This window comes from Pyrgilauda ruficollis, unplaced genomic scaffold (genome assembly GCF_017590135.1).
Source record: "Pyrgilauda ruficollis isolate IOZ18807 unplaced genomic scaffold, ASM1759013v1 scaffold1, whole genome shotgun sequence".
In the NCBI taxonomy this organism is placed as follows: Eukaryota; Metazoa; Chordata; class Aves; order Passeriformes; family Passeridae; genus Pyrgilauda; species Pyrgilauda ruficollis.
The window spans coordinates 18,374,318-18,662,675 of record NW_024508100.1 but is presented as its reverse complement, the minus strand read 5'-3'; the positions used below and the strand labels follow the sequence as shown (position 1 = coordinate 18,662,675).

The 288,358-nt window shown below is 40.7% G+C and overlaps 4 protein-coding genes across 19 annotated transcripts in view; 1 reads left to right on the top strand and 3 right to left on the bottom strand.

Annotated features, from left to right (window-relative positions):
• Window positions 1-22,544, bottom strand: part of LIMCH1 (LIM and calponin homology domains 1) — a 175,253-nt gene extending 152,709 nt beyond the window's left edge. For 2 of the 5 annotated variants that reach the window (XM_041462275.1, XM_041470573.1), the window contains exon 1: window positions 22,152-22,544. In XM_041462275.1, coding sequence (XP_041318209.1) covers window positions 22,152-22,247 — 96 coding nt within the window. In that variant the 5' untranslated portion in view covers window positions 22,248-22,544. The remainder of the gene's footprint in view (window positions 1-22,151) is intronic. The other 3 variants (XM_041478898.1, XM_041487230.1, XM_041458064.1) reach the window with 2 other exon arrangements.
• Window positions 22,545-46,230: 23,686 nt separating this feature from the next.
• On the bottom strand, window positions 46,231-51,055 carry UCHL1 (ubiquitin C-terminal hydrolase L1). Its single transcript, XM_041459150.1, has 9 exons — window positions 50,923-51,055; window positions 50,805-50,816; window positions 50,229-50,357; window positions 49,246-49,396; window positions 47,906-47,991; window positions 47,783-47,830; window positions 47,345-47,414; window positions 46,979-47,037; window positions 46,231-46,657 (listed from the first exon to the last, which is right to left on the bottom strand). The coding sequence occupies exons 1-9, from the start codon at window positions 50,953-50,955 to the stop codon at window positions 46,571-46,573; spliced, it is 675 nt and encodes a 224-aa protein (XP_041315084.1). The 5' UTR covers window positions 50,956-51,055; the 3' UTR covers window positions 46,231-46,570.
• Window positions 51,056-65,787: 14,732 nt separating this feature from the next.
• On the top strand, window positions 65,788-232,297 carry APBB2 (amyloid beta precursor protein binding family B member 2). Of its 12 annotated transcripts, none has more exons than XM_041479652.1 (17): window positions 65,815-65,913; window positions 120,477-120,565; window positions 130,021-130,129; window positions 139,867-139,935; window positions 143,937-144,737; window positions 168,448-168,653; window positions 173,626-173,688; window positions 174,130-174,215; window positions 174,331-174,391; window positions 188,079-188,225; window positions 192,482-192,609; window positions 224,004-224,118; window positions 224,681-224,768; window positions 225,846-225,929; window positions 226,427-226,542; window positions 227,310-227,489; window positions 228,088-232,297. In XM_041479652.1, the coding sequence occupies exons 4-17, from the start codon at window positions 139,917-139,919 to the stop codon at window positions 228,253-228,255; spliced, it is 2,262 nt and encodes a 753-aa protein (XP_041335586.1). In that variant the 5' UTR covers window positions 65,815-65,913; window positions 120,477-120,565; window positions 130,021-130,129; window positions 139,867-139,916; the 3' UTR covers window positions 228,256-232,297. The 12 variants fall into 12 exon arrangements, with proteins under 12 accessions (XP_041335357.1, XP_041335586.1, XP_041335502.1 ...); XM_041479568.1 differs by having other exon boundaries at window positions 168,445-168,653; XM_041479243.1 differs by lacking the exon at window positions 139,867-139,935 and adding an exon at window positions 66,349-66,555 and having other exon boundaries at window positions 65,854-65,913; window positions 168,445-168,653.
• Window positions 232,298-234,726: 2,429 nt separating this feature from the next.
• On the bottom strand, window positions 234,727-249,605 carry NSUN7 (NOP2/Sun RNA methyltransferase family member 7). Its single transcript, XM_041490187.1, has 11 exons — window positions 249,293-249,605; window positions 248,699-248,757; window positions 247,209-247,339; window positions 245,905-246,057; window positions 244,403-244,586; window positions 242,650-242,860; window positions 241,905-242,048; window positions 241,253-241,354; window positions 240,626-240,740; window positions 237,307-237,424; window positions 234,727-235,257 (listed from the first exon to the last, which is right to left on the bottom strand). The coding sequence occupies exons 1-11, from the start codon at window positions 249,603-249,605 to the stop codon at window positions 234,727-234,729; spliced, it is 2,061 nt and encodes a 686-aa protein (XP_041346121.1).
• Between the last annotated feature and the right edge of the window lie 38,753 nt (window positions 249,606-288,358).

The following is a 288,358-nucleotide window of genomic DNA, read 5'->3' as shown; positions in this document are numbered from 1 at the left end:
GTTGACACTTTTTGAATGATAAAGCCCTGCCTGGATGGTGTTGCAGGGCCTGCTTAGCATTAGAGTGGATCAGCCCATCTCCAGGATGGGTTTTGGCTGGGCTAAAAAAGGTACTGAAGAGTGCAAGCCATCTCCATGGCATCGATTCTGAAGGCAGTGTGGTCAGCACTTAAAAACAGAGGGGAAACACTGCGAGTCTCATGGTCAGGAAGAGTGGCTGACACCAGGTCTTTCTTGGGGCCAGCAAACCATTTGGCTGAGACAGAGAAGGAGGGAGAGAATCAGGAATTGGGTAGAGAGGGAGGAGGAGGAGGAGGGAATTCCAGGAACAGTTGGACGTGACAGGATATTTGGTTTCAGTGTATGTTTTAGAAAAGGAATGGCATGCTTGAAGATGGCCACAGGCGTCACTCAAGCTGTGCTCTCAATATAGCCTTCCCCTTCCAGAGTATTCCCCATTGAGGCGCATCAGTGATACAGCTGGATGAGTTTTGTCACCAAACTGACAGGCCAGGCTCTGCACTGCAGGCACTCAAATGTCCCCTGTTATTATAGAACATTTTCTGGGCACCATAGCTGGCTCACCTCAGATATCCTAGTTCAAAAGGCACATTCCTAGGTCCAGCTGGAGACAATACCCAATCACCTGTGTGCCTACCCTGGAGGCAGACTGTACACAGAATGCTGGAGCAGTACAGCTGTTCCCATATATGATGCCATTAGTGCTGTTTGGACAATGTCAACTAGGAACAAGTGTTTCGTACTGATTATCTGTGTACGTACACCATGGGGTAACAGTTACCAGGAGCTAAAGGACTCATCTACTTAGCTGTGAACTAGGACCTATTTCCACTCTAATATTAGCTAAAATCTACAAAGCAAGAGATAAGGAAAAGGTGGGGAAAAGGGGCAATTCTGACACAGAGAAAATTACCTCCCAGAGGAACCAGCGTAATAACACTCTTAGGGGTCACAGTTGCAAGCCCTGAAACCGACAGCATGGAAGCAGGGAAATAGTGCCACAGGGGTTCAGGGGCTTGGGGGGAAGAGCTGCACACAAAAGATATCCTTAACCTTACTGAAGCATCAAAGCTCTTAAAAGTGCTATACAAAAACAGCACCTAGGAGCCTTTTGAGAGCCAAGTTAGGTCAGAAATCTGGCAGATGCCCCGTTAGAAGCCAAGCATGTTCAGGTTCAACAATGATGAGGAGGATCTCTGCTACAGAGTTAAAAAAGAAAATCCACAAACAAGCTATTTTCCAGGATGCCAGCCAAGTACAATGGAAAAGGTTGCTGGCTATGCTCAGACAGCCTCACCTCATAGCAAAGGCCATCTCTGAGGTCAGCCCTCAGAGAAACAGGTGGTCTTTTGGCTAGAGGGCCAGCCTACATCAGGTGACACGAGCTGCCTCCAGCTGTGTGAAGCTGGTCACCATCTTCATTCCTCTAACCACAAATTCTTAATGTAGGGGAGAGGGATGAAATGGGCAGGTATCCTGCACCTGCACATATTCAACATTGTATATATGGCTAGATGGAATGAAACCCAGCTGAAGACTGACAATCAAAATCCTACTTCAGTCCCTGTGTGTCATCCTGACTCATAAATGCCTGTGAACAGTTGTAAAATGAATTTCAACTCAATTTGTCATAACATTGTTATGTTGAAATTCATTTTCCCCTGAAATAGAGATGGTGATGCTCCTCATGCTGGCAGTCACAGTAATCTCCACAGGAACTGAATTTGCAGAACAAATTTAAACTTCAACACCGTCTTGCCCAGTCAAAAATTAATATGCCAAGCAAATAGTTTACATAAAGCTCAGATATTCAGTTCATGTGAGACAACAATCTAGTTTTTGACAAAGCCAATGAAGAAAAATTCTAGTTTTAGAATTTTCATTCACTGCCCTTATTTAAGTACTGGAAAAAAAGGTCATCAAGTTCTTTGAGAGGTGTTAAGATACTACAAAGTTCTGAATCAACTTTGTTTACTCAAATCTATCACTAAGAGTTTCTTAGCAATTTTTTTTTATGTGTATATGTCTGCTTATTTATTTCCTCCCAATTTATATTTGTTTTCAGAATCTAGGATCTCAGTAGCATCTAATGAATGAAGTGAGTATCAATGAAACACAGATTTTTACTCAAAATGCTTGAGAGACAAGATTCTTAGGTAAATGCTGTGAGACCCTATTCAGAGAAATCAAAGGAAAAATTAAGAATGCAAAAACATATCCTATTGCCCTAAACCACGACCTTCAAGTTTTAGAGTAACTATTTAAACCCTGGTAAATTGGGGCTGCCTTCCACAAGGCTTTCTGCAAGGGCACCCAAGAAAGCACTTGGGGAGTTAGCCAGCTGCCCACTCCCACGCTTTGCAGAACATACAGCCTGATCTTCAGATGGCAAACTGATGGTGCTCACACATAATTAAAGAACAGGAAAAGCAAAAAAACTCCAGATATGATGACCACAATCTTGCCAGCAAGATGTAAGTACCTTCTTTACTTTATATGAGGCTTTATCTAGAGACCCACAATATAATGTCTGGATCAAATTAGTGCAACAGGCACACTCCAGCATCAAAAATCCTCCTTCAGGTTCATTCTGCCAGCTCCTCCCCTTACTTCATGGTCAGCTACTTTGGGAAAAAGGGTGTATTTTCAGTTTTTCAGAAGCCACCTTGACCTACAGGATTTAACATAAAAAGGCATTTTTCTTGGTGCCTGGTTATCAAGTGTCTGCCATGCAACTTTCCACGTTCTCTTTGCCATCAACAGAAACTTGCACAAAGCTACCTTGTGCTAGAATCTCAAGTTTCTTCTCTTTTTCCACAAGAGACACTAGCTGCAAGCATTTTCCCAGGGTTCCAGCCAAAACTTTTATTCTGCTTACCTGTGTCCCCATTTGGGAGCCTATCCTCCACTACTACCCACTGTCATAGTGCAAGTATTGTTCTGAGAAATGATTTCATGCCAACACACCAAAAGAGACTTGTATGATGTAGGCCCTGTGCTTCAAAGACAGACAGATAAGGTTTCCTTTCTGATCAACACTTATCTTGTAAAAATGGTAATAGGAGTCTTACAAATGCCATCCTAAAACTTAAATATATAGCTTTCTGATTCCCTGGAGCTTTTATATCAGATAAACCAGCTCATGTTACAGTGACAGCACAAAACCAGATGCAGACTCCAAGCTTTTATCATAACATTTAAAGGGTCACCATGTCCTTTGCAAACAGACAATTTTTTTTAAAACTTGAAGGGTCTCCAAGGCATGAATGATTTCACCAAGATGAGCCAGAAGTTTACCTTCTATCTGAATGTGATACTATCATTCTGTTGTCCCTAGAGCCTTCCAAGCTGCAGAGAAACATGACATCACTTTGACTGCGTGGTCGGTGTGCCTGTGTGCACATTTAACCCACACTTTCTCTTTAAGTCTCCCAGTTTCATGAAGAATCACCAGCTAGTAGGACCTGAACTTATTGACAGTTGGCCTCAAAAATAGTCGGCATATTTTACAACTAAAGGGTTTTATGTTGAGACAGTGCTATCCCTTCAACTGCATTGACCTTCTGAATTGTAACAGAACTCGTACATGCTCAAAGAAGTCCTATGGGGTGAAAAAAGCAAAATAGCCAAATAGAGTTGTTTGGGTTATTTTGCACTACATTCCTTTAGGGATCCTTATTTTGCCAAATACCCCTACCTATGAACATTTAGCACATTAAGCTCAAAACATTATTGTATTGTGGCTTATATCAGACATACCACTTAGACTCTAAGTCATCCTACTTCCATGACACCTAATTAATTTACTGTTTACCAATATTAAGTCAAATTGATTATGGTTCCCAGTCAAATTTACTATGTACCCTTTATTATAGTGTGGTCTCCATTATTACAGAGAAATTAATTAATTTCTCATTTAACCACTATAAAAAATTAGATGCATCTATTTATAAATGTGCGAAACAGCCTTAGGCAATTTTTATGCCTCATAGCTTGATCAAAATGCGAAAATTAAATTTGTAGATTTTAAAATTTAGAAATAAAGATCCCTACTTTAAATCTGCCACAAGACAGATTAAATGCTAGAGAATTCCAAATGAATACTATTATATGATAATAATGGGCATAGTGGGTATTAACTGAATAATTTCATTTTGATTTTTCATTCTAATCACGGAAGTTACCTACGATGTTACTGAGATAAAGCAGATTTAGAAAAGCATGGAGATAGCAAGCAGATTCACTACCAGGGCAAACTGGCAAAATAAGCTTCCACAGCCTTTGTGAAAGAAAAAATTTGATTTAATAACCTTCACATGTTGAATTTCAGCCAGAAATTCAGACAACCTGAATACCAAGGAGCATTTGACACTACACAGTAGGACAGATGTTATGGGCTGGCCTCTCCAGCCCTCTCTCCTACCACATGCCTTTTTAAAACTCCTAATGTATGAACTACTAATTCATCATGATTTCTTACTTCCAAAAAGTGATCGTAAGCATGCAAAATGTTACATTGAAATGTATATAGCAAATGTGCTGGACAAGCTCTTTAATTGTCTTTATCCAGGGAGGTGAAGACAGAAGATTTGCAATGCTAGTCAGAAAAGTACTTATAATTACAGCATTTCATTATCTATTAGCAAGAGAAATAAGTCACTAGGACTGTATCCTGATAGAATAAAAAAAGGTCTCCTAGCTAGGGGCATTTCAGCCCCACTTCTTCCCTGTTAGAACAGTCCCAAACCTTGGGATTCAACAGCACCCACCACACTGCTCCTTCACTTTGGCTGGTGCTAAGTTTAAAGCAAACAATCCAGTCAGGTATGAGAGTAAGGGAAATGAGAAGACAGGAGAAAAGGAAACTGCTTGAGAATGATTAAGAATAAAGAATTGGTATTAAAACAAGGCAGATTTATTATGTCACTTATATCACAGAAGACCGAGATTGAATGCCTTAGAGGACAGCATTTCAGGCAAGGGCAGCGATATTTCCTTGCCTGTATAGTTTGTAGGTAGGCAGCAAAAGCAGGAAAGAACTGCAGGGAGTTGAAAAGATGATCTTGTATTTCAGCCAGCTACACGCTTGATCTGAGATCTGAGTACTGTCCTGGCTGATGCCACTGTACTCAGTGGTGTCACCAGTGCAATCAGTGGCACCAAGATTGGATAGCTGATTACCAGGCACACGCTGCTCATGTGCTGTGAGTGCCTGGCATCCCAGCACATGGAAGAGAACCATAGCTGTGCCTCTATAATGCCACGGAATGCTAAGTACATGGCAAAGAATACAAGGCCTTAAGAGTCTCAAATTAGCATACAGTCTTGAATCAATTTCTCTGTGCCACAATTCTGATACTTACAGTGGAGGCATGAAATAAGGCTCATGTTTGCACAGAACTTTTTTTGCAAAGATACTTTAGTGATGAGCAGCACAAAAGTCTGAGAAAATAATTCCATCCTTGGAATTTGGTTTGAACTGCAAACAAAGAACATGGCATAGGACTGCATGTTGAACAGTGAGGAGAAAATGAAACACTGAATAGCTTGTTCATTGAGAGCTGCGCTATTCATTCTGTGCACTAAAGAGATACTCAGGAGAAACACAGCAGTGACCACGTATTTAATATGCATGCCCATGAAGGGAAACCGAGCTTGCAGAGACAACACTATTGTGTTATTTTAGCAGGCCTGACCTTGCAAATTTCATCACGTTCTCCAAGATTGAAGACAGAAACATATTACTGAGATAATTCTTATTTCACTTGCATTTAGCCGTCTTCAGTGAGATCAGGCCCTGAGATGCTGGGTACTCTGTGAGGGGGGTAAAAACCTGCCTGTTTTCCAAGGGAGAATACAGCACACCTCTTGATGATTTAACATTTTTAAGTTTGTACATGCAATTCAGTCTAACAAATGCTGCAAGCAAAGGTCAGGAGATGAAGTGCCAAAAGAGTGAACAGTCAGACAAAATATACATTCAAATTAAAAGTGGTAGTAAGAAAACAATTGTAAAAGCCCAGTGGAAAAAGGTTCGTTGTGCTCTCCTGAAGTCAAACACTTTGCCTGTGCTCTAGTGGAGGCTAAACCTCCAACATTAGCCCAGAAATATCCTACATATACAGGAAAGCATCATTTGCATTAGTATTCCCTTGTCTTCTTACAAGCTCTGCTGTTCATGGGGTGTGAAGCTGGATTTTCTGGTACTGTATAGGTGAAAGCTCTTACTGGTGTAGAAAATAAGGTATTCTTGGAGGAATGCACAGACCCTTCCTCAGCTCTATGCAAAATTATACCAACCTACTTCTGTGGTATTTGAAGCTACCATAATGGATTTTTTAAAAAACATGAATGCACTTAAAAATGCAAATAATTTTGTTTCCCATTTGGATGATGAAATTTACTTCTGCTACCCTAACTTGAAGCCATGACAAAAGATAGAAAACTGACTAATGCCAAGTTACTCTTAGCACATTAGATTTCAATGTAAAATTATAAGTCTCCTGTAAAAATTTAGGTATATAATCTTATGGTAACAACAACTACCAAAAAACCAGAAGGACTCAGTCTATCTAAAGTTTAAAAACTTACCCTAAAATTAGAGTCCTAGAAAACAAAGCTAGTAAATGTCTGGACTCAATACGGAAATGAGACACTATCATCAAGGGTGAAAATATACAAAACATGGTCTTTCAAGACACACAATTATGAAATCTCCCAACCAGGAACTAAATAACGAGATCATCTTGAGCTATAGTCTTGGCTCCAGTCTGGACCACTTTCAAAGGCTATCAAATTCCAAGCAGTATTTGTAGTACAAGTATTACAGAGTAATCTCTGTAGTCTGCTCTATAAAAATGAAAATGGAAGCCAGCTGATGGACTTTAGGGCACCAATGGGCTTTGGCTTTGTAGGGTAGGGCTGGCGGTTTTTACTTTAACTGCAAAAACAACAAAGGCCCAGAAAGTTCTGTTCCAGTTCCAACAAGCTTAGCTGGATCATCTGCTTGGCCTGCAATGTGACCCTAAACCAACCTTGGGATAGCAAAGTACAACACGGTACAAAGAGAAGGAATGGGTTTCAAATTATATGTACTTTGAGAGAAAAATGAATGTATAGATTGATTCTCTTATTAAAAAAAAAAAATACTTCTCAGTACTTATCTAGTAAATCTTTTTGCTGATGATATTCAAAGAAGCAGGTAATTTTTGACAGTCTTAAGATGAACCTTCATCTACAGCCATGATATAAGGATTTTTGTATTTTTTCAGTACTGTTTAACACTATTGTGTCTTTCCAGAGACAGAGTTTTGTTGTGCCAATTCATACGCATGAACACATCTGCTTTTCCAAAGATTTTCTAATATAAATTGGGCTGGTATTCAAAATTAGTAGACCAAAGTCAGTTAAGTCTAAAAATATAACACGCATCAGCTGAACAGTGTTAGAAATTTATCTCCAGTTGAAAGGGACATCAGTCCTTTTGCCCTTTTATTCAAGTCTTTGTTCTTTTTAATAATAAAAACCACTTTTTTTTTTTTTTTTTTTTTCCTTTCATTCCTGTGAGTGCTCTCACCAGAAGCTTACCAAATTCATTCAATGCCCTCTGGTAGCAGGACAAATAGATGAGCCAAGGGAAAGGGTATAGATATGATAAAAATTAAGGGGTTATCACAATTATTTTAGAATTACACCAAACATAGATACCATGTGTGAGTAGATGGCACTAGAGCTGAAATTGGATGCAAACCATGAGAGAGTAACACATAGGCTCAACATTATCTTCATTATGCAATAGATCCAAGGCCAGTAAGAAACATATTGTAAAGAAAGAGATGTTCTGAGAGCATGCAACCCAGTCAGAGCCCTTCCTTTTACCTGCTTAGCAGCAGTAAAGAAGCCTGTAGAGTGAAACAGCTTCTCCATCCAGTCTGGACCAGTGCCAGGACAAACTAAGCTACAGATCCAAAAGAGAACTGATCCTTGATTTTAATTACAGGAGGATTGCTTACACATTAGCTTAAAACTGTAACTCTCGAAGCATAAGACAAGTTACAATCAGGTGACTGCCAAGAAGCAGGGAAGTGAAAGAAATGGCCATTCAAGCACTAAGTATCCACGAAACACAAAGCACTCTCCTCTCGCTTCACCCAGCCCGGCTGTGCGGGCAAGAACCACTGCTGCCACCTCCTTGAGAGGTGAGGACATCAGGCTGAAGGGACACCACCACTAGCAGAAGGAGGTAGTACCAGTGCCATCATCACCACCATTACAAGTACTCTCTTCCCAGGATCACGCTACCCATGGGACCAAATCTGGAAGCCACAGTAATCATCTTCAGAGAGTGAACAGTGCAAATGAATGCTGAGCGACCTCATTGCTCATGGACTTCACTCAGTGTTCAAGAACGACTGCACACAGAGTCCCAAGCCCACACATGGTACCTGTGTTACCTCAGCAAGAAGCAATTCTTACCAAAATATGGCTCTTAAAGTTTTGGCATGAAAATATTGCAGGGAAGGGGAACAGAGAGAAAAATTAGGGTATTTATAGTAAATTTTTATTCTTTGCCCACAGAGCAATTAAGCTGGAACTCCAAACAGGAAGAATGTAGGGCAAATTAAAATTTTTAAGTGCTGTAGAATCACTGGTTTAATGGTCTGCCAAATGACAGCACACTCCCAGCAAAGAGTTCTGGCTGCAGAAAGCCCTTAATCCCAATGAATAACTAACTGGGAATAATGTCAGCAAAACAGATGTCAGGATGAAATGCTGTTCAAGTTGACTAGAGGAACAACTGCCTAGACTTGGAAAGCAATACGTTCAGCCCAACCTCAAAGCAAAACCAGGAGCTCACATTACAGTTTTACTAAAACCTGCCTCCCGCATCTTCTGTCTTAAAAACAGGGTTTATGCGGGACAAAGACAGAAGCAGTAAAGGAAAGAAGCAATTGTTCTCTTCAGAAACAGAGCAGGGCAAATTTGGAATTAATTTGAGAGTTGAGTTCAAGTGTCTTCCAAAGAGATGATCTGGCAATTTGGTATCTGTCTGTACTCATGCTTCTCACTTTCTACTGTGATAGAAGGGAATACTAAATGCAGAAATCCTGAAGACACAACTTCACAGAAACAATGTACCAGGAAATCTCTATTAAGCCCTGCTGAGCAACTCACTCTATTCAAATTGCTATCAAATATTTCCAGTAGAAAGAGCTACATCTTGCCTGCAACATGATCAGGGCCTGAGATCTCCACTCCAACGAGGACGTCCTGGGGAAAAGGAGATTTTACAGTGGATTAGACATGCCTGATCTAGCTTATATTCTCTGAAGTGCCTGTTACAGGGTGTGTTCTCTTGAAGTTCTTTATCCAGACTCTGCTAATTCTCATTTTTTCCCTTCTCTCAACTAAAATTCCTATATTTCTTTATTTTTTGTGCAAGTTTAGAAGAAAAACCTTGAAGTTATATGCACCAGGATGCAAAGATACAAGGGGCATGGGTGACCAACTGCACATCAACTACTCAAGTAAGCTTGCAATAACCATTATCCTATATAAAGATATTTTAAGCCCTTAAGGCACATAGGAGGCAGAGACCTGGCAGAATCCATGCAGCAAATTCATCAAGTGAGTGCCTTTTGCCACCCATATTTCTGTGCATTAACAGATGGATTACTGGCCAGTTGTTTACAGACAAAAAAATCCCCCAACACTGCCCACACAAGCAGCAAGCAAAATGGTCTGAAGCCCTTCAGTCAAAAGCCATATTTTAAGTTAGATGGGCTGTTGATGAAAAAAAAAAAAAAAAAAAAAAGCCATTTTGTTTTACTAGTAAGAACAAAGTTGTAATTCTCCTAACTTGTATTAGTTCAAATATTTTGTCACTGCACTGGGAGTGAAAGAGCTATAGTTACAGCAGTCCAGAAATTCCCAAACGTGCTCTTTCCCTCCAAAAGCCTCATTAGACTTCTGGCAGGAAGAAATCATGGCTGTGAGGAGTAGGACAAGTGCACAGGTCAACACACTTGGCTTCAAACTCAGTCGTTTACAAGACATTTTCATGGCAACCTATAAATGCAATTGGTTGTGGAAGATTGTCAGACAGCAGCTCTTTTCATTTCATGCCACTGTCCTAAGGAATTCTGCTACGATACACCTCTGGACAACAAAGGACACAAGTGTGCACATTGGAAGTGACCTTCTGCCCCTGTCAGCAGCTTTCTACATTGTAGAAGAGCCATCTCTCTAACTTGGTTTTTGTTGAAGAAATAAAAGCTTATCCTCAACAGAGTAGCAGCAAGAGTTTTTGATACGTGGAAGCATCTCAACTTTGTTGACTCTGTCACATCTGCTTCACCAACCATTTACAGCTTTCATGCTGTTGCAGTTCTAAGATTAAAGCACTCTCCCTCCCCACCAAACACAAAAATAGGAGCTTATGTTTTGCTCTTTTCATATGTTTTTGTGTACAAGACGCTTATGTTTTCCCTCTTGATCCTAAAAGAAAACTTCTACCTGGCTGAAGTTGCATGCCCTAAGAAATGTTCACTGCTCATAATTAACACTGACAGTCCTTCACTCATGAGCTCTTTTTCCAACAGCACCAATCTCCTGGGTGTACTGGACACCAGGTCAAGCCATGGGAAACCATTGCTTTGATGCTTCCCATTGGAGCTCCTCATCCTGTGCAAAGCCTGCCCCCACTGCTGCTTGTGAAAATCAGCACCTTCTCATCACATAGCCCTGCACCCCATGCATGCAATGATGGCATGCTCCCCTTTCCCTACACAGAGGCCCCCTCATGGTCTTCCTCCTCTTGGGAGATACCAAGAGACAGGAAAAAGGCAGAAAACAAAAGCTTTCAACAAAGTTTGAGATTGCACCACTTCCAGCAAGTCTGCTCTGGCTTTGATCTATTGATTTCAAGGCCCTTAATGTGGGAAGCTGAAATGCAAGTTTTTTCCACAGAATTTATTAAAAAAAAAAAAAAAAAAAAAAAAAAGAAAAGAAAAAAAGAAAACCAGCAATGCAATGGAGAACTAAGCATTGCATTGAAAAACTAACAAATATTGAGGGTGGATGTAAAAACCACAAATATCAAATCTGCCTATGACCAGAATATGCTCTCAAGAGTCTTGGTTGAAATCCAAAAATAAAAATTACAGAATCAAAGCTATTATTCAGCAGTGCATCCTCAGAGACAGTGGAAATTGAATGGAAATTATTGGATAAAATCCTGCAAGCACCGGTAGACAAGTTTTTTATTATAACTTACTGGAATGTCACCCAGAGCTACCCCTGTGAATTTTCATTAAATTGTCCCATAGCTATCTATAACTGCTTTACTTACTTTCTCCCCTGAAGCTACTAACATGAAGCAAAATGAGTGAAGCAAGAATGGAGTTACAAAGCATTTATTACCAAGATGCATTTTTACATAAAAATAGGGATCTTTTCCAGTTTAGGGTACTCCAAGAAGGTTCTCCCACCAATTGCAGTGCATCCTGCATAAACTGCATATCCTTCAGATTCAGCCCTACTACAGATCCAGTTTGATGGGTTTGATGCTTATAGTTGGAGGGCACCCATAGCAAGTGAGTATCTGCAAATCTAACTGAGTCCTGCTTCCTGGGAGAAAATAACTATTGAAAGATAAGGGAGGTAAAACTACTGCAACTTCACCGGCTTGATCTTTAACACCCTGTGCTGCCTTTATGCTCATCTCCTCGCAGGATATATCTCACCCTTTGCTGTGCTGTGCCAGTGTGAGAGTCTCTGGATGTCAGGAGCCGCAATGCTACAGCTGCCTGTGCTGGAAGCAGCAGCTGGAGCCACCCCACAAGAGCCACCACCTCCACTCCGAGCAGTGGCCGTGCCCCTGGGCCCTCCTGAGAGATCAGTGTAGCACTGCCTACAGCCCTTAGCACCAGCAGGCAGGAGTGCCTGCCTTGCCAGAAAGTGCCCTTCAGCCCAGCACCCTCAGCAGAGCAGTGACATGGGCAGAGTGGCTCTGGTCTGAGAGAAGGAGAAAAAAAATCCCAGCAAGACCAAAAACCTGCATGTTCACAATTAAAATGTTTAGAGGGTACTTTTGCTTCCCTTTGGAACAGGCAAGATGTTTCTAATAAAGGATCATTTGAGTCAATTAAACTTTGTTGATTTTTGGTTTTTTAACATGTTATTCCAAAACTGAAGGTCCCCTTGTTGAAATAAAAATTGGTTTGGGAGGAGTAGGATATTAGGCTAAGGTTTTATATAATTTCTGTGAACTCAGGCAAGACTCACTTTTGTGACTCACTGATTATGACACCTTATTCTCCTTGCAAGCATAATTTTTTTCTGGAAAACAAATTATTTTCTTGCCTATCTTTAATTGATCCAAACACTGTCAGATGATAGACACTGCACACGCATACTCGTAAATCCATAGCTTCCTTTTTCCAAACCACAACTTCAGAAAAACTCATCAGAATCCGGAAAAGGACAAACCGAAAAAAGATACTTACATAGTTATTCTCTTCTTCTTTTATCTTTTTTTTTTTTTTTTTTTTTTTCCTGTTTAGATTACATAGTTACATTTATGTCTCTGGACTGAAAAAATTTCCAAAGTTGTTTTTGTTGCAACAATATATGTGAGTTAGCCCACTGAAATGAATCACAACTATTGCACAGAATCAAAGCCAAGGGATTCATGGCTGAACATCCTGGCACACTGGGCATCCCTGCCTGCACCAGCCTGACAGAGACAAGGCAGCCACTTCTGCCTCTTCTCATCCCTCTCCCTTTCCCAAACACACAGAGTCAGAAAATGCTCACTGACAAGTAGCAGACTTCAGCTAACACACCATGACTCTTTTTAAAATGGAAAAAAAGAAAATGGAAAATACAAGCAAAATTGCCATCAAAGGCATGAAGTTAATATTCAAAACCAGGAATTCAGGGGAAAAAAATGGGAAGGACAACTTCAATGCTTTTCCTCAGACACAAAAGCTTCCCTTCTCTGACAGCAGACTTAAAAAAAATAAATCTCTTACTTAAGAATTTTCTAGATCAGTAAAGTAGACATTTGGACAAAGAATTTTCAGTATTTGCTGGAAGCAGAATTGAAATGGAGTGTCCAATACACCAATATCAGGTATAAAATTTGCACAAGAAATTAAATCATTATGAGTTCCATAATTTCCTTAAATATTTATATGCAGGCAAAGATTAAAGTTAGAGGTTTGGATTTGGGAATTACATTTGCTTTAAGACACATAGTAAGACCTCTAACCTCCACCAGAGCCACAATCTGCTGTCATACAACAGAATAAATTTCTGCATTTCATGGAGAACAGTGCTGGCAAAGCCCCACAAAGAGATATTTAACCTCAACTCCCTGTCCCCTGCAGCCATGCAGGCATTCTGCTCCCACTTGAAATCAGTTATTTATGGGTATCAGCCTCTGCTTTTGCAAAAGCAAGGTTATGCTTCTCAAGTAGGAGCTACAGTTAAAACTCTTTATGCCAGTCTGTGACCTGACGCTGAGCTACAAATTCCTTTGAGTTTCTTGGCTTTCTGGTTTTAGTGGAAAAATCATTTGGAGCTTTTTCCTGCCACTCTGGAAATGAAAAGGTCCCAGAGTGGAAGACAATACTTTTCTCCATCCTCAGTTCACAACTTCTCCTTCCAAGTGTCCCATCCCATGTGAAGGAATTCAGATGATGCAGTGCTATCAAGCATTACCAATACATTATGTAAAGACCTTGACCTGCATTTCTGCTGTATGTATGTATTAGAAGTATAAATTTTTGGAACTCTTACGTATTAATCTTTCCATAGATTTTGCTTCTTCATTGTTGGTGAGAAAAACCTGAGACACAGCAATGTATGTCTGAGGAACTGCAGGTAACAGCTAACTTTATTTTTTAAATGATACCGTAATCCACCCAGACATTTGACTGCTCCTGATTCAACACTCTGCGGAGATCTAGCAACACCAAGAGGAAAGGAAACCAGAGGGAATGTATTTCCAGTATCAGGATGAGGTCTCCTGGGTTTTGTGCATTACACAGAGTATGTGCAGCCACTTTCCATATAGCTTGTAGATAACTGAAGGGCTGGGATTCATCTGAAGACTGTGGAAAAGTCAGATGGAGGTACAGAGAATTTGGATGTTGGAACGGCATAAGGAAAAAAGCCATCACAGAGAACTTTTCCTTTGATGTTCTTTCTGAAACTCACAGTGGGATCAGATCACACATTGCAAAAATCCCTGTCTTATTTCCATTATGAACTGGGGGTCATGCAGAACACTCTGTGAAGGAGCAATTAATGAAGAGCATTTCTCTCTTACCTTACTCATCCATCCATTCAGAGCAGAATTAAAGAATTACTTCCCCTGCCTCCACCATGCTGCTCTTTAGCCTGTGAAGTGCTCTGTGAATCACTGACAATGATGCCAAAGCCAAGAAGCCACAGCACTATTATTTTTCATAATCTTAGCTTGTCAAAGTTGATTTCAAAATCAAGCTGTCTTTGGTACTAGGCATGAGACCTCTGAACAGCCAAAACCAGCAAAATAGGGTTTCTCTTCAAATGAGCAAATGAAGAGGATTTTCTTTTCCTCATCAATCCAGAATTCACTAGACTGCTTCAAGTCAATTTTAACATCAGATGCAAGCTCTATTATTAACCCTATTGTTGAGCTAGACATTTTTCTAGGGTAAGGATTGCTGGTAATAATCATCATATATGCACACAATTAAAGGAAAACCCTAGTTAACAGTAGCAGGTTATACTGGAACTGAGCAGAGTGACTATCAAGGTAAAGGATTCTTGTAAACAACTAACGCCACACACAAAAAGCCTCTTAAGGATTTAGCATCTAAATTCTAGAGAATTAAGCCTGCATGTCATCTTCTCAAGATCTGGAAAGGAAGGGAAATTTAAATTCCTTAATGGTCAATTATAGCAGTGCACAATGAATTAAATAATAACCAAAAAAATTCTAACCAAGCCAATAAAATTAGTAATTTTTACAGTTTCCTATAATAAAACAGGTTTAGCAGAAATAGTTAGTTTAGAAGCCAAACATATTTCATATTTCCTTGACGAGTTTCTACAGAGAAAACTCAGTACCATACCCTGAAGATGCCTGCCATAAGCCATAGGAGTTTTGCCTTTGTATAAAGAAGGATCTTGGTTATATAAACAGGCTCTTCACTGCAATAACACAAGTGGCCTATAAAGTAGCATTAAAAATAAAACTAAGTGATGCTTACCCACCCACTGTCAAGGAGTCATAGATGCACAGAATAACCAGGTTGGTAGGGACACCAGAAGGCCTCTAGTCCAACCTCCTGCTATGTGCAAGTGCAGCTCTTGGGTTTGACCAGGCCATTCCCAGCTTTGTCCAAACAGGAATGAAACATTCCAGGCATGGTGTTCTCCCAGCACCTCTGGTCAACCTGCACCCATGTTCAGCTGGCTTATGGTGAAGAAAGTTTTCCCTATATCAAGCCATAATCTTTCCTATTTTAATTTATGACAAGTATCTCATTTTCCTGTCACATACCTCTGTGAAGTGCCTGAATGCATCTTCTCAAAAACCTGCTCACAGGTACAGGGATGCTGCTGCCATGTCCACACAGAGCCACCTCTCCTGAAGAAGCCCAGCTCCATCACCCTCCCTCTCATGACAAGTATCCCAGCCCAATCCAGCCTGGGGGCTCCCTGCTCCATTTCCTCTAGCTTACCAATGTCCTTCCCACACTCTGGGCTCCAAAACTGGATGCAGTATTCCAAGAGGGGCCTAGCAGGTGCCAAACAGAAGCAAACAACCACTTCCATCACTACCAGCTCTAGAAGATCATGAAGGGGTAGCCTCTTCTTCTGCCAGAACACCGCAGGCTTGTATCCAGCCTGTTTTTCCACAGGTTCCCCCAGTCCTTTCCATCAGAGCCGCTGCCCCAGCAGTCAGTCCCCACCCTGTCCCAGGTACAGGAATTACATTTATGCTGTTTATTTTAAGCTGTGGTACATTACTGTTCTTCACATTCTGTCTCAAGGACACAGGCCACAGCCCTTTCACCCACGGCAGTGGTTAACATAGCTGGGAGAAGTTTCAGCTATCAATTTTAATGTCATGTCCCTGCTGCCATGGTATCTGTTGTACTCGCTGTGATCTAAGGGCCTGAGTGAGGCAAGTCTTCCTTCTTCAAGTGTTAATATTGGAAGGAGAAATGAAGGAGAAGGAGGGAAAACTTAGATCTTCATGGCATGCATGCCAAAATGTTCATACCTTCCCCCATGCAGATGTCCTTTTAAGTGATGCTTTCACCCCATAAATGTCTTTTTCATTAGAAAATTGTTCTTCTTGGAATGTTTGCAGAAAAAGAATGCCCAGAATTTTTCATCCATGGATGAAAAGCTCCTAGACTGCTAGATTTTCCAAACAAACGATAATGCAGTTTTATAACCTCATAAGCCAAAACATTTTAGAATGTTTAGTTTAGAATGAAGCTAAAAATTTTTGCTGTATCAACCTGCTATTTAAGCTCCATACTCGGAAAAGATTTCACCTTCCTTTCTAGGGGACCAAAGTTTGCCTTAAAAAAAATTAATTTTAAAAAATGTACCTACTAGCAGAAGAAGCCCAGTGACATGACATAGCTGTGCTAACTGGCCACCACCACCAACTGCGTAACAGCATCCCAGACTGGTGTTGAGGTCAAATTTTTACCTATTTTAAAATTTCAAGACTGAAAGTAGAAATTAGTTCAGGTTTGAGACAATTAAGAGTTCAGTCCTGCTTTTCCTGACATTATCCCTTCAACAACAGTATTGTTGTTCTGATTATTTTCACCCCTGTGCCAAGCGCTACTTGTAACATGGCTTAAACAGATCTCATGACAAGGGAACTGGGTTCATGTATACAGCACAGGAGGTCGGCTACCAGGCAACTGGAGAGGAAAAAATTTCTAGAAGGTGGTAGTCTGACAGGGTCAGGGAGTTTGGGTGGGTTCTACCACCCCCATTAAATCAATTTAGCTCTCATTCCACTGAATGACTAACTGAGCCAGAATGAAGAGCATCCCATCTGTCCTGCCTGCAGTCCCTAAACGCTGCCCAGGAGGAGATGCAGAGATAGCAGTGAAGAATTCCTCTCCAAGTCCCGTCACTGTAATCACAGTAAAGTTATCCTGCATCCACATACATCTAGGGCCTGATATCAACCACACACCTTTTGACTCTTCATGGTTACCTTACAAACACTGTGGGAAGGATTCTTCTGGCCTATACTTCAGCTTGTCCACATAGCAGGCTACCTGTCCAACACATTTGCATAGGTTTCTTCTTCATAGGTCTGAGAATACACTTGCCCACCTTAATATATTAATTCCCAGTATATTACATAAAGTATAGAGGTAAGACACTCTACCAGCAGAAGAAAAAGAGCTCAAAAGAAAGAAAGGCTAAAGGCTGAGAAATTTGACCTGCAAACATTGCTTGGAGGCTCATTCAACAATTATTCTACAATAATTGATTAATAAAACCATTCAGTTTTAGAGCTTGGTGCAACATTCTGCGCTTAAATGATTGTATTTAAATACTCTCATAAAGTAGTTCAACTGAAGTCTCTGGAAATGCTTGCTAGAGAAGATCTCTGTTGGATTTAATGCATTCCTATCCAAATAATGGCATGACTGTAATGGCACCCAAAGGTGCCAGTTCGACTGTAGGTACCACCGTTCTAAGAACTCTGTCAATGGTAAAAGGAACTGGTGTCCCTATTCAAGGCTCTTACAATCAGCTTCACAGAAGAGTAGATGTCTACACATGTTTGGAAATAGAAACACTCCTGCAGGACGCAGGTCGCTCATGTACACTCAGTGAATCAGTCAGCTTCCCCAATACATTTCACCAAAAGAGCTTTATCTCTGATGTTCCTCAAAGGTCACACTGTATTCCAAAGATCATATAAACAAACTTGCTTATTGCCCAAGTTCCAGGACCACTGCAGATACTCCAAACAAGTCCTTCACCATCAGGAAAGATTTTTCTCAATGAATTACCTTCAACTCCTTTTAAGTTACATTTTTGCAGTGAGAACCTCCTCTCTGGCTGAGAGAGACACCTTGTTTCTAGACTCCCGGCTCAAGCAAATGACATGAAGTTTATTTGCCTGAGTCACTTCCCTGAATTTATGCCTCCTATACTCTTCCATAGAGAAGGTAGTGCAGGAGTGTCCTGCCTGTTCTGTTGTATGTTGTGGCACACCCAGAGGCACTAGGAAATGCACGTGGTCCTACAGCTTCTCCTAGAAGCAGCACCACTGTTACCAATTTAAAACACCGCCTTTAAATACAAAAATCTAAGAAGTGTTTTTGCTAGAAGGCAAAAAGAAGACACAAAACACCCAACAAACTTCTCTGGCTGGCAAATTTCTCCACAACACAAGAATTCTCATGGGGAAAGTATACAGGGAAAAAGCAGCAGATTATTAGAAACTGATGGGGTTTAGCTTGCACACATCTAGAGGGAATGATAAAGTCAAGCACTGGTCACAATGGACAGAAAAACACGACCTGTTTATTATTGCCATACAACTATGAAGGAAGTCTTCTTATCAGCTAGCAAAGTTTCTAAGGAATACAAATCTATGGAAAAACCATCCCTAATTGAACCAAGTCACAGCAATGAGGAGAGAGCATATTAATGAGGCAAGGCCAGGAGGCACGATGAGGAGATAACAATACCCTTAGGAGTTACACCAGTATTAAATGTGACTTTATTACCGTATTATTCTCCTATGAGTCTTTACAGCAAGAATAACTCTGTTTATACAGATGTTCTTTCAACCACCAGCTATTCCAGATTAAACACACACACAGAGAACCTTGATATTTTAAGATTACAGGCCATTAGATTAAATTAGATTTGTTATTTTGCTATAGTATGCCAGTAGGCTTTACAAGGTTGATATATTCTTTCAGTGAAACTGAGATGCATTAATTGAAATGAGATACCACACCTTTAATAATGCAGACTGATGTAGCTCTCTCACAGGATTTCTCATTCAATGCCTTTATTTTAATTCCTCTGAGTGCTACTAATAAGGTGCATTTTATCATTAAGAGGGCATGCTTCACTTAAGTAGTACATGCCGAGCTAAACTAAAATAATAGGCTACTTTGCTGTGACAAGGGGGATGCAGAGTTGATATTTATGCAAAATTAAGCAAGCCTGAACTCTGGTTTCCTACCCAAAGGTATCCACCAAAACTTCAGTGCAATTTAGACCACCCTACACTGCAGCATCCAGATTAAAGTAATGCTGGCAGAGAAAAAAGGAAGGCTTCTGGCACCCAGAAGGCCATCTCTGGTGAAAGGTGACAGGCCCAAGGAGTAAAAACAAAACCCCTAAGACCTCTGGAGCAGTGGAATTAAAAATTCCACTAATAAGGAATTTTAAAGAATTAAGGATTAAGGAGTTCCTTAATCCTTGCAGAGCTAAATGCTCATAACTTAATGTCTTGGCTGCCCATCTGCAAGAAGAGGAGAAGCCTCTCTTTCCAGTCCCACCACAGGAGAAATGTACTGCAGACCACGGGGTGGATTTCTGCAGCCTGACAACAATAGTGACAGCACTCACACAAGGATTTAAACCAGATGAGAATCAAACACAAGCAAGCCACACAACTTAATCGTTAGAAATAAAAATGCACAGTAAGCTGAGAGAGTTTTCAGTCTGTCCATTTCTACTTTAATTTCCTTGCATGGCACTATATTACAGCCTAAAACAGATTTTAAGCTGTTTTACACTGCTAACATTCTCACTAGCTTGTCTGCTCCATACAGGAGCAGGTTCAATAGCTCTCCTTGCAATTATAACAATTTCTTTTTTTTCATGTGGGAGAGATGTAATTTTAAATGGTCAGAGGGGAGCTGGAAGACACAACACACTGGACATTTCCTAACGTCTCTAGGCCAGGGAATAAACTGGTGAGAGACAAGTACAGAGCCAGCTGAAGCAGATGGACTTAGTAGCCAGACACAGCATGACCCCCATTTCTGCTTTTCACACAAATTGATAGGGCTTGGCACACTGAATGTTGATACCTTATCATTTCCTATTTTTTAAATTTTATTTCTTTTAAAGACTGACATTGCTTTTCAATAACTTTGTACTAGCATATAAAGTTCTGCATAATTCAACCAGTTCATATCATCCAGATTTAGAAGGGTGAATGCTGACCAGATTTTTGGAAGAGGTAATAACCCTCATGCTCCAGAGCTTAAGCCAAACTGGGATTAAAAGGAAATACGTGTTAGGCAAATTAAGCCACATTTGCTTCAGTGGCAGCTTCTTCCTTCTTTCTCTTAGTAGAAGCATCAACTCTGGGGACTGCTGGAAAGGCAGATGCTTCCCTCTCACACCACAGCTGTGGCAATGCTCCAGGCTCCCGACACATTCCCCCCAGGCAAGGGGACGTTTGCAAAATTAACAGTACCTTACAGTTCTGTCATTCAGGCATCAAGCAGATGATGCTTTAAAATTTGGAGGAAGCACAAGAAATTATTGATGGCCTCCCCTGTACACATTGAACTCTTGGACTTGCATGGAGGACAAGGAACTTAAGTGTTCTGCTCTGCTCACCAGGGTCTGTGCAGCACAAGAAATAGGCATGAGACCTCCTGCCACAGTGAACTGTGGAATAAACTGCCCAGGAGAGAAGTTTCTGCCTCACCCACAAGGTTCTGTTCTAATACAGGAAGACTTATAGTCCCTTAATTATTATCGTGCCTGGAGTGGCTGATGACAGCTTTGTTATCTACAGAGAATGCTCCACCATTGAGTTCTTGGCTTCATTAGCAGTCAGCAGGACTCATGGTCACAAGGTATTTTTATACCATATGTATGATGGAGTCACGTGCCTCTCTCCCTTGGTCCTCTGTCATAAAGAAGGCTATAGAGAAACTGCTGTATTGATCTTCCCAAGGCAAATGGTGTTTATGTGCACTTCACTTTTCCAAGCTTCATGCTCACCTTTCCTTGGCACAAAAGCCCTTCTTTTCACATTCATCATGGTTCCTCTGCCTCTGGTCCTACACCAGTCAGATTCACACCATGTCATGGCAAATTCCCTGAAGACTGACACAGCATTACCTTTCCAACTGCTACTGGACTAAAACATCACAGTCTGAAATTCACAGGGCTTCACAGAATCTTAAAGTCACAACGATTTTTACAACCTTTTGCCTAGTCACTTTCAGGAAAGAGAATCCACTGAGGCTTTCTAAAAGCTGCAGATTAAATTCAAAGCCCACAGCTGAAGGGAGCAGCTACCCTGGTATCTGGGTTTATGCCACCTTCACGCACGTTCTGTACCGGAAATCAGATGGAGAGCTATTTTCAGCGTCTCTATTGGCACATGCCAAAATATTTAACTATTAAATTTGACCCACCACCTGCCCATCTTTCCGTTTTACGGCGCGAGCAAACAGCAAGCACATCTATTTTTTCTGCCCTGCTTGAACAGCCAGACTAAATATCTCTCCTGGGTCGGCCGAGAGACGGGAACAGGGGCAGCAGGGTTGTCCCCGGCCTCGCAGCGGTGACGGCCCGCCCCTCCGCGCACTGCGGAGCGCTACCTGCGCGGCCGCCACCGCCGCCCGAGGCCGGGGAGCCGGCGGGGCGCGGGGCCGGACGTTTCCCGGCGGGGCGGGGGCCCTGGCCGCCCCGGGAGCGCCGGGGGCACGGGGAAGCATCCGCGTCCGCTCCGTAGCTCCGCGCACCTGCCCGGCTCTGTTTACAGCCGTCCCGTTCATGCCAGCGCCGGGGGCGGGGAGGGGAAATGCGATTAACAGATTAAGTTTGGAAGCGACCGAAGGGGGGCGGGGGCCCATCCAAAGGCGCGCACCCTGCGCGGGGACTGAGCGGCGGCTCGCTCGGCCCCGGCTGCTTTCCCCGCAGCGAGGAAAGCTGGGGAGAGAGGCGGGAAGGCCGGGATAGAGATCGGCGTGGAAGAAAACGCCCACAGTCCCCGGGGGGACAGCGACCGGGGGGGAGGGAAGGACACCGGGTTGTCCCGCGGGGTGTCCCCGATGGGGTCAGGCGCCCGCACCCCTGCCATCCCGCGGGCTTACCTCGATCCATTTCTGAGCCTCGGTGAAGGCCAGCTCAGGCTGGGGGGGCTCGGCCGGAGGCTGAACCTCTCCCAGCTCCAGCCCAGGACTGGCCATCTGCAGGGCCCCGGCGCGGCGCGGCTGCGGCGGCGGAGAAGCCAGGCACCGAGTCGCCAGCCCGGGCTGAGCCGCGGCCGCAGCGGGGGGACGCCGGAGGCCGCTGCCTGTCTGTCCCTGCCTCTCCCTGCTCGCAGCCGCCGGGGCGGGAGCCGGGGGCGGCGGCGCTCCGCAGCCCGGCTGGCTGCAGCTCGCCTGCGGTAACCTCTCTCCGCCGGTGCCCCGTCCGCCCGCCCGCCCTGCCGGCTCGGTCCTCCCTCGGCTGCCGCCCCGCCCGCCCCGCCGGCGGAGCGGAGCTGCGCTGCGCTGTCCTGAGCTGCCAGCTAAAAATAAAACAGACGGGCGAAGCCGCTTTGCCTTCAGCCCATGCAAATGCCCGCGCCGCCGCCTCCCGCCGCGAGCATCGCATCGCGGGCGGCGCTGCGACCGGGGGGAGGGTGGGCGGGGGACTCGGGCACCCCGCCATGGGCACGGGCACGGGGACGGGGACGGTGATGGCAAGGCACTCCCTGCTTGGGAAAGAGCCGCTCCCCTCACCCCGCTGCTCCCGGGGAGGGGGGGACTCGCTGGCAAGGCTCCCCTGCTTTGGGGGGCAGCCTGTCCCCCACCCTCAGCTCTCGGAGGGCACCGAGCCGCACACGGTGAATTGCTGTTTGCTGCTTTAAACACCTCATTAATCGATGTTGCTACGCGGAGCACCGAGAATGTCCGTGCCCGCGGCGGGAAGCGCGCTGCTCCCGGCCCGTCCCGCACCTGCCTGCGGGCCGGGCGCTCCTGCGGCGGCGCGGCACGGCCGGGGCTGTGTGGCACTGCGGAACAGCTCCTCGGCTGCTCGGGCCGGCACCGGCCCTGCCAAAACGCCTGAGGGCCAGCGCAGGGCTGCGCTGCCTTAGTCCTCCTTGAGAAGCAGAGGAGGCATCAAGGTGGGCTTGAAAAGATATACCATGGGTGAATACTTCCCGCTTTTGTCTTTATGCAGAGGAAGAAATCCAACTCTGTCCTGCAGAGGCTTGCATGCCTAACTTACACGGTGTGAGTAGTCCTAGATCCAGCAGATGCTTTTTAGCCTAAGGTTAAGCATAGAAGTTTCTAGAAACAGAAGGAAATTTTTTTTTTTTCACCAGGCCTTTTAAAAGACAAATCCTAAAAGTCTCCTCTCACGAGTGTTCAAAACACGAGCCAAAGTTACTTGCTTATATTTATGAAAGCACAGAAAAGTATCTGTGTGGTGGAAATGCAGGTGTGTGAACTTTAACCCCTACTACTAAGGTTCTTTTGTCAGGGGTCATAGCTGGCCACTTCTTCAGCTTGTGATAGGTGTCAACAAGTTTTGACAAGAAGCAAACTGTAGGATCTACTTTTCAACATGCCCTTAGTTTGGGCTTATTTCCCCTCAGTTGAGTAGCTGGGATTTTAAATCTTGTTTATTTTGATAATCAACAAAAATTACCAACTCTTAAAATATAAATATACCACAAAAATGCATATATTTAACTCTGTTTCCATTCTAGGAATTTGTCTTTATTGTTCACTACCTTTTTTTTGGTCTTTGTTTATTGCCTCAAATATGCTGGAGTAACAAAGGGCCTAAAAACAGGATATAAAGTTTATAGGGATTTTTCTGAGAACTGCAACAAGACAAAAACTAAATGAATGGGCAATCTAATCTCAAATATTTAAAGATAAATAAGAAGTGTATTTTGAAATACTTACGCTAACAATCTATTTTCTGAATCTTGTAATATTTAAATAACATTGATGTTTATCAGACAACAATTAGATTCACTCTCCTGGGGCAGTAAAAGACTAACAATTTAAAATAATTATCCTACCTCTTTTTTTTTTTTTTTTTTTATTACTGTGCAATATCAAATGCATGATTTTCCTGTCTGGTGATCTCAGCATCACCTCTTGGAGAACTAGAAGAGCCGGATTGGGCTGGGATAAGCCCTTGTCTAGAAGTGAGGGGTGGACATTCATTTCCCATTTAGGCAGTCAATTTTCATGGATCATTAAAGAAAATGTGCTCTGATACACACTTCTTTTTATACTCTTCCGGTCAAGCACACACAACTTTTTAAATTTACTAAATCCTCACAGCACCACATCGATATAGAGCTAGTGCAGTCTTTAAAGAGCCCTGTTATGTATTTAGGAGTGTAAAAGACTCTGACTGGCACTAGGAATCTGGCCACTTCTTTTCTAATCCTAATCCTGAACCAGCTTCTCATTTGGTCAAGTACGAGGCAGCATCCGTACCTCCCTGTTCCCATGGAAACACACTTCTAGCATCAGCCCAGCTTACTTTCTTTTTTTTTTTTTTTTTAAATCACCATCTGCCTGGGGAGTTGCAGAGCTTGCTCTAAGCCCCTTGAATACCAGTCACAGGTTTTTCAACGATTCTCCGTTCCGTATAACAACCACCCTGACTGCTGCAGAAGACAAAATATGAAAAATAGAATGTTAGAAACTCCAGCAAGGTTTTCCCAAGGTCACTCAGTTGCTCCTAACCAGAAACATTGCTAGAAACTTAGTGGTGGAATTTGTAGCAGCAAAAAAAAAAAAAAAAAAAAAAAAAAAAAAAGAGATTTTTTTGGTGACGTTCTTTTCAAAATTCTCTATTTAAAAGCAAGTCCTTCAATTTAACTTCTTCTTTTTTCTTTCCAGAAAAAAAAACCTCAAACCAGCACTTCAACAATCCTTATCAACACTCTCATATCTGTATTTATTAAACAGGAGAAAACCTGTGGGGGTGCAGGTATCGGTGTCAAATTGCATATCTTTGTCCAGGTTCAGTTACCCTTCCCAAAAGCAGACTGTGCCTGTGCATAAGTAAAGTAACTGTAGAAAAATGCATAATACAGTGGTTATAGGAGAAAGCAGAAACAGAGAAAGAAGGTCTCTGGTTTGCAGGGATCTTTATGCTGCTGTGCACAAATGGAAAAATAGAGGCTTTGAGGAAGATATGTTTTAGGTATTCAGCTTATATTAGTTGGTTTGGTGGGGCTGGCCGGGGTTCACTGGGAGGCACCCAGAGAGACGGAGACAGTCTTCTACCTTGTCTAGTTTCCTCTGCTGGGAACAGGAACTCTCCTGTTTCTTTTTGCCTTCAACTAGCATCTAAAATTGCTAAGCCTCTTGAGTAGCAGGAGCAGAGGTTTAATAAGGCCTGACTGCTGTTCTGGCAGGCCTGATCTTATCCCATGGCAGCAATGAGCAGCTTGCTTCAAGGAAGCTGTGTCCTGAACAGCTTCTGCCACTATGATCTGTCTCCCTCAATGAACAGGTCTGGTGTTCAAGACCAAGCTCTCAGCAAAACTACTCCTAGATGGCATCTTTGTAGTCTTGCTAGTCTTTCTGGTTGTATTAGCCTGACAACAAACCTTTTCCTTCAAAGCCTATCTGTCACAAATGCTTCCAGCAACATGTGTAGCCTCCATTTGAAAAACATTTCTTTTATCAAAAAACATGGCACAGAGAACAAATGGGAGAAACACCCAAGGATCATATATTTCTATTCTATTTTACCTTGCTCATTTGCCTTTTCTGTGTGAGCCAATGTACCTTAAACCAGCAAGGCCCCATGGCTGTTTAAGAAAGGAAGTTACCCTGCTGGCATCACAGCTTTTCTGCCTCCTTCTCTCCTTCACAACCTGCCACTCCTGGCTGAAATTCTCTGAGCAGTACTTCTTTTTTTCTCCAGACCATAATGGTCTGGATGTTGCACAGTCCTGGGCCAGATCTCAGAGAAATCTGAGCTGAACCACAATCATACTGTTCTGGCTAACTATCTTCCCTGTTGTTTGCTCAAGGACTTCTACACATTTCTTTGGTTTGCTTGTCTTTTTTGTGCCTAAATCACTGAATAGCATGCAGAGAACTTGAGATTGTATGGTATTTATTGTAAAAATTCTGCTTGGAATCCCTTCATTTTCTAAAGCATAAGCCAGGGGTAGGCAGACCCAGCAGAGCTCTGTTTAACCTCCAGATCATTTCAGAGCTGCAGTGTCTGAGCTGCCATGGGTCTCACAGTTGCATGGCTGCCTGGTGATGCTGCGGGAGCTGGACAGCTCTGGCAGAAAGATGTTGGTACTAATGCTTCTCAACAGGTCTTAACCCTGCCAGAGGGTATTTGGAGATTTCTTTACTGACTTTACTGCCTTTACTGACAAAGGCAGGCTGTGCATTTTCATGGCCTGTCCTGTGTGGAGGGGTGAGTTGAGAGCTGAGCTGAGTTGAGCAGGTGAGAAGAGCCCTTGAAGCATCATCTATCAAGGCAGAGGAGAGTGGTGGAAAAGATGGTTACCAAGAGTTTAGAATTCTTTTCCTTGATAAAACAAGATTCAGAGACAGTTCTACTCTCAATAACATGCAAGTTGTCTTGGAGAGAAGGCTGGTAATACTATCCACTTGGAAGCAAGGCATAGAAAATCCCTACTTTTGAAAAATTACTTTTTAAATGAGCTTTAGTTATTTTTAATTCTCGTGAAAAATCAATGATCTGTGACCATGAGAGCATGTTGATTTTTTCCAACCACTCAGACAAATGTTGTGACTTCACATTTCATTTAATCAGGGCATCTGCTGTGGTATATTTGCAGTGTTCAGCATTTGGCTGACAGCATCTGTTTGTTTATCCCAGCCATGCTGTCTTCTATCACAGTCACTTTCTCTCTGGTACCACTCATTCAGCAACATATTGTTAGGCTTGGCATTGATGCTCTGTGTGGAATTACAGGAGTAGATGAATCGTCTGAATTTGCTCTTTCCTGGAAGAATAGCATGATTATCCCTTCTCACACTGTCCTGGAAGAAGGTGAAGCCTTTTTGTGAAGCAGTTTTTCTCTATTTTGAACTTTTATATAGATTTTTGAAAGCTAGTACAGCCAATTGTCATCTGGTAGCTGAGCACCATTTGATATTTTCCTATTTTTCTGTCTTTGCATTTAATTAAATTTTTAGATTTTAAAAGCTGTTGAAAATCCAGGTTTGGCTATACCACATTGCTATTTAATGAACTATAAGCCTAATGAATCCGAGTGCAGGTGATTCAAAATGAGAGCTCATATGCATAAATGCATGTAAATATTCAATATCGTTTACAAGCTGTAATTTTGAGGGAGTTCCCCATCCTCTGTTCCCTGTCTAAGAAATCCCTGATCAATATCTCTTTGTTTTAAATGTTGCTGTGCCTTTAGTTGTGAGGTTTTCCTGCCTGGCCTTCCTTTCTGGCTCTGAGACTTGCTTCTACCTCTCCTGGAGGCCTCCAGATCCCAGGCTGATAGCTCTGCTAATGGCACGGAGCCTGGCTTAGCTTCTCCTTTCATCCACAGCCATGGTGGATTCTCCTACTCAGCCAAACAACCATTTCCTTCCTTCTTTTTATTGTTCTCATCAAGACCTGCCTTTCCTCTGGTGTAGTTAATTCCTATATCCAGCCTCCTCTTTAACAAGCATCTTTTTTTTTTTTTTCCTCTGTGAGCCTGCTGTCTTTTGTCCCAGCTTGCCATAATCTTGTGTCTTTCAGCTCCCATACACATCTCAGGTACTTCGCACTTCCTCTTGTTCATATATAATATGTGGATGGAAAACCCAATACTCAAAAACCATGAAAACCACTGGGAAAGAAAAGTAGAAAGAAAGAAGATCACAAATAAGTGATAACAAGTTACGCAAGGTTAAAAAGACATAAACTGGGTTAACAAGTGAGCAGTAATACAAAAAAGAAGTGGAGGAGTGGTGAAAAGGAAGTGAAGGAATCTGAAATAAATAGGTATCAAGGTAAAGGGAAGAATAAATCTGAGCACAGCACCATTGAACTCGTCAGAGTATCCTTTCATTCTGCATTCATAGCTACCAAGCATCTCAAGGTCCAGATCCATATATGGATCCCCTTTCCAGATCCTCTCATAAAAGATATGCCAGATTACAAGAGGAAAATGTCCACATGCCCAGACCAGCAACTGAAAGGCTACTCTGAAGGAATGTGTGTCTCTTCCACCCTGATCTCTGCCCCCAGAGCTGCATAGCTCTAACCTCCTGACAGGTCAAGCCTGGAAAAGGATGTGGCAGGACAATGGGTCTTTCACCAGCTGTTATCAAAGATCTTTTTAGCCCATTAAAACAAAAGTGCATTGATGGGGAGCGGATGCTCATAGGTTTGTGTACCTGCCAATATGACATCCTGTTTCTTTAATGTAAAGACAACAAACAGCCTTCACTTCTCTGCTGAACTGGAAGTGGCACAGAAACTCAAAACAATATTTCTCCTCCAGTATTCTTTCAATTTTGACTGCTTTTCAGCTACTTTCTTAAAATCTCCTTCATTCAAAACTGGAAGTGGAAGGAGGGGTGTTTTTCAAAACACACTCTGGTCCAGAGCAGGACTCTCCACTTCCAGGATGTACCTACAATAACCTTCCAGCTGATTTTGCACTCTGCTCATTTGAATGTAGCACCTTCCCCTGCTGCTACACACCCAGTATCCATACTACCTACTCCCTTTTACCATCCAGAGTAAATTGGCAAAGACATGGAACTACTAAAAATGTTCCCAGTGAGGAATGTGCTTAAGGGGTTTCAGTGCCGTCAGAGAGATGTTCCTCAACACATCTTTCATAGTGCCACCACCGAGGAAGGGGGTCTTTTAGGTCAGCTAACCTGCTCAGAGAGCACATGCCAGCTTCAGGTTCCGTAAGTGCAGCTGAGTCTGACCAGGCTCAGTCAGACAAGGAAAGACAAGGAGCCAGAGCAGGTGGTTCAGGGGTCTGCAAACTTCTGTGGCAAGCTGTGGCTTCAAATGAGTGCTACAGAGTTGTGGTATTTGGGGGAAGGGAGGGGGTGTCCTGTATGAGACAGCTTGCAAAGAATGCAGTCAGAAACTGTTGCCAAACTGGTGAAAAACGGGATGAAAACCAAAAACTGTATATGGAAAAAAAAGGTGATTTGAAAACCAAGTCCTAGTCTCCAAAGTAAATTCCCGGATATATTCAATATATTCAATTTGTTGGTGTATAATAAATTTTATGTAGTGGTGGCATAAACATGTAGTTCACCAAACCACATTATTTTTATCAAATGTACAAAAAGAATAGCAAAACTCCCTCTCACTGATGTTAGAACCGCTGTTTGCTAGGTAGGTGCTTGTGAAAGTTTGAGAAATGTGGGAAAATCCACACCACATTCAGTCTTTAATTTTAGTAGTGACTTGCCTCGTCCAGAAAGAACTGGTGAATAATATCTTCCCTCTCCTTTTCTTAATAAATATTTCTGTGGAGAAGATCAAAAGGGAAAACCTGTACCTGAAATTAACACTGGGCTTTATCCAAATTTGTTTGGAGTTTAGCTGGTTCACAGAAACTTGGAATATTCATTTACTCAGGATAAAGAAATAGGCAAACAAAAGTGGAAAATGGAAAGGAAAGAGAGAGGCAGGGTCAGAAAACAAGAAAAGCAATAAAAGACTTGCCTCCGTGCAGTAGGACAACACTATATCTTATTTAGCAACAGTATTATTTAGTTCCATGGCACAAGAAAATTAGGGGTGGGTTTTTTCTCCTTTGATTGAACATTTAAAGGACAGAATTTAACAGAGGTTCATGTTCAACTAAGAGCAAGAAAAAGCAGTGCAGTGTAGGATATAGGTGATTTTTTTTCTCTGTAAGTAGGTTCCCATGCTCAGTGATCTCCTCTGTCATGACAATTCTTGCAGAACAAGACACTCATCAAAGCCTGTGAAGGTGCTTTTGTACCACAGGTACCATTTCTGGGACAGATGGCATCTGCAGTGCCATCACAGACATGGATGGTCACATATTCATAAGAGTCAGGGTGTCAAAATCAGCCATATCTCTAAACTCTATTATGTTTTCTTTAGTATGTTTTCTTTGTTTTGTTCTACCCATCCTTTCAAAGGATGAAGTATCATTTGTAACCCTGCCTAAATTACTGTGAGCTATGAGATAATTTCACCACTTAAACACACATACCAGCTAAAAATTCCTTTAAAGTAATTTTCATAGCTTTCTTTTATTATTACTTCTGTAATTATTCTTTCTTTCCAGCCAGGAAAAGGGCCTGAAGTTTTTCCCCAGTTTGGAGGCCCCAGTGCTCTTCTATGGGCCTCCACAAGAAGCCCAAAGGTCAGGAAAATCTCAAATGATCACTCAAGGGAACAGAAAATACTTTCTGATAATCAACATTGCTGAAATGGTTGCTGATACCTGTTGACTCTTGTTCTCAGGCACTTTTTGGCTTCTGGTGGGAGTGTCTATCACAGGAGCTCCTGATCTAGCCAGAAGAAAGGACAGACAATCCACAGATTGCAGAACTGTCATGGTTGTGGCTGATCCAAGCTTTCATTAATCATTGCTTGTTAAAAGGGCCATATTTACTGAGCATTTTTTCTTCTTGAAATATATTACTAATTGTATGTATCCTCATTTGTCCATTCACTTCAGGGTTGGACTTGATGCTCCTTGTGGGCACCTTTCAACTCAGAATATTCGAAGATCTGTGACTGTGTTGATGAACCACATCCAGGAAACTGGATAGGGATTTTGATAAGATGTTAAAGAAGTTGGATGCCCAAATCTCAGAAATTAATAGGGTCAAGCCCCTATGTACCTTGCAATTAAAGAATTCCAGTCCTAAGACACTGGTGACCCCATGTTTGCACGGCATGCTAGTAGGTGAGCAGAAGGTCAAAATGAGGGTGTACCTCTAATGACTGGAGTGTTACAGGTAAGGAAACATTTGGAAGTCATGGCTGAAAGTTCAGGTCAGACAGCACAGGGAACATTTGAGTAATTAATCATTTGGCAGACTTCAGAATCAAGGTTTTCTAAGGGACAAGGGGCCTGCAGTTAACTTTAGACAGCATGTAAGGTGATGTTTCTCTGAGAATTAGTACTTGAATCAGGTTTCTGTGCTGAATTAGAATATGCCAAATTTGTGTCTGTGAACTACTTCCAGACTTTTCAATCAAGCTTCATTGCAAATGTTTCTCTTTATAGACCCCTCTGCAACCACAGTGTAGCAAAGATTGTTGTGCAGGAAGAGATTATCAGCCTGTGGAGCACCTTGTGAGGCTGGTCAGCATTTACAGCCTCTGGGAAACCATGAGCCTGTCAGGAATAAAGACTCAAACCCTGTTGACAATCAAGACCTGTGGGATCTTCATCCCTGTGTGTAAGGGAAGTCATGCAAGTGGTTCCACAGAATGAAGATTTTCCAGCCGTACAGAGGGACTGGGCTGTCAGCTGTCGGGGCTCTTGTAACATGAAGATAATTCTACTTTGAGGTGGCTGGTGTCAACATAGCACTCAAGTTTTCCTGATCTAAACCTAGAGGAGGGAGACATGTCTGCAAGGAAAATGGAGTCTCATGTGTGGGGTGTATGACATCTTAGAGGAGCAATGGTTCTTCAAGACACCTACTGTGTCAACCTGTGGTGTGTCCCAGCACCATCAGGTGGCTATAGTCTTCCCTTCCACTTTCTAGAGCAGGTAATTCTCCAGCTTCGGAAATGCTGTGAAAAATTTTGAGTACAGAGCACTGAAATTGGCCTAATAGGAGAAGCCAGCTGGAGACCATCATAGTGTGCATAATCACAAGCTGGAGGTGCTGTGCAGAAGAGGAAGAGCTGTACATATGCTCCATTAAACCTGACACTTCTTAGGGCTGCTTCATTGCAAAGACTGTGATGGCTCTTGTTTTCTGAGGACTTGAAAGTTCTGGGGCTCCAGGAGCAATGCAGGGGAAGGAATACACTGTGAAGAAACTCCAGCAGGTGAGGAACTGTGAGGGAGGGAGAGAATCTGTTTTTCTGTAGGTAGATCTGGACTTCTGTTTTTTGGTTGGTTTTTTTTACTAATTCTGCTGCACTCCCCTTGGTAACTTCGCAAGAGCACATAGACTTTCTGAACATATTTGTATTTTTCAAATCTGTGAGACCCATAGAAGAGAGGTGAGGTTTCTGCACCCCATCCCAGAGAGGAGGCTGGGCAGTGGGAAGATCACATCCTAACTTCCAGAATCAATTTCTTATCTCCCTCTAAAACTTCTGGTCTCCCATGCCTGAATTGAAATTACTTAATTGAAACACTCTGCATTGAGAACTTGTGATAATACAAAAAGCCATCCCCTGACTCATCTCTTCTTACAGAAAGACTGTGCGGAAGCACAGAAGTATGGAGGGAGATGTTTACATCAACAGATATCCTCAGTTTATAACACAGTGAATGAATATGAAACTTAGGACTGACTTTCCAAACCTGTTTCAGTGATTGCAACCCAGTTAATACATCCTTTACACAAAACATGCACAAAAATAATGCTTAAACACATAATAAATTTCTTGCTGTCCACCAAATAAATACACTGTGCTTATCAGTTATAAACCATGGCCTATTTCTTGAAAATTGTAACCATAAATCTGTCTCAGTTACTGTATACATTCTACTATCCATAATTTAATTTTGAAGAATACAACTGTAAATTTCCAAAAGATAAAGATAGATATTTACAAGTTAGTCAGGGTGATAGCAGGAGAACTGCCAGAAAGGAAGTTATATAATGACAATTCATTCTAAAATTACATTTGCAACTGAGATTGACAATGCAATTTGATATTGCTTTTGTAACATGTATATATACTGAGGTTATTGAAAAAGGAACATAAATTTTTGGGGACCATGATTGAAAGAGTTATGCAAAAATATTTCTTTCATTAGAGTTTAAAAGTGAATGGTGTGAATGTGTCACTACTTGTTACTTTGCTTTCAGTGCTGTGGTGGTTGTTGGTGCTATGGTAGCTCTAAAGTTGTAACACTTAAAAAGGCCACTTTGCTGTAACGTGAGCTCCAAGTCCTGAGGAAATGTCAGGCTGCTGGGCTGTCCCTGTGGATTTCATGAGGCGTTTTGACTCTGAATCGAGGTAATTTGTTGATATTCCTGTAAATTTGATGAGCAAATCTTTCTGTAGAGGTTGTTTTCATTCAGTGTTATTTTTGGAAATGTTCTGGGGTCACAAACAGAGTTTATTGAGTTGGTGTATTTGACCTGGTTTTATTGACAATGATGCTTGCTAAACTACCAATGGGCACTAAGGATGCTGACAGTGCCATTTATCCAAGGCAGAGTTGAGACTGAAGTTGTTATGTGCAAAGAGAAAGATAATGGAGGGAATCGTATATGACTTGTCATGTGTGAGCAGCTGTTTTTCGTTAGTTCCTGCTCCGAATGATAATAATTTCCACATTAATTGCTTCAAATGTCTTACAATGCATTTGAATTTATGTGTTCACTCTGGAAATATTCAGAAGTTATATTTCAACAAGGACCATCTGATTTGCTATGGATATTTAAAGTTTATGTGGCTGCAAAAGAAATTGAAGAAATTCACCGAAGAAAAATCTGTCAAACATCACTATATGTTTAGTCTCCTTTGACATTCTACTCCAAGCTCATATTACTGACCATTCACGCTTTTTGATCAGATCCTGTAAAATGTTATAATGCTCTTAAGACTGGACATCACACCCGTGACCTGAGGTGCATCTCAGTGTTACTGATGGTTTTGAGAGATTTTTTCACCCTCAGTGTGCTTTTTGAGATGGCATAATGCTGACAGCATCAGAAAAATTTTGGGCAGGGAAACAAAGCATTCGGTAAGTTCCAGCGCCATCTATAGAAAGAACACAGCATCAGTCGGCACACCGATGTCTCGCTTCCTTCAATTACCTTGTTTTGTACCTTCAGCAACCAGGGCACTGCTTCAACCATCAGCTGGGACTAAACATTAAATCCAACAGGAAGCTCTAACCACTGCACTCACTCTTTAGGCACTACTAAAATCCTCAGAAAACTTGTTCAGCTTTCCTGCCCAGTTCAGCTTTCCTGCCCTTAGGCCATATTTTTCCACCAGTGTTGTCGCAATTTTGCATTTATTTTTTACCAGAGGGTCTCCATCTCCTGGTAACACAGAATTGCTTGGTGATCTGAGTTAAGGGTCAAGGCAGTCTTAAACTCAGCCTTCTTCTTGCCAAGTGAGTAGGCTAGTAAAGTACTTAGGTGAGGCTTTGCACAGAACAGAATTGACTAAAGTCTTGTAATTCTTAGAGGGCACATCTGTTATCACCTAGTGGGAAAGGGTCTGATGGGAGGCCAGGGGTCTGCCTCCAGCTTCCTGGGTTTTTGTCGTTTGATGCTCTGTGTTAAAGGAGCTGTATACCATCAGCAGTATTACCTTGTACAACAAATTGTACAGATCTCTGAAACACATTTTGCATAAAGAAATTGGATATACATTAAGGCAAGGAGAGATGGCAAGATGTTGCCTTCATGGTAAGAAGTTAGAAATGAGTGTGAAAGAGTGAGAGTCAAATCCCTATTCCAGTGACTATTCATTGCTTTCAAATGGGGGACCACTGCAGGAAGAGAGAACCATTCATCATAATGGGCCAGATAGTAGTTAAATTTAGTCAAAAATAGAGTGATTCAGTGTATGTTTTGGCAGCAGAGCAGAAGAAAACACCTAGCCAGAGAAGTGACATAACACAGGACAGCCTGCCATGTCTCTCTCTTATTCAAAAGGACACCTAACAGTAGGAGATTATTCACTGTAAGAGTATTAAGCAGGGATAAATATCTCCTTCTCGCCATCACAATGGGTTTAAGTCCTTTTGGGGAAAAACTGTGTCTAGATTCAGTATTCCCATCACCTGGTTTAAGCAATGCCCTCCTCTGTAGGTTTACAGCTCTGTGCTCCTCAGCCATAAGCCTCTTGTTCTTCCCATTGGTTTTTAGAGGATCATGCTGCCTAACTGAAGGCTGAGATTTCCTTGAGTGACACAATGTGTGGGAGCAGGGCTTTGCTTGTGCAGTTTGCTCAAGAACAGTGGTGGCAGAGCAGGCTGTTGAATGTAAGACTCTGGTACCTGGTCTGACCACCCAGCCCTCCTGCTTTTTCTACCACTTGTCTTGTTCTTGTACTGTGGCTTGTCAGTGAGCATCCTCATTGCTTTGGACAATAAAGGTTTTCTTGCCTCTTATAGGTCTGTAGATTTTTGTTAGGTGAGCAAAAGAAGACCCAGGATGTAAGCAGTACAGTGTGCCATCTCCGTGTGCTTTGCCACCAACTTAGCTGGCTCAGGAGTTGGGTTTATGACCCTGAAATAACTGGATGAACTCTTGTAAAGCTAAGTGAAAGGAATGTTTAACTCCAGTTACTTTTTACTGTCTTCTTGCCCAAACTTGCTTCATTCAAACCCTGATTCTGGAGGATCTAAAACTGGGAAAAAAATCTTCCCTGTGCAAGTTAATTTCTTGTGCCAATTTACATCAATGTGGTTCCATTTTCAACACTGGCAAAACCCTACTTGCAAAACAACTCTGAGAAAATGAAAACAAAAAACCACAAACCAAAATTTAACAGACATTTTCAAAAGAAAGCGTTTTAAGTCTTTCACTACTGAAAACTACTCTTTACCTTTATTTGGTATTCATGGAAAGGGCTGTTTTATCTTTTCAAAAGCTGTTGACATAAGTTTAGAGAAAATACTTTGAATGGGCAGGGAGAATCAAAATTTGTCTTCCAGCAGGATTATGATCTTAGACCCAGGGAGGTAAAAAAATCACTGTTAAACCCAAAATCTGACTAGCTGAGATGACAGTTTATTTGCTGCCATTCCAGGAACATGGACCTATAGTTCTTTCAACACTGATGTTTTTCCTTTGCCTGTCATCTCAGTGAATACTTTCTTTTTCTAAATGTCCACCAGGCTGTAGAAAGTAGTTGATACTCAACAAGAATAAGGGCATGACAATGTCACTGAGATGAGAGTTCCATGGAATCTCTTGAGCAGAGGTATTTTTTGCTCGATCTAGAGGAACTGTCACTCTTTGAGACAGTGGGAATAGAGAGGATATTTTAGGACAGAGACCTTTCTGGGAAACATCCCTTCACCAGTGTGTGCCAGTTAAACTCCAGTATAGTTCATGTTTTGTGGCAGCTTCGAAGAAATGCAGACCTGGACTACTTCTGTCCATCTGTTGTGTCTCACCCTGAAGGCTTCCCAGATCAGCACACTTAGAGATGTACTAAAACAAACACATCTGAGCCACGAGACGTAGGTGAAACTCATTACCAATTCAAGTTCAAAATCTGTGTGTTATAATACAGTACATTTCTACATGAAAAGACCACTCCAGACCAAAACGTTTTCTCAGATTAGCTACAGTTCTAAATTAACTATGAAATGAGAGACCTGGCCTTCTGTATGTGCTGCATGGGCTTCTGTATGGGCTGCAGTTTTATGCCTGAATACCATGAGAACGCACTGGCTGTAGTTTGGGAAGCCTTTTTCTAGTATTCCATTCCAATATTTTCTGTGTCCTTTCTTTTTTTTTAATGCAGAAAGGTCAACCATAATTCCCTACAATAAATGGCATGAGTTCCAGAATGTTTTTTCTACACTATAGGTGATTATTTTTCACAGTTTACAAAGCATATGCATATTAGTACTTGCAGATATTTCTTCCAGCTAGTTATCTTATATATATGCTGGAGAGAACTTTAAGGGTACCACCACGTACCCTTTTTTTTTGTTACAGATTTTACTGTCTGTGCTTTATTTGCAAACAGAATGTACAAGGATTTATTTTGCCCCAGATAAGAATAACTATAAATAAATAAACAGGTGTTGAAAAGCCTTTCTAGTGCTTGCATCTGTGATTCCCTCCTGAAACAAAAGTCATTCTGAAAGCTTTACTGAAAGCTTGCTTTGAAAGTGAGTATTTTTGCAGACTGCTGACTGCAGTACTACATTTGCTAAAGAGATGCAGTCACACAATGGTTTGCTCCTGTATTATCTAGGTCATGGGCCAGAATTCTCCTGGGTGCTTTTCTTTCCATTAAGCTGAATTTGTTGGTGCACAGTGCAGCTATTTTCCTTTTTAAAGCTGGTCCTAAATGGGAATGCTGAGCGGCCTGCCTAGTTTAACTGGTTTTTGTTCCATGTAGAGTCAAGGGGTGAAGTCCTTTCCCTGGGGGGCTGGCCACTTATTCTGCCATGGCCAAGCACTAACCAGACATTGAAGCTCCCTAATTTATGCTCCCCACCCCACACATTCACCACTGTTGATTTTGACAGTGTTTGTATGGTGATCCCTGAAGGGTTTGCAACCATCCATAGAGAAAAGTAGTTCAACAGAAAACAGCTAAAGCCGGTTTCTTTGCACAAATTTTAGGTAGCAATAAGCCTAATTTAAATCTTAGAAATGCAAACCCTAGAATTTAAAACCTAGTGTATTCCAGAATTAGTGTATGATAGACTTCCCCTCAATTCAATGCAGTAACTGTTCTTATTTTTGTTCCTAATCCTCTTCCTCTTACATGTGAATATGCTTGTGAGCAGTAGCTGTATCTCAAGCATTTTAAAGCATTACCTTACAGGAGGTATTAGCTGCTTAGGTTTTATGATTTCTTATTTAGCCTCAAAGTTTTAAAAATAATTCTCTGTATTATTATGATCCATGATATTTTTATGATATATATACTATGATGATCCATGTTGGATGATGCATATTTTACCCAATGTGCATTAAATCTCTTGTGTACATAAGAGAAAATAATGAATCTGTGTCCAGTCAGTGGTTTGTTTAGGAGAGCACAAGAAAATCTAAACTGTGTGACTGGTTCTGCCCTCATTGCTGCTAGATCTGCTCTTTTCTCTGGAGAGACCCTTTTCTTCACCTGTTGGTCCATATTGTATGTGAGGTTATTGCACAGATTTAATATGTGTACCTTGGCCTGACTACTGAAATACTGAAAGGATAAATATCGAGATATTAGCACAGACATGAAAATACTGTGGGACTGGATAAAGCATATCCAACTTGTTATTGTTTTATTTCTTAAGAGGCTTTATAGACTTATTTCTTAAGAAGCTTTCCAGTAGCATTCTTATGAAAAAAGAAAAAAAAAAAAACAAAGAGAAGGAAGTTGCACTGTTGGTGGTCAGTCCTGGTGAAATGTCCCAAAATCTTCTGTCTGAGAATGAAGGCAGAGACAGCCCACACATGTCTGCATTCTTTTAATACACACAAATATTCTCTATTATATTACAGTGTGCAAATAAGCTAAAAATGCATACATTATTTATACAAACTCATGTTACTGCCATGGTAAAAAGTATTTGGGAAAGAAGTTGAACTTGTGAATGCTTACACTTCAGACTATAGTTACATTGTTGAGATTCACATTTTCTGCCTTGTTATAATTTATAAACTTTGGATTTAGGCCGGGTAAGTCTTCTTACAGCTTAACTGTAATTTCCTGTGCTAAATGGAGTCAGATGAGTGAGGATATGAAATCTTGGAAAAGTATAATCATTCCCAGGAAAGTTGTCCCACTTGATGTAGTAGAATTGATATAATTTTGTAAGAATGACCAGCAGTTTGTTAATTCCCTGTCCAGTCCAGAGTGAAAAATACCAAGTGAGGGGCTTCTGCTTGAAAGCAAATGGACTTTTTGCCCTCCTTATGCAATGAGTTCAGTCTCTGAGTCTAAACAGATGTGGAAATATCATCAAGTGTCTGACTGAGGAAATCACTTCAGCCTATACATAAATTCAACCATGTGCTAGAGCCTAACTGAAGGCTTAATTTCAGTTGAGATCATGGATTAGCCATGAGCTGAGGTGCTCTGTAAAATCAGACCCCACATGCTACACAGTACTTAAAAATAAATTTGCCTGTTGCAGCCTAGGAGCTGAATTTAGCGAAGGTATTTGAGCAGGGAACTTTTCCATGCCCCATCAAATCTAATGAACCAAATGACATTTCCTGACATGCATGTATCAAATGAGCAAGGAACAAAACCAGTGTTGCTGTGGAACTAATGGTTCAAATTTTTGAGCAGCAGTATTTATTTTCCTTTAATTGCACTCACAGGGACTCAACTGCAGTCGTGGATTTTGCTTTCAAAAACACCCACTAAGTTATGGGGTTAAAAAAACCCCACTTACAAATTGTTTGAGGCTGGCAGGAGAAATATCTCAAGCCTTGAAAATTAAAGAGATTTTAAGCTAATTTCTTCCTACTGTTTTTTAGTCTGTCTATGATTGTGTGGTGCTCAGCCTGCAACATAGCAAGCACATTCCCTGCAGGAAAGACAGGCAGCAGTCCCAGGCTCTCCTGGCACCATCCCCTACTACAAGCCTCAGGAGTGACACTCACAATCTACACACATCCACACTGCAGCTAAGCAAAGGATTAACGTCTGTCACCTGACTGACATGGATCCCTGCAGCAGCTGTGGCAGACAGACCATAGAAATGAAACAACTTTTGTAAAACACATTGTACAAGATCCCTGGCTGCTTAACCAGCAGTTTCTCATTGCCCTGAAACACTGCATTTTCACAAAGAGCAACAGTTTTCCTAAACCCTCATAGCCCAGTCAAAGGCCATGATCATGCATTGGACTGATACAAACCAAACAGGATTTTGCCATCTTTGGTAAAGGATTTGAATGATGTTTTACAGGGAAGTTTGTTGTCACTGCTCCTGGTACTGATCATTACTAAAACGCAGCAGAGATTACTTTATGACTTCTCAGATGGTGATGAAAGTTGAAAACCAAGTCCCAGACAGAGTATTTAGGGAAGATCACATTCATGACACCACTGGGTTCCATCAAGAACCTGTAACAGCTGCTTTCTGAAGTTGGGAAAAATTAGTCACTCAGCCCCTTTTCTCACATTGTTCAGAAAGAATTGATCCTGAGAAATGTGTTGCTTATTGGCATGGCTTGACCTTCAGGGCCATTGTTCAGTGAAAGGAGAAAGAATGGTTCGTGAAGTCAGATAAAGTATCAAGCTAGCCAAATAAGTATATTCTTCTCTGAACCATCTTGTTCTTTCATGAATATTTCTTCTAACCATCAGGAATATGGCCACAGCCTCGCCACCTGACTCTTCAGGATGTCAGAAAGCCTGAATACTGCAACCACTCTTCACATAATCATCTGCAATTTACATTTATGCATCATCCTCAACTCCCTGCTGCTGCTAAACATTTTTGTGGAAAGGGAAGAGGAAAAAGAAGGAGAAAGTAGTATTTCTTGAATGTTGAATTGCAATATAAGTCTACTGGAAAAATATCTTCAGGCTTTATAAGGGGACTCACAGGACTATGTATCAATACAGACCTCTTTTGCAGACAGAGGTGAGTTCACCTGACTGTTCTCCAAGTCAGTCAAGCTGAGTTAGTCTAACACTAAGGTTTAGCTAATAAGTCTAGCTAAGAGGGAGGGTGTATTAACTCAGGCCCAAAGCCAAAGTAGAGTAAATATAAGGACTGTCTCTGCAAAAAAAAAAAACCAAAAAAAACCAAAAAACCAAAAAAACTGAGTGCAGTCTCAATGCACTAAGGGTAGAAGCTCCTCTGCTAAGATGTCAACATGCACACATATGAAGGCTTGGAAAGAAAATGCAACTCAGTCTGGCCGCAGTGCTGTAAGTAATAGTACCTCTTAGTATGGTATTGAGTGTTCCTAAGCAAAGGAATTGACTGTCATGGTTTTTATGGTACCCTGCTGGAAATGCTAAACTAGCTGAAATACCTTTGCCTAGTCTGGTTCTTCCAACATCATGCAGATCTCACTTTTTCTATTTTGCTGCAGGCCTTGCAATGTCATCTAACCAAAAAGTACAGAAGTTTCAAATCAATTCTACATAGCTCATTATTTGTTCACTGAGCTTCATCTAGCACTACATTTTTGATGCACAATTATTTAAAGGATTGGGAAACTTCATTGGACAGTTTTATGGTACTGCTGGAAAGATGACAAGTGAAAAATGTTCAGGAATTCTCTCATTTTTCTGTTTCCCCCATCACTCACTGCTCTTTTTCCCCCTAGGGATGTTGCATACATCCTCAGGGAGGACTCCTCATACTTCAGTTTCTGACTCATTGACTGTGGAAGTGTTCCTTCAGGTCCTTCTGTGGCCTCTCCTTCCCTAGCTCTCTGTGAAGCGACAACCCTCCCATCAGGAACAAAACCTGCACCTCCCCCTGGATGGATTGGCTGCTGCTCCTGCAGCCATTCTTGTCCTTCCACCTTGGACAAAGAAGGAAACCAGCAGTCAGCAGCATCAGCCTCCAGCTCCTCCTCCAGGGAACAGCTTTCCCACACAAAGCACTTGCGATTTCACTGGGGATTAATTGGGCAGGCTTTGGTCCATTTCCCTGCACTTGTCATCCCATTCACTTTTATTATTTTCACTTGCTTTCAGAATTTTTCCTTTTTTTTTTTGCCTTTGATTTCTTCAATTTCTTCTTCTCTCTCTGTGTTTACCTTTCTTCCCCAATTTCAGGATTTGTATTGGAGTAATTTTGGCAAGGTTTGGTCCTTTTCACTGCCCCTCATTTCACTTCAGTCCATTTGGTTGTAGTCACTCCATTTCCAAATTTTCTGGATTTTTTTCAATTGCATTTTTTAATCATATCTCCTTTCCAGAGCATTTGTTAGACTTTGTTCTCTGAATTCAAGATTTTGTTCCGTTTCCTGAAAGGGAATGAAAATTCCTCAGTTCCTGAGGCTGGAGCAACATTGATCACTGCTCTATTTTTTAAATACTGTAATAGGTAACCTCAGTCAGCTTAACAGAAGCTGGTTGTTAATTACACACTTGCAAGGCTGGAGATGCTCCCATTTCCCTGACAACTTGTTCCAGTATCTTACTTTCCATGAAGAAATATTCTTCTTGTTTCCAAATGTCCTGAATTGAACCTTCCAAGCTGCAATTTGGGGTTACTGCCCTTTGATAGAGCATCTCCTACTACCAGGACAAAATATGGCTTTGTCATCTTTGTCATCTTTGCAGTTGCCCTTGACATAGTTGTAAGCTACAATCAGACCTTGCCTTAGTCTCCTCCATGCCAGACTATCTATGCTGAGTTCCACCAGTCTCTCCTCATAGGCCTCACATGCTCCCTGCCTCTGATGCCTGCTGCTGGACCCTCTCCAGATTCCTCCACATCCTTTTTGGACTGGGCGGGAGGACCCAGAACAGAACTGCTATTCAGCAGTGCCAAGGAGTAATGGGTAAAACTTCCCTCCACCTGCTGGTCTTGTTCCTCCCCATATAACTCCCAACACAGTATGTGATTTGCCTTACAGGAAGAGCACTCAGTATATGGGCTTATTTTCAATTTGGCACCTGCCATAACCCCCAGGTTGCAGAAAGACTGAAACTCAGCCCATCACCTCGCAACCACAGGGTGGCTCCAGCCAGGTGCCAAGCTCTGCTCCTCAACTTGTTGAACTCTATAAGGTTTCTTCTAACCCATACTCCCATCCCTTGAGGTCCCTTGGCTTCAAAGCATTTGGAATGTCAACCAGTCCCTGTAACTCAGTTATCATCCTGTACAATATGTAAAAAATTACAAAATGTGAGTGATATTTTATGTCCTTTGGTCACAAAGGAACTTCAATGCTGTTACTCTGCTTCTGGCTGCATTTTTCTCAATTTGTGCTTGTTCTCATTTAGTTCACAGCTTCACTGAGCTGAAGTCCTACCATCAGCCTCTTCTTGGCTGCTGGCAGCACTAGGAGAGGGATCCTGGGACTACAAGGTCTATTGCCAGTCTTGTTTGTTCCCAATGCCTACCACAGGCCCTGCTGCCTTTGCATTAATGGCAAAGAGGATATGAGTCTGTCTAGATCCTTTTTCAGCTAACTGCTTCTTCATCTTAAATATCTGAGATTGATAGACTGGTCTGTGTGGAGCTAGTCCCACACCTTCCTTACTTCCCCCAGAAAGAATTCTATTTAACATGGAAATAGTACTGTATATAGTGCACAGCACTATATATTGGACAAAAGTTGTGTATCAGCTGCAAGTAAACTGGGATCTAAGCCAAAGACTATTCATACGTGTAAGAGGCTTTGCATGCTCCATTGTGCCTAACTTTTGATTAAGATAAGGATTGGCTGTTTGGCTCTGAAATCAGAAGTGTGCTTAAGCATGTGAATGATCCCACTGAAAGCAATAGGGCCAGCTGTGGACTTAAAAATTAAGATAGTGTCTGGATCTGTCATTGGTCCTAAATCAGACTTGTTGCTCTAAGTTTCCCAATGCTGCCATCTACAGAGTAAGTTGACTACAGCTTTCAGGCAGGCAACTAAATGGTTATGAAAATTATAGATTGTCAACCCTGGTAGAGCTCTAAATTAGCTCTAAATATGCATGTCTAAACAGAGAAGTCAAAAATCCTACCTTCAATATTTCTCAAATATTTCCAAGGATAGTTCTATATATTAACTGTTGAATGTCCACCTCTGGAAGGCAGCACAAAAATGGCAGGAACCTGCTAATTCAAATTAATTTGCTCAATAGAATCCTCTGTCTGGAAGAGAAGCAGTCGCTGGTTTCTTCAGAGTGGGCATAAAACACAGCAGGCTTTGCAAGCTCCTGCCCTTCTCAACACTTTTCACAGGGAAATTCAGGGGTAAATTCAGGAAAAACATGAAGGGCTTTAGATGAGAAGTAGAGAGGGTCAAAAGAGCTAATTTACCTAAGAAGGACACACAGGAAATCAAGGAAAAGTAACAGTTCAGAATGGAACTACAGCTATAAGAACAAAGAGGAGAAAACAAGGAGAGAAAAGAAATGAGCCTCACTTCAGATAGATGTGCCCAAGAAAAAATACTAAATTATAAGAGCATCTTCTCATGAAAAGTGTTTTGATACACAGCACACTAAAAACAACTCTTGTCCCAAACATTTCTGCCAAAGTGTGAAATAACAGGCAAAAATAAAATTTAAAAACTGGCAAGTAAGTAAAATAAGCTAGAAAATATGAATAAGAAAAAGCATTTCTTTTGAGATTATACATGCCTGATAGGGCTTTAAAACTTCTTCCTGCTTTTCTGCTTATGGCTTATTCAATAGAATTTTAAATGCATACTTCTATGCATTGTGACATTTTTTCTGAATGCAGTAACACATTTGGAACAGCTGCACTGCAATATTGCAACATCTTCCATCTATTCAGCTTACAGATCACCACCCATGGTTTGAGATCTCTATCCCAACTCCCAAGATCTTTGCCATCCCCAATCTTCCTATTTCTGAAACCCAAGGTGTTTTAAAGTAAAGCCCAGCTCTTTCCTAAGGCCTTGCCATAATTTCTGCAGGGGATAACAGCCTTGCTAGTGGATGTCATACATTAAGTAGATAGATAACATTAATTCTTTAGTTTTTCTCTTTATTTCCATCCTTTGAAACTGTATCTGGGACTGGAATGTGAGATAATAAGAAAAGTCTGGCAAGAACAACCCTTTCCCTATTTTTTATGAGGTCTAAATTAACAAAATGTTGCCTTTTGGTAGATTCTTAACTCAGAAGCTTGAGCAGAACGATAAAAAAAGTTTGTGAAACACTGAAATAACTTCAGTAGCCCCATTTGTACTGCTAATTAAAACAAAAACTAAAACACAAAATATACAGTAGTATCTCAAAGGCATTTTCAGGTTTCTCCAGCATTGACTAGACAGGCACAGGCACAGCATGTACCCTCAGAAAGTGCCCCAAGGGCAAGGAGAGGGTCCTGTGCAGCACTAAAGCTCACTGCCCCAGGGAAGGCAGACAGCTCACTTGGCACCTCTCATGCTCCCCCTCCCGTAGCTGGCTTTTTTCACCTTCCACTCCCCCGCGCTCATGGCCCTTGCCTTTGCCCTGCTGGCTGTGTTGCTAAGAGCCTGAGCCCCAGGCAGGGCTGCGAGCTGCGCTGGAGCAGGGCTGCAGCAGAGGTGCCCCAGGAGGCCTCTCCCCCCACCCTACCACAACTGCCACTAAGAGGCAGAAGATGATGCTGTTGTAGAGGACAATGACACACAACAGACCTTTTCCTAGCCATAGTTTTCACCTCCCTGCTAACAGAAACTGAAGGCACTGATATACAGAGTTGGAGTATCCTGAGGTTCAGCAAATCCTTAGACATCAAATTAAAATGTGTTGCAACCCTTTGCCAACTTCAGCTACCAGGTAATTACATGAGCAGCAACAAGGCCCAATACAAAACAACTTCAGCCCACACAGAGCTTCAATAAAAGCTCGAATTACCCTTCTAAAAAGCCCTGAGACCATCTACGAGTATGTTACCCAGCACTGTATAAAATGGTTGCCAGGGACAGACTGGGACTGCATTAAAATAAAGATGCATGTTTAAGGGTGTTTTATCCCTGCCTGAAGCATCAGCAGGGAGCTGCAAGACCAGAAAACACCACTGGACTCAGGTAAAAATAGTTTCCACAGGTCATGGCTCATGCCAAAGAACATAATATTAATCTCTTTCACTTGAATCCAAAATTTTGTCCTGCTATTAGAAATTCATGTAGTGTGGGTTTCTCCTTTTTAGGTCATTTTGGATGGGACAGATAAGTACAGCCTCTTCAAAGGCATTCATAAGAGAATGACAAGTTCATAAGCACACGTAGCCTAACCCAGGATTGTATTCTGCCTCAGCCAGCAGGTTTGGTTTAGTACAGGCAGGGAAAATACTTGTTCTAATACTGTCCCCTATAAGGAAACATAACATCAACCGACTCAGTGGGCATTCTGTGGCTTGTAGCACTAATACAGACCACATTAAGGTGACATTTGAATGATAATTTATCACACCTTACCACTCCAAACTAAATGTATTCAGGGTGGCAGATTGCAGCTTATGAGTTTCAGACTGGAAATTATGAAAAGCCTTACTGGAAGGGTAGTGCAGCATGCAGCACTGCAGTGTGTTACAGACTGGTGTCTCTCCATCCTTGAAAGCCTCCCAGACACTAGAAAATCAATTGCCCTGCTACCCTGAGGTTAACTTTCTGCTCAGAGGAGAGCTTTGAAGGTCTTTTGAAAAGAAGACTTAGAGAGGATGCCACACAACTCCTTTTGCAGAAAATCAGTCATCACTTCAGTCCATTTAGTCTTCCAGCAGAACATTTTATTCTCATTAAGGACAAGGAAATATCAACCAACAACTCAATTAACATAACACAGATCAAACAAGCCCTGTTAAGCATTTTCTACTTAACATGTGAAAAAAGAGTCTAAAGATATCTGATGTGTCCAAACCGTTCACATTAAAACTTGAGCTCATCCTTTAGCATAAGCTCAGCTGATGTTGCTTCTGTGTATAGCAAAAGGTGGAAATAATTTAAGTTACCAGAACAGCTGTGTTTAACAAGTACTGAAGCACTGGAGTTTAAACTGCATTTACTGGTGTGCTATTAAACTGCTTTCCTTGCATCTCTTCAGAGTCTTAGGCAGACTTGCAGAAAGCCACAGCAGAAAAACGAACTTCCCCTTTTTCACGCTCTGTAAATTGTCTGCAGATCTTAGCAGAATCCTAGGGGATGAAAAGATACAGCTGCTTAGACTAACCAAATACACTTCCTGTAGAGAACAAGCCTTTGCAGTTCCTCTCTGAGTCCCACCACCTAAGTTGCATAATCTTACAGCACCAGTTAATAAATACACTGAACAGGTATCTAGCTCTTAGGGACAATACCTTTGGTAGTCACAAACTTAGAAGATTTAAGCACAGATTTGTACAACAACTAGGTACAGCTGCTATACACCACATGCAGACTTCTCACCTCTTTATAAGGCTTTTTATAAGCCTTGTTTTCAGGGAAACAAGCAGCAAGGGAAACAAGCAATGACTTACCTTCAACAGCAAGTCATCCGAGCTCGTGCCATGGTTTACAGGAAATGGCATACGGCCATCTGTGAAAGAATTAGCAGAACTGAGCATAGTAGACCCAAACAAGTATGATGATACTGGGGAAGTCAAAACAAATTGTCAATAGTCTGAGTGAGATGGAAACAGTGCTCTCAGCCACACCAGTGACAATATGTTTTAGGCCTTCAGTGTAACCCACCATCAGTTAAAATCTTCAGATTAAGATACAAATTGTGTTTTGACACTGAGAGCCTCAGCAAACAGTTTAACTAGCTCAAAGTATCATGCTTGAGCCCCCAGCACCGCTGTGCAGTGTGAAGTCCAGTCCAAACACAGTTCATAGGACCTTACCCAATTCATACAGGTGTCCATCCACGTTGACAAAAAGGATGAAATGGAAGTTCACACTGTTGTCCTCAACCTTAGGAGACACCATCAGATATATTTGTTAGACTGAAGCTAGTACTGCACACCCAATTTGTGACTACAGAACAAACTTCAACAAGAAAGCAAAGGACTGAAAACTCAAGTTCAGCAGAAGAGGTCTGTGGCAAGACTTTTACAAGGTCAAGCACCAGAAATTCTAATGTAAAATGATATTTTACAACTGGGCCTTGATCCAAATTTCAATCCACATTGGAGGAAGAAATCCTGAGCAAGCATTCATCTATGAGTCACTCATTTCTCCTTCCTCATGAACTGTAACAGCTATCTGACAGACTAAACATAAGTGTTGCTCTGCCACCTTCATTAAACATTTTCCCAAGATTTTACACATACACATCTTACCCGACACTGTCCTTCTTGCGCAACAGAGTTGTGGACTTCTTGTATAGCCTTAAGAGAAAGCAGGTACAGGTTACTACATCTTTAAGTGCTCACAACTGCCAGCAGTTTGTGGAGTTCATATACCTTATTATTTGCCAAATGCTTAGCTCTTTCTTCAGGAGACAAATCAGCTGTTTCATCAAGAAACTTCTTCAGGGCAGACCCCTCCTCTGCACAAGATGATCAAACACTTTATTCAGTATAGGTAAAAAACATCAGTCATAGTTTAGATGCAGCCCACAGAAATCAATGCTTTTTGCACTAATTACAAGTCATTGCATTCAGCCTGTAACTATCTCCAGTATAAGCACATTGTAACTACCACTTAAAGTAAGCTACTAACACAGAAGATATTACACAAGATACAACATTACACAGAAGATATCTACACAAACAACCAGAATTGTTTCAGGGAGGAGTGCTTCACTGTACTCTGGATGCTCGTTTTGGAAATCATTTTCAAATAGGATTTAGCTTTTCTCATTTCCCTACTGCACATTTGGCAAAAATGTTCAATCCTCTTTTGAAGAAATTCAAGAAAGGTACCAGCTGTAAGGACACATAACTAACAGAATATGGGTAGATGAAATTGTCTCACTACCTTCAAATGAAAGCAGCACTTGCTAACTTTGGTTTGCCAGAATATAAATTAGTGCAGTACTAAGATACATAGAAGATGTGCTGAGCACATAAAAGATATGCTGCATCATTGCTTCACTCATCAAGAGTGTTACTCGCGTGAATCCTTTTTAAGAACAAAGCAAAACTATGCTTAAATGCTCACTGTGACTTCCACATTTTCCTTTGTATAAAAAGGAATCCCACACCATAGAACGGGTCCGAGTTCTCTTAGAATAACGGTAGTTGTATTTTGCAGATCTAGTCTCTGAACAACAAAAGAATCTTTCTCTATAGTAAAGAAACCATCAAGAACCTTACGTTGGTACGAAAAATCTCCTTACAAACCCTTATCTATACAACCCCTCCAGCAAAAAGAAAACATGTTTTAGACTGATTTACAGGCTACTCTGAGCACATCGATTTACATTAGACATAAGCAGCATGAAGAACTCCATCTCATCTATTGACATCAAGCTTAATGTCAATAACTACTTCTGAACATGGTGCCTCCTAATTACAGATAGACTTTGGTCAGTGCTGCTAAGTGCCCTTTTCCTCTTGCATTGCTTACTATGACAATACCTCTGCAGCTAGCAGACAGGAGTCAATGCACATTCCCTCCTGTGTTTCAGGCACTCCACATGCCCCTCTCCCACAGCTGGAAGATCCACTTACCAACTAAAACAGTACAGGATGCCTTAACTTGGCTTGCATGAAAGCAAGCTCTCTTCCAACAGCCCATATCCATTCAATCTGCTGTCAGAAAAATAGAAATTCAAGCACTTCAGAACATTCACACTCACCAAGTTTCAATTTGTCTTTGTTATTAGCAACTGCATGTATCAGACCAATTGTCCCACAGGAGTTACTGACGGTCTGCTTCAGGAAATACACTTTAGAACTGATCTCCTGGTCCTTTATTTTCTCAGTCTGCTGCTTCCTGAAGTTTTCATGCTGTAAACACATAAATGTTTTAGGCATTTCATCACAGTCCTATCCTTGTATTGTGCACTGGACAAGTAAGTTGTTGTACAGGAGACTCAGTATCAGGACTGGACAAAAATTTATTCAGAAAGTCATCTTTGTGGCACCAGCAAAGCACCATATGCCTAAACTGGATTCAGGCCAACACTTAATGGACTGACTACCTGCATGATTCAGTCATATCCAAAGGCACTGCTCTTCTCCGTCTGTGCCATACATTGAAAATAGCTTGGGGTGGGAAAAAATATAATGGATAGGCTCTTGTATATCCTCTCTCAGTTGCTTCAGTCCATTGAACAAGGCTATTCAGCAAGTCTCTACAATAGGCCTTTAGATTTGCCTTCATGAGCCCCTCCCCATCAGAACAATGTACAAACAACTGCAAAAGCCATCACTATTGGAAAGTTGTAATCCTTCTTTTTAAGAACCTGTTAATTGAATTTGATTTCATCTCATTCACTTCCTTAGCATCAAGCCAACTGAATATATTAAAGAAGCAATGTAGGCCTCTCTAGATCCAATGATTCAGCATGGTAATGGAATTGTATTCCTCATACTCAAGATCACTCATGTTTTTTCCCATCAGCCTGATATACAAAGCAAAAATCTCACAGGAACATTGGGATGGAATGAGAGCCCTTGTTTGGTCGCTCGGCTCAGCTGAGGCTATTTGGAGGCTGGGACCAAGCGTAACACCGTGCCAGTGCCAAGCCCCATCCACGCCCAACCATCTGATGCCTGGATGGATGGCAGCGGCGCTCCAGACAGCGGCCAGCGCTACCCTGCCGGGAGGGACACCCACCTGCTCCGTGAGCGGGAACAGCAGCAGCAGCGCGCAGGCCGGGGTCGGCACGGCGCGCAGTGCCTCATCCTCGAAGCCCAGCACGTCCACGAAGCGCCAGCCAGGACCCACCCCGAGGCGGGACAGCACCTGCACGGGGCACAGAGAGCGGGTGGCCCGGCCGCGCCACGCCCGTCCCCGCGGGGCGCGGCCGCCCCAGCCCCGCCGCGCCACCTGCCGGCCGCGCCCGCCCCGAGGAGCCCGGGCTCAGCGCCGCTCCGCAGGTGCGGCCGCGCCCCGCGCAGCGGAGCCGCTCCGCGCCCCGGCGGGGCGGGATGCCGAGGGACGGAGGCAGGAGCCGCTCCACGTCCCGGCGGGGCGGGATGCCGAGGGACGGAGGCAGGAGCCGCTCCGCGCCCCGGTGGAGCGGGATGCCGAGGGACGGAGGGAGGCGCCGTTCCGCAGGTGCGGGCGCGCCCCGCGCAGCGGTACCGCCACCGCGGCTGGCGCTCCCCGGCAGGGCGGGATGCCGAGGGATGGAGGGGGAAGAGCCGGCGCCCTCCCGCCCGCGGCGGTCCTCCGGCGGCGGCAACTCACTTTGTTCAGCATCTGGAAGACAATGCGGGGGGGAGGGGGAAGCGTGAGTGCCGGTGAGAGACGCTGTCCCACCACCCGCTCCGCAGCCCCAGCCCTGTCCCCGCCGGCCCTCGCGCACCTCGGGGTTGATCTCCATCGGCTGCCAGGCCATGGCTGCAGGGCGGCGGGAGCCGGGAAGAAGGCAGGCTGTGCCCCACGCACGACGATGTCCCCCGCGGCAGTTCCGCTGCCGAGCCGCTGGCGACGCTGGGACGCGGAGCCGCCCACCCGGCTCTTATATAGGGGCGGGCTGGCCCACTCGGCGCGGCGGCGGGGGGAGAGGGAGGAGCAGGGCCCGGCCGAGGCGGGGGGGCGCGGGGCCGAGGGGCCCGGGCCGGTGCCGGTGAGGGGGAGCCCGGCCGGGGCCGCGGGGCCGGGTCACGCCGCCTCCGCGGGACCGGGGTGCGGCCGGGGGGACCCCGGCCCCCTGACGTTGGCGTGGAGAAAGTGCTGGAAGCGAGCCGGCAGCGTGGGCAGGCGGCTGGCATCACCCTGGGCAACAGGTTTCTCCTCCACCGTCAGCCCAGCCCCTGGGCTCCCGAAAGCCCATGTCTACATTTGTGTGCCTAGCCGCTCCTAAGCATCAGACCCTGTTCGGTGTATGTTGCGTAAAGTGTACAATGGTTTTGATACTCAACAAAATCATTAAACACTTATTTTTAAATTTCCAGTATCATTAATCTGACATGAAAGTCTCCTGTGTGCTGATTGTATCTCTGCATTTAGACCAACCCCTGAACCAGTCCAGTGAAGCTGGTTAAAAAATAGCGGGCTTTTTATCTTTTATTCATGACCTGACAGTTTCTGTGCACAATGTCTTTGGACTAGAACATGTCTGAACAAGGAAACAAAACCAACCTGCTCAAAATACTGGGAATCACGTGGACTCCCAACAGCTTTTCAGATTTTACTGGTAAACAGCCTGATGGGAGCCTTGTGGATAAGCGAGATGCTTCACAGTTGTCTTTCAAACAATGCATATACTGAACAAAAGAGTCAGCTGAATGTCTGCAGTCTGTTTGGTTTTGATGACTTTCTTCCTTTGGTTTTTCACTGTGTTTCAGAACAATTTGAGCCCCAGCACAGCAAAATTTCTAAGTGCCTGCCTCATTTCAAGCACATTTAAATTAACTTAACAGATCTATTGCACTGTGATTTAGTGGAGAATCATTCACATCAGGTGGCTGCACACATGCGTTTTTGAATTGAAACCTACTCACCAACATTACTCAGTTTACTGTGAACTCCTTGGGAAAAAAGCCTAGAGTAAATCTTTGAAATGTGGCCATAAAGGGTTCAAGATGCAGTCTCACACTACCTCTACCTGTAACAAGACTTAGTGAAGAAAAAAACAGGATAGCAAGGCAGGTTTTGTATTTTGTGGCCAAAGCTGAGATGTTTCCAGACAGGATAAGGCCTTGAGCAACCTTGTCTGATCTTTTAGCTGGTTGTGCCTGGAGCAGGAGGTTGGTCTACAGATATCCTGAGAACCCTTCCTGAAGTACCCCATGATCCTGTGATTTAGTCTATCACAGTAAAGAGAAAAGCAGTACACACTGTTCAAAACTAAAGATTTCTGGGGAGGACAGGGGAAAGTTTCACAGTAAATCACAGTACCATTATTTCTGCTTTTTCCCCCCTTTACTGTAGCTGAAAACAGTCTTTGATGCCTACAAGCAAGTCAAAATTGGCCCAAAATATTAACTCCGTATATGATATCTTTTACTATCTTTCCTTTTATGATGAACTCTGAATGCACTGTAAGATGCAAGGATATCAAAGCAACTGGAATGAACAAGTCCAATGTTAATGGTCCCTGACAGATATGTAGGAGTCTGCATGCAGCTTCTCTTAGAGGATAGCAGAACACTCGTCTTGCAGCCTACAAAAGAGAAGGCTAAAAAAGGCAAGAAAATCCTATTTCTAAATTGTGCAGCAGCAAATGGTGGTTATGACTCCAGCCTGCCTAAGCAATGGCAGTGCTTAGATCCCTAGGTTAGCCATCCCTGCGATGGCTCCTGTGTCTAGGCTGTTGAGGAGACTGCAAACAGTTGTGCAAGTGTAATTTCAGGCTCTGCATGCCATGTGCAGCATGCAGGAAGTGATAGCTGTGGAAGAATCTGTCAAATCTATCAATACACTAAACAGTAAGTGTAACAACATCAAACTTCTAAAACTGCTAATGTTGCATAAAGATGCCTACAGAAAGACACGTAAGAAGTGAGCACTGTGTCATATGCAGTCCCCATCCACCTCACTGCAAAGATGAAGGAAGCCTTTAGACCATCTTTCTTCAGGGAAGAAGATAGGTGTGCCTAACACATTTAGTCCAATTAATTTCCATTACTGCAAAAACATTAATACTCACCAGGAAAAGTGACTGGACATACTTGTGAACTTTCTGCACTGTCCAAATGTAATAATAGTACTCGTGGTGTTCAACACTGTTCACAGTGTTAAGGTTTTGCTCAGATGTTTAAACTAGAAACTTCCTGGACAGAGGAATCTTTGCTGTATATATGATCTTTTGGCAGATTGCTTTCTCTTAGGACTTGGTGTCAGGATTTACCTTTTCACCATATTCCAGTTGAAGGTCTACATAAGAACCAGATCTATAATTAGGGCCTGTTCCTGAGTTCAGAGGATCTCCAAACAAAAGTACCTATAACAAGTAGGGTAGTAAAGGAGGCAAAGCTGGCCTTAGACAATGCAGAACTCCCAAAATGGAAGCTGAGGCTGTATCCTTTAGAAAACAATTTTCCTATTGTCCTGCCAAAATCCAAGCCCCAAGGCAGTCCAAGTCCACATCTTCTGCAGTGTCCTCACCTGCCTAGCAAACATCTCAGACATGTGCTTTTCTTCATTTTCTTATAATGACTCATGTCCCAAAAGAAAATTTCCAAACCCATTCCTAGAAACCTCCTTAATTCCCTACTCCCTGCCTTCAAAACAAACTATTATTGTCCATAGCTGGTAGCCCAGGCAGCAAGATGCAGGTGCCTGGCTGCGCAGGTGCTGGAGCCACAGGATTTACTACATGTCACCCTTCGCCTGGTGACTGCACATTGGCATTTACCCTTCCACGAGTAGAAGGTGTTTGAGATAACTGTGCTGACTTACTGTAAGTACCTCCACTGCCTTGGGGGTAAATCCTGCTTGAGGTAAATTCTGGCTGAGGTAAATCCTGCAGTTAGCTTAGTTTTACCATAGGGATGTGCTAGAGAGGGACTGATTTACACACAAATGCAGCATCCTTGCATGTGGATGGATCAATGTTGATGCAGTGCCATGCTCCCTTTGGCTTGCCTCCTGCTGCAGCACTGGCCCTGAAGCTGGAAACTTTGTGGTTCTCAACCCTAGCTCTAATGGCAGCTCTGGGCTGAAGCTGTGGCCTAGAGAGAAAGGTGTGGAGGGAACAAATGTGTCCCTGGAATGGTAGGATTATGCTGCCCTAAATCCTTATCCTAACCCAGATCCAAAACACAGCATTATGGCAGGCGCTATGGAGAAAACTAATTTCATCCCAGCCAGAGCCTGTACACTGTGTCACAAGGTATCAAACATAATACACATCTGAGGCCCCTGCAGGGACAGTGGGTGTCAGGGATCTGTGTAAGGCTGTAACATCCCCCCTTCTCTTCTGGTAAATTGTCCGGAGTACTGCAGCAATTCCTGCATGAGAGTGCCCCAGCCTTTAATTAGAAGATCAGAGGGATCAATAGGCCAAGCAATTGAGTGCTTTTATAGAGGGCCTGGGTCCATGAAAGATTTGAGCAGGAAGAGAGACATTTGTTTGTATCAGAATTGCATCCAGGTTAATTTAAGTACTTATGTGAGGAGTCTTGGTGACTGCAAGTCATGCAGCCCAGCATGTGGGGAAGTCTAAGTCCAGTCGCTTCTCAGCACCTGGCTGTCAGCTGCTGCTCTCCAGGTCCATGGACCAACAGCTCTGGGCTGGAACATCTCAACTGTCAAGCAGGAGACTTGCAAATGAAAGAAATTCAAAGCAGCCTAGAGCTGAGTTGGGAATGGGGAAAAAAAAAAAAAAACTAAGTCTGGCTTTACTTAATGTAAAGGTTGGAAAATGTATGTTCTTGTATTCCCTTGTCCACAAGACAAGGACAAAACAAGAAGCATATGTTTTTTCCAGGAAATGGAATAATTAAGGGCTTCTGAGGTGGAGACATACTGAAGGATGTGAACTCTGGGTCTGACCTGAGATGAAGACCAGCTGGAGAGGGGTAACAGAAGCAATGCAGATAAAAGCGTCAGGCTGATGAAGGTGGCTGCTCTGCCAAGGACTGCCTTTGTGTGTATTGACTGCTAGCAGTGACTGTGCAATTGCTCTGAACTACAGCCAAGTCCACCAGCAGGTAAAGAATGTGTTCTACAGAATGCAAGAGCTCTTCTGGAAGTCTGTAGGTGGAAGTGTTAAAGTACTGAAATGTAGCTTTGAAGGCTTGCCTTGAGAGCCTCAGTTCTAAAGAGTGCAGTCATGGTTTCCTTGATTTCAGACCTGTCTGGCAGGATGCTGATGATTCTTCACTTCATTCCTCTGAAAAATTGCATCCACAAAACAATGATGGTGTATATCAGAAGCACATCAACAGCATGCTTTGTTTCACGGTAGAAGTAGGACAAACAGTGGGACAAACTTCTTCCTCTTTTCACAAAGAATGGTAGGAGGGACATCATTGTTGACAAGGGTCTCTTAATTTCCAATGAAATTATATTCTGTCTGGCTATGAAAGATATGAAAGCTTGCAAGCCTTGTCTCAATGGATAAGAAAGACCGTATACTGGCACCTGGGCAATCAGCATCTGTCTCCTTTCCCTCAAATGCTTTCTTTGCTGATGTAAGCCATCTGTCCTTTTTCCTTGATAGGCAGGAAGAAACCATCTTTCTAGTCCTGTAGAAGAGAACAGTCCCTGCTTCCTTCCTCTTTGTTTTGTTGACCTAAACATTCTTAGGATTAGTGCTTTCATCTAGAGATGTAAAATATACATTTCAAGAGGACCTCATTATGTGTAACGATTTAGCATAATACATGTAATAGCTAATAATAATGAATTTTAATTTTGGTGTAATACTTGGATGATCTGTGATTAGGACTTGCATACCTACTTACATTTTCATCCAGAGAATGTTTTCCTCAGATTAACAGGCACAAAATGAAACAAGATGAGCCATGTGATTTTAAACTACCAGTTGTGAGAAACACAAATAACAGCACTTGATTCTTGTAATACGCTCCCTAGTACAGCACTGTGCCTCTTTCCAAGCACTGTGTTGTATCAGGCCATCCTGGAGTGACCCCAGTTTGCTTCTCCCCTGCAATCTTCAGTTTCTTCAGCAAAGATAGCAAAGCCTATCCTTAGATTTGTTTCTGAATGCTCAACAGCCATACAATAACACCCAAAAAGCATGAATCTCTCCCTGAGCTCTGGGACTGCTGGAAGAACTTACTTTAGACAGGATGAGTTTCTTGTGAAACAAAATAAAAAGCTGCTTCAAATCAGCTCAGGAGCACCAGCCACTTCCAAGCTGGAGGAGAGTAGCAGAAAACAAGGAGAGATGAGAAATGTCAATCAGTGGAAAGGATATCAAGTCGTTGACTCGGTAGTACTTTTACAGTAGTAGAGATGCACTTCCTCAGGCTTATGGGGTGCTGGGGGAAAGACACAGGCCACCTCCCAAATACCTCTTTATGTCAGCAGTCTCCAACCTCTAGAATTAAACCTTTTCAGGGAAAGGACAGAATATACACCTTAAAGAGCTGCTCACTGTATCCAGTGTATTGTCACCTGCACTCTCTTTACATGCTAGTGTAGCTTTGGTGTTTCTGGGGGAAATGTGAGGAGAAAATGAAGAAATTAGCTAGCCTGTTTTTGGATGAAAAATGGAGAAGTATGGCTCTACCAGAAGGGAATAGCAAGGCTTTTTGTGTCTGTTGAAGAAAAAAGAAAAAGGGGCTTGTCCAGCTTGCATGACAACAGAGGCACCTGTAGACAAGAACTCTCATGTGCAGGGGGTTTACTGTGAAAACTTGTAACTACTCCAAGTCAGCAAAACAAACCATCTTACACTATGTCCTGGATATCAACTATCTTCTTTTGGGGAGAAGGAAAAGCAGACTGATAGTGATGGGCAGATGTAAAAGGCTTTTTATCCTGTCTTTTTTATGCAAATAGAGATCTTAAGCAGAATTTAAAGTAGCTGACAACTGAAATCAGTGAACAACAAAGCCACTTCATGAAAATACATAAATAAATAAATAATAAAAATCCCCAAACCCCCATGTTTGGTTTTTTTTTTTTCAGAATCCTGAAAGATGGTTGCTTTTTCCACATAGCTGGCATGGTCCTGTATTCTTGTATCTTATGAACAGTCTTCTGGTCAACTGTCTCCATCTGATCTTTATGGATATATTCACCCTCACTTACAGAAATTCTGAAATAAGTTGTGCTCAGCTTAACATGCTCTCTAAAATCTTCACTCGCATAACAAAAATGTCCTGGGTAGTACAAGCTACCCTGAACTCCTACACATCAACAAGGATGGATGCAGCACAGTATTTACACTAACTTGTGCCAAAGGATTTGCTGCCTAATCTGCATGCGCACATTCTTGAGAAGTGTGGGGATTTTGTTTTTAATTAGAGAAATGCTCTGATCTAAAGCTTTAGCTGCAGACAATCTGTGAGATGTTCAAGCATGGTTCTTCTCTTGGAGCTACCTCACCTGGAGAGTGATGTTGGCACAGAGCTGCTGTCAGTCCAGTGAGTGGAACCAAGATCTTGGGGTCCCTGGATTGCCATGAGTCTGCCCTGAGCCTGCCTAGCTAGTCCTCTCCTGAAGTGGGCTGCATGGGAAAGATCTTCTGCATCTGAGACAGTGTCAAACTATCTCTTTTTAATCACTTCTAAGGCATACCTTAGAGTTCCCAGCCTCTACATATACTTGGTGTGCAGGCCTGGCAGGGTAGTGACTCAGAAGTGACTCAGAGCAGCACAGCTTTGACTCTCTCACTGTGACCATGACAGATAAGAAGCCTCACAGATCTGAGCTGCTCTTGCTTCTCCCTCCTGTAACAGCATATGAAACATTAAATGCATCCCTTAGTCATGCTAGCAGATTGCGGTTTTTAGGCAACAAGATCTCCAAAGTCTTTCCTGTACCAATTCTGGTGTTAATTATAAATAACAGTAGTTATTCATTTGTATTTACAAGTCAAGGCTTTGATTTCAAAATGTGTAAGAATTAAGACTTAACCTTACATTAATAGCCACTCTCCTGAAGTACATCTGGCAGAACATATCCTTTTGGTTAAGTTATAATGCTGACACAAAGTGTTTTACACGTGGTGACCACCCAGAGTCTTGCTAATGCAGAACAGTTGTCCTGTACATGCTGCTCGTACCAGCTGGGCCATGCAGCAGCGCAGGGGCCCAGCTGCTCTGACACTGCTGGGGATGTCACTGGTGGAAGGGTATTAGGCTTGGCTCAAGTGCAGGCAATTAACATTAAAAACACAGTGAAACAAATCCAGTTGGGAAACATCAGCCCTTCCAAGCTGCCTTTGACCCAGTCATTCTTAGAACCTAGTACTACAGTGCCTCCTGTGCATCTTCAGATGCTGCTCTCAGAGCACCAGCTGTGCAGAGAAAGGGAGGATTTTTTCCCTCTCTGTTTCAGGAATTTTTTCACACTACACAAGGAGGAGAGTATTTCCAAATGTCCAACTTTAGAGAAGTGTTTAGACAGTGTTCGTCACTGACAGAGAAACTTGTTTTCTGAAGATCAGTTTAACAAGTGCTGTTTTGAATTGTTTACCCAAAGCACAGGTTGGTATGAAAAACACCACCATTTGGACCTTGTGCCATACTGTCTCAGTGGAGGAGTTTAGCTTATGAGTATGCATGCTGCAAAAAATCCCTGTCTCAGTGGAGAAAAGTATTTAGATTGTGAGGGAAACTACACTATGGATCAGAAAAACAATGGGACTCTATCACATTCTACAGCTGCAAATATAAACGCAAAACATGCTGCTCTCTCCTCTGTATGTTTATACACGTAGGGCAAAATTCCCATTGAGTGCATTTGCAGCCTGGGCTTTTCTAGCTGTATTTAGGACATTAGGCACTGGACTTTTGTCTCTCTTGTTTCAGAGACAAAGCACTGGCCTTCTGCTGTTAGCAAACCTAGCGTTTCCAACTTTATCTTAGCTTTCTGTACCTCTTAACATGTAATAGTGGATGTGAGTGTGTGTATATACGCATAACACAGACTCATAGAATTCTAGAATGATTTGGGTTGGGAGAGACCCTAAAGATCATCTAGTAAGGATAACAGAATAATATAATATCCTGAGTTGGAAGAAGCCCACAAGGATCATCAGCATCTAGCTCCTGGCCCTGCACAGGACAGCCCCAGCAATCACACCATGTGTCTGAGAACATTTTTCAAATAATTCTGGAACTCTGTCAGGCTTGGTGGTGTCTTGGTGGATCTCTGGGGAGCCTGTTCTAGTGCCCAACCACCCTCTGGGTGAAGAGCCTTTTCCTAAGATCCAGCTTAAACCTCCCCTGACACAGCTTTGTGCTGTTTCTTTAAGTTCTGACACTGGTCACATTAGAGAAGAGATCAGTGTCTGCCCCTCCTCTTCCCCTCATGAGGAAGTTGTAGATTGCAATGAAGTCTCCCCTCACTGTCCTCCTCTCCAGGCTGAACAGACCAAGTGCCCTCAGGTGCTCTTGTATGGCTCCCCCTCACGACCCTTCACCAATCTTCACAGCCCTCCTCTGGACACTCTCTAACAGCTTTAGATCCATCTTGTTATTGTGGTGCCCAAAACTGCACACAATATTCAAGGTGAGGCTGCCCCAGTGCAGAGCAGAGCAAGACAATCCCCTCCCTTGGCTGGCTGGTGATGCTGTGCCTGATGCCCCACAGGACAGGGTTGTCCCTCCTGGCTGCCAGGGCACTGCTGGCTCATGATCACCTTTCCAGTGACCAGGACACAGAGGTCTCTTTCCAAGGTGCTACTTGCCAGCATCTCACTCCCTAGTTTGTATGTATAACCCAGGTGCAGAATCCATCACTTCCCCCGGTGAAATTTCATACAGTTGGTGATTGCCCAGCCCTCTAATGTGTCGAGGTCTCTCTGCAGGACCACTCTACCTTCCAGGGAGTCAACACAATTTAGTCCTGTTGGTAAACTTACTTTACTTTCAGGTCCTACATCCAAGTCAATGATAAGGATGTTGAAGAGCACTGGCCCTAAACTAGAGCCCTGTGGAACCCAACTAGTGACAGGTCCCGAGTCTGATGTCATCCCATTCACTAAAACCCTTTGTGCTTGATGCATTAACCAGTTGCTCACCCATGTGTTTATCCAGCTGTATGCTAAACATTTTGTCAGAAGGATACTTCAGAGACAGTATGGAAAGCTTTACTGAAATCCAAAAAGGTTACATAACTGGCTTCCCTTGATAACCTAGGTGAGTTAACTTGTCATAAAAGAAAATGAAGTTAGTGAAACAGGACTGTTACCTGATGAAACCATGCTGGCTGTGACCAATGACCATGTTGTCCTTCAAGTGTTTTTTAATAACTCCCAGAATAATTTTCTGCATAATTTTACCAGGCACTGAAGTAAGAATGACAGATCTTAGTCCCTAGGGTCATCCTTCTTGCCCTTCTTGAAAACTGGAACAACATTTGCCAGCTTGCAGTCAACTGTGACCTCTCCGGATTTCCAAGACTATTCAAAAGTCTTTGAGAGAGCTCTCAAACCCCTGCCATGGGCAGCGACACCTGCAACTATACCAGGCAGGTTTCTCAAAGCCCCATATATAGCATGAGGCCATTCTGGCGTGAATCATGACTTTCCTGACAGCTTCCCAGGGAGTTGGACTGATCATCATCCTTGGCTGCCTGTTGGGCAGAATCTGCAGCGAAGTTCTTCCAGGGAAAGCTCCAAGATGCCAGAGCAGCAGGCCTGAAACACAGCAGCTGCTGGCAATGGAGAGGTGTTTTCCTAAAACTTCCAAGCTGTGCTTTATTTTGTGCTGTTTGAACAACAAAACAGTTGTAGTCTCAAATGCAACCTACATTGCAAAATCTCTGTTGTATTCCTATTTCTCAGTTGTAGGAAAATATTGGTGATCATATGTTTCAGCTCCCATCCAGGCTATAGCTCCCATTTTAAGCAGCCAAGGCAAGAAAATCTAACTAGATGTCAGCTTTGAAAGTGTGACTTATTCTCTTTATTTGACTACCTATAATTACAGGCCTTGCTCTGTGGCAGCTTTTGAGTATTTTTGTTCACCAGAGCCACATAAAAGAGTGAGCGGAGTTTGCAGAAAAGTCAGCTCTGAAAGCAGCTATTGGCTTCTAGCAGTGCCTAAGCAGCTACTGTAGCATTTAGAAACTCTGCATTAATAGCAGCTTCCAATAAAAGCTACAAAGAGCAGCTTTCCCCCATCTGGCCCTTTCAGCTAGAAGGAAGTTCCCAGTGGGCTGTTTACCTGCAGTGGTCGGCTGGTATATTCTCCTGTTTCAAATATGGTGATTGTTTGTGAGCAAACACAGTTGCCCTGCTTGCACTGCTCAGAACCTGTCTGTAATAACAATAAAAAATGGAGCTGCCCATGTTTGGATGAGTGGGCGGGCTGGGTAAATTCATCACATAACCAAGGAGTTTATATGCCTGGTGGCCAATCAGGTCAGGCCATGTTTCCTTCACCTTCTCTGTAGGAAATCTCAACATACTGCTGTGTAACAGGCAGAGAAAGGAGAGATCAGAGAATCACATCTGGACAGATGTCTAAGAGATAATTTATAATTACTTTACAACCATTCCTATATGCAAGGCTTTGCATTCCTGAAGAGCTAGAGAGAAACTTCAAAATTATCATTCTGCCTTGCTTGGCATGCCAAGATATCAGAGAACTGCCGGCCTACAAATTGCTCCACTTGCACTTGTTCCTATAGAGCCTTCATTAAGGTAGTGGCAATGTGCCTCAGATAGCTAATACAGCAAATGGGAGAGGGCTCCATGAGTATAGCAGGAGGCCTTGATTTAGTTCCTGGTTTGATTTAACTACTGGAATAATCTTATCTGAGACTGATGTCTTGTGGTCTTTGCTTCTCTGTAAATAACACAGGGAAGTTTGTTCACGGCAGAATTAACCTTTCACTATATGCTAGCCCAGGGAGCACTAAGGAAAGAGGAATTCAAAATAACGGGAGTGATACATGCTTTTGCACAGGTCCTGAGAAGCAATCTGTCTGGGAGACAGGCATGTTCAAGCCTGTAATGAAAATTACATGCTACGAGCCTAATTGTTAAATCTCCTAGCCGCAGGTGCACTGTGTGTGGTGGTTTTTGCTTTTTCTGGAAAATTATTAGATTTTGTATTTTAAATGAAGACTTACTGTAGCTGCACGAAAACGTTAGAGATAAAGTGTTCCAACCATTCTGCTATAATCGAATTTTCTTAGTTAAGTTTCTGTGTTTAGGACCGATATATTCAGCCAAAGATGGTGTGTGTTTCTCTGCGCTATGGAAGAGCAGTAGCACCACTAGATGGTAGCCTTGCTTATTTCATAGGCACCACTTTCCTACTGCAGTCCGCCGCAGCAAGAGAGAGTAAGAGTTTCTCGAGATGGGATCATTGAGTGCTGTAACCATCCCTCTACACGGACTGACCCGTAAGTAAAAAGCTACTACACAGAAGAAAGCAGGGGAGAAAGGATGAACTCCTCCTCGGAGCACACTGCGGGCACAGTCAGTGCCGATGCAAGGCTGCAAACCCGCGTGGCGGTGGGGAAGGTCAGTTGCACAGGTTTACCTGCCCATGGACGTTCCTATGGACTGTCATTCCTTGTTGCAAAGTTGGAGAGATTTTGACCAAAATAAAATTGCAGTCAATAGCTCACACACAGGAACAGCAAGATGATAATGAAATTCTTTTGGTATGAGCTGATAATATAGAAAGGCCTCTTTTTTTTTTTTTTTTTTTTTTTTTTTTTTTTTTTTTTGTTTTTTTTTTTTTTTTTTTTTTTTTTTTTTTTTTTTTTTTGTTTATAAACACTATTCCACAAGATGTTTGTGTCTTAAGTAAAAGAGTAAGTGCCCACGAGCTGGATTTTGATTATCCTAGTGGGTCCCTTCCAAATAATGATATTCTATGATTCTTTGAAATATTTGATGAGACTTGCCAAGCCTAGGCAAGCACTGCATCCACGTAGAAATGTTTCCAAGGAGTGTATTGGGTAGCACTCCATTTAGGATGCATATGAAATTCCTTATTATGCTTCCCTCAACACCTCATTTTTATGGCACTGCTTACTACATTGCAATCCAAAGTGCATTCTATAGAACAGGTAACTAAATACTGATCATAACTCTAACCACATAGTGAAAACCACAATGCAGTGTTATTACATTTATTTTTATTAAAGGAACATGAATTTCTGAGTATCTTGCCTGAGCATTTCTGTCAGGGAAATTTATTAATAGGGTATTCACTAATAACCTTGGTACTTTGCTAGTTGTCTTGCATCTCTAAAGTAGTTATAGTGCCTATTCTCGGGAGAGTTCTTCTCCAGTATGCTGTCAAGCATAAAAGGTTTCCCTCCTGCTGGATGATGTGCTTTGCTGAAGAGGGAAGCAACCTGATTTGCAAATGCTGGAATTTGATGAATCACCTTTGGATGTCTCAGGAAGTAATAGGTCCTTCTGAAACTGATCCAGATAACATGATTTTATTACAGAGTATTATAACTATTTAGAGACTTTTCTGGGCCATCATCATAGTCTTGAATCTAAAAATATCAATTAAAATGTTAGTTTTAGCTTATAAAAGTGTTAGGAGATTAAATTATGTCAAATTTTAAGACAAATGGAAAAAGTGGGTACCACTACAAAAAAGAAAAATACATTTAAAAGTAAGTTATTAAATATTAAAGTATAATTTCTAGGTGTTTTGCTCTGAATTACTTTGCCTAACTGTTGTATGTCTTCACCTAATTGTTGTTTCTTCTTGTTCATCAGTGTAGCACTTATAATTACAAATATTTTTTTCTGTTCTTTAGGCTGATGGATGTCAATATGATCTTCTAAAAACATAAACATTTTTCATTAAAGACTTAATATTGCTACTAATCTTAATGATCCTTTAAATTGTTCTCAGTTCATGAGTGTTCTGTTATTACCAGGAGCATAACTGTAAAGGCAGGGAATGAAACACAGAAGAAGGTTATGGAATGCATAGGAAAAATCATTTCTTGCAGATAAATAGGTTTGCTGTTATAAAATGTGTGATAAATTTTAAAGCAGACTTGGGCACTTCAGTAGGACTACTAAATGTGTTCACATTTACAAGAACATGTCAGAAAATGTATGAGATGCCAATTTTATTATTGTAATACACTTCTTGACCTCCTTATACGTCTTAGGTCACTCCAATATGACACTATTTTACTGCTGATTGTTTTGCATCTGTTGCAAAAAAACGTTTCCAGGAACCTCCTAAAATTGTTAGGAGGTGTAGAAGTAAAATGTCTCTTACATGCTTTCCACTGAACTACCATCCTATGTTGAATTTTTTTGCTTTAGCAATGACCAGTTTCTTCTCCTGCCATCTCAAAAGCCTAGCTTTGCACAACAGACAATATTCCATGTATCTGGAAGGCATTAAACAGAAATATCTTCCTACGGGTGCGTTCCATTAAGCCTCATTCCTAACTGTTTGGGATATTGCTGTTATTCTCTACTCATCCATCTCAAGGTGTGCCCAGGGATTCAATCTGAACCGTAACCTATAGCAGTGCACGCAGCTTAGAACAGAGAAGTTGCCAGGCCAGGATCTTTACTTGTTTGTTTTCTGCACATGAGAACATCTCGTTCCTTTCCATTCACACTGGTTACCTGAGTTTTGAGACCAACCAGAGCACAGCTGCCTGGAGCCTATGCCCATGCCAAGCACACTCCATTAGTCTGTGACCAGATGGGGTTTGCTAATGTTCATCAGCCATGTGGATGTGTAACCCAGTGCCGTGTTGCTACTTGGTGCCCATATCCATTGTGAAAAACAATTCTTAGAATCATAGAAACATACAATTATTAGGGTTGGAAAAGATATCTTGAGGATTGGATTGAAGTCCAATCATTAACCTGACACTGCCAAGTCCACCACTAAACCACATCCCCAAGTACTACATCTACTCCTCCTGTTAAATACCTTCAGACATGGTGATTCCACCATGTCCCTGGGCAGCCTGTTCCAATGCTTAACAACCCTTTCAGTGAAGAAATTTTCCTTAATATCCAGCATAAACCTCCCATGAAGCAATTTCAGGCTGTTTCTTCTTGTCCTATTGCTTTTTACCTGGGAGAAGTGACCAACCCTGAGTGGTCTACAACCTCCTTTCAGGTAATTGTGGAGAGTGATAAAACCTTCTAGGGCTTCCCAGCCTACTTGGCTGTCCATCTGTCTACCTCTCTGTCTCTCACTGTTGCCAGAGAATCACTGGGATATAGCAGGTGGCATTTTAGGAGAGTCACTGTCACTGCCTCACTTTGATATGGGCATTACTACACCTGCCAAGCACGAGTCTTCTTTTTCCCCTGAGGAGAAACAAAAAGATTTTTTTTTTTTTTTTTTTTTTTTGTTTTTTTTTTGTTTCCCCAGGGGGTAGACCTGCCTCACACAAGCTCTACTCCTTCACAGAGGTACATCTGCTCTGCTGTGACCCGCTGACCCCGGCGCGGCCCCGCTGAGGGGCGGCGGGCCGGCTCAGGCGGGCGGGAGCAGGCCCGGCGGGCAGGCACGCGACATGGCGCCGCGGCCATCGCCCCCTGGCCCCGCCCGGCCGGCCCCCTGCGGGCCGCGGCTCTGGGCGGCGGCCGGGGCGGAGGGAGAGGAGGGGCGGTGGCGGCCGGCGGCCGGAATCGTTTCCTGGGTAAGCGCAGCGGGCTGGGAAGCGTTTCCGGAAGGCTGGCCGCATCCCGCAGCGGCTTCGGGCGCCTCCGGGGCGGTCGGCGGAGCGGCGCGGCGGGCAGGTGCGCTCCAGGGCGGGCGGCGGGAGGGCACGGCAGGGCAGCGCAGCGGGTCCCGTCCCGCGGCAGAGCCCCGGTGCGCGGCCGCCCGAGGTGCCGCCGCTCCGCCCGGCCCGCCGCCGGTGCGAGCGGGCATGAGGCCGGGGGAGGGTCCCGCCGCCCTTGCTCGGGGCGGTTCCGGCGCATCCCGGTCTCGGGGGTGCGGGGCCGAGGCCGGCCTGCGGTCTGCTGCCTTCCCCCGGTGTGCAGGAGCGCTGCCGCTGCTGCTGCAGAGCGCCGGCCGAGCCTGCGGCGAGCGTGGGCTCTGCTCCCGCAGGCGGCGAATAGCAGCGGCAGCCGGTCTTGTTCCGCTGGTGGTGCGGCAGAAAAGCCTGAAAAATGGTAAAAGTGCCTGTAGAAGTAGCTTTTTTTTTTTTTTTTTTTTTTTTTAATTAGTAGAGCGGGTTGAGCTCTGTGATTAAATCGTATTCGAGGGTTACGCGCGGGGCTGCAAATGTCAGCGTGCGGAAAATACAGTCCTCGGAACAAAACGTGGACCCCATGAATCCGTTTTGGAAGTTGTCAGGGATTTGCTTGGGTCTCAAGGCAGCAACGGAGCTACTTTTTGTTGCGGCTAGAGAGACAGATAAAATGGAAAGTGTAACGGTTTGTATTTGTACTTCATTGCTGTGCTTGCTTGTTTGCAGTGTTTTATAATTCTTGGCTGGGCTCCTGCTTGCTAGGGAGGGTAAGTGTACTTCTGCGATTTAAACACAAAATAACAAAACCAGGGAAAAAACCCAACTCTGCAGTGGTTATGTGCTGGTAGGCTTTGTGTGCTGTGGATGCTACTGGTTGTATGTCCAGCTGTATGTTGTAAATGGTATCTGCAGTCACTTGTTCAGGGTAACAGTGTCTGCTGCAAGTTTCAGTGCTTCACCGAGATCTGCTGTGTTGCCCCAGGAGCTGAGGTAGGGTTGCTGTTGAGCTGCTGCAGGTTTGGTGTGTCCTCTGGCTCAGAGGTGTGCTCCTCCAGCTTGTTCTAGATCCTACATGTTGTCACCCTGCCATCTCATGCTCTGGTATTTTCTGAGCGCCTCAATGAGTTGTCTGTCTTGTGTTTAAAACTGTTTTCTGCTGTGGTAATTGCATTTAGTTAAAATAAGAGTGCAGATGTCCTAGCACTTAAAGGAAGAGACATCCTCTTATGGTGACCTTGGGACAAAATCTTGGCTGATTAATTTCCTTGCCTGGAACAGTCATGCGGAGTGAGGATATTTTTGTTCTTCCTTTACAGCAGTGAGTGTGTGATGGAATACTTTTTGGCTTGTATTTTTTGGGGCTTCTTGTCATCTAAGGGAAATCAAGGTCTGGAGAAGACTTTTTGGGATGAAGAGTAATTTTATCCTGTATTATGAAGAAAACATAACTGTTGTAACAAAGAGGAAGATTCTTGGCTCTGAAGCAGCATGAGTGAATGTGCCTTTCCCAGCAGGAGTCATCTAAATAGTAGATTACAACTGTGGGAATCATTTGCTAGGAGAGGAAATGCATGATTTGGAAACCTGGATTATTCTTTTTGTTTTCAGTTCTGCAGCTGAGTTGGAAACCAGTGACAAAACTGGTCATTTTTGGTGTGGTGTTGAGTAGACTTAGCTGTGCCATTGGTCAGGAGGGACAGAATCTTCCTTAGGAAATGCCTGAGGGCTGCTGCAGAGTTTGAACTGAAGAGTGATGACTTCAGGAGCTTAAGGGGGAATTTGAGTACTTGAGATTGCCTGCTGTAAGGATTTTTTAGCAGAGGTTGTGAAAAACTAAAGTGAATCCTGGTAGTTGATGGGTAATGGTGAGCAACTGGCTGATAACATCTCCGTCAGACAGCAAGCTTTGACACAGGATGTGTAGTCATACTTGAACAAATCATCCACACTGAAAACAAACTATCCTGTACATCCCTTTCTAGTGGGACACAAAGTCCTACCTTTGTACCCTGCTGTGAGCAAGGAGCTCCATTACTGGGAGCAGTAGAGCCAGGGATGTGCTGAGTGCACTGGCTGATCACTGACCAGGTTGCTGCTATGGAGAAGGTGAAGGTGGTGGTGGAGTGTGAGGCCAGGACACATCAGGAGCGGTGGTGGAATGGGTGTGAGCTCCTGGGGAGTGCCAGCCACGGGTTCTCTCACCTGTGCTGCAGGTGGGACAGGCAGACTGAGGCTGGAGGACAGCAGTGTCAATTATTCCTGAGAAGACAAGGAAAGGCTGGCTTGTTTAGCCTAGCAAATAAGATTGAGAAGGAATATGATTGCAGTCTGCAAGTACAGATGAGATATAAACACTAGAAAGGGAGAGAGGAGCTATTTAAGCTAAAGAACAATGTTGACATGAGAGGAAATGGATATAAACTGGCATGAATAAACTTAAGCTGAAATTTATAGTTTCTTCCCTAAATGGGCTCAGGTTCTAGAACAACCTTAAAATGGGATAAATGGGAATAAGCCCCTTAACTGGCTCAGGAGGATATGTTGAGGAAGTCTGTATTGTATGCTTGGCTGTGGCAGTAGGAGAGAAGACTTGGTAATTTTGGAAAAGCTTTTCTGTTTGTCTGAGTTAACTTAATATAGATTTTATGTGCTAGTGTTTCTTATTTTTAAAATCTGACATTACAAAACTTATATAAAAATGCCTGCTTTACAGCTTGTATTGCTACATGTTTGCAATGTACTTAGTGGCTGCTTTCTGAAATGTTTTGCATGTTAGGTTTTTTTCCCCTCTAAAATAATGCATTGTCTAACAATTGCATCTAATTGTATGGAAAATCCTTTTCCTTAAAGTACAAGCTGTGCAAAAGGAAACTATATGTTTGTATATATGAGCTGCTTGAGTTTATTAACTTTCAGGTTAAAAAATGTACTGCAGCACCATATATAAGTATTCATAAATCCTCTCAAAAAGGAGGGGGCTGTACAGTAGACCCAGACAGTGTAAACTGAGACCAGTTCTCCAAGGTGTTCTGTGACTGGAAGACCAGAATTAAATGAAGTTAAAACAAATTTGAAAACAAGTCTAGCGGAGCTAGTTGTGCATGGGATTTGTCTCATTTGTTGTCCAGCAGAACAGCTGAGTTATCTGGCATGGTGGTTGCAGTAGTTGAACTTGTATGAGGTCTGTAGTTGGTTTGAAAAATATTGTGTGTGCAACACGGAATGCAACCAGCTGCAGATGCTGTATGATGGGTACTGTGACTGTCAGCAGTACCTGACTACGTCTCATGGTGACCAGTATCCCAGCACCTCTGTGCCTGTTTCCTTGTCTCCTCATTATGCTTTGGACAGAGCACTGATCTGTGCTGTCCCCAGAGATTTAAGGAGCAGAGGGTGTTTTTGGAATGCTCTGTGTGGTGTCCTGCTTTAATTGCCTAATTATTTTTACCCTTCAGCCTGCTTTCCTTGTAATCTGTTGTCTTCTGCAGCCTTTTTTTTTTTTTTTTGACACCATGTAAGCAGATGTCGAAGGAAAAATAAGAACAGGATGTCCTTATTCAAAACCTCCTCTATGGATACTGTCCGAACCTCTGGCTGTTCTCAGCTTGATGTTACCAGAGTTGGGTGCAAGCTTTCCTTTCAAAACATTTGGTAGCTTTTGGTTCCAAATGCCTGTCTGGTCTGTCTGCAGCCTCCTGGGACCTTGTTGCAGCCTCTATGGTCTTTAGCCGGGAGTGCTGCTTGTCTGTAGGTCTGCTCCTGGCTGTGAAAAGAATTCCTGCTTTCTGCTTGGCTTCCCCTGGATCCCTGCTGAGATTATTGTCTCTTTTACCACTTTCCATTCACCTGCAAGGGGTGTTACAGGTGGGAGGCTGTAGAGCTCTGGCAGGAGAATTTGAGGGAATTGTGTTGTGGAATTGCTGATGACCACTGGTTTATGTGTGCCTCATCTGGCAGGCTCTGGTTGCTGAAGTCTGTTGCCAAGGGTGTAAGAGCAGACCCTGCAGCAAGGTGATGGGAAATGAGTGTAGGTGTCTCCCCTGACCAGGACAGCAGACACCTGGCCTCCTTCACTCTCAGGATAGCAAGTTAACCTTGTTAAAGAAAGTGGATTTCTTTATGCCTTAAAACGATGAAACTCGATTTAGCTGGAGATTTAAGGTCAGCCTCAAAAGTTCTGTCTCCCAGTGTTAAAATAATTTTTTTCTTTAACTGAAACGTGCTGAGCTCCAGTCTTCCCTGAAAATGTGATATTTGTTTGGTTAAGTGTTTAGATCATGACTTTTACTGCTGAACAAACCCTGCATCTGAGTGTAACACTGATTAGTGCATTTTTAAAGTGGTCTGCATACCAATTAGGATGATTAACTAGACGCAAATATGTGCCTTTATGAGTAGTCTTTGCTGTATTTGATATTGAGCACTGATCTCAGATGAATGAAGTCGGATGCAGTTCAGTCTAGGAATTCATGAATGTAAACTACTAACTTGAGTAGTAGTGCATTGAAAGTAATATGTGACAGAGGGAGGTTTCCTAGAGAATAAAATATGCAAATTTTTCTTCTGATCTCAGTCCCAGATAGCCAATGTCTGTAGCTCTGGTTTGTTTTAACTTATGAATACTGCTATGGCTGTAAAGTACTTTAAGCAAACTCCTGGCAGACTTATATTTGACAGTTTAATCTGTCTGCCTTCACAATTTAAAAACCTCCACTAAAATCTCAGTTGTGTCCTCCTGTAGCTATGCCAAAATGGAGTTATAACTCAGTGATTTATTACTGTTTGGCTGTTCTTATTTTCTGTAGAAGACTTAACGGGAATCTTTTTTTCCTTTGTCTTCCTTGCTGGATTACATTGCACCCTAGATAATATACCCTGTCAGACAAAGTATCAGCTCTGTCTGCCTTTGGGAAAACCCTCCTGGAAGCACTAGTCATGCTTCACTGTGATATGCTTTTAAGCAATTTTGCAGTGTGTTCAGTTGTTTTGTTGGAAGTTCATTTTTCTTTGCCTTTAGTGCAAGTGCAGTTTAATTTTCAAAGGCACCAAAAGGAACATTTCTAGAGTACTAATGCAGATTTCAAGTTTAGATGATGTATTTAAAAATACCATTTGGATTTAATGTTGGTGTTAAAACAAGTTTCACTCAGTACTCTCTTAGTCACAACTGATTTTTTCCTTATGTCCATTAGTTGGTTATGGAGGGAGGTTTCCTGATGTAATTGCTGTGTGTGAAGGACAGAATCCAAAAAGAAGGAAATTGACAGGCATTAATGTCCCTTACCTTTATGAATTAACTTGTTTTAACAGAAGAAGCTACCATAAGCTTTATGTATTTTGTTGTTGTCATCTGTAATAGAAACATATCTTTTCTTTGCAGTGTTCTCAGGATAGGAAGCCCTCCAAACAGTTATTAAATGGCAGTCATTAGCGTGACTGTTATTGCCACAAGTTAGTTAAGACTTTATTGGAAACCTTGTAAGTATAATTTCTCAGATGAATTGAAGGGAGATGCTGCAGGGTTCCTACAGGCCAGCTGCAGCAAATGAGGAGCTTGACATTAAGCTGTCCTATGTATGTAATATAGAATTTCATTTACCCAAACTACTGCTTCCACTTCATAAGGAAGTGTAAGCAATAGTTTGGGTAAATATGGCAATTAATTCCTTGCTCTTGTGTTTACATTTGCCCTGTTAATTCTATTTGCAAAGAAGTTTATTGTTAGGAAGACATATTTCTTAGTAAGGTGTTGAATTGTGTAGCTATGGAGAAAGCTGTGCAGGGAACCACCATGAAACATGAAAGGGAGCTGCAAGGAAGAGAAATAAGGAGGAGGAATGCTCTCCTCTGGAGAACTTGGCACTTGACAGATCAAATTGGGATTTAAATGTGGCATTATGGAAAGAAAATTTAATTACATTGTGCGAGTTGGAGATACATACAAATATGTATAAAATAAATCTATGAACTTGCAGCAAGGTTCATCTGGAAGTAAATACAGTAGGCAGCCTGGGTGTTTGGGATGCACATGGCATTAAGAAAACCTTCAGCACTATGTGATGATCTTGTCTCCTTGGCACCGTGCATGCCTCCTATGTGAGCAGGAGAGGCAGATCTCCATGGTATTTTGTTCATGGGGGTTTTGGGGTTTTTTTGTTGGTTTTTTTTTCCCAATACCCATCTGGGTGTGGAAAAAAAAAAAAAAACCTTTGGGGAGAATGTGAGATCTCACCAGATCAGGCACTCCGGTGGAGTGGCACGTTGGGAAATAACTCATATTTTTTGAGTCATGTGGGAGTCTGCTTTGCTTTTTCTTTTTTCTTTTTTTTCCTCTTCTTTCCTTCCCTTTCTCTTTTCCCCCACTGTAATTCAAGAAAACAGTAAAACAGCACAAGAGCCATCGGTAAAGGGAATGCTTTAACACAGCTGTATATGAAAAGATACATGTACTCAGACAAACAAGATTTTTAATTTTTTTGTTTGAGAAGTTTGACATTAATTCTCTTAAGAAGTTCTCCAATTTAGCAAAAATGTTTGATGATACTTGTGTATTTGAAAAGAGAAACATTAGAAAAAAACCATATTTTTAATAATTTGAGGTTTGCTTCTCAGAAACGTTTGAGGTTGGACTTATTGTTAGATAACTTTGTATGCAGGTTCTTAAGATGACTAACAAAGGATATGGAAGTAACACAAAATGTTGGCTTTAAGCATGTGTTATTATGTAAGCATGTCCAAGAGCTGCTAGCAAACAATGCTTAATTATGCATGTGTATTTTAACCTTATTTTTATAATCTTTGCATGCTGTTATCTCAGCACTGACATGTGTAAACTTTTTCAGTGAAATATCCTGTATATTTTCTTTTGCAAGTATGGATTTAAACATGGGTAAAAATCATGATTCTGTATCTGCCAAAATATAGGAAGCTTTCTGGTAGAGCATATCAGCATTGAGGGACCAGTAATTCTTTTCTGAAAACCAATATAGATATGTCCTAATGTGATAAAGATGGTGCTGTTTGTCAGGGAAATGGCTTAAGTGTTCCCTGGCTTAATGGCTTAAGCCTAACAGCATGTCAATATTGTGATGCCCTTGCACTAAAGTGTAACTCTTGACAGCAGATCACAGAAAATTCGGGAATTCTCAGTGAGAGGTCTATGTGGGGAAGGGGAACAAGAGGGGCGGTTGGGAGACTCTGAGGGATGTCAATGATGCTTGATGCCAAGAAAATTCTGAAGTCATGGGATCCTCAGAGCATGGTTAAAGATTTGTTCCTCAGGCAGGAGTCACATTTCTGTTTTCTATCTTGCCTTGGGCTAAAACTCAGCCAGCATATGTTGCATGTTGGTTCTGAAATACAGTCTCCATGCTGTGGTTTTGGCCAGCCAGTGTGTAGGAACACATACAATGATGTGCTATGGTTTTACTTGCTTGTTTTTAGGCAGAAAACGGGGATCCCTCAGTGCTTCCCTGGTCCAACCAGCAAGTCAGGAGGTGATGTTTGTTCTCCCTCCTTTCCAATGTGTGTGCACATGCTCCAGGGAAGGGAACGGCTGGCAGGCAGGGTATGGCAAGGTACATCCCTAAATTTGCTGTTTCCCTGGTAGCAGAGGCTCTGGTGACCCTTGTAGCCTCAGAGATGTGGCAGCTGAGAGCTGTCACTGTCCTTGCCTTGCAGTAACCCTGAGGCTTCCTGAGCAGTCTACCCTGCCAGTCTGGAGAGGCCCAAGAGTTGGTGGCTGGCTGCCTGCCATCCTGCAGCACAGAGCCTGCCTTTGCTGCTGCCAAACCAGCAGGTAGGAGTGCTGGCTGGGCGGAAAACATTCTGTGGGATTTATCCAAAATAAATATCTAATTTTGCATGGGTGAGGCTGAAATTCTTCAGCTGCACCTCCTGCTAGAGCAGAAGAGGAACCCTCCTTTTCTCAATGCTTTTCTAAGCTTCTGTGCATATGCAAGGTAAAGCTATTATTTTCCTAAATTTAAAGTTTGGGTCCTCCTTCCTTGAGTTGTGATGGATGTCTGGATCTATACTGCTTTGAAAACCTGTTTGAAGACATGTAACCCAAACTTCTCTGAACCTCCCCCAAAAGGTTCACAATTGAGGCTTTTAGCTGAATTTTTGCTTCTGCTCTGTGCTTCTACATAGTCCTTGAAGTGTAAATATAGAGCTGGAAAAAATAGCACTTGATCTGGTATCCCAGCTTGCACTAGGACTTAAATGAGGAAATCTGAGCTTCTGCTATAAATCAGAAATTTGCATTTGCAACCCCTTAATTTTTGGCCTGATAAATCCTATTACTCCTTGAAAGGTGTTAAGGTTCATGCCTGTAAGTCCCCAGGTTGTTTTAAATCTGTGGGTTAAATAACACGTATGCAAAGGTTTAAAATAAGACTGCCAGCCCACACAACATGCTGGCTGTAAAACCAAGACTGGACAGTGTGGGGCTGATTCAGGACATTCTGATGTCCTAGCTAGTGTTGAGCTTTAGCTTCTGCTGCCTGTACTGCCTTTGCTGCAGTACAGGGGTGGAAAATTCACAGGCTGCAGATGTTTGTTCTAGTGTCATTAGTTCTCTCAGAGTACAGGGTGGATACTTTTGGCACAGTGTCACCAGGCTGTCCTAGAGAGCTCTTCTGTGGCACACAGTGTGAGCATGTCCAGAGTTCTGCTAGAGCACTCTTGCTTGGCACACAGTGTGAGCCTGTCCTGAGTTTTCCCTGCTGCTGAGTGCAAATACTTGATGACTTCCTCAGGCAGACAGTGTTCAAGCAGGGAGCTGGGCTTTCCCTATCCTGGGGTTGTTCTTTGAGCTGAGGTTGCAAGCAAATATTTTAAGCATAGGTAGATGCAGTATGCTGTTATGGCTTCTCCTTGCACAAGGTGAGCTTGAAAGGAGGTGTTGAAATTCTAGATCCTTGATAGTAGAGGATGAAACTGAATTTGGATAGATTTTAAAAATTGACAGAGGAGATGCTCTGAGGAGAGTGACACACATATCCTGCAACTCCAAAAAGATACTAGTGCTCCCAAAGACAGGCTCAGGAAAGGCACCTGCCAGAGGACTCAGATGAAGGCAGGAGTTGGTACATAAATAGATGAAGAGGAATTTTGATTACACAGAGGAGCTAGATGATGTAAATAAATAGTAAAATAAACCTAAGTCATTTGCACAGAGTTAGACACTAACCTGGATATAAAACTCTTCTGTGGAGCAGTGGGGAGGCATAGTCTCTGCTAAGTAAAAAAAAAAAAAAAAATGCATTTTAAAATGGTTTCTAGGTTTCTTTTTTTTTCTTCTCCTTGTCTGTTTCAAGGACAGGCCAGGGTTTATCCTGTAAGATTCTAAGTAACCAAATTTGAAAATAATTGTTTTTTCGTTTTGCAGAAACTGAAGTTTCCACATGGGAGTTTCACATACAAGCTATGTTCCTCTGCATTTTCTTGGTTATTCCTAACGTAATAGTGTCTGTAGCTTTTATTATCTCTAATTCAGAAGCACAAGCTACCTCAAATGCTTTCACAGCACACCAGGGAGTTTTAATAGGCCATGAGAGACCATGTGCAAAGCTTGTCAAGTAGCCACAGCTGGTTGGTAAAAGTGGATGATTAAAAACTAGTGTTTTCCAAAGGCTTGTAAGTTAAGTGTGACAGGCTCATTGATTAGCCATGTTTCTACCTCTCTCAGAAGCTGTGGGTGAAAGAACTTCTTTGAAACAGGGCAGTGCACACAGGAATCCTTGACTCTTGTGGAGGCTAATACTTTCTTACCTCAATGGTATCTGCACAGCATCCAGCAAATGGTAGTAAAATTATTGGTACTTTTCAAATGGGTGTTGTCGAGGTTTTTAGCCTTAACTAGAAAGCAACAGAATATATTAAACTTGATAAAATGTTTCAATTTGAAGCAATAGACTATTGTGTGTGAAGAGCACATCACAATTTTACGAGGTGAAGTTAGGCAGGTGAAATAGATTGGTTTTGCTGAGCGTCTGCTGAGGCAGAGCACACAGAGGCAAAGCACTGTAGTGAAATGACAGTGTGGGTTGGATACACTGATGGGGAGCATTTAAAAAAAAGGCAGCTCTAGTGGGAAGTCTATCTCTAGTGCTGTTATCTTAAGGGTCACTGAGGATAGCTTCAGAAGCTGAGCTTACTTTAGAACAGCAGCTTATTGTCAGAATTAAGATCACAAAATATTGTCAGATTCAAATCACAAAGAGAGGCAGTGCTAGGAGGCTTTTACATGCTCATTTCCCTCATTTACTCCATGCTTTTTCATTGTATAACATTATCTGTGTTTAAAACAACCTTTTTCTTAAAACATTTATCTTTGAAGAGAAAAAGCAAAGTGCTTTTCAAATTAGGTGCTCTGAGTACAAAGTTAAGAAATAGCATGCCAACAGGAATTTTTAGATCTGCTGGTTCTCCTGTTGTCACATGGATTTCACCACATTAATACAACTTTTGATAGTTACACCCTTGACCCAGTTACTCTTTTTGTGCTTTCCTTTCCCCATCGAGTCAGGCAAGCATAAACATTTAATGTATATTAGAAATGAGAAGTTTGTCTTCAGAAACGGATCACCATGGAAGGGGAGGAGGGAGAACAGCAAGTCTTGTGATTTTTTTTTTCCTGCATTCTAAATGAAATTGTTAGATGCTTAGGTCCTACCACACTGATGGGGCTTCCCCCCAAATACTGATTGTGATAGATGACTTTCTTAAACTGTATTAATTTTTTGAGCTGAAAACTGTAAGCAAGTAGCATGTCACCAGTGATTGTGTTGCCAAAGGAAGTCTGTTGGTGCCACCACTCAGCAAGTGGCATGTTTTGGACTTTACTCCTGTGAGATGGCAATTGACTGTTGGCCCATATTATAAGGGCAGAAGAAGATATTAAGAAAAATAAAAGCTGCTTTTTAAAAGAAGGAGTAATTACCATAATAATTTTCTGTGTAGGGCCAATGGTAATATAAAAGAAACTAGTAGATTCTTTTTTTTTTTTCCCTTGAGGATAAAAATTGGAGCTAGAAGTGGTGATGGTATACTAGACACTTTGAGATTGCTTTTATCACAGATGATATATTTTCCTGATTATTCACAGGTAATCATTATCACTTAGGTCCTTCTGTCTTTGTCTAGAGGAAACAAATCTTATTTTTAGCCTCCATCCTGGTTTTGTGTAAATCATTCATTGCTCTTCTGTTTCATTAAGCTGCACCCAACCATCAGATGTGGGATCATATTATTATTGTTAATATTAAGGACCTCTGATGCTTTAATTACCTGTGTGCCACACTTTTCAGTGCTATAAAAGAGAGATTACACCCTGCCTGTGCATCCAGGCAGGCATAGTGACAACAGTACTGGGATTTTTTTTCTGTGAATTTTTGAGTGACTGTTATTAAGACTGTCATGTGTATATAACCTTTCAGCATAGAGAGCATAAATTGCTGCCCAACTAAACTTAGAATATGAAAGCAGTAGAACTTTACTCCAATGAATTAAATCCCACACTCTCAGGTATCAAAATTGGTTGAAATTTGGTGGCTTAATTTCACGTCAGTGACCCCTTTGTACAAACATATGTTTGTTATCTCAGTGCAGCAGTGTGGGATTTCTGAGGATGAGCACTGCAAGCCTCCAACTGAGCTGAAAGGTCTCACGTGCCTCTTCCCCAGCACGGAGTGACTTAACACCTCTCAAGGTCTGTGACACAATTGTGCTTGTGTGCAATTAGTTGCTTGACTAATTCCCAGTGTTGGTGGTTACTGGTGGTTACAGAGATAGCATTGCTGTTGCCCTATACTAGGTATTTTGTAAAGAACAGAAATTAATAGGTATATTTTGTTGCAAAAAATGTGGCTTTCCTTGAGATGACTTTTCTTATTGGGAGGGAGAACACAAACTTTGAATTTCTCCTTCTCAGCAGACTGCTGCTTCTTGGAGTAAGTGAAACTGAAGCTGGAGGAAAAGCTGTTATTTTCTTGGGTGACTAATGATATTTTTTATTCTCTGTATAGAATCATAGAATGGCTTGGGTTGGAAGGGACCTCAAAAGTCTTGTTCCAACCCCCAGCCATGGGCAGGGACACCTTTCACTAGAGCAGGTTGCTCAGAGCCCCATCCAGCCTGCCTTGAATACCTTTCCTGGGATGGGGCATTCACAGGTTCTCTGGGCAAAGTGTTCCAGTTCCTCACCACGCTCACAATAGAGAATTTCTTCCTAATATCTACTCTAAACCTGCTGTCTTTTGGTTTGAAGCCATTTCCCTTTTCCTGGCATTATATCGTCTTCTCCATCTTTCTTGTAGACTCTGTGAAAGAGAACTTCATGGGTTTTTGGGTGTTTTTGTTTGGTTTTTTTTTAAATCTCTACTCTGAGCAATGAAGTATTGTGTTTACATTCTTTGCATATTTCTTTATTTGGTTCAAATAGAATATAAACATGTAAAAGTTATTTATTTTCCAAAGTGGTAACGGCCCTGTGTCTTTGAAGCACAGTGTGTGTTTACAGAAGAAGCAGTCAGACTGTTAAATTTTAAAACAGATATTAAAGGAAAGAATAGTTAAAGCCATGTATGGAAAATGGGACAAAATGCAACATAAGTTAATCTGTTAGTGGAATATGTCAGAGTAAATGACCCTTTTTCTTTTTCTACCTTAAGATGTGAGTCAGGATAAATATTTTTATTTCATCTGGTCTTTAATAAAACATTTGTTATGGCAGTCATTTGAGTTACAAAGCAGTTAAGAGTTGTATTAAAGGGGAAACAATAGAATAGCAAAGGAGATGCCTAGATTGAGGAAGACTAGGGGTGGGATGTTGCCAAAAAAAATTGTTGACCAGAAGTTAGGAGTGCTCAAAAGGTGCATTAGTCTTGCTGGTACTAAATAAGATGTTGTAGATGTGTACAGATAGACTAAACCCTTATACCGAAGAAGTGGAGCCATTATACAGTGTACTGTAGAGTTCTTCTCTAGGAAGAAATGAATCATTTTAATAATGAGAAGTGAGAAAGATAGATAGTTTGAAATCCAACTTGGTGTAAGAATGTTCCTTGTTCTGAACACAAGCATTGGCTTTACCCCGCATAGTACTCAGCATTTTGGGGTGGACACATTTTGGGATTTCTTGTCCCTTGCTTTATCTGGTCTTTCCCTTCCCTGATGTTTTTGATCTCACCTCTTCTTTCTGAAGCTGTACAGTGCTCTTTGTGCTTATAGCTCTGGAAAAGCTAACTGAAACAAGATTTTGCTAATTGTCTTTGGAAGTGGCACAAAGAATGACTGGACTGGCTTGCTCAGCCTGGGAAAAGGGAGAAATGCTCTATAGTTCCTGGCTTTGAACTGCTTGTGGCTATATGGTTTCCCAAACTGTGGTGGCAACTTCCTGTTTGGCTGTTCGGAGGTGAATTCCAAAAGCTTCAGCAGAGTTTGGTGTTTCTTGTTGCAGAAGCTTTGGCAAGGTCTTCACTGCATACATAATTATAATAACAGTGTGTTAAATACAGAAGGTTGTACAATATAGAAATAAAAATAGTATTTATTAAATGCTATCATTAGTATTTAATCCTATATTTAATATAGAAATAAATAGTATTTATTAAATACTATCATTATCTGAATTTATAAAGTTCATAGTTGTGGTGTATGTGACCTGAAACCCTCCCTGATGTTTTTAAGTGTCAGTGTAGCATTACGGTGTGTAAGTGATTTGTATCTTTGAACTCAGCGGTGGAGAAGGATGGGCAGTCCTAGGAGCAGTGCTAGGATTTCCCTGCTCTCAGCTCTCCCCAGTTCATGGTATATAAGTTGTGGGCTGCCCTCTTCAGCCCATGAAGACAGGGAGTGATGATCCAAGGAGTGTCTCTTCTTGTTCCTTGCAGATCTGCATGGCAAATCGAGGCAGCTCTGTAAGGTTGACAGAGAAGATGTTAGAGCAGGAATGAGGGTTTGCTTCTCTAAATACTCTACTGTATTTAAAATCTTTATGGCAGCAATTCAAGATTTTATATAGACAGTCAGTAGCGAACCTTTAATACATGTGGTAAGATCTATCCTGTGTTAGACTCAAAGAACAGTGTAGAAAGTGAGTTTTTCCTGCCTAAAGGAAAGCATTTGCTACCCTTGTTACTGATGGGTGGTATGCTGATTCTGAATAACCATTGTAATTGGCATGAGTAAGATAAGATGGAGGAGAAGTGTTAATTTTGAGTCACTCATGGCCAGCAGTTAAATATGGCATTGTGCATTCTTAATTCTTTAAAAGATGTTGTTTCCAAAATTCTTAAAAAGCCTTTGAATCTGAATAGCTTGGGTTGACTATGGGTAACTGCTATTAAGTTATGACAGGGATTTTGATGTTCTGGGAAAACATTTTTACCTGCCAGGGTAATATTTGTTAATTTCTCTTAGCAATATGTGGTTCCTTTGGCTTTACTTCTGCATTTTAGGCAGTACTTCAACATCTTCAGTACTTTGATTTTGGCCTACTGGTGTTAGTAGAATAAATGTGCTGAAGTACTTCCCTCTGATATAAGTGGGCCCTGAATCACGTTTGAAAGCTCTGTCACTTTGTTCATACAAAATCTTTCCTCTTCTTCCCCAAACTGGACACTGGATCTTGACATTGGGTCATTGCACAGCGAAGAGTGCGGACACAGCTTCGCTCTTCCTTGAAGTATCTGGCTCTGAATGCTTTGGCTTTAGGCTGACAGTGTCCAAGCATCAGCCAGGTTGGAGCATATTTCTGATGTTCTTCCCTGGCAGACAGTGAGACCTTTGTAGTTTCAGGATTGTTTTTCAGAGATATGCTTTTAGTCCTGGTGTTTCAGCTGGTACTTTAAAAAAATTATATATATATCCACAACCCATGAGAAACTACTTCTCTGATGAGGGGGGACTGGAGTTTGATTCAGATTGGTGATATTTTGAGATCAAGATTTGCTTTAATTGAACATATTCCCCTAATTCTTGCTATAAAGCACAATTTTTGCTATAGAGCAGCTGCAAAACACAAGGTAAAATTGCCTTAAGCTAAAGATTTATTGACTTTGCTTTTTTTTCTTTCCTCCCCTTCTAAAACAATCTGCAGTATGTTGTGAAGTAGAGTAGCTGTGTTTGGACTCAAAAGTGTTTTGCAATGCTTTACTGACTGCAGTGGGTTTGATACAGTGCAGCATTCAAAAAAAGCATGGCTTTGTGTGGAAGGCAGGAGCACAGCAACAGACAATTACCAGTGGGTTTTGTACATGATGCAAGGGGAGCAGGGAGGCTGTGGCACAGAGATATGTGCTGTTTGATATTTCACTCTGCTGTGGTGGGTTGGACCATAAACATCTCTCCCTGTTTCCCTTTTTGTGTTTTGCTCCCTGCCAAGGCAGATGTGAACTTGCAGTGTTATTTGAGGTTTCTCTGTACAGACGTACCTTTTAACTGCAGTTAGGGCAGAGCACCTCCCTCCCCGGTGGGTGACCTGTAGTAGCATTGCTCATGTCCCTGTGTGACCAGAAATAGAGAGAAAGATTAACAAACACTTTCCTGCTCTAAAACTTTCCCCCAGGTTGAAATGGATAGGAAAGTTCAGTGGGGCTGATTAGTTCTCATTTCCCCCCCTGCCCCAAGCAAATAATTAAAGGTTGCTGTTAAATTCACCTCATTCTCTATTAAGGTCATATTAAACTGCCTTACTTAAGTAGTGTTTTTAGTGTTGGTAGAGGAAAGCATTATATTGAGAAAAACACTTTATTGTGGAACAATTTTAAAATTATATGGAAACATAGTATTTAGCGACCAATAAAATTATTTGTATTGCAAGACACCAGAACAAAGGAGTTATGAATGTTGTGTATCTGCCATGAAGGTGCCTGTCTTCAGTTCCTGCATAACTTCTTTGTGTTTAATCACAAAAAGATCTGTCGACATTGGCAGTGCTGGGGAATTTGACATATGCTCTAAGGTCTAGTTTGTGTAAGGATTCCTACATATTTCAAATACTTGGTAATTGTGCTTATGTGTTCTGGGGGGAAAAGTGGAGGGGGAGGTGGCTTGAGTAATGTTGATCAGTTGGTAGTAAAATAGTTACACATCTCTATCTTTTCTTACTGAGTCAGATTTGAGATATAGGTGCCCTTAAGGCCTTGCTTTCTGTAGTCCCTGGGGAAATTTCTCCACCTGGATTCTTAGCAGTGGTGTTCAAAGTGCCAGCTGCAATCTAGTGTTTGATCATAAAAGATAACTAGCACTGTAGATACATCTACAGGGATCGTGTGACATCCAGGAACTGGCAGGAGGGAAATTCCTCTGGCTGGTGTTTAGTTTACACGCAGGTGAACTCTTCTTTTATTATGAATGGTTAAGTGAAGAAAAGACTTGGAGAGAGTGCTAGGCTATTTCTCCTTGAAAGACTACTCAACAGATTGTTTAAGAACTTTCAAACTTCAGGAATTAGCAGCCTGGCAGCCTAAGCTGTTACAGGCTTTGAATATCATGTGCTCAGGAGCATTTTTCCTTTGCCTTGCGAGGACAGCTGCATTTTACAGTGGTCATGATGCTCCTGGCAGGGTTTGCAAACACTTCCAGTTGCCTTCCGCTTGACTCCTGTTGCTTCGGTGTTTTGTTTTTCCAGAGTGCCTTTAGCTGCTCCTCAACACCTTTTATCAACCTGGCCTTAGCACAGCATGGAAACAAGAAAGGCTTGCATGGAAAGTCACTCTCTAGAGACTGACTGATGTTACGTCTGTGTTTCATCATCCTCTCCTCTGGATCTTTTTGGCCACCGAGGCAGGGAAAGCCCACTAGCTCAATGGAGAGGCATGGCTAAGGATACCCTTCATGAACTTGCTGTTCTGCTCTTTAAAACAAATAATATTGTGGTATTCTGTTCCAACTCCTTTCTCATTGTAAAAGTTTGTTTTTTTTTTTTTAAATTTTTTGGTGTGCCTTGGAAATGCACTCTTCATTTTAAATGAACTTAAGAATTAATTTGAGAGATTAAAACAAAAGGCTAAAAATTTCATTTGTTTTATTTTTCTCTATTCTGTTTCTTCTAGACTCCCTGCACTTCTGAAGATTTGAGGCAGAGAGGCAGAGAAGCTGGGGGAGGTTATAAAGTGAAGGTTTGGGGATTAGATGTAAGTAGAGCCATCCCATCTGCAGGGATACAAGGGTGCTGCTGTTAGCTCTTCCAAAAGCTTGTTGTTGAATCCAAAAGAAATCTCTTGAAAACCTTCAAACCTTCAGACTAAATGTAGTGTGTAGTTTTAGATTCATGCTCTTTTTCAAGTGCTTCAAGCCCACATCAGCAAGAAGAAAAGATTGTGTGGAGAAGTCAAAGGAAGAACAGCAGGCATCTCACTGCAGCCAGCTGCTCTCTACCTTGGTGCTATCTCTTACTATTACAAAAACAGCGTGTGGCATCCTTGGTTGTAAAAGCTGGTTGTGGAGGAGGGTTGCATTCTGCTTGGTGTTTCCAGCTGAGGACATGCGTGTTGGATGATTAAAAGAACAATTTGGAAAAGATGTTGCTTATGTCACTTCAGTGTTATGCAATGTTGGAGTAGTTGTGGTTGATGTATCTGTGATATGAGGATAGTAATAGCCTTAACTCGAGTAGAAGTTGTGCAGCTTAGTGCTTCAGAGCTTCTTTTTGGCAGTTAAGATAAAAGATGTACACTGTGGTTACTGAAGGAATAGTGATGATAGGAAAAAAGTACTATCAGACACTGTTTTAACAGCTGTGGTTTCTATGATAAAGACAAATCCTTTCACATAAAACAAACTGCAGTTTAGTAATTAAGCCTGTTTTGAATATAAATTTATATTTAAATTCTGAGAGGAAGCTTTCGTCTGCCTCCCTGAAGCTGTGTGAAATCCTTTGAGGGAGAAGGGAGGGAGTGCTTAAAAGCCATTTCTGATATTAAATGGCTTCTGAAAAGCTAGGTTCATGAAATCCAGAATTTGAGGTCTGGGAGTTAGTGTTCACAGGGTGGGAAAAAATTTATTGAGGAGCAGCTGATTCTGGAGTGCCAGAGGTCAGCTGACCTGGAATACCTTTGTGGCTGGGCATCACTCCTTGTCCCCATTCCCCTGCAGAAGGAGGGGCTGGTGGAGTGCTGGGGGCTGGCTGCTCCACGGCCACTGGCACTGCTGCAGCCCCTGGGGAGCTCCCTGGCCAGGGTACTGTGGAGCTGAACAAACCCCAGTGGTAGCCAAACTTGTAATCAAAAAACAAGGTGAAAATAACAAGGAAGAAAACCAATAGGCTATAGCTGAGTGTGAAATAACACCAGGGCTTCATTAAGGGACTTAGGATTGACAGCTACTCAGCATCTTCATCCCTGTGTGTGCGAGGTGAGCCAAGGCTTCCATCACAAGTGCTGCAAAGGCTAACTTGGTTGTATCCCTACATCCTTTGCACATTTCAGGGTGTCCTCTGCTTCTAAATAACGGTTTCTGTATCTCTGCTCTATCTATTGCAGATGTTTACCTCCCCCTCGCTCTCAAGAGCCTCTAGTCTAAACATTTAGTCTAAACCTGATTTATTCTGGTCCTCTAACTTTGTACTTAAGTGGTATGAACAATTTTATCCAGTGTTCTGAGAAACTGTGAACTCCTGTCACAGTTTGTACTCAGCACACTTTTTTTTTTGGAAGAAGATAAATGCAAAGAGCATGAATTAGAGTTCAGAAATTCTCCTCCTGCTGTGCTCAGTGTGAGAGGGGACCTCAAAATCTGGAGGGAAAAGCTGTTGTTATGGCAGCAGAAATAATTTTTAATTGAGACTTGCTATTCAGATGTCCCTTTCATGTTTCCTTTTTCAATCTTGAAAGAGGTCTGTGTATTATATGATGTAAATAAATGACTTTTTAATATGCGTATAACTAGTATCTCCCAAAACTCTGTAATTTAGGCACTTATGTGAATAATAGCACATGATATATAATAGTATGTTGCCTTCAATTTTCCAAACTCTATTAGAAAGGGCAATGATGCACAAATGTATAACTTTGTTAGTTTATATTTAGTACTTTGCAGCCCACTTTATGCAGATATTTTATTTGTATTGCAGTGCAATTGAATCACTGGCATAATCTTCTGAGCAGTTAGGCTGCCCAGTTATGATTGCAGTGAGTCTGCAGAGATTAATGAATACAACAGCTTCTCTAGGTTTTAATTTTCTTTCCTTTGAACAAAGTGTGCTGGAAGGAACAATTGGGAAAAATAATTTGGTTTTATCTTACTGGGTTAGCATATGGCTTCTGTCTGAATGGAAGCATTGGCTCTTAGCCTCTGCAAAAGGCAGCTGCCTCATGGCTGGGGCTTTCCTCTGAGATGTTGGAATGTTCTCATTTTAAGTGCTTTTTACCTCCATTTTTCCCCACCTTTTTTTTTCCCTTTTGCTTTCTCTCCTTCTAGTGCGCTGCCCACAGTGAAATGTTGTGTGCAGCGCTGTACAATTTGCCACAGAAGCCATCTGTATTTTCCCATTGGTGTCCTGCTTGTGTTTGCATCACTTTGCTTTTTGCAGAAACACCCTTTCATTAGATTTTGTGCTCAGACAGTACATGACACTTCCTTATCTTTCTTTTGCAAGTGCTTGTTCTTTGTTTTAGACTGTGTAAAGGTCCAGACACCAAAATGACATCCTGAAAATACCAAAAGGCCTCTGGCTATTCTAGAGGAATTGAAATTGAATTCCTATTTTCATCAGGACACCATTAATCATAGGCTTGTGTGATGAGCAACTCCACTGTATGTTTGAGTACAGATAGCTGTTGGGAACTGGTCTCTTGGTACTTGCACTGCTCCCTTCAGGTCTTTATTTTGCTTTGATCTTAAGTGATCACCTTCAATATGGAGGTTAAGCTCATAGATGTGGACAAGCCATCTTTTTCTACAGGCTGTTACCTGAAGTGATTGGTCTCTCAGAGAGTAAAACCTACCAGAGCCCAAAGGTGAATGTGGAGCAGAGCAGCAAAATGTGCTTCTTATGACTGGAGTTGATGAGTTTGAAGGGGGATCAGTGGAGGATTTTCAGTTTTCTTCAGTGATGGCAGTCATATCTTGCAAACAGGCAGACTTGTTAAGTGTTGGTATTTCACTTGTCTGTGGGAACAGGTAGGAAAAATGAAGGAAATTACAAGCTACATGTCTGTTAGTATTTTACAGTGATTATCTGTGTATGCAGCTCCATCACTGGCATGGCATTCCTGTAGCTCCATTACTGAATATTCCATCCCTCACTGGGACTTATCAAAGCAGTTTGGTGGATAGTTGGGCAGTAACTGTTGAGCTTTTGCCCAAGTATGGAGAGGCTTTCCTGATGTATGAGGACTTAATCTCATCATGCTCATATCAGTAGAGTGAGAGAATCTGTCTGCTTGGGTACTGATGATGTCTGGGCCTTCGGTAGGGAGAGAGAGTGAATGGTCTTTTGCAGACTAGAATGGGTTACTTTTCCTGGGACCATGGCTTGGGACAAAGGTACTTCTAAAAGGAGACCCTGAGGAGAAGGTAGGATGTGGATGAGGTAGAAGAGGCTACCCACTGGAGGAGTTAACATCCTGGAAAAGCCATGACTTGGACAACACTACAGGTTACCTTCCTAGAATGGAAAGGAAGATGATGTAACAAATCTTGATGGTTTCCAAGGACCACTTAATTAACTCTGAACAGCAAAAAAATGTAATCACAGTTTGGTTTGCAGAAAAAGGCATAAAACTTACTTTTTTCAGCTGGAACGAAAATCATCTGGGCTTGTTTTAAGGGCAGCAGGATAATTTAATCTTAGGGACATTGATTTATCTAAGCTTCAAGCTAGGACATTTTTTCTCTGAGAAAATAGATCTTTGCTCATGCTAAATATATGCTTCCTGAGGTGGATGGGTTGAAAAAGTCTTCAGCAGCACAGGCAGTACTGAGAAGACCATTAAGAAAGGTGTATGTTCCCAGATGCTGAGCATGCAATTTCTGAAACAAGTTTAAAACTTCGCACAATTTATGGCGGGGATTCTGATGTGTCTGTTATGTATGGAACAAGAGGAGGAGGGGAGCTCTGTGGCTGGGATAGATGTCTGACAAATCTCCAGATGCACCAAAGTGTCATTTTAGTCAATATTTTAGAACTATGGAAGAGGTAGGTCTAAGATCAGAAAGCATTCAAAGGAGGGCTATTTTTCCTTCTTGAGAGGTAGCCAGCTCTGCAGAAGTTAAGCATTTCTCTGAGTTACCCTAGTGTACTGTTAATGTGGAGCTGTGCTTCCCACTTGCATGAAGATCAGTGTGCAGGGCCTTATGGTTTTCTGCATAGTAGGCTTTGTGTATCTTGGATCTTTTTGTCTCTTGGTACTGTTTGTCGCTGCTCCCTTGTTTTCCCAAGCAGATTGGCTTTGTATGGGTGGTAGCCAGGAAAGGCAGAGAAGACATTATAGGGCAGGTAGAATCATGGGGTTTTCGGATGGATTGGATTGGATTGGATTGGATCTTTAAAGATCATCTGGTCCAAAAACCCCACTGCTGTGGGTAGGGGCATCTTATTTTGCTAGACCATGTTGCTCAAAGCCCCATCCAACCAGACCTTGAACATTAATTTACGGGGATGGGGTATCGACAACTTCTCTGGGCAATCTGTTCTAGTGCCTCATCACCTTCATAATAAAAATATTTTGCTTATGTCCAGTCTAAATCTACCCTTTGTCACTTCAAATTCTGTTCCAGTTTCAGCAGGTACTACTGCTCCCATGTAGGGCTCCTTTTGTCTGGTACCAGAGCCAGACCCACTGTGGAATGAGCGCTGTCTGTGCCAGACACACAGAGTAGTGCTGTTTGAGACTGGGGAAGGCTGTCAGGGTGGATCAACCCTCTGTCCCTCTACTTTCAATACCTTGTCCATGAGGTGTCACTGCTGTATGTTTCCAGAGGAAGAAACAGAAGCATCTCTGGGTTTTATGTGTATCTCTCCCACTGTTGTTTTATCATGGTCTGTAACGGTTAGAGATAGACCTGTGCCTTTAAGGTTGTTGATTAATGAATCTTAGTAATAAATCTGGCGTAGATGGAACAATTCTGATCTTCATACCCACATAAAATGTTCCATGCTTCACTTCTGTGACTTTCTGCCAGGATTAGGTTTAGTATTTACATACTCACACACTCTTCTGCATATGCAAGCAGAAACTGCCAGGCTTCCTTTTTCAAATGGTTTTCTGTCTTATCATACTTGGGTGTATTTCAGCAGATTTGGATTGTTCAGGAAGACAGTGTACTTTGAGGGTTTTTCCATTCACAGAGCCAGACTTGTTACCTCTTTATGAAAGAGGTAACCTTGTCTTTTGACGTGAGTAGCACAGCAAGTTATAAAAAAGGAATCTGCACTAGTGTCCTCTAGAAGACCTTAAGTAGGCTAACATTACTCTTCATCTCAGTTCTGTTTGTGCAAAGCTATGGAATTTGAGGTTCTGCTTTTTAAACCATGTTTGTAGCTTGAACCTTTTGCTGAGCTGTTTCAAGTCCCTTTCTAGATGTTATAATTAATGGTTTAGTTAAAAATCCTGTGAGATTTTATAGCTAGCTTAAGAGCGTGCATTTGTGCACGTTTGTTAATATTCAGATCAGTTGTGTTTTATTTCTTGCCCATTCATGTCACTTATTTCTCTCTGCAGACTCCTCATGGTCCTGTCTGATACTGCTTTACATCAGAAACTGTCATTTTCTGAGGTTCCTACCTTTCATCTCTCTGCTGCAGCCTTCCTTTCAGCTCATTGCAATATACTTCACAAGACAAGGATGTGGGAGATAGGATGCCACTCTTTGCACACTGAACTCTTATACTGGCCCTTGCAATTGGTCTCCCAGTCAGGGTTTGGTATGTGTGCATCTCACCACCTGCCCATCATCTGGTTATCTTGGCAAACCCATGCTGCCTGGGGAGGTGCATGTGGCAGTCCTTGCTTTCTCCTTGGCTGGGTGGGCAGTGCAAAGCACACTTCATTTAAAATGCATCAGGGACTAAGACACCAGTGTGCCTGTTGTGGTTGGCCATGTTACTTTGGAGAAGTTCAGGTGTGGCAGTTACTAGTGGTATCCACAGAGCAGTCCAGTATGAGTTCTTTTTGCACTGAATTAATTTTGTAAGACACATCCACATAGGTACTACCATGCGTAGTGCACTAGTTCAAAGAATGAAGGGCAGTTCAGGTGGATAGGGTAATCTTGCCTTGGTAACTACAGCTATTTAAGAATTAGGAAGAAAAAAATCTTTTGGCTGAAATTATTTGAAGTGTTGTCTTCTTTGGCCAGTAAATGTCAGTTGCTTTGGAGGCATTAAGAACTTGGATCTTGTCCAGCTGTTCTTGTTCTTTTCCCCCTCCTTATTTAGCTTTATGCCAAGAAACATGTCATCTCTAATGAGTCAAGCATGAGAACTCTATTTTCTTTTATTTTTTTAGTCCACATTTTATGTACACACGTACATCTTCTTTTAAATAGGACCTGTTTGGAATTAAAGCTAAGTAGTAGTGATGAAACTCTGCTTGGTTCCATGGTGTAAAAACTTAAGAGTAGTTCAAATTTGTGGAGAGGTGGTCCCACATGCAGTGAGATGAATGGGAAGCAGGCAGATGCTCTTGGTTACTCTGAACTGTGTGAGGAAGGGGCCCAGCCCAGGTTTCCAGCTGACTTCCACTACCTCCCATCCAAAACTGATTGTTATGAATTAACTATCTCTAAGTACGTGACTGGAAAAGTAAGTGTAAGATTTGAAATACAGCTTTCCAAGTATTTCTGTGTAGTAGCCAAAACTTTTCAGGGGCATTAAAGGGATAGTTCAGTATTAATTTTTAGTGGCCCACAGTGTTTTATTTTAACTCAAAATACATTGTCCCTGTCCTGAGGAAATAAGGCTGTATCACTTTATTAAATAAAACATCACACCGGAGGCCATGTACATGGTGAGCTTGATGGTGGTTAGAGTTCAATTTGATAACAGCACCCATTCATGTGTTGCTTTGATTTGGCTGCACATGAACCTTAATTTTCAGAGATTCATATCTGTTCTCTATTCAAATGTTAAAATAAATGTTAAGGTAGCTTCCAGCAATAAAACTAAACTGACCAGCTTTCCTGTGAAACTTCCAGAATTTCCGGCTTCTGTTCTGGCTTAAAATTTATGGTGTTAAAAAAACACCCTTTCTTCTGTCATTTCCACAGCTGATTTTAGCCAGAATGTAAAAGCAAGAAAACATTGTAACAGTAACAAATTAACACTTAAAAATCGTCATGATTACTTTGATTTCTAATGAAAATGGAGTCAGAGCTTCAGGTTTCTGGTTTTGCTTTTATAAAACAAAGGTGCTTTTATGCCTGCCTGTACTTCACATATTAAGATCTTGGTGCATACATATATAAATATATACAGATAGAGAGTAAAACGTGAGTGTAGGAAAAAACAAGCAGCCTAATAAAGACAAGTTTTCTCTGAAAATTACACAATTTGAGGAGCAATTGGAAGATTGGACCCGATCCTAGAGTGTATGTTAGTTTGAGGTAGTGTGTGAATGCTGTCTTGGTGTTCCTCATGCAAGCGTAACTGCTGAGATAAAATTGTGTTTTCACATTGTGTTTGAGCGTTAGTCAATAATTCTGTACACATAGGTCAAATATTTTCCAGCTCTTAATTGGTTTCTGTGTATAGTGTGCTGATGGTACCCATTATCATAAAATCATTTAGGTTGGGAGAGGACCCCAAGATCATCCAGCCCAGCTCTTAGCACTGTCAAGTCCACCACCAAACCCTATTTCTAAGAACCACATCTGCATGTCCTTTAAGTGCCTCCAGGGACAGTGGTTCCATCACTTCCCTGGACAGCCTGTTCTAATGCTCAACAGCCCTTTCAGTGAAGAAATTCTTCCTAATATCCAATATAAACCTGCATGGCACAACTTGAGGCTGTTCCCTCATGTCAAATGACTTGTTACCTGGGAGAAGAACCTGACCCCCACCTGGCTGCAACCTCCTTTCAACCTTGGCTCTCTTGTACAGAGTGAAAAAGCCCCTGTGACCCTCCTTTTCTTCAGATTAAACAAGCACAGCTCCCTCAACCACTCCATGTAAGACATGCTCCAGACTCTTTGCTAGCTTTTCTGCTCATCTGGACACATTCCACCATCTCATTCAGTCTTCCTGTAATGAAGGGCCCAAAACTGAGTACAGGACTGGAATTGCAGCCTCACCAGTGCTGAGGACAAGACAATGACTGCCCTGTTTCTGATGTTTCTGGTGTGTTCCTAGCCACTCTGTTTCTGATACAAGCCAGGATGCCACTGGCCTCCTTGGCCACCTGGGCACATGTTGGCTCATGTTCAGCTGGCTGTTGACCTGCACCCCCAGGGCCTCTTCCACTGAGCTGCGTTCCAGCCGCTCTGCCCCCAGCCTGTTGTGCTGCAGGGGGTTGTTGTGACCCAGGTGCTGGACCCAGCATTTGGCCTTGTTGAACCTTGTCCAGCTGGCATTGGGCCATTGATCCAGCCTGTCCAGATCCTTCTGTGAAAGCCTTTGTGTCCTTCAGTAGATCAATATGCCCGCCCAACTTGTGTTGTATGCAGACTGTCTGCAAATGCACTTCATCTGCTTGTCCAGGTCATTGACAAAGATATTAAACAGAGCTGGGCTCTGGGTGCCACTGCTTGTGTTACATCCAGGCTGTCACCTGGATGTAACTCATCACCACTCTCTGGGGCTGACCATCCAGCCAGTTTTCTACCTGGAGAAAGTGCACCCATCCAAGCAATGATCAGCCAGTTTCTCTAGGAAAATGCTGTGGAAAATTGTATCAAAGGCTTCACTAAAGTCCGGGCAGACAACATGCACTTCCAGCATCTCTCCAAACACACAGCTTACAATCTTATGTATTGTCTTACAATCTTAGGATGTTTCTACCAAATTGTAGCCAGCATGCAGCAAAAGAATGGGAAGGTAAGAAAACGAAATCCAAGTTTTAACATCAGTAAAGGAGTAAGAAAAGGGTTAAAACAGTGAAATGGTCGTTAGTGTTTGATATGTAAATGAGTATAATTCCTCAAGTAGGTTTTAGTTATTGAGTTTAAAGCTTGGAAGCAAGCTGATGGTGGTGTTTATGGCAAGATGCAAATGCAATAATGCAGGCCAATTTGCTGTCTTGTTCAGCCAAGTGTTGTTGGAATTTTTCTTGTAGTGAGTAGTATCATGTCCCCCTCACCTTCTGCACTTGGTTGTTGTAGAAGGATTATCTGCATTGCACATAAATGTGCTGTGGCTATGGAGGAGATCTGAGCTGGTTTCCTGCCATCTGGCTCAGGACCAAAAGCAATGTGCCTGAGCTTGGGCAGCAGTGTGCAGCCTTGGCAGTTTGGGCCGGTGCCATCTCAGGGATGGATCTCTGTGCTTTAGAGTCAGCATTGCTGATGTTCCAGTGTACTCCTGTCTTGGTTTTACATCTGCAAGACTGTATTTAAAAGAAAAGGCTTTATAGACTAAAGAAAAATAGTCATCACTTGCAACACCAGTCACCCGTCCAGGCATTTTGTCCTTTGCATCTTTACTTTGTAATGTGAATGAGTTATATCTAAACAACACTTGCACTCTACTATAATTTTTTTATAGCACTATATCTGAAGGTCTTTAAGCCTTACTGTTTTATAAATTGGCTTCAGGTTTCTGTGGGGAAAATAATGCTGATATATTCATCAAATTTAAGGGATTAAGATGAAGAGGAAGTTAAATGCTGGGAGTAATGTGTTTGAATTGCAGGAACACAAACAGTGTTGTATGAAAGATGTTAGGAAACAATCTGTTCTCTGTTACAGTTTTAGAGATCTTCAGTGAAAAAGAGGACCTTTGTGTTTTTACACACCCTGAGGAATGCACTCTGGTAGGTGGGGTACCTCTGCTTTTAACAGCCTAATCAGTGCATAATCAAAACCACCCCATAGGCTGCTTTCTTAGTGAAAGGACTGTGCTTGTGTGGTATGAATTTCTGGCTAGATTCAAGTAGGGGTTTTTGGAGGCCTTTTGCATTTTTTGCGGTAACCCTCTGAACAAAATATTTGGAGAACACATCCCTATGGTGTTCCTAGGTCTTTCCATTTGTCAATGATCTGTTTGAAATCTGCGTTTAGAAGAAAAGTACTTGACTGCCTTTCCAAAGTGCACCTTTGACTTACTTCTATGCTCTGCATATTTAATATAAAGAAAATACTACTGCAATGGTCTTATGGTGCTGTTTGACAGCATAAACTGGTAGTTTTGGCAATGATGCCTTTGTAGGGAAACTTCAAGTGTTAGACTGCAGTGTTTGTGGCATGGGTTGCTGTGTAGTCAGACTTTTATATTAGAAGCAACTGGATGTGTTTATGATTTCTGCAGAAAGTAAGCAGTCTGTTCTCTGGGCAAGTTTTCTTGATTAACTGTCAGACTCTTACCTTTCCAAAGCCAGCTCTTATCTGATGATAGAAAATAATGCCTGACTATTCAGGTTTGTGCTGAGAAAAAAGGAAGGATAGCTCCCTGCTCCCCTTCGTGCCTTGGGGTGGCCAGGCACCTCAGGCTTGTGCAGTGTGCTGAGCATCTCCTCAGCTCTGTGTGCTTGGTGCATTTCCCAACTAGTCCTTTCCTAGCAGTGGGTATATATTCCTTCCTAGCTAGCTTACAGTTCTGCAGGCACACTAACAGAGTTATTTCAAAAAAGTGGAATAGTTGTGCTTTAAAGATACTTCAGACTATGGAAGAATCTAAATTTATGTAATGCTAATGTATAACTGTAGCAGCTTTATGGTGCCTACCATGGACTTCTAATTTTTTAGAATTAAAAATTCTGCTTTTTTCTTAGAAGTCAGCACAAATAGAGAGGGACTATTGCTGCCATCTCATTCCCCTTTCCTTGGGAAACTGTGAACGGTTGTGTATGACCTTAAAATCCAAACACTGGAGGACAATGCAGCAAAAATTCCTTATGAAAACCTGTGTTCATGTTGGGTTTTGTTTTTTGTTGTGGGCATATTTGAGGTGTTGATGGGGGATTTTAGTCTTAGCCTGGATTTTCTGTGGTTATTTTAATTTCACTTTCTTCTGTCTTTCTATTTTGCTTATTTACTTACAGAGGCCAAACATTTAATATCTGGGTCAGCCAAACTGTGTAGGTGTGCTTCCTTTTCATTGTAGCTGGATACTAGAGATATTTTTCCAGGAAGGTGTTGTGCCCTTTATTCTGTAGAGCCCAGCTGCACGGGGATTTTCAGTGTGTTTCTGCATCCTAAGCAACTGATTATCAGTGACATATGAATTCCATGTTAAGACAAGTATTGAGTGGTTCACATATCGAGTTGTTGGATTACTTGGTTGAACAGAAGGAACATGAGCTTGATCAAAACAAATTAAAAAGCTAGATAAAGTATGCTGCAAATGGAAGAGAGGAGAGTTGTTTTAAATTACTTAGTCCTTTTAGAAACATTTAGAGCAAAAGCTATCCAAAGTCCTGCCTCCTTATTCCCTTGCTCTTCAGAGCATTTTGCTCTGTACTGGCTGCATTCCTTCAGTAGCAGCCCCTGTGGATTACAGTGCTACCTGCCAGCATGGCAGAACCTCAAGGTGGCCAGGATGACAGCTGGGCCACTCAGTCCAATTTTTCTGGTTTTGTTTGGGTTTTGTTTTGTTTTTTTTTCAATGCATGTTACAGTGTTTTCTCTTATGGTGATCTCTTTGCTTCTGTGCTTCCCATCTGTGGAGAAAAAGTGTCATAGATTTGTGGGGTTTTTTCCTCCATCACCTTTGGTATTCAAAAGCAAGTGTCCTTGTATAGGAGTAGCACTGCAGTACTGTGAGCAGCAGGAGGCTGGCTTGTAATTGAAAGAGCCAAAAGGGACTGGGTTTTTCCCCCTGTCTGTTTGGAACATGTGTGTATGATGGTGAACTGCTAAAGACACTTTACTGACATGCATGTCTTTCAGTTAGTGGAGGAAACCGTGATGGTGAAGTCTGGAGCAGGGGCTGAAAGCAGGGACATTCCGTCCAGACTGTTGTGTTGCTGTGGCAGTGACCTTGCTCCTGCTGGGATGTTGGAGGCCAGCAGCCATCTACAGCTGGGTTAAGCTTAACATGTGCTCTACTTGGACAGAGCAAGACAGTGTTAACATGGCTGGACCTGCCCAGTGTACCAGAGCTCAAGTGTGCTGTTTTGGGTAGTTCACACAGAGGGTGATTTGCCTTATCTGTTAGTGGGAAGGATGCTCTGGAGGATTCCTGTCATTCTTGTGACGGAAATTGGTCTGTATTTTCACAAAACAAAGCATTGATGTTTATAACAAAAAACAAAGGTGTGAGATCCCATGGTGCAGTCCAGACTACTCTTGATTCTTGTCCTTGGAACTGTTCTTGCTGAGGTAGGGTATCAGTGTCTAGAAACAGCTGTTTCCTTCACTGTGTGGTGGCTGCTGGTGGCTTGTGTGTTTTGGATCAAAGTATAAGTAGGCATATGGGTGTAGATATATATATATACATATGTATGTATATAAATGGAATATATATTCCTTTCTTTTTTTAAAAAAAAGCGTCAGGTGCCGCTTTCAATTCCTGATCTACCTGCTACTCCTGCTGCTTCTGAGCTCCAGCAGGGACAGTCTGGGTCTAGTCATCAAACATGGGATGAATAGAGATGGTCCTGCCGTGGTGTGTTTTGTGAGGATGCAGTAGCAAAGGCCAGGGAGTCAGGCTGGGAATCACTCAGTAAGTACAAAAAGGAATTAGCTGGCTGCAGTGACTATCCCTCCTTAGACCTTAGTCAGCATGCAGCAGGATGAATACACACGAGGTGCATTTTTAAGGTAGTCTAACCAAGCAGAGGAGTAGTTGAATACAGGGGGATGCTTCAGAGTGGCTTCTCTGAAGAGAATGTGCTAAAGTGTGCCACCTAAATGGTGAGTTGTGGTTCTTTAAAACTTAACATTAAGTCACCAATGTGCAGCCAGGAGGCCAGCTGTGTCCTGGGGTGTATACAGCATCACCAGCCAGGCAAGGGAGGGGATTGTTCTGCTCTTGTCTGCACTGGTGCAATCCCACCTTGACTGCTGTGTTGGTTATCACAGTGTAAGAACGATATAAGGCTATTAGAGACAGTCCAAAGAAGGGCCATGAAGATGGTGAGGTGTCTAAAGGGGAAGCCATGAGAGAACCAGCTGAGTTCACTTGGTTTGTTCTTGGAGGAAACTGAGGTCTACAGCTTCTTCATGTGGGGAAGCAGCGGAACAGGTGCTGAACACTTTTCTCTGGTGACCAGCAGTAGGACCTGAGGGAACAGCAGCAAGCTGCACCAGGAGATGTTTAGATGGGATATTAGGAGAAGGTTCTTCACCCAGAGGGTGGTTGAGCATTGGAACAGGCTTCCCAGAGAAGTGGTCACACGACCAAACCTGACAGAGTTCAAGAAACATTTGGACAATGCTCTCAGACACATGGTGTGATTGTTGGGGTTGTCCTGTGCAGGGCCAGGCATTGGACTTCGATGATCCTTGTGACTCTCTTCCAGCTCAGGATATTCTATGGTTATATGACTTAGATGAGTTAACATGTGCAAGAACAGAGTGAAGAAATATTTGAGACCTTTGCAGTGTGCTTTGCAGAACACAATTAGATACTTCAGCATAGCTCATGCTAAGAAGTTTCTAAGGAAAGATTTGCTGTGAAGAGTATTTTTTAGGAGGCTTGGTGTGGAGATGCAGAGATGAACATGCTGCAGTTTTTGTTGGCAAGGAGCCTTCCTCTGGCTGACATTGCTTGGTAGGCACTTGTAAATTCTTCCTTTTTAAACTGGTTAGTTGCATTAGATGGGACCATGAGGGAGATGAAGTAATCTGTTTTCCTTCAGTGATGTTGAAATTATTTGGATTTTTTAGATCAAGGGAGGGACATAAGCCACAGGTAGAAAATGTATTCCTGTTCTACTGTATCTAACAAGCTCTTGTTTTCTGAATTTACTACCCTGTGTAATGTTATGCTTTACTAGTCTGGAGTAATTTTAGTGAAACTGAGTGCTCATTCACTGGCTTCTGCATCCCAGTGGAACTTGGGGCTTTGAAAGTGCTTTCTGTTCCACAGAACTTCTGTTCTCTTTGATTTTTTGACTATTGCCTACTGTTGCTTTTCCATGCTCTTGCCATAAAGTGGTATGTTAAAACAGGATGGCTTTGTTTGTGCTCAGACACCACCATTTTGGGGGGCGGGAGAGGCTGGTGAGAGGGATCAAGTGGCTGGTGCTTACAGGCCCCTGGGGGAACCAGGCAAAATGGTGCCCATTCATGGGGCTCTTGTAGTAAAGTGTACCTTCCCCAGTGCTTCCCTGCTCTTTAATTTTGGTTCTGCAAGTTGCCCTAGCTGCAAAGAGTGCCTGGCTCTCAGTGCTTTAGGATATTTTGGATATTGGAGTGCCTCTGCTGTCTTCTCTGCACTTTCCAGGCAGCAAAGAGGACATGGAGGTCCTGTGCTGGGGGCTGCTGACGGCGTCCCGCTGGTCCCATGGCAAGCGCTGCTGAGCGCACACTGACCCCGTGCTGATCAGCACTGCTGGTAGGTGTCTTTTGTCTTGTGCTCTTTGGCAAAAGGTGGCTTTTGAGACTGAGTGGTCCTCACTGGTGACTCTGGGTAGGTGCAGAGTGATTGCCTGGGCTGTCATCTGCTGCTGCCTGGCCCTCTGTCTGCTTCTGGGTAGTGGGAAGGGAACGTGGTCGTGGAGGGCTCCTGCTGCGCTGCGTTCAGCAATTGCTCTCCTCTAGGCAGTTTTGGGCTGTCTCATGACTAAACCCTCAGTGCTCTTGCCAGAATGCTATAGTTCTCAAAGCCCTGTGCAGTTTCACTTGGGAATTGTGGATGTATAATAAAACTCACAGGAGATGGGGACAGGATTTCCTCTTTCCTTGATAAAAATAGCTTTTGTCTAGGGAGAAATCATGATTCCCAAAAACCGAACTCAATGCACTGGGCAAAAATGGGCTTGCTGGGGAGCACTTGCTCTAGACTTGCTCATGAGCTTTCAGAAGGTATGGTACCAAAATGCTTGGAAGAGAGTGGCCTGATGTGGAATGTGGGAGAGGAATATTCTGTAAAAATCATTTAACGTTGCCAGTGGATTAATTTCTCTGATGTTTTGGAAATTAGTCTTGGATATCTGGAGCTAAAGGCAACTGACCAGTGTCTGGGGCTGGCATCCTCTTCAGAAATCAAGACTAACAAAGGGAAGGAAGTGAATACCTGAGAATGCATACAATTCTGGTGTTAAAATGGGCATACCTCATATTTTGCGAGAGAGGTAAATTTTTTCCTGCTTTGCAGCTCCCCCTCAAAACAAATAAATAACAATAACTTTGAGTTCTGATTATTTACAAAACAGAGCAATTATGTTATTCTTCCTGATGTTTTATTATCCCAGAATGTAAGTAGGAGGACTTGATGGGAAAACCCATAACCAGGCAGTGTGGGTGCAGGAGCTGGTGCTTCTCATGCTGGCCCTGTAGTGTTTACAGCAAGCACAATTTGCTTTTGGACCAGCCTGGCCACAGTCTGTTCTGGAGGTGTAGGGTGAGTGTGGGCTGCAGCACACTGTCTGACCCTCTTTTCAAATTAAATTGGTGTGGTTTAATAATGAACATGCTTCCTCCTGTGTTAACAGTACAGTACCCCTGCAGCAGGTACTGGTTCTCACAATGTATGTCTGTGGTCCCTGATTCCTCATGTGACACAGGGAGAACAAACTTGCCCATTTCCTCTTCAGTGGTTGCATTTTGGCAGATAAAATGATGTAACAGCAGAAATCTCATTGTGACAAGTTTTGCCTGGTGTGTGATGCATACCAGACTGGTTTTGTTACTAAATTACTTTAAAAAAGATAACTTGAATGAATGATTTGTTTGTTGCTACATTAGAGAACTCCAGCTAAAGTTAATTATTAAAGACTCAGCTCTATTTGAGTCCATAAGATGTTTGCTTATTGCTTTTTCCTTCTTGAAAAAAGGTTGTAGTACTTCTGCTAGTTTGGACTATGGGGAATGAAAAAAATTCAAAATATGAACTGCAGTCCTCTTACTTACTGGTTACCATAGAAATCTAAATAAAGAATGCTCTGCAAATAGTATAAATATACACTTTGACAGCTCTTACTTTCTTAAAAAGACATGCCATTGTTCAGATTTCTGTAGTGACTGATCAGTAAGGGCCACTGCACACATTCTGAATAAGATTGCTGTATAAGTGCTGTATTCATACTATTTGCAAAGTATTCTCAGTATCAGAAAACTTTTCTGTTACTGATTTTTGATAACAGTAACAGATTTTTTGTTGTTGAGACTGGCTGTGGTAAATGAGACTAGAAATGCTGGTCTGCATTCATAGTGAGAGCTGCAAAATGCTTAAGATTTTATGAATTATGAATGAGTCACCTACAGAACTATTATTCCTACAGTTCCTATTATTCCAGCAAGAAATGCAACCCGGTGACATGCAGGGCAGCCACCTTAAAGCTACAGATAGAAACTCAGGAAACAACAAGATTTCTCTTTCTCTCTCCTGGTCTGGCTTTCTCACTCAACTTGTTGCATAGCCTGAGGGTGGGGAATGGAGGTGAGATGGATTTTTGGGTGTTTTTGGCCTCTGCAGCTGGCATGGTCTGACTCACAGCAGGTCAGTTTGTGGCCTTATATCTTTTTAGGAGCTGAGATTTGTTGCAGAGTAAAACTGCTTCAGGTTTGCTCCACTATCCTTAGGAACATGTATTATGCATTTCGTATCTGGGGGTATTTTCAGGACTTTTCATTGTTTTCCAAGTAAGTAATAAGACATTATTATTCTTGAAGAAGTCGCTCTGGTTGATCCGTTTTCTTCTGTGCTCACTCATCTTATATAATTTAAATCACTTTCATAGTCCATTGCTGGGGATTTTTTTTTTAATTTACTTTTTTTTCCTGGGACTGCTTAACTGGTAGTAGTAGCCTCCTTGCAAAAAGATGTAAGAATTTTAAATGAGTTTCCATCTGGTGTTGGTTTTGGCTTGGAACAGGAATAAAAATGCTATGCATTTTTACAAAGTAGAGGGTTTTTGCTGGTTTGTTGGTTTTTTTTTTTTTTTTTTTTTTTTTTTGTTTTTTTGTTTTTTTTTTTTTTTTTTTTTTTTAAAAGAAAAAAACACGTTTAAAAATTTGTTTGTGTTTTTTTGTTTTTTTTTGTTTTTTTTTTTCTGATAAGTAAAAACAGACTTGAAAAAGCAAAGTAGAAATTTACAGATTTCCAGAGCCAGGTCACAGAGTTATGGCCTTATATCAGTAGGCAGTTGAGCGAAACCAAAATCTGCACTATTTGATGCATGTGCAAACTGGAGGTTTGTGGCAAAACTGAGCTGGTAGGGCTTCCCAACAGCTCCCTCAGCAATGCAGCTGTACAGCTGAGATGCTGTGCTCTTGCAAGTCGTTAAGTTAGATCTACTGGTCCTCTGCAATTAACCCAAATACAGTTCCCATGCCTACATTACATTCTAGACTGGATCATACTGGGCACCGCTTCTTGGGTGTTGGCAGTCTAATAGGTATTTAAAATTATGGAGCAGGTGTGGAGAAAACTAGGCAGCAATTTTGAATGGGGAAATTAGTGGTGATTTCTTGAATTTTTCTTTTTTCCCGCTTTCTCACCACTCCTGCTTCTCACCTGGCCCCAGCAGCTGTGGCAGGATGAGGTGGTTGGCATTTCTGTCTGGGTGTGTGCTGAGGCTTTTGCAGAACTTGGTTTTGTGGCATTTGTTGGGAACACATGGATACTTTTATGTTTTAATGAATGGGATGAGGCTCCATGAGAGCAGGGTTTGGAGGTCTGCTCTTCTTCCTCAGTGACTGTCATTATTTGGTGCCATTGGTGCTAGTCTGTTGCTGTCCTTCAGCTCTGTACTCTGCATGCTGCAGAAATGACCACAGAAGGTGCTTTGCCTTTGTGCTGCTCTAATCTGAGCAGTGTGCCTAGCTTGAGGTGCCTCCATAGGGAAATCACATCACTTCCTATGGAGGACTGGTGTCTGAATGTACCTCTGAAAGTGAGGAGGAGCAATGCAGGCAGCATTTACCATGGCTGAGACCATTTCCTTTTGAGGTCAAAAGTATCAGGGGGACATATTTATTATTTAAGAGGCTTTTTTTGATGTTTCAAGTCTTTTTTCTTGATGTTCTGCCAAAAAAGAAATAATTATTTCAGTAGTAATTTTACAAAACCTTTGTGATAAGAAGCTGACCTGAACTCCAAGTGATTTTTTTTGATGGATCTGCAATTTTGCTCTTTTTGTGTGTATGTCCCACTTTCTAAAAATCATATTCAGCAATTCTAGTGATTCTTGGCTGTGTTTTTAGATGCTTGCAAAAACAGTAGATGGTAGAAATTTAGCTAAGCAATTCTTTCCTTAGATTTGTGCTAATATGGCATTGCATTTATTTTCCTGTACTAACTCATCAAAATTAAAGGGAGTTCTCACTAATACAATAAAGAAAAGTTGAATTTACATACAACACTAGAGTTGTGTTGTACCTGTTACCCAAGTAATTATAATTTAATGCACAAATATAATATGTCGCTTGAAATACACTTAATTGTGTTGGAAACTATTTCAGCTGCAAACCAGTAGTATGTTTTTTTGATTTCTGGTTTATATATGGTATTGGACAACTTGTAGCTATTATCTCTGCTATGTTCCCTTTTTTCAAAGGAGCAAAGATTCACAGAACAGTACATAATTGCTAGACTAGGGTTGGAAAATAAAGAGAAAATGTTAAAAGTCCCCAGCTTCTGGCGGGGAAGGTCAGTATGATACTGGACAGTACTCACAAGCCATGTCCGAGTACACAGGATGTGCCTTAACAGGGTGTTGAATGGGAAGGTGGAGTTATGCAGCTTTCAGAGAAACAGTACTGCTTATTTCTGTATTTGTTTATTTTTTAATTGCCACAACTTGGAGTGTAAAGTGAAATCACCCAGCTTTGCATCCTTGCAGCTGTTTGTAATCTGTTCAGTTTAGAGCACTTCTGAAAAAGAGCTTCAGCTGTTTGGGTACACTGGGAGAAGAGTTCTTATGAACAGAAAAGCATCCTTTTAGCCAAAGGGATCTGAGTAAAATGAAAATAAAAATGAAATTAATATTACAGCCAAGCCAGTGAGTTACTGCTGGAAGAGGCAATCCTTATTCTTTAAGCTTGTTTTGTGGGTTTTTTTTCCCCCACATGCTGTGTGATGTGGCCCTGCTTCTTGTTTCAGCCAGTGCTGTGGCTTGATTTTATATATCACCAAGTGTGAGTCAAATACAGTGCCTGGATTCATCCTGCTCTCTGTGGAGGCTGCTTGAAAGGGTGCCAGACCAGGCACAGGAAGATCAGGAGGTGTGAGAGAAAAAGTTGCCCTGAGCTTCCCGTGGTCTGGGAGGCTCAAGGTGGGCTGAGTGCACCAATGAGTGGGAGCCCTGCTGAACAGGAGCAGTCTGGAAATCTAAACTAAAGCATTTCTAATGAAAGGGGAGAAGGACCTGCTTGTTGTGGAGATGCAAAACTTATGCAGTTCTGTTTTTTCACAGGGCACAGTGATGTCGGATTTTTGGTGCCTCGGGTTGTAATTTTTAGAAACATTAATAGTTTATTGCAATAGGGAAGAGTTCTATCTTGCTAGCTGGAGTTACCAAATTAAAGACAGGCATGAAATGCAGTAGTGGGTATTCATCTCCATTCAGTTTCATAGAAGGTAAAAATGCAGCTTTCTACTCTTGAATCCTTAATATCTTGCTGTGCATATCACCAGTGCTGTTGTTTGTGATCTGTGCCTCAGTCAGATATTGCTTGTTTTATGCCTGTGTTGTGGGTGTGAATTCCCAGAGGTGTTAGTCCTCTGGGTTTCCTTTTAGGGGTGGTGAGGAAGCAGCTGATCCCTGCAGCATGCTCTCAAGAGACAGTGCTGTGAGAAATTGCCTCTTGCCTCTAACAGGACCTCCAGCAGCAAAGTGGTTACTGAGCCTATTTTACTCTGTTTGTGTTCCTCTAACAAAGTACATATATACTAATTATCCTGTTGTGATTACATGGTGCAATTTCCTTGTTCATTATTTGCAGTGCCAGCTTAAGGACCTTTGACACTAGTTTGGCCTTGAGTTTTGCAGACATCATATGTCTGTCAGAAAAGAAAATGCTGCAAAGCATGAATGGACCTTGAGGAATAAATGTTTCTAATCCTTCCCCAGCATAACCATCAGCAGTATAAAGCTCCTGTGCTGTGGAAGACTGCTGCAGGTGGTGTGGGGGTTGAGTCAGTCACCACACTGACAGACATCTGATGGATGGACCTGGAAGTGGGATACTGCAGCAGCAGCAGTATCTCCAGAGAAAACAAGATGTGCATGAGCTCAGGTCTTCTGCTTTCTCCATGAAAGATTTATCCTTTCACAGAACTTTGTGTCAGTGTTAGATGCTTTTGAAAAGCCTGTACAAATAGATAGTTGTTTAACTAAAGCGAGCCTGTTGATTGTTATTTAGTAATTGTAGATGTTGTCGTGTAAGGAGTGGGTTATTCCTGCAGGACACCAAGCAACTTCTCCTGTAGCTGCTAAGGGGAAAGAGTGATTCATGACACCTTAACTATTGATCAGTCTTGAGTTGCTTTTTCTGTTTCTTCATCCAAACCAAGAAGTTGACTTAGTTTGCTGCATGTTTGCTCACAGCTCAACCAGTGTAATAATATGAGTGAAGATTAAACCTGGTCTGTTTTGAGGCACCTTGCTGAGGGAAATTGCTCCTTTGGATTGCTGTGCTGAGCACTAGTGACCTGGTGCAGCAGTTACATGTATTTGTAAATTGTTCAGCCTCAGATTTATTGTTGTTCACAGCTCCATTCCACCAAACAGAGCAACTAAAAGGATTGCTTTAGAAGAAATGCACTGAGGTCAGGGGCGTCTATAGACCTTTGGGTTTTCTGTGAGTTAAGATTTATCCTAATATTAACTTTGGGCTTCACTCAAATGGAGTTATTTATTACTTGCTTATTCTTATCCCTTGGAATGTTGAAGTTATACAATAGATTTGTTCTTTTATTACCTAGCATAAATTGCTCCTTTGTTTATCATGTAAAACAAGCAATCTTTATATAGGTGCTTGTAAAGGGCCTGAAATGAAGGAAACCATAATAGCACAAAATAACAGTGCAGCCAAAGTTTACTAGTAATAGTGTCTACTTGCATGTTGTCACAGGCTGTGGATATATTTTGCAGACTTTCAGCAAGCCTCTACTGTCTTGGAAATTAGGAGTTAAGAATATTAGAAGATGCTAAATTGCAGCAGTAGGTGACAGTATGTTCTTCACTCAATTTGCCTGCCTAGTGTGGGGAGGTTTGGCTGAATTCCTGGAGATCTGTCTTATCTTCCAGGGACTGTGGCGTAAGAATGGCTAGTCTTGAGTCTTCTCTGACTGTTGAGATAGTTTTATTTGTGAGTAATAGATCACTTTGGTTTTCTTTGTGTGTTTTCATGTCTCCTCTACTGGTTTGTCACTTCTTTGGATCTTGCTATGGTTCTCTGGTTTGGAAGTCATGGAGAGAACTCCTCCAGCTCTGTGTTTTGTGCACAGGTTATACCTCAACTGAGGGTCTCCAAGCATCAAAACAAGTTATTAATACACTTGTAGGGAGTGTTACAGATTCTCTCTTCCAGATTGTTCTAAGATGCCTGTCAAGAAGCCATAGGTACTACATATGGTAGTTGTGTTTTTAAGTCATTTTGTAAACCAAACTACTGTGGGCTTAAGCAATTTGTACAAGGCCTCTCTCCCTGTAAGTAGCAAAATAAAATTCTAGATCTCTGGGCTATTACTCTGTGTTTAGCCTCAGCTATGATTTTTCAATGGTTTATTTTAAAGAAATCTTGTAAATGATGTTGGTTCAACTGATAGGTAAAAAATAAATACTGATGCTCATATAACAGGAGTTGTATCGTAATTAATGCATCTGTATGGTTGCAAGTGTTTGCTTTTACTGTACTTGAGTGTGGGTGATTCAGCCTAAGGAGTCTAAGGTTTGTTGTCATTTCTGATGTTCTCTCTTGTTGTGCAAATAAAGGCAACATAATCCTTGCTAAAAGCACATTTCTGAACAGGAAACAGAGGGTTGAGAAGCAGGTTTTAAGTGTAAAAGAAGGGTCTGATCTTTTCACTATCAAGTGAAATAAAATCACTTGTTCAAAACCATTAAAGTGTCTGTCTTTTCCAAACTGTAATAACTGTTCTTATGTTTCATTTCTTCCAGTAATCACCATTGCTTTTTTCTTTTTACATAAAACCTGATTACCACCTTTCCTGTGGACAGGGTCCTATTGTATCTATGTACTGGTGAATAAGCTACTCTGTGTGTCATGGAGAATGTCTGCAGTGAAATGATGTGTGTGTGTGTGAGACTTCTTTAGATGCAGTTTCTAGATGTTATTTACTCAGTAACATTTAGAGTAAGCTTTGCTGGAGTAATAGATGAACTGGAGGAAAAGTGTTTTAAACAGTTATTTTTTAAAGGAAGTTCATTTGCTCTAAGCATGTAAAGGCAGTACAGTGTTTGTTAAAAATGTTTGTTATTTTTTATCTTTGTCAGGCAAAGACAACCTTTGACTAAGTTGGCCTAAATTATGCCATTGGTCTTGTTTTATGCGTCAGAAAATTGATGTTCATGGCAAAGCAACAGTTGTGCTTTTAGAATGAAAAAATTATAAGCAAAATTTTCAGTCACTATTTAAAACCAGCCCTTTCCTCTCAGCTGGAGAAAATGCAGCATATGTTTGGAAATAGCAGACTGCTATGCTGTGTGTTTGTATTTACAGACAATGCCCTTTGTTTAAGTATGAAGTTTTGAACTAGATGCTAGACTATCTGCAGTGTCAGTACAGTTTGGCTTCTCACTTATTGGATGGCACTGGAGTTCAGAAAGGGCAGGAGAAGGCAAATGTGGTTACTGGGCACAGCCTGGGCTGCCGGGGCGGGGCTGGCAGCACCTTGGGCCTCTGTGTGCCTGTGTTGGGTATAATGGCAAAATTTTGGATGTGGAGGGCTACAGGGGTGGCATCTGTGGAAGCTGCCAGGAGCTTCCATCATGTCAAACACAGCCAATGCCAGCCAGCTCCAAGAGGGACCCACCACAGGTGAAGGTTGAGTCCATCCATTGTGGTGGTAGTACCTTTGGGATAGCAGATATGGGTGTAAAAAAACTCTGTGCAGTGCCAGTAGCAGGCAGAAGATAGGAGTGAGAATGTGTTACCATTAATATGGGAGCCATATGTTAGCAGTAGTGAGAATATGTGTAACAGCTCTGCAGACACCAAGGGCAGTGCAGAAGGAGGGGGAGGAGGTGTTCCAGGTGTTGGAGCAGATTCCTTTGAAGCCCTGGTGAGGCAGCTGTGTCCTTGCAGCCCATGGAGGTCCATGGTGGAGCAGAGATCCACCCGCAGCCATGGAAGACCCCATGCTGGAGTATGTAGATGGCTGAAGGAGGAAGGAGGCTGTGACCTCACTGGAGACCCATGTTGTAGCAGGCGCCTGGCAGGACCTGTGGTGCTGTGGAGAGAGGAGCCCACTCTGGAGCAGGTTTGCTGACAGGACTTGTGCCCTGGTGAAGGACTCATGCTGGAGCAGCCTGTGCCTGAAGGACTGTGCCCTGGGGACAGGGACCCATGCAGTCCATGAAGAACTGCAGCCCTTGGAAGGGCTCAGGCTGGAGAAGCCTGTGGGGTGTTGTCTCCTGGGGGTGGGACCTGTGCTGGGGCAGGGCAAGAATGTGGGCAGTCCTTCTCTGAGAAAGAAGGAGCAGCAGAAACAACGTGTGGTGACCTGACTTCACCCCCCATTTCCAGTCCCTCTGCACCACTGTGGGAAGGAGGTAGAGAAAATGAGAGTAAAGTTAAGCCTGGGAAGAAGGGAGGGATTGGGGAAGGTGTTTGATGATTTGATTTTATTTTCTCAATTTATTGATTTATTTCCCTGTTCCGATTTGATTGGCAATAAATTACATTAATTTCCTCAAGTGGAGATTGTTTTGTCCATGATGGTTAATTGGTGAGGGATCTCCCCCTATCCATATCTTGATCCTGGAGCTTTTTCTCCCCTGTGCTGTTAAGGAGGTCAAATGGCTTTGGTGTGCATCTGGCATGCAGTCAGTGTCAGTCCCCCCCACAGAGACCTGGCTTTGGAACAAAATATACTAATTTGAGGGGAAAGAGGATTGTAATTTTGTGTAAAACTTATGCCTTCAGAAGTCTTTTTGTTCATTTTAATGACAGCATTGTTCTGTCTCAGAATCAGTGACAAGAGATGGTTTGGGGTAATGTTTTATTACCTGATAGCCTCTCCATTTTTGAGAAGCATAAGTAATTACAAATAAGACATCAGAACACATGCTGAAACTAGGCCAGTGGCAGAATTAAAATCATTTAGAGGTGTTCTTTACCAAGGGGGGAAGTGGACATGACCCTGGCAAGGAAATGCTGTCTCCGGTCTGGGAGGGTCACTGTCCGTTGCACCTGAGGAGAGTAAACATGCCAGATGACTTGGGCAACATTTGTTTCCTCCCTTGGGGTCTGTTTTATTTAAGCCATCAAAATAGAAATCTTTATTTAGCTTATAGAAAGCACAGTCTCTTTCTTGGTTTTCAGGATTCAGAGAATTGGCACAGTTACTAGAGCACTGTAGTCAGATACCCTGGTCTGCCATAATTTAGTGACTCCATTCTCTTCAGTTTGGAGGCTGTGCTTTTGCTGACTGTACCAGCCACATCAGAATTGTGTTAAATTTAAACATAATTCCTCATGTGCCTGTGAGATGACCGACAAAGAAGGATGTAGTAATCTAATGCTCTGCTGCCAGTCAACAAGCTCTGCAGTGTGAGTTTTGCATACTGATATTTCTAATTAGGGCTTTATCTTCCGGAGTAGTGTTTCATTGAGTATGGTGAGCTCTTAAAAGTATTCTCTGGTGCTTAAGTACAGTAATCTTGCAAAAAGATGAGCAGTAAAACCTGTGTTATAGGAATGCTTGCTGAATAGCAATAACTGTTTTTTTAAAAAATCCTTTCTGTTAAGGTTTAAACGTACAGCAGCATGCCTGTGGTTTAGTAATTATGGAATTTAATTTTTTTTTTTTGCCAAGTAGAAATAGGTTTGACTTTTTATTTCTTTTAGCAGACTATCCTTAAGATAGTTCACAAGTTGCTTGTTCAAAGTACAGACAGAAACAGTATAAGTTAGAAAGATGATTGGTAATAAATATGCCCGGAGATCAGATGACTGGCATGGACACTGAGAATTTTAAGGCATCCTCTCAAGTCAAGGTTTTTAAACAGATAGCTGTCTTGGCATATTATATGGAAAATTATTTTAAGAAATTATTTATTTGTACATTGATTTGTCTAAAGATTTTATGAATTCCTGGCTGAATGAATATGTAATGGAAAAGAAATGCAAAAAAGCCACTGATCTTAATTATGAATACAGGGTACAGAATCTTAGCTCCACTGATTTCATTTGTACGTTTTTGTCTGCTAATTACTGCTATGAGCAAAGTTTTCCCCTCAGTTACACCAAAGCATTCTTCATTGATTTAAGTTATGCGTAAATATTGTGATTGAAAATACCTTTGTGGCAGAACACTTCCCTGGTTTCTGTTACATTTTCTTAACTTCAGCTGCCTTTGAACTATAGTAATTGGTGCTTTCTCAAGCTTTGTCTTTGTTTCTACTCTAATACTATTGCAGATGTTGCATAAACTGTTCAGTTTGCAGGAGCACTGTCATCTCTGTCAGGTAAATGCTTCTCTGACCAGTATCCAGCGTAAGGGGACTTGTGTGATGTTTCTCCAAGTGGAACCTGGTGGTTGCTTGTTGTACTCTGTCTCCTGCATCTGCTGAAGCTCCCAGGACTCATGGGTGTTGCCCAGCCTGGCTGATGTTTCTGACATAAGGTATTTCTTTTAAAATGCTTGCTACTGTGGGCAGCAAATGCCAGAAACTTCTAGATCCTTGGAGAAGGCTTTTGCGTGACTGATGCTGGAATCAACCTTCCCTTTCTTTCCCAGATTGCAAGGAGCAGGTCTGTCCCTGGGCCAGCTATTTATCCTTCAGACAATGAGGATGATCTATTTGTCTGTGCTGAAATTAGATCAGGATGTGTGGATTTCTGTAAGCTTCTGATGTTACCCCAATTAAATTTAAGTTTTGGTTTTTTTGGGTTTTTTTTTTTTTTTTTCCTTTCTATTTTTAAACAGTACTGAAAAAACAGAGTGACCAGGGAAGAGTTGAGCACACTGGTTACACGTGTCATCCAAACCATTAGTGCTGGCAGTGCTCCTGGTCTGTCACGTGTGCCAGATGTGACATCTTTCAACAAAATTTAAATGCGTGGTGAAAGATTATGGGCATGGTTTCACATCACTTTGGACTGCTCCAAAATTAATGTTTTAAAAGCTGTTAACAGCAACTGTTTAAGGGTGTCAGTCCATCTTCTTCAAGCTATTACAACATGCCACCTCCTCATCTCTGGCATTCTTCTGGCACCCTGTCCAGTCTGATCAATTTGAGGACCCAGCTGAAAACGAATCCCTCAAAGAAGATGCATCTTTGTAACCCTGTCTCTGGGATGAGGAGGTGGAGCCCATCTAAAGGCCAAGTGCTGCTGAAAAGGACAGTTGGCTTAAATCACTGCAGGTGTAAAACTGTACAGTTACTATCACTCTGCTGGCTGTGGAACAGCAGCTCTGACTTTTACTTTCTGCAGCTGAATGTACATAAAATGCTTGTGAGCACTGCCTGTTCAGACATGGAGTTTAACATGTTTAGTCTGGGACTGTGTTCTTATTTAAGTTCTGCCTGCATGAAATTAAAGACTCTTCCAGTTCTTGTTTTTGCATATTTCCAATTTATACTGAGCTTAATTATAATACTAAATTTCACTGTTGCTTTTAACTGTGGGAATAAGTTAATTTTAAATTGAGTTAGCTGGTTTTACAGGCATGTAAAGTGTGTGCCTGTGTCCAATCACATGCATACTTATACATATGTATAGACATATACACACACTCTTATCTCTGACAGGAAGTCTTGCAGCTGTTAGTTGTTCCTCAGTAGCTCTGAGAATAACCAGCTTCCCAGGTGGGTAAACTGGAGTTATAAAATGGGAGTCACTGTTCTTGCCATTTGTGACTTCAGCAGAGATTGTAGATGCTTACTTCACATACTACTTTCTAGCCACTTCTAGCACCATTTAGGTTTTGAAGCGTCTGATGGAGAATTTTCATGTTTTTGACTTTCAGGTTGTTCCATTTCAGCTGTCTGTGTTCCGCCATGGTGTGTGACTGGTCAGTGATTTTGTTTCCTAGAGCTGTAATTCTGCACTCAAACACTAACAAGTTCCATTTGGAAGTGACCTGTGAGGAAAATTATTTTTGAACACAAGGAGTTTTGAATTTTATTTTTCCATTGTGGCACAGACCTCAGTCTAGGTTCAGTCCCTAAATTTCCTTTGATTTACTGGAGGCTTCCTCAAGGCCTTTATCAGCATTTCAGTTCAATTTGTTCTATCATATGCTTTGCTTCTTGTTGTAGAGCACCTTCTTTTTGATTTTATAATACCTTACATCTTTTGTCACAGTTTAGCCAGAGAGGATCACTACACAGACAGCCCCAGAACTGTCCTGTCCAAGCCAGCTTCTAGTCTTTGTCAGTGCTCATTTTGGAAGCTATCTGTCTCTCTTCAAGAGGTTACATTTTTTTGTTGTACTGATTAACTTAACTGTTTTGAGTAAATTTGACCACCTGTGGCTACTGCTGACCCTACATTCCTGCAGTACCTCCAAGCAAAATGCTAAACATAGCTGGCATTCTTGAAATGCTAGGACAAAGCACTGCAGTGCACATCCAGAACAGTCTTTGGGGGGTAAAAACCCTACTTTTTATTCTGTCTTAAAATCAATTTGGGCACACTGTGTTGAGATGAGATTCCTCTCACTGTGGTTATATTTGACTCCCCTTGGTTTCTTACTGACAAGGATGGTCTGCATAAATTGGAAGAAATTCAGTGTAATTCTCTGGAATTGAGGCCTTAGATAAAACAGAGAGATGACAGGAGGTTTTAATTCATAGCCAGAAATGATAGGGATCTAAGTGAGCTAGAGCAGGGCAATATTATTAGTTAGGAATTATTAGGGAATTTGATTACTTCCTTTTGGAGCATCTGGCAGCAGCTGCTTAATTCAGGTCTGCTCTGAGATGGCATTCCTGTCTTTTAATGAAAGTGTTCTAGCAATGTGCAGGCTATTTTACTGAAGAGTCTGCAATATTGAAGTGAATTCTTAATTTCTGTGGGTTGACTTTCTAGTATTGACATGATGCATAAATATAATCATTTGGCTGCTTAATTAAGTGTGTGAGATGTCCTGAAGGAAAATTTCCTTTCAATTCAAGAGGAAATTAATTTAAAACCTTGTTGATTGAATACAGACATAGATGCTTCTCATGTGTTTTGTAAATGAACTTATTTTTAAAAATAAACAGAAACATGACACTTGTTAATAAAAATGTAGGTCTTAAAACCTTAGGAGTGGAGATCTTGGAAAGAACATAAATGAACATATTTTGGGCAAAGCAATACAGGTAATAATTGTTCTGCAGTATTACTGTTGCTCTTCTATTAAATAAACCTCTTTTAAAGTGGTTGTCTTTTGGAAAAGCTTCCTAATCAATACTGGATTCTTATTTTTTTTTATTTTATGGCTAAATGCCACATCAGACTTGTGAGCATGCATAGTAGCTCTTGGAGGTGTCATCATGCCTGAGCAGAAGTTGTTACTGAGAAATGCCTTTTTTTTTAAATTATTTTTTTTTTAGGTAGAATTGCTGATTGCAGTCTTAGGGCATGTGGTTGTTTGGATCTGGTGTTTGTCTGCAATTGTTGGAAAAAATGTTTTCAAATAAATTATGAGTATGCTTGCATGTTTCAGGGTAGAATGCAAGCTATTCCTCAGCTTAGAGGAATAAAGTCTTGAAGCCAATGTGATGGTAAAGTAAAACTTGGTATAGCTTTTGGTAAAGGCATAGTTAATGCTGTTCTGCAGTTTGGGTCATACTGGGAAAAATGGGAATTCATTGGTCCATGCAGGATGCAAATGTAGGATACAGGACCTGCTTCTCTGGCATGTGAGTACCAAATTTCTTGTCATGTGACAGCCATTCTTTGAGTTTTTTCTTTGAGTTGTGGTTCTCTAGACCTTTCTGTACCTGATAAGTTTGTATCTTCTATCTTCCCAATTTCTCTTCCCTGGAAAAAGAATTTTTTCCTGTTGTTTCTAGAATAGTTAATTATCACTTTCTCAGGAGAAACTGCAGGATCTCTTCTATCAGAGGCCTCAAGTTGGTTAAAAAAAAAAAAAGACAGTAAAACCAGTAGAAGTAAATGTATTAGATAGGAGCTTTGGCCTCATAGGAGTTTTTAAGACAGTAGGAAAAATGTGAGCGTGTTTTTTGAAGATGATTGGAAAATTAATCTCATTCTTTTCATCAGGTGATTGCACCATTAATAGGGCTCCCTATCAGAGGTAGTGAATTGGGAAAATATTGCATAGCACTAGAACTGTAGTGTTGAGTGAAAAAACAACTGATAAAATATTTTTACTTCCTAGATAGTGAGTCAGCTCACCAGCAATGATGATTAATAAAGGAAAAAGCTAACCAAACGTTTTTTCTCTTAACCACCAGTTCTTGTGAGCAAGAAATAAATCCAAGTACTATCCAACGCTGTGTTGTTGAAAAAAACCAAACAAACCGAACAAAAAACCAACCCAAAAGCCCCCAAACCCCAACAGTTGTTATATTTGAGGTGATGGAGATAGAATTAAGGCAGAAACACTATTATAAGTAGCTATCAAACCTGTTCTATTAAGTATGTATGCAATGGTCTGTTCCCAACATTTCAAAGGCTTGCTTAAGGTCTTCTGGTGCAGGGCAAAAAAGTGCTGTAATATTTTTTAAAATTTTGTCCCACAGGAAACGAGAGTGACAGAGAAGTTGTAAGGAAGATGAGATGATCCCTTTTTACAACTGAGCACATATAGGCAAAAAAGTTTTGAATATGTTGCCCTGGTCTGCAGAATCAGTATGATTTCTGTTAGTACATGTTGTTGAAGGTAGAAATTCTGTCTTTTAGCTAGCTTTGAAGCTGAAATTATGAGGTCTTGTAACAGCATCATTACAGTTGATTATGACTGAAACTGGAGAGATACATGAGCCTTTACTCTGTCTCTTTTTTCTTTTTAGTGCAGTCATTTTAGGCATGCAGTCTAATGCCTGGGCATTATGAATGCAGTGTGCTCTCTTGCTGCATCAGCTTTCCTATGCAGATTTTCTTGGGCATATGAAAATAATATAAAAGAAATAGCATGCAACAACACAGATGTGAGACAGAGATGTCCCCTTCCAATGGCATATTAAATCTGCATATTAAATCTGCAGTGGATGCCCAGGCCAAGGCAAAAGCTGTGTGAAGGCCAGGTGTGCTGGCAGAGTGCCTGACTAAGCGGGACACTGAAAGGCAGAGTGTGCCAAGAGAAGCCAAGCTGGCACTGCCAAGTGCCTTGTGTCATGATATCTGTTATCTCTGTGCCTTGCCCTGGTGTGGTGGATCTCGAGGATGCTCTAAGATGGAACGCTTTGTTGTGTGCAGCATAATCTGTGGAAAGTACTGAAGAACATCAAGAGCAGTTGTGGAGAATTATACAGTAGAAATAGTATTCAGAATAGGAATTAGTAACTTATGTGACTTACTGGGAGAATTTGTACCTAAAGCATATGTGATAATGCCTTATTAAAGAGGTGACTTGCAAATTCAGATTTTCTTTCAGCTTTGCAGTGTGCATTTAATAGCCTGTCTTCATTCAGGCAGAGTTATAAGTGAAGGCTGAGTGTGGCTCTGTATTAATTTATCTTAGTTTAGCTAATGCTTTGAGAAATTATTGTCTTAGTGGTGAGAAAGTACATCTCTTGGGAAGTGTCAACAAAGGACTGCCTTTTCAGGGAAACTGTTCCTGGTTTGTGGAGCTCTTGAGCTGAGCAGATGATGTAATATTTTAATGTGATCTTGTGAGAGGGTGCATTGCATTTCTGTGTCCCTATTTCTTCTGTAACTACTTGTCCTGGTCTGCTGGGTTTGACTTGTTAATGTACATGCAGAACCTGAGGTGGAGAGAGAATTACCCAAGAGCATGCTTGCGCCTTGGAGGGGGAAGGATGACTTAAGTTAAAATGCTGCCTCCATATCCCATGGGTATGTGATGTGGTAGAGTGACTGGATCTCCTGCATTATTCATTGCCTCTAGCTTCTACTGTGCTGTGGGTGTTTATCACATGAATAGTTGTGCTGTGGGTTGCTACAGAAGAGGTGTGTGTGTGACCTGAATACTTATCACCCACAGGTCTGTAAGTGACAGATAAAACCTGGTCTCAAGTATGGTGTGTCTGCTCAGAAGTCACAGAGATGGTTTTCTCCCTAGCCAGCTTATGGAAGAGCATCATTCTAACCCTCATGGTTGGTCTCTGTCACATATATTGGCTTTCAATTCCTTCTTCAAAATATGATGCCTGTGTGAAAGTTATTCCTAAAATATATTCGAAAATTGTTCAGCTAGTTGTGCTGCACCCCCTTGTGCTAAGAATAAGATTTTTTTGAGAGAAATTCCAGACTGCTTTGTTTTCAAATATTGATGCAAGTTTTTATTTCCACTTTTAAGGTTTTTAAAATTCTTTTTAACTCAGCTGCTTAAGTGTTTTCAAAGCATACTTGTTTTGCTGCTGAAGTGCTGTCATCAAATTGTGTGTTGGGCTTTTGTGAGCTCTAAAATTTGGGTCAGGGCAGATGAGGAAACAGAAAATATGGCTTGATTGCTGGGGGGGAAACATGCTGCAGTGGTACTTGATTGAAGAGTTGCTGTTGAATGATAACGTACCCGCGTTGATCGTGCTGTGCTTTTGGCATAACATCCCAGAGACTGTCAGCCTCAGCCCAGATGTTTGCTCAGACAGTTCTGTACTAGCAGGTTCTTGTTGTGAGTCATGATTGCAGTGATACTGAAATCTGGAGAGGAGTGGACTTAAGGACAGGAAGAGGGATAGAAGGCTCCATTGTGCTGCTGGGATGATGCTCAGCGCATTGCAAACCTGCTTCAGGCAGGGGCCTGAAGTGCTGGAGCTGTTCTGGATGTTTCTGAGCTGTCCCTATTCCAGTGGCTTTTGCACATGGGATGTATGTGCGCTGAGACCTCACATCAGAGCAGCACATGTCTCTCTGGAACAGCTCCTTGCCCTGGCTGTCGGCTTCACCCTTAGGAAGGTGAATTACTCACCAGTGAAAATACCAATTCTCTCAGGCTGTAAGTGTAGGGTATTCCCATGAAAGTTTTTAATGGTGAAGGTAATATGATTTGTGTGTAACTATAGTGGCAGAACACAAGTCAAAGTGGGCTTTGTGGAGTGCATAATACGACGGGACCATGTGAGCTGAAGCCTATGCTGTGCACTGGGAGATGTCAGCCAAGGCTGAAGATTATTTCTACTTCAGTGTCAGCCAGTGCTTTGCTTTCTTCTGCTTTGGTGTCTGTGCAGCACAGTTCAGCAAAAAGACTTGAGAAAAGCAGCAAGATTTTCTCAATAAGACTTGAGAAGAGCAGTAAGTCATGCAGCCAGAGGACTGAAGTAATACCCTGGTGTTTGGGAGCAATCACTGGCAATGTGAAGGTCTGCATAAGTGTTTTGAGGGCAATGGTGAGGAGGATTTGCTGAAACGAAAATACAGTTTTGGGCCAGAGTGGCATAAATGTTGTCGTCCCACCTACATGTGCCACTTTCTGATCAAAACCTTAAAAGAAGAACAAAAACTACATTTCAATATCTGCTTTGGGTATTTTTGAATAAAAGAATCACTAAAAATGAAGGGAGGAGACCTGAGTATCCTTCATAAATATTGAGACTTTCCCTCCTCTCAGTCTCCTCTGCAGTGACCTCTGCAGTCTTCATTGTGGGGAGCAGGGAGCAAAGGACACCTGCCCATGTCCCAGGAGGACCTGAGGTCTCCACCTGCCCTTTCCAGGAGGGTGTCCAGAATATGCTTTTTAACCTGGGAGGGGAGGAGAGGGACCCTCCTTCCAATAGTGGAAAACCAAATCTCTTCAGTTTCATTTGACTTGTCAGGGTTCATGAATAAAACAGTGCCATGTGCATTTCTGTGTTTTATCCACTAGTTGTGAAATAAATGCTTCTTCCTGCCCTTCAAAAATTTGGGAAGGTAAAACCATCTAAGTGATGCCATTTTCCTTTTGGCCCCCTAGGGCAGTAAGTGAATTAATGTGTTTGGTGCTTCTTTCTGTGGATTCTGCAAAAACAGCTGCCAAAGAAGATAGGATGTAGAAAAAGGCAAATGCTGAAAGTGTCAGGGAATTCTTGGGGTGTGACAGCAGCCTTCTCCACCCCATCTTCAATGAGTTTTTTAGCCATCATTATATTATATGAGTCCCCCATGATTGTCAGGCTGTTTTGTTGAGGTTTGTTTGTCTTTGTACTATTTCCAGATTAAGACCCCTGGAAGCCTCATAAAAAATGAAGCTCTTCTTTTCTCCTTTTGGGAACAAACCCCAGCAGCCCAGGTGCTTGGGGTGGTTGCGTGAGGCTTACTGGGAGGCTGTCTGATGGACTGAAGTTAGACACTCTTAATGTGCTTTCTAGAAGGAAAGAGAAAAATATATCTCTGAAATAGACGGCCATGCTGTACTTATTAATTATTGATGTTACATTGGATGACTTCTTTCTTCTATTAAGAGATTGGAAGAAGAGGTGAATTTTAATGGAGGGGTATGTAGGATCCTGGGATTGCTGTTTAAAAGACAATTTAAGGCAGAGCTCCCAGTCTGATAACGTGAATGTGGCATGTCTGCATGTCTGCATGCCCAGAGGAAGCTGCAGTATGAAAACTGTCACCAGTTTTGTTCTGATACAGTTCACTCAGCTCTGTATGATGAATTCTGTACATATGTAATAACCTGAATCTCACACGAGTTCATAACTGTGCTTCCAGTCTAAAAGTGCAGGAGTTGTGAAGTCTGTAGTTATTTTCCCCAGAGCAACTGGATTCCTACTGACTTTTGCACCTTTTCATCCTGCCCAACAAACAGGATTGCAGTCCAATATCAATATATAGCTATTACTGTAATGGATACAGGAGGAGTGCTCCAGAGTGATAGAATTCTTAGAATTTGTATTCCCTGATTCAAGTAGATGGATTTATTTTCATATAGAATGAGCTTTCAGTGTGAAGAAGTGGAAGACTATCTGCTGCTCTCCCTGGACAGATATGCCACCCCCAGGTTCAGTGTGGCTGCTCTTTTCTGCTGCCCGTCTGAGAAGCAGTTGCCTATTGGGTAGGGGAAAACAGTTGATTAATATATTTGATTTTTTATGTCAGTTTTTAGATGTAAGTGGATTTAAATCAGAGTTCCTCATTCAATGTCAACAGAAACATCTGAAGATCTTGCTGGTTATCTGCAGGTTATTTTATTATATAAGGACAAAAAGAAAAATACAATGCTATTGCTGAGCACTGTTTATCTAGTGTGTGTGCTTCAGGGGAAAGAGTTTCTAAAGTATAGAACTGATTTTGGTACTGAATGGCTCCAGCTGAAATTTGGTGTTTGGAAAGGAAAGCTGTAAAACCAGCTACTTTCTTAGCTGTTAGCAGGAACCCACCAGGCACAAGCTGCAGTGGGGAAGAAGGAAAAAGCTGCAGTGATTCCTAGGTTGGGAAATTCCTGCTAAACCTCAAGAAAGTAGATTTGGCTTGAGTTTAAATGTTACAAATCCATGGGCAGTCTATCAGATAGAAGTCTGTCTCTGTTTTGAGACATGTGCAAAAGTATGTGTTGCTCTAGCTTCTCAGGAAGAGCAATAACTCTCAATTTTTTCCATGCTGTTTGGCTTTTTCTGTTTGGTTTTATTGTTTCTAGCTGAAATTCTGTAATGTGCTCAAGATCAGGTTTCACACTGGCTTCTGTGACATCACTTCTTTCTTAGGCTAGGTGAAGACAGGATTACAAGTCTGGGTCCTATGGAAATCCAAGTACCCAGAAATCCCATTTCTAATATATGTAGCTATCACCCCATTTTTACAAAAGAAGAAAATAAGGACAATTTAACTTTTTTTAACATGTACCTACTATTACCTCAAACAGCCAGTTGTTTATTTCAGTAATGGTAATGTTATTTTACTCTTTTGTCATCTGTGAGCATTAAGCATTTGCTAATGACTTCTCTACTAATGGTATCAGTGCCTGCATGCTATTGCCTTTCAATTTGCTGCTTTTAATAAAGCCCTAAATGAGTTACTGCTGCTTGCATAGGTCTGGGAGGCTGAGCTAGCTCCACTGTTGACTATCCAAGCCTTTCTTGAAATATGAAGATTTATAAACAGGATGAAAAAAGATTCCTCTCTTCATTTTCAAGTCTGCCAATTTTCAAGGCAGGCAATGTGGTAAAAATGTGGGTGGAGAAGTGAACATTTTCAGCAGGATTCAGAGGAAAGGAAAAACACTCAGGGTGGTGGATTCTCAGCTGGGAAATAGAAAATGTTGGGTGTGTGGCAGCACAGTTTCAGGAATTTATGCCATCAGTGTTATGATCCTATTTGGTCAGAGGTCAAATATCTGTTAATGAAACTTTGTTTTGCAATTTTCTATCTGCTGTTTTGTTGAAGAGGCTGGTGATTCCTACCTTTGAGACCTGTATTTTGTGTTTCAGGCTTTCCTCTGATCTCAGAACTGGCAGCTGACCTTATCTTAGTTTGTGTCAAAAAACTGTCTCCTTCCAGGAGTAAAAAGATTTTGAGTTTGAAATTATTTTATTATCTTGGAGCTTATTGAATTGATTACTGTTTCAGTTGCAGTTACTCCAGGTGTGGTTAAGAAAAGTTTGATATATAAGATGAAAACAATTATAAAAATGGCAATGCCATGACAGACAAATGCATCTTTTTTACTATGTTGGGAAGAAATAATTTTAAATTATTTGGAAAAGCTGGCATGTGTGCTCAGCCTGTGAAGATGTTTGGGGTCTCAGCACTTGACCCAGAAAGTTTTGTTTATATAAACCCATGTATCTCAGCAGGAACTTGCTGCTTTCTTGGCTTTCCTGGTAGGAAGGTTTTAATAACACGTGTGTTTTCTTTCTCTCCCTCTTTTCTTTCCTCTCTCTTGAATACTGAAATCTGGTCATCTGATACAGAAGTGCACAAACATGCTAAATTTGGTTAGAATATTAGTTTAATGAGCATTGGTATGTTTTCTTCCTGAAAAACTTTTTTTAAAGTAAAATTTATTATTAAAAATAAAGTATGTTTTCTTGATTTTTTTAAACTTTGTATTTTAAAATTACTTTTTATCTAGCTTTAAAAAGTTCTATTTCCAAATTTCAAAGGACAAATATATTTTTAGCAAGTATTTAGCTCTTGTAAATCGTCTGTTTTGTCTCAGCTTTCTAGGATTTATAGTTCTTGGATTTCTGTAAGAACAAAGAAAAATATAAACCTGTCTTTAAAATGGAATATAATTTGGCTTGATTTAGCCTGGCTTTTGCTTTAATAAAGAAAAAATATTATATAAGCTCTACAGCTGATGAGATTTGTATCTTTGGTCTTGCATATTTATTTTCTTCACATGGGGGAACAAACAGAAAGTTGAACACCACCCTGAATCCTAGAACATGGTTTGACTGACAGATATGTTGCTGCTGCTGGAGCATCTTTTGATGGGAGGATAACCTCATTGTGTGAGGTTTTATATATATTTTGGTATATTTGTGGCATTTGGTACTGAAAAATACATGTATATTTTTCAATACTAAATGCCACAGCATTAATGTAACCACTTGCCAGGGTGAAATGACTGTGATGCAGTGTACTGACATTGCAAAAATAAATCATATACTTGATGTCTACTGAATGCAAGCATAATTGAAAACATGGTTCTTTATGAATTTATTGTTTACTGAGCATTTCTTGCTGCTTTTTCATAACTTGGGCTCATGCTTGTCATCTGGATTCATTTTCTTCATGATATTCAGTGTTTGTGCAGGGGAAAACTGCAGCTCTGTGTTGCAGTGTGGAGAGAGAGAGAGAGAATTTAAAGTGTGCTTTGCAGTGTGTCTCTTACATACCTGAGCTGCCATAGTCTGGCAGCAGGTAGTGACACCTGCTAGGTTTGGGAAGATCCCTGCACTGTGAAGCAGGGATCCTCTGTTCTGCTTTTAGTTCTCCTGTGTGCACATTGTAGGGCATGGATGGCTTTAAGGATGTAAACTGAAGGTGGCTGCTTGGGTTACTCAGTCATTGGTCAGTGCTCCTCTGATTCCCAGGGTCCTGCTGCTGCTTCTGGTATCCTGCATCTCTGCAAGATCAGTAGTTTGCATTGATCCCTCTTGACTCCTCATAAATTAAAATATGTGATTTGGTTTTGTTTTGCAGCTTGCCTGATTTCTGCAGTGACCGGAGTGGGTGCTGGTGCTCCAGAACTTGGTGCTCTTGTACAGGCTTTCCACAAGGAGCGGGGAAGAGTGAGTAACCTGCTCCATGTCTGGGGATCCTCTAGGGTGGGGGCACTCTTTCTGAACCTTTCATGTCTCACATCTTAAACACTGAAGTTTCAGCACAGAGACTGGAGGTACCTGTATTTCTATGCAGCACGTGCATTGTTTATCATGATATTATGAACAGTGGCAGTCCAGTTCTTCCAGTACTCCAGCAAGAGTTCTTGGTGTATCCATTTTTGCAGATTAGCTGTACTGTAACACCTCATGTGGGAAAAAGCTGTACTGAGCAGAGGTGTTTCACAGTAATGCTATCTGTTAATGCAGACACCTGTGCTGGATATCAGTGTTCTGTGCAGCCTCCTGTGATGTATCCACATGGTTCTCTGTGGGTCTGGAGTGGGAGGGAGGCCCACAGCCAGAGCTTTGTGACTCCAGCTGAGGCTGCGTGTGTGGAGAGGTTATCTGCTGTCATGCTCCTCAGCAGCACCTGATGTCATGGCTTTCCCTTCCTTCTCACATGAATTTACCAGGCTGGGGATGTATTTCCCAGTACCTTGCAAGCCAGCAGGGTTTCTTGTCTTCTCAAATAAGGCATGTGAGAAGTCTGCAACTGTCTGCCCACAAAGCAAGTGCTGTTAGCTGGATGACTTGGGCTAAGCATGTCTCTTGGTCTGTGCTGTACAAGTAGTTGTACTAACAGAGCCTTGTGGAGAGACTGCACTGTTTGCTGATAGAGGCAGGAAGTTTTTTCCATCACTATTGCCTTTCCAAGTTCCTGAAATGCAGTAGCACTCTTTTGGGCTTTTGCTGATGTGATCCTTACAAGGGTGTTACTTAGCACATCCTAATGGATTGAGGTGACCTGGCAGAGCTTCCAGCTGTATGCCAGCCTTGTCAGCCACTGAGCAAATCTTACACATGCCTTAAGTTCTTACTGTACCTGTGGGATGCACAGCTGCAAACTCTTACCTTGTAGGTTTCCTCTTTAGCTGGTTAGTTAATATGCAGAGAGAAGATAAATGCTAGTACCTAGACATTGATTTAGAAAATGGTTTTTCATGGTGCATGTTACTTTTCCTAGAGAATTTTCTTACTTCTCACTCAGAAGAATTTCAGAGGTCTTTATGATTTTTTGATTGTTTTGTTTTTCTGCCCCTACATAAAGCTACACTCTGGTGACATATTTCTTGTTAAATTAGTCTTTGTGCAAAGAGAATGATGGGACTCCAGCCATCAAGGGCTAGTGTCATGCTTGTATGTAGTTATGTAAGATGGGAATGTTTTAGCCAGTCCAGTAAAGACATCTTTTAAGGGCTTCTGGAAGGGTTCAGAGTTAGTCATGGTCTTCATGGTTTTCATGAATGTTAATCAAGCAGACTCATAGTCTGTAATACAGAGGAGGCTGGGCTAAAGGTGCAACTTGTCTTCCCAGGTTGTTATTTAGTCTCCATGCCTACTGGACAGACCCTCAACTCTTACATGGGAATGGGGCAGTATTCTTCTAAAACATTAATAACTTGCAGTTGCCATGCAAGTTATTAATCAGCACCAGCTATCACGAAGTTCCTGTTATGTTATCATCTCTTAAAATCACAGAACTGTAGAATGATTAGGACTGGAAAAAATACCTGCTTGTTTGTGGAAGATTTATGTTATTCACAAAATCAGGCTAATTTTCTGGTGCTTGATTTTGTTAGTAATAGGTTGAGAAGGAAACCCTGGGGGAACTTCTTCACTTGCAGCAGGCAAAGCCTGTGTTTCTGCTCCCAGTGCTGCCATCATTCATCATTGCTTTTGCCACTGGTAACAGAAGATGTAGTACTGGGTAGCGTAGGACATGATTCATCCTTTTGCACTACCTTAGTATATGGTGTTTTCAAAAAGAAATAAATTTCTTGCTATATTGGTAGCAGCTGCTCTTGCAAACCAAGGATTCAGCTCTTGCCTTGTGTGGGAGAAGAGGGTGTTGTGGAGAAGAGAGACCTAAAAATAAACAATTAAATCATAGCTGGTTGATTGTCTTGAAGTGGTATTGTCCCCATACTCATCTTATTTGTCAAAAAATGGAAAAAGACACCATGAGGTAGAAGTATTTTAGAAAGTATTAAATAAATTGCTTTTTAAATGGGATTGTACAATATTTAATGTGATTATTTATGGCTAAGTTAGGATTATGAAGTGTGAGCAACAACATGAAACTATTCTGATTATTCTCACAGATGTTTAAATATTTAATTTTTTTTTCTTAAGAATAACTTCTCCCATCAAGAAATGCAGAACTTTTATGTAATAACTGCACATAGTCCATAGAACCATATATCAACATGTGAATCAGTTAACAATTTTTTTTTTTGGATGCTGAGAATCCTTTTCAATGCATTGTCCCCAGGCAAACACAGCACTTTGCATCTCAGCTTAGGAAAAGTTTATGCTGTTTTTTGGCAGTTGTCAATACAATATGGGTTGTGAAGGAAGAAGGCACCCAGGAAATGTGCTTTATGTTATTCTAAATGACTGTCATCCTTAGCTTTGCAGAAAGGACCACAGAACCCTAATAAGAGTCTGTCTCATTACTAGTCTTCTATTTATGTAAGAGATTTGGGTGATTGACATTAGGATAAAACTGGATTCACATGCATGTTTCTGTCATTTAACATCCAGAAAGGCTGTCCATATCTCAGTATGCTACACATGGGTTTCAAATACTTTTTCACATAAGTAAAGCTACAAATGCTGCATAATATGCTTTGTTTGTCTCTTGTATTTGGAGGGCTTTCTAGTATCCATGGCAGTTGGAAACAGTTTTGGCTTGAAGTCCCAGTCTTCAAGCAGTAGGTGGGTTCTGCTGTGCTTTTGAAAGGGTAGAACACAGAGAGTTTAGATTAGATCATTAAGATGCAAATGGACAAAATGGATAAACTGGGAAATTTTGTCTTGAGTAATAATACAAAGTCATTCTCTTACTTTTCAGTATTTAATGAAGGACACTAGCAGAATCTAGAAGGTGGTAGGTTTGAGTTTTGGTTTTCTGTCTGGACAGTTGACAAAATTTTGGGATTTGGCAGATAGATCAGTTTGGAGAGAGAAGTTGTAGAGCTGGTAAATGCAGAAATTACAGCATTTTTCTGGAGAATCTGGTTTTGCTTTGTCTCAGCTTCCAATTTTTGCATCCGTTCTTGAATGGGTGGTAGCAGTGCTGTGTTGATTCCTACAAGATACAAGGAAGATGAAAGTGGAGAGTAGTGGTAAAATGCTACAACAAAAAACCTAGCTGTGCTTGGAAAGCTGTCACAGAAAGCAAGAGCACAGTGACATCTCTAACTTCAGAAGAAATAAGTACCTTCTCATTTAGAAATACTGTTTTTAACAAACAGTCATCTTTGAAAAATACTTTTCACGGATCTTGGTGTAAATGAGGTTCAGAATATATGTCTGAAATATTGCCCTCTTGGTTCAGGCTTTATAGGGAGAGCTGTGTTACCCAGCTTTGTGATGACTGCTTTGATTGTGTAAAGCCTTTGCACTCCCACAGCTCCTTAGCTTGCCAGGCTTCCTTCTGGCACACAGCCCAACCTGCTGCAGCCCCAGGGGCTCAGAGCGCTGCAGTTCTTCTTTTTAATGGGCAACATTACCTCTAACTTAACAAATCCTTACCAATGAGCAAGTAAAAATTGAGATCACTAACTGATACCAGTTCAGATAGCTGCACTGAGTGAATGAGGTTGACTGTATTTTTAACAAACTTGCAAGTGCTACAGACAGTGCTTTCCTTTGTGTTAAAATATATACGTAGTTATGCACAGAATGTCCTGATGTTTTCTGTTACTCTTTGGTGGACAAAATCTGCGCTAACATAATGTAAAATAAATATAAAAAAGCATGTGTGCTTTACTGAGAAAATATGTATTGTCTGTGCAGGGGCCTATGGTCAGGGGACCATGAATGTTTTGAATTCAGCTTGCTCTATGTGATTTGGTTGCAGAAGTACTGGAAGGCTAAATTTCAGAAAAAACATGCTTTTGATGAGTTAGGGTCTGTATTATAAAGCTGTAAACAGTAGAAAATTAGTTCAAGTGATTAGCTGTGATTATATCCTCCAGAACAGAGTGGGAAATAATAGCATCCATCCCCACATGGTGTATGGGAGCCTCTGCTAAACAGGTGGGTGGCACAGTACCTGGAAAGGATGACCAAGAAAAAGAAAAGCCCTCAAGAAGGACTTCTCAGTTATGGAGAAGAGGGAAAGCATCCAAATCAAAGCTTGTTAGGGGAGGAGTTAGAAGCACAAAGGCAGCCAGAAAGTATACAGGACAGAGAAATGCAAGCAAGAATGTCTGCATGCAGCAAGAATTTCACTACTGAGAATTTGTTGGAAGGAGAAATGGTGGAGTTGCCAGACTTTTTGGGCAGGACAGGACTTTCCAGATATCTGAGCATGTCAGGTCCAAGTGTGGTAAAACCACAGAAACTGCAGCAGGGCTGGAGTGCAGGCAGGACATCCTCTTGTCTGTGGGACTGTTCTTGTCTTTCCAGTTCCCGGAAAACTTTAATCCTGCGCCAGCAAGCAGAGGTCATGGGGGAGGGAGCTGTTTGGAAAGCAGGGTGGCTCTGCCTCTCAGCAAAGGCAGGTGCAGGGGACAGCATAACCTCCTTGGTGTGAGCACTGCCAGACAAAACTGGAAGGATGGATAAGGACTCTGAGGTAAATGAAGACTTGGGAAGAAATGTTCCTGAAGTGAAAACACCTATTTTAAAATGAACCTCTTTAAAATACCTATTATAAAATGAAGATACCAGTTTTTAAAACTGTTGGTAGTTATTAGATGAAACTAATGGTTAGGAATTGTTGATTACCTCCGAAAACGTCAAACATGAGGCATTGTGACTTGAGAGATCCATGTCCAGTAGCTGTTCCTAGTACAGAAAATGAAAGTGCTGTCTCTGTAGGTGTCTCCAGAAATCAGCAGCACAACTTCCTAATGGCCTGGCTGGCACTTTGCTTACTTGTTTGAATTGTGTTTTGCTACTGTTGTCCAACAGCTAACCCTGCCAGTCACTTCTTTGAATGCAGGCAAATTGAAAAACAATAAATTTGCATTATATATGCAAATATGTACACAAAAACTGTGTGTATATTGAATTGTGATTTCTTAAAATGAGCCATCCACCAGTCTTACAGACTGATTTTTAAATTTCACCCCACCCCCAGATTAGTCTCTTTCAGTGTCTGAACCCTTTGCTGTAATGGATCTGTTTTGTATAGGACCCGTGGCCTGTGTGTGCTTTTAAAACAATGCACAACATTCCTCTTACCCATTCCTTAGCAGACCTATTTCCTGGTATTCAAAGACTTGGAAGGTAGGATTGTGCTGTTTGTCAGAATATCACACAGAGAGTGCTGGAGTGTGATTTCTTGAGTAGCTGTCCCCTGAGAAACATCGTGCAATAACCTTTTCTTTCCCCACACTGTGTGCAGCTGTTCCCTGCAAGCGTTGAGTGATGTAGTCAGTCACACCTGGATGACTTCTGTAGCTAATTTGCAGTCATCTCCATTTTTCATATGCTTTTTCTTGGGTATGTGAGGGTTGGTTGTACAATTGTATGAGATTATGGCAGCCAATATGAATGTACCTATATTTATGTTTGAACACAAATGTATTTATAGCAAATGTTGCTTCTGGAGAGCCAGGGAAGGGCAAGGAGTCAGCTGACCTCATAAGCAGCAGCATGTGTAAAAAAATGAATTTGGGTGAAACACAACCTAGCTTTAATCGCCATTAATAGTATGAAGATTGGACTATGAAAATTTTTTTTCTGAAACAAAAGGGAATTCAAGTAAACTGGATTCTGTGTGCCAGCTGTATAGACAGAACTCTTGCTTTGACTCACTCATTGGAAAAAAAAAAAAAAAGTAATAAAGACTACCAGACTTTAATTTGTCTTTTGGGGTTTTTTTCTTAGTATCAAAACATGAATACAAATAAAATGATACTTCTATGTAGCAGCCTTAAAACCTGAGAAATGTGAAAGAGTTGTAAGAAAAGCTCTGTAAAGAAAATGGCTTAGGAAGATGGCAGTCTCAGTTGAGAGTCATGGCATCTTTCCAAGATGTGTGTCTTCATTATGTGTGCTGATGAGTAGCTGGTAGCTCTGTCACCACAGCTCCTGAAAGGGACTTGGCCTGAGGTGAAGTGCTTTCAGGTGCTCCCTGGGTAGCAGGTATGAGTGCTGGTGCTCAGGGTTTGTTTCCATGGTTCTCTGTAGCTGCTGCAGCGTGGGGATAGCCAGCTGAAAGGAATCAGGGAAGATTATCACGAAGGGACCAAAAAAAAACAACTTTAGGCAGAGCTATATCAAATTTTTTCTTGCAGAGAAGCCATGAGGTTATATGTCTATTTGTGTCTATGTAGTTTTAAATTCAACTATAAAGATGGAAAAATCACCTTAAAACATTTTAAGCAATTTTGCAGTATAATAATAAGCAAAAAACCACAGAAAGCTGTTCAGAAACAAATGTGAACCAACAGGTTAAAAACTAATATGAAGACTTGATCTGACTTATCAGGTACATTCAGGTTTTACTCAGGTTTATGTGGAGTTGTAGATATCTAAGTTGTGTACAGTTAAAAATAAAACCAAGTCCAAACCTCTACATGCATGATATGGGGGCAGCATTTGAGAACTCCTTCCATTTTGTTTATCAGTCTCATGGATGTATATATGGAAAATATGGGCTTCTTTTCAGATGCTTTAGCTATGGGGTTTGGGTACCAACAGAGTTATTCACATTCCTGTAAGAGTTCCCTGAGCTTGCTGAAGAGCAGAAATTCCCCTGAGGTTCACCTCTGTGAGTGAATGTTTTGAAAGAAAGGGGAGGTTGCTTTGGCTAGTCTGAACCACAAAAGATGGCTCTTAAGGAAAAACAAAACTAAACTCAACAAGAACTAACAAACAACAGCACAGAAAAACCCCAAAACAAACCTCAGCAGCATCTTCATTTGTCTTGATCTGTATATGTCCTTGCTGGTACATACATCCCAATATCACAATTCTTTTGTGGAGCAGTTTAACTTCAGTTGCTGTCTGACACCTGCTTCTTAATTGGCTTTGGATAGTTAGCTTTAATCCACCTTGTAAATCTTTGAAGTTCACATTTTATGCAGTAACTGATGAAACCTCTGCTATAATGAGAATCTATCTTTATGTTGTCTTTTCCACTGAGGTTTATGGAGTTTTTAAATGTGATATTTAAAAATGGTCATACCTTTGGGTCCTGACCTCTACAAAGAGTGGTTTGCTCCCAGAGTGGGCACACTACCTTAGGAAGACCATACTGTACTTTATTTCAGCTGTTTGAGAGCATGATTGTAAGGTTTGGGAGTCTTAATTTTTATTTGTTAGGATTTTTTCTTATGGTATGGTGCAGAAGGCCCCCTTTAATACTGTGGTGCTAGGTACAGAAGGAATAGCCCGTCTTACCTGTAGACATTTGATTTAATTTAGTGAGGTTGCTTTGGGAAAGTGTATACCTTTTAGAAAGACAGCAATGCATTTATGAAAAATGAATAATCTTGCAGCTCTTTACATACTGATCAAACTCTTTCACAAGCAATGGAAAAGAATGGTAAATACTGTCTTCTTGTTACAGTCTGTTTTCCCCTCAGTAATTTTCTTTTCTAATCCTTGCACAGCTAAAGACTGTTCTGTTTGTATTTTGTTATGAATTTCGTCCATTTAGGGTGAGGAGAGACCTAATTTTTTTCAACTAATAAATATGTATTTTTAGTTTTATTCCTATAGAACAGGAAGGGGCAAGCAGCTATCTGCAGGTTTGTTCCTTGCACAACTTTACAATGAGTTGAGCTAGTAGGCTACCAAAAAAAACTTGTAAAGGTCTGTTTGACCCATGGCAAGGAGTTGTCCCATATTGTCCTGCAAAAGAAATGCAGGGATTTTTGAATGACTGTTAATTTTACTGCATACTACTCACTTAACAGCCAGAATTCTTTTAGTGGCAAGACAGTACTGTCTCATTGATTCACTGAACTTTCCCCATTGAGGGGAACTGAACAGGACATGCTTTGTCAGCACTGATTTGGAAAATAATGGAGATCCTTACCTGTTGTTTGGACTGTCAGGTGTGCAGCCTTATAGGTGTCTATTTCAGGAGTAATCTACAAAGGCTGTGTAGCAATGTTATGCAATTGCATTTAAAGTCATTTTCAGCTCAGGCTGCCATGGTCCTATTCTTTCCACTTGCTCTCACTAGCTACCAATACTTGTGCAACCACCATCAGCCATTTCAGGAGCCTAATCTGACTGAAAATACTCTGTATATGAAGTTTTCAGCTGTGTTAGCTCCCAGACCAGCTCACCAGAGAATTGCATGGATGCCAGTATATATAAAAGGCTTATTTAATTCAGGAATAAGCTAGCATTGTGTTCAGTAAGGGAACAGACATACCTGAAGATCTGGGGAGATCTGCCAGTTTAAGTGCAGTGCTATTTTGTCTATGTCCTGATATTTGTCTTTATTTCCTGCATAGAACAAGCTTGTGCTTGTAGCTGCAGCCTGAGACATTAAAAATCCTTAATGAATAAGGAAAAACACTCTTCAGAATTTGCTACTTTTCCTGGTATTTCCAGCAAGGGAGTAAATAAAATAAGATGGAATTTATCTTAACAAATGATGTGGTTAACATTCAATATATATTGATAGACACTGGGGAATAAGAAGGCTATTCAGGTAAACTAAGAAAAAGATAAAGCTGAAAAACAACTGAAAATCATATTTTGGTACAAAATCCTGCACCACAGAAAAAAACAATGGGACTTGGTTTTAGACTAAAACATTTTATGCTAGTGATTTAACAGCTTCAGTAGCACTTCAGTTAAGACTTTGGATTTGTTATTCCAAACTGATCATAAGATGTGCCATGCAATTTTTTGTTTGCTTAGGGTTTTGATGGTGCAAGAAAATTGATACATGAGTCAATAGCCTGCATTCCTGTGAAAATACTGCTGGATAGAACAGAACAGAACTAAGCAGTCAATGTTATGTAGCAAGGATAAGTTTTGCTTCTGTAGTAAACAGTTCATAAATGACTGCTTAATGATTGCTTCACAAAATTTAAGACAAACATTGTTTTTAAATCTCACCTATTGGCTGTTCCTATTAAAAGCCAAAAGCAAGCTCTTTCTTGCAGTGTTTGTTGCTCTCTGTCATAGACCAAAAGAAGCTACTGTATGACCTGAGATTTCTTTGTGTCTCAAAATTTATGTGAGCTTATTAATGGAGGCCAACCACCAATAATAAATTTGTGCTGCATGTATAGCACAACAGTTCATCTCCTCTGACATCATGACTGAATAATTTATAGATGTAGTTATCCTGGAATTTGTAGGGATCATTAGCATTTTAATGAAAAAGATACAGCTGTTGTACTAAATCTTCACTTTTTTTTTTTCTTCTCCCTCAGTAAGAACTTCGATCTGCACTTTGGGAGCAGCTGCCAGCGTGTGGGAATGTGCTGACTGGCACTATGGGCAGGCGGTACCCAGGGGCTCACTATCGGCCAAGCAGCTCATGTATGTATGCAATCAGTCTAATTTATTTGTTGCTTTATTACTTTGAAGGTTGCTAAGCCTATAAATTTTGAAATAGTATTTATAAAGAATGCTGACTTATTCTAATCGATGCCAGCCCTTCTGTTTGTGTACCCAAGTGGTAAGTATGTTGATTTATGTTTAAACTGCAAAGGGATTTTCTAGAACTTTAAAAAGTGGCTTGCTATTTGACTTGACCAGATCTACTGCAGTGTGCTGTGTTTTGTGCTGTGGTTTGTGTTCAGGGTCTCCAGCTTCGCTTATTATAGTGTTCTAAGGTTAGCTGCTATTCCTCTTCCCATCTATCTCAAGCTTTTAACACCAGCTACCTTCAAATTAACAAGCTACTTGAGCTCAACCTAAAGTGTTACTGTACGCTGTAGCTTCAATTGCTTACAACTGCAGCTAACATCCCCAGTTCAGATTATTTATATTCTTGAGTTCAATATTATTCAATATTATTGTTTCTTTCCTCTGAATTGTATCCTGTCTGATTGTATTACATCATCCCTTACTGAAATTTGTCTTCTGTAGAAGAACAAAAAGTGATCTCCTAGAATTTTATCACCTCACTCCTTCCATCAGCAGCCACGCTGCAGTGGTTCCACAGTGCAGACAATGGGAAGTGAGCTGATGTGACCTCCCTGGAGAGCTGTGAGGTAGCACCCCACTTCCAAAAGTCTGCTGCAGTTCTGTGCACTGTCTGTTGATCCCTCAGGCTACTGAGGTGAAGTTGTGGTAGGTTAACTTTTGTATTCACTCCTCCTTCTGCTGTAGCAAAAGAACACGATCACACTAGGCTTTTCTTGGCATCCAAGCCAGCTTGATAAGCTCTCACTTCTGTAACATTCTTTCTGTTCCTTAAAAGACTTGTTTAAAACTCCCAACCACTTCAGGCATCTGGTTCCACACATACTTGCATTGGCTGATCCAAGTGGTAAACTGCATTGAAAGCTGACAGCTGTGGCAGGACAGGGACTTCTGTGGTGGCTTTGCCATTGGACATGAGGAACTGCATGGTGAGATCCTGCATTTGGAACCTGACATTTGGGGTTTTGCCTAACCACAGGGCTAAACCCTGGGAAGCAGTAAAGCATGGTTGCGTTCTGCTGCAGACTAATCATAGGTATCGTAAGGGTACACGTTAAAATGGTGCATTAGAGCCAGCTTAGATACTGTGTCCAAAGACTTGTTTGAGTGATATTGTCTGTACCACAATGGAGGAAATAAATGGTTGTTACAGATCTTTGGTGGTCCAGTGCTGGAGTACTGAGTTGGACTGATCTCTTTGAATCACTGGTCATTAGTTCTGGGCACTAGCTTTCAAACGTGGCCTCTCTGAGTAGTGCCAGACATGATATTCACATCCCATGTCTAGGCTTAAAGCTCAGACATTTAAGAAATTCTAGTGTAGAAGCATCTAATCAAATCCTTTCCTGCTTAGAGAGAACAAGTGATAAGCATTAGATTCTTACCAGAAGAGCCTGAAATGCTCTTCCTGTTGTCTGGTTGAACAGTTTTAGGCATGAAGAAGTAGAATTGTTTACTTGGGGAAAGGCTGGGGCTCCCATCATCTGCCAGGGCCAAAACTTGCGTCAGAATCAATTGGCACCAGAACTCCCTCAGTTTGAGGACAGATACGCAAACACCTACTGCTTTGTGCTTTTCTTACATTTTCCCTTTCCTTAACCTGTCAAGGTTTCTTAGCCAAGAAACTTCCTTGTTTTTTGATTTTGTTACTGTATGATTTGTGCAGCTTCCTGGTGCTTAACATAACATGCTTTGGACATCCAGCAGTAATGGTATTGAAATTTCCAAGTTTTTGAGAAATGTGGATCATAATGAAATCTCTGATAACAGATTAGATCTTGATGGAAGTGCTGGTAAAACACAGGACTTTGTTTTTGTGTTCTTTGCATAAATAATGAGTAATTGCACCATCTCAGTTATTGTATTTCATGTTTACAGTTGTTGCAATCTTAATGTTGTACATCAAGGGCTTGGTGCTGCCTTAAGCTTTAATCCCTGCCTTTACCTTCTGTCTGTACGTATACCTATACCTAAATAAATCTGTCAAGGGAAGAATTTGGTCTGTGTGGAGTATAGCAGCTGTATTGCCTTTTAGGTGGTAGGGTAACATTTCATCCATTTATGGCATTGACTGTTTTGTTGAAGGATTTCATAGATTTATTGGATAGGATAGTGTGCGGTCTTATGAGGACAACAAAGGGTTTTATAGTTGTGGAAACACATAACAGTTTAAATAGAAAATGGCTTATTTGAAGCCTAATCCTAGGAAATATATTTCCTATACAGGTGCTGAAGGTATAAAAAACAGCAAGGTGTTTAAACTGTAAAATGGAAAGCCATGAATTTAACAGGTGCCTGCAGATTTAGATTTTTTAAAAGTGTAATTGAGAGCAATGATCTCCCTTGATTGTTGTCAGCAAGAAGAACAGTCTTAGGCGTGTCCCTGGCACTGTCTAATGCTGCTTGTGCTGATTGAAACCTCCCTTGTGTGCTATTTTGTTGGGTTTTCTTTCTTTTCTGTATTTTCTTTGTGAAAACATACTGACATGGAGGTACAGCCTCCACCTACTGAGAAGCTAGGTTTTGTAAACAGACTTCTTTCATTAATTTCTCCTGAGCTTTTTTATTTATATGTTTCTAATTCTTGCTCACAAACTCCACTTTCCTGCATTGGTTGCAGCAGCTCTTGTGAGAACATGGCTCTGTTTGGGATGTTTAGGTAGACTCAAATTTTGTTTCATACTAAAATTTTTTCTATGCACAAAGAGTTTTGTATGTCTGGAAAAAACCTTTTTAAAGGATTTGTCCGTGCATATCCTGTCCACAGCATAACAACTCATTTATTTTAGTTAGTTGTAGTCTTTTGCATGACATTGAAATCTGACCAAGTGTTTTAAGAAAATGGGTTTGACTCTAGTGCCTTCCTGCTGGCATTGAATGCTCCTGGAGGGCTTAAACAGCAGCAGCAACAATAATAATAGTAATAATAACAAAAATTAAAAATACAGAGTTTTGTGAGACTGCTTTAAATTAAAAAAGCCCACTTTTTCAGAGGACATTGGAAGTGAGAAAGTACGGAAATATGTGGGTGGTAGTTTCAGCACTTGCTGACCTTTGGAGTGTTCAGGGGTGGAGGCTCAGTCCTGCAGTGGCACATGAGCTTTCCCGGGGAGGAAGGGACCTGCTTGCACCTGGAACTCCAAGACCAGCCTTCACTGCCCACAGTGTTGCCACATGTCCCACTCTAAAATCATCCTCTTGATTTCTGGCAGGTAGAGGTGTATTTCTGGATTTTTAACCTATTAGTGACTCAGACTAAGGTCCATATGGAATGATTTTTTTATGTGATTCTGCAATGTAATTGTTAGAGCTAACTCAGGTTTTATTTCAGAAACTTCTGCTGGAGGGTGACTTTTTTGTCCCAGGCAAACTTTTTTTGGGAAATGCTGTTTTTCTGAAGCATTCATAAATCAAGGATGACAATGAAAGGAAATATTCCTCATGAGAGGGCACTCCCTTGGACTGCAGATGGGAGAGGTTTGAGTTTTGGTTCTTCATGATCATCTGCTTCATGATAAAGCTGAAATGCTTGAGGGCAGAAAGATCACGGTTGATTTTATAAACTTAGGGTTTGATTTCCCTTGAGGAATGCTCAAATTTCTGCTCTGCCTCTGTCTCTGTCAGCTTCCCAAGGAATGCCCAACTGTGCCTTTCATTGCACTGAGCTTGCAAGGGAGCTGTTGTTTCATGAAACTGCTGGAAAATCTTAGCTTCCCTGCACTGAGATAAAGAAACAAATGTGAGAATGGTGACATTATAAATAACAGCAAACCCCTGAATGAGCCCCGAACTTCCAGTCTTGCAGCCACTGCTGACAATTACATTGCTATCATTAGCACAAGATGAGTTGGTGTAAAAATGTATCGTGGTGTGGCTCTGTGGGCTTGGAGCTGCTCCTAGAATAACAGAGTACTGACCCAAAGAGGCACCTAACCCCAAGGAGGAGGAGTGTATGCACTTTGCCACTCTTGGTAGAAACATCAGTAACATTCTACATCTGCAAAATCCTGCCCTGTATCTCCTGACCTTTTCTTTCCAGACATCTTGGTGTAAATGAGATTCAAACTTTAGCACTGCTCAGGTCATGCTTGGGCAGGTGACACTTTTCTGTAAAGTTTCTTTAAGAGCTCCACATAATAGCTGAGGAAAAGGCAGGTATACAGATGACCGATGGAGTGGAAATTGCAGAAATACCCAATGACACGTATTGCTGTCTTCATTAAAGTCTCTCTGGTTTCTGCCTTTCCTAGGAAGCTGTGTGGAGACTGGCATAAGAATTTCATCTTCCTCTTGAGTGATCCTGGTGAAGCTCTAAAGCAGGTGCTCTTGTTGGCAGATAAGAGCTGCCTCAGAGCCTACAGATGAAAAGCTTTCTTTAGGGACCGTGTAGCACTCTGGGTGCCTATCGTCACTTATGCATTTATTTCTTAGCATGATTAAATAGTAGCCCTATCTCAGGATCCTGACAGGTCAGTTTCTCCTTCATGGGGGAGTCAGAGATAGATGCTGAAGGTCTCCTTGTAATTCCATTTGGGGTTGCATATGGTCATGGAGAGCTACCATGATAGCAGATTTGCATTGTGTTTGTCCTCTTTCACAGAAACTCTAGTTCCTTAGGTATTCAATACCTTGTAGAGATTTGTGAGTTTGTAAATAAGAAACAAGAACAGAGATTTTTGGCTAGCATGTCAAGAACTCAAGATTCCATGTTGCAGTTCTGGCCAGTAATACTGGTCGTTTGTTCTGTTCCACTTGTTCAGTGTCTTCTGCAGCCAAGTTTGTTGAAACTGAATCTGCTTTCAGCCACACTTCAGTATAACTAATATAAATGCCAGTAAGTGCAGTTGCTTTTCTGCTATGTTCTCTTTCCATTTTTTTTACGGATTGATCTGCTTGGTTTATGGGGGACCATAAAGCAAATACGATAGTTTGATTTCATTTTCAAGCACGTGGTTTGTTTTATACATGAGCATTGTGGGCAGAGCCTTCTCAGGGAGCTTTACTGGCTGCATCAGGCCAGGATTCAGGTCACTGCTGTATTCTAGTACCATAATGACGCTGGGAGAGTTGCTGTAGGCTTTTTCAGTCATCTCTTGGCATTCTGTCAGCTTAAGCAGTACTGCAGCACTTGGTTTATAAACTGTTGTATGTTTAGAAATATTTCTGATTCATCCCATTCAAGTTTGGTTGAAGACAACACGTAGCTTTGCAGGGAACTTTCAGCCTTACTGAGACGTTTGTGTAATGAACCTTATTTTAGTTCAACCTTTGATGAAAAAACAGACTGGAAATATAGAGACCTTTTTTGGTTTGATGTACCTGAGCTCTGTTCCTTTACTGGAGGCAAGGAATATGTGGGTAGGACATGAGTCTGATTTTCAGGCAGCTCAGCAGATGTAGTTAAAAGTGCACATATATACTAACCTTATCTAGCTGAGATACAGAATGTTTTTAATGTACATGGAACACAAACAATCTTCTCAACATGAAAAATCCTAATTTGCTTTTCTTGAGAGCCCTGATAGTCTCATTGTGCAAAAGCTGGCACTCTAGTGCTCTTTTCTGTGTCTGAGTCTTGGGCTTTTTATTTTTACTCACTGGTCTTACTACCTGGTTACTAACTTACTGTTAGCAATTTGAAATTACTTGCAAACACTTGGGAATTAATGAAATTAGATGTGTTCTTTATATTGATACTTGTGATAGAAACATACTTTTATTCTTTATTTCCATATAGATTTATAGAGAGTCAACTGAAGGATTGTTTTCCATTTTTTTAATTTTCAAATTTTCATCTCTAGAGCCTAATTTGATACTAAGTACAACTTTACTGTAAAGAGAAAATAATTTTTGCTATAGAATGCTCTTTCAAAAGCTTCTAAGATCTCAACTATGCGGCAGTAAAAAAAGGTGGCTCAAAACTATTGCTACCAGTCTGGAAAATAATTTTTGCTATAGAATGCTCTTTCAAAAGCCTTCTAAGATCTCAACTATGCAGCAGTAAAAATAGGTGGCTCAAAACTATTGCTACCAGCCTGAGGTAATCTGAGGATAAAAACATTTCTGGATAACCTTGTTTGATAAAAGTTTAATGTATAACTAGCCATAAATTTGTAATATGTGCTTCAGAGGGCAGATGAAGTTGTAGCTGGTGCAATCATGATGCAGGCCATCAGAAGTTAAAATAAATTAGTTTAAAAAGAGAAACTGAAATGTCTTTATTTATGTGCATGCAGTTAGTTGTTCTTGGAGAAGCAGATTGTGCTCAGGAGTATGCAGCCTTGTTTCTGAGCTTTGCAGGAACAGGGAGTGTGTGCAAGCTCCAAATAGCAGGGCCACAGACAAGGTGTGTGGGAGGTGGTTACTGATAATAATCTGTTTTTTGGGGGTTTTTTCCCAGCACAGCATCTGTGCTGGAACCTTAACCATTGAATCTGACAGGGTCTCAGCTAACATTCTACCTACTTCTCTCACTAGTGCTGTGACCTGTGCTTTATGTCCTTCCTGCTTTTGGTGCCTGTGTCACCTGATCAAAGAGCTTGGGATTGGTCCAGTGCTGTTTCAGACAGCTGGAAAGCTGGTCCTGGACCTTGTGGGTTTCCTTAAGCCTGGTAAGGAATAGATCATCTTTTGAGTGGCTCTGTTTCCTGATTTAGGATCTGATCAAAGTTAAATATATGTGGAGCTGAAAAATCCCTGGTTTGAAATCAGTCTGGATCTGTCAAAGTCATTTTATGAGCGAAATCTGTGGCCCTTGATTCCTTTCAGGCATATGGGTAGGCTGCCTGTGCTACAAAACATATTGGTTACATTTTTTCACAGAGACAGCTTATCCTAACTTTGTTTCATATGGCATTTTGCTTTCGTTTTGGTATTTCTCATCAGCTTTGATTACACACTGTTTACCTTCAGGCTTGGTGAGAGTTATTTTTGGATGGCACTTGAGATTAAAGCTGCAGAATACAGAAGTCCTTTTTGCCTTATTGGTCATCTCAATTGCAGAAATTCAGGTTGCAATTTCTGAGTTTGTATTTCTGTTTAAGGAAAATGATGTTTATGCTTGTGCCCTGTGTCAGCACTTATGTTAAAAGTAAGGATATTTGTAAATGAGCAAATAAGTCTGAGTTGTGATCATTATTGTAGAGATGGATTAATTTACATGACAATTTAGGGCTCTGCAGTTTAATTTAAACAATGGGATTAGGAAAATTTTCAGCCATTTACTTAGCAAAAATTGGTGTGAATGTATAGATCCAATGACAGGTCTTGTTATCTGTGCTCACAAGTAACTAGTAGATAAAAGACACTCCATCTTCTTGCTGTGACAACACTGGTTTTGCCTACCAGACTGTTCCATTCTACACATGGGGAAAAATCTAATTAAAGGGAGAGAATTGAATTTGGAAAACACTTAGCATGCTATCTTGTTTTTTTTCCCTCATAAACGCAGGATTAGTCTTTATGGCATGTCATGGCAATACCTTATATAAATGAAAGAATTTCTCTGTCTTTCTTAAAGTGGTTACTTAATTTAAGAGTACTGTAGTAGCACAGGATGACCCATGTTCTCTTCAATATATAGTTTCAGTCAGGTAGTCAAATATACACTGATTATTTAGGTGTATCTATCTTAATTTAAAAAAAGTACCGGAACAGTGGCTTTAGCCAGTTTCTTTTTGACATTAATATTTTTATTTTTTATTATTTTTCTTTTTTCTTTGTATTTGTCAGAATCTGATTCTGAGAAGCATCTTGGATTATTTTTTGGATGAGGAGTTTGACTGGCTTTGTGGGAAGGGGGAAGGAAAAAAACTGGTAAATGAGAAGGCACATTCAACTTGAGTGCTACAACTCTTTGAGGATCTGAAGATTTTTTCCCTCAATTACACCACATAAAGACAGATCAGCTTTATGGATTCTCATTAGTTAGAGCACCGCTAGAGCAGAAACAGCACTGCTGCTAGGCTGTTGCAGTTGGTTGGCAGCATGATTAGCTCTAAAAGGAGGAATGTCATTATTGTGGCAGCAGGGACTGGCAGGCTGCCTCTTGGGGATGGAGCAGCCAGGACAGAAAGCTGGTTACCAGATGGTGATTTCAGTAGGACTAGGTGAAGCAGGAAATAGCTGGGAATGGGAGAAGCTGCACTTAAGCAATCAGGTTGAAGTGGCAGTTTTATTCTGATGTGAGGACATATCCAGGGTGGAGTAGAGAGGGCAGCAGTGATTACCTGCTTGGGCAGGACTATTGTATTTGATGATCTGGAGAGGTCCTTCCCACCCTTAGCAACTCAGAGAGATTTGTGTGGAGTCATCTGCAGATGGATTTGAGCGTACCATGTGTAAGGTGCTGGCAGCCCTGCTCCTTTCCTGCTCTTGCATTCCCCGAACTGCTCTGCCCACCATAATTGGCTTTCTTGGCTTTGCTGAGCTTTCTCTTTCCAGCTTCCAAGCTCAGTCCAGTTAAGATGTCATTGCCAGAGGGAGCAGCAAGAAGCAAATAATTGGCTGTAGTCTCTGATTTACCACAGCACTGCATTTGAATATTTTCTTTCCTTTTTCATTCTGAAAGTGTTAGGTGTTGCATGGAATTTGTGTAGATATCTAGGTAAGAAGAATCAGATGGCATTTGATACTAAGACAGCTTCTAGTCTCAATTCTGATTTCAGCTAAAAATCTAAATCTGGAGTTTATTAGGATGCTTTTAGCTGACATCTGTTTAACTATTACCATTTAGCTGGTCATAGTTTTAGAAAGAATGTTTTAACATTGGAATTCACCCTTTGAAGTGAAGGGAGTTAGCTGGTGTTGAGCTGCAATCACTGTAGAATGAAGGTGTTCTCTACAGTTGCTTAGACTTAAACTAAACTGGGTGTATAAGACCTGTGGCTGTAGCCCCGTGGCATGAAGTTTTCATTAAATGTTTTGTACTCAAGAGATATCCTTGCAGAAGGGAAATCTGCTTTCTTGGAAAGATTGTATTATTTTTTCCCGATGTTTCCTAGATGCAGTGGCAAAAATTTTCATGAGTACCTTGACTCTCACTGTGTGTGTCGTTCATATCAAAATCAGAGACTTTAGGGCAAAATGGTTTGTTTATGAGATGGCCAGGAAAGGGTCCAATACTGGAATTTACTGCCTAATTTATTTTTTTTTTTATGATTGCCCCTGTGAGATCAACCCTGTGCTTCTTGGTTTCATATGCTAGATCTCATTCTGTAAATTTTCTTGTGAACCTGCCTTACTGCTGTGTTTTCTTGTATCAGTGCTGCTGTGGTTTCCTGAGTAAGCTGTAATCGGGTAATTGGGAAAAGCTCATATTTTCCAATGTATTTAAGTTTTTGCTACAGTATGTTGACTAAAACTGGAGAATATTTTTGAATTTGTGCCCAGTAAATTTGTACATTAACAAAAATATAATAGTTATTTTTAATTACATGTTTGTGTTGCTGCAGATTAGTCTCTCCCATACTTTATTGACTGTCAAATATCATTAAAAACTCAGAAGATCCTCACTGTTATGCTGTGAGCTTTATTTAGAATGCTTAACATCTCTCAGGAGCTTCTAAAATGTGGTATTTTTCTTTTGTGTTTTCCTTTGGTTTTAATTCTTAAATGGTCCCTCTTTTCAGATTTCAAATTATAATCTATTTCCTGATGCATTGCTGACGCCCCGCGAGCCATGTCAGAAGTACTTCCAGGTCAGATGCCCTTTAAAAGATTCTGCTATGAAAATATGTGACATTTTCCTCTTATTTTTCTTCTTCTTCTTTCCAGGTCCATATTTCACTTTCATTTTGCACTTACACATGAAAAAGAGAAAGCACTTCATTTTTTTTTAACCGTGCCTTTTTGAAGAAACTCTCTATTGAGCTTTTTTAAAACTTCCCATAGACAATAGGATACAAAAAAGTCATTAGATGGCAAAGGCAAATTGGTCATGCACTATTCTTTATTTGCAATGACATCTTCTCTCTCTTTTTTCTAGCTCTGAAAGTTACATGACAAGATTGAAAAACATTCATAAAAGCCATTCAAGTAATAGCATTATTTGTATTATTATGATCCTTAGAGAATTGGCACTACTCTGTGTTAAACACATTATAGTGGTAAAAGTATTGTAATCTATATCTGTAAGAATGGTAAAAGTATTTTCATCTATATCTGTAAGAATGTTAGAAGTCTACAACTGAGCCTGGGAATTCTTTTAAAAAATAAACAAGTTGAAATCCTTAATGAATTGCAATGGCAGATCTTCTACCAAGTTAAGTGCTGTCTTGAAGAACCAACAATTTAACCAAGTTATTATTCCCAGTAATGATAATGTTCTAATTGTTGTCAGCTTTTCACCAGAGTAGAATATTTTTTAGTGTAATACCCTACTTTAACTCACTCACAATTTATCAGTGTTCTCCCACTTACACTGAGATACATGTATCAACTCAGTGATTCCTAGTCTGGTTGTCCATTGTGTTTGCTTTTCAGCAGAAGGTAGAGAAATTGAAAATATAGTGCCCTGTGCCAATAGCATGGTCCTTGCTGGTAGCCAGGCAGCACAAGGAGCTGTCTGAGATGGGGATGGAGTCTGTCTGTGGCAGCCCTGGATGCAGGAATCTGGGGTTCCTGCATTTTATTGAAGTTTTTAATTAGAAAGTCATCATGTGCTTCCTCTGGGAAAGGTGATGTGTTTCAAGCATCATTGTGTCCTGTGTAAAGGAGGAGGGACTGGCTATTGCTCTTCTTCTTTACACTGTTCTACTGTGCAATCTTTCCTCAGTGCTCTTAGGCATTTCCTTGCATTCCAGTTTTTCTGGCACTTTAGTTAATCGCAGTCTGATAGCAGCTTCTACCCTTGAAATGGAAGATCTGCCCATCTGTATTTCTTCTTCTCTTTTTGCCTTCTTATCTTTTTTTTCCTCCCTTTTTCTCACATCTGTGTCTGCTTCCAAGAGCGCAGGGAATCGTGTGCATCCCAGGGTGTGGCTGGGAGCGCAGGGTGACGGCCAGCGAGCAGGCTCCTGGCCCCTGAGAGAGCAGCTGGCTTCAGTCTGCCTGTTCATTGATCGTTTGATCATGATGGTTTGATCAACAGATCACCTGAGATGGGGTCAGGAGGGGAGAGGGTGTCTAGTGAAAGGTTTGTTGTGACATTTTTCTGTTCATGGTCATGCACCAGCCCAACTTAACACCCAAGTCACAAACACGGTGTGAGCCTCAAAGACTCCCTGGCTCAGGCGTTGAACAATGTGCTGATGTCCTTCAAATCAATGGAGAACCTTTACCAAGCTGATTAGTAAAATGTAATACATTTTGTTGCAATGTGTCCAAGGTCTTAATAATATTTCCGAGCAATGAAACAATAACAGCAGGGGACAAGCTAAAGATAAACTGGCAGGCAATTATTTAAGCTTAATCTAGGAAGATTATTTTTTAAGAAATTTGTTCAGTGACAAAAATAGTGGCAAGCATTGCATGAAGTAGCTCGTTTGTTAACAAAGGAGAATAAATTTCAGTCTTATTCTATATTGTGGTAATTTTATTTATTGGTGAAAAACATAAATGCTTGTTTTAATTTGCTGAAGCATGAAGTAAAATGTAATCTAGTGAAATCCCTAGATACCATGCAATTGCACAAATTCTAAAGGTCAGGCAATGTGGGGGGGAAATTATCCTGCCCTATTACTTTACTTTTTTATTTGACTTTCATGTTGTCAAATGTTGAGTGATTCAGAAAAGAGCACAAAGCAGCTATTTGATATGTAGAAGCTGTTTCATGTAAAACATTTTGGTAACATCTGATCAGATGTGACCTTGCTTACATTAGACCTGATTAGTTCTGAACCAGATCCATAAAGCTCTGTGTGTGTATATGAGATGTTTATCTGAGAAGTAATTTATAAAGTTCCTTTAAATTTTGTAATAGTAGTGTTTTAAAGTCTCTTGTGGCTAAAGTTTTTTCCAGGATGTTTGCTAGCTGTTACCTAAGATGATGGCACAGCATGTCCATGGGGTGATCCATCTTCTAAAGAATTTGCAGTTGGCTTAGACTGACTGACCAGGGCTTGAAAAATTGGCAAACATGAAAAATGGTAACATTTAGTTTAAATTCTGTTTTTAACAAGTTTTAGAAATTGTTCTTCAACAGCTGGGTGGTGATTCAGGGAACAAAGGGTACTATTACTTGATCTGCTTGGTTTCAAATGAACCAGAGTGATGTTTGCAAGTGAGCAGCTTTGACAGCACATCAAAGAGGAGGGAACACCAGCAACTGTGCCTGCATTTAGGTAACAATGTGAAGTGCTCCTTTCCACTCTGTTGATGTATTATGTGTTCTTTTAAAACCCATATATTTAATTTCTTGTAAATCTGTACAGCAGTCAGTTCTGTCATATATCAAATATCCAAAGATGCAGCACAGCTCAGCTGGAATGATCTGTCATCAGCTAGCTCAAATTACAGCTTTTCATTCCTGGATAAGCCCCAGATACCTTTTTATGTGCAACATAAGCAGTCAATGATAACTGAGAATTAGGAACAACAGAAAGGGTGTTTCATGTTGTGGCAGATGGGAGTGATTTATTAATTGGCCTCTAATTTAGTTGCCAGGTATCAAACAACAGTGACTACTACAGTAATTGAGGTGTTCATGGAGTATTGTGCAGATTAATGGAAGCCATAAATAGACAGTACAGGAACAAATTACAGGGTTCTTATAATGAGTTTTTTTTAAGAGATATATTTTGATAATTTTTAATAGTCTAAAAATCTGTTCCCTCAATAAACTTAATATTTTTTCAAAATATGAGTTGTACCCATGGCTAAGAAAAATCAGAAACTTGTTTACAAGCAGACAAAAGAATTTAACAGTGTAGTATGTTTACTCTGCCCTAGGATGTATGTTTTATCCTCAAGCTTGAACTTTGTGAGCTATGGAAATAGTAAACCATCTCTGGACCAAGCCCTTTGTTTGAAGTTAATTGAATTCCAGCAGGGTATTTCATCAAGGGATTTTTTTTCCCTGCACCTGGAAATCAAATATACCTTTGTGAAATAATCTTCTACATGTATTCCCTGACCCTCTACTTCCCTTTCCTAAAAAAAATAGAAAAGGAAGGTGGCAGGGGAGGGAGGGGAAAGAAAGAAAGAAAGACAAATAGAGAAAATGCAAGTGTTAGGAGTCAACAACTGACCAGCCAGTCAGGTTTAGCAGTAACAGCTCTACCCAAAGATGAAAAAGCAGCAGCATCTGTCCGCAGTTTGCTTAGATATAGTTCAAATTTCTGCTTCCTAGTGGTGAGCACTTGAGGACTTATTTCTCTCTTCATCTGACACAGAGATGAAATAGTGAAAGAGTTACGGTAAGATAGTGTGAGTCCCAGGCATTTGCAAAGGGCACCCCTGCTGTCCCAGAGCCTGCCTGCAACAGATTCAGAAATGAAAAATCTGCCATAAAATTGTCTTGTATAGGGTCAAGCTTTCTGCTTTTTCTCATCTTCGTGGTCCTGATAATCTCTGTATTTTTTTCTGCCTCCTTTCTTCCTTATTTGATAAGATAAGCTTTTGCCGCTTCTCTTACCCACTTCGGTTGTGGTAATTTTCCTCCTGTAAAACAATTACCTAAAGTGCTACATGCCTTTACCAGAAGTCCTAGCAAGAGTGTATGCAATGAATGTGTTTCACAAGTGTTCCTTTTGCTTTGCAGTCGATTCCGGCGTGGACGCGCTGGCGGTGTTTATGGCAAGCGGCAGCGCGACGGACGTTGTGAACCGCAACAGCCCCGCCACCCCGCCCAACACCCTGAACCTGCGCTCCTCCCACAACGAGCTCCTGAATGCAGAAATCAGGCACACGGAGACCAAGAACAGCACTCCTCCCAAATGCAGGAAAAAGTATGCGCTGACTAACATTCAGACAGCCATGGGTCTTTCCGACCCAGCAGTTCAGCCCCTTCTAGGGAACGGCTCTGCCAATATAAAGCTGGTGAAGAATGGAGAAAACCAGCTCAGGAAAGCTGCCGAGCAGGGACAGCAGGATCCCAACAAAAACCTCGGTACCACTGCAGGCGTAAGTGTAACTTCTGAGAAGTTTGAAAGCAATGAGCCGATCCCACAGGATTCCTCTGGCTGTGAAATATTACCCTCGCAGCCAAGAAGAACCAAGAGCTTCCTGAATTACTATGCGGATCTAGAGACATCAGCTCGAGATCTGGAGCAGGGTTTTGTTGGGATGGAAGATAAGTCTGCACAAAGCAACAGCCAGGCTTCTACCGTTATTGTCAATGGGGAAGTCCTGCCCCAGAAGCAGAACAAGATGCCAAGCCCAGAGGATGGCCAGGTTGCCACAGTGTCGTCAAGCCCTGAGACAAAGAAGGATCACCCAAAAACTGGGGCCAAAACAGACTGTGCCCTCCACAGGATTCAAAACCTGGCCCCAAGTGATGAGGACTCCAGCTGGACTACCCTGTCCCAGGACAGCGCCTCGCCGAGCTCTCCTGATGAAACAGGTACATAAGCAAGGGCTCCTCGCAGCCCCTGTTTCAGAAAGGGATTGCTTAGCTTAGCTTTTCTCAGCTGGTGCCAGGAAGGACAGAGGTGGTTCAGCAGTTTCACTGGGGAAAAGGATTGTATCAAAATGCAAGCACTGGCCTTGCACACAGCTGCTTGACTGCTAGGGAATGCTTGGAAGCTTCCTGGTCGATTGTAGCAGCTTTAACAAAGGCACCAGCAGATGGCCTATACTGGGTCCTAGAAATATGCTGACTGCACCTCTTGCTACTTTGTAAATAATTGCTCTTCAATAATCAGTGGGGGCATGTTGTGAGAAAAATATGGTTTATCAGGAGATGCTGAACTACTGATAGCTACCTACACACAACAAAAAAGCTTTTCTGAACAATGATTTTTAGGTTCAGTGAAAATTTTTACTTTTGTAGTGCACAGCTCTATAAGTGTGCCCACTACATCCCAGTCATTTGATGATGCTCCCTCCCTGTGTGCCAGCATGGGTAAAGAGAAGCCCTCCCAGCTGAGGAGCGGTGCAGTGTGTCTGTCCTGGAGGTCTGTGGTTTTGGGCATGGACAGGGCTCTTCACTGCCACTGCAGCTGGGGTAGGAGGAGAGCATCATGTGGGGTCTTCACAGCTCAGTGCTCCCCAAGCCTTGCATTTATGCTCCAATAGTATATATTAGGGCCCAAAGAAAGAAAGACATTTATCTAGGGGAAAAAAATATGCAGTAGTTTTAGTCATATGACTTGTGGGAATTGAAGAAACCCCGCAGTATTGAGAACAGTTAATCCATAAAAGAATGTAGTCCAGCAGATATCTGGGGAATTAATGATGTTCAGTCTAGAGATTGTATTTAGCATTTCAGTTTATGCAGAAATGTGATAGAAATATGGTTTTCTTGAGAAGACACTGTTGGAAATAACAATATGCTTCTTTTAGGGCTTCTGAATTGTTTTGTCTTGCTCTTCCCACTCTTAACAATATTTCATTATTTAAATCCTGGAAATCTGAATGTTGTTTTGTTGTTTTGTTTTCCTGTGTTTGCTTTTGGAGTTGTGCAATTCAAAAACCCTGAAAACTTTATTCTTAATTGATTGCACTCAGAATGCATAATTGTTTAGATAAAATCCTCCTGAAGTCTCCTTAGGGCAGGATACTTGTACGTGTGGTCTAATAAAAAGGTGTTTTCAAGAGCCTTGACCTTCTCTGACTGATGAGGTAAAAAATAAATACAACTCAGTTTAAAGATACAACTGATTTATTTAAACAGATGTTAATGTTGATAAACGGATATGATAGAATCCATTAATAATGGGCACTGAACACAACAAGCACAGTACAGTATAAGAAATGTGTTTGGAGGAAACTCTTCTTCTCCAGGTAAATTAGCTGTATGCACATCTACATAGACTTCAACTTTCAGATAATTTTATTAGTGCTTTCAGCTATCTAACCTTCTTTCTGAGATTTAGTACTTCAAAAAAAAGAGTCTGCGGTGATCTTAGAAGCAGAAAAAACCTATAGTCAGCAAAGCAGTGGGATGTCATCGAGATCCTAGCACATGCCAAGCCCTAATGGGTTTTCAGGCAGCCTTCCTAGAGACAGGCAGTGACTTACCACCAGGGCTGATTGACACCAGCACTGCAGGCAGTCTCCCAGACAAGGAAACCTGCCTCCCTTGGCCCCAGGCACTGCATCTCCCCTGGGACCTGCTGTATCTACCCAGCTGAATCCTCTGTCATTTGGAGAGTCTTATGAATAACCACACACCAGCTCCAAGTGCTTTTAATACTGCAAATGCACCAGAACTGGCCTCACATCATGGGGAGTGCTTCCTCCTTCTCTCTCAAGAAACTTTCCTTCGTCTGACTTTCAAAGGAAACACAGCTTGTGTTATTACACCATCTACCTATTCCTTCTCTCTCTCTCTCTGTGTATTCATCAGTTTCACCTGGATAAATTTGTATGTATGCATTGTATGAATCTGTGTGGTGCAAGCAGCAGCAAAGCACATGCCCCAGAGCTCAAACTAGGAGAGAATGAGTGTGATGTTTTCTGTTTGTGGCTTGCTTTTTTTTGTTTTTTGTTAAGAAGCTTCCTAGAAGGCCGGCACATTCCTTAATCTTTGTATCACCTGAAAAGCAATTTCTGTGGAAAGTTATTCCACCATACTAAAGTGCAGTGCTCTGTGTAATAATCTCTAATGAATTAGAAATGGGGATTCTTCTGGAAATAAAAAGAATTCTCTCTGTCTCCAAACCAACAAGAAAATTGGAATTTGCTTTTGCTTTCTGTTTTAATTTAAATAAAACCCCCTCCTTCTAGAGCCAGGAATAGCCCCATAATTAGGAAAGTCCCTGAGTTGTGGGACACATGGTGCTAGAGAGCCATAGATGTTTCCTGCTCTATGCCAGCTGCCCTCCTTGCTCTCGTTGGGGTTGTGGGAGGATGTGCAGGGGGCAGCAGCCTCCTCTGGCTCCCCAGTCTCTCAGCCTTGGGGTCACATCGTGCCTCGTCTCTCCCTAGTTGAAATCAAAGGGGTATTAAACCACAAGTGTCCTTTTTCAGGAGCATTGCTGCTGTGTGCAACTGAAACATACCAATGGCAGTCTGCTGCTGGTCTCTGAGCAGAGACCAGAGGGCAGTTTAAGAGCTGGTTACAGGTAAACCAGTTCAATCCTGTGCAGAAAGGGCAGCTGGGAGAGCGGCCCCTGGGGATCAGGAGCGCTGCTCTTGCAAAGAGAGCCCGGTGCTCTGAAAGAACAGCATGGCTGGGAAGAATAGCCCTCCTAATACAATAAAAATTACAGTAAATCATGAGCTTGTCAGAAAGACTTATAGCAGTGGTCAATTCTGCCTCTGATTTTAACCGGCATCTTTGACCAAATTAAAATGGATGTCCCCTTAAAAGCACGATTCTTCCTTTGCAGTACCTATCTGATACAGACAATAAGTCTGTTACTTGCTCAGAACATGTTTTCTGTGTTCCTGAGTGGGGAAAAAGATTTATGTACTAAAAATGCATTCAGTTACATTGTGGATTAACTCAAGTCCTATAAAACTAGACAGAGAACCACCTATATAGTTGTAGGGTTCTAAGTAAACACTCAATTTTCAGATTTTTGGGAATAAGAGTCTCTGGTTCACAGCTGCTGTGCATCCTAAAGGCTGGAAACTTTTAATATTGGGCTGTTATATTTTTTTTAATCCTGCATATTCCTGATAACCATGTCTCAAGAATAGTGCATGTTTTGTAGTCTCAGGCTTGACTGTTTGCTGACTGCTTATGAAATAAGAATGGTGACTATTGCTCTATCTCCCCAGTGTGTGTAGAGGGAACATTCTGCATGTGAAGCTGCTAATTGCATATTTGTTTCTTATTTAGCCATCCCTATAAGAAGATTTTAGGGTCAGTTTAAAAGAGATAAAACTTCAAGGGCAGCCATGGTTACACAATGTTCATAGTATCAGGGTCTACTGGTAGAAGGCTATAAAATAAATTGAACTTGATAGTAAATTGAACTTAAAAGATGATCCTCTCAAGTACACATTGCCTCTCTCGTTGCGAAGGGAGGCTGCTTGCTGTGTTTAGGCAGTCAGGTTGGTTTTATTCTGTGATTCTCAGTGGAGCTACCTAAATCTTTATCTTGGATGTTTGAGTGCTCTGATTTGAAATTCCATGATTAAGAGTGGCAATCAGCATCCAGATTCCACAGTTAAGAGTAATAATCAGCAGCCTTTTGATTTGAGATAGATAACAAAAATGGGTATGTAAAAGTGAATTAAGGTGCTTAAATTCAGGAATGGGAGAACAGCTGCTTTATATAACAGTGATTAATATCCTCTTCCAAACTCTGCAATTACCAAAATTTGGGACTACAGAAGAGGTTTTCCAAAATGTGTTACAGTTTCATACTTAACTGTTTGCCAAAAGATAATGATTTTTCAGTTCATCAGAGCCATTCAATTTCCTCCCTAGAGTGAGCTTGGTTCAACTGCCCACCTGGTGTCCCTTGAGATGTCTGGTGGTGTCCAAGACAGGCAGCAGAGAAGAGGCAAGAGCTAGGACTTGCATTTGGAGAAACAATCACAGGCTGAGCAGGATGCACGTTAGATAACACTCACAGATGAATTAACCAGCTGAATGGAGTTTGAAACACCTGCCCTGTAGTGCAGAAACAAAATTTGTTCATTTACTGTGTCCGTCTTTGTTTTAAAAATAGCTCCCTGTTTGATTTCTGCTGCATTGTTCCAAAAGGGTCTAGGATGGTTTGTCATATTCTCTGTAAAAACAGCTCTCTCCTAGTGTGACATTTCTCCCTGGCTGCCCTGGGGCTGGGGGAGATTGAGTTTGAAGACAGTTGCCTTGTGGTGGCTGTGCTTTGACTACTTAAACATTGCTCTGTCCTTTGGCTACCAGCAGTGTCCAATGTGGCCCAGTCCTCCCTGACACAGGTTAATTGATTTTGACCTTACTCCAGCTGAACTTCTGGCCACTTGATGGGAGTCTGGTAACTGGGTTGTTTTGCCCTTGATATTTCATTCCTTGTTTGGTATTTGCTTTTTAGGGACACTTCCCATGTTACCTTAGTGAAGCACATCATTCCTATTCCAGAAAATATCATAGTGCTGCTTTGTGTAAGTGCAGTAGTATGATTTTGAGAGTGTTAAAAATTAATATTTATCTATTCAGTAAAATGTGTAGTTGAGGGATAAACATATGCATGCAGGGCTTGTGCCTGGAACATATGGAATACCTACATGAGAAAACAAAAGGTGGCAATGGGGAGTAGGGGTGGTGCCAGGACAACACAAAGAAGTAAATGCCAGCCTCATGCCACTGCCTGAGTGGTTCACAAGATGCCCAGAGCACTGCACATTTCCCTTAACTCCACAAAGCACTTTACATGAGTGTGTAATGTTAAGAGATATTAGGACATGCTTTTTGTGTGCTGTAGCAAAGTGGAACTCTTCTGAGCATCTGTCGGGCAGACTCAAGTTCCAGAAGTGGTAAATAACTTAATCATGTCAGGTACTTCACTTGACAAACTATTTTTGGAAACTTTCCAAGCTTCTGTAGTTTAGGGATAGAAGTGTGTAGTTCTGGATGATGCATGTCCTCTCTGAGGTTAAATGTATCTTGCTGGAAAAGCTCTTCTATGCCTAGGATTGTCAGACACGGCACCAAGCAAAGAGGAAGGGAAAAACAAATCACAGAAGAGAAAACAGAAAGGTAATGGGGAAAAGTCAAGATCCTGATTTCAGAGGGACGATAATGCAGGAAGTTGCACAGAAGGAAAGCCACAATAAGCTGATACCAGACTAACCACCTCTCCTTAAAAAAAAAACTTTCCAGTTCATAAAGCTGTTCAAGTAATAAAAAATTATGGCTGAAATCGATCCAGTAAACCTCTGCCTCAGCACTTCTGAATGCTGCATAGAAGTCAGGCCAAACTTCAATCCACCTGATTGATGCTTTGAAATGGGTATAGATATCTCTGGGGAAGGAAAGGAAAAAACAGTATTACCTTTGGGAGGACGCTTTATGTGCAGGCCTCTGTTCAGGCAAGCTGAGAACAAGGTTATTTTCTTCTAGGTGGGGTCTGTGTGCTCTGAAGCTCTTTGCAGTCTGTTTGGGTGCTTGTTTGTTATCTCTAGGCCCCTGTATATCAGCTGCAGGAGGTGTGGTAGAGGAATGGTATTGCCACTCAGCAGAATGAGTCTCTAGTCTTTGCAGTGGCCCTTGAGCTCTTGGAGGACCTTGCACTTGCTGGGGTAGCAGCAATTCACCAGTGTACAAGCTGGGGATGTTCAGCACAGTTTGGGGTTTTCCTGCTCAGAAGATATTCCTCCCTCTTTGCACTCTGCAGAGGGGAATTGCAAAGCCTGTGGCCCCTGTGGTTGTTCCTGTGAGCATCTGCTGTGATGCCAGTGTCAGATCTCAGTGTCTCCCTGCTGCTCTCAGAGGAGAAAGTTGATGTGGGAGCATGTTGTGAAATGGGGAGGATAGGCTGGAAGATGGGAACATGACCTGGAGGAGGGATGCATTGGAGGGCGAAGCAAAAGGACAGTAACTAATATGCAGCTGTGGAGATAAATAAGGACTTGGCACAAACTGCAGGAGAGCTGGAAGCAAGCAGGGCTGTTTGTAGACTGTAGGTTAGGCAAGCAAGACTAGCACAAGGGCCGTGACAGTAAATCAGTTGGACTAAATCTGACAGCAGAAGTGAGTATGGGGGATTTTGTCTGTGCTGGGATGTTATTTCACAGAAGTTCTGAAAACTTAACACAAAAATGGGGATCTCTGAGTTATTTAACACTGAAGTACTGCCAAGAGAAAGTCAGATCCTACTTCAAGCCCCTGGGGAAGGAGATGTCTGTACAGTGAGCAACACACTTAAATCCTCCTCAAGTTCCTGACCTGATATATTTGCATCTGGAGGTATTTCTTACAATCTCCCCAAATTAATGTCTCCTTTATACCCCAGTCTCTCAGTGCACTGGTTCCTTGTGTGCTGACTTCTCACATAAGTCAAGAGTTAGCTGATTGAAGTTGAATTCAGCTTTAATTAGCAACATGGGATTGGCTGAAGTGGGGTTGTGGGTCCCTTATGGGTCTCTTGAGTCACAATGGTGCTGTTCAAAGTTATGGTATTGCACATACAGAAATTACTGAATATACAGAAACCTATAGCATGTACCACCAAGACATGGAATAGATGGTGCTGCAGGCAGCCTTGGGTTTGTTGCTGTTGCATCAGGAGAAGGTGGGTAGATTCAGAGCAGTACTGAGCATCTCCATGGACCAGAAGAGGTGTTGTGTGATATGACCTGGCATGCTGCAGAGACCTTGCTCTGAACTCAGTCCTCACTTGAGAGTGGATGTATGGTCCCTGCCTGAAGGGACATGAAGCCTTTTTTAAGCAATCCCATGAAAGCACATGCATTTGCTGCTAAGACTCTGTTGCTTCATTCTGAGAGCCCCTGGGTACTCAGGATTAGGCCCTAAATGTCCAGTATCTGGGTGCCACAGAGAATGACATTGAGTGGGTTCCTTACAGTGTCTGGATCTGGTTTTGTAAACCCCAGCAGTGTATGTCCTTTGGCTTACAAAGTAGACTTGCCCATGATACTTTGGTGATGAGAAATCATTGGGGAGGGAAGGAGAGGACAACTCCAAATATAAAGCATATATTTTTGCTTTCTGCTTATAGTGTCTCTGAGGCATTTTAATCCATTTTTATGTGGTGGTGTATTATAGGGATTGTTTTTTAACAGCTATTTGTTACGTTGATTATTTTATATGTGTATAATTTGATACACTGGACTGATTTATTACATATTAAGACTACTTTAAGGCTTTAGCTTGAAAATCATTCTCAGAACTCTCCAATGAAACTGTTCCTTAATAAAACTATTTCATCCTAAACAATAACACAATGTAACTAAATGCATTTTTCGTGTTTTTAATTGCTTTTGAATTGAGATTCTGCAGAGCTCCATTTAAATTTTAAACCCTGCATCAGTTATTAACTCAGACATTGCAGGGCACTGAGAGAGGAGTAGCACTGTCATAATCCACAAGTCAGAACTTTAGCTTTGTAGAGCACATTTTTTGTTTGCACGTAACCAAAAAAATACTCTAAATCAAAGGTTATGGCTTTTACTTCTTGGAAGTGGATTTTGGGCACTTCTCTGAACCTGAGAAGTTTTTAGTAAGGAACAAAGGATCCCATCCCTCCTCCCCTACTCAACATGAAAGCCGAAAGGCACAACTCAGATTGGCCAAATTAATTTTTAAATTAGAATACATTCCCATTCAGACCTTAATTTAATTTTACTTGTACTCTGTAAGAAAGAGACAGTCAAGTTATCCTGGTCATTTTGGCTGACATGATTCTTGGCTTTGCTTAAATTATTGATTATAGCAAGGGGAGGGACTTTGCAATGAGAACAGCGCTCTCACTAATAGAAACCTTTCACTAAATCAATTTCCACCATTCCTGCAATGCACCTTCAGGAAGTGGGAGGTTTACAGCCTTAAGAAGAATTCTGTCTTCGAAGAGTGATCTTTGCTTTACGTTTTTTTAGACTTTTCATGTTTATATAGGCAGCTGAAGAGAAAAAATCAACATAAATATATTTCCGGGGGCTGGTCTGCAGGATGAGTGGCTGTTCTGGTTCAAAGTTGAACTGATTAAATCTTGATTTGATTGTCATCTAAAAGCCTGTGGGCTGAAGGTACCGTTTCGAAAGCTTGCCTCCTAAGCAGAGTCAGTCAGAAAATGCATCAATGTCTTGCAAGCTGGAATGAATTCAGTAGAGAATGCAGTATATGCACACACTGCTGAAATCCGTGTATGGCCATCACTCTTATTTTTTCTTGGCTTATTAGAAAATGCAGTCATTTATATGGTCAACATGTGGTGTTGTCTCTGTTACATTTACTGGCAGTTGAATGGGGGTGGCTTCTCTTCCCTCCCATCCAAAGTACCACTCCTCGTTCGACTAATTAAGTGAGTGTCTGTTTAAACACAGCAGTGTATTTTCTTATATTTGAGTTGGAGATGCTGCACAGAAGGAGAATATGAAGCTGTTGGGACATGTATATAGCAAACTTAAAGGATGTTGGTAACAGATCAGTACATGTTGAACTATACAGGAGCATCTAGAAACTGTAAGTAACAATTCTGTTTTACTTTTTCATAGCACTGGTCGACAATGTCACTTAGGCCTGGATACTGAATGCAGTTATTTTAACTGTTAATAAAAATTCTGCTCAGTGGAAGATCAGCTGTTATCTGACAGGTTAGGTTATAGCAGTGTCTTCCTGAATGCTCATTATTTCAGTTGTGAATTGACAGGTGATTTTATTCTTGTGATCCATAGCGCTTGAAGTCCTTTACATAAATTTAAAATGCATTAAAAACCAGACTTCCGATTTCTCCTTTACATGTGACAAATTCTTCCCCTGTATTTTTCTTGTAGTCAAAGGGAAGAAAAAATATCTCTAAACAATATAATAGTGGTACCCCTAGTCATTCCTTAAAGTTCAAGGTAAAGGAACTTTTGCAATATTGAGTATGGGTTTGGAGGTTAGAAAGATGAGGCAGTTTATAGCCAGTATTGAATTGGGAGCTGTCAAAAAATATTGACTTACATCTTGGATACTTTTTTTTGTCCTTCTTGACAGTTCTAAATAAATCCATTTTGTTGAGGTGGAAAAAGGATGTCTTATTAGAAAGCTGACTCACACAAAACCTTTACACAACTTTTTCTCTTCATTACAGGGGAGCGGTAATTAAACAGCACAACTGTATTTGCTCCTTACAGAAACAAACTAATAATAAGAAACAGTTTGGTTTGGCTTTTGTAAAATTATTTGCAATTTAGTTCACTTTTTTCTTTCGTGGGTAAGCTAGCATTGTTTGTCACATTCCAGCTCTAGCAGAATTTCAAGATAACATTTGGTGTTAAATTACCTTATTATTCTTCTGTGCTTAACTAAAACAAAATAATGACTCTCCCTTTTTTGCCCATGGAAGCTGTCAGTGAATCAACTAAGGAACTTTGTAGTCTCCTGGCTGCATTAATTTCCTTTGGTTAATTGTGCTGAAACAACATAACCAATGCTTTTTGTAACAAAGATATCTGAAAACTAGGAAGATGACGTCAGAACAACAGGGATTTCAGGGCTAAGCTTCCACTGGCATGGAAGAGGAAGTATATTTCATTTTTCTCACAGGATTGTTTTTTTCCTGCTAGAATGGGTGTGTTAGGTTTTGTAAAATTATATTGCCTATGTGTATTCAGGGTAAGTACAGGAAATAAGACTTCAATGGAGCATCAAAATTAATGTGTGATCATTAACAGAAGATCTGTTTTCTGTAGTTGTCTTGATTTCATGTCACAGGTGAATTCTCTGTTTCAGAACTATACTCCAGATTTCTGTACTTTGAATAGATGTACCAAGCTCCTAGTACCTAAGATTTTCTAATCCTTCAATTACTTCACAGGGAAAATGCAGCATCTTAAAAGAAGCTGCCTCAGGAATAGGGTGGCAGTGGAAGTTTCCCCATTCTCTGTTCCTCCCAGTGGCTTCTGTCCACATCCACTTTAAGTTTCAAAAAGCTGGTCCACAACATAGTGGGGCATGGTCAGTGTACTCAACAGTTCCCAGAGGAAATCACCTTTTTTGGTGGATGGGTCTCTCTGGCTTGAGGGAGCCTGTTGTTAACCTGGGACAAGTTTCAGCTGTTCCAAAATAAATCCAATTGAGTAGTGACTCTGCTTAGTTGTGGTTTTCCAGGAATGATGCAGAAGGGTGGATTTTTCTCTCTGCCGGAAGTAAGTGGAGATGTTATCTGTGTGTTCAACCAGTGTTTGAGCTTCACTACTTCCAAATTTTGTTAACATCAGTGCAAAACTGTCGGACAGTATTTAAACAAAAACACAGGCAAAATGTACTGATTTAAAAGTTGCACTCCCTGCAGACCACACTTAAAAATACTGTAATAGTAATTACTGGTTGTATTTTAAGTATTCAAGTGTACAACTGAAGCTTTATTGTGGATGGAGGAATACATCTAGTATTTGCATAGTCGACCTCTTTTGTTTTCCTCTGCAAACCACCCCATCTGCAGACAGGGCAAATGGACAGATCAAGCATTGGAAGTAGAAGGGAGGGGAGGGAATTTTCACATATTGCTCCTTTATTAGTAATAAATTTAATTTTACATCCTCATTTTCATTGCACAGGAATACTTATAGATGTGATGCATTTATAAAGGCTAAAGTAGAGATGAACAACTTCTTCAATATATGCCAGTAAACCAATTAAAAACAAAAGAAAAACAAGCATAAATTCTTCTTGGAACCAATACACCTTGTCCCCAAATTGGAGTTTAAAAACAATGTGTATTCAAAAGCAAGAATAAATTTCAAGTCATTGTTTGTCTTCTTAGGATTACATTTGCATTTTAATTCTGTTTTTTCAGCTTTTACTTTTTTTTTTTTTTTTTTTTTGAGAGGCAAACATGGGAGATTCTGTGGGTCATAATGAGAGGTTTTTTGAATATTTGTTGATTTGGGGTTTTTTTTTTAAGAGGACAAGCTGCAATTTTCCCATTGATTTCAAGAGTTAGGCAGTTTGAAAGTTCCAGATATCACAAGACAGAAAGTCATAAAAATTTCTGTCAAAAATGCTGAATACAAATGTGAGTTCACAAGAGTAGTGTTTCATTTCTTCAGTGTTTTAAAAGTAAACTTTTTGATAGGAATGAACCTTGCAGCTTGAATTCTTCAGTAATGAGCAAATCAACTACCTCATTTGGTAAAACACTAAAGCTCTTTTGGTGAGATGTGGTTTTATGACTTGCTGAGGGGTAAGGTGATGCTCAAAGTTTAAAAGAGAGAGAAAGCTGGTTTTTCCTTGTGGTAACATTACTGCAAAAGGGTCCGTCTAAAGACCACCAGATTGGGTTATTTTGACTTTTGGTTTATTGTTTTTCAGATGCTATGTTAGGATTGTGTGTTTGTCTAGCCACAGTTTTATCTGGGCTAATTCTATTTTCAGGTGGCAGGATTCACTGAGAATTTGTTGTTAATGCATAAGCTGAATTTCTGGCTAGCATCTTGCTTACAGTATGTTGCTGTCATCTCTCCTTTCTACTTCTAAAATGTTCTGAAATGCAAATAATATCAGGACAGCGAGATTGTAAACCCTGACTGACATAAGAGCTTTTTTGAACTGTAGTAATTGTCATGTGTAAAAGCATGTAGTTTAAGCAGTGCTAATTACCTCTCCACAGTAGCTGTCTCTGCACTAATCACCAGACAGATCTGCTGTTAGTTAACTGCTCCTCAGTAGTTCAGCTGTGTTCCCCTTTCCTTATTCATACAGATATTTAAGACCAACTGTTCTATTTGCCTATGAGTAAATTTATATTTGTTAAATGGTAATGCATAATTTGCTATAAAAGTAGTAAAAGTAGTAAAATCTTCCTTTTTGATGTATGTCAATATAAATTGGAAGGGGACAAGTGTGAAATATAATAATAAGATAATAATATTCAGTCCCATAACACCTGTGTTTCTACTGTCATATGAGATTATTCTGTATCTCGGGGTAGGAAAGTACCTTTGTATTTATGAAAATAAATTTATTGTGTCTTTTCCTTCTAGGAATATATATCTATGTTTATATATAAATCCCTTAGAGGAAGCTTGCATATAATGGTTTGAGAATTATCCCATCAGATGAGGCTTTTTAATCTGATCCAGTATAACTGCTGTGGTAGCTTTTATCAAAGTCCTTCAGTAATGTTGTTAGTTCCACTATTTCCATTGTAAACTAATATAGTAAATGGAAGGCAGAGCTTTTACAAGAGTTACAGTGGTTATAGTTCCATGTTGTACATAACAAAATGTTCCTATATAGCAGACCTTAGGCTCATGGAGTTCTTCATGGGTTGCTTCTCTGACAGGGGTCAGTAGCAGAAACTTATGGCTTCACTAAAAACAAAAACAGGGCTAGCATAAAGTGGTCCTCCCCCTATTATATCTTTTTTCACTTTCAGTAATTGATAGTTTCAGGACTTTCAGACTTGGTATGTCATTCATGTTATCTTCTTTAATTGCCCTTGATAGACTTTTCTAATGTGAATTTGTTTAATCATTTTTTTCTCATTTGTATTTCTGGCATCCTCAACATCCTGTGACCGTGATCTCCATAATAAAATTATGTATTATTTGAAAAAGTATTTCCTTTTGTTATAAAATTGCTCTCCAATAATTTCATTAGATGCCTCTTGCTTTTCTGTTTTAGGAAGCAGTAAGTAACAGTGAATGATGATTTCCTTTCCATCCTTGCCTTCTTCCCACCATTCATGATTTACAGATTTCTCTGACATCCTCCCCTCCTCCCTGTCATTTATTCTCCAAGCTGGAGAGCCCTACTTTACTCAATGTCTCTTCCTGCAGAGAGATTTTTATCTGTCTTTTCTAATTCTGCTGCATCCGTTTTTATAGTAGGGCACATGAAGAGCGTGCACTAGTCTTGTGATAGTTCAATCCTACATTAAAACTGTATACATGAAGACTTCTATCTTGGTCTAGGTTCCTAAAGTGTAATTTTTTTCAACTGCCAGTGAGTACTAAAATGCTACCTTCAAAAAACTTTGTTACCTTGATCCTTCCAGAGTGGCAAAAGATAATTAATTATCTGCTGTTGTAGATGAGGATCTGAAGTAGCAGAAGAGTAACATTAAAGAAACTTGTAAGAAATTGATAAAAAAGAGGAGGTGGATGTCTTTGTCCATTGAAGAAAATGAGAAGGTGAAGGTTGTGCGTTGAAAAGCAGCTCTTGAAACTGTGTGTATCTTAATCCTGTAAGATCTGTCTGCAGTCTTTTGTTTTTGCTCAGCAACAAAAGTGCATAGAAATGCAGAAAGAGTACTCTTCTCATTCTACATAACTGGTTTTCCAGCTTTCCAAAACCACCTGCAGTCCTCTGGCATGTCCACAAATTAAAAGGTTTCCATCAAAATTAGCTACTGTTTTCAGCTGGGGGAAAGGATTATTCTGTTGCTTGTGCATGTCTTGTTTTACTGTTTGTGAAACATGTGATGACAATCACATACCAGTTGAATTGTATGTCTGTGCCATTGGGCAACTTCACTTGCTTTTAATTAGCCAGTCATATGCACAGTTTGTGATGACAAACATCTTCGAGATTTTTTAACACCAGAAGGTCTTCTCCACAGTGCTTATAGACCTCAGTGGCTTGCAGTTTATCATACACTGGAGATTTTGTCTATTGTTTTCCTGTTCTTTAGCATATTTTTATTCTTACCGAGCAGGAGTTTGGGTTTAGGGGTATTCTGTCTCAGGGTTCACAATAAAAATAACTTCTCGAGTTGTGCTCTGGGCATATGCATCTTTAAAGGAAGTTTATCCTTGTCAAAGCATCCATTTTGCTAATGGGCTTTGAATCGAAGGTGGTACTAATTGCAAGTGAAATTGTGTTGTGGTTCTGTGGAATTTTAAATGTAATCCATTAATTTTTCTGCAAGTGAAATTGTGTTGTGGTTCTGTGGAATTTTAAATGTAATCTGTTAATTTTTTTTTTTTTCAAGTGCTGTCTGGCTTAGGAGTCTAGTTGTTGTGTGTTGGGTTTGTTCCTGGCTACTGTTTGCTAGCATAAACTTCCCAGGGTCATTTAGGTCATTCTTATTTTTTTTCTGAATTTTCTTCTAATTCTTGCTAGTGCTTTTATCAGAGATACCATTTGTATCTCCTTAAATGCAGATTTTAAAGTCTAGCTTCAATTACATGTATGAATCCACTCAGTGAAAAAACCAGAATTTTAGTGCTGGAGTGCTGTGAAGTAGATATGAGAATGAAAATACTGGCATTTTTAGTGCTAGATGGAGGCTTTCAAAGATGATTAACACCTTTGAGATTTCTTAATACCAGAAGGTATTTGGACGGTATGACTGAAGATTTAATAGAAAATTGATATACCAATGTAGTGATGTGAAATACTTGGATAAACTGCAGGGCTGAGAGCCCCCTGTGTGCTATCAGCACGCTTCCCTCTCCCATGGCAGGTGAAACACAGCCAGCTCCTCTGGAGCTTCCATCTGCTGTCAGAAGCCCCTGTTCATGGAGCCTTCCTCTTGTAGATGCTGTGCATTGCACTTCATGTATGGCTCTATGCATTGTGCAGGAAAAGACTTCGTTCAGCTGAAGCAAAATTACTTTTGAAAAGGTTAAAGTTGTTTGGTTGTTGGCTTTTTTTTATATAAAAAGTCTCAGAGTTTGAAGGCTGGGAGGTGAAGCTTGAGTTCACCATCTTACAAGCCCTCAGCATGGGCTGGAGCTGCCCAAGGTGCCCAAGCTTCCCCCTCAGTGTCTCTCACTGGCATCATGGGGCCAATGTGCTGCTTCCTAGGCTTGTGCAAAACTTCATGCTTACGCATCTCTAAGTGGATTTGCACCATAATAAATTTTCCCATCCCTTCAATACTGTACAACATGAAATTAATTTGCAGATGGGGAAATATTAGGTCTTTGGCTTCTATGTTGGAAAAAAAGAGGGGCCTTCCGTTTGCTCTCTAATGCACATTTCACTACAGCTTTAAAGTGGGAAATGAATCCATTATATAGATTGTTAAAAGTCACATTCCAGCTTTTACTCATAGCACTAAATTAACCAAGTTTTGCCATACTAGAAAGAGCAGTCCATACTGCAGGATGGAAGGGGATGCTGATGTGTAGTCACACTGGAGCACAGTGGCTGATCTCTGTGCACTGTGTGTGTTTTTTTGTCTGGGGCTTGGGTGCAGGGAGCCTGCACAGACCTGGAGTTATTTAATGTATCTCAGACCTCTCCTGCACCCCCCTGACTTTGTTTAAAGCAGGGCTTGCACTCTCCTGCCTCACAAGGTTGGTGTGAAGATAAAGCAGTCATTTTCGTGGCATCCTAGAGCCTCTGCTACAGTGTGTGAGCTGAAGGATGAGCAGAGCTTGGATAGGAGAGAGGAAATGACTGTTCTCGCAAACTTTGCTTTTTTTGTGAAGTAAAACATTTCATTTCAGACAGTAGCACCATTTTAATTCAATTTTATGTTCTGTTTTCACCGAATCATTAAATTCAGAAAGAAGTTTTTCTAATGTATTTGCACAGTGCTCTAAATGAATCTGTCAAAAAAAAAAAAAGCAGATTTAGTCAAGCCACCAGTTGAATTGTATGTCTGTGCCATTAGGCAACTTCACTTGCTTTTAATTAGCTATTCATATACAAAAAAACACTAATGAACCCTTCCGTAAAATTTCAGAGTATATCAATATATTTATGCAGGATATTCTCCAGAGAAGTGAAATTCTTTCCCTCCACTGACTCCTGATGTCTGTAGGCATCATATTTTAGATGAGGAAAATTACCTTTGCCCAGTATCTGACTTATAATGCAAATATTTTTATGCAGTTTTTTTTCTAAAATGGAGAAAAGAAATGGTGACTGCTAGTCAGATTCTTTCTTCCGTACTCTGTTTTACTCCTTGTGCCATTCAGATTAAAGTGGCGCTCACTCACATTGCCAATCCTCAATTTAAACTATTGAGGATACAATAGAAATAGAATAGAGAGGATAGAAAGCTGTTCCTCAGTTCAGACAAATGCGATTGAATGTGTGGAGTCCAGCCTTGTACCATTCTTTAGTAAGGGATTAATGGCAGGTGTATTGGAGGGATTAAGGTCTGTTCCTCTGTCTTCCATGGCTTGTATCAAGGTGCACCAGCTACTAGCAGAAAGTGTAAAGGAGATAGAACCACTTGTGTCTACAGCCAGTCCCAGTAAAATAGAGAGTTACAGCCTGGGAGATACTGAAATCTATTTGAAGCTTGCAAAACAAGAGTGTTAATTGTAAGTAAAGCACTGTGGTGCAGGAGTTCCTTTGTGGAGAGTGAAGCTGTTGAGGTGACCCTTGTGCCATATGCCAGACATGGGCACACCATCCCCTCCTGCTCTGCAGGCACCCTGTGTCTTGAAGTCAGAGGGACATCTGTGTTTACCTTGAATACCTTTTGTGTCAGTGTTATAGACTGAACCTTTCTGTTTTGTGTGAAAATTCCTGACTATATTTGTTCATTGCCCAAAATTACTGGTTTGTTCTGCAAGTGGTTTGACGCTAGCATACCAGTTCACTTGGAGGAGACAGGAGAATCAGACTCTATTTTCAGAGAGAAATACATAAGCCCAGAGCTGCTACCAATGTGATTGTCCTGGTTTTTCTACCACATGCTTGGCTGCTGCTGTTGTGAAGGTAAATTTGAAGGGAAGGAAGGCTGGACTCCATGCAGGTGCACATTGCTCTCCCTCGGTGTGCTGTGCAGTGTGCCTGCCGGTCAGTGCGACAGCGTGTGCACAGGCTTCGCTCTGCAGTCCCTTGGGTGGGGTGGTCATTTCATTCTTACTCTTTAGACCAAACAAAACCCTGCTTCTAAAATAAGATGAAGTAGTTAAATATGTTATGAACCCAGAACATGAGATCATATGCTGCAGTTCTTCTCTCTGTGGGGAAAGGCACAGGAACAAGAGATACTATGCAGAAAAAAAGAAAAAAAAAAAAAAACCAAACCAGAAAAGCAGATGCAGATTGCTGCTGGGCTGGTTTAGCCCTGAAAGCTGACTTGCAATGCCATTTTTAGTAATTTTCTAATAATGATAATAGAAGTACTCTTGAATAGCTCTTGATGAACTATTTGCCGCTGAGAGTCCTTTGAGGTGAGGAGGCCCTTTGGGTCACATTCACATAATGCATGATCACAATGGATTTAGACCAATTTAGAGGTATACAGTCTGCTGTGTTTTGGACTACTCTTTAAAAGCTTTTGCCATCTAGCGGAAGGAATAGAGAACTAGTATTTCAAATAAACTAGGAACTCAGTTATACTCGTTCTTTACTGTGAGGGTGAGAGCACTGGAACAGGCTGCCCAGACAGGTTGTGGAGTCTGCTTCTCTGGAAGCAGATATTCTAAACCCACCTGGATGCAATCCTGTGTAACCTGCTCTAGGTGTTCCTGCTTTAGTGGGGGGATTGGACAACCCCAACCATTCTGTAATTCTGTGGTATGCAAAAGGTATTTATAAGCAGTAGATCACTCGCTAGAACAGTAGCAAATTATTCTGACTGCTTTGAAAATTAGTTGGTAGCAATCTTCTAAGGTATTGGTGCACTTTGTTTAGGCAGTGTCTCATTTAAGTTGGTGGAAAGGGGATTCATTTATATGCTGCCCTCACCTGTTTGGGACTCTCTTCTTTCCACCCCACATGGTACCTGCTTATTTTTTCCTGGATCTTAGGTTGGCCAATATGCTTTGAATTCTGTCATGGCTTGTTTCCTCCCACCAGTAAGATGGGGAAGAGAACTGGAAGAGCAAAAATGAGATGAAGTCATGACTCATGTTAAAGAAAGCTTAGTAAGTGAAGAAAGAAATAATCATCTATAAAAACTGATGCAAACACTAGCACTAGCAGGCCAATGCCTAGCCTGTCTGCTTGAGGCTGAGAACAGAGATGATCTCGGGCCTGTGCAAGCACTGCTTAGCAATATCTAAACCACTGGTGTGTTTCCAGCACTTGTTTTGGTTACAAATAAAATGTGCAGTACCTTACAGGCTGCTAAGAGAAAAATTAGACCAATTCCATCCAGACCCAGTAGATCTTAGTTGCCTAGCTCTCCTAATGTCCATCAGCACCCTAATCAGCTAAGAGAAAAATTAGACCAATTCCATCCAGACCCAGTAGATCTTAGTTGCTCTCCTAATGTCCATCAGAGATTGATGTCTTGTCACACAGTAACGTTTGTGGAAGAGCCGTAGGATTTATCTCCAGTACAGCACTTTTCAGGTAGCAATTCATCAGCTTTCACACTTTCTGACATGATCCTTCCTACATGTCTATAATTTGATGTTTTCATCACTGCTTCACCTGGCTAAACAGCCACCCTCCTCCAGTGGGACAGAGGCTAACTTCTTCCTGGTCCATCTGTTGCCACATCAGCTCTCTTGACACAGCAATTCAGGTCACCTCCAAGTCTTTCTTCCTTACTTTACCAGACTCTGCTTGTTTTGTTGATAGATGTTTTTGGTTGGTGAACAGGCTAGTCCTCTTGTGTTTACCTGTTTTTTGCCCATTTTCCAAGAAGGAACAGACCTTTTATCACAGTTTTACTGCAGTACTTTTTCCTGCTGCTGCTGCTGCTGTTTATATCAACTGTAAACACCAGCTGTGGTGCTGGCTTCTCACAGCTTCACCTCTGCCCTTCAGACTGTACTGCCCCTGAGCAGATAACTTGGAGAGCCCCAAAATTTTCCCATTTGAGCAGGACAGCTATTATCATCCATTGCCCTCATCCACAGCTGTCATCAGCAGTTCTTCAGAGCTCCTCTGCTGAAGTCACTTGCCCTTGTTTTCTTTGGTAATTGTGCTAGTATTGTGGTCCTTATATCAGCAGCTTGGGCTCTGGTCATTGAAAGGGAAAATAAGTCAAGACAGCAAAACAAGTGGGTTTAGTTGTGGTCTCTGGATTTTTTTCCTGAATGTTGACAAATCTGCTTTCCTCTCCTTTCCTTTAGATTAGTCATCTCTGCTTGAATGCTTCTTCTGCTTGTAGTAACTCATTTATACAGCCAGACAAAGATCACATCTCATGAAGAAGAAAAATAGTACAGACAATTCATCCCAAACTTCCTTAGGATTTTTACGAAGTCAGTCTTTTCTGATTATGGCTGATTTTACAGTTGATCAAAACAGCAAATCATTTTGGCACAGATAGAGTTTGGTTACATGTATGCCTGTAAATCCCACGTTTCAGCATGTTTTCCTGGAAAGTGTTAAAGAATCTTCCTCTCCCCAAGTGCATGTGACTGGTGGCTTGTTGAGCAATTCGGCAAGGAGGATGACAGGGTTGCCATGACAACCAGTTCCATGCTGTGAGCAAAGATGGTGACAAATGACCAGCTTCTGGCTGGTTATCACTCCTCATTGACTAACGTTCCCCAAATTAGGCAGATGTGTCTGATTTATGATTATTTGACCTGTTGACTTGTATTTTTGCTGCATTTGTTGCTGAGATAGCATTCATGCTTCTTGCAGTGATGCTTAGGTGAGGCTGCTCGCTGGCCATCATTGGTGTGAATCATGTGAGTAGGTGAAGCTGTTGAAGTTGTTGCTGTAGTGCATAAAAAGTGACAAGTTATCTCTGGAGACTTCATTAAAACCAAACAATTTAAACTTGCACATTGAACCCACTGCAGGAAATAGATGGGGTAAAAATGTACATGACCTATGTTCTTTCTATTGTACTATTGAATAAAGAGTGCTCCTTGAATTTTGCTTGCCCTCAGTCATTAATAGAAAGTTTTCTTCTCCCTTCAGTGCCTGACTTGTTCATCAGTGTATGTATGGGGTGGGGGATATATGCTTCCCTTAGGATGAAATCCTGGATCTGCTGAAGTCATTGGCATCCCTTCAAAAAGACTAAGTTTCTTGTGGCCTTCTTTTCCTTTAGTTTTGCTTTTATTTAGATGCAGAAGACTGAAGTAAAACATTTTCGTTTCAAGATTTTGGTACTTCAGGAAAAAAAATCCAATACTTTCTCCCATCTCTTTCCTTTTATTAAAAACTTTTTATCCTCCTATCTTCCCACTTCCTTTTTGTGCTTCCCCTTGGTTGCCCAGAGGGACAGCATCTGTAATACACATGTGGTATGGTGGGCCAGCTCTTCATCATGCTTCAGCCCAGCTATGGAGACACATCAGATATGAAGTTAGTGATTTCCCACTGGTGGCCAAACACTAGGACAACATGTTGGATACTGTTGCTGGCCCATGCTCTGCAATTTTTGACATAGAAAGCTTTGATGCAGATCTCTTATTACAAACAAGGTGCTTTTCAGTTTGAATTCTTCATTTATATTGTGCATCCACTGCTGGAAAGTGAGCAATGGGAGGGCCAGAGATTCAGAAGTGACTTTACAGATTTATTATTGGCCAGATTATTTTTTTTTTTACATTTGGAAAACACTGAAAGTGTTCCTATTTGTACCAACATGCTTCCAGCCTGGACAATGAACACTCCTTTTCAGTTAGTTAATTTTTTTACTGTGGAAGTAAAACCTGGCAATCAGTCTCAATCAAATCCGGTGTTGGGATGGTGTCCCTTTTCTTCAGAGGATCTTAACAGAAGAAAAATTGTTTCAAAATCATCATAAGAATTGAGGTAGCTAAGCTAGAAATACAAAACTAAAAAGAGATATCTCATCGTTATCTCTGTACAGTGTGGGTATTTTATTACTTAACCTATTTAGATAGTGTAGATCAGGTGTTTGCCAGTATTGTTGAGCCTTGCAGACAAGCAGTCTCACTTGGGCATTCTGCTCCCACATAGTGAAATAAGCCCTCTTTAAGCTAGAAAGACTGACTGAAAATCTAGTGATTACACTAACTCCAGCAGAGCTGCATTTGCATTAGCCAGAGGCTGTGCACTCACGTCTGCTGCAGTGCTTCCAAGGAGACAAAATGAGATCCTTCTGTTGAAACAAATCTCTGGAAGAGCAAAGCATGTGTTCTTTGAATGATGCAATGATACCTCTCAGATTTCCCTGAATATATTTTCTGTCATCGTATGACTCTATCTTGCTGCTGTCTCCCAATTTTCAAAAAAATGTGGTTTTAGCACGTGAAATAATAATAATAGTTAAAATTTCCCTGTGGCATAGGAGCTATTACTGTACTGCACCTCTCAGGAACAGAACTTGCATCACTCTGATAACTCTGTACAACATTTTTACAGTCTCTCTTTTGAAGTCATGTATGCTGCCAAACTCAAGCCCTTTGAGGGCTGCATTTCCTCTTACTCAAGAGTACTCTTTTTGTCCATAAATTAGTGTCCTGGGTATGCTGATTAGTGGGATTTGTTTTCACCTGAAGAAGAGATGCCTGTGCAAAATACAGGCCTGTTTTTCCACGTAAAACTCCCAGTTCAATACAAAATTTATTGTGTTACACATGTTGCCTTATTTAAAAGTATTTTCTTCAGGAAGGAAGTTTGCTTGACCTTCAGTAAACCAAGTTCCCTCATGCACAAGAACCTGAATAGAGAGGCACTAACTCTCTGTCCCCACACCTTGCTTATCATCACCACCAAGTTCTCTTGGAAGTGGAGATAACACCTAGCTGCTGTGCAACAAAAATTACACATTTTGAAATGTCATGCCATTTAATGGGGTCTTCCAAATTCAGACAGAAATTATTTTATTACCTGTAATTCCACATTCAAACAGAGTAAAGCCACTGATGTCCTGATATCTTGTAACAGGTCTATGATGCCTCAAGCACATTTGTCTGTCTTGTTAGATTTTGTATGTTGATGTGTACTTTGTTGTCTTTCTTTGTGCTGGTAGCTCTAGTGGTGCTGCATTACCTTTGACCTGCACACCGGGTGCTCTCATCTGTTCGAACAGTCAGTGCACTAAGGAGGCTTTCCAGCTCATGCTAGTAGGAAACAGCCTGTGAAAAGGTTATCCCAAGTCTACCAGTCTGCAGCATGACCTGGGACACACATAGGTTTGGTTTGTTTGTTTTCAAGCAGGTTTGCGTAGCAAACATGAGGCTTGGTGTTTCAGGATGAGCAATGCCCTCTGGTGCTGTCCTGATCAGACATGTTTATCAGATGGTGTGAGGCCAGTCCCTTTGCCTGAGGAGCACCTGCACACAGACAGAAATCAGTCATTTGGTGTGGGAAATGCTGCTCTTTGGAAGTCCTGAGTTATGTTAATTGAAAATTAATCTAATTCCTGTTTTATTTCTCAACGTATGAAAACATATTTTCATACGTTCATATTTTCAAACAAATTTTGGTGTATTTATTTTTGCTAATGGATAAATTTTCGAAATATGTTAGTATTACTCAGCTAGGTGGTATTTTCTTATCCCAGATATTTTACATTATTTCCTTCCAACTGTTTGTTCAGATATGAGATAATTTCTTGTCTTGTAACTAATTGTTGCAGAAATGTTCTTTGTTTAAGTTGCTGGGTTAAAAATTTTATTTCTGCTGTGAGTTTTTCTGCTTTTACTTCAAAGTAATTGCTGTTTAGGTCTTTCTGGTACTGCATGTCATTGCAATAGTAAGTAACAGTATGTTGGTTCCTCTGCATCTTTGGTTGATTAGTTTGAAATTAACAGTTTAATGCAACCATAGCTTAACACTTTGCTGACTGTATGTTTGAGTAGCTGTGCATACATCCATATGTATGCATAGCAAGGACAGAAGCTGTGCCTAAACTTTAAACTTAAACAGGACTTGCAAATGTTGCACACATACTTCATTGTGATGTCTAGATATTTGATCACATTACTTCTTGCATGATGTGACCCAAATCGTGGAAAGTATTTTGCGTTTATTTGCCATTTATGTAGTTGAAAAGACTGCAGTTGATTTATTCAGTTGGGAAACAGAAGTGGGCAAGGTTGAAGATGAATAGGCTTTAAAACATATAACTCCTTGGAGTCAGGAACTATGTGCTTGAATGCTATAGGGACCACAACAGGAGACATTTAAAAGCAAACGTTTAGAATACTTGTGAACTTCTGGAACTGATTATGGAAATGTTGCTGATTTCGGATTTGGGCCATAGGTGAGGTTTTTTATTACATTTGAGTGTAATGGTATTGTCTAGCATTTCTTCTGCAGAACTTGCTTAGATTAGTCCTCAAATGATAAATTAGTAATTTAATAACTTTTTGTTTGCGCTATGGGGGAGAAATTGTCTGGTTTGTACCTTGGAGTGTAAGAGTTATTTCAAGTTATCATGACATCAAAGTTATTTGTGTGTCTGTGTGTATGTGTAAAAATTTGGGTAGCAGAAATGAGAGAGCCCGGAAAAAAGCAACCATAATAAAACACCTAGTAGAAGGCTTGAAGGATAGACTAAAAAGGAACTCTTAATTCCAAAAAGGGATTTAGAACAGCAGTCTAATAAGAGGTTATTTTTCTATTGTGTTACATTGAGCCTCCATAATTTGATCTGTTTTTCTGGTGTTTATTTGCACAGTATCTGTAAAACAGCAATACCAGGTGTGCAGACCCATGGAAGAACTGTTTGTGTCTTTGTGTGATTTTTTTTTCCTGTTCTCAGCAGATATATGGAGTGATCATTCATTTCAGACAGACCCAGACTTACCACCTGGTTGGAAAAAAATAAATGACATTGCTGGGATCTACTACTGGCACATACCAACAGGAACAACTCAATGGCAGCGTCCTGTGTCCATCCCAACAGATCTTCAGGGCTCACGAAAAGGATCACTTGGTTCCATTACTCCATCTCCTACTCCAGAAACTGAGGTAACTTGCTGTGTCTTCTTGTGGGCTACATACTGTAAGGAAAATTGAAATAACCTTTTGAACTTTCAGGTTTACCTGATAGCTAAGCTGGCCTGATAATGTCCCAAAGTGTAGCTACTTGTTGATAATACCTCGTAAGTATCTATTCTCTATATTCATTTTATAATGGTGGTGCCTGATGAAGCACCCTTTGGGTTTTTAGGATGCAATCAGACATGTCTCTGATAAATTACACAGGCAGTGCCTGATGAGTGTGAAACTTCAGCAGTTCTGAAGCATTGCTGCATTATATGGATACAGGATACATACAACTTTTGCACATGATAGAAGACTTGGCTGGACTCTTTGTTTGCATCTTCTTTTTGGCTCATTTGGTAGGAGTATCACAAAAGATATGAGTCTTCATTTGAGACACTAGTTCCTTTACAGGGTAGTTTCTGTTGAATAAACATGATGTGTTCTCAAGTGTTGAGTCTCTGTACAACCTGCCAGTACCAAATATCTATCAGTGTTGCAATCTGGCTTTAGCTAGAAGCAGAGAGATACTCTCTGTCCTCCACATGTGCTGAAAGAGCAGTACGTGGTACTGCCTTTTAAAATAGTGCTTTCAGGCACAATCCACAGGTTTGTTTGTCATGTAAGTAGAAAAATAAAATCAATTCTCATAAAGAAGTGTATGCTTCAAAAAATGCAATCACTTTGTTTTAGTGTGCTAGGAAGGCTTCTTCTGAGAAGACTTCCATTAATACATGGAATTAGTATTAAATACTAATATATGATAAGGTTGGTTTTAAATTATTTGTATACGGAATTTTCAGAAAAATATCCACAGCTCTGTCAAGGGTAGTCTTTGTACTGGCTCTGAGTTTTGGATCAGGCAATCCCTAGGGGTTTGGTTTTTTGGTTTTTAATTCATTTAGAGAGAACATTTTTTTATTTTGTTCATATATGCATCAAACTAACTTACATGAAAGTTAAGAGGAGTTAAGGACATTCAAGTACGTATTACGGTCTTGACACTAAAACTTTTATTCTGTATAGGCTTAAATACCTATGATCTTGTTTGTTATTTTAGAAAGGTTGCTCCCACGTGTTCATAAATGCTACTCATAAGGTCTGCAAACTTGACCACAACATTTCAGTTATGGTTTACATCTGTCAAGCTCTCATACTGTGCACCAAGCATGCTGGAAATAATTTCTGAGAGGATTCATGGAGAAAGAACTGTAACTGTTACAATTCTGGTAGAAAACAAGAAAAAAACCTCAGAAATGCTGAATGTAAAGGGCTGCACAAGCTTCTAGTATAAATTCCTGTAATGTACATGTGAAGAATATAACTTTATTATTATTATTTTTCTGACTCTAGAATGTAGAGAATGGGACCTTAATTAGTAAATTATAGATGGTTTTCACAAAACCCAGAAATCAGTATGGTTGGTAAACTGCAGAGGAAAGAAACCGTATTTCCATTTTAAATATTTTTCTATTTAAAGTGTCTTTACAATTAAAATTTCTGACCTGTTTGTAATGTATTACGTGTATTTTTAACCTTTCATAGTTGTTTCCTTTAAATGAAATATAGTTTGTGATTATGAATAATACTCATTAATTCTCAAGAACATCACAAGAGTACAAAATGTATGAATTATAATAACAAAGATTTTGATACAGTATAGGTGTATTAAGTAGGATATACACGTGTGTGAGTACATAGTAGGTTCACCTAAGTTTTGATATGGCATTTCTAATTCAGCAAGGAATTTGTTCCGGCAGAGACTTATGCATAGACAGTTCTATGGCAGCACCAAGATCATGTACTGTGCTGTAAAAGGTGATACAGAAATAAGCACATCCCCAAAATTCGTATTAGTATCATATCATGTAATTATTTCAATTGTAGATATAGGCAGTTGCTTTTTGTCAATTTCTGCATTCATTGATCAGCATCTTAGGGTTATTGAAGCAGTACTGGCTTTTTGACTCAGTGATCATTAAGATAGCATTCCAATACAGTACCAGCAGACTTAAAGTACTGGAGCTCAAAACAAGAGCATGAATTGGGCTCAGAATTTTGTCCACTTCCAAGTACTGAAACAGCTACAGAGGCTTCAGGCATAGCTGGAGTTACAGTGGGAACTGTTAGAAGTCTTGCATTTCTTGAAACCACAGATGCCAAACTTTATTAAAAGGAACTGGAGGAAGAATCCTTTGTGATTCAGCTGGTCCTGAACAGAACCCCAGTGCAGAGCAGTAAGAGAGAAATAGGTCATAGTGTGTGTTTAAGAGATAGGAGTAATGAAATAATTTGACAGTGTCAGCTATTATGAATTTTTGGTTTTTTAGTCTCTCTGCAGTTGGTGCATGCCAGCAGTGTATCATCTCCACATCACTGGCAGGAAATCTTTGTTTCAATTCCTGTTCACTGCACTGCTGCATATCCAAGTGCTCCTCCTTTCCCTCACTGGGAAAGAGTATTACAGGTGTCTGCGACAAGGTCAACCTGACACTTCACAGAAGATTGGGAAATCAGTCTAGACTAGGGGCTCCCAAATGCTTTATCCCAGCACTACCACTGACAGCATCACTTGTGGTGGAGAGCTTCCCCCTCCAAGCTGGACCCATGTGTGAGCTGTGGGCTGCTGGTTCCCTCATTGCTGCTGGAAGCCTGTGCTTCAAGAGAATGTGTTTTGAGAGGGCTGGTTTAGCTCATTCCCCCATGCTGGATTTGTATTGCTTCATTCTGAAAAGGCTGGGAGATAGGTTTTAGGCAGATAAAAGAGTATAATCTAGGATTGAAGACTGGCATGGGTAGTATTTGATATCTGAACCAATTGGCTTCTGTGAGTCCATAAAAATACTTTTATTTAAGTCACATTTGTCTGTAAAGCATCATGTGCCAGTCTTGGAATGAGTTTTTTTTTGGCTCTTTCAGGTTATGAGTTTGTCAAAGAAACATTTAGGAACACTGTTTTTCCCACCCCCCCCGAGTAACACCTTTTTACCCTTTGTCTTGTTTCCTCCTTTTTTTCCCTTCATTTTATTTTGTGTGCCTGTCTCTTAAATAATGTAATATACAGAAGCTTTGCTTTGTTTGGTAGAATGTGGCTCACAGCTGAGGGCAGTCAACAAAGAACAGATCAATTCAGCCATTTTTATGTTGTAGCTTACTCTGGATATTTAGCATAAAGAAAAACAGTTATTACTGTTGAACAGAGAATTTTTTAAAAACAGCAGGGAAGAATGATGCTGTCATGCATAGAAATGGAAAAATGTTTTAAAAGGAGAATAATGCGAAAATGTCTTACTTTTACATGAAGGCAAGGCAATTTTTCTTTCACAAGATAATCAGAAAATTTCAATCCAAAGCAATTATGGGTTAAGCATTATGCAAAAATCCTGCTGATTTAACAAAAATGCTAGTAAATGCTAAATATGAATAACCTGTAACATTCCTTCCCTTCCTTCCTCTCAAAAGCATGAAAATGTATTTTGGTTTTGCACAGCTGTTTAAATTTGACTTCGTTTTAGATCCCTCTTTTCTCTTGTGTGTTGTCAAATTACTTCCATTTTGAATCCTTGTCTTTTGTAACATTCTTTTCCAAATTTTAGAAATTTTGCTGTCTCCCATTTCTTGTGCAGAGAAAAAGCTGTAGTGCTTAAGTTTCAATAAGAGCTTCTTTGAGATCATAGGAGAATTTGGTGATGGCAATTGTGTCTTCTTATAGCCTAATTCATCCCAGGTCTTGAACAGCTCTGGAGGATCTTCTGTAGGTAACATAACCACTAGCAGCTAGTAATTAAAGAGAAGGGGCTTGGGAGGAAAAGGTAACAACTCAATTAATTCAATTAATTCAAAGGCACATTAGGAAAGGGTTACTCCTGGGAGCTGTTTCCAACAAAATATTTCCTCCAGCGAGGATATAGTGAGAATGCTTCTGAGGTGAGAAGTCCACCCTGCAGATGAATACTTTGGGCCATATTAGTGGGTACCACTTCACCTTGGGGCTGAGCTGGACAGCCCAGCAGAGCTCATCTTAGAAGGGGAGTTCATTTCAGGATTTCTTGGTTTGGTAAAGCTATAAAGGTGGCTCTGGGTCTCCCAGCAACCAAATCTCCTGGCTTTTGTTGAGGACTGTGGGAATTCTCTCCAGATGAAACAGAGAGAGACATTACAGCATCAGCTGTTCCTCTCAAGCTTTACAGAAAAGCCTGAACCTCGGGTTGTTTAGTGCTAGACACACAGCTACTTGCTTGATTGTACCACTGAGCACCTCTGAAAATTTTGAGAAACTTGAATGGAAAATGAGAGGGTGGGTGCTTTGTTTGGTTTGGGGTTGTTTTTTAAAACAAGCTGATAGACTTTTCAAAACTACTTTTTCAGCAAGAAATCTCTGCATTCCTTACTAAACCTTCTTCCCTTCTTGCCCTTTTCTTGTGTTTTCTCTCTAGAAATATTTGATCTTTACCTTGTATGTATCTTACCCTTGTATATATTTTTTTGTGTTTCAGTATTTCTAGTTCCACTACCATTAAGGTCTTTTAACAAAAGTACCAGTCAAATGGAAATTCTAATGTTTCCCCTTAATTGCTGTTGATTAAAGGCTGTAGCAGCTGTGGCCAACATTCATATTCAGATTCATTTTGCTTGCTTTTAAGATCATAGTTAAAGAGTAATTTCATTGTCTGTTCCTAATTTATATTAACTTTCCTTGTTTCAATCATTTGTTTTGGTAAGTAACTGTTAGAGGCATGTCTTCTCTCCCCTTCCCTCCAAATGCCATGCTATAATGGAGTAAGTAGTTAAAGTTTGAGGTGATCTGTTCCCTAACCCATCCTGTAAATATCAATGCTAACCAAGAGTGTCTTGTGTTTTTTTTCTTTTTTTTCTTTTTATTTTTTTTCTTTATCTTTTTATTTTTCTTTTTTTTTTATCAATGTGCTTCTTCCTGTGTGAATAATTATGTGTCTAGAAACAGCCATGGAGTGATTTTGCTGTACTGAATGGGGGAAAGATTAATAGTGACATTTGGAAGGCAAGTATATTGTCAGATTTTAGAACCTTTACTACTGTTACCCTTGTTTTTTGCATGGCAGTGGCTGTTTTCCCCTTTTATTTTTCCATGAATGTCATTCATAACCTAGGCCAAAGTGAATGGGGGTACTGCTAGGGATGTCTAGCTCACAAACATGCTGCCTTTTCTGATCTTTCCACTTGGAATGGATTCAGTCTAAACTAGCAGAGCAACTGCTGTGATGTAACAAATAAGATGCCTGCACTGAATGAAATGCAGCTTGAGAAATATATATATATATATCTATATATGCATGCCTCTTTTCAACTTCAGCCAGAAATACTATCGCTTCTTTGCAGGGAGGATTTAATTTCCCTTTGAGATAAGAAATGACATGATGGTGTACTTAATACTATTATAATAGTATTAAAACTATACTAATAGCATTGCCTCTATCTCCAGGACCTGCATGCAGCCACTGTGAACCCAGACCCAAGTCTGAAGGAGTTTGAAGGAGCAACATTACGCTATGCCTCTTTGAAGCTCAGGTACAATTACTTCAGAAGTCTCAGTGGAATGACCAGCTCTGTTTTGTGTTGTGCTGTAATTTTCATATGATTTTAAGACTGATTTTGTTTTGTTTTGGTTTTTTTTATGTCACAGAAATGGTCCACAATCTGATGATGATGATTCTTGTAGCATCAACAGTGATCCAGAAGCCAAGGTCTGTATGAAGATCCACAGTAGTATAACAATTAAAAATCTAGCAGTTGTAAGCATGAACTTCCAAGGTGCAGACTGTCTCCTAAGTTTTGACATTAAGTGTACCCCTCCTCTTGGCACAATGTGGATTGACCATGCAAGACTAATTCCATCAAAGGAGTTTGAAGATCTAAAGCTTAATTCAGTTGGGTCTGGAAAGTGTGACTTATTTTGAAATCATGTAAGCCGGGAAATTGGATTTTAGAGCTCAAGATTCCACTGTCCAACTGTAATAACTGTCCTCTTGCACAACTAAGTGATTGTCTGTCTGAGAGAGGGCTCTGGTTTTTATTATCTATAGATATTATCTATAGATAGATATTAGATATTATATAGATATTATCTATAGATAGTTTCCAGGGGCATTCAGTGACAGAATTTGCTCTTTATTTTCAAGTTTGTCCCTTTTTAAAGTATTCTTCCTTTTTTTTGTGTCTGCTTCAACTTACAGCTACTAACAAGGAAGTTACCTTTTAGAACAAGAAACTTCATTTTTTGGAAGAGAGACTGCAGCCTACTTTGAGAATGCACTTCATAGAGAAAAATGAGACCATTATGTGACAAAGCACCATAATTAGAGCTTTTACTGTTAGAATCTAAAGGTTTAGAGAAGAAAGAAGCAGCAGAAAGTTTTGTATGCTTGCATATCTATCTCCAGATTTGTCTTGTTGATAGTTTTGCCTTTTGCTTGCATCCATTATTAAGGGTGTATATGAATCTCTATAATTGAAAGTACAAGTAATTTAAATAAGTATTTTGGCTGTGCCATACAGCTGCAGCAACTGACAGCATCTGAAGCTACTTATTTGCAGGAACAAATATGTATGTAACAGAGTTGGTAATTTTAATAGCATTAATGATACATTTTAAGAGAGAAAACAGACTGATCATGGCACTTAATTTTCTTTGTCATCTTGATCATTTGGCTTGTGATATTTACTTCAGATATAAATAGTTGTGTTTGTTTGGCTTCCTGATAGCTTAAAAGCAAGAGTTTCAGCTATGCCCTTTACAATGACAAGCACTAAATTCTAAGCACAGTAAATGGAGTTGAAGGAGTGAGGCGCTTTAGGTTCCAGTCCTGAGAACAATAGAGTTGTTCCTTTCATGATGAGCCTTATGGTATGGAAAGCTTTAAAGGGAGGGAGTATTTTGATATGTCTATGACTTTACCAGGTAATTTTTTGAGCTGTTCCTGCATGGAGGACCATGGCAGTAGTTTTGTGGACAAATAACTTGTGCCATCACCTCCCTTCCCTCTCTCACTTGCTGTTTAAACTTCAGTATTTATGGATCAGGTACATCTCTGGTGTCTGTGAAATGGGACAGTGTCAAAAGCTTGTCCTCTTTTGTCTGTCACAACTGGTTTTGTTTTACCAGTTCAGGCAAAACTATGCTGATAATGCTTATAAGGGTAATGAAAAATGGGCACTGAAACAGTCACAGAAGTGATTGAGAGGAGCAAGACAAGAAAGAGAGGAGAAACTAGACGTGTTTTTGCCTTCTTAAAAATCTCTTGAGTCAAAGCACCTTGCCTGATTTCTGCCCAATGCTGATGCTGTGCAGGGGCAGCAGTGACCACAGCAGATACTGTGTGGTCCTCATGTGAAGCTCAGCAGTGCTGACACTGATTTGCAGCAGGAGTGGCTGAGGGCAGAGCTGTCCCAAGGACAGGGCAAGTATGGCCATATGTCACAGGAATTGCAGGTGGTCCAGAAACAGCAGGGACAATCTCCACCTGTGGAAAATGCTCTGGGATCTTTATTTCTCACATGGATGGGAAGGGGATGGGGTAGGTAGATTCCTTGCTAGTCCATTTTACCCCAAATATGGAGAGACTGAAAGAAGTCTGATAGGATTTGAAACTGATGACTTGAAAAAAATCAGATATTTTTAGTCTTTTAGGCTCTCCCCTGCTGTATTATCTGCCTTACCTATCTTTTATTGAAGCTTTTGTGGGGCAGCAAGCACAGATAAATCCTTTTTCTTCATTTCATCATAAGAGAAGAAAGTTTTTTTTAGCCCATTAAACTGTCTATTGGAAGAATTTGTTAAAATGAACTTTGTTAGAGGTATGTTGGAGATCTTAAACCTATTTAAACCTAATCATGACATTGGCCAGTACATTTGTGGAAAAAACCAGTGTCTCTGTGGCACATTTAATGCTGTATTTCAGCAAAGGGAACTGTGCCACCTTGTGGGAAGCTTTAGTAGTTGTCTTCCCGCAGAGAGTCAGCTTCTGCAAAGATTGAAGCACTGCAAAAATGCCTGCTTTGGGAAAAGCTTGTCATATAATTCATGTAATTGTTGTAAAAAAAGTGATTTATGCAGCAACACATTGAAGTGTTCATAATTGTCAGTAAAGAACAAATGTTTCTATATGTATCACATGCTTAAGGTGCAGTTCACAGTTTCATGTCCATGGCATCTCAGTCAGGTTGTCTGCAGAAGGTCGTAAAGGTGAAGTGGAAAGAGGAGAATTATTACATCCAGCTTCTTGGTATCATCAATTTATTTTGGTAGAAATTTCTTGAAGAGATGGCTTATTGTGCTTGATGGGGATCCTAATTCTGCATGTGAAACATGCACAGCTAGAAATGAGTTTTGAATTGGTGCTTCCCAGGAGACAGATCATAACCTTCCTGGTTAATTTATAGAGCAATGTGTGCCTTCCTAATTGAGTTTCAAGGAAGGCAAAAGATGCTTTTAACAATCCCAGACTGTAAATTCTTCTGGGCTGTCTTTTTTCCATTGTTATAAATGTATATATGTATAAATATATATATATATAAATGTATATATGATGTCCCTATGTAAAAACATAGGAAGGTGCTAAATTTTTTCTGATGTCCGTACATAGAAACAGAACCTCCTGGGAAACCTGTTACTGTCCCTAGGAATGGCATCGATTTTAAAATTCCCTATCCACATTGGTCTGCTCAGCAAAGCTTCACTTTTCCTGCCTCACAATTTTAGACGAGTTTTAGCTATATAGTTTCTAAGAATGGGAAGAATGTATTTAAACCTGTGGAAGTCCTAGGCATTTATTCCAAAAGACTGTTTTCTACTTTAGAAACCAATAAATGCTTTGGATGTCAAAGGAAGAGAATGAGGCTATTTCTAAGAGAGAGATTATCAGGAGATGTTGATAACAAGTATTTAAATTTAGTGATTCACCTGTAGATGAATGAAAACACACTTGGAGACATGGAAAGTGAGTTGGTGATGAATTTCTGTGGATTACCTGGCCTTTAGGGTTTAACCAGATGCCCTTTGGCAAGCTGACTTGTGGCTGTTCTGAAAGTGGCCTGTAAATCAAAATAATCTAAGCACTATCAAAATAATGTTACAAAATACTATGTGCTCCCCAAAGATTTAATATCCATCTCTTGACTGCTTTTCTTACTATGGAAGCAGGTGTATGTGTTTTGGAAGCATTGTATATTTGCTTCTTTCTGGTCTTTTCCAGAAGAAAACACCCTGCCTACACACAGGATCATGTGAAAATAATCAGTGTGTATCCTTGGGGATGGATATGAATCTGATTTCTGATCCAAGTGAAGACTTAACCTGAGAGGAGCTTTTGCCATGTCCAGCAATCCCCAGAAAGGATTCTTTTCTTGCACTCAGAGCAGCTTCTAAATTCTTGGTTCAAACAGGGATTATTCAGCATTTTCCAGCAGTCCACCTCAGGCTGGATTACAGTCTTCTCATGAGCTTACAAAATGCTGCAAAAAAAACCTCAGTTAAATTAATTTTAATTAATTGAATTCGAGGAGTTTATTCCATCTTAAGTCTCTTTTCAAAAGTAGATGAAAGCTAAAAGAGAAATATGGTATCTTCAACAGTTTTTCTTCTGAAGGTGGTATTTTTGCTTGGTTTTTGGGTTAGGAAATTGTTTCTTTCAAAACAATCTTTTGTTTTCATTCCCTAGGAAATAGCACTGGAAGAAATCTTTACCTATTGCTTTGCCCTTATAAGGGAATCACAGTGTATAAACCCATGTATTAATTTCAAGTTTCTTCTTAAGTGTTTTTTGTGGGGCTTTTTTCTGCTTTGACTAGTCTTCCTGACAAGCTGATTCAAGTGTAATCTGCCATTCCACCTTTGCAGCTCCTGGGTAGCAGTGGTGACTGGTGGGGGTGGCTGTTTCTAAACTGGTTTGTTTCTGAATTTGGCTGTTTGCCTTTAGCAGCATTAAGGCACCCTCACATCCATAGAGCTGCTGCAGGTAAACGATGCAGGTGCTTGAAAATGTTCTGCTTCAAAAGCAGTTTTAGAAATAGCCAACTAAAGCCCTAAACTACATATCCTCAATGATTTATTTTTTTAAATAGTCTTTTTCATGTCATGCATTAGACCTTTCAGAGAATGTGTTTGCTTGTTTTTTATCTCTGTGAATGATAGTTATTACTGTTGACATCTGTTGTGTCATTAGGTAAAAATTCCTAATGTCATGATGTGATGTACATCATAACACAGATTTCTGTCTAGAGGATATTTGCTTCCACCTTGTTCCTAAATGGAGTCTTGTTTAATCAAATATGAAGATGAGTTCAGGGCAAGGAAGATGCAGCATTTTCCCAAATCTCATGGATTTACTTTACAAGGGCATACAGAGTTACAGTGGTTTTTTGTTATACTATATGTAAAATACAAATATCTGGGATAATTTAGCCAAGTTTCTCAAGCTATTCAAGATTATAGTGAGATCCTGCAAAATATTACATGTCTTTCACTCCTAGGAATCCCATATAGTCTGGGATCTAATTAACTGTGAACCTAACATGCACAATCAGGACATGAGTGCCCAACCAGTAGGAGGGATGTAGAGGAGACATTTTACTTGTAGTCTTCCTTAGAAAAACACATCACAAAGCCATTCCTCATGTGAAAGAGAATGGAAACTGCTTGAATATTTACCATTATATTCCAGGTTCATAATACAAGAATTACATCTCGAGTTTGGGGGCATTATCAGGATTTGTTTTGTTCAGATATGCTGTACAAAAGGTTTGCATTGGGCTGAGAGATTTATGCAGGATTGGGAAAAGAGAAGATAAATCATAGGAACACATTTTGTTTCAAATCAAAGCAAAAGATCTCCATGGCCAGTAAAGTTCCAGTGTTGACAGTGGCAGTGTCTGCCACAGGTGTGTTGACCAGGAATTATTGCCAGGGTAAGAGCACAGGTGCCAAATGCATTACAGGAGGATGACTGATGCAGATGGGAGTTGTGTGGGTCATGCTTTGCCTGGGAACAATTACTGCCTTTGCCATGAGTGGCCAGGTTGTGTGGGCAGTTTGGATGCTTGCCAGTGATCACTGTCCTTGTAGGGAGGCAGCTTCCCTGGTTGCCAGTCAGGTGAGGTGACACTGGAGGGAGCCTTGACTCTGGAATTGCAACTGTGGGACACCCAGTGTGCTGCTGTGGCCTCTCGGGCATGGCATACTAGGAAGTGCTGGCTACGGTTGAGAAAACATGAATATACCTATTTTAAATGTTTTTTTTAAGTGATGTTGTTTCTTCCATGGTGGCAGTTTCTGTTGTTTCACTAGGTCAAAGTGCCAATGTCATCTTCAGTCCTTTTGTCATGGAGGTACACAGTCCGGTTTTTCTTGGCTGGAGTCTGTGTGCCGCATCTTGCTGTGAACAACCGTGTAACAAACTGGGGTGGTTCAGCAGAACACAGAAAACCCCAGGCTGCTGATCGAAGCAAAAAAAAAGTTTTTGTTGGAGAATCTTCACTTTCTAATATTTTAATGTTGCTTATTTTAGTAGTTTTTAATCACAGTTTATTCACTGTTTTATGGTGCCACACGGTAAACTTTTAATGGGCCAGCAGTACTTGGTGTGTGGTTGTTGAAGGAACCCTCAGGAATGGACAGAAACTGGGAGAAGCAGCAGCTCACCATACTCATGTGCCACAGGCAAAAAGTTTCTGTGGCCATTCTGCAGAACAATGGATTCTGTCAGCAAGCAGCTCCCAGTTTAGCACAGCCTGGGCTGATATTGCTGGCACACCTCCCTGGCAGCTCCCCAGCAACTTTGCTGGTACAGTGCAGAGGCAATCACAGCTTGCAGCCCTTCATGCTCCCCACTTGAGACCAACCATTTCGCCTCTGAAACAATCTATGTAGCCTCTGTCAGCTTCAGCTCCGGAATGGCCTGTTCACCGTGAATTGCCTCTTGAATGTCTATTCATCGTATTGGTACAAAATGAACTGACAGATATTTTTGTATTTCTCTTCAATTATTTACATTACCTTGCCAGTTTAGGGCAGCTCAGGGAAATAGCTTGTTCTAGTTTGAAATGTTAGTGGCATAGATTTTTAATGGAAAAAAGGTGCTGGTATATATATAAGTATGTATATTTATTTGTTATACATTGCACATACACATTATAAAACCAGCGTGATACAAACTTGGTGAGTTATTTGTCCATTGCAGACTAGCTGAAAGGTGCATTTATGGAGGGAGTTCATTTAAAAATCAGTTAAAGTGGAACATGGAGTTGAATGACAGAACAATATTTAGATAGCTCTAGCCAGTATGTATATTGATTTTTCGTTCTACTTCTAAATTTCACTTTAAAAAATTAGACATTTTCCTTGCCAAAATTTTCTGCATTTCATCCAAGAGAAAAGGGATAATATTTATCTCTTAAGAGATGTGAAAGCATGAGATGTGTTTCATATATATGAAGCATATGTGCATGATAGTGCCATGTTGCACAATTATGCATTATTCCATATGTTTGGAGATGATGACTCCATGGTGCTTCAAGGAGACAGCATGACAGTAAATGGGTCCTCAAATGTGTGAGCTCCACCAGGGCTCAAGATTTCTGGGCTCTGGATTCATGCTTATTTGAGTCTTTTTTGAAAAGCGGGAATTGATCAATAGTGATTTAACTTCATCGACTTTGGATCCTGTTGTAAACATAATTTCTGCAGAAATCAAATTATTTGTAATAATGTTGTTTCTAATGAGACATGAAATTCTGACTTTAGTGAAGCTGAAAGGTTTTTCTCCATTGATTCATAAGGTCAAGAGTTCACTTAAAGGTTGGGAGCTCTTCAGAGGTTTTTGTTTCTTTTAAAATTTGGATGTCATGCATATTCGCTTTGAAATTATGCACCACAGTATTAAATAAAGTACTGCTGGTGGCATTAGAAGCACTTATATATCTGTCAGCCTGAAGAAGAGCCTACATTGGAAATATACAGCATTTAAGGTTAAAGTTAACAAGTGCAGAGCATTCATTTTAAAGAACGTTTTTATGCTCTGTAAACTCCTGCAGGGCTTGTCTCTAGTGACAAAGCGTATGTGTGTGTTTGTTGGGGTCATGTTTGTGTGTCACAGAACAGTGAAATCTGCTTGAATTATCCCAACAGTTCAGTTATTCTGCAAGATAGACCTGGATTTGAACGTCCTTTATTAGTTTCTAGTGAAAAATATGACTGCCTTTTCTTAAATGAGGAAGCACAGGTTTTATTTCACTGTATCAAAATGAAGCCCAAGGCACCCTTAGCTCGAAGCAAAGTGCATAAACCCATCCCTTTAGGATCTGAAGTCAAGGTATCTGTGAAGCATTTGAAGTGAAAACTTGTTCTTGCCGAGAAGACTAGAGAAAAGAATAAGATTATTTTAATTTCTTCTTCAGAAGGGGCTGTTAGAGAATAGTAGCATCCACTCTATTTTTTGCTCAAATGGCTGGATTTTAAAAGATCTAAACCAGTACAATGTTCCTGCAACATTTCATTGGCTTGGTAGAGCAGATTTGACCTCTGGCTGCAAGCCATGGGAAACCACTGAGACAGAAGTATTAAGCTCAAAACAAGAGAGGAACTTTTGTCATCCTACACATTGTAGTCTGCAGGTCTGGAAAAAATGAGACTGTAGTGGCTTGGAGAATGAGTAAGGGACTGTGAGAGCAGAAAACTGGATACTGACCTCCTCTAAAGAAGTAATGTATTATAAAGATTATTTTGTAGTATTTGTAAAGTCCCCATATTTAATTCTAAGGGAGTTTAGTTTATAATCATCTGCCTGAAATATTAGTGGTTTCTGAATTCTGTTGTGACCTGAATACTTCTGTGCTTGTTTTTGTATTTCATGTGCATTTTCAGTAATTCAAGTAATACAAGATGAACTACAACAGGAAGCTGGAAATGTTGAGAAGTCTTATTAGTTGTTTTTGATTAAGCATTTTGAATTTTTTGTAGCTAAGAACTTTTATGTGACATCTGTGAATATTTCTTTGGGAAAGGAGATGCACTGCAGTCTCTTCATGTCAATTGAATGAAAGTGCTTGTTCATTAATTGCATAAGTTCTTTTTATTTTCTTGTTACTCTGTCTTTGATCTTCTCCAATATTTTCATCTGAAATCAATGTCATCTTTCTTGCTATGTAGCAGGCAAATAAACTGGAACACACTTCTTCCTCAGAATAGAAAGATGTTCTATTATGCTTCCAAAGCATAAAATAATATGATAGATTTTTTTTATTTTCAAACTACCAAAGAAAATGCAAGTGAAATTTTGGAGGTTATGTTGGCTGCATAATAAATGGTTAATTATGTGACCTACATGCTGTGTCTCAGGCACAAACTTGCTCAGTGGTCTGTGATAAAAGACCTTATTAAATATTGTAGTGATTTATGTGTCTGCAGGCAGATATAACCTTTAAAAAGGAAAAATATAAAAGGAAACAAAGGGAAACTACTCAAAACCAAGTCCTGTGGGCTTGGAAGTAGAGAAGAAACAAGTAGCACATATTTAAAGCATCAAGGCAAACATACTCTTAATGCAGATGTGTTCATAGTGGTTGCCAACAGCTGTGTAATATGAAAAGCAATCTGTCTGTGGTCTGGTAATGTACATTAGTTGTTCTCAAACTGATGTTCTAATTCACTTTCACCCTGTGTGGGATCTTTTCTATCCACGCTTTTATGATCCATCCAGCTTCCAACACTACTCTGCCATCAGTCACGTGCACTTGATCTCTTGTCCTTTTTTTAGTAGGGGATTGTATTTGCTTTGTCTTTCTCAATTCTTTTTTTCATTAATGCTGCATGCTTATGCATGAGGCAACAGATAGAGTGTGCATTTGCTTATGGTTAAAACTTGGTCACAGTTCTTTGTCCCTGCCAAAGCTCCTTCCAGAGTTCCTCTTGGGAAAGAGCTGCAGAGCTGGACCCTGCCCTTTGTTGAAGGGTTTGCAATGCCAAAGAGCAAAAGTGTGATCTGTGGTTTGTTCATTTCTTCAATCCTAAAGTTCCCCAGCTTTAGGCAATGTTTTGGACCAGAACTGCACTGCAAGAGAGGTTTACAGCTCTATACAGAGTTCAGATTACAGCATTTGTGAGTTTGGTTCTTAGATTACAAATCATTAACCCTGAAACACTAATTGGATTTGCAACTATTCAAACATAGGTTCTCCAGAACTGTAAAACCAAGCAGCAATAGCTGTGTTTTCATTTTTGTTCACCTGTCTTTTCTTGGGCTAGTGTGTGATAAGGATTTTTTTTTCCTGTGTGTAACTTCTTTGCGCAATGTCCTGTGTAGCCAGGCAGGAAATGTGAAGTCTCCAGTCAAGATGAAAATACAAGATTATTGACTTACCATGGTTTAAGTGACATCTTTTTCATTCACTTCTCTCAGCCATGCAGTGTTTGTGGTAGTGCCTTTGATCTTCCCAATCCCAAACAACAATGTTTGGACAGTATACAGTTCCTAAGTATCTTTCAGCCTGCTGTATTTATCAACTTCTTTTGGTTTTCTTCGAATCTGTTTTTCTTTGCCAGCTCTTGAAAAGAATCTGGCAAAAAGGGCAAGCAGACAGCCTGACCAGGCACAGAAAACTTTCACTAAAAGAGAAAATAGATAAACTACTGTAAAACAAAAGTTGACATGGGAATTACTTTGAAATTATTACGGGCCAATAATTATTAATTGCCACTAATTATGTCTAAGCCTTGAGTAGAGATGCATAACAAGCTGGCGTTGCCAGGAATGAGCTCATAGACTTTTAATGAAGAAAAGCTACACTCTGTCTTTTAGATTTGCTTGGTTTGCCTCTAGGTGTTAGTTCCAGAACACAGTAGAGTGCATTATCAAAGCTCTTTGGGGTCAGAGGAAGTACTTCGACTCTTGGCTTGTCAGTGTCATTGGTGGGAGGCAGGGGACATGATGCTGTGTTAATGTATTAGAGTTCTAGGCAATTCTGCTGTCATGCCTGACTCAGCCAGCCATGGTCTAAAAATTAGGTCATATCTGACTGGGGACACTAGGTGGTTTGTTTCTGCTGGGTTTTGTGCTCTTTTGTTTTAAAGAGAAGAGAACCTCTAAGTCTAATAATGAGAGAGGAAAAAAGCAATCTGCAATAAAACATGAAGTGGATCTCTGACAATCCAGCTGCTGGCAATATGCAGAGAAGACAGACAGACAGGCATGCTCAGACTTCCACCTCTCTCCACTCCACATTTGTGTATTTATATACTTCTGCTCTGTTGATGCTGAGTGGACCCTGGTGTGTGTCACATATTACTGGGTCCTCCTATTTTCTAGTTCTGAAAATCTGCATGAGGGTCAGACATGACTGCTGAGCCACATCAGCACATGTATTCACTTAGCCACAAAAGACCAAGTTTTTGGCCTTTAGGAGTATTTTGAGCAAAAGAAAGCTACTTATATATATATATATATACACAGGTACATGCATTGCTTTGTGAGTAGAATGTTGAGTCTTTTTAGGGTTTATTGAGAGGTTTTTGTTTGCAGTGAGTTTTTGGGAAAATGGTTTGTTTTCTGAAGCGTTTTGTTTGGGTTATGGTAAGGGCTTCTTGTGAAATACACAAAAACTTGTCAGGTGCCAGAAGCCAAGGGCTTTCTCATGCCTACCTTACTTGGAAGCACCAAGAGGGAACTGAAGCAGGGAAGGAAGCCAGGTCCTTCACATGGAGGGCAATATGTGGGGTAGACAAGCGTGTTGTGTTCTGCTCACTGTACTGTTTTGGCAGTACAGGGCTGTATAAACACAGTGGATGCTACCACCAGAGCATTCCAAACATAGAATAAAAAAAGGAAAAAAATCAGGAAAAAAACCAGCAAAACAGTTCACCATCTTTACTAATAACAGATTTACCTGCTGCCAAATTGAATTGATAGTCTTTCATCATTTTTGGCCTTCTTAAGATACACTCTGTTCAGTGCAAGGACTATATAGGTTGGGTGGGCCTCTGAGCAATCTGGTCTGGTCTAAGGTATCCTTGCCCACAACAGGGGATTGACCCTAGGCAATCTTTAAGGTCCTTTCCAACCCAAAGCATTCTGTGATTCCATATTTATCCTTGTGTTCAGAAAGCAGCTAAGAAATTGCAGATGTGGTTGAGATGTGAAGAGCAACAAGGAAACAGTATGCTTATTGTACATATTTAGTTCTTCACCTTTCTTATGATTTAGAAAATGTTTCTCTCTGCTAGTATTCTGCTATTCAGTTTAATATTTAAATACCTGTAAAAAAAACCTTTCTTCTGGTACAGTAGAATCAGTATTTTTAAAGCTTGCAAAGATAAATATTTAATACCCCAGTGAGTATAGTGGCACTTTTAGCAAGATTCATGAGCATCTAATGTGCCTGAAACAATTCTGCAATCTTAAGATTAGACCACCTTAATAATTGCTAAAAAATGGGGGTTTTTTGTATCTTGTGTGGCCCTGAAGAGCACCCCTGAGTATTGACCCCTCCTTTGTCTCCTCTTTCACCTTCTCCTTCATGGCCCTTCAGAATTGAAAGTCAGCACTTTTGTGGGTTTCCAGCAGAGCTGGGTCAGGAAGCAGCAGTGTGGGAAAATTTGCATGTTGATTGCCTTGTTTGCAAAGCAAAAAAAAAAAAAAAGAAAAAAAAATCCACAAAAAGCTGGAGGCATGAAAGGCGTTAATTTTTCATCTACAGTCACTAAAGGGTTTTATACAATTGCAGAGTGTATTTGCTGTCTGATAGCTGAGATGAGGTGAGATGCTTGGTTAGTGGCGCGTTGGAGTGGGTACCAGAGGTTCAGGAAGCAGGCTCTTCACCTGGCTTTCCTGCTTGGCAGAGTGAGCTTGGAGTGCATTGTGCAAACTGAAAGAAGGCTGAAGGAAGAGAGAAGTTTTAAAGGAAAGGAGAAACTCATTAATCTTTTTATCCACTGGTGAATTTTATTCCTTCCTTAGTGTGCCAAAGTTGACACATTATGCATATTTAAAATACCTTGGTGTTCTGGGGTAGGGTTTTTTTGAGGGCAGCTGCTCCCAAACGACACACCAGGGATGGTGTGTGAGCTTCATCAGCTCACTGACTTCACAGCAGGTTTTAGAAGGTGGCAAGTGAAGACTCAGCTTTTGAGCTCTGAAGCTGATTTATTTACTGCATTTGAAGAAGGATTGGTAGCTGCAGCATGGGCCTGCTGTTGGAGCTCCTGGGCTGTGTAGAGTGTGCTGCTGGAGGCAGCAGGGCTCCCAGCAGTCACCAGCACTGCCTGCCTTCCTGCAGCTCCCAGAATCACACTCTGCTTTCCCAAGGACCCGCAGGATGCTGCTGACAGCAAGGAAAGCTGTGCGGCACAAGGCAGCAGCACTCAACCATGAGTGTTGGTCTGCTCTTGCTGACCCTTTAGGAACCATCTGAAGCATTTGTTGGGTCTGCTCGGGAGGTACAACAACCAGCCTGCTGAGCCCATTGCTGTAGTTCAGAGTGAAACACCTGTAACCTTCTCTGGAAGAAGCCTTGCCTCATAGACAAACTCCTGTTGACTTAGTGTGAGGTCTGTATTTATCCCACCGTAATGCCTGAGAGCAAATGAGCAGGTTTTGTTTTTTCAGAACACTTTTTATTCTTTACCTTAGGTTTAGGGTAGAGATGGTACCATTCAATTTCTTCCATTTTGTTTTGTTTGCAAAAAGTACCATATGTGCAAAATAATATCGCCTTGGCTTGTTCTGCCAACTGAGTGCTCTGGTTGGCTAAACATCTTTCTGCTAACAAATGTATAATTAGAGTGTTTTATTTTAAAGGTAATTTTGAATTTCTTTTAGAAAAAGCCTGCTTTCCTCTTATGATACTTATCTTCTTCTTAGCTTTGAATTTGTTATTGTTTGCTACCTTAGGTAAACTTACTATAGAAGTGATTGCTGTAATCCACAAAAAAGTGTATTTTTCTGGTTAAAAGCCAGACAGTGGCCATCTCACATAATGGAGACATAATCCAGTAGCGTTTTCTTTCTTTTCAATGAAAACACTAGATTCTAGCTAAAATTTCAATTATACTCTATCTATAGTTGTGTTTTTTCCCTTATTGTTTTTGTATTTGTATGTATCCTAATATTTACTGCTCCCTTGTTTCCTCCTTTATGTTAGCAAAATTATTTTATTGGAAGGCATCGCTGTTACCTCCACAGACACCTTTCATAGCAAGGCATGCATTCTTCTTTGTTCCTTTAAATGTTTTTACCTTGCCATTCACAAATTGTATTTTCATTTACTTATCTTTGACTGTAAGCCCATCTACAAGGCTTTAATTTTTTTTCCAGTTCTAGATGGAGACCTTTAACATTAACTGCCTAGTTGCTGTTGTATGACAGATGGTTTTTGATTTCTTTTCAGTGCTTCGCTGTGCGATCTCTGGGCTGGGTAGAAATGGCAGAAGAAGATCTGGCTCCTGGAAAGAGCAGTGTTGCTGTGAACAATTGCATCAGACAACTCTCTTACTGTAAAAATGACATCAGAGACACTGTTGGCATTTGGGGAGAGGTAAGAACAGAGTGAAGTTCTCCCCCTCTTGGAACATCCCCCTTGCACCATAAAACATCTCAAAGGAACAATTCTCTAGACAACTACTTCCATGTTCTGTGTTTGGGATTTCACTACCTCAGCCTGGCACTGCCAAATATATAAAAGGGTCCAGGGAAAGTGTTGAAACTATTGTTCCAAACTGCTCAGGACAGCAGATGCCACAAAGACCTCACTTCTACGTTACATCTGTGCTAGTACACACCTGTGCAGTGGCAGTGTTGGGGACACACAGGCCAAACTGTTGAAATTCAGTGTAAGTCTTCTTCTTGACCAGAGGTCCAAAAGTGATGCTTTGTAACAACATTTTCAAAGGTTTCACAATGATGAAGGGCTTTAAGGAAACCCACACTGGCAGGATTGTGGTTCTGAAACACATGAGAAGATTGGAACTGATGGGCAGATGGTTTATCTCACGATGATTATTTTATCAGTGTTTCAGAAAGAAATTAATTATATGTCATCAGTCTGTCTGTTGGCTCCTCTCCAATAACTCTTGAATCTCTGCACCAGTGTCATCCAGTTTTGAAGGATACCTGATTCCCACACAATGAGGGAAAAAGAGAGAGCCCAGCTTTCCTCTTTGCTGGTTTGCTGAAGAGTCAGTGTGCCTTCATTGGCTGAACCACAGTTGCTCTCTGCTTCTTTCTGACTTGGCGGCAAAGAGAGGATAACTGTGGGAACTTGGGGAAAACTGAAGGGAGGTTTAGGTTTTGTGATGTAGAAAATAGGTGTGCTGGGGACAGATGAGGAAGTGGAAGATATTGAGGGGTCAGTAAGTGATACAAGAAGGGAAAAGATGGGACATACAGAGAGCATAAGAGACAAAGCCTCAGTAAAACATCTTTGTCATTTGATTGTTCATGGAACAGCCTAAACTTCTGCCAAATCTCTTTCTACTTCTCTCCTGACATATTTTCAGAAGGGTTACACTAATGTGGATTGGCCACACAAGAGCTGAATACAAAACTGACAAAAGAGTTGTTACTTTCCCTTGTATGTTCTAAGAGAAATGGCTCTGCCAAACAAAGAAGAAATCAAAAGAAAGACTTGTCTACATTTCAGTAAAAATTTCAGGAAAAAATAACATTCAGTCTCCCAAGTTATTGTTGCAGTCTATGGCTCCAGTTCACCGTCCTAGCTATGACCACAGCAATGCCGAGACGCTCTGGGGGAGCAACTGGGAGAAAGTGCCCTTAAAATTTTGTGTAAAGGAACACATTTCCAGTGTTCTAGCCATTTAAAATAATTTCAGAAGGATTTTTGTATGGAAGAAGTATATGTTGTACATACAAGTGAACAAGAAAGTATTGTTTTCCTTTCTTTCTTACACCTGGGAACAGTTTTCTTTAGATAATATAGCAAGACAAACAATTAGAGATGTGTCAGTCATGGGCTTTGGACTTCCTGCTGACCCCAGGAGAGAAAAAAACCCCAGTATCTTTACATGTGTGTAATCTCATCCACTTTTCAGATAGCAGCACTTTGATCAACTTGAAATACATTGTTTACTTTGAACCCTCATAATTTGTTTTAAGAGTTAATGTTCACATTTTTTTCTATATCTGTCAACCCCCTTATTCTTTGTTGGAAACCCTTGCAGGTTTTCAAGCTAAGGTGGTAAAAAGTTTTGGTCCTCTTGAATGGATGTTTAAATTAAGAGTGCTATTCATTAAAAAAAAAAAAAAAAATCAGCCTGACAAAACAATAGAGATCTGTGCTTGAATAGATGGCTCCCAAAGCAAATTGTCTTCCTGATTTTAAAAGAGTTCATTACATCCAAACACATTTTCCTGCCTGCAATGTAAGGCTTCAAGAGTGATTAGAAGAGGCATGTCTTAGAGAGAAACCTGAGAAAATTATACTACATCACTGATGTATCAGATGGAGCAATTACAGCAGGAATCTGTTATGGAGCTAAATGACTGCACATAGGAATTTTAAGATTACCTAAAGATTTTCTTTAGCTAGAATGTAATGAAAGTGAAATTTGGGTTAGGACTAGCCCCAAGTTTTCATGATTTAAAAGACTGCAAAACAAACCACAAAACCTCCCACACTCTGGGTAAGATCCTGACTCTGCAGAACTAATGTTAGTGGATTTAATGTGGAATTTCATGCCCTTTGCTCCAAAAGAAATTACCTATAAATTTTGAACTTCTACTGCTCTGTAAAATCTAAACAGAAAATGGCTGTTCACCTGTTTGTGTTGCTTTTTTTGCTATGAATTACATTTCTGTACATTAGAATATTACTTACATGAAAAAGATACCTTCTTGCCACTGACCTATATACTGCAGCCTGTAAGACTTCCAGAAAAAGTGCTGGGACTGAGCCTCTCTTTCCTTTATTCACTTTCCCTCCATGGCTCTTCCTCACCTCAAACCACCAGATCTCTGCAGCTCTTCAGCAGTCTGAGACATTACAGCCTATGTTCAAGCTCCTAGCCTGTCTAAATAATTTCTTTTTGACCTATGCAGTGCTTTCATCTCTAAAATAGCTTTTGTATAATAAGGCAACAAAATTTAGAAAAATATATTGCTTCTGGCTGCAGACAAGTGATCCCCTGAGCATTGCAAGGATCATTTCCTGTGACTTATGTTGCTTATCTGCCCATTCTCCAATTTTTTTCCAGCTAATTTGGATTCTGTTTTGTTACTCTAATCCCAGTGTATTTTGCGTTAATAACATATTTTTCCTTCTTGTAATAATTTCCTTCTGGAACAAATATATAAGTATAAAATGGGTCCAAAAAGCAATCTTTGTGACACTTGGTATCATTCTTCACACATTTTGTTTACTGCTTCTGACCTCCAAGCAAATTTCTCACTTTTTTTCTTTGTGGTGTGTCTTTTTCTGTCTGCCACTAACATCTCAGTGTTTCTTGTTTACCCCGTTTTGTTTTTTGCATGACTGTCACAGCTACATCTGTTTCTGCTTCTCTAGGAGCAGCCTATACATCCAGCCTTGCATCTCAGCCACAGATGTGCTTTTCCCATCGGGCAAAAAATGCTTGAGTTGGCTTTGCTCATACCAGGTGTCACCTGTGTCTCCCACATCCCTCTTGGTACTTGCAGTGCCAGCTCTGTGTCACAGCTTCCCTTGGAATCCCTGCTAGGAGCTCTGGGGTTGGGAGAGGAGATGGGCAGTGCTTGCCCCTTGCTGCCTTGCCTACAGACAGTGGCAGAAAGCTCTCACAGAGTGGCATTAATGTATTTCTTACACAAACACAAAAGTAGACATCATAAAGACTTGAGCCACTGTAACCAAGTGGGAAAAGGGTTTCTGTGTCACTGAGGTGAAGAAAAAAGTCAGTTTTGAAATGTTAGTCAGTAGGGATTCAGACCCTTTCCATTCATTCTGTTTGTGTATAGATTCTGGCATGAAAGAGAGGAAACAAATTACTCTGTATTTAGCTGATAGCTTCTACCTTCTGATCAGGAGCTTGTCTTACTGCTCAGCAATAGGTCTAGGATCATTTCTGTAGAGCTCATGGTCTGAAGAATATGTGTACAGCCTCCAAGAAGAGGGATATTACATGTGATAGAGGAGGCAGCAGACCTATTACAAATGCTGTCAAGAGGAGGAAGATAAGCATTTGTGAATTAACATCAAAAGGAGAATTTTCTCTAAATTTGTTTCCTACAGGAGAAAAAAGCATTATCCTTGTTCTTACATGCCAGAAGAACTGGGGAGAAGTCCTGGCTCCAAAGTTCTGCAGTCACTAGCAGAATTCACATTCAGGTTTTAATGCTGGGTTTTTCCCTTTAATCTTTCTTCAAAGAGTAAATCTTTGGCATGTACAAATTGCTGTCTGTTCCCATAATCCATTGTTTAAATTTTATGCAAACAAAACACTTTGAAGGAAGGAACTCTGCCTCAAAAGTACAGGTTTTGATATAAGCTTTTACTATGAGTACAGACCATGATTTCTCATATATTTGGAAGAATTTACTGAAAAACAGATGAACACATAGCTTGTTGAATAACTCAGTAGTTTGGGTCTGAATGAGTATTTAAAAGACATCAAAGCTTTTTGTGATTAGTATTGTTTAAAAATACAGCAGAAAGGTAACATCTTAGATCTTTTTCACACCAGAAGCATATGAAGTTTTTTTCATTTGCTCTTGGAACAACCCAAAACTTCGAGTAAAGATGAAGCCAGCCAGTTTGAGAGGGTGATGTACTGTGTAACTGTACTTTGTCTGGAACTGCAGGGCAAAGACATGTACCTTATACTGGAGAATGACATGCTGAACCTGATTGACCCCATGGACCGCACGGTTCTGCACTCACAGCCCATCGTCAGCATCAGGGTCTGGGGCGTGGGCCGTGACAATGGTCGGTGAGTGTTTGCTCTTCTTGTCTGCCTTGGTGCTATTTCAGTCTGCTAATGCATAGTGCACATTGCTCTGTCCCAGGGCCTAGGAGAAGGTGGGTAAATTCTTCTTTTTATTGCTGGTGTTGCTTTTTAAACTCTCTGCTTTTCGTGGTGTATCGCTTGTATGCTTGTATGCTGTTTTGTTAAACCTGCATTGAACAAGCCTTTCAGATTAATTCAGTCAGGTGCATAAAACTGACATTGATTTGTTTCAGATACATGTAGTACTTTTGGTATAAAACCATGTTTTCACATATGTCTTGTATTATGTTTTTCCTGCCTATGTGAAAGCATGTCTTTCTGCTGGTCCAAGTAAATGTACTACCAATGCTCTGACTGTTTGTGTGTGCTTATATTTTCTTGAGGTATTTAATATGATGGAGAAAAAAGCTGGATTGAGGGAAAAGTAATGGTCTTAAGTCATTACTATTACTTCTATGATGTAGGAAAATCCCCAAGGGTGTTGCAAAAAACCAAGGTTTGTCCCTGAAATGCGTTGCCTGTGAACTGAAGTTGTTCCTTGTGGTAGGACGCAATGAGGAATGTGTGCTTCTACCCTGGAAACAGTCTTTCTTTAGGTTTCCTTCCTGACTGATCTCTTGTTCATCATGTAATATTGCTGTGGAAACAGCGTTGTGAAAGTTACTTATTTGGAGCAGGACAGTGGGCTGTCTCCCAGTCTGATTGGGCATTTTGATGTAGTGAAAACATTGCCATTCACACTGAGAAAGTCCAGGATCTTAGCACAGTACGCATCCTGAGAAAATGATGATAAGGATTGAGTAACACTAGCAAGCTTCTGCTTTTTGTGAACGTGTTTGATAATGGTCAGGTAAGTCCTGCATGACAATACTGGCTGTGGTGGAATAACCACATTATTGGACAAGGGAGGTGTTGCTGATGTCATTTATCTGAAAGGCCTTTGACACAGTCTCCCACTACACTTCTTTCTTAATTGGAGAGAGATGGATTTGATGAGTGGACTGTTGGATGGATATGAAAGTTGGATAGTTGAATTCAGAGGTTACTGGTCAATGGCTGAGAGTCCCAGTGGACATCAGTGGTAAGTGGTGCCCTTCAGGGATCTGCACTGTGGCCAGTGTCACTTAATATCTTCATTAATGACATTGATGAAGGGATTAAATACAGCCTCAGCAAATTTGCTGATGACACCAAGCTGAGTGGTGCAGTTGACACTTCTGAAGGACAGGATGCCATCCAAAGGGACCTGGACAGGCTCGAGAAGTGGGGACATGGAAATCTCATGAGGTTTAACAAGACCAGGTACAGGGTGCTGTCTCTGGGTCAGGACAACCCCCAGTATCAGCGGTGAGACAATTTACAAGAGCATGTAGTGACAGGTCAAGGGAGAATGGTTTCAAGCTGAAAATGAGGAGGTTTAGATTACATCTCAGGAAGAAATTCTTTCCTGTGAGGGTGGTGAGGCACTGGAACAGGTTACCTAGAGAAGCTGTGGATGCCCCATCCCTGGAAAGGTTCAAGGCCAGGTTGGATGGAGTTCTAAGCACCCTGGTATAATGAAAGGTGTCCCTGCCTAAGGCAGGGGAGTTGGAGCTAGATCATCTTTGAGGTCCTTCCAACCCAAGCCCTTCTGTGATTGTCAAGATTCTTGCAATAGTAGGGGTTTGGGGTTTTTTTGTCTCTTAACTTTTGATAGCAAATGTAATTTCAAGCATGAAAAATCTTTCCCCGTAAAAGATTTTCTGAAACTTGTTTTATCTGTCTCAAAGATTCTGATTACCAATGGCTAAATTCCTAAAAGGGAAGGTGACTAATTTTTTAGGTGACTAAAGGTTTCTCATTTTTTCACTCTTAAAAATGACTGATAGTCAATTGAGCATGGGTTAACTGGTTTTCATGTCCATTGGTATGGATTTTTGAGAGATCTAAAAGGGGCAAATCCAGTTTGGAATGCTGGGAAGTAAAAAGGTTTTAACTCCTAATGAATAAACCATTAGAGTTCTTTGTTTGCGTTAGAAAATGGGTGCATTACACATTTCCCTTCAAGTTAGTTTTTGTAGTACCTTGCTTAGGTCAGAAAATAAATAGAGCGTTTTAAGGGGCACCTAAATGTTATACAGCTTTACTCATTAAAAGATGCCAGCTTTGATCTTCATGAATTCTTTTAAGCATTTACAGTTCTTTTCCCAAATACTTACATTCCTTTGTGAAATAAAATCATTCCATTATGTTCTTTATAAAAGAATATAATGAATCATATTTCTTCTGGCTGGGTACCTGCTTTTCCTAAAGAAAGAACTGGTCTTGGATGCTTTTAGGAAACATTTAAGAGAAATGTACCTTTTGCAATCATGTGGCACCAATAATGTTGTGTGAAGTGTATCTGGGGGTGGGGGGCAATAGCAGACTCTCCTAGATGAACATAAGCCCCATCAGTAGGGCAGGAGCTGGGAGGGGTTGTGTGTGCACAGGTCACCCTCTGTGCTCTGACCTGCTGTGCTGCCCCACAACATTTACCAAAAGCTGCGTGCAAGGCATCGGAAATCTCTGATCCCACTCCTGCCCTTCTTCATTCCATAGCAAAGATGAATTCCAGTTCTGCTAAGACTTCTGCAGAAACTTATGTCTCTATCAAGAAAAAATGTTGAGATATGGAATATGTGGGAGAAGTACAGGTCCAATTTTAAAAGTACAAAAAACAAGAACCCCTCAAACCGAGGGTTTGTTCCTTTTGGTCATAAAAGGTAGCCACTTTCTCAACTGTTTTCCTGAAAGGAAGTTTTGTACGTGACACTGACAATACAGAGAAACTGGTAGAGGAAATAAACTAATTTTTTCTCATGTTTCTACTGTCAGTACTGGGAGTAGGCCTTCCTGTGTTCAAAGTGAACATTTCTTCTTTCTAGAGAGCATGACGTTTCTTGAGCACTTGCTGTAAAGAGCAGCAAGAAATAATTTATTAAATTTTAATATATATTGTGTTTAGGTATTAAACACAAAGTCAAAACCAGATTTAATATTTCATTTGCTGGCACACTAAAGTTCTTAGCCACTTTTATTGAAATTTGGCGTTTCTTCATCATATGAAATTTTATTTCAGAACATTCCTATTCATAGCAATTTGTAAGAATTTTGATAGGTGCTTTTACAGAAATTTTGTGTCTATGACTTTCAGGACTGGAGCACATTCTTTTTGAAATTTAATTTGTTTAATGTTTTATTGACCCATTTTAAAGAACAAGATTGTAGGAAAAGTAGTGTAGCTATTACTTTTAAATAAATTTAGAATGTGTGTTGTTGAATAGCAGAAGATCAAAATGACAAGCAGAAAGAACAAACTTATGAGTGCATAATCAGATGTACAATATGTTTTGGGTGTAGAGATGTTCAGTGTAGGAAACATGCTTTGAGAGGTAGCATAAAAGATGTAGCATTTGCTGAAGAAGCACTAACACACAAGAAAAAACATTTTGAGACAAAAGGAGAACACAAGATGAGAAAACCATATTGTTGAGCTGGAAACTGCACTGCAACTCTTTTCATGTATACATTAGCCCACAGCCCTTGCATTCATCCTGGTAAAATCTCCTGTTGCTACTGAGGTGAGAAATACCAAAGCCATTCACTGACTGCAAAAGCAACTTTCCCTGATTATGGGTTTGCCATCACCAGAAAAAAGCTAGGGATCACATTGCTGCTTAGGTGGATTAAGTGTTGATAAAGTTGATGAAATCCCAGTTTCTGGTGGGAAATTCTTCTGGAAGCTGTTGCACATGAACTTCCTTAATTATTTATATCTCCTAGTCCAAGAACCTGTATAATAAAACATATTGGGTTTGTTGTGAATGGTAGTATTTGAAAATACTGTAGAAGTGTATATTTCCCTGTATTTTGATCTGTTGAACCTGAAAATGGTCTGCAGGCCCTCCTTTTAACTCTTTTGCTTGTACTAATTTATTTGGGTAGTTTCTGCTTTGGAAGATGAAGAGATTTTCTAATGACACATGAGCAGATGATTTTCTAAGCTCTGCCATAATGAAAGATTGATGAAACACAGAGATCTGCTGATGAAAGTTTAATCTGAGGATGTGGCTGCTATCTCACCTCAGGCAGAAGTGTTTTCCAGGAGACTGTAATCACTCTTTACATAGGTTACACTATTATCCTGACCTTTGGAGTTATTTAACAATCTTATTTAACAATCCTGGGGTAAACAAAGGCTTCCTCATTTGGTTAACTGGGGTTGTGTGGTGATTTTCTGTTTCATCCCTTGTTTTCAATTCATCAGTCAGTAAAATATGTTTGATTTTAAAAGGCCTGGAGTGCCTTCATAAAACCATAAGCAAAAGCAGATTCCCAAAAATTGGTAGGTATGCATGTATGTGTACACTGAGCTCCTGTGTTTGATATGTATATATGGTCATTAAAGGAAAATATATGTCCTGTGCAACCCTTTGGCAGACTTGGTGATACCTTGTGATTTTTAAAAGTCAAAAACCACTGTCCTTTGTACAGTCTTCCTCTCCTGCTGTTCTGAAAACAGTCATGATGTTTCATTTAGTATTATTTGTAAATAAGAACAGTCCTTGCAGTTGCATAAATAGTTTGATTTCAGGATCACTAAGGTCATTGTCACATGGAGGTGTCACAGGTGTATCAGTGAATAATTGTCAGTGCTGTGTTTGCTTCTTAGCAAGCCATACATGCCATGTTTTTCTCCTTGTCATTAAAAGCGTGTTTACAGCCTCAGGATGCACTGAGGCTGTAAAAAGGCTGCTCTTCTCACTTGTGAGGAGCATGACTGTACATTAATCATTCCTCAGGTTGGGTTTTGTCTCTCCTCCTGGACTGCTGGTGCATGCCCTTTGCTTTCTGAGCAGCTCACTAACAAGGAAGAGAGAAAAGGCAATGGCTCATCAGTTTTTAAATGAGATTCCGTTAGCACATTTCCCTGAATCCTCCTTTATCTTCATTGCTCTTCCACCAGTCCAAAGCCCACCACAAGTTTTAAAATATCTAAAGAATTTAACTGCCTGAAAGATCACCGTTTCTTCTCTCCTGGTGACTTCATACAACAGCAGTGTATCCAGCTGAAATAGTCAGTGGTCAGCTGGCAAGGAGGGCTGTTGGTGAATTCAGGAGACATCCTTCATGGGTCTGAATCTGGAACTGGATGGGCTGGGCACCTGGTGTATTGGACAGAACATACAGCATGTGTCTTATTCATCCACTAGCTTTGGCACCACACAGAGCAGGTTTGTTTTCAGTGTGCAGTTTGTGTGTGTTCCTGACAGGCAGAGGAGGGAGCCTGGTTGCTTTTGGTTCTTAAGCAATGGGACAGGCACGACCTCTGATATTAAAGTTTTCTGACCACAGACACTCTGACTGGATGATGTGAATGTATTGTGCTCCTTCCTCTGCCCCATTTTATCAGGTGGGGATATCCATTGCCCTGCTTCTCTGAACTGCTGCTGTTTTTCTGCTGCCTAGACATAGGAATAGAATGAAGCTGAGATTCAGAAAGGGGAGAAAGGCAGACAGGGCCTTGAAGAAGTAAAACAGTGGATGCACACACGATGAGACTCAATCTGCCTCAGAAGGGGAGAGCAGACAACTAAATGAATAGATGCCCCAGGTCAGATGGACATAATCCTCTAAGGCTGAAAGAGAAGAGAGTCCTGATAACAATATGAATTATCTGAGCTCTGTTATCTCAGGAGCTGTTAGGACAAGATAAAACTTTTGGGGTGATATAAGAAAAATGGGACAAATCTGTGGCAAATGGGGACGATATGATATAAAGTTGTGGCTCAAATTCCTCGGAATATGGGGAATTAAAAATAGGATGATGTCTTGCTTTTTCCATGGTTAACAAAAATGTCTGGGTTTCAGAGGTGTTTAACACCTGTGCTGTCCACTGACTTCAGTAGGATCTCTGCACATTCAGTGTCTTTGAAAATCAAGTGTCTAAATGCAGATTTAGTGGCTTCTAGATGCATCATTCAGGAAGGTGGTTAAGTTTTTTTGGATTGCCTTCCCTCTGAGGTGATGATTGAATGTGCTCTGAGTTTTCAGTTCTATGAGAGAAGCTTATCAAACTGCACAAGATAATGAATAATAAACTTTCTTTTCTGCATTAGCAACATGGTTGAGAAAAGCAGAAAATAAATTAAAACTGAAATGGCGTTTGCACCTGCTCTTCTGAAAAGATAACACCTCTCAAAGAATGTGTAATTTCAGCTGAGCTCTTCAATCTCTGAAACACCATTAATCAATATCGCCTATTCCCTTCGGTCCCTGTAACCTTGGAATAAGGACAAAACATACTGTAAGGAATCACATAAATAGGGCATAGGTGAAGGATTACACTGGAGAAAAAGGATTTTACTGACTTTTCTGACCTCTCTTCTTAGCTGGGTTTTTACAGTTATCTTTTGTTTTTTCTTCTTCCCTAAGCCAGCTGCATTTGAAGCTCCTTTTCTGTATATTTTGGTAGCATTTTCCCTTCTCACTAAAAATAATTTAAGTAGTTATTTATGCAAAACTTCTCATTTATACCCATACGTTCTGGCATTATTGTTTGGAGGTGCAGTGGGTTCTAGGAGGGAGTAACGAAACAATACAGCTGTGAAAGGGGGAATCCAGTCAAGCTTACAGAATTGATGTGTTTTAAAGCAAACATGGTCAGGTAGGTGCAAAATGCTGCATGTGTGCATTCATACTTTGATTCATTAAACTGGCTTATTTTAGCTTTGGGATTTAACATGAAAGACACAGTAGACTGAAGATGCATTGAAATAGGCTGGTATTGACTTGAAATATTATATAATTTGAAACAGCTGTAGTTTTGCACCAATGGTTTTCCTTTGTTGGTGGCTTCAACTGGGGCAGTATCCTTCTATCCTTTCTGAGTTATCTCTCTAATGTGATGAAAAAAATATTACGTGGAAACACAGAATCAATTAGGTTGGAAAAGATCTCTGAATCCAACCTTAGAGCAGTTACCACTCTGTCAACTAGACTGTGGCACCAAGTGCCACGTCCTGTCTTGAACACCTCCAGGGATGGTTACCCCACCACCTTCCTGGGCAGTCCATTCCAATGTTTAGTCACTCTTTCTGGAAACAAATTCCTCCTGATCTCCAGCCTGAACCTTTTTAAATAGCACTTGAAATTATTCAACTGTAAAAGTTTCAGTTAAGACAAATGATATATCTAGATGTGGACTACAAATAAACACTGTGATATAGTCAGGTTGTCTCAATTAATAAGGTGGCATATGGACTGAGACCCTGGCTTAAAGCCTTTTTAGAAATTTGTGCTAGAAAATCTCCACACATTCCCTGTTATTTCAGCTATTAAACTCAAACACTTAGGGTACAGCTAGAGTAATCCATGAATTTAAGCAGCTATCACAGAGGTCCCTTGAGAACAGCTGAGCTAGCTGTGAAAGTGTCTGTGGCTCAGGAGAGCTACTGACTGCCATTGCGGGCTGGAAATCTGATCAGTTCTACTACTGTTGTTTTTTCTGCATGTTAATTAAGCAGATGCTGTGTCCAGGCTGGATTTCTGTAAGTAAAAGGTTCTTCAACTCCATGGCAAAACAGTGATGCAAGTGATGCAAAAAGCGGCTGCTGTCCAGCTCTGTACCTGTCACCAGAAACATCCATCTTCCTCCCAGACTCTCTACAACCCTCCTAGATTTCAACACCTTGTTAGAAACTTTGATCTTGCCTCACAGTCAAAGATGGTTTAAACTTACCTTATTTACTTTGTGTGGTCATCACTTGGATGCATACTCCTTCTGTTGATTCCTCTCCAAGGAGGCTGTGCAAACAAAAATCCCAACTTCCTTCCCAAACCAGTTGGAGTCAATTGAAGGTGCCTGCCTTTCATTCACCCCCTTTATCTTCAGCAGTGCTGAACTTGCTTTTAATTACACATCTCTCAGAGGCTATATCAGCACAGGGACTGTGTATAGAGGGAGCCACCTATGGAATAAATGCATGTCAATTAAATAACACTTTTCTTAAAAACATAACGAAACAGACTCAATAGCAACTTTTTTGTATTCTTTTGTTCTCATCTCAAGACCTTTTCTAGTCTAAGGCCTCTGTAGCACATGAGAGAAAGCCAAATTAGTCTACTAGTGATTTCACTTCATTAGTCTAATGTATATTGAACCTCTTCAGTTAGTACTAAGGTGAACATATAAAAAACCTTCTGAGGAGAAAAGCCAAAGAAAGCATAGGCCATTGAAGAAAAGAGCAATGTTTTACAAAAAATTGTGCCATGAATACTTACTAACACTTTGCTGGCTAAAAGTTCATAAATCTCTCGGCAACCTTGATTGTAGTATGTTTGTATGAGCAGTAAAACACTTTTCTTTGTGTGGTGGTTCACTTGAAAATGTCAGCCTTTTGTAAGACAGGTAATTACTTTGCTTATTGTTTTCTATTGTAAGCAAAACTTTGACTTTATAAAAATTGTTACTGGGCAAATAATTTCAGAAAAAATAATTGAGAGGAAAAAAATATTTGTGTGGCAGAAAGTATTTAATTCAATTGTCTCACTGTTATGCTAGTTAATAAAATATGGGAGATTCACAACTTTCTAATGTAGCAAATTAAAAAGCAAAAATACAGACAGAAAGTGACCTGTGTAGCTCTTCTTCCTGTCCAAACACCTTATGCCAGTATTGTACTTGTGAGTTAGAGAGAGAGTAGGATGTTTCTATACACACCTTTACAGTGTAAATATTTATATCCACCTACATAAAAAACTTTTGATATTTGCATGATTGTTTTCCTGATAGCAAGAAGATTTGTGACATGTGCACATATTTGTAGACCACTGAATGTCTTCTGGCACTTGCTATATGCAATACCAAAATGAGGTGCAGGCTTTGACCTGTGTCTCTCTCTATGCACGGTCACAAACTCGACTACCTGCACTTATATAATAATTTGAAATGTGCCTCTAAGAGGATTCTCTTGCTATCAATTTAGCTCTTCAATTATTTAAGTGTCACATCTACCTCTGGATGCTTTTTCACATTTGCTGCTAGATGATTGCAATTCAAATATTTATATGCAGTGCATTTTTATGTAAATCATAACATATACTGTCTTATCCATTCCATGTATTTAGAAAGCATTTTCACTTCAGGATTTTAATTTTGAGAATAGTATGTTGGCTTCTTTACTAACACTGGCTTCACCAGGGAAAAGGGCCTTTGTTTGTCAGGGGTATTCAGCACAATTTGGCGTCTGGCAATGGAGATAGATTGCCTGCTGAAGCCTCTTTGATATGTGCAGATTGATTAGCAGAAATTTAAATACTAATTTGAGCAAATGAAAATAGTTTTGTCAACAGATAATTCAAGTGTCTTAAGTGTTTAGGGATTTATTTACTGACTGACTTGGTTTGTATTTAGAAATTGTTACATTAACATCTGTATTTTTTTAAAGAAATTTGTGCCTAGTGACATTGAAAAAGTCATGTGCATTATACTTCTTCTGATGACAGTGATGACACTTGTGTCCTTATTTCCCTTATAATTGATGGGAAGTTTTTTATTAGCTTCACCATGAGTTGAGTTGGTCCACAACTTACAAATGTGGACCTCCAAGACCTGAATATTACTCAGCAAAATTAATGTAGTACCTCAGTGGCATCAGGATGGTGTAAGTGTTATTTCTTTAGCACGACTAAGGTTCTCATACAAGCCAAAAATAGCAGGGGGAAAAGTAAAGAGCCTACTGTGGTTTTTAAAAGAGTATGAAAGATTTAAAGGGCTGCAAGGTGGCTGTCTTCAACATTTGACATCATATTCTCCTGATCCTATGTTTAACGTCAGTGAAGTGTGTTTTTCCACTTCAGACAAGACCCTGTGAAAGTCAGCTTGCCTGCGTTCTGGGGTACCTCATACTGGCACAGCAGTATGCACAGTGTTTGCAATGATGCTGTATTTGCCAACCAGGTGCAGAAAGAGGTAGGGTAGAGTACTTACAGAATTATTTTTTAGTAGCTCAGATTGGAAGGGGCAGTGGAGGTCCTTCCTTTGGAAAGCTGTCACAGGTGTAGTTCAGTTTCCTAAGGGGCAGTTGAACTGCATTTGCTTTGCAGTTGTGTTTCAGCAGTCCTTCTTCATCAATTGAAAACGTTTATTTTCTGCCTGTTCCTTTTTTGCAGTGTCTGAAGAACCTAAAGAAACTTCATGTATGTATCTCCAACAATGTAGATATGTGTTCAAGATTGATAGTACCCACACCCACGAGAAAATAAATGACTAAGAAAGATTCTTTTTTTTTTTTTTCTTTTCCTATTTGGAGGACACTTGTGTGTATTTATTTAGGGAAATAGCTTTTCATCTCTGCTTTTACTCAACCACCATAAGGAACATAATGAGATGGATTAGACAAGCAAACTGAGCAATTGTTCTTGCCCTCTGTTCATTTATTGAGTACATACATGGCTTCAGGGACCTTAATGTAAAAAGGACAAACAAAGCTTTTCTGGAGTATTGCCACCTCAGGCATTCACAAATGCTATATTCTTTTTGTCACTTTGGAGTCTTTAGGATTCAAGGTAGTATTTAGAATTTTCTCCATCCATCCATGGATTTTGGAAACTCATTTTGTGATGTGTACGGAGATTCACATACACCTGCCTGAATCCAAGATTTAAACCTTCTGAAATGTTTCCTCACTTGCCTCTCACCTCTTCTCAAAAATAATAGGAAATTTCAGATAAATTAGAAGATTGGCACTGCTGTTACTGTGCAATCATTTGTGATGGGAGTAGATGATCATGATGAGGGGAGGTTTTAAGTTTCTAGGTTGTTAAAGACTAAAGCATATTGTAGTGCTATGAGGTTTGCAAAAGGGACAATTTTTTGTTTCCTGGAAGTGTCAAAATGTTTTGTTTCAGGGATAGGACGGATGCTTCAGAATAGCAAAAGGCAGGGCTAGTTTGGGAAGCATATGTTTCTCTTCCTGTGAGGCAGAAGTGGAGCTTTTGAGTGCTGCAGTAGCATGAGCTGGGATGCAAACCTGCTCTGGCTTTTACATCATGTGTAGGACTGCAAGGTACAGCTGTGAGCCAGCAGTGTGAGTGCAGATGCTAGGACTGACTAAAATACACTCTTGGCCTCACAGTATGAATATGTTGCTATAATATAATTTTCCTTTTGCTCAAACTGAAGCAAACTGCAACCTGAATCCAAGTTGCATACTCATAAACTCATTTTCTTTTTTCTTCAAAATTATGTGTATGTGAAACCTTTGGATCCAGTCCTTGCCACATGCTCAGGATAAGTATGAGGATCTCAGATGCTGAAAGTGTTTTTGTTTCTTCAGCCCATCTATAGCTCTGCTAGTCTTACATGGGCTGTATGTGATGGGATAGTTGGTATTTCACTCTGAGATACAGATTCTGGCCGTGCAATGGGAATATTTGATCAGTTTAGGGAGAACGTGATCCCACCCATGTCCAGAGGATAAGCTAATATCATTTGCTCAGGTGCCCTGCTGTTCACTGGCAGTTTAACCAGAGAATTGGGCACATCATTGCTACCAAGTGCATGGAGATGTGCCCAGATTCTTTCCAGTGTTAAATACCCATTCCCTCATGAAGAGCTTGGCTGAACCTCATCCCCAGTGAGGAGCACAGCATCCTGGGAAACAGACCCCAGCTGTGGACCCATGAGAGGGCAGCACAGGATAGCTGGGAGAGCCTAGAACAACACAGGTGTCATTTATACACCAGGCATGCCCCAAAACACCCCTTCTGCCTTGATCTGGCACTTTGGCAGTGCAGGAGTTGAATTTGTCAGCTCTTCCTGAGCCGAGAGCTCTCCAGCCCATGCCAGGGCTGGCTGCTGGTGATGTTTTTGTCGGTGTAAACTTGACCCATTTGTTGCTGTAAGCTTATTTGTTCTGCAACCTGCAGGTAAATTGCAGTACAAAAATCCTTCCTGCCAAGGGATTTGGCTGTAAGTTCGCAGTGCCTGGCTGGCAGTGGGAAATGGGACTCAGTGTGGTGTTTGTCCTGGAAATTTTTTCACTGTGTTTTTGGTAGCAGTTGTTGCTAGGGAGAGCTTGTCAGCCAAACTTGGCATCCAGTGTGGCAAGTTCTGTGACTTCCAGGACTGGTCTCAAAGCTTATTCTTTACAGTACAGTTCATGAAAGAAGACTTGTGTGTGAGCTTCACCTTTCATTTTCAGAATAAAACTTGTCCAAATAAACTGGGAGAAATCAGAAACGGGATGACACCACCATTACCCTGAAGCCTATAACTAAAGTTTTTTATTCATGTTTGAATTCACGTTTTTAGGTGTGATTGAGAATTGGTAAAGCTAAGTTTTGCCACAGCAACTCAGTTGTAGTTATTAAGCAAATTGTTTGTGCACAAATGGGAAGAGATTTGGCTCAGATTGTTTTTCATTTTCAGAAACTGCCGGCTGATCAAGCCCTGGGAGATTTTTCCTATTTTCCTATGTCTAGTGGCAGAGGTAAATCTGTTGCCCTTTTCATACGCATCAACTAGAAGTAACAAACTTGGAGGAACAGAGGGTGTGGGGCAAGGGAAGATGAAATGCTGAAACCAGAGCAAGTTAATCCTTGAAACACATTTGTGTCTAGCCATATCATTACTGGCAGGTGCGCAGGCAGTAAGTGTGGCATCTAACAAAATATCAAAACCAACACAGGATTAGAATTTAATCCCAGTTCACTTTTTGAAAAGCTATTTTCAACTAATAACTTGAAAACTGAGATTTAGTTTTAATTATACTTTTTTTACAGGTTTATAAAGTTTTGCTGAATCTCTCTTTCTCTCTTCATACTGAGGGATGGTCAGGGAAGAGCAGTTCTCTCCCACAAACTGTTCCAGCATATTAAAATGACAAAATCTGGCTTCTCTCCTTAGAAGCCTTTTAAGTAGAAGTCTGACATTGTTCTCATGAGTGCTGTTGTTTGGCCAGCTGGAAATCTACCATACCCTCTTGTATTCTCCTTACCAAGACTGAAAGAGGACAACAGCAATGAAGAGGGTTGTTGTCATAGTTAATAGTTATCAAATCAATTGGGTCCTCATTTTCAAATGTAAAGAAATTACATTGAATGTGTATTGGAACCTAGATTATAAATGTAATATGTTTATATTTTAGCCCATTAACCAGTTTCGGGTGCCACTTTGTCCATAAAATGCCCCTTTCTTTCCCCACAAGTGAATTCCACACTTGTGTCAAGACTTTTGAGAAGTTGCTTGGACAATTATTACATGGATTTGAATTATTCTTAGCACTGGGCATTAAGCACATCCAAGGAGGAGCTGGAGCTGTTTTATCTTAGCCAGCATCAACAGATTTGTTTATTAAATTCCCTCCTGTTACTCCCTGGAAATCAGTGGAAAGCTTTTGGGATGGCACAGGTTGTTGCTTGAGCATAACTGGTCCTGCCAAACCTTCGTGATGATAAGCTGGAGGAAAGGAAAGAAGGAAGGAAGGAAGGAAGGAATCCATCCCACTAGACTCTCAGGGTATATTTAGGAGGTGAAAAAAACATCCTGCTCATTATACATCTGTGTGGCTGAAAGAAGTAACTGCCAGAAAATTGTCCTTAACTGCTTTTCACTGTCTCAGCTCTGCTGGTGGAAATATCCATGGTCATGTTCCTTGCTCTACTTTCACTCAGGTTGGGCTCAGATAATTTAAAGAGAGTTGTTGGTGGGCATTTTCATGTTGGCTCATTTTCCTGGTGTGATCCCATAGACAGCTCTGCTGGCACATTTGAGGGAGAAATTCCCTTGGATGGAGAAGAGTGATTTGCAGGGTGGTGACCATGTCCTTGCAAACTTGGGGTTGTTCCTTGGTCAGAGTTTGCCTTCCTCCAGTCTTCCCACCGCGTTGAGAAGTGATGTGCAGTGCTGCAGGTAGCTGTGAAAGCTGAATAACCTGAAATGGGGTTTAAGCCCTGATACATTTTAAGTGCAGTCCCTGCCAGAAGCAGCTCTTTTGTTGCTGACTGAGCACATTTAATGGGGAGTTTTGATAAAAACTAGTGCTCCAGGAACCTTTAGTGCAAGTAACACCTCTAAATTTGATTTACTATTACTGCATGTGCCAGTTCTGGAAAATCAAATTATTTGATGCGTTTGTTTTTACAGCTCAAGGATAAATCTCACTTTCAGCATAAGCAGATGTAATTTCATTGAAGTAAATGTTTCTTGTGTCTGAATTTTTGGATTTAGCTGTAAATCTTTCTTGTCTTTTTAAGGAGACTTTCTCTGTTGCATTCAGTACAGAGCTACATTGTGAATGCTTTGCAGAGGTTTTGGAAAATTGAGAGGGGCGGACACCCTGTACGCTTCAGCTTACCCCAAAAGATTACTTCTGTCACAAAAGATTAATCTTTGAAGTTTACTGGCTAGAAACACAATGCGTAGCAGCGAGGAGCGAGCCCTCGGCTGCGGGTCGGAGCGCGGGGAGCGAAGCGGCAGAAGGGCTGGGAAGGGAGGAAAGGACACACCCCTGCCGGAGCCGGCCTTCCAGGGAGCAGCACCCACTCACTCCCAGCTGCAGCCGCCAAACACAAGCGTGCACAGTCCGTGGGGAGAGTGGGAGCTGGCGCGGTGTGCTTCAAGCCGATGCAAAATGAATGAGCTGCTGTTCTCAGGGGTATTTGGCCCCCGTCGCTGAAGTGCGAGGACGCGGCTGTCGGATGCCCAGATACAACTAACGGAGATGGGGATTGACTTGGTGTCTGGTATGACGTGCTTGGCGTTTAATTCCTGTTAGCTGCAACAAAAAGGTAAGAAACTTAAAAAGTGACAAGGAATAAACCTCAGCCCTTCCACCCCCCCCACCCCCCAGACAACAGTTTTGCATTAGTGTAGCCTTTGTCTTGAGCTGTATTTTCAAAGCTGTGGTCTATTAGTCTAAAGCTACTGTGTGGATGCCTGCAAGGCAAATTACAGCTCCTAGTGTGACAAAGGCAAGTCAGATTTCTTTTCTTCAAGAGCTGACACTTAACAAGCTTGAGGAGAGTGCTGTAGCAGAAATGCTGGACTGTGTGCTGAGAGGTAAGTATTTGATGCTGTTCTCCCCTCTCCTTTATCCCTTCAGATGTTGCTCATTTGAGCAGTAAGCTAACTATGGATCCTGATGATTAATAGGTTTGGGGGACTGTGTTCAGCTCAGAATTACATGTTCCTAAACTGGCTGTGGTTACTGACTGCATACTGAGCAGCCTGATTCTGTAGAGGCTGATCATAATTTGTTTTCCCGTTAATGCCATGTTAATGTATGAAAAGATGCTGTAGTTAAGAACAGCGGAGACCTCATTTGCTAAAGCGAAGAGAGCTCTGTGTTTTCGCTCCCAACATACACCACCTGTATAATTATTTATGGCTAATTCCCAGCTAACTTCTAGCTAGACAGTCTGGGCTCTCTCTTTTTAGCCCATAATTGACAATGAAGATTGAACAATCTGTGTAAATCTTCAAAAGAAATTAACATCTTTAATGGCAGAAGTATTGCACTATATGTGGGTATGCATGCATGTTAAATATATTTGGTTGAAGTGCAATGGTTAGCAGCTCTTTTGACAGAAGAGGAAACTTCATGATTAAATGAAATCTATTGCCTTGAGGTCTCTGTGCTTGCTTAATCCTATCCGAGTTTATAAAGAAATTGCAGCAGGAGAATTTAATTGATTTGTTAATTGATATATAGCTTTGAATCCTTATGCTGGGTGCATGGGGAAGGAAGAGAGACAAACACATTTATCTTTTTCTTTAAACTCAGCAGCTTCACTCTTCAATTAGGTTTCTTGCATATTATGGAACCTCATTGCTCTCCCTGTTCTGTGCAGTAATTTTTGCTTTCTTAAAGGATAGCTGAGTCTATGAGGGGAGTACATGATCTGTGTCATCTTTTAAAACTATGGCTTTAATTACGTTCTTGTAGCTGTTGCTTTGTGGTTAATGTAATTATAACAACTTGTGAGTGAGGAAAAGAACATTATTTAGCCCTGGAGCATTTCTCAGTAAAAAGTGGCCTATTTATTTTTATAAGAATTTAAAAGAGCAAAAGGGAAAGATAGTGAGATTTTCTTATGTAATACCAGTTATAGTTTTATTTATTTTCATAAGAATTTAAAAGAGCAAAAGGGAAAGATATATGTAATGCCAGTTATAGTTTTTTAAGGTTTTTTTGTGGGGTTTTTTGTTTGTTTGTTTCGTTTTAGTTTTTCTTTTTTTAAGTACCGGTTAGTTTTCCCTTTTGCAACAAATGGGTGTATGTGCATAAACCCTTTCTATGAAGAAATTTTAAACGTAGATCAGTTGTAATACAGATGGAGAACAAACCATTTGAATTAGTATTTTAGATAATCAAGGTGTGTATTGAAAGTCTGTGGTATTTCTTGTATTGTTGCAGTCTGCTGGGAATTCAGCAAGGCTTTCTGATTCATCGTTCACAGTTTCCTGTATTTCATGACATGAAGTAAGACTGTTACAGTGGACAAAAGTTCTGATAGAGTTGATGTTAGAGTGCTAGTATTGATTCAACTGCACTGTAAAGCTTAAATTTGCTGCAATAGCCTTATTCTCTTGATCAAGAGACATACAGGTCAACTCTGAGATTTAACAGTTCTAAATCAGGGATATCAAGTCAGTAAAAAGTGTTCTGTTTCTCTTCCACCTATTAGCAAATAACTGGCATGTCCCAGAACTTTTATTGGTGTCTGCCAAATGAAACAACATAACCGTTTTCTTTTTTTTTCTTTTTTTTTATTTTTGGGTAGTATTTTGATGTTGGTGTGATATTAAAACCTTCTTTATACATTTTAAGAATTTTCCTAAATTGGAAATACTTTTATGGCTTAATTTAGTAATTGTTTAATAACTTGAACCAGAAATTGTTATATGACAGATCACAATCAACCAGGTTGATGGAAAGACCTCTGAGATCACAGAGTCCAAGCTGTGACCCAACACCATCTTGTCAAGCAGACCACAGCACTGAGTGCCACATCCAGGCTTGCCTTAAACACCTCCAGGGACGGTGACACTACCCCCTCTCTGGGCTGCCCATTCCAATGCCCAATCACCCTTTCTGGGAAGAACTTCTTCCTAAATGTCCGACCTAAACCTCCCCTGGAGCAGCTTTAGACAGTGTCCTCTTGTCCTACTGCTGGCTGCCTGGGAATATCCAACCAATCCATCTTAAATGGTGCTCTAGTGATGTGGGGGAAAGGTGGCCTGCTGTTCAACATTCTTTTCTTGCTTGCAGAAATGTGTTTGTTTTCCCTAACAAGCCAACATGTCCTCATGAGAGGGAAATGATCTGCAGTGTATTATGGAAGATGTCTCTGGTTTACATCAGGAGAGGAGGCACCTGGGGTGGCTGTGTGCTTCAGGGGGCTCTAAGTGCACCCACTCTTTAATCTCAGGTTTTCAGTCACTGAGTGCGTGCACAGCAGGGAAACCCTGAAGGAATGGCAAAATGACCTGATGTTGCTTGTTTATGGAGGGCACTTAAGAATAACAGGGAACAAAGCTTGGCTGTCAGATACCAATGTGCTGTGAGATACCAAACTATGAAACTTTCATAGTTTCATAGCTAGATGTCACATTGATACCTGACAAAATAACAAAAGCTCCAGTAAGTGGGGCTTACTGATTCAGAAAGTCTCTGCTGAAAAACAAACTCTTCTGGTTTTAAGAGTAACATTTAGTCTTTACAAAATGTGGATTTGTCAGGGTGCCTAATTCTTTTTTTCTTTTAAAAATAGAATCTGATTAGGTTACAGTAGGTTTCATAATATATAATTAGCAACAGAATGCTAGATCAAACCATCAATTTTTAAGCAGAGCTCTTCTTTGCTATGAGTGGAGAATTGCTTAAAAATTGATGGCACAATCTGGCCCACAATGAACAGGGGATTCATGCAGAAAGCATTAGTTGTAATTCTACTCAGTCTCCATCCTGGTGATGGCAGGGACCCAGAAACTCAAGTCGAGTCTGCTGGAATAGTCTACAATTTCAATACTTGTTGGGAGACAAAAGGCTTAAGGACTACTTAAAAATAAAAAAAAAAAAAAAAAAAAAAAAACCAAAACAAAACACACCAAGCAACAAACGAACAAAAACCAAAACAAAAAGCAAAAACCCACACACAAACAAACTAAATAAACAAACAAAAAAACTGTTAAAAAGCTACCAAACCCTTAGAAAAATTATAAACCACAGCTATTTTCCTTTCATTAAAAGAAACTATTTCTCTAATGGCATACAAAAGTAAAGCCATAATCATTCTCTAAGCAACAGGAGGCTTTCAATGCATAGAAGTGAAGGTTGTTTCCTTTATTTTTTCATGTTGTGTTGTTGAGGTGTAACTACGTTTTACATAGGGATTTTGTTGCATTAAGTGCTACTAGACTTGGTAATTACAAATAAGAGAACCAGAACAGGGCCTCTTCTGTGCCTCAGAGGATGTGCTCAGGCAAATACTTGTAACTGTAAATAAAGATGAAAGGCCCATGCAATGGACTGTAATTTTTAATCAAGTTAAATATGTTTTACTTCATTAAAACTCTGTGGTAATTGACAGCAAAGACATTTCAACTGGTTGTTATCTCTTAGGAAGAGAGATGATCAGGGCTGCTGCTGGTGTGTGTAGGACCATGGAAGTTGCAGGGCAGACCTATAACATAAAGAACTAGAACATAAAGAACATAAGTTCTTTATGTTATAGTTAACACATGGCAGCCTTTTTTTTTTTTTTTCCTGATCTGCTTAAAAAAGACAACTGAGGAAGTTGCAGTATGCCAGACTCCAGGGGAAGCTACAGGCATGAAGAGGTGTGAAATGTTAACTGTATCTTCACAAAGTTAGCTGAATGCATCAGTCACAAAATGCTTGGGCTGTAGACCTCTGCCAGGTACAGGGAATTAAACTCCTAACACTTGCCCAGGCTTATGTGCAGTGCAGTGCCACACTAGAACATCATCCAAGCATAGAACATCACCTTGATCCTTAAATACCTTTTTGGAAGTGACAAAACCAAAACCTGTCATGTGTCTTGGTGTGATTTTTTTCTCCATCTCATTGTAGTCTTACAGTGGCCCTTGTTGAAGCAGAAGACACAAGAGTAGCAACTGTGGAGTATTTGGAGCCCAGGACAGCTCCTGCTGTCCCTGCCACAGGCTTGGATGTGTGGGGCACCTGAGCTGCTGAGGCTCTTGGGCATGTTGTTTGATCCCTGCCAGCTTCGTTCTTCCTTCTTCAGACAGTCCCATAGGCTGGTCATCTGCATAAACACAGCATCACCTGTCCATCAGTACAGACATCTCAGATCTGTGCTTGGAGGTGTTTTTGTTACAGACTCAGGGGAAAAAAGTTGCCCTAGAATGGACTGCAACAGATCAGCTAGAGCAGCCTCCTGCCCACACCTGGGCAGGGTTCAGCATTACCTCAGAGCCACTTCAGGTTGATATTTATAAGAACAGAGTACACAGCCTCTTAAAGTATATATCTCTGGGTTTACCCACTCTCTTGGCAAAGAAACTTGGGTTTGCTCTATTTTTAAACCCTCCCATGAGACATGAATTAGATCCTCTCCCATTTCCTTGTCCCCAGGCTAAACAAGCCCACCTCATCTCCAGGCTAAACAAGCATGGCTGGGCTCACTCCAGTTTGTCACTCTCCATGGATTGGTGAGCCTAAACTTGCATGCAGAAGTGCAGATAGAGCCTCATGAGCACCATGTCAAAGGCTGTTCATTCACCTCTCAGTGAAATCTCCATCACCCTTCCACTTGTGGGGTGGGCATTGCACATCAGTGTCAGCCCCCAGGACGCAGTTTGCATCAGTCACTGATGTACAAACCTGGCACTGAAAGAAGGAATGGTCTCGTACTCAAGCAGTGACCCATCAGTCACAGCACTCTACAAATCTGCTGCCTCCACTGCATCCCTGGGCTTGGGGACTCTGGAGGAAAGCAGGGATCTGGGAGGCAGGTGCTCTGTCCCCAGAGGCACTAATCAGAAAACAACCTGGAATAAATGAGCCGACAGAAGTGATGGGGAGGAAGAGACTGTTACCACCTTCCCTGGAAGGCACTGTCCTCTCGGAGTTTGCTCCTTTCTCACACTTCTGCAGGCTGGAAGGTCATGGGCTGTTTTTCTTGGTCTTGGCCTTTTCCCCTCAGAAATGAATCTCAAATCCTGTGTAGCAGCCCTGACACGGTTTTCTGGGGATTGTCTTCCCAGGTTATTGGCAGGCTCTGGCTTGACCTGTTTTAACTCAGTCAGCTTGGAAAGGGATATGTAGGGCACCACACCGAAGCATTTGTACAGCTGCTCTTGCAGCATTTCTGGCACTTGGAGCAATCAACAAAATCTGCCACTTGAACTGCAACTTTCCGTATCTACTTTTCAGCCTTGGGGTGTTTTTTTAAAAATCTGTTTATTTAAGTTTAAAGGTAAATTATTCAACCATATTTGAGCTACTAGAATGTAAAGAGAATACAGGCAAATAGTCTTTTGTATGAAAATAATTAACGAATTACAAGACACTCTATGAGAAGTTGTTGGGTTAATTGCAAAGCTGTAATTAACTGGTTAGAAGCAGGAGGTAGCCTCCCCTGATTCATATGCATGCCACGGCAGCCAGAGCCCCACTCATTTCTCCACGCCTGAGGAAGTCCAGCAGCTCAACTGCTTGTTTTTCTCTCACCTTCCTGAATTTCCTTCAGTGCTCTTTTCTCTGGGCTGGCAGCTGCAGTGGTGATTGTTCTGTCCAGTTGTATCTTGCATAACAATTGGGGAATTAACAGATCTCCCTTTCAGAGTTTTCTCCAGCAGGTCATGTTTTTTGTCTCTAAGGCATTTCTTTTCCTGTCCTCCCCACAGTGTTTGGTGTCTAAGTTACAGGACACTTTCTCCAGTATAATGCTTTTTCTGAGAGATGGAAACCTCTGTCTGCTTCATATAAAGTCAGTGATTAATGGACAAAGAATCGTATATGTGCTACTTCTCATACTACTTAGAAACACTGTTTTCTCAGAAAGTGAAAGTGATACTACTTTTTCAATTCTGATTCTCATATTGGCACTGACATATAGTATCAACGGTGTTTAGATTTGAAAGACTTCCAATATTTACAATGTTGAGATTTTAACCCTTTATTTTATAAAATGTTAGCAATAGTTGAAGAGCATGCTGATTCTGCAAAGCCCAGTAGAAAGACCATGTAGCTGAAGCAAAGGAGTGAGTGGGGTTTTGGCTGGGGAGATCCACACAGGTCACCACTGGATATTGAAAAGGGGAAACTCCCGGGGCAGTGTACGACAGGAGTGGAGCAGAGCACCATGTGTTTCTTCTTTACAATGAAGCTAAGTTTCATGCTTCTGTTGTAAAATTTCTGGGAAAGTCCATTTCATTTGTAAATACAGATAATTTTTCCAACTTGGCTGCTTTCATGGAATCATAGAACAGCCCAGATTGGAAGGAATATGAAAAGACCATCTGATCCAGCCATTTATGGGAAGGTGAGCCTAAATGAAATAGTCCAGCACCCTGTCAAGTGAAGCCTCCTGTGATGGAGCTCTGACATGTCCATGGAGAGGCTGTTGCAGTGAATTCCTGTTCGTCACAAGGAGCCACATCGAGATTATTACGAGGGACAGTGGGTACAAATTGCAGCAGGAGAGGTTTCATCTCAACATGAGAAAAATTAAATCACTAGTTGCATGCATACACATCCATTTTGGACAGATGCATTAGGGAACCATATGCATGTTTAGCTAAAACTTGCTTTAGAAAACTTATGTTTATTCCAGATCTGTTCACTAAGCCATTTCTAAGCAACAGATCAATTGCTGTAAGCTTGCTGACATGAGATGTCTGATAGGAATTGGTTCCCTTCCCTTCAGTGTGCTCTGTCTTTAATCCTAGCCTTATTACTTGTTACTTGATGATTTTTCTGCTCCACTTCTTTTTTTTTTTTCTTTTTCTTTCCCCCAAGAGTCAGTTACAAGCTGGAATGATGTAGGGTCCCACATTTTTGCACACGGTGCCTGAACCATGCTCAGATGCCCACTAGAGATAAGCCCTTCTTAAAAAAGGGAAGTTGTGAGGTGCATGCAGGAGGCAGGAGTGGGAGAGCAGGACTAAGTAGCTCTCTTCTGAGAATGGCCATTATCCCTGTAGAGAGACTCTGCCTTACACAGAGTGATGTCCAGCGTTGAATGAGAGGTGCAAACAATCAGGCAGCAGCCCGTGTCCTTCCCCAGCCAGCCCTTTGTGGTAACATCCCGGGGAGCTGTGCTTTCCTCGCAGGACCAGCTCACGTGTCCTGGCAGCTCACGCTGCTGTGGTTCCGTGGTACTGCCAGGACCTGGAAGGCAGCAGGCTGTGGTGGGTGCCAGCCCCTGCAGGGAGCCTCCTCCAGGGCAGGGGGCAGGCAGGGCAGGTCTGGGGACAGGGAGGGGGCAGAAGGGCAGCCACCAGCCAGGGAAGCTTGTGCCTCTCCTGTCTGCCTTCTCCTTTGGGAAAGGGATGTTGGTTAATCATACCAAAGTTAGTGGTTGCTGAAGTGTTTTAGAAACGAAGGTGTGTGGTGATTTTATACACTCTGGCTTCAGTTCAGTGCTCATGGAAGGTTGTTCCCCAAGGTGTCTCTTCTTCAGGGTGCAGCTTTCAGAGGACCCCAAGTGACCTTGGGGCATGAGCTTTTGGAAGAGGCATTCAAAAAACTGATAACAATCTTTCTTCTCTTTGAGTTTAAACAATGTCAGGTTTGCACAACCTGAAGAATTATTCTTGTTTCTTTTGTCAGTGTCTGCTGTAGAAAGTGTTATTTTGGAAGAAGGAAGGTTCATACACTTTCTGTGTCTATTTATACTTTCTGCATACTACTTCCTAGACTTCTGTATGGTATTTTAAGCTTTATTACCTCCCACTGTTGATATGTCTGCACTGCCTCAGTTAATTCAGCTGATGCCTGTTGGCTTCACTGCATGTTTCCAAAAATACAAACTTCAGAGCAACAAGATTAAATGAAAAAAAAAAAAGGTGTTGAGAGGAAATAGTGGCCGTATGCTTAGATATGCTGTGCTACAAACAAACAGTGTATGTTAAATGTACAGCACTTTTCAGCTACCCTGTCTTATCATATGCTGGAGCTCTGTCTGCTTGAGTGCTTTCTAACTTGCTCTTTCTGTTTCTTCATGCTTCCCTGGATTCAGAGAGAGGTAAATTATTTTCATTTTTCCATTTTTGTGTTTATCCTTCTGGCATACACTGAAAAATGTTGTATTGGTTTGCTTGTATCAGTGAACAGAAGCTTAGCTTAAGTGAGTAAATTCATATCTGTCACCTTTTCAATCTGCTGTTAACAGAATTGTCCAGTTGATACTGGCTGTTGGTTGTTTTGGGTTTTTTTTTTCCTCAGGCCCCAAACCCTCTAATAACAGAACAGTTTAAAATCATGTGGTGCAGTGGGTTTTAGTATTTGCTTCTGGTCTTGGGATTAAATTCAGATGATGATGTTTTCTGGAATGTGAAATGCAAGACAGTGTTAAAATCTCAGCTTTTGTTTAAAAAATTGAAAAAATATGATCCTGAGAGCAGGGGATTTCAGAGCTAAGTTTAGCAAGATTTGAAAAAGTAAGCATTTATTTTATATTTTTGGTTTTCGGTCTGTCTGAGTTGCTTGCCTGTATTTTAAGTTTGAAGAAAAGTTGTCCCCAGTCTGTTTGATTTGTTTGGATGTACAAAGGGATTGTTTGGAATTCTCTACAATGCTTCCTGTTTCATGGCAGCACAGACACTAAGGCATTGTAGTCAGGTGCTTTGCAGCACGAGGGCTGCAGCCACTCCAAAGGCTCTTAGCAATAGAACTGCATCCCTCAGAAGAGATTTGGGGTTTGTTTGCTCTTCTAAATTGCAAAAACTTGAAAGTGGGACTGGCTGGAAAGAATGTAGTTTAGAGATGCAGACTATTCCTTCTGTTTGCTTTGTGAAATATAATGAGAATGGTTTCCAGGCCTTTTTTAAAATCAATTCTTCAGACAGTGTTGGCCTAGGAAAATATTTAAATATTTGAACTTTCGTGATTATGGTTTTGCAGTCTAATGTAGGTTTCATGCATGTGGAGAGCAAGGATCCCTCCAGCCTAGCACTGGCAAAAGTGTGCTTCAAGCAGATTCATGTGTAGTGTCTGTGCACAACTGCTGTGTTCTCTGAATAATAAAGAACAAAGGAGAACTAGGAAGCCTTGCTTATAAAACAAATCACACTGGAGAAATTAACTATTCTGCTGTAGTCTTCTGTCTTCAGTTAAATCTGTTATAGAGCTTTGAGCATCTCTGCATGATGTATTTCTATATTAAATCTTTAAATATTCCTTTTAAACAAAAGCCCATGTCTTCCAATTAGATCTGGAAGACAGAAGCATTGTCAAAAATATCTAAATACTAATTTGTCAAAGTCAAATTTACAGGACCTGCTGCAAATAGGATGTTCAGAGGTTCACAGGCATAATAACACATTCATTTACTTAAAGGAAATTCAGGATTCATCACAATGGCCATCCTGAGGAGTTAAACCACCACTTTACAATGCTTCCAGGGAAAAGCAGCAACTGTAATGGCCTTGACAAACAATCTCATTTCTGTGCCTTTTCTTTGAAAACTGCTGCACGAGGGTAGGAAGGCAGCCCCCTGCCCATGCATATTTCAGAAATATTGTGAAGTAGTTAAGGAAAAAAACAATGTAACACCCTGAACAATCTGTGTTGGCCAAGTCAGTGGCCAGTGATTTTTCATACGATCTGTCCCAGAAGTTCTGTCTTTTGTTAAATCCATCTATAAAACAAGCAGAGGTCTGAGCTGCTGATTGACTTTTGAGTGTGCCATGCCTGTCTGGCAGCTGTTGGGCAGCAGTGAGCCCCAGCTGGATGTGACTTACTGCTGTCTGCCATCCCTGGGCTGCCAGGGCACCCTCTTAGTGCTGGGTGTGGCACATGGGACACTGTCCTCCTTGCCATGGTGGTGGTGCTTTGGCCGTGTGGTTGTGAGTGAGGCTGGGAAGGAGGAGCAACATGGGACATACATTTGAGCTGTACAATCTGTGCTGTTGTCACTGTGCTAACAGAGCTCATGGACCTGGAGAATTGCACTTTGATGTGACTCCAGTTGATGCAAACCTGTGGCCCAGGAGTAGAATAAAACCCTTGGTAGTAGAGAGGGAAATGATTTGTAACATCTCAGAGCCACCTTTCGTGCTAGTGAGGCAGTGGTGGCAAGGCTGACAGGGCTGCTGTCCCCTGGGCACAGGAGGAGGTGGCAGGCAGCACTGAGACCCTGAGAGCCCAGCTGGGGGAGCAGCTTTTGCAGCTGCCTGAGCATCAGGCTGCAGGAAGGAAATTGGAGTGAAAGTCATGCAAGTGCTCCCAGGCTTGGGAGTGCTGGGCTCTGAAGGGCTGAGCTGTGTATCAGATGTATCTGCTCTGAGAGGGTTTTAACAAATTTTGGAAGCACACAGAACTGTGGCAATGATAAGACATCAAAGAAAAACTGGCAGCTGTAAGTTTTAGGGCTGCCAGATTAAAGCCTCTGAGTATCACACAAAGTAGCCGTGGCTCCTCCTTCAGAGTTAGCAAGTGACATTATCAAGGAATGAAGCAAACAGCCTTTCAGCAGGGGATAATTTGCCCTACAAACTTTATGCTTGAATTAGAAAAACAAGCTACACTCTGTGAATGCCAGACCATTTAAGGAGAATTTATTAAAATGCAGAACCGATGTTTTTGCTGCAAGGAAATAAATTTTCAAATTGTAAAAACTGAAATAAGAAAAGTCTCCCAAAAGTCTCCCTCCCTCTTCTTGGGGAGGGCATTTTAACTACTTGGATCCAAAATTCATCACCAGGGTAATGTCATGGTGGCCAAGTGTGCTATAGCTGGAGAGTGGCTAAAGAGGTGGAGGAGCTCTGTGAGGTGAAGCGCTTGGAGTGAAGAAAAATGGAAGGTTTTAATGTGTGTTTAGGGTTTCCAGCAACTGTCAGAAACACAGGGAAAATTCTTTTTGCCCCACATCACTTCCAGCTCTCATCACTGAGGAGAGAAGAGTACATGTGGCTACTGTATAAGAGAAATGGGAAGGAGAAAACTCTTGGGAATAATTATTTTTCTTCCTCCTCCTCCTCCAGGATTTGATTCCAAAGTGTTGGGTGTATATTCACCTGGAGAAGGGGCTATCAGTTTCATTTGGAGCAGGTGGAAGGGAAGCAGTGGTTTCACTCGGTATCTGGTAGTTGAATGGTCCTCAGTAAATCTTTTACAAACAGATTTTGCAGTGTTTGTGAATGCTGCTTGTTTCATCTAGTTATCATTTTCTTACCTTTGGATTTTTCTCCCTAACTTTTCAAGTTCCTTGGTGTGACCATAATAAAAAGACAAGTGAACTGAACAGTCACAAACATTATTTTAGCCATAAGCCATTCTCCTTTCTCCTATTTGAGCAAGAAGTCTGGATAAAAAGCCTGAAATGCTAATGCAGAGGATCTGTAATTTCTAACATACACATTACTGCAGGGTTTCTTGCATCTCATCTTCTCTGCCATTCATGATACTGGAATATTTGTGTGTCATGGAAAAACCCCACCGGAGGATGGTCTTGATGGCATTGTATCTACCTGCTTTCATCACGTGCCTCCTGTCCCTCCTCCTGTCCCTTCTCTTGCTTTTCTCCTCCTCTGCTCCCATGGACATTCAAGTCTCGACAGTGAATGGCAACCCCCTGCCAGGTGCCTCTGACCCTGCTCTGCTGTAGAGGTGGCTGCTCTCCCTTTTGTGTTTCCTGCTTTCATAAGTCTCTGGTGAGCTGTTTGCAGGAAAGCAGAGTGAAGCCTGGAAGTTACAGACTCAGGAGATGATTTCCCCATAGCCTGGGGTATCTGTTCCCTGACCCTGCAGTTAGAGAAGTCTGCACGCCAGTACAGAGAAATCATCTCCTGTAGGCTATTCTGGATGAATTTCAATCAAGAATAACAATGAATTTCGATTTTAAAACAAACCCAGAGAATATAATTTTGTGGTTCAAGGATTCTTGTTACAATTTGTAATACATAAATCTGGAAAGAAATGTACATTTTCCTGCATGTGTATCATTTTAATGTAGGTGTTTTAAATAGCAGCAATTTAATTTTATTGAGAAGAGTAAAAAATTTTATTTCATAAATTTCATACTTTAAGGCTAGAATGTTAGGGGTTTTTAACCAAAAAATATTCATGCAATTCTACATTCTTCTACAGTCTTTTGAAGAAATACGTTTAATGTGAGAAGGTAATGGAGGATGTGCTGCTCTTTTAGGCTGTACTTAACTGGGATGCCTCCTAGGACTTTAGCCTAATAGTGGCAAATGGTTATAGCTGCTACTCAAACAGGACAGCATTAGCATAAATTGCTTTTAATGTGATTATATTCATCCAAGGTTGAGCAGCTAAGTGATGCTTAGCCAGGTGTTAAATAGGTATGATTATCTAAGGTTTAGTCAATGACTGTAGGCATTTGCCAATTAAATAGAGTAAAAGAGCAAATAAAAATTAAATTCCCTTCTACTTAGCACCTTACATTGTCAACTCTCAAAATTGCTTTTTAAAATGTCTTTCTCTAGTTCTGTATTCTTTCAAAATAAATTACAAAATAAATTTATTAGTTATAAATTTTAACTGTTCAGTAGAACCAGTCTTACCCACTCTTGCACAAAGTAATTCTTATCTATTTTTTTGTTTTTCTAGCTTTTGTCCTGATTACTGATTTATATCCAGTTCCTATAATTGGAAAGTTATCAGTGGATGATGTAGTGTGCAAATGATTTTTAAAAATTTAAAATTACCTTCTGTGCAGTACTTCTCTATCATCCTGTATCAATTGAAATGTTGCATTTGTGTTATAAAATTTCAGTACTATACAGCTTTGTTTGCAACATCATTCTCCCACTAAACACCTTGCTGCTCTCCCCACTGACATAGAATGAAATTTTTCTAGGAACTGTCATTCAGATCCCACTGATTTCATGTGCACACACCCTATGGAGACAGAGACTCATCCACCTGGATGAGATGTGATGTTAACCCTGTGCTAGCTCTGTATCCAGCTGTGGGCTTTGTAATGGCTTTTTAATTTATTTTTTCGCTTGTTTTCCTAGCAGAATGTAAAGATAGGTGAATGGTAAGAGAGGAGGCGTGTGCCCTTTTCCGTAAATTTCTATTGCAAACACGTTGCTCAACACTTCTTCATTATCCCAGGGGCCTGTTGCACATAAATCTCACTTAAATGTTAATCAGCTTCAAGTGAGCTGCAGTCAGATGAAGGTTTATAGATGAAGCAACCCAGAAGGGATCTGAAGTGGAGGAAGAATCAGAGACTGGTCTTCTGCCTTACTTGGGATTCAAGGCTTTGGACAGAAAAGAAGCTGTTCCATTGTGGTCCTGTGTAGGGAAACACAAAACATTTCCTAAGTTTTATTGTTGCTGTAGGAAGCAGATACTCTGAAATCCTCAGAAAGCCATGCCTTTCTTCTCCAAGACAAACCATGGAGCTCTGTTCTCTGGATGCCTAGAAATGCCTGAAGCAAGGCTGCCAGGCTCCTGCTGGCAGTGGAGGAGCCAGCTGCCACCAGCTGGTATCCCATCTCCAGGTCTTGCCTCCTGGGCTGCCATGTAGGACCACTCATGCAAGCTTCTAAGTGACTTCCATGAATTAATGGCATCAGTGGTGCTGCTGTCTGTGTGCTGCCAGAAGGGGGAAGGATGGTTTGTGTGCTAATTTTCATTGATGGTTTGAAAACAGATGGTGCTGGCAGGGTTGAGTGTGATATGGTACCACAGGTTTAGAAGAATTCACTTGTCATATTTTGTCTCAGTAGATGCAGGCCCTGGTCATCTAAAGCTTTATGTATATTCACAATCTATAAATGTGATTAGCTGGTTTACTTTGTTCAAGCTGTTCAGGTACTTACAGTGAAACACTGGTGTGTGAGGCTGCAACACCACCACCAGCGTTTTATTAGCTCTCAGTACTTGGAACTGATGTACTGGCTGCTGTGTGATTTCCTTCTGTAATTGTGTTACACAGCCTTGTTTATGATTGCGTACCATTACAAGCAGAAATATTTACAGAAGCTGCAGAAGCAAGTGCTGGAGGGGCAGGACACAAGCCTTGCATGCAGCACTGCAGTACTGAGGCGTGGGACAGGTGGTCCTGGCAGCTCCTTCCCAGCACCCACCACCAATCCCATAGGGTTTTTTATATGGCATCTTGTCTCCTGTTTTTTCCCCTTAGCTGCTAGTTTTTCATAGGCTACAGGTGCTCCATACCCTCTTCTCTTGGAGTCCAGCTAGGAGTCTTCAGCCTGCTTTTGATGCACTAAGCAAGAAGGAAACCATTCTAGAGCAAGGCTTGGCACATGTCCAGATGAGCCAAAAGCATCAGTCTTTTTCCAGGAGCAAGATTCCATCTGAAACTCAGCATCTTGCAGTGCAGAAAAAGGGAACAACATACCAAAAAGCTCTTGTGGCCAAGGGACTTGGGGAGGAAGCCTTGGAGCATCTTCTGTAAGAGACAGCACCTTCCTGGATTACTGCTTTGTGATTTTTCCTGCAGGTCACGATCAGCTGGGTGAAACTGTCCCAAAGGATGCCTGTGTCTCACACGCTGGCAGGGCAGTGCTGCAGGCAGTGAGAGCCAGTGCAGCCCATGGGCTGCATTCTCCATGCAGGAAAGGTTCAGGTGGCAGCACATTGCACGTGCTGCCCCACTGCCTCCCGTCCCTGCTGTGCCCTAATGTGACATTGCAGGCTGGGATGCAGTGAGAGGGAGAGGGGCCTCCAGCTTCACTGTGTTTCTGCTTGGCACTGCCATGTGGAATTGCTTTCAGATCTCATGCTCTGATCGTTTTGTGTGGCTTGGGGTTTCTTTAACTATTATTGACCAGGCTTCAGGTTGCAAAGCACTTAGATGGAGCAACCACCTGTACCTGTTACTGGGCAGCCCTTTTATGTTACAAGGGCTCATGAAGAGCAAAGTCTGCCATTCAGTTAGATACAGGCACAGTTCTTAACTGCAGGACAATGTCTGAATCTTGTACAGGGCAGGAAGGCCAGCAATCCATTTGCCACAGTCTCTGATTTTCCCTGGATAGCTTCAGTGTAAAATTCTTCAATTCATGGAGCATTTAAAATGAATTTTAAAATTGGCCATCCATGCTACATTAAACCCTGCTCAGAATATTTACAGACTTTTATGTACAGAAATACTTGAGTTTATACTAGGCCTGTGGCTTAGGAATATCCCTCCTATCTTTACACCACTGACAGCTTTGCTGGTAATTATTTATGTGTAAAGCAGAAAGACACTGAAAAGAGACTTCAGGCATAAGAGACTGGAACAAAGTCCCAGAGAAATCTGAAGGTAGCAAGAGGGTCACACAAAGTAGGAATGAGCTGTGGTTGCTTGGAGGACATGAAAAAGCAGAGGTGCAAGACCAGCAAACAGAGAGTCTGGTATAGCAAGGATGGCAGCTGGCAAAGCCAGGCTTCTTCCTGGCTCAGTGTGTATCACTTTGACTTTTTCAGAAGAGCTCCAACTCTTAAGCAGCCTGAGAACAAATAAACCTAGTTGTTTATCCTTCATAAATGCTAGAAAGCATTCCTTCATCCATGCTAGAGAGCTATACTGTGCTGTTGGTGACTAGTCAGTACAGTGCGAAAATCCCTTTTGTAGGGCAGCTTTATTTAACTTTTGAAAAAATAAGGTCAGAAATTTAGGGCAATTAGTGTGAGCAAAGCTCAGCAGGTTCACATCTCCCTTATGCAACCAGATCTCTAATTACTATCTGCATATTTTAAACACTTCATACAGTCTTTGAAATATGATTTTTCTCTGACTACAGTGTTGTATGCTGTTTCATGGGGTTTTTTAGCAGTTAAGAGCTGCATATGTTTTCTGTCTTAATATGTAATTCTCTACTTCATCTTCAGTAATGTATTTGAGTAAATTTTGCTGTTTATTTACAATTGGAATTGCAGAATTATTTGAGTAAGTTGCATGGTTAGGAAACCATAATGAGCTTTTGAATTATATAGATTAAGCACCAAACTTGAGATATATATTTCATGGGTAAGCAGTTTACTACATTTGTAGACCTGCTTTGTCGAAGGCATGTATTTCATACCTTGAGAGCTGAGACATACACCTGTTAAACTGAAGTAGGACTTGCAGCTTTGGAAATACAACTGATTCTAATGTCATCAAATTTGTTTTGCATGTTTCTAATGTGTCCATTTATCTTGTTTACACAGAGACTTTGCTTACGTGGCAAGAGACAAAGACACCAGAATTCTGAAATGTCATGTGTTTCGATGTGACACACCTGCAAAAGCCATTGCTACAAGTTTACACGAAATCTGCTCAAAGGCAAGTGGGTTTAAAATCAGCTGCACTTGTCTGTTCAGGGGTCCCTGAGCCTTTTACATGTAATCAGCAGTTGTATGCAGTTTTAGTTTAGTTTATATAATTGGCAATGAGAAACAGTGTAGAGAATTTGTAAGGGAAAGGGTGCAAATGGATGGGATTATGGGAGAGTGGGCATTTAGATTTAGATAGAGAAGGATGATATGTGCTTTTGATTTGACATGTGTGTATAGAGGCCAAAGGCTTTCCTGAGTAATAAAGAAGTTGCAGGTTCCAAATGGAAAAAGAACACCGAGATTCAATTAATAATAAACAAGGATGTTAAACTCTGTAAGTAAATCAGACCTTGTTTGAATGGTGTTATTCAATGGTATTATCCTGCAGGACATAGAGGAAAATAGTTGCTAACTGTTAAAATTATTAACTGTTAGAATTGTTATTTAAATTAATAACCCACTTAGTCATGTACCCTCTGACTTATTTCAGATTTCAGAAATAGGATTATAAAAGGAGTAGATTGTAGTTGTTGCTGTACTATATTTTTTTTCAACGCTGTCTCCTTCAGATTATGGCTGAACGGAAAAATGCTAAAGCTATGGCTTGCAGCTCATTGCAAGACAGGACAAATGTCACCCTTGATGTTCCTCTGCAAGGTACTGTGTGTTACAGCTGTATCCTCAGGATGGTCCTGTTTTAGATAGGTTTTGTTTCTGATGCAGATTTTGCAAAAATGGAGTATGCCAGGTGGAGAAGTCAGGAGTGTATTCCTGCTTTTTAATTAATGTATCTGACTGATTGTAATCTCTTCCTGTATTACTTTAAGTATTTTTTCTTGGTTGTGGTCGCAGTTACGGAGTCCTGCTCAGTTATGTCCACTTGTGCATTTCCTCTTTTATTTTGAAATTCAGGTGTTTCAAACACAGTCCTACTTATTTGTGGCTACTAAGGATATTGTCTTTTTCAAATCAAAATACCTCCTGACTTGAGACTGCACCAGTTGGCCAAATCTGCCTTAAAACCAGAATATACTCCAGTTACTCACTTGGATTCAGAAGTGTCATAGGAGTACTCCTCCTAGGTTTCAGCATCTATTTTAGCAACTTCTGAGGCAAGGGTGCCAAGTGGGTTGTCATCCATCTTTTGCACACTTTACTGCATGGTACAAGGAAGCTGCTTTTGAGTGCCATTATTTGTCATATCATAGTAGTTGCTGTTTTGAAACTATTCCAGAAGAACAAATATACTTTGCATTAGCTCTACAGCAAATTATATGCTTCTAGATCCACCAGTTTGTACTGAATATCTTACTCCTAATCCATAATCAGCTTGTGCAATGGTCTGTGTAATGTGTACTGTTCAGGCAGTAGTATTGATTACTTGGAGACTGTGTTTAACATACTAGCAAGGATGATATTAAAGCAAATTACAGATTTTGCATAGTTGTTGCAGTGAAACTTAGGTCTATACATCTCAGAGATCCATTAATCTTTATTTTCTGCATTTTAAAATGCCAGCAATATAATGTGATTTTATTCTTAGCATAGACCAAAAATTCCTTTAGAAATTATTGAGGCTTGTTCTTGTTAGAAGGAATAAAAATTTCTTTAAATCGATGCAATACCTTCAGAGTACAATTAATGGGTAAACAGTTTTATGTTATTGATGAAATAAAAGTGCTTTTTTCTGCTGTGAATGCTGATTAATAGAAATTGACTTTTGTTCCCATGCAGTAGATTTCCCAACACCAAAGACAGAACTGGTACAGAAGTTTCACGTCCAGTACCTGGGCATGCTACCTGTAGCTAAACCCGTGGGTATGTAACACTTAAGTGAATTCCAAAGTACTTTGCTTAAACTCTAATGGCTCATCAACTGCCAGTGCATGACTTTTGGAGGGTAGCAACTCTTCTGTTTCAGTCACATGAATCAGGCATGAAGATATCTAATATTCAGGGCATCACATGAACATGTGTTTGGCAAACAGGGTATTCTGGGAGCTGCCAAGAAGGCAGAGTGTCTTTCTACAGCTTTCTCTGAATATGAGCTCTGCTACTAATGAGAAGGGCCCTAAAGAACTGAAACAGTACAAAAGCTAAACGAGATGCTGTCCTGGTTTTTTTTGCAAGCCAGAGGCACCTGCTTTGGTCTTCCAGATGGAGAAATAAAACTTCATAATACCTGCTTCCATTATCAAGTTAATTTTAATAAGGAATCAAAAGCAATCTGTTTTCTATACTGCTATGTGAAGATAAAAAAATCTGTTATTTTTTATATATATTATTTTTCAGTATTGCATTTTATTCCCTTTTAGGAATGGATACTCTGAACAGTGCCATTGAAAGTCTAATGGCTTCCTCTAGCAAAGATGACTGGTTGCCAGTTACCATGAACGTTGCTGATGCTACTGTCACAGTCATCAATGAAAGAGTAAGGCAGACTGTGTTGTTTAAAACACAATTAAAATAATATGAGTGTTGAAATCCAGAAGCACAGAAATGCTAGTAGGATTAATTTAAACTAAAATTCATTTGCTTATTTTGCATTTTATTTCTTTCCGGAATCTGCAGAGACTCTTACTGCTCATATCAGCTTCAGTTTTATTTATCATTCCAAGCATGTTCTCAGAAATAAATTATTATAAATGTTCATTACATAATTCAATTCAGTGTTTGCCTTTCTAGGAATTTTGAGCCTAAAATGTTGTAGGTTAAGCCCAAAGTAGTAGCAATCCTAAATTCCAAACTGCATTTGCCTTACTCTTGGTATGGAAGCCAAGAGTAATATAAAAATATGTGTTACAGAAGAAAATGTAGAGCATTTTCCATGGAGTTTAATACAGTGAGACTTACTAATGCTCTATTTTATATATGTCTTTTGATGAGGTACTAAACCAGCATCTCTATAACATACCAGTGATAGGGCAGCATGTTTTGGAGTCATTATACTCATGTTGTTTTGTTTCTTCACAAAACAAGCAGCTTCCAAAATGTACTACATTTTAAAATTGTGTGGCAATGCTCAAAGCCTTGGTGACAGCCTAGAAGGGGAGATCCAGCCCAGGCCTGGGCATGCTTGGTTCATGCAGATAGATAAGCAGGAGTTACAATACTGTATCAGGATATCCTCCCATTTAATCAAAACTGAAAGTTCCAGAGTATCCAGTAGTAATGATCAATCCTTTGGCTCATGCCCAGAATGAAGAGGAAGTCATGGTGGAGTGCCGTGTGCGGTTCCTGTCCTTCATGGGAGTAGGCAAGGACATCCACACGTTTGCCTTCATTATGGACACAGGAAACCAGCATTTTGAGTGCCATGTTTTCTGGTGTGAACCAAATGCAGGCAATGTCTCAGAAGCTGTTCAGGCTGCTTGTATGGTAAGTGACCTTCTGCAAAGGCATCCAATAGCACTTTAGATTTTCACTGTCTCCATAAATTAGCATTTTTTCAAATTTGTAATTACATTAATTTTAAGACAAAAGAAAGATAAAAATAGGAATTAATATTATGATATATTTAATCAATTAAAATCCAAACGTTTTAATGTTTGAAACACCAGCTTAGTGAACAATGCCACTTCAATTATTTTCTCTCCTAACCTCTGCAACATCTATGTAAATTAGAAATCTTTTCTTTCACTACACTATCTAATGCCAAAAACGCATTTTGATTGGAGTCATGTGATGAAATCCAGAAAATAATCCTTTTTCAAGGATAACTGAACCCAGAAAACTTACTTCTCGGTTTTCAAATGGGTATTTATATGATTTATACCCATATTTGTTGTGTGCTGATGGACAGTTTCTGCCCAAACATTGGCAGACCAATTTCCCATTAACTTCAGCTGAGCTTTTTGTCACAGTCAAAGGAGATATTTGACAATATTTAAAGAGAAAATACTAGAAGTGTATTTAAAATGGCCTGTGAAGTTAGTGGATCCAGGAATGATTCCAGACTGGCTTTGCTGTGTTGCAGTTACGGTATCAGAAGTGTTTAGTAGCCAGACCTCCTTCACAGAAAGCCCGGCCGCCCCCGCCGCCCGCAGACTCGGTGACCAGAAGAGTTACAACCAACGTAAAAAGAGGAGTCCTGTCTCTCATTGACACTTTGAAACAGAAACGTCCGGTCCCTGAGATGCCATAGCTGCTTCAGAGAGAAGATTCTCCTGCCATTTGACTGAAGATAGCAGTAGCTACACTAAGGAAATGAATGGACGATGTCTGACCTTCCATTTCAGTTGCTGATGCTTTCTCTTCAGAGAATTTACCCCTATCGAAACAATGTTAGACAAGCATGTTCTCTCGTTCTTGCCACCATCATGTGATATGAAAAGAAGCATGAATAATTTTTTTGCTGTCAGTGAGTTACATCATGGGCAATGGAAGGTCTGTTTGATTGTAAATACATGAACATTACCTAAACTCACGCAAAAAAGAGAATATGGCCACGTCCCTCCCAGTGAACTCATGCTAAAGTCCTTGGAGTGAATGATGCCTGAGTTAAAAATTTCACCTTCTTGAGCTGGATTTGTCATAAACCAATCTTAAATCCTACAGCACTTTGCTCTGTTTTCAACACTGGAATAGGTATCAAGTATTAGCAACCGTTGAATTACTGTAGATTAAATACCAAGTTTTATTTTTTACAGAACTGCATCTGTTAGTTTTAAATTGTTTGTCAGCATTGGTCTAGCAACTACTTTAACATCTCCCTGACATGTTTTTGAATCATAGTGTCATTATGTCATCTTCTGGTTACACATCATGGTCTTACAGAAGAATTTTGTTTAAAACCAAACCAGTGATGAAAAATCCAGAAGTGTTTTCAGTAATTGAGTTGCAAGGTGATCCACTGAAGCTTTTAAGCTTTAAACACACAAATTCAACTGCTGGCTGTTAAATTTATTCTCCTAAATCTATCATTAATTCATCAAAAATAGTTTGTTTCATGGAGGGCTCAAACCAATCAGGAATAAGAAGAAGTAGTAGTTAGTGATTTTATTCTCTTAAAACTGTTATAGAGACTAAACTATTCCATACCTTTTCTACACAAGTGTTTGAGGAAATGTTCAGTTCAGTGTTTGGTTGCATAATTCCCCCTTCCCCTCGAAGTTTCTTGCTGAATACTTAGCATGCCAGAAGAAGAACAATTTCATTTCAATTTTATTTCTTATTTACAATACTTCCTGAAATTTATTTTACTTTTAATGCTCTTGTAACAAAATAAGAAGAGAGTTGTTTTTTAACAGGGTGGTGAGTACAATTGGATTTCACTGCTTTTGCTCCAAAGACTTCATCTAATTTATTTGCTTTACACACCTGCAGACCCTCAAAATCAGCCCAGCATTGCCCTCAAAACTGTACCTCAGGCTGATTTTGAAATGCAGTCATGCATCTTCAGTCTCTTCCTTTGTCATCTTCCATCTAAACCTGCAGATTGGTACAGATTTTGGAAATGGAACATTAAGTATGTTTAACTAGTGTTAAAAATGTTTTGCCTCCATTTATAGCTAGGTTCCAAACTGTAACTGTCTCCCAAATCTGCAAATCTTGTGATAAAGGAGCACTGGCAAAGTTCTTGTTACAATAACTCTTTTTTATTTTAATATGCAAGAGACTGTTATAAACAAACTATTTCTTTTTTATTTCCTTGTTTGAAGAAATTAATGACCACACCTGGCGAAGTAACTTAGGAACACAACAGGAAAATAATGATGATTCAAGAAATTTCTGCACTGAAAAATGCAGGAAAATCATTACCAACCTCAGTGTGATGTATGAGCAAGTGTCAGGTGAAGGCTGGCTATGCAACTATTGTAATTAAATTTAGCTTTCTACAATACCCTCTGAAGAGCTGATCCTCTACGGATCTCAGATCTCTTCATGACCACGATCCTGCACCTCAGGCACTGAAGCAACTGTTTCCCCTCCCAAGGCTCACGCTCTTGCCACGTCCTTTGCACCACCTCTATTGCCTGTACAGCTTATGCTGCTTATGCTGAGTACACAGGGAGAGCTGGAGGGGAGGGGGTGCAAACAAACCCACCCCTTCAGCAGTACCTGTGGGTGAACTGACCACGGAGCCAGATCACAAAGCATGGGGATGGCAGCTTGCATATAGCTCCTGTGGTTCCCAGTGCTGATCCCAGTCACCTCTGTTAGGAGCAGTGTAAAACTCACTTCCTAGCACAGAATCACAGAACTGTTTGGTTTGGAAGAGACCTCAAAGGGTGTCTAGTTCCAAACCCTATGGGGGTACACTTTTCACCAGACAAAGTTGTCCATTCAACCTGGTCTTGAATATTTCCAGGGATAACTGCTCTCAAACTGTGGTGGCTAACAGGTACCCTTAGGTAGGATTGTGAAGGTAAAGAGATAAAAGTTTCCTTGTTTGTCATTGTGCTAGTGATTCACATTTTATTTTATTTTATATTAAATACTTTGACAGTGTCTTTTTAAAGTTCCTGCTGACAACGTCGTGATTTGGGATTGGCAACTGTTGTACAGCAGTCAATTAATTTTAAACAGTATAATTAAATTTTGTCATTGCATCTGCACCATGCTGGTTGTCCCCAGGAGAGATCCAGACTCTCCTTAACTAAACCAACACTTAGAAAACAGCAGTGTAAAGGTTCTACATCTGTGTTGTCAAGGCTAGGAACATCTGGTTAGCTTTCATTAGCAATGGATGCAACTGCAGGCAGGGCTGAGGAGAAGACAGAAAGGTGTTTGAAAAGCTGTACATCACTCGCCAGTGTATATTTTAAGAGGTTTATGTCTGTTAACAAAATGCTGTTGATTTTGCAAATATTTAATTAGTGTCCTTGATGATTTGACTATATGCGGCCTTTTTGCTTCAGTAGAGCTCCTAATTTTCCAAAATATTTAATATACACCCAGGTGTTTGCAGAATCAGAGCCTAATATTGCAAAGCCTACTATCTTTTGTTTCACAGTATATTCAGACACTCTTTTTACCATGGCCAAAAAAAGTATGAGGTGTGTGTGTGTGTGTGTTTTTGAGCAACAGCAACTGTTCTAGTTGATGTTATAGCAACCCTTCAGTTATCTATGCATTTTTTATAATACCTAGTGATTCTGTAGGCCAGCAGCCATGTTCACTATGCCTTGTATGTCTGATGCCATATTCTAACTTAACCTGTTAAATACAGCTTAAAATATTTTTATTTTATTTATTCTATTTTTACTGAAATATCCTGCTTTATTATGTTGATGTATTGTCTTTACTGGATGTGCTCTTGTAACATTCTCCACTCTGTATACTATAGGTTGCCTAAAAAAGGCAGGCTTTGTAATTATTTATAGTCACATTTTTATTGAAGTCTGTAGAAGGATCATGTAAAGCAAAGCTAACTTGGTAATTTTTTTTCAATTCAAGTAGTAAGTTAGAGGTATCATGTGTCAGTCAGTCATGTCATTAACACACCCCCTTGCAGAAGCAAGGAGATTTATATTCACAGTCAATGACTAATAGATAAAAGCCTTTCTTTTGAAATCTGTAGTGCTGGCTGTAGGTTTTATTTAAGCCACTTACTGTTTCATTTACAGGGGGGCAAGGAGGTGTGGGAGATGTAAGGCTATGGAGGCCACCTACAGGGTAGTTAACTGGGAATAACAAAAATGGCATAGGAACAGCACGAATCCATTCACAGTAAAACGAGGTTTAGTGATACACTTCCCGTGCAGTCACCTGTACCTACAGAAATATTATGCCCTTCAGTGGCAGAGGAACAAAAATTGTGTGTGGAGTATCTAATAGCTCACACCAGTGCTGTCACTAAGGGTTCTACATTTCTTAATTTTATCAAGCATTTCATAGATCATTTACCATGGAATCTAAAAGTGTTGGTGCATCACCCATGGAAAAGAGAACATTCTCATTTCAAGAGCAGTGTGGGCTCAGCACTTCAGCATTACCCCTGTATGCATTACTCCTTTCTTGGGCTCATTCATTAACACATTGCCACAACGTGTGCTGTCCCGTCAGCCCATGCAGGTTTGATTTAACAACAGTCAGACAGAAGGAAACACAACACTGTTTATTAGCAGAGCCCAGTCTTACATAAAAGTATATGACTGACAACAAAAAGGACAATTTTCCCTGCTGTTGACCACTTCTCCATATTTAAATGTAATCTGTTCTGAGAATAAATTTAGCTGCATAAAGTGATTGTCTCAACTGTTACTGCTCCATGAAACTGCAAAATTATTTTCAAAATGGTGGCTGAGGGAAGGGAAAAACATACTGGTGGTTTAGAGGCAATAGCAGTACTATGAGGAGTTTTGTATCTGGAAAGCTGAAGCAACAGTTTCTAGTTGAAAATAACAAATAAACAACTGGATTACAGAAAAATAATTACATAAGATACAGTTTTACTGTAAAAAGACTGTTATAGGCATCTACCTACAAGCCATCTGAAGTCAGTCCCAGGTGTTGCCACCATGTGATGGTCCACGCTTACAAAGTAAGCTGCTGACCTGCAGTTGAAATATTCACTCTCTGATATTCTTGGTAAGACATCAAGATTCTGACTGGTTTAACCTCCACACTGTGTCAAAAATGCAAATTCCTGAAAGCAAGATGAGTCCAAGTGTGGGACATCATGGCACATTCTAGGTAAGTAGCCCAGAAATTCTGTTATTAGACACATGTATGTTGTTTTACAAATAATTTCAACTTTAATAATGAACGATACAGATCTTGATTTTTTTTTAATCATTATTTAACTGCAGAATCTCTTAAGTTTATTTTAAGAATTTAACAACCATATTGGGGAAAAAAAAAATCTCCATAGTGTCCATTCCTTCCATCCAACATGCAGAATCTCTCCTTCTCCTAGATGGTTTTGAATTTTTTTTTTTTCTGATTCTACACATGACATGTGTGTGGGTCTAAATCTATCCTTACAGGTTTGTTCAGAAATAAGAGTAAAGTTCATTGTGTTACTGGAACAGGCAAGGAGCATGGGTTGCTCACAGGGATATGCAGAAGGTGAGGGATGTCTTTGTACAGGACAGCTGGCTCAGATTAAAATGCTGTAAGAAATTTTCACTGATTCAGTGAAGCAAGGACATTCATCAGATGAACAAGAGCCTGCCGTCTACACTGCTGGGGAAATATCACTAACATCCTCTCTTAAAAAGGTACTGCTGATCCAGTCACTGACTGGTGTGGGTGAAGACAAAATAGAGATGTTATAACATTTTCTCTGCATTATCTAAATCCAGACTCATATGTCAAATTGGTTAAGTCCCACACTATTGTGGTGATGTTCCTGGCAACATTCCTCCCAACTATCTGAAATGGTTGCCTAGAGGAAAATTTCTGGGCCACAGATACCTTTCTGTATTGCTGTGCTGTCTGTTTCGTTTTTACAAGTTCTAGATAAAAATCAGATTTATTGTTGAAAGTATCTCTGTGCCTCCTTTTATCCTCTACTCAGATTACAAAACAGTTGTAGATATTTTACAGTTATTTTATCTTTGCTAGCAAAAGGGAGCAGCTTAGAAGCCCCCAGCTGTTTCCAAAGACAGGCAGCTACTCTTTGTCCAGTCAATATTCAGCTGACTAGTGGTAACATTTGTAAAAATGTTACTTTGACAGTAGCAGCTCTTTTCAGCTAAGAACTGTTTATGTTAAGAAATTGGTAAAAAGCAGTTATGAACCGTGACATAGTCTGATGTGACATTATGATGACAATTCAGTGGTTTTAGCATGAGAATATTTGATCTGTTTTTCACTGTTAGTATTTCAATGCACACTTAAGAAGAAACCAAGAGAACACACTAGAAAGCCTGTGCATGGGCTTTAATGTACTTGGTCGGTTTCCTGTACAAAAGTTCACATCTAGTTTTAGAAATACAAGGCTTATTTTCCATGCATCAGTCTTAAGTGGAAACTCACAAAAATGGCATCTAGCACTTGTAAAGAAAGGCCACTTTAAAAAAATTCAGTCTCACCTTAAAAGCATCAATTTGAAACTGATTACCTGTACAGGTTTAGATACAGTGAGGGGCTGGGTGTATGATTTAACTGGTCACTTCAAAGTGTTTAGCAAGAGGCTATACTTTTTTGACCTCACTTCCCTCAACAATCTATCAGCCTTAGGCAGCTGAATTCCATTCACTTATAGTGTGATTACTGGATGAAAAGTTACTATCTAACATGGATATTTCTATATACCTACCCATAATATATCTTTCCCAAGGCCAGATTATCCTTCCATAAATATATACTGTAATTTAAGACTATTGATTAATATACAGGAATCTTTACCTTCTTTACAAAGGGAGGGCAGAGTCTGAAGGTTCATACAGCCAAGCTGGCTTGACCATTTTTGACCAGGGTGGTGGAAATATCCAACCACCTGGACCCTGTGCTCCAGTCTGCCCAGGAAAGCAATGTTGATACTCTGGGTTTGTTTCATTACAACCTTTCATATGGTGTTATCAGTGAAGGCAAAGTGAATGTTGGTGCCTTCAGTACAACCCTGTTCTGTTCTGTGCGTGCCTTTTGAGCAGGGTCTGTCTCACATACACCTTGCCCAGAGGTGACAGATGAGATGTTGGCTTCTGCACCTTCAGTGGGGCTGGTGTCAATCGGGGTTCACAGGTTTCTTCAGCTCAACACAGCTGTCTGTCCGGGGCCCGTTCTTTTGCCGTGTCTTACTGGCTGCTTTAGGCACAGATACGTTACTGGCTGCTTTTGTTGGGTGCGCGTTCTTTTGCTGTGTGTTACTGGCTGCTTTTTTCCCTTGCACAGTCTTCTGTGGAGTGTCACTGGCTGCTTTTTTCCCTTGCACAGTCTTCTGTGGAGTGTCACTGGCTGCTTTTTTCCCTTTCACAGTCTTCTGTGGAGTGTCACTGCCTGCTTTTGTGGGGCACACATGTTTTTCTTGTATCTTACTGGCTGCTTTAGACACAGGAACTTCAGCCTTAGCATTAGCTCCAGTGTGGTGGTGAAGGTCCTTTGCAGCTTTTGGCTTACTGTCACTAGCAGCAGCCTTACGTCTACGTTGTTTTACTTTTGGCTTTTTCACCTCTTCTTTTGGTTTTTCTTCAACAATACCATCTAGTAGAGCCTTTGCTGCAGCAGAAGCCAAGATGTCTTTTGCAGACACTTTTTTCTGAAAATTTCACAGGAAACAACAATGAATCTAAGCCACAATAGAGAGCTTCTCAGAATTTACTCCATGAGAAAAAGAGCAGAATCTAGCAGAAGGACTTAAGTCACATGTGATAAATGCTAACCAAACTCTTTATTCACCAAATTAAGAACTTGACTTGTTCTTAACTTGTGTAAAGAGGTATTGAAGCATTTGCTCTTCAGAGGCTTTCTTCTCTACTGACCCAAAGAGGGGAAACTGAGTTCTGGGCTCTGTAATGTGTGTCTGTCTTAGCAACCAGCTGTTTAACCCCAGCTGGTCGCCAAGCCCCACACAGCCGCTTGCTCAGTCCCCCACCAACAGTACCAGGGAAGGAACTGGAAGAGTAAAGCTAGGGACCTCCTGGGTTAAGATAAAGACTGTGGTTCCCTGGGAAGACCAGTGCCATTACTGTAAAAGTCCTCCCTTCCTCCTCCTTCCCTCCACTTTATGTACTGAGCACCATCTCACATGTCTGGGGTATCCCTTTGGTCACTTTGGGTCACCTGTCCTGGCTGTGTCTCCTCCCAGCCTCACACACACCCCCAGTCCCCTCACCAGTGGGGCAGGATGAAAAGCAGAGAAGGCCTTGGCTCTGGATAAGCCCTGCTCAGCAATAACAAAAACATCTCTAGGTTGTCAGTCCCGTGTTCAGCACAAATCCAAAACACAGGTCCACACCAGTCACTGTGAGGAAAATTAACTCCACCCAAGTCAAAGCCAACATATTCCCACACTGACCTGCTCTGTAATGTGCCAGTAAGAACAAAACATCCATTGTGTGTGGGTGTGTATCAGAAATACTTACTAAAATACAGAAATTTCAGCAACATTAAACATTAATAATTTTCACAGTAATGAAAGTTCTTGCTCATAATACATAAGCATGGAACTCAAACTAGGAACCAGGTCAACATCCAAGTATATAAAGAGAAACGATGGGGAGAAACTATTTACAACTAGCAAAGAAGAATGTTTCTGTAAATAAGAATTTCAGTTTAAATTGTAAATACATGTTTTCTACTTTGTGGAAAATGTTCATTTGCTGAATCACCAAAAGATTGGCCATTGGAGCAATTGCTTCTTTGTAACAGAATTTGGCCCAAAAAAGTTACATGAATTAACTGCCTGCAACAAAAGTGTTTGTTTCTCTGGAGAAATGCACACAGCACGATTAACTAAAACTCAGACCAAGTTTAAAATATTTAATATTGTAAAGAAAGAGGTCAATAATAGGTAACTTGAAGGGCTTTTCATATGTAATTCTTACTCTTAATAAAATCTAACTTCCCCGAAGAGGCAACCTTCTTTCAAGCCCTGTAATTGCAGTATGACAGAAAATGGTACAAATAACCAAGATCTCCTACCTTCAATTTGCAATGAAATTGACATTAGTTCTTCCCCACAGCCCTTCCACTTTTGATGGAAAAAATGTGTGTTTTTCTTAGAGACAAGAGGAAAATGTTGATGCTCAGAGATGCAAACTAGCCCTGTAAGGCCTTTCCTCAGGAATCATGCCATTTCCGTTTATTCAGCAAAAGTCCCCTGCCTTTCAAGCTAGATTTGCATATGCCTTAGTTTGGGAAGGAAACATATTCATACCTATTTTATTCAAATTATAATAGTGTCACCCATAGGGATTAAGATTTCAGCTGTTTGCATACTGGAAAATCTTGGTGACACATATAACAAATACATTTACTAGATACCATTTATCCTGAGTCTAATCAAGCTGTGTATTTCATTCCAAAGTGTGGTAACAGCAATGTATTTCCACTAGACTTTGCTGGCACTAACTTGGGTCAAGGGTCTGCTTCTGTTCCAGAAAAACAGGCACGTCTTTTACACCTGTGCTCAGCATAAATTCCAGAAGTGGCACATTTCAACTGCTCAGCTGTCTTTTGGTCTTAAGACAACTAAAGAGCAGCCAGGAATTTTATTTCAAATGTTCCATTTTGTTTATTCTTCTGTGGAAAGTTGCAGTACTCATCTTCTGTGAAGTGATTTTAAATGGTTATTTTCATAGCTTACCTCTCTCTCTAGAACAGCTAGGAAACAACCACTGGAAATTTCTGATGGCTCTATTTTGAAAAACATTTCAGTGGAAGATTCTGAATTGGAGCAAGTAGAAAAAACAGAAGGAATAAGCCTGTAAAAAGGAAATGGAAGACCAGAAAATACTATTTTAGAATATAAAAGGAAATAAACAAGGATACATTAAAAGTAATTTTCAAATTATCTCTGTCAATAACATAGCTTTATCATAATTTTTTAAAACTGCAATTCAAGAAAGGCATGAGAATTCATCTTTTTAGAATTAATTTTTTTTCCAGTAATTCCTTTCCCCCCCCACAATTATTATGAATATTAATCACCAGATAATAAATACATAATACGACAATAAAGAGCTATGTTCTTTCTCAGATGTGCAATTATTGAGTTATCAAGTTGTCCTGAAGTTGGGGAGTGGTCTGAAAACACTAAGGAGCTTGTAGAAATTGTAGAGGTGTTGACTTTGCGTTATTATAATAATAGTAAAAATAATAATAAATATCATAATAAATACATATCTAAGCAAAAAATCTTAGGTTAGGAAAATTTGCTATTTGTTCTAATTGAGTGCTTTTTCTCCAATGTTACAGTTTTGCAAGAACTAGCCTCTTCTCCTGTTCTTGAATTCCAGAAATGCCTGGTTTTTATAAAGCAGTTTCAAGGACTTGGCTCATAAGGCTAGGAAACTACACTAAGCTGTCTCAGTACAGAAAAACACTATCAAAATGTCCTTCTGTAATTACAATTCCCTCCTCTTCACTGAGGAATGTAGGAGAGAGTCCTACTCCTTAATGCTCCACTAACCCTCTTGTGACAGAGCTTTGTTCAAAGATGGTTACAGAGAAATGTATTCAGTATTTGAAAGCAATATCCTGATTTGGCTGGCTAGTTCATTTTTAATGGGAAGACTGCAAAACTGTTTGTTTCCAAGTTCTCACCACGATCTGGATTTTTTTCCTATGTTCCTTGGAACTCAATAAAACAGGCTACAAGGCTCAAATCCTCCTTGCATTACTAAATAAAGCTCTTATGTCTTATGACACAGATTTTTGATTTTACATAAGCTTATTCAATGAAAAAAAATAGTTGTAATCTTTTATCGATGTATACAAGCTACTGTTCACCAGGAATCTCTTCAATGATCCTGAAAAATGATGCAGAAAATAATTCAAATTTGGTAGGCCAAAGCAAAATGCACGAGTAGTTTAGACTACTCTAGACACACCTGTTTGCCATGTCTGCCCTTACTTTAGGTAAAGCTGCTGCTGTCCACTGTCATAGCCTGAAGGTAAGTTCAGCTGAACCAGTGTGAACATGTTTGAAATCGCCCTTAAAAACTGCACAGCCCTAAAACCAGCTGTGTGACCCCAAACTCCAACAGAGCCTTATTTTGTTTGGCACCACTTCAGTACTGCAGAATAATTCCAAAAGATAAAATGCACATAAGCAAAAATGTTGTAAGAGCTTCCTGAAAGCCCTCCATTTTCTTGGAAAAGGGAATTAATATTCAGTAGATCTTTGATGATCATACAACATGTTTTATTATGACTTGTCTCTCAAAGGTACTACTGTGAACGTGGGGGCTAGTAACTACAACAGCCTTTCATTCTATTCTGCACTGTTTTAGTCAAATAAATTCTCTAATTCTAAGAAAAGTGTAAAAGGAACTTTTGTAAGTAGTACATGCATCTGAAGTGGCATGAGCTTTCATCTTAAGCATAATCACTCTCTATATTTTATTTATGGCATTCTATTACTGCTGTGTTTGTGCTGATTACCAGCAGCTTTATTGTAGCAAGGACTATGATGAAACATCCAAGATACTGCACGACAGTGAAGGAGGAACTGAACCTGAAATTGTCATTTATGAAACTCAATCAATTGTCAGTCAGAAATTTGCTCAGGTCTGAAAAAAAATCCTAATGTAATTTTATTGTCCTTTTCTTACCATCCAAGACTGCCTTTTTGAAAGTGTAATATGATTTGGTGGTTTGACAACATTCATGATGCTTCTGCACAACAGTGAACAGGTTTTGGCTTGGCTTTGTTGGGAGGGAGGTGTTTTACACAAGAGGGATTAAAAAAAAATAATTAGAGCTCCAGGAACTTTTTTTTTTAAATAAAAATTCTTTTCTATGTTATGAATTTACATATTATTTATATTCAATAATTTAGAGACCATTATGTTCCAAGGTACCCCAAGTTCTCCCCATAGAGTAACAGCTGCACAGAAGTCAAGACAGACTCCAGAAAATTTCAAATTCCAAAGGAAAACACAAGCAAGAGGCCATAAATGCTTTTGGTCCAGCACACCATCATTGGCAATACCCTGATTTCATCCCACTTACTGTAAAAAAAAATCAAGCAGACTTCTATTTTCTATCAGTGAATTTGAAAAAAATATGCACTTTGTTGCACTGTGTCTTATGAATAATATGCAACTTTTAAACCTTCTTTGGACAGGCCACAGTTAATATCTACTATTTTAATAATGCAAAATTTAGTTACACTGAATATTTGAGCCACAGTACCTTTTCCTTTGACAGCCAGACTATTAACTAAGGTAATATAAAATCTAAAAATATAGTGTTACTCTTCTGTGCTTTTTACAACATAAACTCTTTTAAACCTGCATCCAGTAATCCACTATTTTATCTATGTGCAAGGAAGTGCCAACTGTTTGCATTTATGTGACTGAAAGGAAAATACAGAAAATACCCATCAGTGTTTTAACAATTCCTCTGGCTGACAGGGGTGATAGCTAACAGGTTATAATTACATGTGAAGTATACAGCATACATACTTTTTTCATATAAATGTATTTTGATTGCAACAGGATGATCTCTTACTGTAACCTGTCCTTCCCAGAAGTCATTCATCTGAACACAGCAATGAGCAATCCTACAGCAAAGGGTTCTTATTCTTCTCTATGATTCTTACAATTTAAGATTTCTTTTTCCTTTGAAATTCATCATTCTACATCAGCAGCAGAGAGCATGCTAGCAAGTTAGTTTCATTCTCTGAATACTAATACAGTAATAGCAATAGCTCTATCTGAAGAATGTTATTTCCAACCAGTGATGCTTTCCTCCCATCTTAATTTCAGATGAACAAAAATATTAGATGAGAAAGTCAATGGAATACTGCTAAGTAATCTCATAAACAGAAAGAATGTCATGACAGGCAGCAAAGGCAATTTTAATTTCATGCAAGATACGCATCCGTCTAGAATAAGAATTATGCTACAATTCCAAGTCATACTTTAATTTTTCCACAGATAAAACTACTCATTCTGTACCTATATGGTCGTTTATCTCCCTCCACTCCAGATTCCAGTGCTTTTTTCACTACAAGTTCATTTTCTTCTGGGTAAACTGAGCAAGTGCAGTAAACAATAGCTTGTACTTTGTTAACTACAAAACAAAACACAACTTTTTTACTCTTCTGATTCTTCATACTGACAGTAGTTTGATAAGGATTAAAAGCATCATAAAAATTATGTCACTTTTACCTCCTGATATCTAATGTTTTTAAATAATTAAAATATTTTCAAATATTTGCAGACTTCAGCACAAAGTCAAAGCTGTCTCCAGTCTTTTCACACAGCTACCAAAGGAGAGAGGAAAAAAGTGGCAGCATGCAGATGGAAGGAGACTACATTTGCAGAATTTCTAAAGCAGAGTGTAACTAAGCCATAAGCCAGTTCTCTACACAATACTGAAGAGTATTATATTAATGTATGGGGGACACTAGGACACAGGAACACCTTCAGACCGGAGGAAATAATTGTTCAGGGGGTTTGGTTACCTGCTTATTCTTAATTCATAGAGTAATTAGTGCATTTTAACTTTATTAAAACTGGTGATAATACAATGGAATTGATAGCACAGAGTCTTCCCAGAAACTGGGAAACTAGCACACTTACATTTCAGTGCATGAATCAACTCATTAAGCTGCCTCTCAGCAAGAATCCTGAGTTTATCCTCAGACACAAATCCCTGGAAAAGGTCTCGTAGCAATCCTGCATCTAAAAGCAGAAAGTAGTAAATTTAGTCTTGCAATTTGTATTAGTGTCTAAAAATTCATCCGTTTGCAGAAGCAGACCTGGTTATTACTGGTGCAGTGGGAAGGTAGGTTTTACAAATTAGAATACCAAGGAATGTCTGATTTATTTGCTTTACTTCTTTACCTGTAATTACTGGTGTCTCTTACTTGATTCTAGTTAACGAAAATTGTACAGTGAAAGGATTTATACAAACAGTCAATAAAGGAATGTAATCAAATAGAAAATTATATACATGTTGGTATCTTCAAATAAATTTTATGCCTATATATTTTTACTTCAAAAGAAGCTATACACACTCTGCTCCCCAGAGTCACCCTCAAACTTTCATACTGTCAATCTGAAGCAGTCACAGAATTATGCAAGTTAATTTATATATTTTATGGCAATTAAAATAAGGAAGATTTCTTTAATAAAATTATACAATTTACGGAAGCACCTGCACTGTCTAGACCACAATACCTGGATCTATTTCTACCTGAAAGCATAAGCTAGATATTGTATCAAAATTTACCACTGTGTTCACTTAAAATAAGCTCCATTGGATTGCCAGCACCCAGTTCAGAGCATTGTGGTAGCAGCAAAATAACTTTTGCCTTTTCAAGTCTTGGATCTGTTGGTTGAAGCTCAGTAAAGTCTTCATGTAACAACCAAATATCTGAAAAACAGGAAAAACTCAACACTTACAGACTGCAAGCAAGCCTGCCTACAGGTGACAGAGGGGAAGAGACTGTGGTGTTACAGTGAATTTGACAGAGCTAGAGCCTGCTAGATTCAGATTCTCCACAGTATGGCCTATGGATTTCAAACAGACTGAAAGGTGCGTCTTCCACTGAAAAGACAATGGGGTTGCAGTCTTGCTGCATTCTGTCCTGATAGTGTCCTCCAGGTAAACTGAACTGGTGCACGTGTTTTGGATTAACACTCTCAAACAGCTGGAAATCATACTGAAAGCAACAGCCAGAACACCAGAAGTTCCCCGCTACCAGCTACACCAATTGCTACGTAGTAGCTACTTCTACAGAAAAAATCAGCAATATTTCAGGAGCTTGCATCTATGATATGGTTAGACTGCAATTAACTTGACTGCAGCTGAAGAGCTATCAGCTCAGCTTGTGACAAAAAAGTTGCTACTGCCATCCCCAAGCCTCCAAAGAAGGGATCTCTGAGTTCTGATAGAACTAGTCCATATTTACAATATCACAAACTGTATCACCGTATTACAATACTTCTTCAATACCAACTGTTTTAGCACCTACTTTCACATCCCATGTGACTGAAATTGTTCCTCAGTTCTTCTTCTTTTGCCAAAGATTTCACACCACAAACGAAAATGCTGGGCTTGCTGTCATTTGTCAGCACTGACATATGGGCAATGGTCAGATGGGAACCTGTGTGAGCCATTATAATGTCACCACCTTCACTCAGCAGCGCGTGTGCAGAGTGCACAGCAAGGCTGCGAGACTTGTCCTACAACACAATGACACAAAAATTAAGTACGATCAACTGCCTTGGTTTCCATGAATGCCAACCTTCTTTTCCAAATTAGGAAAGTTTTCCACTGTTTTCAAAGGAAATGTAAAAGAAGGGAGGAAAAAAACTAATCAGGGATATCTGCTAATACAGAATTAAATAAATTACAAAACCAAGCAGTCACTCAATAAATTTAAATAACTTAATTGTAAATAATGCATGAAAAAGCATAGTATCTATAGGTGAAAATAAAGTACATATCATCCTCGTAAGGAGGAAGTCCTACCAACAGCTTGTTCCAGAATAGACAAACATTGGCCACAATTCAGGCAGAATTCATCCTCTGAGGGAGCTTAACAGAGAAATGCAAAACCATTCACATAGCTCTTGATGATAGTTACAGCAGAAATGTTGCCCTTGTAGATCAATGATCAATATTTTGCTGAAATTTGAACAACAGAGTGGCAGATTGGAACGCAGAAAACACAATAGAAAGCTCCACAAGAGTAAATGCTCTTGTACCACTGGTGATTAAGAGAAAACTTTATCAAATTACTTAAAAAGGCAAGGAGTGAAGATACTGACCACAGATACCAGGTCTTACACCAAATCTGACAAACTGGTGGTAAATGGAAAGGGAAAAACAAAGTGCTAAGCCTTTAAATTCACATCATTGGCTATGTACACACAGCATTCAAGCAACACTCCACCCCACCACAGAGATGGAAGTTTTCATGGTTTTATTTACTCATTTTGAATACTTTTAAGTAGTTAGACTCAGAGTTTGTTCCCATTACCTACAGGGCTGTCATCTATAGCTCTTTTCTGTAAGTATTGTATTTAAAATCTACAAACTGAAATGGAATATTGAATACTGAGTCACTTTTTAAGTTGAGCAATAAATTTTGAGGCTAAAGTTTTCAGACATCTAGTGAAAATGCTGGCTGAAATGTTTCTGCTAGCATGTCAGATAATTCATGGTTGTGTTGTTGCATGGTTACTGCAAACCTCTACTCTAGAACAGAAACCTCCCACCAAACTTCACTGGGGAGTCTAACAATGGCAAGTCAGGAAAAAGACCAGTGGGAGTTATGGAGATCAAGGAACCACACTGCACAAAATACAAAGAACTGTTATCATTCCATCACAAACATGCATTTGAAGAGGAAGAAATATTACAATAGCATTCCACTATCTACTAACTGGGGGAAAGCATATGGAGTTATATTGAAACTTTCCTAACATTTTCAGAAGCCTCTTTTTGACCACTTTTTATATTTGGTTCAACAGCTCTAAAATTAGAATTAAAACATTCTACTACTTAATTGCAGCTATCAATTAAGCATTGATATTTCTATGCTAAATTTAGTAAGTGGATCAGTTTGTAACCTAATTATTACAAATGTCCAAAACCTTATGAGTGTTTGTCACTGCCTGAATGATTTAACAGAATAGTCACACAATACACAACCTCTTTCTAAAGCAAAGCAATTATTTCAATTTGCAGATCACCTGACTCAAGGCTGAACATCAACTCACCTGCAGTAAGAGTTTGCAATCCGCAAAAAGATCTAAATTAAGCAGTTCTTCTCTAAGAGAGGAAGGAAAAACCAATACATCATGGCAATGTTGGTCCACAGCATACGTGTAATGGTCAAAGTCTGACACAGATTCAACCTTTGTGAATCCCTTCATCTCCAAATCTCTGATAACATCTTCAAGGCTGTTAACATACAACTCTGACCATTAAATATACAAGAGTTACTTAGGCAACATAGCTTACGTTGAATTTATAAGAATTTATAAGAATTTTTTCTGTTATAAGAATTATAATTATAATTTTTTTTCTGTTGTAAGAATTAACTTCTGTTATTGTGTGTGTGTATACATATGCATACATATATAGGTATAAAATGCATACTGTCTAATGCAGGAGGGAAACTTACCCTCCTTTAGGCATGCAAGCTCTGGTTTGAAACACTTAAGTTAATAAGTCTGATACAATTAATTAAAAAAGAGGTATGTGTCTCCAGAGGATGATTCAAAGCATCAAAACAGAAATGTTCATGTGCTCAGGAGACGCTGTAGTAAATTAACTGCTGGAATGCTTTAGTTCTTTCAATTGCTTTCAATCTAGCCCAACTCACCAATAAATTTAATGGCTGACACTGAAAGAATCCTTGTGTAAATGTAATGAAGGCATAACTGCTGAGGTTAGCAATTCAAATATCATAAAGATTTGAAGGTATATATAGCAAGAGACGTTTGTTGGAACACTATTTCAGACAGTGCCATAAGTTTATACACTACATTAAACATGGGATGAAAGGAGCAGCTTTTATTTATTTCCTATTTAAGCGCTCTAAACTCACACCCAAAGTAAGGTACATTATCTTGAAGAGCCTATAACCTAAGCACTGAACATTGATCCAAGACAAGAGTAATAAAATAAAATTCTTGAAGACATTATAAAATGGATTACCTGTCTAACAAAACAGATAACAGGACAATCTGGTATGGTTCATGTATCAGTTAGTACAGAACTGGGAACAGGAGTGTTACATATATAGTAGCCTACAGAATACAAGGATTTTAAAATGTGTATTTTAATTTCAAGTTTACATTATCCTTACAGAATAAACAGCAGGTTTAAGTATTGGGTTTTAACATCCTTTTCCAAGATTATGGTTTGCACTAATACACCTGCTTTTAAAGACATTTTCCCTTATTTTTTGTCACCAAGTTAACTCACCCATATTTTTTTTCTAACTTTATTTCTTCACTTATTTGGCGAAAGACCCACACAAGCAACAGAATAGTAAGAAGAACTGTTTCAAAACAGTGTATAAATACCACTACTTCAATATATAAAAATTACCAAAAAATTCTAACACAATGGCACTGTACTAAGCAGAATTTTCCTGTAAGAATTTTTAATTACTAGTAAAAATATAACCTAGAAATTCTAAAACAAGTATGTAGCAAACTATATCACTTCATATGCAAAAACATCAATATCAGATAATACTTTAAATACTTACGTGATTTTAAATGTGTTTATCCAAAAACAGAGAGGTACAGCAGAAGTCCTTTGTTCCTGCTTTGATATAGTTTCTGGTACAAAGTATTCAATTGAAAGAGCATCATATTTAATGCGACATCGTGCCAGTGCAGCTGCCAGTTTGGTCCTATACCTATAAAAACAGTCAGTTTAGTAAGTTTTATAAATGTTTTTATCAGCTGTTAGCATGCAACATTTCTGTTACAAAACCATCTTGTTCAGAAACCAAATCCAAAAGGGATACCTTCTTCTGCAAGCTGCAACAAAAAATACAGTTACAGAACATTCCCTACCCCAGACAACAGCACATGCAAGGTGGTAGTCAATAGCTAAGATTATTTTAGTTAAATCAGGCAGGACTGGAATTACATCCATTTTCTCAGACAGCTAAAAAAACCCCTCAGTATGTTTTGGAACTGCAATGTGTAGAATACAGCCATCAGATTCATTTGCGTGTTTGAAAACACAAATACATGCATGTGCAGAATGAGCATTTGATGAAAGCTGGCCCCTAAACATGTACAAAAACAATACAAATATGATGGCAATCAGGAGTCAATTTTATTATTATCATTATTACATGAAAATGTCTGGAAAAGTATTTCCAGTCTTTTCTTCCCACAAGCTTCATGCATATTCCTGATACATGACAATTCAAAATAAATAAGAATTGCTGGTGAACTACTTCAGATATCTTACTTACTGCCCTCCAGAAATACCTTGCACTTAAGAGATTAATTAACTTTTTGGGCCATTCTAAATCCAGCAGCAACATAATTTTGTCTAATAAATGCCTTTTGAGTTAAACAACATGTTGTTTGCAGTTTGATGGAAGAGATAATAAATATTAAAATGTTTATGTATTCTGGGTTTTGTTCTAATTTTTTAAAATAATAAATATTTAACAAAGTTTCATAGTAGAAGTACTGCTAAATAGATAAATGTTATTCCATTCCATGACCTCTTGATTCTATTACACTTGCATTTATGAATATTTACTGAATATTTGATTTCCTTCCTAGAATTGTATGAAAGTTTCAATAATGCCAAAATAAGATGCCTGCAAAATAATCCACAGTATAAGGATCATTTCTTATCTGCATTTTGCATAACTATATAAATATGAACATTTGCCTCTAAACTAGTCTCTCATTTAAAAAAAAAAAAAGCTCCCAAAATTTTAAGGTGAAAGACATGCTTAATAATTACCTTCAAAAGGCACTGATTATACAAATCTTAATTTCAGCTGATCTATATCAACAACAAACAGCTCTGCACATATACCTGTATAAATAATGCCCTATTTCCTGAACTTCTGCTACAAGCTCCTCTTCAGCAAAAACCTTTCGTTTTTGAAACTTTCGGTCTTGTAGGTCACAAAGCATCACAACAAGCAAGCTGGTTAGCTCATCTGGCTGCAAGAGAAAAGCAACTGGATGGAGAAAGTGACCCAAAGCATGCCCTATTTCTGCAAAAAGATCCATATCAAACAGCAGTCTCCTATGCAAAAGGCATTAAAAACCCTTAAATGCTTACTTGCAAGAACATGAAAGTAATTACTTGTGCAGAGTTAATAAAACACTTCTTTAAAAAATATTTTTTTAAACTCAAATACATAACTTACAAGTTGTTTAGATTATCAAAATTAAAAACATTCTCCATGCACACAGATAAAATACTGTATCTTAACTTCTAATGTTTTCAGAATTGAAACTTTGAAATTATTTCTCTTCATAAATTAATCTGTTAAATAGCTAAGCTAACAAAAACTTCTTGTCCATCAATTCCTCTCTTGTGGGATTCTTCCATATGTAGCATTCAATACACTCAGTTTTAATAACCCTTTTTCCTTGTGGGATATATATAAAACCTTCTTTCTCTGTCTAAATGTTTAAACCAGGGAGCATCTCCTGCTTAAGGACAATAATTTCTGCACCTCAGTTACTACTGGATGCCTCTTTACATGAAATTCTTACACTTATTATGCCTTCTAAAATTCTCACCTTCTCACAAATATGACCAAAATTAGTTAGAAAACTCAAGTTATTAGGGAAATACCACCAAACACAAGATGTTAGTATGAAAGTCTTACTTCCTTATGAAAACAAGGCAAAGATAATGTGTTAGATGATTTGCCTGCTCACATCCACCTCCACAAACCATATCAGCTCAAGTTTATCTTGCAATTTTCAAAGGCATCAAAGACAAAACTGGAAAGAACAGCAGAATATTCTGCCAGCTCTACAATTTCTTTCCATGTCAAAGAAGGAAAGGATGTTGAGAGAGTAAACTGGACCAGTTTTTTCCAGTAAAATATTTGTATACAGTACTGTTTGCCCAGGAAATGAACCATGGGGTCAATGCATTTTTTTGTCTGATGGGATTCACTCCATGTTTTCCAACTCCCAAGAATAGGAAGGAAACATTTTTTCCTTTGCTATCAGAAGGGGACACAGCTGGGAAGGAAAGCATATGGACATGGACAATATCACTGAGCAAGTACTATGCTGCAGTGAAGCTCATGGCTCGCTCTCCCACCTTCTTTCTTTGAAGGCTTTGACTTCCAGCAACCAGTTACAACAGAATCTCACAACAGGCTTTGGAGATGGATGCTTTAGACAACTATGTAAAAAGGTCAGCAATATTTCAGTCTAAGGCTGTCATGTAGTTCAAAACAACAAAGGTTGTTTTGAAGAATGTTGTAGAATCCTCAGAAAAGGTACTACTTACATCAACACAGAAAATAAAAATGCCTCACAAAGATGTTCACTTACTATTGAGTAGCATGGGTAAACCTTACTATCTAGCAACATTTCTTCAAGAAGATCTTGATCTGTAAAAAGAAGAAAATGTTGACAAGCTATGTCACTCTCTACAATATCCTATGGAAGTCACTAAATTGTAATTTTAAACATCATGTAAATTGAGGGCTAATTCAATCACCAACAGTAGCAACCCCATGTAATTCATTTACATGAAAAATAATAGGCTTTAAATGTTTGATTTCACAAATTCTAATAATATTTAGCTATATTTAAATATTTGAGGGATATGAGTAGTGTGGTAAATATGTATATTCATCCATAATTAGGATCTGAAAAAAACCACAGAGATGAGCTCAGCTGGCCAGATCAGGGTGCTAGTAACACCAAGGTTGTGGGTTCATTCCCGTTATGGGGATCTTGATGATGCTTGTAGGTGTCTTCCAATTCAGAATATTCTGTGAATCTGTGACTCTGTAATAGCCTGAAGCTTAACAAAAATTTGCCTAGATCTCTGCTGTCAGGCAGACAAGGAACATTTGTTTTTCCATGTTTTCTGCGCTGCATCATCTCTGTTAGCAATTCCTGGGTGAGTTTGGTACTTACATTTGAGAGCTCTGAAAGCCAGTTCGTAAGACACACGCCTGGAATGCTCATCTTTAAAAGCCATCATGGGAGATTCGGAGGCATTGCCGTACTGCACCAGGATTCTGCCCGTACTCTTTTCAATACGAATGCCCTGAAAAATCTTAGCTGCATTTATGTATATGGAGTCAGGATAGCCATCCTTCCCAATCTGAGTCACTGCTCTTTTTTCAACAGATCTCTTTTCATCTGAAATATTCATTTCACTCAAGACTGAAGTACGATTTATAACATCCACATGTGAAGACACCAAATTACTTTCAGAGTCTGGCATTTTTCCAGTTGCTGACTGTGTAAGCGCAAGTCACAATCCTGCTGCCTCTGCAAAACACAAAGTTTGTATTGAATAATAAAATTTTCTTTCACTAGAATACACTTTTCCCTTCCTTTTAGGGCTTTAAATTTTCAGGCTCTAATCTTGCAAATACATATATATGTGTATCATCTATATTTCTATACATCTATCATCTTACACATCACAGAGAAGTATTGCTAAGAGGTTTCTTGCACTATTTGTTTTCACCAATGCATATACAAGATTGGTTACTTGTTTCAAAAAGGCCAGTGCATTACAGTCACTGGTCCTTTATGGAATATACACACAGATCTGAATCTGTGCATTATTACTGCAGGCAGAATAGCATCTCCTACTAGGAATTCTCCTTTAATAAAAAAGACACCAAAATTTCAAAGCAGACATCATGTCTTCCAAAGAGCCATCTTGAAAACAGCTACAGTGAATTCCAAATGTTTGTCCACTAAACTGCATATCTGTTCTTAAAAGTGGAAAACAGAGATCACCTAAATGTTAATGTATTTAATGCTTTATCTAAGCACAATTTTAAACCCATTCTGAGAGCCTCTAGAGGTATTATCCAACTCTCTCTAAGTTCATGTGCATTTCTTAAATTTTCTACACATCTCACATGGGGGGGGGGGGGGGGTAATGCCAGTTTAAAAATTAAAAATCAAGAAAAGAAGGTGTTACTCTGATCAAATGGAAGGGGTCTTCTTTTGTTACAAGATTTAGTTCATTACAACAATTCTCAAGCTTTTTCCCTGTGCTCCCCAGCATCACTAAGGATAAGATACATACCTCTTCTTCCCAATTCAGAAACACTTGCTCAGCACCCTTTGGTCCTTTATGGAATATACACACAGATCTGAATCTGTGCATTATTACTGCAGGCAGAATAGCATCTCCTACTAGGAATTCTCCTTTAATAAAAAAGACACCAAAATTTCAAAGCAGACATCATGTCTTCCAAAGAGCCATCTTGAAAACAGCTACAGTGAATTCCAAATGTTTGTCCACTAAACTGCATATCTGTTCTTAAAAGTGGAAAACAGAGATCACCTAAATGTTAATGTATTTAATGCTTTATCTAAGCACAATTTTAAACCCATTCTGAGAGCCTCTAGAGGTATTATCCAACTCTCTCTAAGTTCATGTGCATTTCTTAAATTTTCTACACATCTCACATTAACATATATAAAAATTACCTTCCCCAGAGGTGGAATAGGGCTTCAAGAAAATAAAAAAGTCCCAGAGTTAGTTGAATGCAAAAATATTCTGAAGTTCCACATAAAACATACCTACTTGCTCTGGTTGTTACAACATGCATTTATGATAATGCCTGGATATGCAGAAGTCATATTAACTGTTCAGAAGTGGGTTAAGCCAAAATAAATTTAAACACAGAATAAAGATTTTTAAAAATCTAACTAGTCTTCCTGCCTAGGGAAGAATAATACAAAAAAACTATGATGAATTTAGTAGCTATAGCACAAAAAGCTAGGCATGGATCTACTGCTATCAAAGAATTCTGACTATTTTAGGATTAATAGCACAAGATAGCAGAATTGGGGGGGGGGGGGGAGGGTAATGCCAGTTTAAAAATTAAAAATCAAGAAAAGAAGGTGTTACTCTGATCAAATGGAAGGGGTCTTCTTTTGTTACAAGATTTAGTTCATTACAACAATTCTCAAGCTTTTTCCCTGTGCTCCCCAGCATCACTAAGGATAAGATACATACCTCTTCTTCCCAATTCAGAAACACTTGCTCAGCACCCTTTCTTCCTCTCTCCTTTCCTTCCCCCATCACAAAAAACCAGAGTGGCAATGGAGGGTGGCAGCACACAGAGTTGGAGGGGCAAGGGGGGGACACAAACTGTTGCTTCTCCAGCAGGCAGCCATGAAATGCTCCGTGCTGAGCCAGCATTCCCCCATTCAAACTCCCTTTCCCAAACACGGGTGACACTCAGCCCATCTCTCCCCTCTCCAAGACCAGCACAAGTCAGTGTCTGAGCAGCCCAGCATGTTCCACACAATGGAACAGTGTGGCTTCCTGAATTCTGGCAACTCATCTGGAGGAGGCCACATCTCATTCTTCTTCCCCAGCATTTGCTCTTGAAAACTGAGAACTGCTAACCCTGCAGAAGCAACCCTTACTGTTACTTTACAGAGGCCTCAGGCTTCAGACAAAGAGTTTCTTCTAGCAGGAGTTTTGCTCCAACATCCCCGTTAGACGAAGCAGTGATCGATCCATGGAGCAAACATAAATTTATTTTATGAAGCCATATTGAAACAGAACAAGCAGTGCTATCAAAAGAAAGCCCTATTCTTCACTAGAATGAAGCACCAGATCACCTAAACCAAACTGAAACACTTGTGCTTAGAAGGGAAATAAACCATAAATGCTTTTATGATCTTTTACATTATTTTGACCAGCAAACATATATCTCACAGAAACACGGGCACCATCTCAGAGACCTGAAACTCATGTCTTCTCCAAGTGAATGCAAATATTCTATTTTAGAATATGCAGCAAGTGAACAATGCCTGTGGTGTAAGGTCTTTGAAGATTTGTAGAGTTCCCAATTACTCTTTGTGACTTCTTTGCCAAAGCTATTTTTGCTGAGCCACAACACACACTGCTATCAGGATGACTTGATGAATATACTCCCCCAAAAGACAAGTGTCATCCTAATAAAGATGAGATGCCAGTGTTCTGCCCTGTGCAAACAAACTGCATGACTGCAACACTGTAAATCACAGTCTGGTTTACTGAATGCTGTGCCAAGCAGATGACACCAAGCCAGATTAATACAAAGCTCAGCAGGGAAGAAGAGCTTCCCAGACAAGGGAGAAAAGATCCTGCCTTTGTTTGTGGATCTCAAGCAGATTACTCAGTTGACAGGGAAAAAAAAACCACTCAAGGTCCCAAGTTCTCCAAAACCAGAATGGCTTGAAGGATATCTCCAGCTTTGACTTAATAAACTCAATCAGACAGAATTATGACGTTTATTCATTGCACAGCATAGTAAGTGATTCACACAAAGACATCCCCATAAAAAATCACTAATTCCTTTGTTTATACACCAGTAAGTGTGTTTTTCCATTTCTTCAGTTATGACCTTTTTCAGTAGCCTACAAATAAGGAAAAGAGATGAAGAGAAAACAGCCCCACGGCACTTGTGCTGTATCAGGTACAGCAGGGAGCCTGACCACCCAGTTCCGATTCACATTAACAGGGACCCCATGAGAAGCAGCTGTGTGAGTATGGACATGCCTGCTCACACACCAACAAACAGTAAATCCTTGACAGCCGTAGATACACCCTGATTTTGGTCTCACTAGCTCTGTGGCGACGCATGACGGGATCTGCTTCTTACCGTCCCTGCGGCTGACACTGAGCTTCAAATCCTCCGCTGTCCCCAGCTCCAGCCAAGCTGGAAGGCTAGCGAGAGTCAGGAGAACAGGTCAGCCACCACACCATTCCCCTGCTGCGCTTTATGTGTGAGAAACAGCTGAACTCGACCTACAGGACAGGCATATAGAAGGGGAGGAGGGGAAAAGCAGCTATTTCTTTGTAAAATCAGGCAAAGTGTTGGTTCATTGAAACACTGCCCTGAAAGGCCCTGAAACGCATCCAGCTCCCCAAAGCCGCGCGGCCGCGGGCAGCGCCTCTGCCCTTCGCCCGGCCAGGGCCGCGGGGCTCCTACCTGGCCGGGCTCCTGCGGCTCCCTCGGGAGGCTCCGGGCGGGGCTGCGGGCAGCACCCCCGGGCCCGTGCCGGGCAGGGGTCGCCCCATGCCGGGCAGGGCAGCGGGGCCCCGGCACGGCCCGTCGGCCGCACCCGCCCGGCCCCGCCGCGGCCCACACGCTGCACCGCTGTGCTCGGGCCGGGGCTGCCAGGCTGCACAGGCCCCGCCAGCCCCGCCGAGCGCCGCCCGGCAGCCCGGCTCCATCCGCAGGGGCCAGGCCGAGCCCCCAGCCCCGGCGTCCCCCGGCGGCACAGAACGGCCGGGCAGCGGCACGCACGGGGCTGGGGAGGACGAGCGCTTCCAGAGCTTTCCCTGAACCGACCTCCAAGAAATTCCTCCGCGGGAGAGAGCGCTGCTCCCACGCTCCTTTTGCTTCTGGTTTCCAGGTTTGTTTTTTTTTTGTGGGTTTTTTTTTTTTAACCCTTTTGTTAAAAATAAAAAAGCCCAAACAGCATTAATTGTCGGAAACTCCACGAACACGTTTACAGGCAAGTGTTAGCGACACTCACATCCCTAACAGCATCGAAACGCCGCCAGTGACAGGACTGGAGCTCGCCCAAGCACGGGAATAGCCCCACATAAGGTGCTGGGGTTTCACTTGCACTTGAAATTAGCAGTGTGATCTTAACAATGTTTTAGCTGTCTCGGCCTCTGCTTTTTTTCAGTTTGAAAACATAACTGAAACATGCTTTAAAGTTTCCAGATGTTTTGTTTTTTTAAAAAAGAGAAAAGGGGAAAAATTATTGAAAATATGCCAATACTCAATAGATCAACCATAACCTTTGTAAAAAAAGAGAAATCTTCTTTTTCCCTGTAGAGATTGTTCCTGTTACATCAATACTTTCATGGACAACTTTAATTCTCCTGAATGAGGGGAAACCACTGTGATTCCGTTAAAATCTGTGATGTATTTTGGAGTGCCATTTCTCCAACAAGGTCCTGCCTAGCACCTCGCAGCAGCATCTGTCACAGGTACACGTGCCCTTACCACGGGGAAGACAGCAGCACAGACTTCTGCACAGGGCTGCCCAAAAGCTGGGTAACCACAGCTTTGGTACAGGCTGGCTGCACGTTTAGTAAAGCTCAGTACAAACCTTAGTATAGCCATGTTTTTACAGATTGTGAGGTTACGGAGTTTTTTGGAAACAAGCTGCATTGAAGCGCACAAGCCAGTGCTTGTTATTCCTGCTACAGACTTGGGTATTAGCCAGATCCCTTTCTGGTTATCAATCTTATCAGATATCTAAGCAAACCAAGATGTGATTCTATGCAATCACATGCATCAGGACTAGAGAATGTGGGGAGTTAAAAACAGTGCTTAATTTGTTGACGACACCCCTCTGATCTGGATCTGCTACGTGCTCCAGCGCGGCTGGGGCAACTTTGACAGCAGCAATTAGTTACAAAGCGAGCCAAATATGCTGGATAGACTTTGAAGGTAGCAGCTCAAACAGATCTTGAATCCTTCCTGATAAACGGGTGAAATACATGTTTTATAGGTTGTGTGGATCAATAGGGCACTATGCTAGCTGCAGTATAGATAGAAAGGAATTTTTTGTGCTGGTTTTTCCATTTTGTCCAAATAGATATGGCAGCTCTTTTTAAAAGACACAGCTGGGAATTGCTGCCCAAAGTCAATTTCATTTATGTGTACTAATATTTCATCTTCACTTTGAAGTAGTTTATTTTGCTCAAAGTTCTGCTAAGAATTTTCAGTACCTGGAGCTATTTGTCTTTTGAAAGAAGTAAATATATATTACTCATTTACCACTATCTCATTTCCATTTTGTCTGTAACATTTTGATCTACTGTCCCCTCATAGGAAGCCCCTGTAAAACTCCATATTTTAAGTTGGACTTTTTAGTTTACATGCTTTTAACTTACTCGTGGATGGAGGAAAAGGAAACAATGTTCTGTTCCATCTGGGACCTTTCTTCCCAGAGCTTAGGATGCTCTGGAGCTGAGCAATCTCGTTAGGGTTAATTGGATTCAAGCTGAAGTGTCTCACTGGCTTGCAGGCTCAGCATCCCAGGTAGTGCATGAATGAATTGCTGACAAAGTTCGAGTAGAACATTAAGAATGAGCATAAAAGATTAAATCTCACTTCCTTTCAGCACAACTTGTAATACTTGAGTGTGTTTGTTGGGCTAAATAATGTCCAATTTGGTAAATTGTTTCATTGAAGGTGAGCAATAGAAAATCATTAGGCTGTTTTATGTAAGATAGTAGTTTAAACTGTATCTAGTACTACTAAAGGACTGGATATGGTACAACTTGAGCTTGGTGGCTTGAAGATGACACATTGCATTGAGTTGATACTTCTGTGGGAGTGAGGTCTTGCTCCTGAGTCACAACTTTCATCTCAGAGTCCACCTGCCTAAATTTGAAGCCAGGGATCTTTTTTCCCCTATGTACATAATTTATCTGGTTATCACATCTCATTGCTTCTCTCCCTTTCCAGATTGTTGCTGAACAAAAAAAAAAGTCAGCATATAAATTACTAAAAAACTCGACTGATGACTTCCCTTCACACTTCCCTTACAATTTTTTCACCAATTATCCATCCATATAAGGACATTCTTTCATACCCCTCTTATTTTGAAATTACAATCCCAGTATAATAAATTATGCAGAGGCAGAAAGATCAAAATCTGCCTTACTGGTCATGCCCACAAACATCTACCTGCTGATATTGTCCATGTTGATTTCTGAACCTCTCAATTCCTCCAAAAAATCAAGAAACACCAAATATTTGATTTTTCTAGTGAAGTGGCAGGGGCTGACATGGTGTAGTAAAATCTAGGAGATCATAGGAGTTTCAATTCATCTAAGCCTTTTACATTGTAGAAGTTTTGATTACTCATTGAATCCATAGGAACTTGGGTTTACTGGCTTGTGAAGTGCTTCATCATTAAAGACCAGTAAATAATTTACTTAAAGCAAGTAAGGTGTCATTAAAATTCTATACCAGGATGCCATGTGTAACAGGCACATCTGTGCTTAGCAGCACGCTGTTATTGGTGGCCATGGAACCTGACCCTGTGTGGGGTTGCTCTCTTGTGGTAGCTCTTTCAGACTAGATTAAATATGTGAGAAAGGTTCCTTTTTTTTTTTGACCCAATACAGGTTGCCAAATTAATATGTAAACAGACCTATTATGTAGTAACTGGGAGTTGGTAAGTGAACAAAGACTTCACCAGTTTTGTCCCTTTTATTCACTCTGTAAGTAACTGTGGTTTCAGTGAAACTGAAAATAATTTTGATGCAGATATGTTAAGAAATGTAATTGTTCAAAACTGATAGTCACAGTAATACTTCATTTCATTCAAGGGTGATTTTGGTTCACTTTTCAAACTATTTAACAAGTACCACGTGTTAAATTTAAAACCTTTAGGGAGCTGTAGTGGGGAAAAACATGTGAGATATTATCTTAAATTCCTTTTCTCTTTTATGTCTTTCCTTCTTATTGAAATGTTACATTTACTGTAAATTTCTGAAATACTCATCAGTATCCTGGTTATGGTCAGCTTTCCAGCACTGGAAGATCTAGAGCACAGCATCTTTCATTAGATGTAGAAACTAATCTGAATTCAGTATAATAACTTCAACCTTAAATCTTCAACTGTTCAAACACACACAAACAGCTGCCTGGACTCAAATGTAAGCTGAGAGTGTAGGACACACAGAGGAAGTACAGGTGATAAACAAATCTTCCTCCTTTGCTTTTCTAGTCAATTTGCAAATCCAGTCAAAAATGTAAGGGATTCATTCAAAACACATTTTTACATTTAGTTTTTCTAGATTATTTAATTTTATTTTTAAAGGTAATGGCCAAATGAGTCCAGAAGTTGCTAATGGCTACTGAATGACCAACTCTTCACTGGAAAGCTTGCCCAGATATGTTTTGTGCTTAACAACAGAGATTTTATTTAATTTTTATCTCATTACACTTGCAAGAAATCTTGTATTAGGCTTTATAATAAGGAAAAAAAAAAAGTCTGTTTTGCTATGGAATGTTATAAATTTACCTCATTCACTCTTCTGAGCAATTATTTTACAGCTGGGAGGACTGTAACTCAGAATAACACAGAACAACTAACAGGAATTGGCTTGAAACTAACAAATGCCCTGGTAGAAAACAGTAGGAAAACTAAAGCATTATTTTAGCAGTTGGAAGAGGGGAGGACAAGGGAAAGCTTATGACAAGGAAAGCTCAGGAAGGAATGTGAAGATCAGGCACCAGAATAGTTGCTATTAATAAGATGTGTAGGAGCTTGAAAAAAGAATAGAGGAATATGAGCTGCTTCAGGGATAACAGGAATAAGAAACAGAGGAAAAAGAGCCAAAATTTCTAGCCAGAGGATGTCAGAGAAGGAGCAGAGCAAAATGTTGGAGTTTTCAGTCACACAGAAGCAAGGGGTACAAAAATCATTGCAGCGGTAATTAACGTTTTTGTCACTCATGACCTTAGCTTTCAAGTCTTCAAATATTATTTTTATTGGCATTCTGTAAAAACACAACAGCCAGGGTATTAATAAAACATTACTCTTCAGATATGCCCTTTCATTACAGTAAAGATCATGTAAAAGTATTTCTATAATTTATTTACTAAGAATATGCAAAACTGAGTTCCTTACTTCTCATGGTTATGACCTCTAGCTAGTATAGTAATCATTAGTGCTAACATTAAGATTCAAGAGTTATTTTCTGTGGCCAAATACTTTTCATAGACAGAGAGGCATAAATTCCTGTTGTCATACATGGACAATTATCAAAATAATATTGTTTAGCAAAGCTAGACTTCGACATGTTCATACAAAAAAACACACCCTCTTCAGATACTCTTAATATAAATATGTGTGTGTGTATATATATGCATATATTTATAATTTAAATAAGAATATATAGTATAAACTTATATTAATAGTATATATCTATATTTAAATATATATTTATTGTTTATATCTATATGTAAATATCTATATATATTTAAAATATTATTCCTGGAAGTTTAGAACAGGAGAGCAATTACCAGTACAAATATTTCCCTGTGTAATCTAATTACAGCTCAAATGTAAGGACTTAATATAAGTCACCTCAGTTGCTAATGCTTATACTTTACCAAGAAGAATAAAGCTACTGCATATACAAGCCATAGAAACCATTTGTGCAAGACAATGTTCACTTATGCAAATAGTAATAAAATTGCAAAGGTGTCTGCCAGGAAGATAAAGGAGATACAGCACAGAGAAGTAAAGCACAGTCAGATAATCTGACACCAAAAAGCAGCAGCTTTGTGGTCTGGCAAGGTATAAGAGAAGACATTCTTTCACCTTTCAGGGACAACACGTTCTGGTTTCAGTGGCATAAACAACTCCTTTAATTATCATCTGGTACATAGGTAAGCACACCTATACAGAATTAAGAGCCCTGAAGCCGTACATGCATAGTGAATCAAGCCTCAAAAGATTTGTTCGTATCCCTACAGCTGCAAAATTAAATGATAACTGCCTCATTAGTACATATTTGTGGTACATGTCTAAAGTGGTGCTCGACACTTCTGTTGTCTGTTTTCTTTCTTTCTTCTATAACTGAGGTTCAGAGACAATCTGAATGTCTAGGACAACTTCAGCAGATGTGAAGAAATGAGACCCTCTGTTCTTTTCCAGCACCCCTGCACAGGTGACCCTAGGCACCAAGACAGATTGAGGCTCCTGGGGAGCCCATTCAGCCTTTCACAACTTGCATCTACTGAGCTAAATTTAAACACTCCTTCTGAGTTTAGTGATACAGGATCAGGCTTTGCCCCTGCCCAGGTAATATCCACCTGTCGGGTTTGAGATTCTTTGTTCATTGTACCCATTGTTCCAAATTCATGTCATTCCATTCACAAGGAAATAGTAAGTACCCAATTCTGTGGGAGGACTGGTGTGGTAAGGCTGTACATGTTGCTTTCCCCATTCTGACATTTCACGCTGTTGTTGATACCCCTCCTTACACTGATGGCAGTTTCAGTTACAGAGACCACAAATCTGTGCCTGCTAGTTCTCCCTAAAATCCAAATTCACTGCTGCCTATGTGTCTCCCTTGGTCTTGTCTCTGCTCTGTAAATCAAGGCCAAGGTAAACTCTAAAGAAGGCATTAAGGTATCTGTGGTCTAAACCAGGTGAAGACACATGCTGTGAATGCCCGCAAGCACCCACTTCACTGTGATTAATTTTGTTGTTAGCATAATAAATGATATACCCAACAATCTTCTTGAGCTTGGTTAATTTTTTCTCCTTTTTCTGGAGAGGAATTCCAGTTTTCAAACTCCTTTCATCTGCAAATGGTTCTCCATCCCCTTTCTTACAAAACGGGGAGTATCTGTCTGCCAGATCAAACAGCTCTTACAGCTCTGGCTGTTTATACTGGGTACCTTGTAAGAACAGGAGTGATTTAGCAGAAGAGCCATGCATTCCAGTAGCCTTCCCCACGACTCACTATCATCTAATAGCACACTTTTCAGGCCCGACTATTTTCATGTGTCTCTTAAGAGTTTGTAATATGTGTTAGGCAGTCATATAAATAAAAACTGCAAAGCCAAAAAAGACAGAGATCAGTACTCTAGGCACATGTTGTTATTATTGTTGTTGTTGTTATTATTGCAGTCCAGTAGATTTTGCAGGCAGAAAATACCATCTTTGTGAAGGTTTTCCTACTTTCTCTCCCTGCTGGAAACTAAGTAACATAGTAACCAAGAGTTAAATCTCAATTGAATGTCAACATGCTGACTTTGCAACTTAAGATACACACCTGTATTGCAGACACCTTTCTGATTAACAGCATTCATCACAGTGCCAGTATGCAATTTGCTCTGCTGATGAAGCTGAATTTCTTTTTCAGAAATCTTTGGCACTGCTCTGCAGATAAGAATATTGCAGAGAAATCTCTCCTTGGCATGCTGCCAAACATTTTAAGTCTCAAAATTAACTCAGCCCTATTCACAACACCAATCACTTCTCTCTCAAATGTATTTTATGTGAAGTAGATTTGTGAAAAGTGTTTTTTAAGCAGTGCAATTTCATTGCAGCAATTGTGGCAGTGCATATGCATCATCAGATCATTGCCTAGGAATGAGATTGCTTGACCCATTAAGGACCATTATGCAGCCACAATACACTGTGCTCCTATTTATTGCTTTTTACCATTTGCAACTCACTTGATAAGTTTTTTTGAGTGAAATTGTCCATTTTTTTCCTTTTCCCTTTGTCACAATTTTCCAGCAATAATGACAAAATAGTCTGTTAATAACATGAATGGACAAGTATGACCATTGCATTCTCACCAATACCTAGCAGAACTGATAATGAAAAGACACATTCTTAGCCCTGGCAAGTCACAGTTGCATTTTTATCTTCTTGAACAAACAGAGATGAGACAGTCCTCCCAAACAAAGATTAAAGAATTTAATTCAATGAACAAGCAGAGGCAACATAGGAGTATTCATCAAAGCCAGGAGGATAAAGAAGAGAAACAGTGGTTTTGAATCACATTTCTGTTCTGGTATCATGCTGAAGTTCAATGTTGTTCAGGACAACCTAAAACTAGAAGCAAGTTGTCACTGTTTGCTTCTGATACATCTTAGATTAGTGGCTTTTTTTAGACCTTTTGTCTGTAAAACAGGTAACCTGCATACCCCAATGACTTTTAAAGCTGTCTTTATGTTGTGTAATAGAACACTACTAGGGCTTGGAGCCTGTTCTCACAGTGCCCATCCTTTCCTCTCTTTGTGTTCATCACTTTAAGCCTGGTTTCTTTCAGGGAGTGAAGAACAGATGTGACCTGTTATAAAGTCTGACACTTCCCTAGCCTGTATCCTGCAGTGTTTAAGTACTCTAAGAAATGGGGCAGGCTTTAGAAAACACAGCCTTCCAACTGATTTCATGTATCTAATAATAGCCTCTCAGGCGAGGAACTGTGCATGTGCCTTGTGCAAGCGATCACAGTGTCAAAGTAGACAGAGACGTACAAGCTACAAACCAAGAAAACAGTTTTACAGGCTGCTGGTAAGTTTCTATCCCTTCCATGCAGGAAAAGACATCAAATCAATATTGGAATGGTCAACGTGGAGATAAGAAGACAATTTTCTTCCCCATGGTTTCAGTATAAAAGGATTTATACAGATTTTACTGTTCTCTTTGAGGACTGGCCTGAGTCTTTCTTGCATGTGATGTTATGGCTTGTTTGCTTTTTTGCATTACTCAGTGGATTTTTGTGATAAGGTTGCACTTTCTGAGTGGTTAAATTTGTTCATATTAATAGCTAGAGATACCAAAAGCTGTTGTGCACTGCTGTGATCATATTATCTCTCCAAGCAAGATTTCCTGAACAGAAATAGCTTGTCTGTCCTAGATCAAAACAGCCATCAGGCTTCCATTTAAAATTTCACTGATTCTGCATCTGTATTCTAGTCTGGTTCAAGCCAAAAAACACTGTGTACATTAGCATTTCACAACTTACTAATTGTTCTCAAACATTCTGAGTTTCTGTAGAGACTGTTGGAATTAGATCTGTTGCTTTTCATAGGAGAAAACCCAGTTCTATTCAAAATACTGCAGGGAAACTTAACAGGCAAATACTAAAAAAAGGATGAGAGTATAAAAGATTGCAAGTATATTCCCATAATCTCTTTTTTTCCCAAATCTTTACATATATTAAATTCTTTGTGAAGCACTCATTCATTGCTAGTTATGCTAGCAAAGGATACCATGACATTAACTTGCAAAATGACATGGAAGGTTGTTGCTCCTCTGTTCTTTCACTTGTTAAACCCTTCAGTGATATTGCTAATCATCATAGAAGCACTGCAGGGCCCTGAATTTTCATCTTTTTATGCAGGTGAATGAAACACTGACTGTTTGATATCAGTGTATTTATTGGCAATTTGAAGATTTTGTTCTTCCTGACAGGGCTTCTGAATTTCCTTTGATCTGCAGAAGTATAATTGAGAGGAAAATATAGGGATACAAGTCTAAACAACTTTTTTTCTTTCTGAAACAAGAGCTCTAATAGGTTTATATTTAAATTACAGAAAAAGTTCTCAATTACTTAATCTTTTCTAATTTATTAAATCCCTGTCTTGTTCATCCAAATCAACTCCACTTGGATTCAGCAGTGTATTATTGGTCACAGGAAGCCCTGGGCAGTCAAAATACTACTTAGCTCACCCAGTTTGAATTTAAAATGTCTTTGTTACACGGAATTGCATATTTTCTAAATTTATGTGTTGGCAGTTAGAAAAACTGACAAAGATTTCTGGAACAATGAAGAGTATTTTACTTTTGCTTGAGGATATTCACCCTGCAGATTCATACCACTTAATTAGGGCAATTTTTTACTGAGATGTACCAGTGAGAAAAAAAAACAATTAATAATGGTCATTTCAGTGATATTCCAATAAGGAATCTGAACATTGTTTTCTAAACAGGCATTGGATTACTCCTAAGAAATCTTTCAGATTTAATCTCTCAAGTTTGTTTTGGAAGTTCACAGCATGAAGTCCAATGATCCATTCAGGACCTACAGCAAAAATCTCACACTGTTTTTATAGATTTCAGTTCTGGCACTTGGCTGCTTTTGGCTCAGCAGTAACCCCTTGATGATGTGAAAGCTCCCAGAATGTATGGAAAGGATATTTGTGTAGCAGGGGGCTACTCTCCTCGTCTGAAAGATTCCTAGTAGTGATTTGTGTTACAATTTCAGCCAAGAGAGCAGTTAATAGTAGTTTAAACCTGATCTGATTCTGGCGCTGAATTTCCTATGGTTCTGCTACTTCCTGGCACTGTTCAGACTCTCAGTTGACCTTGCAGAACTCAATCCACAGTTGTATCCTGATACCTACATAGAAGGAAGTTGGAAAATACTGCCATCTACTTCTTCATATGAGAAGAATTCCAGAGGAAAAGCAATATTTCCAAGCTGAACTTTGCCAGAATGTTTTTTAAATTGAACATTACAATGAAATTCCATAATGTTACACTGAAATTACCATACAAAACATGTATATAATTACAATAGAAGACATTGTCAATTTGGCAGTGTTTCATCAGACATCTTAGTTATCTGATTGCATTAATGCTACATATCCAGATTCTCCTTGTTCGGTGTTATATCTCTCCCCATTGGAATCCAAGCCCTGGAGTCAAATAAGAAAATATCCCCTACTCTTTGAAAGTGTTGGATCAAAGGAATGAATGACATCTCTGATCTCAGAGAACAGAAAAACACACACTTTGGTAAGCTCTTGCTCACTGTTAAGAAACCATGACTGGAGACACAGCACATGGTTAAGGGAGTTAAGGCCAGCCCATAAAGTCCAGAGCTCAAACTTCATTTGTAACAGAATTAATGTGATTTCTGGTGCTAATTCTCATTCAGTCCCACACTGAAAATTGCAGATCCAACGTTTGTGTGTTCGGAACATAATGTTTAAATATCATAAAAGTCATTAATCTTTTCTCTAGATAAGCTTAATTTAATCAGAACCTTTCTGAGCCCCTCACAACAATCCGGGTTTTTCTCCTACATTCCTGATGCATTGACATCACTTCAATTGCTATGAAGAAATAGCACATTCAGTCAAATGAAACAGCGACATTAGCTGGTTCAGGAAACTCCTCAGGCATTAAGGAGATGCTGTGGAGTCAAGGGCTGTGTGTTAGTTGGTTCGTTCAGTGCTGGGGGAAAGCGGCCACCTGCGGCGTGGCTCATCCCTGCGGCGTGCAGTCCGCCAGCCCTCGAGCGGCGCAGCCAGCCGCAGGCAGGGAGCTGTAGCCTGAGAGCTCCTGCCGTGCCCCCGGCATTGCCGCCTCCCGGCCGGCGCTGTGCGGGATTCCTGCCGCTCCCGAGCAGCCTGGCAGCGGCACAGGCTCCTCGCTCTGCTGCTGGGCGGGTTCTGCCGCGCTCCGGCCGCGTTGGAAGGGCTGGTGAGCGGGAAAGGTGGGCACAATGGCACTGGGAATGTGTACTGTGTGACAGCATAAAGGCGCTTTCGTGCACGGGAGGTTTGTGGGCTCGCACAGGACACTGCCGCTCCTCACTGTGCTTTCAAATGCTGAGCTAGGCTGGGAATCCATTGTTGCACCGGGGATGTCCTCACCCATCCACTTCATTGGCTTTACATGTTGCTGGCTGACTTTTGGACAAAGTTCAGTATTTCTTAACTAGCACCCAGAACAAGTGAGCAGTAGCCTCATTTTCCTTGCCTGTGCTTCTCCATTTATCTCACCCTTCTGTATAACCAGTAGTTGGTAGGGACATACAACATTTGTCCATCACAAAAGTAAACCTAAGCCTAAAACATTTGTTCATTTGACAAATGGGTTAGAGTTAATGCCTTTTCCCCACACCTCTTATCCTAGGATTTCTTATCACCTCTGTGTCAGATATCACTGGTGTAATGGCACCTGAACACTCTGAGGCCATACCAGTGCAAAGTCTGATGGCTTAACTTCAGCTGTTGCACAAGGCAGTTCAAGTAAAGCTGGGGGTATTGCACAGATGGTAGAAAATGCCCACATATTTTCTTCCATCAGCAGAACTGAGAGGGACACACTTTCGGAGGGGAGCATACAGTTGGGAGCCATATGCATTGTCAATCTCTGGTATTTTTTTTTCAGTGGATACTTGGTGTATGATTTCCATCACACCTTTTGCTGGGGGCTTAGAGCTTGGTCTTATTTAGAGTTATTCCTTTAAATATTCCTCAGTTTGCTGTGTATGAAACATTTTAACATCAAATTTAGAAAATGCCCTCTCCCCTTGCAGTTTTACAGGTGCATTTTCTATTTAAATCTCATTAATACATGAAAACATTAAAGTGCTGAGTGATTAATAAATATAACAAAACCAGCAGAAAAAATTATATAGTTAGCATTATATATCTTTTTTTCTCTGCCTCTGGTGAATATGCGCAGCTGAACAGCAGCCATTTTAATTAGAATTTAAATTAGATTTTGTAGACCTGTGAAGAAGAAGGAGGCAAAAACAGGCCAAAAGATACTACCAACTGCAGAGAAACTCATCATGCACCAGCAGTGTTCTGGTAAATAATGTTCTCTAGAATGATGGCCCTGGAGAACGAAGGTGTTGCAAGCTCTGTCACAGAAAATCGTGAGGACTTCAGGCCAGCAGGCATGAATATTTGAACCTCTCAGGAAGACACGTAAGACAGAAAAACCTGAGCTATCAGCAGTGTTTTAGGCTTCCTGCCTCAGTAGCTTTGTATGTCATTTTCCAAATGAAAAACTAATTTGATTAAAATTTTGTAGTATCCTATGTCAAAGCTAAGGCTAGTTTTTGGATACTTTTCTCCTCTGGGCAAATAGTACATGCCAGTCTTCAGGAGTGGCAGTTCAGCCCTTTCACCACCTTTCCATTAATATCTATGGGTCTGCTGTTTCTCAAATAGAGCAGACTCATGGAGCTAATTGATAAGCAAACTTCTCAGATCCTGTTTTTTCCTAGATGCAGGACGTGAACTGAAACTTAGCTAAATTCAAGGTGCTGACTGGGTAAAAGCATCAACATCTGGGGTCCCACAGATCATAACATTTGCTGCAAGGTCAATAGCTGTAATATAGATGCTGACTTTTGAGCTGTTTATTCAATTAGTCATCAGAGTGCTGTGAAATTAAGTGTCTGAACTGGTACTGACTAATGTGTGTATCACAGTAATTATCAGTGCATTTTGCCGTATTTTTTTCCCTTGCTGTGGAATAATCACAGCATATCCATGCATGCAAGCCAGGAGGGAACGTTTTTTCTTCCATAAGGGATAGTGGTATATAACTGCACTGTTTTATGTCTGCTGGTATTTTCAGGGTTTTCCCTTTATTAAATGACGAAACGTTTCATTCAGCTCGGGAAAATGACTGGCCTTGGCAGCTGCTCCCAGCACAGGGAGCCGTCCCTCCTTTTTTTCCTGCAACTCTGCTGCTTTTCCAGCAGGAGGAGCTGCAGGAACGAGGAGCCAATTCCTCTCAGACTAAGGAAAAGCACCTGGGATCGTTTGTCAGGAGAGTTCCCCTTCGTCTACGCTACTCTACAATAGGTCAAATACAAGATATTTTTGAGAGAGTAATTTATTATCACCCGATTTATTCTTCGTTTTGCAAGGAGTGAAAGGTCTATCAAGCAGTTAAGATAGTGCTTTCCAAGCCCCAGTGTTGAGTACTCATGTATAGCAAATCTTCCAAGTTTCAGCTGTCAGTCATTAGCAGCTGAGTACATGACAGTTGTGCAAATCCAGGCAGAAGAGACATAAATATGGTTGAAAAGGACAGTATAGGTTTAGCTTTTTATTACTTAGGGCAGTATTTTTAAACAAACAGAATAGTGGAAGTAAATAAAGGAAACTGAAATGGCAGCGTAAATAAATTGACTGTGCGTGATAATAGATATTTAACTGTGGGTAAAAGGAAGTTTGGCTATCTGTTCAGCATGTAATTTTTCCTGTACATTTCTTGTATATTGGTCTGTTTCATTACTAAATGTATTCATCCTGCTGGCATATCTTCATCTATATCCTTGCTCTTTTTCATGGAAGTTTTTTTCTTATCGTTCATTTGTCTTACCTTAGGACTCTGTCATGACCAGATCCTGTAACACATTCTCTGCATGGGCTTGATTTCATTCCTACACATGTGCCAACAAACACTTTTGTACTTGGGAAAATTATATAATGGCAGCAAATAGACAACTTACATGCTCTAAGTTAAGCAAGTGCAAAGCTCTCTGCAGGATTTTGGCCTTATTCATAGCAGGTTTATCCAATAACTTACATCTGGTTAGGTTTTGCTGGCTGGTTTGGTCATTATCTTTGCTCCTCATGTCGCTTTCTCAAACTGTGCAGTGTCACAATGATATTTTTTCCCCTCTCTCATTAGGTATTTGTTAGACCAAGACATACTATGTTTCATTTACCAAGCTGGGCCCTGTAATAAACTGGAAAATAACAGGCCAGGTCCTAAAAGCATTTGACATTTGTGCACAAGGAGTTAGTATAAAGTTATTTGGCACACTAATACCTGGATACTTGTACCATGTTTTTTGCCTCACTCCCTTTTGTAAATGCTCAGTGTGCAGCTCTGGTAGAGCTTTGCATTCTGGCCCAGGGTGTCCCATTACAACTTCCTTAATTAGGTGTACATTTAAACTGTGAAACAGAAGCAGCCTCCAGACCAGGTAGAAAATATCCAAATCTAAACTTTATGGAAGTTTGGGTTTAGATATGAGTCCAGAACTTCACTATGTCTGAAGCAGTCTTTTTGGGTGGTTTTCTCAATGCTTCCCCAGAGTTCCAGAGCCATGCTCATAAGCGTTGATGTGACAGTTTGCAAAATATATAACCTTCCAGTCATCTTCATATGCTCTTCTGCCTGCTGCTTATATCAGCCTGACAAGCTCCTAAATCCAGATAAAATAGCAGCAGAATCTTACTGAGATGAAGTTTGTCTTATCTGCCTGTTTCATCACATGGCCAAAGGATGCATTAGGAACCACTTCACTGGGAATAAATTTATGTTGGTCCTGCCACACACAGAGTTATTACACTCTTTTTTGCTTCAGTGGGATTGAGACAGACAAATCCCCTTTCTGAAGAATGGGTGAGGGAAAGCCAGGGCTTGTTCTGGAAGCTTTCCAAGCCGGACTAGGTGATAATGTCAGATCCTCTCCTTCCTTTAATCAAAAGAGTGAACTTTCAGCATGTGTCACTGTGAACATGTTTATTTGTTTAGTTATTTGATGAGGTGAAGACAGGACATGGTCCAGGATAACCACAGAGCAGCCAGGCTGGGAGCGGTCCTCACAGAGCTGTGCAAGTCTTGAACTAAAAAGGAAGAAAATATGAGGCTGGGCTGCCTCTGCCTCAAAAAGCAGGATCACCACGGTTTTGAGGGAGGAGAATGAAAGGAGGCTGCAGCTGCACATATACCACTCTGGAGGGGTTCTAGGAATTGCCCCATATCTGCCAGCCCAAGATCCTGAGGAGTGCAAAATATTATGAAACTGTAGTGGATGTTTGTGTTTAAGTAGGAAACTGAAGATCCAGTGTGTTTGGCGTCTTTTTTTCCTGACTTCTAATACCTTTCAGGCAAGGATCCTAGGCTGAAAACAGGTGATCTTGAGGTGTAAATCTGGTGTTGTTGCATCCTGATAGCTGCATGCTATCACACACATACAATCTCAGTATTGAATTGCTGGTGTTTGAAAATATAGAAGGGGAAAAAAGTGGACCTACATTTGGTAGTATTGTGAAGGAATTGCGCTGTTTCTGAAGATTGCCTGATGTCTGCACTTGTTTTGAAGTCAGGGCAACTAGATTTTTTTCCAGTTTCTATGCCTGAGTTAATGTGCCAAGAGAAATACAGGGACTCTGTCAGTCCTATTCTAAGTCTAGTTGAGACTCAGGGATGGATGCCCACCATTATCTTCCTCACACTCATTTTTCTGGAGGCTCTTCCTTTGTTTACTGTCTCCTGAAACAAAATTTTCCTGCCACCCTGTTCAGACTACAAAGAAAGTGATTTTCATTCCCCTTTCATCACTTGTATTTTATCAACTATCACCTTATCTTCAGCCTGAAAGGTGTCTTCATTTGAGTATAGCTCCAGGCTTCCACTTAAAACATTACAGACGTGATACTTTTGAGTCTGTTAAGAGCAGTGATCCTGCTCCAGTGATCCTTTAAAATATGTAGATATAAAAAGCCCAGGATCAGTAATCCTTCACCTCTGTAAAATAATTACTTATTAGATTTTTATCAAAAATAAGGATGCTTAATTTGCTCTCTGAATATGTCTAGGGCTTACACAAATTTTTTTGTCACCAATGTTCTAATTATATAAAATAGATGTGAGTTCAAATAAAAAGCATATTTTCTCAATACTTAGAAAAATATAAGTAGATCTAAATAAGGATAATATGGTGTTTGATTTTGAAAGATAATAGATTTATCATCAAATGTCAGACATACTCAGAGTTTGGCTTGATTCTAGCTCAATTTCACAAATTAAAGGCAATAAAACATAAGTTCATGGACTATCATTTTAATTTCCCATTGTTGATGAATAACAGTTTTAGGAAATAATCCCTGTATCTTTTTATTTTAGATACAGTTAACGGTGTCAAATTTCTGAAGAAATGTTGCATCAAATGTGTATCTGTTGTTAGGTTCCCCAAGCTTGTAACAAACTGGGTAGAGATAAAAAAACAGACTCTTTGGTTTTTATACACAGCAAAAGAATATTGAAAGCATTCTTCTTTAATACAGATTCTTGTAGTGAATGGGTATCACCATTAGAGTGGAGTCTTATTCTGGCATTTCTTGCTAGAATAAGAAAGATTTGTATATTTTAATGGAGTATCTCTATGTAATAGTCTACACAAAGGTTGAGTCCCTAGTCCTTCTGCCCCACTCCCCCCTGCCCATGAAAAGGATAAATTACTGCTGTGTATTTACTACAGTTTTTCTTTATCTTCATTTACTATGTGCCCTTTAGTTCCCTGATAGGTAATTAATAATATATTTGGTCTTGGGGTTATTTGTATTTGTAACTTCACTCTTGGGGAATCTTAACCAGTTTGAACTGTATCTGACCTCATTTTTCAAGTTTTTCGTAAGAGAAGAGTTATTAATCTTCAGATTTCTCAAGTTGAGTCACGCATTAATGTTCTCAAAGTAACAACCACAAAAGGTCCCTTCTAGTCTTTCACTTTTTTCAAATTTTGTTTGGGTAGATACCCTACTAGCTAACCAAGAAAGTTAGTTTCAAGCTGTGGCTTCATAGGTTTTTTTTGCACTTACACTTTTGCTCTGATGTCATGAGCAGTACAATGCTGGTGTAATCAAAAGTATAGTCATGTCTTTGAATGCTATTAAAATCACTTACGCATCACTTAAATCATGACAGCCATACATGCATGCACATAAGCACACATTCATGAGGGTAAGGACTTTGCTAGTTCAGTAGCAGTCACTTCAATGATGCTTGGTACTAACTAAAACCTTAAAATAACAGTATTAACCACTACTGGACTTTCAGATACGTTTTTCGTCCATCTTTTGTATTGACATGCCTCCTCCTTTTTTTTCCCCCACAAAACCAGCAAACCACTCCTTTCTAATGTAAAGAGAAGGCAGAGCATTAATTGTTTGACTGGAAGATGGGGATAACAATTACAATGATTCCCAGGATGCATTTAGTGATCCTGAAAGCTGAGCATCAAAGCATTTCCCTTTGGTTCACATTCTCACAAAGCAGATCTATAGAGGCACTTGATGAATGTAATTTTACGCCCTTTTTCTGCCACAAGGACTGTTCTGGCTTCCTGCTATTGTCCCTGTTCTCCCTTTTCTCCCCATGCCTGGTGCATGTCTGTGCCATGTCTGTGCCACTGATTGTTGTTGTTGGCAGGTCACATGTGCTGCGTGTTGCCATACAACTCCTTGCCCTTCAGAAAACCCTTTAGCTTCACTTTCTCCCCTGATAGCACAGCAGTGTGCCAGCAGCTCCTTATTTTTCGTACTTAAACCACCTAGGTTGTGTAAGAGGCACAATATTGCTTTGGAGAGTTCTTTGTGGTGGCTTTTACTATAGGAGAGCACAACCTGTATGTGACAGAAAAGGCAGGAATGAGAGCTGTTTACCAAAGTGATCATTACTAGTCTGACCAGCTGCTCCAGGTCAATGAGTGAGCAATCCATTTCTCTCTGTGCCTGTCACGGCAAAAATATACTGTGTGTGGTTTTTTGTGTGCTGCTGATCCCAGCAGCATTGCTAACTTCACCCAAATTCATGTAGCTCGAGTTTTTAACTATGCATTCATTTTGGAGGTCCCCACTAGTGGTGGCGTTACAGGGAGAGATTTCTATAGATGTAAATCCTACCCCAAATTCCTCTGAGGCAGAGAGTGCCTGGCTTTCAAATACTTCCTTTCCAGCTTAAGAGAAGGTGGTTAAAAATTACTCAGAATTTGTGAAACTGTACACCAGCTATGACCCCCATCTGCTGAAGAGCAGAGGATTCAGGGAACTTGTGTCAGTGGCTTAGTGGGAAAAGGTTTGCAAGAAAAAAAAAAAAAAAAAAAAAAAAAGGATAAAGAGAATGATCCCAGTTTATCTCCTCCAGAACTGACCAAGCAGCTGTATATCCTCTTTAGGGGTCATACACAATCAGGATGGCAGGAGCAAGCTCAGCAGTTTCAGAGTTGAAAGCCTCTTGGGCAAGCAGAGGCTTTGCTGGTAGATGTAATGTTTGTGCTTCCTTAGCCTGCTTCAGTGAATCCATTCCTCACTGCTTGTGATCTTCAAGTATTCTAGATCTTGCTGTTCTGTTCTACAGACCTTTATTCCATGACAAATAAATGAAACTTGCAGTTTGTGACCTTTTTCTGTCTCTATGCATGCTGAATTTGAAATTACCACTACAGTAGACTCAGGAACGTCCATGTTAGCTCACCCCAGCTAGATAATAAATATATCTGCTGGTTCCTGCACATGCAGTGGAATATTAGAAAACTGAAGTGTTTTCCTGTGTTTACCCATGGCTGTTTATATTTGGGTATGCTTCCCCTACATGTCGCTGTGGTCTTGCTTTGAAGTCTTGGACTAAAACTAGTGCTGCACTGATTTCCAAAGCCTTTGTGTACATAAAAGAGTTGCTAATGATGCCAAATACCACTAGTAAATGCTGGATTTCACAATGTAGAAGAGATGAGCTGGGACAGGTTTCCAGGTTTCCATTCAAATGCTTCATTCAGATGTCTCCTTAGGAAACAGAAGCTTTTAATTTAATTTGATAAAAAAATAAGGCAAACCTTTTCCACGAGCTTATACAAGTCAGAGTCCAAATGTCTGCACTTCACTTTGCTCTTAGGAATCTGCAGGTTCTGGTGCTTGTGAAGCTGAAGGCCTGCATTATGTAGCTCTCATCACAGTTTTCAACAGATTTCTCTTAATATATGAGCTTCCTTAAATATCTTGATATCAGACAAAAGAGCCGTTGTTCAATAATGTCAGAGAATGAGATGGGGATTAGTGTTATTCCACCAGTCCAGTATATGCCTGGATAAGAATTTTATTTCCAGTAAAGTTTTGAAATTCTTTTGCAAGGCAGAATTAACTTAAAGAGAGAAAGTTGAACTATACATTTTCCTACATGCTAACTCAACCCTGTGTGGTTCCAGTGCAACAGAAATTTTGAATGGGACCTATTTTTAATTTCACCTCCTCTTTCTTCATAGATATGCTTAGGTACTCATTCCCACAACTGTACAGTCTCATCAGTTATGCCTGCAAACCTGAAATTTTCTATGAGGGCTGGAAAAGAGCACCAGAAATTAAAAAAGTGGGATGAAATGCTTATGATTGCAGTGCTACTGAAAAAAAGACCTGTGGAACTGCAGATGTACAGTGGTACCTGGGCAGCTGTGAGACTCTGGTCTGGTTTTTATTGCAAACCTCTTGCTCTGTGGAAGGTGTACAGATGGTGAGGGTTTATCTCTTACAAGGCAAACATTTGGCTACATCTTCTGTAGAAGTTTTTGACTACTTGATATCATCTCAGGAATACAAAGATGGAAATTTTAGGCCGAAAAAAGTCTTTCACACAACACCCAGAAAATGCTCAATTATTTGGTGCTTTCCAATTCATAAAATTCTGGCCAGTTCTTGAAAATAATTAAGACAATCTAAGTCAAAATTCAGAAATATTCAGTCAGATTTATCCTATGACAAAATTTCACCACACTGGATCACACATCAGCTCTGTAATCAAGGCAAGGCTGTTATGCTGCTATTTAATGTACTGTTATGCCAGATGAGAAACCAGAAGTGCTTCCACACATCACTCATTTAGCAAAGCTCCCAATAACAGCATGTGACCAGGAGAGATACCTTGAGGCAGGGAAGGATTCTTGTGTCTCTGTGTGCACTTGATTCTCATCTCTCTATGTACATTTGGCTTGTTTTCTACGTGTTCTGTTTTCTAAAATGGCCTCACCTTGATGTGACCATCTCATGTGGCTTAGCAGGAGAATCCATGCAGCCTTTGTGGTGGGCTGTAATATACAATGCTGAGGTTCTGGGTTGTTGTGGAGGTTCCCCCAGAACTTGGCTTTATTTATCTTCCAGATGGTGTCCCTTTCTCCGCCAAGACATCTCCCCTGGTTGGCAGCAGTGGCTGAACTGCCAAAGCTGAATGACAGCTGCTACCTAAACTAGAATCAAACCAACAATTTGCAGGAAAAACATCCTGTTCTGAGCAATCAGATTCCCAATTTCCAGAAGAATTATCTGTGACACCTTCACACTAAGGCATATGCCAATTTTTGGGTAATGAACATGGTTTTCTGCCATTCAAGACTTCCAAAGACTTCCATTTTATGGATAATCTAATTTGCTACATATGGGGAGGGAACGCACAGAATTTCTGAACCTGTGTTTCCTGATGGTGGTAGACTTGACATGTGTTCTTTTGCCATTAAATTATACTGTTAGTTTTATTTATCTTCTCAGCTTTCGTATAGGATGTTGCAGGGTTTGTTTAAAGGCCTTTTCTACTCACTCGGCTGGATGTGGGAATCCATACTACAGCTGACTTTGAATGGATTACTTTTCTGCATTCACAATCTATCTTTCAACAAGCAGCACAAAAGAAAAAATCCAAGTAATGCTGATGGTTAGAAATTTCCCCTGTTGTTCATCAAAAATAAGCACATTGTTAGCTTAAATCCAGCTGAGTGTTTTGAGGAGAGTGGAGAGAGGCTGCAAACCCATGTAAATAAAGAATAATGTTTTTAAACGTTAAAAAAAGGTTTAAATATAGTTTTTACAGATATCAGAAGGATTTTAAGGTGCACTAGATCTTGTACACTTTGTGTTTTTCTTCCATTGAAGTTTTCCCACATGCTTTACAGGTACTTGCTTTAGCTGATGAATTTAAGACTATTATTCAGTACAATGTGTTTGCAAACACTAGAAAGGAATGTTTTTCTCCAATGAAAAGGGTTTTTTCACATAGCTGTGCTTCCATTCTTTGATGTGGGTGAGGTAATCTGTACCTAGTTAGTGCTTTGGAGTGTTTTAAAAGTGTTTGAAAAAAAAAAGAAAGAAAAATACTCTATATTTTCTATATATTAGACCCCTTTTATTCCCTTACAAGATGCCAAGAACCTAAACAAAAGCCTATCTATCTATGAAGAGAGCTATCAGGCCAAAGAGTGTCTCACTGAGCCTTTGTTCACCTGTTTGGTTTGTCTAAAGCCTTTCATGCGAGTCGCATTTCTGAAAGCTGTTGTTCATGTTTTATGGGAATGGCTAGCTGGTTGTACTGGGTTTGCGAAATGCCTGCAGATAAAAAAACACATGATCATTTTAAAGGCTTTGTAAAGGAGCTACCTTGAGATCTAGCCCAAACTGACCGCAATCCTTTGCACTTGGGGCTTGAGGCTCAGCATGTCCTGTGCTGTTCCTGTGGTGTTTGGGAAGGCACAAAGTCTGGAGTTCCCTCTGTTCCACCCTTGCTCCCAGGGATTAGCACTTAGCAGCAGTAACTAACCACAGAGGTCTTGCAGAGAAGGCAAGCTCTATAAGCACAATTTGCATTTACAGCACAACCCCAGTTATGGCAAAGGAGCTCAGCCCTCTTGGTTTTGATTGCCATGTCACCCAACTCATTATGAGGAAGATAAGGTTATTCCCCTGTAACCTGAAGTCTGTGAGTTATATTGTTTCTGCGCAGCACTATTAAGTCCAGCTTGCTAGACTTGCCTTAAATAGCCATGCAGATAGGGATTTTGAACAGTTTTCTGTTGAACAGAAAGGGTTTAAGTTTGAAGGGTGTTCTCTGGCCTCAGCAATGCATTGTCAGAGTCCATATTCCTCTAACTAGCTCATATTCAAAGGCAGCTGGTGCTTCTGAGCAGCTCTGCATTGCCATTGAGGTAATACATCAGTGATAATACTTACTCTCAAGATCAGATGGGGTCATGGACAGGAAAAGAGAGCTTTTAGCTCTACATCTACCTCCTCCAATTCTTCCCAGACAGCTTTGCTCAGCTCAGAGCAGGAAAACAGGAGATCTGTCCTATCATTTCATACAGTCACATAATGGACTTCATGGGATGACACCATGGGGACTCACCTGGAATAACCATGGGGCTAAAAGTCTGTTGTGTGGCCTGCCAGAAGGTTTGAAGGGATATTTACATCCTTAATAACAAAATACCTTCTTTGTCCTGGTCTAAGGGGACAGAGGGAGACAGCATTATCGTCTCAGGTGCTCCTCATCAGCCTCCTCCTGGCCCTGCTCAGACTGATCTCACATATCAGCAGGAGGAGAAAGCTGCGTAGGCACCTTGGTGGCCTGTGTCCACACCTAGTCCTCTTGAGTCCCTGTGCAGGGCAACCCAGTGGTGTCCTGTCTGGACAGCTTCAGGGTGTGGTGGGTGCTCTCAAGGATGCTCTAGTTGCTGTCTCCCTCCAGTCCTCTACAGACCAATTTTTGAGCTTGTAACCTTTACACCCTTTCCCTTTTTTCCCCCATTTGTTGTCTCCTGGAAAGAGTTTTGGTTTGGGGTTTTGTGGGTTTGGTTTTTGGTTTGGGGTGTTTTTTTTATTGTTTTGGGCTTTTTTTTAAACCCTTTCCCTTCTGGGAAGGGCTTGAAGGTTTTGTTAGAGCCAGGAGCAGATGAAATTATATGATGTCCTGGGTGCAGCCAATGGTTGCTTGGAGAACCTGGGAGCTTGGCTGTGACCCAAAAGGTCTAGCCTGCCTGGAGATAAGGTGCTGGGCTCCTGGAGTTGGCAAGAGACCAGAGCATGGTAAAAGCTGAATTGGCCAATCAAGCTGAAGGGGTAGGAGCTCTGCTTGCTCTGGTAGAGATGGGAGGAAGTGGCTCAGCTCTTTTGGAACTTACTAGTTCTGTCAGAAATTTTCATCCCAAGAGAAGTGTGATTTGTGTTTCCTAGTAATAGTTTGGTGAGCAGTGTGAGAAAGAACACAGGAATTTTCACACAGCAGCTGTTTTATGGGTTTTCTTGAGGTTGGTAATGGCTGGGATTTGGTCCATGGTTTTGAAACCCCAGGCCAGGACACACAGAAGAAAATCTTAACAGAAGGTTTTATCCAGAATGACTTTTTCTTTAGGTAACACAACTGAGGTCAGCTCCCAAACATGAGATTTCCATAAGCAGAAGATAACCAGCCCAGCTGAGGAGTTTGCACTGGAGATGTCAAGTTCAGCTGGAAGAAGTTTATATCTGAACATTTTCAGTCTGCTGAAACTCAGGAAGACAATTTCCCATACAAAACATTTGAGACTCTTAGCCTCAGACTATACTGCTGAATCTTGATGTTCATTGGGATATTTGAAACTACTTGGGGTTGGAAAATATACTTCCAAATTGTAGGCAGTCATGTTTGACTGTGATGGAATTTCAGTTCTTGTAGCAGCCGTGCATACAGGTGGAGTATAGCTTGTACCAGTGCTGTGTGCTGGAGTTCACCTGGTACATGTCTTCTGCCAGGCCCCACAGCTAAATGTATGCCTAACTATTTAAAACACTGTGACGGTGGTTTTAAATATAGGGTGGCATTACAACAACTTTACTCAGCAGTTTTCTGCAAATAATAGCCACTTTATTAAAAAAATTCCAGATCAGCTTACAGCTTAACCCCAGTGATTGACAACCATTTATAATAACAAACCTCTACTTTTCAGGGAATGGAACTCATGCAAATTATTGAAAGATCAAACTTGTGGCTGACATACTTTTTAAAGATCTTTAAAATTAGATACCTCAGATATCCCTGCACAGTGAATTCGAATATAAAATGTTTTTTAATCCTTCTGCAGGGGCTGCATTGGCAGCATGACCAAGTCTTGGCCAGGCTTGGGAGACTTGCATCCCCTCTACACTTCTGAGCCCAGGGGACTGCCCCTGTGCAGAGGGTGCAAAGCAGAGGTCCCACAGTCATCACTGGTACAGGCGTTCATCTATCCCTCAGCCACAATGATAGATGAGGAAAAGCCTGAAGATTGCTCTTCCTCCACCTCCCAAAGGAATTTTTTTGGCAGGTCTGGTTATTTCATCCAGACATTAAATAGCTTTGTTTTATCTTTTTCCCATCACTGCCAAAAGCTCTGAATACTCTTGTGTGTCAAAAAACCAGTTTTCCTTTAGACCTCAGATAATTAAAATAAAATAGAAATCATTAAAACTTTTTTTAAAAGCTTAAAACCTGTGAGCTGAAATAAGCTGGAGATTTATTAATTTTTAAGAAATGGCTTCCCCAGTTGACAGGAGTTTAGAAATCTTCTTCAGGTACCTACAATCTGTCCATCTCTTAATTTCTTTACCAAGAATTGAAGTTAGTAAATGGAGAAGACACTCATTTCTTCACACACAAAGACTCGTGTTGCCACACAGTCGCAGCATCAACAGGGGCAAATTTTTCTGGCTTCACAACACAAAGCCAGCCATCCACATTAGCTTAGAAACCTGGCTGCACTTAATGCTCTTTCTTTTTTCCAGCAAAGGCTCATTCCTGAAAACATCTTGTTCTTTGAATAATGGCCATTTTTGGATGTTTTTCTTTGATGGTCTTAGGTTTAGCAGGTTGCTAGTGCTACTGGGTAGCAGGGTTTCCCCTCAGGGACTCTGCAGTGGGTGCATTGCTGGTAACTGCAGCAGATTGAGTCCATCATTTCATTTTGAAATTTTCGTAAGCAAAATAGATTGCTCTTCCCACAGTTTTTCCTATTGAAGTCTGTAGAAAATTAGAAGCAAATTCACAAATGTAGCTCTTCCATTAACAGACAGCAAAAACCCCTTTTGAGAAGAACTTGAAACCACATCAATATTGCTGTATTTAATCCCTCAAATCACTTTTGCTAATTAATAAGTAATTTAAAGAAAGTTTACATCAAAACTTAGCTATTAGGGTATTACTGTGCCTGCATCCTGCAGGTTTATATGCAGCTGCTAAAATATACTTTTGATCATACTGTGTAGCAAGAGTATCAGGCTGGTCATGCAACATGCAACAATAGGTCTCACGTAACATAAGTCTCCTAAACCTTATAGACATAATCTTCCATTTTGCTTATAAATCAATTATAATGGTGCATTTGACTTTTAATTTTTTATGTTCTTCTGTTTCAGAACTAGGACAGCAGATAAATGTAAAAGTATCTAAAGGAATCCCAGTTTCATCTCCAACTGTCTCTTTGTAAAAGATTACATATGCTGACAAAATACATACTGTGACCTTCCTTCTGCATTTCTTATTTATATGGTTTCTGGAGATGAACTCCAAAGATATATTTCTTATTTAGAAAGAACAATTTTATTGAAAGAGCAAATAATGATTCTGAACATTTGCTTATTCCAAAAATGTGCTTTTTCACAAGGGATCACAGGACCAGTCGCTCCTCTATAGCAGCAGCAAAGCAACCTTTCTTGCTGTTAAATTATTACATCTTCTCTCTGCCAAGTTCATCAGAGAACAGCAGAGGGAATGAAGGGACAGTGACAGAGGTGGGGTGTATGGTGTGAAAAATGCAAAGCAATACCCAGGAGCAATTCTGGTAGTCGGGGACTGAATGGTCTCCTCCACTCCCAGTGCACCTGGCTCTCCTACTGGAGGCCAGCAGTGGTTGCCCCTCTGGCCTGAGCAGCATGGTCTGATAGGGATTTCTAAGCATGCTAAGGAAACTAAAACAGAAACATTTCCAGAATAGCACGGTGGAATTATTCGCAGATACACAGCTCCACTACATCATCAATTATCCCAAGTGATGCCCATGTCTCCTATATTTAATATGGAATTCTGTGCCACTCCAAACAGGGGTTTAAAAAATGGCCAGGACAAGACAAATTAAATTATCTCTCTAATTACTTCTGGAAAGCCAAACTCCTCTTCGGACACTTTAAAGCTTTATCTCCAGCTGTGTCTTGGCATACCTTCTCTGATCCGGCTTGCCTACACCCTCCTTGGGTACATTCTCACCATTAGCTAAAGGCTGTCCCCCAAAACACGCCAGTGCAGCATCCCGTGTGGGAGCTGCAGCTCAACAGCCTCTTGTCTCCCCTCCGTTTGCCCCTCTGGTCTCTGCCGGGGTTTGCTCCAGTTCTGCTCATTCCGGGGATTCAACACTGTCTGCCGTAGCTACGAGGTTCCTGAGACTACTTCCAACTGTGGGAATTGTCCCAAAACATCTCTGCTGTTGCCACTGCCTTAGCCGGCATCTCTTTAAAATGCAGGCTCCAGGTGATTGACTTCCAAGTAAGAGGAGCTGAATGGGTTTAGACAGATTAACATTCTAGCAGTAAGTGGCAGTCATTCCAAGGAGCTAAATCAAATTCTCAAGTGCTCATTAGCAACCGGGGAGAAAGAGAAAAAAAAAAAAAAAAAAAAAAAAAAAAAAAAAAAAAAAAAAAAAAAAGAAAAAGCAAGGGGCAAAACTAGTTTGAGAGCATAAAAAGAATGAGCACATAATGGAGACACTTGGTGGAGGCTGTTTTTTCATTAGTTTTTCATTGATGGCCATCTCCCGAAACCACCAGGTCATGGGGTGCTGCTGCATGGCCTTTCCTTGTACCACAAAGCACGAAGGTGCAGCTGCCCCGGGGTCACTGCAGGCTCAGCACCAGCCCGCTCCGTTTGGCTGGCAGCGTGTGTCACCATGCGGCGCTTCGGTGGCAGGGGGGGACAGCTGCCGTCTGCTGTCCAGCCCTGGAGGGACTGCTCTGCGCCCTGAGAAACAAAATACAAGTCTGCTGTGATGAGTTCGCTCGGGTCATCCAGGGCACTTCGTGTGCTCGTAATAATTTGTCTGTTTGGAGTGTCCTAATGGGACGGAATTGCAGCAATCGTTGTGAGGGGGAGGCAAGGAGGACGCTCACCTCTTAGCAATGCGGGCAAGAAATACCGCTCTGTCTCGGGGCGTGCAGGGACAGCGGCTGCACCGCAGGTTCTGTGAGGTGCACTGGCACTGGCATTGCCGAGCTACCCGCTGAGCAGGACGGCACAAGGGCCCTGCGGCCCCTGTGTGCCCGCCCGGCCGCCCTGCGCCGCCCGCCTGCGGCAGCACGGCTCCCCCGCTGCCCGGCCCGGGCACCCGCCGCTCCTTCCCCTCCTGCCGCTGTCCTCGCCCAGGCTCAGCAGCAGGGTGAATCCTGGGTCCCAATCCTACTGGTGAGCGGAGTAGTTTACATTTATACAAAATATTTACGGTTTTTTCTCAAGCTTGTTTTCCTAGAGTTCTGCAAATCATGCAAACAGATATTTGCAGTTTAGGCAGTTGCACTGCAGAAGTTCACCTGTTCTCACTAAAAGCATATGAAAAGACATAAATAGGAAAGATTTGAAATTATTAACAACTCATCCCGTAAAAGTAAAACCATCTCTACCTGAGTGCAGAGGGAAGTCCCCATTTACCTTTTACATTTCAGAAAGAGCAGAGGCAAATCCTGCCTCAGGTTCCCTTTGCCGCTTGATTTACTCAGAGAAATATTTTCACTGCTGTTCCACACAGCACTAATGAGTTTAAAACTCAGTGGGTTCACAGCAGCTGAACGGCGGCGAGAGCACAACCCTGAACTGCACTCAGCTACAGACTCGCCTGCAGGAAAGGAGGAAAACCCAAAAGCACTCTACCGGTTTGAATGCTTGAAGAAAAGTTGTCTAAGAGTTTGGGTTTAAGTCAGGCACCCACAACTGGCTTTGTACACATCAGAGTTCCTGATGCCAGCCCTCCCAGGTTCTGCTTGGCTGCTGGCTCATGCTGCTCCGTTCCCTGCACCATCCACCTGCCCTGCACAGTGTGCTTTGCCTAAGTGAAGCTCACCCTTGGCACAGGAACATGATGGAAAGTGCCTGGATGTTCTGGCAACAGAGTCAGCATTAAGCCAGGAGACAGTTGAATACATTCCTTTGACCGGCACCCACATTTTTCAAAGCCTTTTAGAAAGCGGCTTTCACTGAAAAAAGAAACAGCAGTGAAGAGATCAAGATGTCAGGAAATGCTTTTGCTGACTTGGTGTGAAGAAAATATTTTTCTTATCCAAAGCAACAGAAGAAGCTGAATAAGTCACTTGACCTTCCTTCCTTTCCTCTCCTTACCCTCTAGGCCTTCTGCCTCTGCAAAGGATCTTTCTTCAGCCATTTGCCATCCTGTCTAGCACATTTGTTCATTATTTTTTCCCTTACATACTCAGCTCCTTGGACTATTCAAAACACCTCTTGATTTGCTCCTACCTTGCACTGATGGGCATGGGAAAGTCTTCTGCTTGGATCCACCACACACACAGTGGTTATAGAATTTTGCTTAAACAGTAGCTGAAACGATAGAAAGCGAGTTTTCTTTCTGGTATTCTGAATCTCTCTGCTATAGTCTCAACAGTTTACAAGCTGCAAATTTGTGGCTCTAAGCCCATTATGCTTGAAAGCACTGCATACTGCAAAAATTTGTGCAGGAATTTGAGTCATTTTGCTAGGAAGTGTCATGCATAGCTCTCATGATCACTATTACAAAGTATGATCCTAATTGAAAGAAACCCAAACTACAAAAAGCACCTTTGTACTCAGAATCCTGATAGTTTGCTAGTGCAAATTATTGTTTGTTTCCCTTCTCTTCTGGATTTCTTTGATCCTCTAAGCCAGCACAGGTAAGGAGCAGAAAGCTGGATCTTTTTTTTTTTTTTTGCTATATCATGCATCTGCTCTGCAAGTACAGTCCCCACTGCAAGCACTGTGTGCACAACCTAGTCTCCAGGCTCATAATTAACAGTGATGGTTAATGGCAAAGTATGTCAGAAACTGTGCGAATAACTGCTCATCCCTTAAGGAAGGGGGATGCACAGGATGACCTCTCAAAGTCTCTTCCAGCACCGTGACTCTGTGACAACACAAAGCCAAAAGTCCCCCAGCTTGTTTTTCTAGTAGTCAGCTCTTTTCAGGGCTGCAGCTAACAGCTAGGAAAAAATATCCTTCCATCTTTGTTTATACATTTGTTTATTTTCTTCCAGTTATTACCACAATTGTACTATGATGCTAGCTGCTGATGGCAGGCTCTCTGTTCAAAATTATACTTTTTGTGACAGCTGTAATGTATGGATCTGGAAATGGAGCCCCAATTGCAGGGCATGTCCTGCTGTCTTGTTAGTTTAGAGACTTCAGCCCAATGAACTTTTTTAGAATTCAGTCCAATGATATATAGTAAAATTACTATTTTCTTACCTTTTTCAATGGAAAGAGGTTTATATTAGAGAAGAATGGAGACACCATATCTCAGAGATTTCGACTTTTGCAAATCCATTTTCATAATTGCTCTTCTACCTTCCACAAGAAAACTAGGAACAACAGCACACAAGTCAATGAAAATTTCAATTTTTAGTAAAGATCCTTGCCTTGAAAGGGGAAAATTACTTCACCTGGTGAAGCTTTTCATGATGCTCATGTGAATGGAAATGTGATGGTGTGAACTGGTGCCGCTGCAGTAGCTTGTGGGCATGAAGGGTTTGTTCCCAGGTGGAGACCATTCCTTGATAACTGGGCATTTCCTCCCCTGCTGCCATCAGTAGCACCTCCCTGGTGGCTCAGGGGTTATTTATGCTGAGCAAGACGGCTCTGACCAGAACTACATTTTGGGAGTGCATACATGATTTCTTTGTCAGCTCAGCTTCAGCTTGTACTAACAAAGTGGTAGAAGATGGGAGAGAATAGGGTCAGAGCACTCCAGGTTTTTGTGTGGCTTCTGTCTGAAATGTTTCTCAGGTGCTTAAAATCTTCTTCTAGATTTCTCCACTTGCCCCTGCACAGAGGGTAGAATCTATGATTTTTTTTTTTCTACCTGCAGGTTTTTTTGGGAAAAGCTGCAGCTGGATGAGGAAGGAAGGAGGGAAGGGAGGAAGGACCTTGGCCATGGTAGTAGAAAGTGCTGCTAAAAACCCGGTCATATCAGCATTGGCTTGAGGGAAGGTTCTCCTGACTCTGTGCCATTCCTCTCCATCACTCCTGCTTAAAACAATAGCAGTAGATATTTTGGCTGTGTCAAGGTTATTATTAGCAAACCACTAATTACTAAGCTAATAGAATTAAAAGAGACACCCCACAATTAAGGCCTATAAAATTCATATAATCTCTCTAATTTTGTAGGAGCAGTCTGACAGGGATGGCAGAGCCCCATGGCACAGAGGGTGGCTGGCTTCCAGCTCGTCAGTGTAAGTCATCAGGTCTGTGGCAACTTGTACTTCTTGCTGCTGTTGTTAAGAGACTATTTTAGGGTGCACAGATTTATTTGACCTTCACTTACTAAGACCAGACTAAGCCGTTAGTTTTTCTTCTGGTGAATCCCATTAATTAATCTGCCAAATATTTCATCGGAGTCCCTAATGGGAAAAACTACAGAAAAGCCAATGTTTATTACGGTCACTAATGTAGTTTATCTTACTGGAGTTAAGATAGATCTGGATGGACTAGGTCATGGATCTATGATCTCTTATGCCAAATGCTGCCAAATGCTGCTAAATGTGGATCACATCCCATGTTTTTCCCCACAGAACTTATCATCTGAATAGACTGTGTCAACAGATCTTCCTTCCAACAGAGTACACCTGGACTGGAAAGATGAAACAGCAAGAATTGCCTTTTTTTGTTGTGAGTTATACTCAAAATACAGAAATATAACTTTAAAAGTCGTACTTATTTAAAATTGAAATGAACTGTGTCTGTGCCCCTCTTTGTGTCTGTGTTCCAAATTCTTCCACTTGCCATGTTATGTATAATCAGAACTCATGGTTTTATTTTGATCTTGTTCTTATTCATGAATTGGTATATGCAGTGCTAAACATTTGTTTCTAGATTAATTTTTTAAAGAACACTGAATTACTTAGAATGTTGCAACTAAGACTAAAATAAAGCATGAATTTTAATGTGCCACAACTTTCATTCAAGCATATACAGTCTGCATATTTCACATAGGCTGGAAGAATTTTATCTTTACACTGTACATTTGCAATTAATTTTCAGCTGGGGAGGATTTACTTGCTCTCTAGAACCAACTTGTTTGAACTCTCAAGTTAAGCTGAAAAGATGCTGTGAAATACTGAAAAAATGGAAGAAACAGAAACATACAAATGTTCATTGTTAGCTAACTGCAGGACACTGCAAGTAAGGAAGTTAAGCTGATAAATATGCTTTCTGTATAACACCTCAAATCCGTGTTGAACTGTTCATCTTGCTGCTGTGAATCTGAAGGGGCTGGTAAGTGCAGGCATCTTCTTCAAGTATTGCAGCAAGACACATTGTGCTGCTGTTATATGATGATCAGTTATGAAATTATTATCATAGAAATTTTCAAAACTGGACTTCAGTACTACTCAGAGTATTCCTGCCTGAGCTGGTAACCCTCTCTAGGTTTCAAGCAGACTAGACAGGCAAGATTTTAGATTTCCTCCACCCAATTTAGAGACTACACCCATTGAGACTACTCAGTGCAAATCCAACTCTTATAATGGCTTACAGTTCAATTAGTTTTTCAACATGATGTGGGTTGTTTGTGTGTTTTGTCTTTCTCTTAAAAAAAAAATTTAAAAAGAGAGAGAAAAGAAAAAATATTGTGGCTTCAAGTATTTTCCTGTCACAAAGCCTTCTGTTCCTATTTCCTAGACAGGTGTGTGGATTTTTTGTCATGTTTAATGATGCCTTCTGTCCCCATTGATAATGCTTATCTTTCCTAGTAGTCTGCATCCTCTTTTTTCCTTCTGCATCACCAATTTTTAATTATTGTGTCCTTTTTGGAGGGTAAGAGCCATGGAGCTGAATGCTGGCACTTGGTGTTTGGGCTTTACTCAGCAGTGGGAGAGGGCAGCAGCTGCCCAAAGCCTGGGATAAAAAAACATGAGTAATGTTCAATCAAAGGTGTTCAAGGGCCCAGTCTTACTTTTCATTTTGCCCTATCGTGGCAACATGAGAATATTTCAGAGAATCATTTCAAAAATTAGTTTGATCTCATGGAAGTTGGTTTCTGACATGTGTCCCATTATTGAAGGAGCTCCTGTACCAGAGTGAGTATTAGGAAAAAAAAACAATCTCCAAATTTGAGTAGTGACCCAGAACTTTGATGAAAGTCAAGGCAAATGTAAAGGTAACCATAATTTTCTGCTGAAATTTGTCTTTGGGCATATGTTCTCCCAGGGTTAGATGGTCAAGAACATGAAAACTGAACATTTTTACAAAAAGTGTTATTTAAAAGTATTCAAAAGTTTCAGAAAGAGTTTTAAACTGAAAGATGGTACATTTAGACTAGATTTTAGGAAGAAATTCCTCACAATGAGGGTGTTGGGGCACTGGAGCTGGTTGCCCAGAGAAGTCGTGGATGACCCATCCCTGGACCAACCTGGTGTATCTAGTGAAAGATATCCTTGCCTGTGACAGGGGTTTGGAATTGAAGATGGTCTTTAAGAAGAAGAAGAATTGAAGATGGTCTTTAACCCAAAACATCCTATAGTGCCTTGATTACTCCTGGGTGGGTAGACTGGAAACAACTGAGGGCTCAGAAGCTCCAAGCCAAAGCACAGAACAGAGAGGAAAAGCAACAGGTTACAGCAGTGCAGGTGAACAGTCCTACTGAAAGCCTGCAGAGGAGCTTTCTGATTTAGCATCATCTGTTGCTGAAATAAACTATTTCATTATTTTCTGATTTCTCTTGCATCCAGAAAATTCCTGGTTTTTTTCCAAATTACTAATTTAAAAAAAAATTAATTTTACCTGGCTGCTTAAGTAAAAAAGAATATCAGTGTTTATTATCATAATGCTTATGTGGTACAGGAGATCTTGTGTATCTGGGTGACCTTCCTGTTTGATGGCTTCCTTTTCTGCATTATAGTCCCACAGCCCGTGTCCTACGTCCTGCTGGAGTACTTCTGTCCATTGGAGTGTGGAAGGGGTTCAGATCTCACCATTATTTTCAAGTCCCTGAGTCATCTGAGTCCTTTTTGTTCTGGTAACCACCCATGGCTATTACGGGATGTGTGTGAACACCCTCTCCCTCCCACAGTCACAAACCTTCCTGGTTGTTCCTCTGACCTCCAGTCAAGCTCACACCCAGCCAAGCACACAAATGTCTACATGCACCACAGTGATATCTGATGCTGTCTTGGTGGCCTCTCAGACCTCACTGCTTATGTGTGCTGAGAGACAGAAGTTAATTTAGGCCATGTCTTTCCTCTCCTCCCCCTTTTTACAAGGATTAATAAATAGCTGGATTCTTGGCTTGACTTTTGTTCTGTTCTTAGGTCTTGCTTCAGTACATAACGATAATTTCCTGCTGAACTGCTTCTGCTGCACTTTGCCTGTTTCACTTCCCTTCCAAAAGAAGTGACTTCAGAATAAATACCGGACCAGAACAGTGTGACTCCCAGCCAGGGTTAAATCTAACCACAGAGCCTTGTGTTTTTACCCAGCTTCTGATTTCACCAGCAATGGCTTCCAGTTTTGAGCTAAAGTATGTTTGCTGTGAGGAGAGTGCCCAAGTTTTCAGCTGCGAATTCTCAGCAATATGCAAAGAAGAAGATAACCTGTGCAAACTATCTACTCTTCTGAGCTGCAAAGTTGTGAGAGTAGGGTAATATTACAATCAGAGTGGTTTGCCCTTGCTTTTTCAGGTCCTCATTTTATTATGAGGACTGGAAAACCACTTTGTATGTGTGAGAGAGCTCAGCATAACAACAATGGAAATGACATGACTATTACTAATTCTGTGCTGGAGGTGGTGCTGCCTGTGGCTCTGTGAAAGCGTGGAGCACTCTTCCCTCCAAAGCTTAATAAAATCAAGAGGGAAAAAGAGCAACAGCTTGTTGCATTACTCTCTGAGTTGTGGGTTTGGTTGGAGGGTTATGTAAGGGCACGTTTGCATACAGCCAAGGTGCATCATGCAGACACCCCTGAACTAAAACACCTCAATATATGCCTCTGGCCAGAAACCCCCAAAGGCTCTTTGCTAGCCAAATGCAGCAGGAGCACGTGGCATGTATACCAACATGCCCTGAGTGAAGGGCTGACATCAAAGAGAAACAGCTGTAGCTGTGACACCCCAGCCCGGGCTGATGGGCACAGAGCCCCTGGCAGCTCGCAGGCCCTGGGCCAGGGTTGCACCTCTGCTGCTGGGGGCTCCTGCACGCAGCAGGTGCAAACCCGCTGCTTTGTACCCGGCTCTCATAGGTGTGAACAGCCGCACGGCGTGCACAGCGACCTGAGCTGGGGCCTGGACGTGGAGGAGAGTTACTGCAGTGAGATGAAGGGCAAAGAGAAGACAGCAGCTTCAGCACGGCCAGGCAGGCAGCAGAGCTTCTGCCAGGGCCAGGTGAGGGCACACGTCCAGGCTTGTCATCCCCATCCCAAAACACAACACTGGGAGTCTCACTGCTCTCACAACAGATAATCTTTAGCAGGGACTCAAAGAAAAGACAGCAGTGGCTTTCCTTCCTTTTTTTGGGGGATTGTATTTGGAGTGAGGACAGCATGGAAGAACACACATGAAGTTACTTGTAGAAAAGCAAATATTACCATGACTTGGGCTGATGCTGCTGGAGCTGTGGAAAGACAGAGGCAAAGCGCTGAGATGGAGACATGAATAAGGGCTGAGAAATTAAGAGTTTAAATGAAAGCCTGAATCTGAAATGTGTGTAGAGGAAGCAGCTTTTGAGAGGGGTAGGATGGTCAAACCAAGTAGGAAAGCAAGAGGTACAGACTGGAAGGAGATGATGGGGGGGCCACAGTGACAGAGGTCACAAACAGACTTCATGCAAGTATCAGAAAGAAAACAAGATCTTTCTGAAGAAGAAGGTGCTGTGTTACAGACTAAGCACATTGAGATCTTTTACGTAGGAAGTGACACGATTTCACAGACCATTATCAGAAATGCTCACTCTC

Excerpts from the sequence above, each read along its gene's own strand:
- UCHL1 (XM_041459150.1), bottom strand. The coding sequence starts at position 50,955 with ATGGCCTGGCAGCCGATGGAGATCAACCCCGAG. Across the intron at positions 47,831-47,905 it reads AGCATTTGGCAAATAATAAG|GCTATACAAGAAGTCCACAA; the intron begins GTATATGAACTC and ends CTTTCTCTTAAG. Across the intron at positions 46,658-46,978 it reads CGGATGACTTGCTGTTGAAG|GATTCTGCTAAGATCTGCAG; the intron begins GTAAGTCATTGC and ends TTCATCCCCTAG.
- APBB2 (XM_041479423.1), top strand. The coding sequence starts at position 130,084 with ATGGGCAGGCGGTACCCAGGGGCTCACTATCGGCCAAGCAGCTCAT. Across the intron at positions 188,226-192,481 it reads CTGTTGGCATTTGGGGAGAG|GGCAAAGACATGTACCTTAT; the intron begins GTAAGAACAGAG and ends CTGGAACTGCAG. Across the intron at positions 192,610-224,003 it reads GTGGGCCGTGACAATGGTCG|AGACTTTGCTTACGTGGCAA; the intron begins GTGAGTGTTTGC and ends TTGTTTACACAG.
- NSUN7 (XM_041490187.1), bottom strand. The coding sequence starts at position 249,605 with ATGCCAGACTCTGAAAGTAATTTGGTGTCTTCACATGTGGATGTTATA. Across the intron at positions 246,058-247,208 it reads ATAGGGCATTATTTATACAG|GTATAGGACCAAACTGGCAG; the intron begins GTATATGTGCAG and ends CTGTTTTTATAG. Across the intron at positions 240,741-241,252 it reads GTTGATTCATGCACTGAAAT|TTAACAAAGTACAAGCTATT; the intron begins GTAAGTGTGCTA and ends TTTGTTTTGTAG.